This window comes from Fringilla coelebs, assembly GCF_963513975.1.
Source record: "Fringilla coelebs genome assembly, chromosome: 1".
Lineage (NCBI taxonomy): Eukaryota > Metazoa > Chordata > Aves > Passeriformes > Fringillidae > Fringilla > Fringilla coelebs.
Genome location: NC_140028.1, coordinates 6,070,161 through 6,358,518, shown reverse-complemented (window position 1 = coordinate 6,358,518; position 288,358 = coordinate 6,070,161). Strand labels below are relative to the sequence as shown.

At 39.5% G+C, this 288,358-nt stretch overlaps 1 protein-coding gene across 1 annotated transcript; it reads right to left on the bottom strand.

Moving 5' to 3' along the window:
* Nucleotides 1-142,283: 142,283 nt before the first annotated feature.
* On the bottom strand, nucleotides 142,284-267,340 carry FAM135B (family with sequence similarity 135 member B; the record flags this gene model as incomplete). Its single annotated transcript, XM_084204511.1, has 19 exons — nucleotides 142,284-142,489; nucleotides 144,267-144,380; nucleotides 146,799-146,909; nucleotides 147,676-147,827; nucleotides 148,156-148,253; nucleotides 150,420-150,511; nucleotides 151,737-151,903; nucleotides 153,688-155,746; nucleotides 156,982-157,136; nucleotides 159,953-160,026; nucleotides 162,080-162,235; nucleotides 165,131-165,180; nucleotides 167,904-168,057; nucleotides 190,461-190,587; nucleotides 201,139-201,312; nucleotides 203,636-203,706; nucleotides 209,415-209,554; nucleotides 241,947-242,026; nucleotides 267,264-267,340. The coding sequence occupies 19 exons, from the start codon at nucleotides 267,338-267,340 to the stop codon at nucleotides 142,284-142,286; spliced, it is 4,257 nt and encodes a 1,418-aa protein (XP_084060637.1).
* Nucleotides 267,341-288,358: the final 21,018 nt, after the last annotated feature.

Genomic DNA, 288,358 nt, shown 5'->3' with positions numbered 1-288,358 from the left:
GTTGCCCATTCATACTAAATATACTGCAGCAGAATTAATTTAGTTAGCTTGTTTGCTTTTGCCTTTTTTTTTTGCCCCTTGAGGGAAGGCATGACCAGATATAAGTGATTTCATGACTCAAGACCCTCTGCTTTTAACATCTGAGGAATTTAGAGGAGTGATTTATACCATGGAATTCGAAGCTAATGGAAAACTACAGAGTTAAACCTGCTGACAGGGAGGTTCTGCTCCCATATTGTTATTAAGTTATCAGGAAGTCCTTTAAATTTTCAACAGGATGTGCTTTCTGATTGAGCAGGTTAGCACAAGAAAGACAGACTCTAATGAATCAATCTCAGAGTTTCTTCCTTGCATGGCAAATGATATAGATTTCTCTGTTGTGTTCACTTAGCTGGCTGAGCTGATTGCATTTTGGGTTGATGAACTGAATCTTTCAAAGCATTTAAATTGGAGGGGTAATGAGGGAGTTAGAACTAAGACTTCCATGCAACTCATAGAATGGTGAGAGTGTAGGTAGATGAAGTAAAGGCACCAAAAATTTTGCTAATAAAATTCTCCTTCTTGTATTTGTTTCTGGGATTTTAGTCAATGCTCTGTGAGGCTGGTGGTTTCCAGGCATAAATTAACTCTAGAGATGCCTTTCTGAATAAAAGTAGAGATCATTCTGCATTAGTAGGGGTGGAAATCACAGAATATTCTGAGTTGGAAGGCACCAGAAGGATCAGTGAGTCCAGCTCCTGTCCTCGTCCAGAGCATCCCAAGAATTCCACTGTGTGCCTGAGAGCATTGTCCAAACATCCCTTGAGCTCTGTCAGGCTTGGTGCTGTGAACATTTCCCTGGGCAGCCTGTTCCAGTGCCCAGACACTGTCTGGGGAAAGAGCACTTTCCCATTACCCAACCTCAGCCTTCCCTGACACAGCTCCAGCCATTCCCTCAGGTCCTGTCACTAATGACGGAGAGAAGAGATCAGTTCTGCCTCTCCTTCCCCTTGTGAGGAAGCTGTGGATTGTAGAGTTCTCCCCTCAGTCTCATCTTCTTGCCATCAGCAATATTTGTATATTAGAAACCAGGAGCATCTTGGAACTGAGACATCCAGATATGAAATCAGTGGTTTAAAGAATCACATTGCTAAAGAGAAAAGTAGTTTTAACATGCTCTTTGACCAAGGCTGCTGACTTATCAGTGTAGTCAAAAAAATTCCATTTTCAAGGCAGTTTTCTAGGGCAAAGATTAAAAAAAGAAGGACATGTTAAACATTGCAGCCCTGTAACTTCTGCTAATAGACCTCCTCTCTCTGGTGTGAGATGAGCATGGGAAGAATTCAGACTCTACCAAGAGCCTTTTGGTCCACCTGGCAGTCCTTAGGTTTCAGAGTTATGAGGAGACCAGCTGCTTTTTGATCCCTATTCATTTTGTGTGGCTATTCACAGCCTGTGTTTTGAATAGCAGAATAAGACTGTTAATAACTAGCTGAACACAGGATTGCTGTATGGCTCAGGGTCCTTGGAAACCAGATATTTGCTAGAAATTCCTCACAAAAATCTTCATTCCACATAGATCAATAACATCTTTTTCATGCTATGAGGGGTAATGTCTATGAGTCTACAAAATTAGACTCTACTGTTGAAAAAATACAGGACACTACCACTGTTGTGCCTTCAAAACTTGAAGGAAAAATTCTTCCTTGTCCCAAAAGTACGTAAATCATAATTTTACAGGAAAACTATACAAACAACATGGAGAAAAGCTTCCAATATGACTTGAACCCATGGTTTAATCAGCTCAAATCTATTTCTGAGACAATAACTTTCAAAGAAAGATAATAAAAGTGAAGCACACTAAAAACCTCTCATCTGTATTAAAAAAATAAAATAAAATGAAAAAAAAAAGAGGCCAGGGTAGAAACTGATGCTTCTATGGCCCTTTTAAAGGTCAGAAGTGTAGCATAAATCCTGTGTCAATACAACATCTCAGTTAAAATGATCCAGTAGTTCATTCATATTTACTTCAAGATGGTAACAAGTCAAATACCCAAAAGAAGGAAAGAAAAAGACCCAGTTTGAGGGACACTAAAAATTTAAAGCATTTTAATAAAATTTAAAAAGGATGGTCAAGATCACTTTGAATTTATAAGAAAGTAACAGCAGAAAAGAGAAACAGTAAGGTGCAATGATAGCTAGGTGGATGAGAGGGCAGACATTTATGGTGCCAGTAATTGAAAAAAGGAAAGAAACTGTTATCTGTTGAATTAACACTCTAGGCTAGAAAGAAAAATATTGCTGTGACTTAAATATGACCACTATATTGTTAGACAGGATATTTTAAAAATACACTAAAATCTAATTAGTTAAATTATTTCTCCAAAATTTATTATTTCTTCTTCTTTTTTTAATATTCAGTGAAGCATTTTGCTGTTTTCACTTGCTCATCATTCATCACTGAGTTACACCATATGATTTGACTTTAATTTGGCTAAATAACCACAGGTGGTTCTCCCAAAATATTTTCATGGACAAAAGATGAAAAAAAAACCCCAATATTTCAGGCCGATATTGAAGCTGCTGGGGAGGCAGAGACCAGGGTAAGAAATTTATAACTTTTTTAACACCAGAGTTCTTTGTTTATTTATTTTATAATATAGAGAGAGATAAAAAGCTATTGATGATAGCCATCAAATTTCTGCATGTGATGAGATGGAATGTGCAGAGCAAAGAAACAGATAACACTTTTCTGAAGTCATTCCTGCTATGGTGAGGTGTGCAACCACAGGGTTTAAAAAAAACCCTTTGAGTTTCAAAAAACCTTTGATAAGGTTATGCATCTAAGATAATTGGTTACAGGAGATAAAAATTTTCCAGGAGTTAATGAAGTTCTTAAAACTCAGATGAAGTTCACAGAGGAAACTCTTCAGTTTTTGACTGATATGGAAAAGGTGAAAATCAGGTCAAAGAGGCAGAACCCGTATCCACTTCCTGGGAGCCCTAAATAAAAGTCTGATTAAAATTGTGTGGTGTACTTTATGTCTTTACAATCTCAGTCAGCAAATGTTGAAATATATGAATTTAAAAGGCTATATGTGATTGCTTATATTTTCAAGTAAGTGCCAGTTCCTGCACTAAACTTACAAAACCCCCGTTTAATACTGCAGCTTGGGAGCAGAGTGGCTGAAAAGCTCCTGATGGAAAAGGACCTGGGGGTGCTGGCCAGCAATGGTTGAACATGTTTTTCTGACCAGATGCAGTGTTTTGTTTGATTTGAAACACTATGCAGGTAGACTTATCAATGATTAGTCTTTATGTGTAATAGTTATAATTCCTCAAAAAACCAAAAAAAAAAAAAACCAAAAATTTGGAAGAAAGTAAACTCTTGCAGATTTATTTCAATGTACTTGTTAAATGCTCCAAACTCATGTCAAATTCTGTTATTTCATCAGTAAAGACTTGTGAAAAATATTTTTCACATGATCCTAAATATTAAAGAAATTTCTACCATGAACACTAGCAAACTATTGGTTCAGAAGTTATCAATTTTCTTTGTCAGTCTGTATTTCAGCAAAACAAGCAGACATACACCCATAGTTAAAAAAAAGTGTATCACACCCAAATTCTGCCTCTTCTTGACCTTCCAAACCAGGGGGAAAAAAATAAGCATTTCTTTCTTGATTCTGACTTATCTCTCAGGTGCAAGAGCTGCTGCTCTGCTGTAGTCAGCTACACTTTTATCACAGGCTTATAGAGTAGGTAATTCTAATTTTGCACGTGCAATGATTTCTCCTTCATGAATAGTGATAAAGGCTTAAAAGGATTCTGAACATTTTGATTAGGAATGCATCAGCTGGAGGATCAAAGATAAATCTGACCAGCAGCTGAAGCTGCCATTCTCAAGTCTGCTTGATCCTGGATCATGTTTGATTGTACCTCTTGCTTTGGTGACAGGATTTTTACATGTTAAAAATGAAGAAAAAAATGACAGCAAATTTACTTACATTTTTTGCTCCAAAGTTTTTATTTTGCTAGCCTTTTAAAAAAATATATGGACAAAATTCATGGCTGTCACAAAATTATTTCCTTGATTGAAGTATTAGAGTCCAATCATAGTATGAATATTCATAATAGATTATTAAATGAATAAATCAATCTATTAATGCAATATATTGCTTGATAATAGGAACTGCAACAGCAAAAGAGTGATTTGCATCAGTGATTCTCAAATAGCATGTGTTAAAAAAAAATTAAGATATTCAAGAGTGGAAAACTTAATGACCTGGAGAAATGAAATAAAACTCCCAAAGCTAGGATGAGCTTATCCCAAAAAGCAAATGTATTATCCCAAAAAGCAAATGGGGCATGGAGTTCTGGCATAGCCACGTTGCTTCTTGGTTGCAACACTGCACTGCTCTGCCAAAGGCACCTCTGCAGCAGAACATCCCAAACCAACCAGGCCAGAAAAACACAATCATAGGGTGCTGGATGGAGACAGAGCCTCTGCTTTCTGAATCTCAGACTTAGAGAATTAGTGAGCATTCTTTAAGAGAATCTCAGGGTTTATGAAGGGCTGAATTTCATTCCCTTCCCAACCCTTGCTTTTCCCCTTCTAAGATTTTCTTGGAAAGTGTATGTTAAGAAGGATTTGATTCAACTTTTTGGTCTTACTCTGATACTTTGATATTAAATAAAAAAACAGGTGGGAAGATGGGTTATTCTCATTTTTCATGTAGGCCCTGGTTTTTAAAGTAGGAATAGTTGTTAACTTGAGTCACCTTCAAGTTGTTAACTTGAGTCACCTTCAACTGTAGCTAGACAATTAAAAATGCTTTTGCCAGCACTCCACACCCCAAACCCTAAAAAATTTACTTTATTTGAGAGTCAAGACTAATTAATCCTTCTGCTTCATTCTTTAACCTGTGAGTGACCACTGAGTGAACAACAACTTTTTCTACTTTCTTTCACTGAACAGAGGGCTTCATCTTGGTTTTCCAGCCATTTCTTCCTGCTGAGGTAAATATTTCCAAAGGGTGTCCCTGAGAATAGAGGTGCTCTCTGGAATATTCCCCACATGGGCTGTCTTATGTATTCCTGCACTATGCCCACACATCTTACAAGGTGTAGAACAACTTCAGATTCTTTCCCAACCTGTTTTGTGTATGTTAACCTTTCCATATGGAAAAAGAATGGGACAGAATGTCATGGATTTAAGTAAGGGTCTACAATTAAGCCTTCTGGGAGGCAGCCCTGGCACACAGACTTTGCTGGAGATGCTGTGTGTGTCAGCCTAGGGAAGTGCCAGCCCTGTGCAATGCTGAATGAGCCCTTTCTTGTTGCAGACAAACCAGGTCAGTGTTAATGCAGAGGAAACATCCAAAGATGCAGCCCCTGTCTGCTTTGCATCTCAAGTAGCTACATCTGTGCATGGTGCTGGTTTGCTCTCAAGTGTCCCCATTAGTTTCCAGTGTAATGAGGAAGGCAAGAAAACTTCACAGAAAGCAGAGCTAGCAGTGCCTGCACACAGCAGTGCCTGCAGCGTGTGCTCCTTTGTTAGGATCAGAAACTCTGTCCTGGCAATGTCTTATTCCTAGGACAATCCCCACAGCACAGGGAGCCATCTGCCTGAGGTTTGTTAGAGAGACCACGATCCAGTCATGCCTTACTGCTGTGAGGCCCTTCTGTCCTGCTCACTCTTTACAACCAGCTTCACCTTTACCTTCTGTCATGCCTAATTTCAACACAAGCTTCCTTCATTTCAGACTCCACTGCAAGGAAGCAACAGTCTGCTGAAATCCTCACAATGTCTCCCTCCTTGGCAGCTAGTGCTCAGATGACGTGCAGGTTGGTTTAATAAGTTACTGGTGATTTATGAGGATACCCAGAATATCCAGAATTGTCACAGTGATAGCAATGAATAAATAATTAAAAGAGATATCACTTAGGACTCAGCGAATGCTGATTGAATATTCATATCTTTCTCAGCATTTGAAATTATTTTGCTTTTTCTCCATCAAGAAAATTTGTACCTATATGCCCCTTCAGAGAATCTTAGAATCATAGCATGGTTTGGGTTCAAGATCATCCAATTCCAACCCTGCTGATGTAGGCAGGGACAACTTCCAGCAGACCAGGCTGCTCAAAGCCCCATTCCCCCTGGCATTAAATGCTTCCAGGGATGGACCATTCTCAACTTCTTCTGTGCCAGCCTGTGCCAGGGCCTCACCACCCTCTCAGTAAAGAATTTCTTCTTAATACCTTCAAGGTATGAAGATAGTACAAGGTATTGAGATAGATATTAAGATAATACAAGGTTGCATATTGGTGGTCTTTAAGGTTCCTTCCCATCCAAGCCATTCTATGATTCTGTGAATTCCCACAGGCAAAATTTCAGAGGAGGAAATACAGAGCAACCATTATTTCCCTGTAACACCACCCCTAGCAAACAGTTTGCCACGAGTATTGCATCCTTTGAGGGGAGAAGTGCCCATGGGTAAGCCCACTTGTGGGGAGACAGTGTGGCAACCAGCCTGTTATCAACAGCTTTATCTGTGTATTGTATCAGTAGGGAATTCCTGAGGGCCTGGGAGTGCCCACCAGAACATGAGACTGCCTGGTGTCTGAAAGCTGATATGGTTTAGTACAAACTCAATTCCATCAATTTAAGTGTCTCAAGTCCAAGTAAAGGAATGTTCTATGTCCTCTTGGATTCAGGTGCCTTAATTCTACCCAAGTCCGACCTTAAAAGCTTGTATCCCTTCTCAGAGCTGGCTCCAATTACCCGTAATCAGCAGGATGAAGTAAAATCTTTGAATTCTGCTTTGCTAAGCCAGTGCTCATTTCTCACTCCCTGGGCAGAAAAACATTTTATTGAAGCATTTTGTCTTTGTGGAGCAAGTGATACATGCTCTGTGGTAACATATCCTTCCCAGGCTGGGAAAAGCTAATTAACACTGATTCTTAAAAAAAAAAATTCTCTTATTTAACTATTAATTCAGATGCAATATTGAGAGAGAAATTAAAATGAAAGGTGTTTTTTTATTATATCTTTTTTTCTAATTTATACAAATGAAGGCACAATTAAGCAGGCTGAAATTTAATTACAACTTGTATTTCGTGTAAGCAAACACATTAAAACTGAGAATTCCAATCCTGATGCAGAAATTGCCATAATGGAACAGAAAAAAAATCAAGTGCAGGACAAACTTTTGCCACTGTCACTTTGCACATGGTCACAGAAATGGCAGATACTGTTCCTCATGTTGGTTGTTGACAATAGGACAAGAATGGAACAATATTGGCCATATTCTCAGCTGGCATTTATAGCATCCAAACTCCACTGAACTTTTTAGTTTTTCTCAGTTCACCAAATGCACCAAATACATGTGTTTCCTGAGGGCCAGCCAGTGCACTTCAAGGACACTGATTTACATTGACTGTGAATCAGATTTTATAGATCCAGAAGCCCAAAGATTTTCTTTGCCAAAAGAAAAATAAAAATAGACAGTAGTTGCTTTTTTAAATCCTAGATTTCTTAGTAATTTACAACAACAGCTCCAAACTCCTCTTTGCATTTGGGATCTGCATTACACTCTTCACAGTCATCTGCTACTCTTCAAGCAAATGAGATGGACAAGAGAGGTATTAGTTCCAATAATTTGTATGATTGTGCTCTTTGTAAGTCATTATTCCACCATCATCACTGCAATATTTGGATGCCTGCCAACAGAACCTCAGCTGATGTGGCTAATGTTGGTTATAGGGAATTCGTGTGCTCTCATCATTTCTCCAGGAATAAAACTGAGTTTTGTTTGCCTCTGTTTCATGTCCACATAGATTTGTGCTACCATTAAAGATAAGCTTTAAAAATAATGGGCAATCCCACAGTGAAGATCAGCCATAAAAGTGTGCAAAAATACTTTGCTCTACAAGATTTCACTCTTTCTCTGAGAAATAAAAAAACTTTTATGATTTCTTTTTTAACTCTTGAGTTAATCTTCACATTTCTGACGAGAAAAAATGTTGGCTGAAGTACTCAGACCAGTGATTTTGTCGACCTTTTAATGTCCTGGTAGCACACTGCAGCATTGCCCTGGGAGTGCAGGACAGTCCTCACTCTAATTTTACTGTTTATACAAGGTAAAAATGCAAAATACAAAGAGAGGTCACAACCCCAGAGAAACCTTCAGGTCCATGGAAAAACTGAGAGGACACTCCCTTGATACCTTTTCACTGAAATATCTTCTACACTAAATATCCACTTAAACTATTTCATTATTCTCAGAGTTCTTTGATAAGACCCCAGTAAGCAGTTCCAGAAGAGGAGCCCATAGCTGAACCCCTGGCTTGGAAAGGTTTTCAGAGTACACAGGTTGTGACAGTGTCTGACAGCTCCAGCTATGTCACTTAGGTGATGACATCTTGTAAAACACTGCAGAACTCACAAAGGCTGGAACAAGCACTTATCCAGCCTAGTGTCAGTCTGAGCTGATTTTAACCTGCTTTAGGTGTAATAACAGTTCCCCAGCTGTCAGACAAGTATTGCCCAAATTGTTTTAGCCTAAATCATTTTAGTTCATCTCTGAATGTCCTGTATGGAAAGGTCTGGCAAACTTGAGTAGTCATTGAAAAAAAAACATATCATGTCTTTGTGTTAATTGAAGCTGGAGAAGGTGATGGTGGAAGCTTTGCTTTTTCTTGAAACCAATGAAAAAAAGCAGGCTGTGTTAAGAAAGCATCAAAGTATACCCAGGAAGCTCCCCAGACTAATGGAGTAAGAACTTCCTCACTATAAGCATCATGTGAAGATGGGTGGAGGACCTGGGATATTGGTAACTCATCACAATCCCTTCCTCCCTGGGTAACACTGACCTTGGCAGTCAGGGAGACACTGCAAGGACAAGGGTAAAAACATAACAAGAAAAGGGGAAAATTACTAGAGTTGGTCTAAATCAGTCAGTAATAGTATAGTAATATGCCTGGCCTAATAAGAATGGTAGTATTTAATCTTAGAAGGTTAATACATTAATTACACTTAAAGCAATTTCCAGCTCTGACAACTGGATGCCATAACAAGATTTTCCTTATAAAAACAGAAGGGATTTATAAGCTGCTTGATCTCAGGCAGAATAAAGACCATGTACAATGGACTTGTGGAGATCAAGGGAAGGATTCAGTTACCTAAACACAGGCATTTAATGCCCTTTGAGACATCCTGCCTGGTTTACAGCTGCTGTGGTTTATGGATTTCCCATAAATTCTGTGTCATTGCTGCCAGCTCATACTCAAATGATGTCCTGCCTACAAAATCAAAGCAGTTTGTTTGCAGAAAGACCTGAGGATCTAGAGTCACCAAAGATAGTTCTGCACATCTTAGGATGGAGCTGTGCACTGTTCCATATGCTGACTGCTTAGGCACAAAGGAAATCCATCATAACCACCTTTTTCTGCCAAGTAATATTGCTTCAGTTACTTTGACTGGAAATTGCATTTCTATTTTCTCATCTCCTTTGTGCCTGACAGAATTAAAAACATTCTGGGGGCTCAATGTGCAGAAGGTGTCAGTTTATTGAAAGGCTTTTATCCTTGTATTTTGGAGTTGGTAATTACCTCTCACGAGTGAAACAAAAGGCAAGTGACTGCTTTGGCTGCCTTTCATTTCCCTTCAAACTGAATGTGACTCCAGACTTCCATGTTCTTGGCAAGGATTGCACTAATACGGCAGGTTGTTACTAACCAATGCTATTCACATGATACAAAGTTAATTAGAAAAGTCTGTTCTAATTTATAAATATGCAATTATGGTTAAACAAATCAGAAGTTGAGGCCTTGCGAGATTCCTAGTGGGTTTTTATTTTCACGATTCTAGTGCATCCAGAAGAAAGAGTCGCTGATCTGTCTTCTGATGTAAAAATGCAATTTGCTTTACTCAAGTGGGAATTGCAGATGTATTAAAACATGTTTTTGGAGTTTGTTCAAATTAATTACTACGAAAACAAGTGAATCTGTGGACTAGCTTTTACAAAAAATGTGCAGTCACCAAAATACTCTAATTACTTTCCAAGACCAAGTAATCTGCCTCCAAATAAGCAAAAGGAGAGTGTAAGCTTCATATTGCTTTGTATGATACCCCAGATATTAAATTCAAAGAGATCAAAGCTCAGAGAGGGTAAATAAGACCTCTTGCCCTACGTCCCAGTCTGCTTCTTATTGAAAGTCTGTATTTCCCATCTCCATTTCACAGGCTCTTCTATGACTCTCTGATATCCTGACGTTCTACCTACTGAAGGTCACAGAGTTACCCTCCTTGACTCCAATATTGAAATTAATTCATCCTTACTCCAAGCTGCCTCTGTTTGGCCCTTTATATGTGATAATTTTTTCCTTTTTTTTCTTTTTTTTTTCTTTTTTTTGTTTAATAAATGAATATTTCTTATCCCAAACTTTGCTGGTTTTGATGTCCTTTTTTATTCTGTCTAATGACAAAAAGCTGTCATAGGACTCCAAAGAAAGAGGCTGTGCCCAGTATAAAAGCACTGCAGGTTATTACTAGGCCATTGACTGTAACTGCTGGATTGCATCCACACACAATGTCCTTTCACAAAATAGAATTGCTATTAAGTTTGTTAGAATAGTTCATAGGGGACAGAAGCCTAGGCTACACAATTTAACAACTCCTACCATGCACATCCTTTGGCCTACATACAGGAAAGAGTCATCAGTCCTCAATTGCCTTCCCAAGGTTTCTCTGACATTCCCAGACAAGAAACTCTCCTATGAAACTTCATGAACCAGCCTGGATTGAAAACTGATGCAGCATTAAGAACACACTTGAATAAATAGAACACCAAGGGTAAAAGAATATTACTGTGGCATTCCTCACCCATATCAGATCCACTAGAAAACACATTTACAGTTTATTCCCTATTCAAGAGAAGTCTATCACATCTAAAAATGACAATTCTACTCTACGGGATGGCAGTTTCCCATGGACTTCAATGGGACCAAAATCTCATATCATAGAATCACAGAATATGCTGAGTTGGGAAGGACTCACCAGGGTCATCAAGCCCAGCTCCTGGCTCTGCACTTCACTCAGCATTGTCTGCAGGTTTAATTAGCTCATTTCAGTTCCCTGGTGTAAGTCTAGAGTAGTTTCAGAGGCCTGAAAATAACTGAAGCCTGAAATTATCAGATAATATTTGTTGGATTTGGAAATCTGGAGGAATGATTAGAAAGAAAAACGGAGTTGTTATTGCAGGACTGATTGGAAGCCGATGTAAGTTTGCACCCGTCTGTTCTTTGATGTGTTTTCATAATAATAGAGAGTCTCCAAGTCCTTCAGATGCACAGTGAGATACATAAGACAGAGCCATAATCTTTCTACCATCCCTGGCTGAACAGAAAAGCCTTGACTTGGTGATTTTAAAGATCATTTTCAGTCTTAGTGATTCTATGATTTTATTATCCTATCCTGGACTGTGCCTGCAGAAGACAAAACAACCCAACAGAGATCTGAATAACTCTGGGTGTTTGCCAGATCAGTGGGAAAGTACAGTCATTCCACTCTGGTGGAATGAACTGGTGGCATTTTTTGTTTAGGCATCTGAAATCAGGTGAAATTAACCTGGATCATCTAAAGTCTTTGAATCATGCTAAGCTGCTTATTTGATCTGCCTCATTTCTTGGCTTAGCCTTAAAGGAAAGAAAAGGAAAACATGGGTAAAAATGCTAAAACCCTGTGGGTGAGTGAATTCAAGCAGGACTAACAAGGAATGCTGATACTGAACATATCAAGGAGAGTTTGTTTTTCACTCAAGAGCTGGCAAAGTCCATCATAATCAGGAGTCATTTCAAAGCCCTAATGGAGTCCAAATCCCATGTCAGATGTGTGCAACTGCTTTTGGGCAGCACAGAATGAACAGGTCCAGTGGCCTGACTCACAATCCTGCCTCCTTTTCACACAAAGCTGTGTAGGAGTGAAAAAAACCAAACAAACATAAAAAAAAATACAAAAATGATACAGAAATGAGTCTTAGGAGGAAGGGAGAAGTTCTGAATCCTTTCAAGCACATGTTGCCAAGGAAACCCCTCTTTGCTATCCTTTTCATCCTACTTGTCTGACTCCCTCTGTGGAGAGAAATGACATTGGGGAATCTCTTCTTGTACAGGAGATGATTTGAGACAGTTACTTATAAATATATATTTTATTCAATTACAAACTTTACTGCTTTTTTTTCCTTTTTTTTTGGATTGTGTCAAGGTGTAAGGTCATCCCAAGGGGAAGAATTTAAAAAGGGAATTAATATAACTATTGAAAATTCTTTTTTGGAAAGGCAGAATGTGAACTTGCTGTATATAAACACTTAGATCTTCAGTACTTTAAGCAAATGAGAGTTTTCCTCTATATTACCCCTATATATTATGAGCTTTCTTAATTCTGTGCTCTTGTGTCAATCCCATACACTGCATGTGCAGTGTGCCAAATAATCAAGAAAATATATTATTTGTTTCTATCCTGTGTTTTAAGCATATGTGAAGTATATTCCTTCATAAAATCAATTCTCTTGATTCACCTTCACGTTGCTCTAGTGCGCAGATGCCACTGAAACCTGTCTGGGATCACATTACAGAGGGGAACAGGTCAGGCTCCCCAGAGGGCCCCAACATCGTGGGATCCAGTGGACACCATCAGGATGAAGTAGACTGGAAAGTTGCTCTAGATCCTTCCTTCTGCCAGTATTGGGACGTTTTTCCCAAGGGTACTCTAAAATATTGTGCATTCTGCTCATTTCCCCAAGCCCATTTCTGAAGGAAGCCACAGAGTTCCTATATCTAGAAAATTATATGACAGCAAAGGCTTGAAAATATATGTAACAAACCTCAATCCTCTTCCACTTTTTTTTCCATTTAATGCAACACTTAAATAGTAAAAATATTCACTGAGAGTTATAAAATCACCTTGTTGGGATAGAGGCTTGAAGGCCCCTCCTTTGGCATCTGGGTATGCACAGAATGACAGGGATAACTTGCCCTTTTCAGAATATTATACTCTTCTCTGTCACACTTCTTTAAAGGTTTTCTTCTGCAGAGGAAACATGGACTAGGACTTTTTGGTTTCATGAAGGGACCCAGCCATTGGTGTGCAAATTCCTAGAGAACATTGCAACAATGTAGATTTTATTCTACAAAGAATAGAGAGGAGTCTGCTCTTGCCTACTCCAGGGCTGAACGATAAAGAGAAATGGTCAAGGGTTTGCTGCAGTCTCTGATTTAGTAGGCATGCATTAAAAGAGGAGGACTCTTTGTTCTCCCAAGGAACCACTGCATATCATCTTAGGACTGGACTGTTCAGACTCATCTGAAGCAAAATTTCTGCCTCCTGACAATGGAGTATGTCAAATACTCCATTGCATGCACAGCTTGGGCACCAGGAGGGCTGGAGGGGAGCCTGAAAAAAAAGATGTGAAGACAATCACTGAACTCAGACTCTTTAGGTTAAGTCCGTTTTCAGATCTGACTGCCAAGGAAAAAAGCTTTGAATTTCCTTGAGGAATATAAATGACATGGACCTGTTGGAACAAGTTGAGAGAAAGGCCACTAAGTTGATCACAGTGCTGAAAAACCTCTCCCATGAAGGCAGGCTGAGAGAGTTGAATCTGTTCAGCCTGGAAAAGAGAAGGCTCTGGAGGGTGCTGAGACACTGAAACAGGCTGCCCCAGAGAATTTGTGTTTGCCCCATCTCTGGAAGTGTTCAAGGCCAGGTTGGATGGGGCTTGGAACAACCTGGCAGAGTGGAAGTTGGTTTGGAATAAAATGAACTTTGAAGGTGCCTTCTGTCTGAAACCACTCTCTGATGGTTCTATGATTCTATGAGTTCCATACTGACTGGTGTGGGGCTCAGGCCATTCCTGTGCCTTGCCATAAGTGCTGTGACCATGGGTGAATATTTTGTTAAAAGTTTCAGTACATGTTCACTCTCCAGATTCTTTCCATCCCTGTTTTCCCACAACATACACAGATTACCTGATTTGCACCCAAAATATCAGATGAATCTTAGCCCTCATTTTCCTTTCTTTCATTGTTCATTTGTCAATTAGCCATTTTTTATCTAGGGATATACCCCATGGCCTCTGCAGGGAAACCATTTACAATCCCTAACTTTCAAAGGACACACTGATCATGTATTTATTGATATGCTAATTAAAGAGACATTGGAACTGTATTAATTTTTGGGGTTCTGTGTACTCACTTACAGCTTGGATCCCCAGACAGGCTTATAGAGTCTTTCTCAATTCTTCATAACAAAATGTCAGTTGAGGGATGGAGTAAATTCCATGTGGGACAGTAAAGGGCAAGGCATTACATAAATGAACCTAATGTTAATAAATATAAATGAGAAAAAAAAGGGGGGGGGGGAAGAGATATTACAAAATTAAGGGATATGGTCATTATTTTTTTACTAAAAGGCAAATTAAATCCAGGCAAGTTGAAAACAAGAAGACAGCCAAATGCCATTCAGGCAGAGTTAATGCCAGAAAGAAAAGAATGAGTCCTGTGCATTCCTACATTTCACACCAGGCCTTCACTCAATAAATCAACACATGGACTTAATTGCTGTGACAAATGAATATAGTGAGGGGAGTCAAATTCTGCTGGGTAATGCAGTCATCCAGCAAAACCCTGGTCAACAGAGATATGTAGGTCAGTCATTATGGACCAGTGAGCAGAGGGAGTCCCTCGTGTGAGAGCCCTGATGAAAATCTCACAGAGTAATCTCTACTAAAATACCAGACTGTGAGTGTGTCTTCCTTCAGCATCCTTCTTAAAAACCTTTAGCAGAAGAGGAAGGTATTATTACAGAGAGTGGCAATTAGCAAGACTGACAGAGCAAGAGACTGGGATTTATTGTTGGATTTTTCAGTTTGCTTGATATTTTGGTTGAGGTTTTTCAGCTGCATTTCTACTTCCATTTTTAAAACCAAATTCAAAAATTAAATCAGCTGAGATTTTAAAGTTCGAAAAAAGGGAAATGAGAGCTTGATAAAACTAATATCCCAAATAAAGGCAGTAGGATGCTGTTGCAGCCCATGTTCCCCATGACCTCTGTCATAGTCTGTCATATGTGGAGATGAGATCTCAAAGGGACTGATGAGACAGCCCTGATCTGAGGGGTGAAGAAGTATTGAGAACGGTGCTCACTCCTTTGCAAAGGTCTCAGCAGTGCTGGAACCCTCCTTCAGCCCTGTGCTAGATGGTGGAAGTTATTCTGATGCATAAGATTGATTTTTTGGAAATTCAATTACATAAAAAAAAAACCAAGCTCTGCACCTTCCTAATACTTACTTGCCTGAGAAAAACTGATTGCAATTCCTCCTCTGAGGAAGTATTTTTTCCACAGTTTGGATCATGTCACCCATTCCCTGCTGTACCCTTTTCTTACATCAGTGCAGGTGATGGGGATGACATGAACCAGTTTTCTACTTCCAACTTATTACATTCCTCTGATGGAAACAACATATTCTCCCAAATTCAGGGAAACCTTCCCTTCCTCCATCAGGGGCTCTGAGCCACCTGGTTAGTTGCTAGAACTCAGGGGTGTTGGAGCTAGGTGATATTTAAAGGTCCCTTCCAACAAAACTGTTCTATGATCAGGATGCCCTTGTGGAGGAACACAAACAAGATCTAAGGTGTCTTTTCTACTGCTGAAGACAGCTAAGCTCATTGTAACTGATAAGCTCTGTAAACACATTAATATCAGTTATAGCAGTGAATCTCATAGGAACAGTTCTGCCTCCAGGAAATCTTGTACTCCTTTTGTCTGTTTTTATCACAGATGGAGGAATGGCACCACCAAAAATACAATGCACAATAAACTTGTATAAAACATGTTTAAATAGAACATATAACTAGAAATGCTACTTTGCATCTTCCTAGCTGCATCGTCAGGGGCTTCTACTGATCAGATCCTGAAATTGCATTACATTTCCCCAAGAAAATTCAAAATATTTTATAGAAATTTCTGTAAGTTCAAATAGCAGCATGTAATAGTCACTGGTGGCAATTAAGGCCTCTTGCTTTGTAATTCTGATTACTTATGAAAGATTGATAAATTTTTCCTCTTGTTCCATGATTACTAAATCAGGGGTCATCATGAGCATGTAGAATCACAAAGCAGAAATATAGTCAGCTACATTCTCTGCTCATCTATCTACAGGTGCCTCAGTGGGTAACAAATTAAAAAATCCTTTGTATTAATCTCCAGGGATCACAATACAGATAAAACATATTTTGTTTCATGGAATATATTGAGGTCAAATCCACCTTTTCAAGCAGGTTAACAGTTTTATGGATTTGCCTGTCATGTTGTCAGTGGGTATTTTTCTTTAACCTTCTGACTTACACACTTATCCACAAAGAGCTTTTGCTTTTCCCTCCCTTCTCATTTATTTTTCTTTACTCTTCCAATAACGTGATCTTAGTCGCACTGTACAACCCAGCAAACAAAACCAAAGAGATTAATTTTATTTTTTTTGCTTCAAATTTCCTTTCAGTCAGGGATCCTGCATGCTTGGACAGTTACTGGTTCTGGGGCACCTTGCAGAGACAAAAGGACTTAACTCATCAGTAGGGATTTATGCTAATTGCAAGATGCAGAAAACCAAAAGCTATTTCACCAGAATGTAGGAGATGCAGCCTTAAATATGAACTACAGCCACAGAAAAAGGCCAGGTTTTAGTTATTCTTCATGAAGACCCCTAAATTACTTACAGTGGCAAAATCTGAGCTTTTTAGATGTATGGTGGCTCACACCTGAGCTTGGTTTCTTTTGGCCCAGATGCCAGGGAGTGTTATCAGAAGAGTACATGTGGTGTGTTGCAAAGAGAACGAAATCTTCTTGCCATTTAAATTATCTCAACCGTATTTTATGACTGTGACATATTTTATGACCTTATGTAATGATAGATGATGGTAGAAGACAGGCTACTCCCTGTTGGCTTTAGGGCAGTCTCAAAACAGAGGGAGAATAATCTCTGTGTTAAAGAGAACTTTACCAAATGGACCCTGAAGGTATACAACTGTTATTTATTACCTCCCAGCAAATCCTTCATTGCCAGAAACAATCTTCTTTCTATATTTTATTTATTTAATTTCTTATGTTACAAAACTTAGCTCTGATGATTTATTCAGGCCCTGTGAGGTTTACAGTAAGTTTATTCAGTTGCCACAGGAAGGGAACACAAGAAGAGACAAAAATAAACCTAAGTCTGTGACACAAGAGGCAGATAAGTATTTTGTCTCAAAATTTGTCAGATCCAGACCCATCATCTTTTGCAAATGAGAACACTAATCAGTAGTCTTGAGTCTGAGCTGAATCTTCAAGTTGCATTAGGTAAACGATCATTTATATTCCAAAGCTGTTATGTATTTGAAGTTGGATTGAAAGGGGTACTGGGAAATATTGTATGAGACAAGTTTATTAAAATAAAATCTGCACTGAAAATATGCTCTCTGGAGGAAATAAATTATGTTGTATTATCTGGTAAGTTAATTTATTTTTTCCCTTCTAATATATTCCTATTAGGGCTTACATTTACATCTTTTGGTTATTCTCTTCTGGAAAGACCCAGGTCACGCTACCCAACACACCAGTGTTGTATAGAACAAAGTATAGGACAGTGACTCAACTAGTCTCTAAGAACTAGTAAGAAATAAGGGGGTTTGTGCTGTATTTTGATTTCATGTTCAGGGAGAAAATAGTTCCTTTTACAATGTTTTCTTCAGGGAAACTGGACTCATAACATTTAGAATGAAAAAGGGTAATGTGAATAAAAGACTCATGCTTGGAAAAAAAGTATTAGATATACATGCCCAAAGTCATTTGCTGACCTTGAGAGAACATTGAGATTAATCTTTTCTTTTTCCATCCAAAAAAAAGCAGAGCTTACTTGGAGGAAAACGGAGCATAATCAGACCCATTTTTCAATGTAGTACCATACAGAGGCACATATATAATAATCAGTGTTGGCCTGATCAAATCACAGATCTAAGTCTACATTTTCTACGTGGGTCATTGGGCCTTTGTTTTATTTTGCTTGGGTTTTTTTCCCTCAAATGTAGGCAGCACGAGGACTTCTGATCATCTCAAAGTCCTTCATGTGTTTACCCTGATAACTGTATCAAGAAATACAATTAGTTTGTTTTTAGAGGCAGAGAGAATTCTCAGGAATAGAATTTAAGTGCCTACAGCAAAGCAACTACTCCTGGCTTTGGGTGGAAACAGAGCTTAACTCCAAAGTCTTTTCAGTAGTGGGTTTCCCAATATGGATTTACAAAGCCACATTTCCCTAAGCTAACTCTATCCCCTTCATTCTTTAGCTCCAATTTCTATTCCAATGCTTTTAGTCCCCAGAATTTTTTATGGTGTCCTGAAAACTGGAACTGCTTTAGCAGTAGGGATTTAGGGGGCCTTATACAGAATATTCCAGTTTGTTGATTAGACAAAGTATAGAAGATATGCTTTCAAATTCACTTGGGAAAAAAAAAAAGAAAAAAAAACAAAAAACAAAAAACTGAGCAGCAGCAAAACAGACATTGTAAAAGTAGTAAAAATGCTGAAGGACTACATTGAATTTCCTTTAGGTATAGGAGATACACAGCCAGAGCCAGCAGATGCATCCCAGGAAGTCTGACCACTGGCCCTAAAAAGAAGGCATTTGGCATAATATCCAAGTCATCCAACACTCAGACCCTACTGCTCCCTCTAAAATTGTATGACCATGGGCAGGTCTGAGTGTAGCTGGTAGTGATTACCTTTAGGCTATATGGGAGAAATCGGAAATGCTGGAAAACTTTCAGTAGTGACTGAGTAGCAGTCTTTGAGAATTTAAACACTGGCTCTGGGAGCATCTAAATGAATTTAGCATCCTAAACAGATCCTTTAAAAACCAAGTCATAGTAATCTGTGAGGAACTGGAGATTAGATATTTCAGGTAAAATCTCCCAAGATCCAGCCCAGCCGCCTAACTAGGATTATTAGCATATGCTGGCTGAGAAGTTTGTAAAGCACAATTAGCTCTCAATTAGCTACTGACTCTTTTTTCTTCCTGTTTGCTAGTTTATGTAAGGTTTGATTTACAGAGGTGACACATTATTATTGCATGGACCACGGGATTTGTTATGTCATGCAAGTTATGTCAGATGTTAGCAGAAACACAGATTGGGAAAATCACCTCTCTCTGATACAAATATCACTGGTCATAATCACGCTTACAGGGATGCTGTATGTAATAAATTCACAGTAGAAGACTTCTTTCCACATAAATTGCAGCAAATTCCCTTTTCCTTTTCCCTAATTCAGGCTTTTTCACAAATTGCTCTGTCTGCCTGGTCCCCTGGGAAACCTGTGCACAGACATACAGTGCTGGGAAAGGAAAAAAAAAAGGAGAAAGAAACAAAAGAAGAAAAAAGAAGAAAAAGAAGAAAAATACCTTTGTCCTCAATGCAGACATACACACAGAGCTATTTACCTAATGGAAAAATTCTGATTTTTCACACTAAAGCTACCAGCACGAAGTATTCAAGATTGGGAGAGGAAGGGAAATATAATGTTGACACTAATGCCTGCAGGTGTGGAAACAGAGGTGGCTGTAAATTTCCATTGAATTTGGTACCTAATGGGGTGGTATTTTTTCAATAATTCTTGTGCACTTGTCACAGAAATTTCTAAAAATTGTCTATATATTGAATTGCATGTCATAAATACAGTAATTTATGGTGCATTGTTCCTTGCAATCTAGTGCACAGTACTAAATTTGGGAACAGCACTTTTTTGTCAACTTGGAAGTGTAATCAGTGGCAACATATCTTCAAGATTCCATTCTCTTCTTCTCCCACTCCCCAAAATGACTAATACTTCTATTAATGGACAGAAAGGGGAAAATAATAAGCCAGACAAAGATGGATTTGCAAAAGGAGGTACAAATAATATGAAGGAGACTTGGGTGACTTGCACAGCTGCATGGTCACATCCAGAGGGCAGTGGCAAGTGGCTCAAAATCCAGGTGGAAATCTGTGGTGAGTGAGGTCCCTCAGGGGTCTGGTGCTCTCTAATGTCTGTACGGAGAAAGAGATTTAGGGCACACTCAGCAAGTTTGCAGGTGAATTGAAGTTGTGCAGTGCAGTTGACACAAAGGAAGGATGGGATGCCATCCGTAGGGATCTGGACAAACTTGAGAAGTGGGCCCACAAGAACCTAGGGATCAACAAGCCCCAAGTGCAAGGTGCTGCACCTGGGTCAGGGCAACCAGCAGTATCAGCACGGGCTGGGGGGTGAAGTCGCTGAGAGCAGCCCTGGGGGGAAGCATCTGGGGGCTCTGGTGGATGAAAAGCTGGAGATGAGCCAGCAGTGAGCATGCACAGCCCAGAAACCCAACAGCATCCTGGGCTGCATCAGGAGCAGGGCCAGGCACAGCCCAGAAACCCAACAGCATCCTGGGCTGCATCAGGAGCATGGCCAGGCACAGCCCAGAAACCCAGCAGCATCCTGGGCTGCATCAGGAGCATGGCCAGGCACAGCCCTGAAACCCAACAGCATCCTGGGCTGCATCAGGAGCATGGCCAGGCACAGCCCTGAAACCCAACAGCATCCTGGGCTGCATCAGGAGCATGGCCAGGCACAGCCCTGAAACCCAACAGCATCCTGGGCTGCATCAGGAGCATGGCCAGGCACAGCCCTGAAACCCAGCAGCATCCTGGGCTGCATCAGGAGCAGGGCCAGCAGGCTGAGGGAGGGGAGTGTCTCGTCTGCCCTTCCCTCAAGGGACCCAGCTGGAGTGCTGTGCCCTGTTCAGGCTTCTGGGAAGGTGTGCACCCTGTGGAGTGTGCTGGGATGAGCAGCATCAGAGGGATGGAGCACCTCTCCTCTGAGGACAGGCTGAGAGTTGGGGTCGTTCAGCCTGGAGAAGACTCTGAGGATCCTTCATTGTGGCTTTACATACTGAAATATTTGAACACTGAAAGGGCACAGACTTTTCAGGATGGCCTGTTGTAATAGAACAAGGGGTAGAGGTCTAAACCCTCAAGTGGGTAGATTTAAGCTGGATACAAGGAAAAAAAAATTTTATGGTTTTTTTCATTGAAGGTGGTGAAACACTGGACCAGGCTGCCCAGAGAGGTGGTGGATGCCCCATCCCTGGAAACTTTCAGGGACAGGTTGGATGGGGGGCTGAGCAACCTGACCTGGTTGGGTGGGGGTGTTGCACCAGATGACCTTTAAGGGTCACTTTCAACGTGAACCATTCTATGATTCTACGACTTTAGGGAGTGGAAATGCAGACTGGACTCCTCTTTCAGGGTATGTAGGACACAAATTCAAATTGGCTATATGGTTAGCTCCTGATAAGGTAAATGGTTTCCAGGACCATTTTCCTTTTAAAGAACAAACATATCTGCGCCACAGAAACCATAAAAATAATCTCCTAGGAAAATTTAGAAAGGAAAAGCTCCTCACCAAAGGACTTAAAAGGACTTCAGGTATTTCCATCCTCCTTTTTATCTCAATATTTGTAAGGATCTCAGCAGAGGTACTCTACCCTCTTCTGGAATTCAAGATTAGCATAGCCCACTTAATGAAATATAAACAATAGTGATGGTACTCCATAAGCAGCTGAACAGCATCTGCCAGCCAGCCTAGGTCCCTAGCCTCTTCCCTAAATAAATAAAAGAATTTTCAAGATCTACCTGGATAAAGAGAAACAGTTCAATTATGTGTCAACTTTTGATCTTTTGATATTTTTATTTTAATAAATCATTTCATTTTTTAAGCTGGAAATAATACCTGCATAAAATAGTGTTTAGGGGGATGGTATTCTTAAAAAATATTAAAAAAAAAAAGACATGAGGGAGGAAATTCTTCTCCTGACTATTAAATAATGAAAGTAGGCCAAGTCTCTGCTTGGATCCAAAGCTCTTCAAAATAATTCATCATTTTCTTTTCCTTCTTCCCTTACCCTAGTTTCAGATTTTTGGAGGCTTTTTTTTTTTAAGAAAGTTAAATGAAAATCAAGCTTCTAAGTAGCTCTTGGGATCCCTGTGAATTCCACATCAGGGCTTCCCAGTGTGCTGCTCAGCTGCAAGAAAAGGATGAAAGAATATCAATGTCTCCTGTTCAGATAAACACATGTAGGCCTGTTATAACAAAGGGAGTGATTTAGTCTTTTACTTGAGCAAGAGTAATAAAACATTCTTTTCCATTGCTATCTGTAACATAAGTAGATTTGTCCCAAATGTTGTAAAAAGTGGAAATATATTTATAGTCATTCTGAAGAGATTCAGGTAACAGAACAAGGGGCCAAACGAGTGAGGATCAGGCTTTCCATTGTCACTGACAATTTGCCTTTATTAGGAAACAGAGGTGGGATTCACCTCATCCAGCTTTAGAGATCTTCACTGCAGTGCCCCCAGCTGTGCCAACCACCCCAGGTTTCTTTGTAGTCAGCTGAGAGAAAAGGCATGAGTGAATAACTATAATTCCCATGACCTACTTTAGTAGTCTAAATTCAGACTGTGCAAGGATTCATCTCTCTTCATAGACTAGAAAGAGGTCCTAAGTGGAAATGTCAAAATTTATTCAGATGAACTACCCTGTAGATGACCTGAAGAAGCAGGACATGAAAACATTGTGATTTGCAATGTAATACCTCTTGTAAAGCCCTGATCAGGAAGTAAAATTCTATTAAACTTACTGAGAGTCTGGTCCAAAGGCAAGTTGTCAGATCAAGGTAGGAGAAAAATATTGTTATGTGAAGCTAAAAGGAAGATTTTAAAACAGAGAAAATAAAGACCAGAGTTATTTCTAATTGTAGTGCTGAGAATCCCATTGCCCTGAAAGAATTAAGCATCAAGAATTTCAGCTAATTGATCCTTTAATTTTCTAGTCTCAAGTAACCTCTGCATAGGAAAAAAAATCACCAATCCAAAGTGACTCATTTTCAAACTTAAAATGTTTTCTTTTCTATTTTCAGTAAGACCTCACGCAAAAACAGCACTTTTCAAATGTTGTATGGAAAATTTAAAAATGGGGTACAGCGATAATGCTGAGAGTCCCTTCAAGAACAGCTGCAGGTTAGGGGCTGAAGGCTTGCACTACATTAATTTACTGTGGGCACAGCATCACTGACTTCAATGGGACACAGGGCTCTGCCATCAGTAGTGCTGACTGCAGGGCTTAGGCCAAAATCTGTGTCTTTGTTTGGAAAGACAGGTGCTTGTTAAAGGAAACAGGAGCTTCTTCTGAAATGGAGAATGCAAACCCTCCCCACCCCTCCAAATTGCTATGAATAAGGGGCTCTCAGGCAAAAAACATGGGAGCAGGAAATAACAGTTCTTTAATAGGGAAGGGAAAATAAAAAGATAAAATACAACAATGCAATACACCAGAACAACACTGTCAGAGTCAGAACTCAACCTGACACCCTGTGGGTCAGGGTGTTGGTAGCAGTCCAGTTGGAAAAGGGGCTGCAGTCCTCCTGGAGTGTCAGGTGTGGTTCTGTTGGAGCAGGGGAGTCCTGTAGGAAAGGGGTGTATTCTTCCTCCACAGATCCGTGGAAGTAGAAGCAGCTGCTGTTCCTCTGGGGAGTCCAGTGGAGCAAAAGCTGTCTTGGAGTCAGAACCTTGCAGGTTATATCTGCATGGCACTGCTTGGCTCCTCCCTCTGGGTGGAGCATCTCACAATGGGATGCTATAGTTCTTATCAGTCCTGTGGTGACATTCAATAGCCCCTTATCAGCAGATGTCCCCTGTTGATTATGATCACTCCAGAAGAGAGATAAGGAGCATTGCCCACTTCACACCAGACAACTGCCATACAGATGGCAGTAGAATACATCTTGCCTTGCAATCTGGAACAATCTGCAATGAAATTTGGGCCTAAAAAGTTACTGAGACTCCATGGTATGTGTGGTCATGCAGCACTCTCTCTCTCATTATGTTGAATAAAATCCCATCCTGGGTGAAGCCCACAAGTTTCTGCCTCAGGCACTGTCCCTGCCTGTGCAGCAGTGGTGGAGCTCTGGCACCCCAAGCCCTCAGCCTCTGACACCTCTTTGGTCTCAAAGCAGAGCGTGGCACTGGCTGGCAGCTCCTGCTGGCATCCCTCTGTTCACAGCTCAGCTCTCTCCTGCCCTCACATCAGTCTGGGGGAGAGAAACCTCACTCTGGCTTCCAGCCAACCTCAGTCTGATAGGAAAAGCCATGAAGCAGTCCTCATTCAAAAAAAATGGGGTCAGATTCAAGTCTCATGATGAAAGAACTCTCTCTTTTCATCTGAGTGGGTCTTGCACTCATTAAATGTATTGCATGGAGCTACAGACATTCAGAGTTTAATAAGGATAATACAATGAAAACTGTGGAGTTTCTTACAGCACAGCTGCAAGAAAGGAGTTGAAGACTGAAAATCTCTTCAGTAGATATCTATGAAGGGAATAATCCTGGCTGAGATTTAAATTACTGAGTTTTGCTATCTGTATAATTATTAATGATCTGTACTGTTTTCAAATTTTATTATTTATTAATAGGCTACATAGATTTTTGGTGCCTCAAACAAATGGATTACAGAGTATATGTGTCCAGATTATTTTCTGGTCTAAAAGTATATTTTGTGACTTTTGATATTGTCACTGATCCATAGTACCATTATTTATTTCAATAATAAAATTGCAAATGATGGTAGGTATCTAGTTTTATCAAACTGGAAAATCAGCAAGATCATTATTCTGAAAGGTGATGGAATAGGGTGGTAATGTGGGATTTGATCTTGTTATTTAGTCACTGAAAAGTGGAAACTGAGCAGAGAGGCTGACAAAGCTTTAATGAATATTGGTTTGACTCTCCCACTATGTCTGGAAGTGGGAGAAGATCAACAGTTTGCTGGAGCCACTTTTCACAGAAAGAGCTACTTATTTCTCATATATCTCCACATGAAGAAACATCAACAAAGACCTCCAAGCAGGAGATGAGAGATGACTAACAATCTGCATCGTCCTAGCAGCTGATATCGCCTCTCAAAGGGCAGTGTCTGTTTTTCTGTCTGCATTTGTTCATTGCCCCATGTGACAAATTACTTTTCTGGTGTTTAAGCCAATTCTGCCTCAATACCTGGCACGAAATCCAAAACAAGCCAGACTCTACAACTGATTTTCATGTCTATGTCAAACCATATTATCAAAGCAAAAGGACAAAACAAAACTACAGATCTAAGTTGGATCTTTTCAGGGAAAGAATAGGTTAAAAAGTTCTTTCCTAGGCTTCTGCTGGCAGTTCTGTTTTAACATGAGCTCTCCAGAGAAAGCTGAGTTTGAGCTGTGGCAGCCCAGGTATGTGAAATACCTGAGTGCCCTGTGTGTGAACTGCCACTGAGCTCAGAATCGGGGTGCTTATGAGCATGCAGGAAACCAGGTCTTGCCTGAAATGTTCAAACAAACATTCAAGGAAAAGAGGCCAAAAATCTTGCAGAAGCATTTTGCTCAGATTGATGATTATTTTCTGCTTCTGAGGAAGCCACACAATTTTTTACAGAAATTTTTATGCCAGTCTCTGATGATGTGTCACATTTTGCACTTGATTGTCAGGGATAATACAAGAACCACTCAATCTCACCTAATAAAAAGCTTAATGAAACTAGAAGAGTGTTGTTTGTACATACTTCTCCCAGCTTACACTTCCCAAATCTCTGAAACAAATCCACTATATTTGCTCCTTAGGTTGTATTGTATTCACATAACAGTAGTCCCTTACCTTTTTAACTCTGGGCAGTAACGAGCACATTATCATAGCCAATGAAAGCAAACTACCAAACAGCTGTAACTATTTTAAAGAATAAAATCTCAGAGGAGTCTTATTACAAAAGCAAATTTGATATGGACACACAAGCCAGCACAGGCTCTCTCCTAGCATAAATCACACCAGTGCCATTATGAAACTGGACCAGGTTTTAGACCCGCAGAGGATCCGACCTCTTGCTCTTGCATCAGGCGGCTCAGAAAGGCTGTTCCAGTAATTGCATCCTCAACCATGCATGTGCTGGGCTGGAGCACGTCCCTCTGATCAGCTCCTGGGAGTTGAGACACACAATTCATACAAAGGTGGAAAGACAGCATAAGTTATGTGCCCTGTGAAGGAGCTGCCAAGGTCACTGAACCAGTGTTTTTTGTGTCATTACAGAAAATGAAATTTTGTGGGAGAGACAAATTTCCACAAGGCAGGAAATAGACAGAGTGAGTGTTTTGCACATGATTCTGGGGAAAAAAAAAACAGTTCAGAAATATTGTTCTCATTAAGAGTACCAGCACATGAGATAATTGTGTTTGAGGTTGGTAATTACCATATTTGCATGTTTACGTTGTATCTGCGCCTTCCATGTTATTAAGTGACTGCTGCATTATTTCATCAGAATGACATGCTGTCATCATGGGAGCTGGAATATCTTCTGTGTGTCAAAGCACACAGCTGTAAAAAGCATTGTACAGCCCCTTGTTTTCATCCTACACCAAACTAGCAAAAAGCAAATTCATTACAGGAAAAGATCAGCACAGCTAATGGAGCTATGGCTGGGGGAGATGGATTTGGAAGATAGGACTGTATAATTTAGAGTACCTGGGCTAAGCATCTCTCCAGTATTCCCACACACAGCGAGATACGGAATTATTGTGTTTTGTTATGTGCACTTACAGACCTTTAGTCTAAACAGTGCAGCATGCTTTATGGATATTAATTAATGAAACTTTAAAAGCTGCATATAGGGCACCTAATTTACTGCTACTTATGTCAGACTTCAATTTATCTGTAAACATCATAAAAATCTTGAAAAGTAGGTAACCCTGTTTAAACCTGAAAATACACCCTGTTCATTTCCTCAAGCCATTTATAAGTTGCTTACTGAGATATTTTTGGAATTTTCTGGGCAGTCAGCATCAAATATGTAAAATATATCCTCCTTAAATAAAGATCTAAGAAGAAATAAAGGAAATAACTGAAGACTAATGGAAAACATTGCAATAAATGGGACAATCCCTTGATAAAGGAACTGCCCATCTCTCTCCTCATATCTTTTCTATCGCCTTCATTCCATTCAGCTATGGAAGGTCAAGGCCAAAGTTGAGTAATTAACCAATGAAGGTAAAGGAAGTTAAAAAGGATGCATTGCTTGGAACAGGATTTTTGTTATTGAACCTCAGTTTTTGGGTATTATCATTAGTCAAAAATAAGCACAATAAGCAGAATTACTTGCTTGTAACTAGATGGGAATACACAAGTGAAAAATCTAATGTCAAAGTTATGTCAATTTATTTTCTGAGGTCCTTTCTTATTCAGTCTTAAACTCCAATCAAGTCAGTTATTGAATATTGAAATTAAGCAAATCACTAAATTATTATCTTTAAAAAATGGTCTGGTTTCAGTGTTATTCCTTTCAGCTACATTTACAGAGGTTTATAACTAAGAATTTAATGCAGAGGTAATGAAAATTATAAAGCATTACAGGAAACAAAAATTGTTGTTTTTTCTTGGAAGTAGTGATACATCCAAATGATTTATTTCACTAAAAGTTAAGCTTCTATGCATATCTGCTATGATTTTTTGACAAAGTGACCTAGTATTCTTTTTTCTTTTTCACAGGGAAAAGATAAGTGAATCACATGGTGGAAAATGAAGAGGACTCTTATTAAAGTAGAACACAAGAAAAAGTTCTAAGGAAAGTGGAGAATCCTTGGAATGAAATGGAGACTTGAAAGTGAAAAGTACAGACAGATATAGTGGAACAATAAAGATTCAAGTTCAGCTTGGAAGGGTGAAAATAGTACCAAGTGATTAGGAGGTAGACATAATACTTTCTTGTTGTTACAGCCTAATCTGTTGTTGATTTCAGATATTCAGCACAAGACTTAGAAAGGGTGAATGGCCAAACTAACACTGGAATATGCCTGTGGAGATCGACAAGGCACTTATCTTAGATTGCTTTTTATAATATTGGGTGATGTGATTTAAGTAGAAGGAAAGCCTTACAGGACAGGGCATGTAAAAATACAGTGGGGAGAGGCAGTTAGCAATTTATTGATGTTTCTTCCATTTGTCACACAGAGCTGAAGTGCCTGGACAGATCACCAATTTAACTATGTCTCAAGGAGCTTCTAATTATGACTTGTAGTTGTTCCTGCTTATCCATGGGCCTGCAGAACCCATCACCACACATTTCAGGCCATTGTAATGGCGATGTAGTCACTGTGCATTTCAGGTGAGCTGAAGACTGACCTGCTCTGAAGGTGTCTTTTGTCTATAAATCTTAAGCATTTTCTCTTATTTGACAGTGGATCACTTTATTACATGTTGTAAAATATAGAGCAAATTAAAAGTGGTGATACCAGTACCCATCTCTGCTATCTCAATTGCTCCTCTTTGGAATTTTTTTCCCTGAGTTTGAGCAATTTTTTTTTTTTTCAGTTATTATGTGTAGATATGGTGCTTAGGGACATGGCTTAGTGATGGACCTGGTAGTGTAGGATTAATGCTTGGACTTGGTGATCTTAGGTGTCTTTTCCAACCTTAATGATTCTGGGATTCTTTGATTTTCCTCCAATAAACTCAACTATTGAATTATATTCTTGCAACTCAGACATAGAATTTGAGTACTTAACATTCTTTAAAAACCATTCTTCAAGTTGAAGCCTCTATGTGGAGAGAGTTCTTATTTAGCATTGCTTATGCCTTGCTCATGAAAGACTTGTCTGTAAGGTTCTGAATGGCAATAAAGCCTGACTTGCATGAGAAAGACTGCAGTAATGCCATGCTTGCATGATAAGGATGTTTGTTAGCTTCGAGAACTCAAATAGCAATTGCAGAAGTTTAGAATTGCTCATGGAAAGATAAAGTTGGGTTTACTCCTTAGTCCAAATATTCACACCCAAAGTCACCTGGGGTAAAAATCAAGAGTGTTTTTTGGGCCCTAGAGTTTCTCAGGACCCATCCTCTTACCTCAAACACATTTATCATCCAGTCCTTTTCAGTCTGTTTGCAGTTATGTTGCTCCTTCCTTAAACTTCCCTTCAGCATCCCAATTTGCAGACCAAGAGGAAAGGTTGAAGCTTTCAATAGAATTAAAGTTGTGAGAATACTTCTTAACTACTGAGTCAGAAAAAGAGTGGTTTATTTCATGTTAATATTGCTTGGTAGTCTGGAAGGGGAGAGCCTCTTCCCTGGCTGTTAGGTTTACCCTGTCACCTGTCATCCCTGAGAGCTCTCATCTGACAGGCTGACTTGCCTGCAGGTTGCCAGATTTCCACTTCAGCAGCTGCTCTTCAGCCCTTTGCTCCTGCCCTGGGGCACGATGACATCTGTCACAGCCATCAGGGCAGTTCAAGGCTGGTGTTTACAAGAGCCATGATTGGGGATGGCAGGAGCAGCCTGGTGAAAGTGACTCCCCAGGCATTTTAAAACATCCCTGAGAGATCATCTGTCCTCTGAAATAGAGGAATGATGTTTGCTAGACCCTACATTTGGGCATAAAATAGAGATGGCACCAGTTACTTGCATGACTCCTTGTGGTACATGGGATAGATTAACCACTGCTGTTTGAGTTCACCCATCTGTCCACCCTGTATTTCAGAGGGGTGACAAAAATACCTTGGCCTGAAAGATGTCCAGGCTAACGAGGCCAACAAAGAGTGCATGTAGAAATGTTTGTCACTTGTTCATGGCTCTGATCAGGTCATCCAGCAGCTTCAATGCCCACATGATATTTGTCTTGTCTTTTGACCATGAATGAGTTTGAGCTGTTTGCCAAAGGCATTTTTTTTGTGGCTGCTGCTGCAGTTCCCACACCAGAAATGTATTTTTCATGGCTTTATCAAAATATTGTACGGAATATTTTCCGGAAAGAATATTCCCTCAAGAATCATCTTGGTGATTTCCTCTGCTGGCAGGTCAGTCAGCTGCTTGTCTCTAAAGGAGATGCAAAGAGTTTTGTCAGCAATGGGTAATGGCTCACCATTCTTTGTGACATAAAGACATCTGATTGCATGCACTGCTCTGTCCATCAGGTTTGACCTCCCAGGGTTTGTGAGATAACAGACTTCTGTGCAGTGAAGGTTTCTGCAGATTTGCCAGATGAGGTTCAGACACTCTTGTAGTGAAGCTGCCATGACATCTGAGATTTTTAGAGCTTTTCCAAAGTTTTAACGCTGTTATGTCTTATGGCACTGATAATGAAAAATGAATTTATATTTAATCATTCTTGACATATATTGGGTCAAGTATTTTTTAACAAAGGCATTTCTAATTGAACACTTACTGACTTTTCAGCTTCTGGTTTTCAAATTTATTTTCAGTAGATTTATCTCTTTCTAAAGGAATAGAAGGCACAGTATGCTCATTTATTGTAACAACTAAGCCAAACAAATGTTTTCTGAAATTCCCAGCACTTCCTTAATCTTTAAATAGACATTGCTACTTCAAATACATGGGATGCTTTGGAAAGACATTTCCAGAAATTGCAGAGGTGCATGTGTTTAATTCTGGTAGGCAGTGTCTGCCTGCATCAATAACTTTCCAACATTTTAATTGTACTCTCCAGGCTCTGTTGGTGAAACTTAAAAGAGTTTAAAAATGGTAACATACTGTAACTAATCTGCAGCAGTACAAGTCAACATGATTCATACTTCCATTAAATTTTCTCAGCCTGGTAAATTTTCCTATTTTTAAATTTCTGTGGGAAGAAAGCATGTCTGAGACACTATGAATGGGGTTATTCTGGGCCACCTTCAGTGGAATGCATCATGATTTTTCACAACTGCTAATTATAATAGAAGTCTCATTTTGGTGCTTTAATTCAACATGCTTTCCTCAGTCTTGCCTGCTAGGACCCCCTGAGAGTGAATATGATGAAAAAGCAGGTCTGAAGCAGCCAAAATCATTGGCCACCCTTGAAAATCCTTGCCAGGATCTTCCAGAGGGGTCAGGGTGTAGCTCATGCTCCACTGATGGAGAGCAATGCATGAGCTGCAAACCTCCTGTCAGGGGATGTGCACAGAAAAGCCCAGATGGTGGGTCAGCAGAGACAGACAGACTGAGGACACACTGCCACTCCTGTGTGCTCAGTACCAGCAGGCAGGACTGCACTGACCCTGTGCATGTGTGTGCTTCATATTCACCCAGGCTGTTCCCTGCATGCTTTCTTGTGCTATCATTCTGTGCTATCTAATTAACATGTCAACCCATTTTTCTTTCCCCTGCCGTAGGAATCTTGGTTTTATTCCTTTTATTTCCCCCTGTTTTCCTTTCTTTAATACCTCTTCTTCATAATTTATCATTCATTTACATTTCAATTAACACTAGCTGTTTGTAAAAGCTACCCTGATGGGAAGTATGAAATAAATTATTGAAGTTAGTATAATCTGCACTTCCCATTACCACCTCATTTACCTTAATGGCACTAAAAAGGCTGTAGCTCCCAGTGGAACTCATGCTTCTAATAGGAATTCCCTTGGGAGCCAATCTCATGTGAATTACATATTTACATATGGCATAGGTTTTGCTAGGTGATTATAGGCTGAGATTTAGAGTATTATCCTTTAAGGATGGCAGCTGCATGGAAAGCTGCCTTTCCAGAGTCAAAACATGACACTGCTTGCTTCAAACAGCGAATATGTCTAAGAGGAATCACCAAAAGTATTGTCAGCTCATTGGGCATTTTCAAACTTGTCTACCAATTTTAAGAAATTAAGTGTGTGATCTTTCCCCCATTGAAATGAGGAAAAAATATAAAAAAACTAGAGTCCTTTTAGAACAATGGTGTCCTTTTGTTTGGATAAACTAAAACTTGATTTATGGGTTTTGCTTTTTTTTTTTTTTTTTTTTTTTACAATTCCCTGTTGTTTTAATCCAAAACTTTTCAAAAAAAACTTTAAAAGATATATTTCAAATTTTTTTTTTTTTAAATTAACACCTTCAAGCTAAAGTTGCCATCTGTGAACCAGTGTTTGGTCATGAAGATTTCAGTTTGGAGGCTGTCAAGCAGCAAAATTCATTGTTCCTTTCAGGAAGACAACACCCAGGCACTAACTAGGATTCAGAAGTCGATGCAATTGAGCTGTGCAACAAGAAACTGTCCCACTCCCAATGGCTTTTTCCAACAGAAACAAGATGCTAAAAGCAATAATATGGGAAGGAGGCAAAAGAGACACATAAGGTGACTTCTGGAATATGCAAATTTGCAAGGATAGTCTGACTAGTAAACTATGTAATTTTTCCTTCTTTGAGTTTCAGGATATCTTAGCTAAAATCATTCAAAATAGCTATGTACAGAACTGAGGAAACTGTGTCCTGGGGAAGAGATTTTACTTATTTGCTGCTCTAGTATTGGGAAAGATGTGGTCTGACTCCTTTAATGCTTGCCCAGAGCCCAGCTGTGGGACTGCATCCATACTTTGAAGTAGCAGCATCCAAATTTCATGATCTGGATGTTGGTACCACATGAAAGCTGGACCTGGGCCTGCCCTCATTGCCATGAGGCACTTTGTGACTTTGAGACATTCTTATTTCTGTTTGTGTTTGTGTCTTCCCCCCTCCCACATGAAACTGTCTGGAAACACAGTACAGTGGTGTTTTTATAACAAAGAGTTAATGTTCATCACTCCAAGGTACAAGGACAACTTCCACTACACCAGATCTCTCTTTTTTGAATGACTATAAAGGAAAGGAATGTGCAATAAATTTCTACATTTTCTGCTTCTAAGAATGAAAAAATTAATAACTCAATTCTTATGGAGCAGGTTCCTGCTTCACACCATCCAAGTCCATCATGTAAATTCAGAACATTTCCAGGATTAGTTCAGGGTGAAAACTCTACAGTTAGAATTTTGTCATTTACTGTAACACAAATCTCCATGAAAAGCTATTTCACTTCCTGGAGTCACTCCAGGTGAACATGGTTGTAAGTGATAAAATAAATCTCAGTCCTATTGGTAAGAATAAAATGAGGGGAAAAAAAAAAAGAAAAGAGGAAAGAAAGAAAGAAAGAAAGAAAGAAAGAAAGAAAGAAAGAAAGAAAGAAAGAAAGAAAGAAAGAAATTGCAAGCTAAGGCACTCAAGTCTTTACAAAAAGAGAGAGCAAAAGTTAATGATCTAGCAGAGCTGACAACCTATGAGTCAAGTCAATCTCATCTGCCTTTTTCAAGTGAAAGATGTGACAATACAGTTATTGGTCATTTCCCCTTCATTCAAATTGTCTCAACTCAAGCAAATTGTGTGTGGTGACAAATGGTGGCAAATGTCATCCCACACAGAGACATCCCAGATAAAGAGGGCAGTGAGGCACTGGAACAGGTTTTCCAAAGAAGTTGTGAATGCTCCATCCCTGGAAGTGTTCAAGGCCAGGTTTGATGTGACTTGGAGAAATCTGGGATAGTGGAAGGTGTCAATGCCCATGGCAGGAGGGCTGGAAAGAGGTGATCTTTAAGGTTCCTTCAAACCCAAACCATTCTATGATTCTGTGATGACCCTCTCTAATTCTTTGGGGCAGAGTCATGTGAAGGGGAAAACAACTCAGTGTACAGCCTCTTTCTGCTTTTGAAACCAAGTGTAACAAACTCAGTGCCATGAGCTTTCTCCAGTGGGGAGCCTCTTTCCACTTTTCTGAGGTTCTTCCTTCCACAGCACACATGTGCTGTCTTCCATCAAGGCTGGAACTGACACACCAGTCAAAACAATTCACTGACTAATTTTAAACAAAAAGCCTGTTTACATGAATAATCATTACTGAATATGTCTAACTATGAAAAGACTTCTCACAATAGCAACCTATTGTTGGAAGTCAATGCATTATGCATTGTTTGAATTAAATCAGGATCTACACTGCAGTGGATTAATCTAGCTGTATCTTGTGGATTTTTTTCTCTTCCTGTTTTTGTAACCCATCTGCCAACTACAATAGGCCACAGTTTTGTTCAGCTTTTTATGCTGGGAAGTTATTAATACCAGATGTTCATTTTTTGGAGTATCCTAAGCATAAAACATTCCATAATGAAAAACAAAATGTTAACAATTATATACCCAAACTTGGTGGATTAAAGATCCTATTAAAATTCTGGACTATGTCCCATGTTTAATGCATTAACTCTTTTTTCCATCAAGGGAGGCCTGAGGCAGGCTAGGTTTCATTTTGCTCAAGGGAGAAAGGAAATCTATTCACATCTCTAGCATTGTTCCTTCAATGTGTTTTGTCAAAAATATCATGACTCTAATAGAGTTACAGAGAGGACAATGGAAATACATAGGTCAGGAGTTTTAGCTGGGATTCTGTAGATAAGGATTGCCATGCAGGACTTTCAGTGAATTTTCAGCTGAGGTCAGCTCTGCATTCCAATGAAAAAATAACCATCTGACAGAAAAATAGAAATTATAACAAAAAAAAAAAAGGTGAAAACTCTCATCTTTAAAAGAGAGACAGCTTTATCAAGGAGGAAAATAAGCAAAAGACAGGATCTTCAGCTGCTAAAAATTGGTGCAGCTGCATTATTAATTCTAGAGAGTTGCCTCTTTTCATAGCTTATCTCCCTCCATTAGATTTTCCTAAACCACTGTTAATTTTCTGCAGCCTGACTTTGGGGAAGTATAGCCTGCTTTGTAAAATTTCAATGAATTCTTAGTGGCCACATTATTTAAGATGCTGTAGATATTCCCAGTGAATTTCTAAGGCCCAACTGGGAGGGAAGTAACCACTGCAGACTGGGCAAGGCAGCATTTGCAACTCCTGTCAATAAACCGTGGTGGGAAGGGGTTCAAATGATCATTTGTATGTTATACAAAGCCCCTTGTTGCAGCTTTCCCCCTTGAACTTCTTTCAATGTAAGAGCAGAAGGACAAATCAAGAAGTAATGGAGCTTTGAGAGAGTCAAGAGAAGGGGCTGTGTTTGCCCTTCCTGGAGCTTCACAGGGTTGGAGGCATGGGAGTCACAGAGCACCCAGCCAGTTTTCCTGGCTGGGGTGTGTCACAGAAGTTTTCATGCTATTTTCTACACATGCTGGTGAATACTTCCCTGGAAATGTTCAAGGTCAGGTTGGATGTGGCCCTGAGTAAGTTGATCTAGTGAAAGGTGTCCACTGCTCATGATGGGCTGCTTGGAGGTAAATGATTTTTAACTTCCTTCCAATCCAAACTATTTTATCATTCTCTAAGTAATTAATTTTGGTTTTGCATAAACACAAAATGGACAAATTAAGCGCTATCAAGTCTGGAACACCCCCCTAGAATGCATGGTGTTGTTCTGGCTTGCTAAGGGTGAATTTTAATCAAGAGGAAAAGTAGTTTTAACTTTGGCACTTCAAGAAGTATAAAAAGTATGAAAGGTTTTTTAGTGATAATTTTTTTTCCCTGTCTTTTAGATCTTGCAAGTACATGCAAATGGAAGCATCTTGAAAGCTAATGTCTATGTTCAAAGGAAAAAGCTTACTTTCAGTTCATAATTTAATCTGTTTAGTTTTATATGGTAATGTTGCTAGTTTAAAAAGCAAACTGCCTGACATACCTCAAGAACTAATTTTTTAGTGCCTTTTAGAAGGCACTGTTGTGTCTTCTAATTCATATGCTGTTAGCTTTTCTTTTTTGTGGATATCTGTTGGATAATCTCATCTCACTCAGTGCACAGAGCTCACATTAACATCAGTGAAAATTTCCTGCTTGGAACAAGTGCAGGATTAGCAATAGGTGCACTTCAATAGCTTTCCTTCACATTGGATAAACCCCACAAAGGTCAGATGTTTATCTGGAGCTTATCTGACTTACCCAACCCTCTGGAGGTTACTAAATATCATAAACTGAACCTTTCTTTAAAAACTGACGGAACTTCCTAATCTAAAGCTGACCAGAAATACCACAGGTAAAGATTTTCCAGTAGGATTTTTGCTTTTTTTCCCAGGTTAAAAAACACAAGATAATTGAGCAGACAAGCAGACAGTTATTTCATGTTCACAGAACATTTTTTATCAAATCTGGGTGTAAGCATGGGCAAAGAAATTGGAGGGATAAAGGGTGATATGAGAGTTTTCTCTACCTGAACAGATTTAGCCATCCCTAAACAGGCCTGGATATAAATATTTAATACGACTGGAGAGCTTTTCCCAGTGTGATTTCATTTCTTTTCCTTAAATGGTGCATCACTTCTCTTTATCCTCTGCTTCCTTCCATCTATGCAGGTGCACATGCAAACACACACACACACACTCACTCACTAACATTTATAGATATGTATAATAATTTATCAGAATAAAACATTCTTCCACTGTAAGATATACAGACAGCAGTTCACTGGGTCTTTCCAATTTGCAGTCAGACTGTGAGAAAATTATATTTCCCCAAGCAATGTTTTTTTCTTATAGTTCACAATTCCGTCTCCCACCGAAATAGCATTTTTTGATTTTCCAACAAATGAAAAAGAATAAGATAAAGATCAAGGGTGAAATGATGCAACTCACAAAATTAAATAAGCAGGTGTGATAATACAGTGGATAGTTGCAGAGCTGCTTTTCCAAGGCAGAAGAAAATAAGGGATTCAAAAAATACTCTCTCTGATTGTTTTTTTACTCATAGCTCTATCAAAGTGCTGCTTTCTCTTTATCTAATGCATTTATTTGTCTCACTGTAAACACATCTGCTTATGCATCCCTTCACTCCCATATTTGTCTTTTTCCATCTTGAATTCATCAGTCCTATATCAGAGTTCTGTGCATTGCAGAAACCTCATCAGGTTGTTCCCTTCAGCAGACATTTTTGTTGGGTCTAGCCTTGTTTATTTCTTGTACAGTTGTTTGATTCTTTGTTACATGCCACTCTTAGATATGAAAAATGTCTGTCCCATTTCACCCCGTGGCAATTGGAATAAAGGCCACCTGCCTTACAGGTCCTGCCACTTCCAGCCCTGCATTTCTTTGCCCTTTAACCTGAGTTCTCCCCCCAGCATCACAAATTTCAGGAATTTCTTAGGACACTCCTGAGACTGAGGTTAGGATCCTCTTTTCATCCAGGAACTGATTTTATGAAAATTTGGAGATTCCTCAGAAGCATAACCAAAAAGTATGAATGGAAAAGACACCAAAGGTAAGTAAGACTTGAATGTCCATTTATGTGTGTAGTGCCTGCAGCCCTTTGGGAGCCCAAAGACTTGGTGGCCCATCCTCAGGATAAAAATGGCTTTTTGTCTTGCTTCTGCCTCATTCACACCAGATGTGTGCTTGGTCCTACATCTGATCTCCAGGAGGGCTGGATTCTCTCTTCTGGCTGCAAAGCATCTTGTCTTCACCTCAAAATATTCTGCTTCAGTCTTTGTTTTGAGTTGTGCTGGCAGCTCCCAAGGTCTGCTGGTAACCTGTCAGAGTTGTCTGTCTCAGACCTGTGTATGAATATTCTGGAGGTAATTACAGCATGAAAATGTACCCAGGGTGTACAGTTTGCCATGGATATATGTACTGGTCTATTGAGTGCTTATTGGCAGATAAAATTCTTTGACACATTTGCAGATAAAGTAAAAACAAAATTGATTAGAATTAGTTTGTCCTACTTTATAGACACCTTAAAGGCAGTACTTATTTGTAATTTGTAAGTATACAAAATCTTTTATTGCATCCATTTTCTCTTTAGATATTAATGTCTACTTTTAAATTATTCTACACAAAAAAATTTGTAAAACAAACCAGAACCCAGATCTGAGTCTTTTAATCCATAGCTGGAATTTTGCTTTAGAAAGAGACTATTCAAAAAAATATTCATTTACAATATACCATTTAACAACTTGTTGACCAGCCTATCAGAACTAAAATGGAATGACATTTAGGTCTATTTTTCCAGAACTGTAGCTAATTCTGCAGGGCTGTTAAGATAGAGCCATGTGAGCACATGCTCTGGCGTTTTTCTTTTTTTCTTTTATTTTTTTAATAAAATATTATAAAGTTCATTTGACATGTTGATTTCTCAGAAGTGTTCAGAGAAACCAGAATTCTTGGGGAATTTTGTTGTTTTTCAATTACACTAATTTAAAAATGTTATGTCAAGCCTCTAACATTTTCCAGATGGCTCCTTTATATGTCCTTTTTTTTTTTTTTGCCACCACAATAACCCCCACCTCAAAACCAAAAAGTGATCTTTCTTGTTTGGGACACTGCTTTCAGAAGTAAGATAAATTTAGAGTCCAGATATTTTTGTATTGAGTCTGACCCTTACCTTACAGATAAAGATCCTTATTTTATGTGGCTGTGCCAAATTTGCCACGTAGGATGGGCAGTTTCAGATTAGCTAGATATGCTTTGCTTCAATTGTCTCTTTTTACTAAAAAGTCTTTGCCTCTTAGTCCAGTTGGCTTTGTAGAAGACCTGCAGCAGCAGTCATGATACACTCAAGAGAGGCATTGCAGCCTGAATTGTTGCCTTGTATTAGACCAAATTACATTTAGTTAACTAAAATCAAACACAAAAAGGGAGTGCTCAACAGATGGAAGTCAGGCCAGGTGAGCTAGAAGGAATCCAGTTCCTAAAAACTTTCTTTGAGTATGCCACCAAAAATGCTTAATAGGAGCTACTTGGGTGTGGCATGAAGGATTGTGTCCAGCATTTCCTCACTTGGCAGAGCAGGCAATGAAGGAGAGGGCACAGCTGAGTCCCTGAGTACACAAAAGACATTGATAAACTATTGAAAAAACTCAGTGAAGCACAACTGAAATGATAGAAGTGTCACAGAACACCATGTGTGAGTCACTATTACAGAGCCTGAAAATGAAGAGTTTTAGGGAAAAAAAAAAAAAGAGAAGAGAACACTTTGGCACTTTGTGGCCTCTACATTAATGCATAATAAATAGAAAATATGTGTACAATGTCACATCATAAGAATTTTTCATTCACTCTGCACAAGAAGCCAGGCAGAAGAATTTGTCTCATGTCAATTGCTTTTACCCTGGTGGGAAAGTAGTTTAGAATTTAATAATGACTTTATAAATTATGTTCTTTAGAAATTACTCTAAAAACCTAAGACACTTAATAGAGAAAAAGTGTATTCTCTGTAGAATGTCTGAGTCTTATGGAATTAAATGACAGGGATCTAATGCTCTGCTAAATACCAAATTATAGTTTCAAGTAAAAAACAAATTATTGAATCCTAGATATTTTCTGTCAAGTTCTACATAATTTTTTTGTTAAGAAATTGCTATAAAGCATGAAGCAGGAAGCCAGAATGATTCAAAATTATTTTAAATATGCTATCAATGTATTTTAACTAACATTTTCTAGAAGTAGAGTGTAGACAACATTGTTGTTTTTAAAAAAGATAAATTGGTTAAATTGAAGTTTAATTCACTGCAGTAACATTATGCTAATCTATATATAATTGTTATTTATCACCCAAATTTAGAAAAGCAAATTTTTTACTATCCCATTTTTATTACTTCTAGTGCTTTTGAAAAGTTCTCAAGTTTTGCTTGCTTTTGTTTGGCTGGGGTTTTTTTTGGGTTTTTTTTTCACAATATCAGGGTCTGAGTTTTCATCTTCTATAATCCCATAATTGCTTCTTAAAGTGTTATTTCGATATTTATTATCTACAGTTGTTTTTAAATTTTAGTTCTCTCTACTGTTTCATTCCCATCTTTATTTGCAAATTGGCTAACCACAGGAATGGTAACTAGACCAAGCAGAAAACCAGCACGTGGATGTGATTGTTTAGTACAAACCTTCCTCTGAAAAGTCGAGAGGCTGCAAAAGCAAAACTGGATTTTACACTTCTGCAAGCAAAAGATGCAGAACTGTGATACTGTGATTCCTTCCTTCCTTCCTTCCTTCCTTCCTTCCTTCCTTCCTTCCTTCCTTCCTTCCTTCCTTCCTTCCTTCCTTCCTTCCTTCCTTCCTTCCTTCCTTCCTTCCTTCCTTCCTTCCTTCCTTCCTTCCTTCCTTCCTTCCTTCCTTCCTTCCTTCCTTCCTTCCTTCCTTCCTTCCTTCCTTCCTTCCTTCCTTCCTTCCTTCCTTCCTTCCTTCCTTCCTTCCTTCCTTCCTTCCTTCCTTCCTTCCTTCCTTCCTTCCTTCCTTCCTTCCTTCCTTCCTTCCTTCCTTCCTTCCTTCCTTCCTTCCTCCCTTCCTCCCTCCCTTCCTTCCTTCCTCCCTTCCTCCCTCCCTCCCTCCCTCCCTTTCCTCCCATAGTTAATCCAGATTTTGGCTGTTTCTTGTATTTCCTAACCTACCAGCAAAGAGCTAAGACAAATTCTGAACACCTGTCATGCACACAGGATCAATTTGAATATTTGAGGAAGGACCCAAGAAAGTACACGGGGTCCAGCCTGGAGTCCAGGATAAAGAATCCCATATTGCAGGAGGGGAAAGGGTCCCAGATGGGAAGGGGTCAGGTTATCCCACTCCTGGGGGATGTCCCATAGCCCTCCCTCCTGCTGCATGGCAATCCCAGCTCTCCCATGCCATTAGGAGTGCCTGTGCAGCACAGATCATCCTATGGAATGATGATTCCAGCACATGCCTGAGCAAAATTAGATCATGCTCTGAGGATGTGGGAGGAATTAGGAAAGATGAGGAAAGAAAGTACAAAAAAATTACAGTTTAAACCTCCTCATAGTTCACCAATTTCTCCAAGTCCCTGATTTGTACCAGAGCACCAGAAACAGGATGGTGCTTTCCAGAACTACTGAGTTACTGTCACACACAGCAACGCTGCCAAAATCGATTGGTGTGTACAGCTGAGAGCCAGTCCTGACCTCAGCAACCCTACTGAACCTCCTCAGTGCAGCTTGTGCCAAAACACAGTCCCTCACAGTAATCTGTATTGCACACATAGAAACAGATGCCTCCTCTCAGTGTGTTTCTTATGACAGGCAGGATGAGAAGATATTGAATTACAATAAAATCCTATGACAGCAGCCTGCCTTGGGATCTTCTCCAGTGAACTTGTTACTTTTTTTTCATGCACTGAGACATTTTTCCAGTCTATGTTTGACTTCCCAAAGGATACTTAATTCTGCAACAAAAACAGACAAACATTCCCTGCTTGATTTTTTTTTTATTTTTAACAAGTTATATCTGAAGATTAAATTGTATTACAGACTCATTGTGAATGGCTTTCAGAGTAAAAAATCTTTATTTCACATACTTCTCCCTCCACAAGATATGTCCTGTTGAGTAGAGGTTTGCAACCATATAGTGAGAAGTATCTACTAACTTAATTTACTGTACTGAGCACTTCAGAGACATGGCTGCAGTAAAATAAACAACACCAATTCAATTATTTTCTCTTATGTCACACTATAAACTTCATAAACATGTAAATTCAAAAATCTCCATAAACACTTTAGCATTATGAATCACTGCAGGGTATCACAGCTGGTTACCTGCAGAAATTGTGTCTGGAACCTAGTCCATCATTTAGAGGCAGCAGCAGATGTTAAAGGGAAACTGCTTTATGTAATCATCCAAAACAAAAAAATAAAGCAAGAGAAGCAGCAATACACTTAGCCAGACATTTCTGGCATCTGTTTGATACAATATCAGGGATCTGCATTTCTTTAGAGAATCCATACACACGGCTGGGAAAGATCATTCTGAAATGTGTTTGTTCAGAGCAGCATTGCTCTCAGGTTGGGTTCTGACAGTGAGTCAGAAATGAGACTTCCACATGAACCACGACAACAAAAAGGCTGCTGCCCACAGTCCTGCCTAGAACTAACACTGAGTTCAATTAATATGAATTAAAATTCTATAGTCACCTCCGCCACACCTGTCCATTTTCACCTGGGATTGTCACAGGAGCCTCTGGCAGCTGGGTGCCTCAACCCCAGCATGAAGCAGATGTGTTTTCTGGTTTCCCAGACTTGACTCTGCACCCAGCTCCTATCCTTAAAGGAACTCCTGTGTGAGATGATTTATAGTGTTATTTGACAAACACCTGAACCTCTGACCCAGCATGGCACGAGTTGTGTCCTGCAGTGATGGATTGCAGTCCAGCTATTTGCCTGCTCTCAGACCAGGCTGGAGTATCTCAGATAACAGAGCTTGGTCTGTGGGAGCTGTGACCAGTCAAAAATGCCTCACATGCCATTTATATTCATGTAGAAAGAGGTAGTGGAAGGGTTTCTTTAACTCCACAGCTCAGTTACAGTGCTCCCTCCAAAAGAAACCCCCCTGGAGACTGTCAAAAGCCCTCTGTGAGGTGCTGCTGGCTCCAGGGGAGCAAGGCATTCACTTTCTTGGGTTTGAGACCTGCTTCTATTTATTATTTCCATCTGTGTTTCTCTTTCTTTGATGAGTTCCTGGAAAAAATTAATTTTGTGTTGATATACTTTTAACCACTGAAGTGGTGTTTTTCCTTCAGTAAGAAAAGTACTGAAAAATAAATTAAGGATAAAGACCACTCATGGAACAGTTTTAAAAACAAGCAGGAGGTAATTGTAGATTTGACACTGCACTATGTTTAGGCATTCTGTGAAATGTACCAAAAAAAATACAAAACCATTGTTGAATAAATAGAAAACATTACTGTTTGGTCATTTAAAAGAGAGATCTTATACAAAAGGTCATATCTAGTTAGGAGCAAGTGGATACCATCATCAACAAGGGACTGAGAAGTGTGAAGTCTTCATATAATGTCTCTGTATAAGTAAAAACATCAGCCAGAGCAATTGCATTTGAATCTGACCTACTTTTTATCACTATCACCCAGAAGGGAACAATAAAAAAAAAAAAAATAGGCTGGGTGTGTATCCTTGAAACAATAATCTGTTTAAGGTGGGGAGATATCTACTCACTCTATAATAAAAAGTTTGATTTTATTCTTCTTTTTAATATATATATATATATGTATATATATATAATGATAAATTATATATAAATTATCCATACTTAGACACTGATGGATAGACCAAGCACTTAGAGATTATATTATTTGCTGATTTTGGCTGATGAAGTCCTAGGCCATAAATTTACAGGGTGAAATTTTCCATTTATTGGCCAGCAGTTTGGCATTTCTGTAATGTGAGAACAGTGACATTTCCCTCTGCTCTGGTGACATGCTAAGGTTTGCCCACAAGGTTCTGCTGATTTCCATACTTAGGAAATTTGCAGTTAAAATATGAGACAGCAGCAGTAGCACCATGTAAATTTGGGAAATCCCTGTTAGGGATGACTGATGCTCAAATGCGCCTTTGGAGATGAGTTCTCAGAACAGGAGGCTGATTGCCAGCCCTTGTGCAGGTAGGGAGGGCTGAAAAAACCTGAGTGTAGTCCTGAAAGTCACATTACACACAGGGTATAGGCCAGGCCTTCAGCATCTGTAATTCTCAGCTGTTGCACTGAAAGTGGATGATGTTGTTTGCACTTGCCTGTAGCATTTTTTCCCACTATCTTATCTAACCCACTAATTTCTGATGAATCTGCCTTATATATTTTTAATAGAAAATAGCTATAAAATAAAGAATATATTTTTGTCATTGATAACCACTGTGTTCTTCTAGGTAGCTCTTTTTTGTTGGGCTCTTTTCCTTCCTCTTTACTATGTAAGGAGGAGAGCAGAGAGAAGAGGGAAAGAGAGGAGAGGATGCATCGTGAAAAAACAGTTAAGAGAAGCATTCCTCTCTTCCAAATTAACAGAAGTGCTGTTCTCCCCCCAGCTGCTCCTCAGCCCTGACAAGTGAGAGCCTGTGCACTATCTGTGTTGAAAGGAGTATAAGGGGTAAAACTGCAAAAAAAAAAAAAAAATTGCACTCATTGCCTCTGAGTTTCTTATAATTTATTTTATGAAACAATAAGTTTCATGCAATGGTATCTGTTCTTCCCTCCCAAAATAAAACATGATAATGGATCCTCCTTATAACTGTCATGGTTCTCAAGAAGGAATGAAAATACTTAAATGTTTTTATGTAAATGAATGGAAAGTGCTTTGTCTGAATAAAATACCTGCTCTCAGAAACCATGGGCCACAGGATTTTGTGCCCCAAAGGGCTGGGACTTCAGAGGCTTTTATCCTAATGCTGACCTTAGGCTTGAGATATTTTCTTCCCATTCTTCACTTTTGTTCTCTTCCTCTTTTTTTTTCAGGATTTCCTTGGTCTTGCTCACATTTTTTTTCTGGGGTTCCATTAGATTTAGCAGCTCCCTAACTCCACCACAGAGCTCCCTCACACTTGGCTATTTTACATGGATCTGGCATCTTAACAGAAATTCACCTGCTCACTTGTGATTTCCCATTTTCCTGAAAATTTCCTTGCCTTTAGTTCTGTGGAAAGATCACCTTTCTGCTGAGATTTTATCTGTAACCTTTCATTTCTTTCCACACCATTACCTTGCTGGCTTTCTGCACTGTCCAGAACACAGTGGCAGAGCACCAAGCCTCTTCCCACTCTAACTGCCTTTGCCATCTGGCATGTCCAATGAAAATCAACTTTTCTTTCAGACACTGGACAGCAGAATGATCCTGGCCTAAAAAACCTTCCCAAAATTCTGTTCTGTGAATCGTTAGCCAGCCTCAACATAAGGACTGAGACACAAGTTCTGTACATTGACTTTAAAAACAGAATTTCATTTGGAGAGAAAGAAAAAAAGAACCAAAACCCAAATGAAGAGATTTAATATAAGTTTCTATAGTTGTATGCACAATAGACATAAATGTATATTATATATATTTAAGTATATATGTATTATATACATACATATGCAGAGATACTCAATTGATGGAGTGAGAGGCAAGGACCTGGCTCAAAAGGTTCCATGACAGCTCCTGCAGAAGAGTATGGAGGGAGTGCACTGAGCCTGTCCAGAGGAAGGAATGGAGCTGGAGAAGGGTCTGGAGCACAGGGCTGATGAGGAGCAGCTGAGGGAGCTGGGGCTGTTCAGCCTGGGGAAAAGCAGGCTCAAGATAAAAACCTTTTTGCTCCCTAGAACCACCAGAAAGGAGGTTGGGGTGAGGTGGAGATGAGAGAAGATGGGTCTCTTCTCTCAAAGAACAAGTGATAGGACAAGAGTAAATGGCCTCAAGTTGCACCAGGGGAGGTTTAGATTGGATGTTAGAAAAAATTCTTTAGTGAAAGGGTGGTCAAGCAATGGAACAGACTGACCAGGGAAGTGTTTTGGCTCAGCTCTCCTGGGAGTGTTCAAAACACTCACCTGGATGTGGCATCTGGCGTGGTTTAGTGATGGTCTTGGCAGTGCTGGGATAGCAGCTGGACTCAAGGATCTTAAAGGTCTTTTCCAGCATAAATGATTCTGTGATTCTATACACTCACAGATCTTTGTGATAAATTTTAAAACAAAGGTTCAAGCCAGTTTAAGTACCTGGTGAATGGGGCCTTTATGGAGCCATTCTCTGCAAGTTTAAAGCTGGTCCAGACCATTAAGAATGGAAACATTCCTGCTGAAATATTTCTTCTATAGTTGCATATGAAATTAATTCAGTTCCTCAACTGTGTCACAAATTTATTATCCCAACTAGCTGCTGGAAATCCAAAGATTTTGAAGTCTGGAGGATGGCTGAGGATGGCTGTCAGTTTCCTGAACATCCTTTATATATGTTTGGAAGTTTTTTAATCTTATAAGGTAGGTTAATAACTGGTAGCAATACTGTGAGCAATTCAGAGCTATCTAAATATTTATTTGCTATATATCTCTAGCTGGCAGCTCAGTCATCTCTTGGAGGAAAAAATAAAGACTGAATAAACTCCACAATTGGATCTCTACCCTACTCAGGCAAAAATTTTGAAAAAGTATATTTTACTCTTTTTGTGGCTTATACTCATCTCTTCCATGTTCTCTAAAGTAGCCACTGAATCCCAAAGTTACCAGGTCAAATAGATAACTAGGTCAGAGAGATGGCAAACTCACAGCATGAAATGCAAACAGGAAAGGGCTGGGAATAATAAAACAGTTGTAACAAGAAAAACAACACAACCCACCCACGACACTCCCCCAAAAGAAAGTCTCAGACAACAGCAAAACCGTCAGACAACAACAACAACAAAAAAAAGCATTTTCTTTTGTCTGAGTGTGCCTGTAGGATTGCTCATGAATAAACTTCTGAGAGAGCAATGTAGTCAGACTGTGAGCCATTGAGAGTGCTCTTAGAGAAGGTTTGCAGAGTTTTAGGGGATTGGCAGTGGACATAAGGGCTGTGTTTTCCCAGATATGAAGACCAAAGGATATTTCACTGACCTAGACCTACCTTCACAGATCTCATACTGTCTGTGCTTCATTAGATACACTCTTGTCTGGCCCATTATGTCCTGTCCAGTTCTGAGAAGCAGCCAGGGAGTGACCAAACAAGTCCAAGAACTCAGAACTCATAGAGTTAATCCAATTTGTCCCTTCTGGTAGAGTGAGTCTTGTTTAGGATGTAACTTCTGCAAACATATAACTTAATGGCTATATCATTTTCCTCATGCTTGTTAATCACCTATAAACTGCCTGCCATGTAGAGACACCTTAAGCTGGGGACTGCAAATAATTCCACAACTCTTGCTTTACACTTATTGGATTTTTTTCCAGTAAACCAACTCACCTGTGCTAATTAGTTAGCACCTCTTTCCTTTACCATATTTGCCTTTATCCTCCTTTTCTTAAGAGCAGATTAACTGGTGGCAGCTCTTTCAGCTATCTCCAGTCACACAGGATATGATTGTGGCACTGGGTCAATGCTTGCATAGTTTGAGTGGAAAGGCACCCTTTATTGAAAGCAGTGCTTCCCTCCCTCCCTCCACACATCTCAGCAGCAAAGCAAGCTCCTCTGCCAGCCCAAGCACTCTGTGATCAAGGCCTGTGGCATCAGGCTGTCTCCTTAGTAACAATTCAGCTAAACTGTTGGGCTGACCTAGTGGTCCCTTGGAGGTTTTTGCCATCCCAGAGATGGAATAATTTGGGAAATGTATATTTAAAATGTCTACTGGAACAGCTTGTGGCAGAGCTAAGCTGCAGTGACTGGGTTTACCCTGAAAATGAAGGAGAAAAGTTAAAAATGAAATGAAATGTAAGGGAGAACTGTATTCTGGTCTGAAAAGCAAAATACAGTCAATAAGATGTTTTTTTTTTTTCTTATAAAGAATCACATTCAGTTTCTGTAATTGTTCCAAAACCACAAGAGTCTGGAGCAGGAAACAAGGGTTCAAAAGGTAGACTTTCAGCTGACATTTTTTCCAATGAACTGATACTAACTGAAAGATTTCAGCCTCTAAGGATATACCCCCTTAATACTTTTACTTTTGATTTCCCCAGCCATTTTAATTTCAAGAAGTTCTGTAAATTGGCAATCCTGCAGAGAAACCTACCCATCCTTCCCAGCTGGCTGCTCTTTTGTGAATGATATGATTCCCTAAATCACTCACCTTCTCCTCCTGCCACAGGAGAGCCAGCTGTCCCAGCAGCCAGCTTTGCACAGACAGGTCCCCTCAAGGATGAGCAAGTCCTCAGATTGTCTCTGTGACTTATCTTTGTTTTTTATTCCAAGACCCCATGGTGGAAACCACCCCCCCTGTCTTGCTGAGGCCACTCTGGGGAGCTTTGTGATGTGAGTTGTGCTCATGAGGGATCTGTGCAATACTTGATGAGAAACAGAGCTGTCTTTAAAGTGAGCTGCCCTGGCTAGACAACGCTCCTGGCACCTGTGCTGTGCATACCTGTGTGCAGGGATGGCTCATTACTCTCACAGTGCTCCCTACAGCTTCAGGCAGTTCTGCTCGTCCATGCTGAGACTGACAGTTTCTCCTCTCCATAACCCTACTTCTGTAGTCAGCACGTGTTTTGTCTCCTACTTCCACAGCTTTTAAGCAATTCAGGAAGTCTTTTCAGAGCTACAACACATTTTATCCCCTATTTTAGGATCTGTGGCCTGACTTCCAGGGGTCTCCCTCATCGACTGCTTTCTGTCAAATGCAATTTCTACAGCCTAAAGGCAGCTTTACAGCAGCTACTCAGGATCTTTTTCTTTTGACATTAATTAATCTGTTGGTGTTGCAAGCAGCAAAAAAAAAAGAGCCTTTCAAAGTTCATATTCTTTATTTTTGCACAATTTGATGATACATCGGTGCCTCAGAGGGACAAGGTTTATCCTGCCAAGAAATCTGGATGCCTTCTCAAAGGTATCCTACTTGTGTTTTCATCTCAACAGGGTAAATATCATCTCTGCAAAAAAGAACAGAAATTCACTGGTCATGCTAATATTTAACCTTTGTTAAGTTTTAACACTACCAAGAAGTATGTATGTCTTTTTATGGCCCTGGCACTCCCAGACTAAGTTTATGTGCTAACAGAAAACAGTTAATGGAAATAACTTTTAAAGATGCAGCTAATCTGCTTAGCTCTGCAGCTGAAAAATACAGACCCAAGTTCTCATTTGTGTGATGCTCCGGTTCTCCGAAGGACTGAATGAGACATCTCCAGTGCAAGAGGCATTTAGGATTTTTAAAGAATCCAAATTTCAGCACAAGTGTTTTGTACCACAGCTGTAACATTCACAGGTTAGAATTTATTTAAATTGTTGGCTTCAAAAATATCTTTCAGCAGGAGGTCCAAAATGACTTTATGCTATAAAACAATAAATTGTTTTTAGGCACTTCCTGCGATAGCAGTTAAGCATATAAAAAGGCATGTCATGCAGAGAAGAGTAAATTCTGTTTAGGCTGGATGTTTTTTCACCTACACAAAAGCAAGAAAACTTTTCCACGTGGTTTGCCATACAGTCCAATCCCTGGATAGTTATTGATATCAGAAGCAAGACTGGATGTTCAGATGATATATTAGATATGTGGTTGTGCTAAGAAAACAGATCACTAAGAAGAGCTGTGGTGAGATAACCTTGGCTAAGGCTCAAATGCCCACCCAGCTGCTCAAGCACTCCCACTCCTCAAATGGACAGGGTGGAAAAGGATGAAGGACAAGGTAGAGGGAAACTTGCCAATTACTCTCACAGACAAAACAGATGCATTTTGGTCAAAATTACTTAAATTGTTGCTTGTTTATGTGGATTTAAGTAATGAGAAGCAAAAAAAAATTTTAAAGCAGCACCTTTTGTCTCCTTGCCTCCTTCCCAGGACCAAGTGCACTCCCTCACTTCCTCCAGAGAAGACTAGGAGAGTTGTGTTATAAAAGCTGGTTGGGATATTGCTGTATGATTGGTTGAGGTAGATTTGTTGGGTTAATTAAACACCTGAATCTGAGACATGCCCTGTGTGGTGCTGGGTTGGTGTTGTACTAAGGAAGTTGTGACCCAGCATCAGCCTTGATCAGAGGATACTGAAAATCTCTCACACTGTTGCTAGAGGCTTGTGAAAGATAAGCCATTAGAACAGTATCCAACTTTTTAATTAAAAAAAATAAAGTAAAATTATTTCAGGCAGAATCTGCTTTCTGTAGATTTTTCACTTTTTAGAAAGGATCAATATCACTGAACAGTTAAACTTGTGAACAGTTAAACTTGCTGCAGTTCAGCCTGTACTGCACAGGTAATATTCACCAAGTGTTTTATTTCATGCACCTGAAGGGGCCACGTGTTTGATGGGAGTTCCCAAACACAGCACAGGTTCCATGGTCAGAAATTGCTGCAGAAGGAGGGAAGACTGAAGCCCACTGAGAAAGCCTGCCTGATGGGAACATGACAAATGAGTTACAGACAAACTGTTTCCATATAAATTAACCCTTATTATATCATTTAAATGCTACATATTTCTTCCAGCTAGAATTACTAATTGCAAAAACTGAAAATTCTTATCTGTTCTCATCTGTTCAATCCATGGCCAGTATCTAAGATAAAATAATATCATTAATTTGTTGTGCAAATAAACAAATAAGATCCTGAACCTCCAGGTTATTATACAGTAACACTCCCTGAACTATTCCTTGTCTATAGAATGACATTTATTTTGCCACATGTTGACAATAAGCAGAGAGCTAAAAATGATCTGAGTTTATTTCATACTTGTGATGGAATGGCCAATTTATCTAAGAGCCTAAACTCCTTTCCAGATACTACATAATTTTCTCTGTAAATCAGGCTGTGGAATTTTTTGCTGTTTTTTTTTTTTTTAACAATTTTTAGCTTTCTGCAAAGATCCATTCAGATTGTTTTTTATTTTTTTGCTTAAATATGTAAAAAAACCCCTCATGTACAGAATCACAGAATGGGTCAGGTGGGAAGGGACCACAGTGGCTCATCTGGTCCAACCTCCCCACTCAAGCAGGGCTATCCCAGAGCACTGGCACAGGATTGTGTCCAGACAGGTCTGGAATATCTCCAGTGAGGGAGAATCCACACCCTCTCTGAGCAATCTCTTCCAGGGCTCAGTCACCCACACAGTCAGGAAATTTTTCCTCATATTCAGGTACAGGAACTTCCTGTACATCAGTTTCTGCCCATTTCCTCTTTTCCTCATGGGAACAGTGAAAGAAAAATCAATGGTTTAGGTTAATTAAGGACATGGTTAAAAAAAAAAAAAGCAATTTGAGACATTCCTGAATTTAGTTTAAACCTGCTGAATAATTCTGGATAAATAGAAAAGGAAATATTCTTGGAAATTATGAAATTATGAAAACAATTCAATTAGTAATTTTCAAAGGATATTTACGCTTCTGAAATATAGACTTTAAAAAAAATATATCCAATCAGATTCCCAAAATGGTGGATGCCAAAATATCTTCATTTCTGCCTAGTTAGCATGCTTAGCCAATGTGAGAGAGAGCAGCAGAAAGTCAGTAGGAGAAGGAATGACTTTGTATCCTGGCCAAAAGTACACCCAAAGGGCATATTTGTGTTGCAGTACTGATCTAGTGAATATTTAATAGAGTTGAATATGGAATAAAGTCAGAGGAGATACTGAGAATACCACATAAGATTAGAGCACACTCTGGGGAAATGGGTAATGTGGGTTCAAAGTCTTTCAGAAATAAGGAAGATGTGAATGTTGATCTCTCAATTCTGAGGGTTTTGTGTTGTCTATTTTGAAATACTTCTGCTGGGCATTTCTGTGACTTCTCCTTTGTTTTGTTGTTTGTTTTGTTTTGTTTTGTTTTTGTGGGGGGACATAAAATATTTTTTAAAATATAACAACTTCTTAAAAGTATTTTCTAGATATTTTTTGTTTGGGCTAAAAAAACAATATTCACCTTTTCCTGTGGTGAGGAGCGACACAAAAGGACATTCATGGAGATAAGGTGGTAATTTGCAACAATGGTTTTTTTTGCACATTAAAAATGTTGGGAAGGACCTTGGCTGTTGTTGTCTCTTGAGAAATGTGCTCAAATTTTAATCCAATGTAACTCAAAAAGTATTTTTGTCTCCCACTAATTAGGAGTCTCTCTCCTCATTATTATCCAGTCCATGTCATTCTTACTTGTAATATAAATAGTCTGCTTTACAAGGAATAAAAATATATTCAATCATAAGTTTACCAGAAGCAGAACGGCTTATTTGGGAAAATATAGAAGTAAAATGAATAATAAGTCAAATGAAAAAGGTACACAAACTTAATAAGAAAAGTAATCAACAAGTTCATAAGATGTTATATTCAATTTAGTGTCAAACTAACCTGAACAAGGGCAGAAATATAAATTATATCTTTATATCTATCTGTGTGCATATATATATATAACAACAGAGAAATAGAAAGGAAGAAAAATGTATTTTTGTGGGTATTTTGGATTTTGCTTTCTAGTCTCAGCTCTTAGTCCTATAAGCTAGAAATCCATTTCCCACAAGACAGAATTCCTTATTAGGAAATAGTTATTGTTTCCAAAATTAAATTGATGTTTTTCTGAGTTCTATGACTCACATACTCTTTTCTTTTTCTGTTTCTTCTGTACTATTATTCTTGAAAGTCAGGGTTACATTGATCCATTTTTCACAGCTTAAACCTGCTGGCTTTGAAGCAAAACACAAGTGAGATGGAATAAAATAAAAAGAATAGAATAAAATAAAGAAAACACCCAGAGTGTGAAAGATTCAAAATGTTGTCTGTGCTTTTATGTCTTTATCTATACCACAACATAAAGTTTTTGATTGAGAAACATTATCTGGTGACTGAGACCACCCAGTTGCCCAAATTCAAAGCTTTTGAACTCACTGGCCACTATTGCTAGTTATCAGTTCATTTATTTAAAATATCTAACACTTCATAGGTTAAAAAATCATTATGTAATAGCAAAATTACCTTAGTTTACATCACTTTTAAAACTATTGCTGGCAGTCAAGCAACAGATACCTCCTGTAAACATGATAAAGTAAGTTTGTGTCAAATGTTGAAATAAACTTAGGGGTAAGAGATAGACATTCAGAGAAATTTGACTAAGATCTTGCATTTTAAAAAATAATCAGTTGACTGTCACTATTCTTATTTCCATATGGGTGTCCAAAAAAACTGGACAACATTATTATTATTATTATTAGTAGTAGTAGTAGTTGTTGTTGTTGTTGAAATCTGTAAATTATATGGATAATTTTAAATTTAATTCCATTTTAAAGTGTTTTTTGAAGCTGGGATGAGAGTCATGAACTTGTTTCTTTGCAGACTTATTCTTCAGAAGTCAACAAGTTTATGTAATGAAGATGTAATCAGGGCAGTGAAGTTCTTGCCTTACTTTTAAGTGGAAGCCTGGGTATTAAAAAGTGTTTAATTTATGAAGTAAAACTGTTCAAATTATACAGGGAAAAAATAATATTTTGGAGGCAGTTGTTCTGGCCTGGTGGAAAAATATCTCTTTGAGTCGAAGCTATTTCAAAGATGGGCTTCCATATTCAAACTATTTTGGAAAAACAAAAACCCAAACCCTCACACCTATTTCATATTCAGTATAAATCCTGCCCTGGAGGTCTACTGTGAGCTCACAATTATAATTGTAAATTTCCAAATGGAAAATTTTACATGCTAAGATATACTTTGTCTTTACAGAGAGAACTCTGGAAGTCAAGATTTAATCATTTAATACCTTAAGAAACATGGGATAAAAATACAGAACAGCAACCACAACAGAACACCCTGTATTAGGAAAGCTCAGGGCCAGAGAAAGCAAACAAACAAACATGTAAATGTAACCAGCTCCTAAAATTGTACTTTCTTTTAAAATGTAAATGAAATGTGCTTCGTTTCACTGTTCAGTATTGGTGGGTAAATTTGCATATTATCTCCTTTTCTCTTTTCAGTATCCTCGACCAACAGCTGTGACTTGTCAAAACTTGCCAGCACAAGGGAAAAAGAAAATGAAGGGGCATATTGGAAACTGTGTCAGCTTATCTATTGCTTTCAGTAAAATGTAATTGCTGAAGATGCCATTAAGAGTTGCCTGAAAAATCGTGTTAAGGCTACTTAAATTGGGTTTTTTTCCCTTCTCTCCCTTTAATAGCAGCAGTGTGATACCTGGGAAGGGCAAAAGGGAGAGAACAAAACACGTGTGCCCTTCTCACCAGCTTCCTCCCTGTGTGGACAAGGCACTGAAACTGATATCTTTGTCCCTCATCACAGGTGTTCTGTGGTGCCTTTCATGTTCCTTGCTGCACTCTGAACCCCTCTGCAGCTCCTGCCTGATGCTCCCTTTTGCTCTTGAGGCACCTTGTGCTGAACAACAAAGAGCTCCAGGCTCCTGTGTCAGCACCTGGCGAGGCAAAAGGAGCGGTGTGTTCAGGGAAACCTCTCTGCAGTGACCCTTGAGCAGCATCCTTTGTGCCCCTGCAGGGTGGGAGCTGGGGCAGGGCTACTGAAAGGGCCAGGAAAAGAGACCCCTTCTGACTGGAGAAATGAAGGGCTTGAGAAGAGGGGCTGGATTCCAAACCTCAGCTGGACAACGAAGCTCCAGGGCTCTGGCATTGCTCTGGCTGTCAGGTAGGGATGAGCAATGCCCCAATCTCAGAGCTCTGCCCTTTGGGATTTGTGAGATCCATGCTGAGATTCAGGGGTTTCAGCATTTGTGTGAGCCATGGAGGACCTCAGCTTCTCAGAGAGTCCTGGTCCTGCCCCAGGAATGAGTGGGGAAGGGAAGGGAAGGGAAGGGAAGGGAAGGGAAGGGAAGGGAAGGGAAGGGAAGGGAAGGGAAGGGAAGGGAAGGGAAGGGAAGGGAAGGGAAGGGAAGGGAAGGGAAGGGAAGGGAAGGGAAGGGAAGGGAAGGGAAGGGAAGGGAAGGGAAGGGAAGGGAAGGGAAGGGAAGGGAAGGGAAGGGAAGGGAAGGGAAGGGAAGGGAAGGGAAGGGAAGGGAAGGGAAGGGAAGGGAAGGGAAGGGAAGGGAAGGGAAGGGAAGGGAAGGGAAGGGAAGGGAAGGGAAGGGAATCTCTTGCACCCTGCAGATGATAGCTCTGAAGTCAGGCTGCCAGCAGTTAGGAATGAAGCCTCTGGGCTGCCATAGGGTGATTGATAGAATGTGGAGTTATCAGATTGCAGTCCAGAAACAGACTAAGCTCCACTAAATTATCCATGCTTTTCTGACAAGTGGATCAAGATTCTTTTTGTTTCCTTGCTGGCCTCATTAAGTTGCTATAATTATCGTTTTATTGATAAAGTGCCTGCCCTTGGTGAGACCCGGGGGATGCTGTGCAATTAAAATAACGGATTATGCGAATGTAAGATAATGTACTAACAGTTAGAACAAAACTTGTCTTACAGGGAAATAAAGTAGTTGGGATTCTTCCCTAATACTAGAACTGAAGAGGGAATATTTTCTGGAAGCGAAACACTCATGCATTCAAATGGGATTTTAAAAAAAACTAACATATTTCTCATTGGAATAGCTGAAAGTTAAAAAACCTAAGTCTTGATGCCTCCTTGTCCTATCTGTCTCCATGGTTCTGAGACAAACCCATACACCTGATTTTCCAAATTCTAACTAACTTTGAGCTAAATTCTGGATCATGAGTTTCCTAAAACTAGCCTAATCAAGATGTGAAATTCATTTAAAAATCTGAAATTCCAGTTAGGTTCCTGCTGAAATATGTATGCGAGCCTATTAGACAATGATAGAGATCCATGGAGCAATTTAGCCACACAATTGCTTAACTGACAAAGAGAATCAGGAGATTGAAGAAGGTTGATGGTAAGCCTTCACCAAGGGGATCTAGGCATTATGATGGTGATAAAAAGTGTAAGATGAAGGTGCCAAGGTTGAGAGGAGTTCATAAAGAGAGCCTAAGTGTGTGGGTTCCCCTTGCAGAGGGATGAGATAAGGCCCTTTTTCATCATTCATACCAACCCAAAAGAAATCAATACTTCAACAGCAGAAGATATGGAGCTCATTTACCTCTAGTAAATCACATCCAGGTTTGCCTTGCAGAGTGCAGATCTTTGTGCCTTACTTAGGAGTACAATTGAAATCTTGTTCCCATTCTCCAAATTACTTCTGTAATATTTATCCAGTTGTTATCTAATTAAACAACAGTAGTTATTTTCCCTCTTAGCTGAATGACCCTACCAACATACTGTAAATTCAGGATTCATTGTAGCTGCCTTCCTTTACAGATTCCAGATTTTTCCTTTTAGGATATATATATGTATATTTATTATATATATGTGTATATATATATAAATAAAAAATATATATAATTATATATATATGTATATATATATATAAAATTATATATATGTATATTTAGGATATATATATGTATCTTTACTAGACAGTAAGGTAGGAGAAGGGCACTTCAAGCTAGCTGGTAAGGTACCAGGAAAAGGTAGCAATGGGCTTAGAAAGAACCTACAGATGAAATTTTATATTTTTCTTTATGATGTCGTGCAAGGGAGAGGTTTCTCTCCTTTCCTTCAGAGCAAGCTAAACAAATTTGACGCAGTAATAATTAATCTAGCGAAGGGACCTTCATCAGGAATGTGGGTTGGGAGGTCTGTTTCTGTTTTCCTGTCACTAAGCAATCTGAAGCAGAAGGTAAGTGCTGAACCGGCATCTTGGTAAGATAAAGACACTTGGTAGCATCACTTCCATGCCTGGATTCGTTAAGCAAAGTTTCTCTTGAAGGTGAATATTGTGTGTTTGGGATCTCCGTCACCCTCCACAAAGTGATTGTGGGGTCAATAACTGGAAGGTTAAAGCAGCCTGAAAAAGGTTTTTGAGTAGCCCAGGCATGAATGCAGAAGGAAACTCCCATTCATTTTGGTGTTGATTTGGTCCATGTAATTATACTACATATTTTTGCTTCTGTGAGATTACATGCCCTGTGCAAAAGAAATATTTATTTAGCACTTTCACCTTGCAGGCAATGCTATCATTCTTCTTTTAATTACTATGCAGCTTTTAATAATGATGGGTAGCACTCGGTATGCTGCTTCTAAATTCACAGCACTTTGCAAATGTTAAAGGTGGTTATCAGTCATTGACTTTCTATATTAAAAAAAGAGGAACTGGGAAGAAAAAAAACTCGGGGAACTTTTTTTTTCTGAAGTTTCTGAAGATTAAAATAATATTTATATAAATTCTATTAATAAAATGCCCATTCCTATATATTTGTCTGAGACCAGGTAACTGAATCCTTGTTTTACACTGGAAGTCAAAATTAGTTCCATAGAGAACTCTCCTTAATTTCAGCATATACAGACATTCAAAATTGCACTCAGTGTCTAAGCCACCTCTATCCTCTGTACAAATCAAGCTGGCTCAGACAGCAGAATCTCAACTCAATCAGCTACATGCAAATTCTTGATTGGGACTAAGGTGCATTTCTGTCCAGCCCCATCAGCCCCCCAGTCCCAAAGTTACACACTCTGCCAAAAGCAAAGGTAACCTGGAATGAGAAGCTCAGGAAAGGAGAATCTTGTGTATAAGGTCCAAGACTTTGATGGGTGACAAAGGCATTGCAATTCAGTCCCATGAAACGTGGCCACCAGTCATAATCCAAGCAAACAATTTCTTGGTTCTACAGAAGCATGGTTTGCTTGACAAATTACTCATGAGAGAAGAGTAATCATGTAATGACCATTCACACTCAGTAGTGGCTCAGGAATTTAGGAATGAATTTATAATCTGCTTCTGCTGTTCAAGGTGCCATTTGCTGTTCAAGGTACCATTTGCAGTGCAAAGGAGTTAGAGCAGGTACCCACTGTAAGAACCCAACTATAACCTCTCCCCACTAAAAAAATAATAATAGAATAGGAAACTATTCTGAAAGTGGTGCAATTCCTCTGCATTTTGTACCATTCCCTAGTATATCCTGATCATTGACTTGTCCAGCCCTTGACTAATGTCAGTATATATAGAACCATAGCCATTAAGACATAAACAAACCTCAAAGATTGTTAAGTTCAATTGCTAACTCAGCACTGCCAAGTTCACTACTAAGCCACATTCCCAAGTGCCACATTTATACATCTTTCAAATATCTCCAGGGATGGTGACTCCACAATTTCCCTGGCCAGTCTCTTCCAATGCTTAACTCCCCTTTCAGTGAATATTTTTTTCTTAGACCCAATCTAAGCCTGCCCTGGTGCAATGTGAGGATATTTCCTCTTGTCCTATCGCTTGTTACCTGGAAGAAGACACCAACCCCCACCTGGCGCCAGCCTCTCTTCCAGGAAGAGCAATTTTCCTTTAGAAAGCAATAAGGCTCCCCCTGAGCATTTTCTCCAGACTAAACACCTCCTCAAATCAGTGCAACTCTCCACACTACGGGAGATCATTTCTCCAGGAGAATGCAGTAAGAAATACTGTCAAAGCCTTTACTAAAGTCCAGGTAAACAACATTTGACAGCCTTTTCTTCATTCCCTGAGAAGGTCACCTTCTCTTAGAAGGAGGTCAGGTTGGTCAAGCAGGACCTGTCTTTCATAAACCCACACTGGCTGGACCTGATCCCCTGGTAGCCCCATGAATGGCAATGTTGTGCCACTTAAGGTGATCTGCTCCATGCCCATCCCTGGCACTGAGGTCAGGCTGACATGCCTGGGGCTCCCCAGAGCCTCCTTCCAGCCCTTCCCTTAGAAGGCCATCATATTTGCTGACTTCCAGTCAACTGAGAGCTCCCCAGCTGACCAGGACTGCTGGTGAATGAATGAAGATGGTCTGGTGAGGACTGCTGCTTTCCTCAGCACCCTTGGGTGGATCCCAGCTGGCTCTTCAGACTGTATCTGTAGAAGTGTTATAGCAGGTCACCAACCATTTCCCCTTGGGTTGTAGGGCTTCCAGCTCAGGAGCTGGGTACCTGGAGAACCAGTTTTTCCCATTAAAGGCTGAGGCAGAGGTAGCATGACACATCTCAGCCTTTTTTCTATTCCTTTATCATTATGTTTTCCCCTTCGTCAAATGAAAGAGAGATTCTTTTAACCCTCCTGTTCCTAAAAGAAAATAAGGTTTCTATAGAAATTTTGATATCAAAACAATAGTGAAGCAATCATCAAGATATCTCATGAGGCTGAAGAATATTAGGTAAATGTCCTTGCAACTTTTTCTTGGTTTCATTAAGATAATATTGAATAACTATGGATTTACCCAGCAGCCAACATCTGTGAGTCATTTGCACAGGTTCTGTGTTTTATTAGTGGTTTTGCATACAGTCCCACATATTATGAGGCAACACAACCAGAAGTCCTCTGAATCTTTCATGTGTTTCCATTAAACTGATGTCACAACAAATTCAGTTCCACACATCTGTGGTGCAAGTGTGTTCCTAACATTTTATGAACAATAGACTCTCTTAAAACAAGCCATGCAGACTGATGCCAGGTTGCCAACTGATCCTGCATCTGTTTCCTATGAAATGAAAGTGCAGGAAGAAGAAAAATTCGTGTCTTGAACAGTTTGGGGTTTTTATTATTCCCCAGCTTTCTTCAGCCATCATTAGATCTCACAGACAAACTTGGGAGTAAAGGAACTTGATTTTCCTAATAAAATTTGGTATGTCACCACGAATACGCCTGTGAACCAAGGACATCTCATCTGAGTGGCATAATGCTTTGTTCCCTTCTTATTTCCTTTTGTTAAGTGGAGGGAAATTGGTCTTTTTTGCCTTGTTTTTTGGGTGGGTATTTTTTAACGAGTAGTAGTATTAAATACCATCTTTATGTCACCAAGATGAGAGTCCTGTTACAGTAGCCCAGGATCCCCTTGTTCAAGGCAATTAAAAATTAACAAATAAGAGGAATATTCTTCATCACAAAGTGAAGAATCTTACTCCTCACTATGTGAATGTGCCTCCCAAATGTGTAATCTCAGCCAGCCATAGACCAGCATGAATTTACCTGGGGCATGGTCGCTTTTATGGTTTTCTAAGAGCATGGCAATCTGATTCCCTAAATTACAGAAGTAGTTTGTGGGGGATTGAGCTCCCACAAGCCCACAGGTTCAGAATGTCAAAATCTAGTCTGAGAAAGAACTGAGGTTACTATTGTACCTAATAAGCAGAATGAATGCAGCTCCAGCTGAGCCATATGTGCTTACACTAATGCAGGCTGAATTAGACTTCAATGGCAATATTGGCCAGGCTTCCATGCACTGCTAAAGGGGGGAAAAAAAACATTGGTTCTGTGAAATGTAGACACCTGTACTGTAGACCCTAACATTTATCCAGGAAATTTTTTGTCTTTATGCCTGCAGTTGTATTCAGAGCTGATACTTTATGCATTCAATTACAAGTTACATACATACAATAAAAGCCATTTTCATTACTGCAAATCATCTACAAATACCTGCAAAAGCAATTTAGCATACTGTTGTGATGTAAATGCTGCTTCCTAGCCTCTGCTATCACCTCTTCAACAAAATAGGAAATATTCTCTGACTTGAACAAAGTTCACAGAATTAAGTCTTCATTGGAATGATGGGTGACAAGAAGAAAATACCTTACACAGATATTATTAGCTATTGTTAAGTTCTTAAGCATAATCTGGGATTGGCTCATTATTGTGATTTCTTTTACTGTTGGTTGATATTTAAGAACGTGTAAGAACTTTGGTTAAATGTTGGGTTTTTTTTTTTTGGTGTGTGTAGTAAAATACTAACTGAATATCTGCCCAAATGCTGCCCAAAAATACATGTGGAGGAAACAGAAATATTCTCAAAACATGTATTTTAATTGAAAATGAGAGTACAGGAAAAAGAACAGTTTAGGGCTGAGCTACTGGAACTATATATGGGCTTTTCTATGATCAATAATGCTAACCCTGTCAGGACAAATGGAAGTTTTCAAACCAATACTTGGAAAAGGAAGGGATGGAATTCAATCATTTATCTAAAATGCTTTAGATCTTAAAAATTAAGTTCAAATTATATGTTGGCTATGTAAACATTTTTAATCAACGTGCATGCAGGGAACCACAGCAGCTATGCTCGTACCAGAAAAATATCACCAGAAGTGTCAGAATGGACCTTGGTATCTTTTACTATTTCTTTCTTTTTATTTGTGAGTTTCAAGTGTAAATATGTATCCTCCTATTTGTTTTTTCTTCTGCTGTTTCTCATAGAGCATCTTTAAGGTGATTGGAAAGGTCCTAATTAATGCTCTTCTGAAAAATGTATTATGATATCAATAATGTATTTGGTATTCAGGTAAACCAGAACACAATCATCCTATCTCAACATTTTGTTCATCATCATTCAGCATCTTTTGGGCAGGGGAGGAACATCTTGGGAGTTACTGGGAGAAATTCCCTTGTTTTTGGACCAAGGAGCCAGTCCCCTTTACCCCCCACGGCCTCCAGGTGCAGGTCTCTCTCTGAAGAAGTGCTAAATGCATGAACAGCACGATTTTCCTCTTAGGCAGAATGCCTGGAAAGTGGAATTGTCATTAACATGAAATTGCTTCGGCCAGCACTTAAGCTCAATGGGATAATATTTTAAAACATTAACTACAGGCTTCCAGCTGAGCTCTTCAGCCTTTCTTTTCTGTCACATTACACAATACAACTGTTTTATGCTGACTATCTGCCCTTTCTTCCTCTTTCTTAGGCTTATCTCAATAGGTCCTGTCTCAGAGTCACTGAAAAGAAGAAAGAGAAGCTGAATTTATCTGACAGCTATTTCTATCAGATAAACTAAAGTTCAAATGACTGGAACTCTTTTGCCTTTCAAAGGCCTTCAGTCCCCTGATGTTTTCTCATGCAACATAGACCTTTCTGAAAATGGGGGCTGCTGTCACTGTCTTTGTGCAGTGATGTGGGACCAATCCACCTTTGATTTGCCAACTCTACTGAAGGATAAATACTTCTGCTGTGGGCAAGGGGAGTATGGCATCACTCAAAGGAAAGCATAATGTTATTGACTGCTTTTCTAACTGCCCATCAAAATCAGTTTTCTTATTTACCCATATCAATCTCCAGTCCTGTTGAGGCCAGGTTTTTTTCTGTTCTTACAGTGCCAAATTGGCACACAGAATGTTTCCTGTTTGAGGGAGTTCACCTCAATGGTCTTTCAGATGAAGGTGAGTGTATTGGTTCGAGCTGATTTGGGATAAAAAATACCCTTCAATGGAAACATTTTCTAGTCTATTCAGCCAAAAAGAAAGCAGACAGAACAATGTGATATTTTCAACATTAATTGGCTTGGCTGGGGCAGACAGGGAATGTCTTTGAAGTGACCTCCAGGAGGCACATGATGTCTCAGAACAAGAGATGCACCTGGGTATGTTCAATCCTCTCCCTTCCAGTGCAGATGAAGTTTTCTGTGCACATCTACATTGAGCAGCAGGACATTTTAGCCCTAGTTCCCTGAAACTGCAGTTTAACAAGAAGTGGGCCTGAGTCTCTTGCTGTTGAACTCCATCAAAACAGAGCTCTGCCCTGTTAAACTTAATTGTTCTTTGAGTCTGAAACAAACCCCAAGAACAAAAGTTATAGTTTTGTCAAATTACTCTGGCTACTACAGTGGTTATAAACTTTATTAGTGTGATTATGACCTATTAAAGTCACATTAACTTTTTAATGTGCCAGGGGTTGCCACTGTAATGTCTGATAGGCTTAACTGAAGGCTTATTTCCTGCTCTTTATGCTTCAGAAACAGACTTTTACAAACCAAATTATATCTTCTCTGTAATTAGTAAGTTCCATAACAGAATCTTTATTTCCAGTAGGCAAGGCCATACTCCTATTTTAAAAGCTTCTCTACCTGCCCTATAAGATCTTCCTTTTTTCTTCCTTTTTTTTCTATTTTATTTGTAGTTCCAGATCTTGAGTGTCAGTTTAAGGTATGATGAAGGCTGCTCAAGAAGCTGCCTTCCTGGGTAAAGAGTCAAAGCTTTTAAGAGATAAAAGGTTAATTCCTGTCATGGGACAGGCTCAGAGTCGGAAAAGTCTGCAGTGGATTCATACATTTATTTCATGGTCCAGTGACAATGATGTGTTCAGGAGCAAACCTGCACATCATTGGTGAGAACTCTTTGAAAAGCTTATGAATAAAGATGCACTTAGCTCTACTTACAGCAGCTTCATCTGCTGTGAACAGGTACAGCAGGTCCTATATACAGTGAGCAAATTGCCATTAAGACATCCTCTTTCTTCTACAGACACAAGCAAAACAGGTAATTGTTTCTTTCCTTAAATTCAGCACTGGATTTTCTAATAGAAGAAGCCTCAAAGACATCTGCTGGCCTGGTATTTACCTGCTCTGCACTCAGAAGCTCCACATGGCTGGCAATGTGTGCTCACACCCCAGAAATACACCTGCATCCTGGGCTGCAGCAAAAAAACAATCTGTGCCCAGCAGGACAAAGGAGGAGATTCTCCCCCTCTATTCTACTCTTTGAAATCCCACCTGGATCTGCTGCATCCAATTCTGGGCTCTCCAACACAAGAAAAGCATTGACATGCTGGAACAAATCCAGATGAAGCCACAAAGATGGTCAGGGGGATGGATACCCATGCTGTGGAGACAGGATGGGAAAGGTTGCTCAGCCTGGAGAAGAAAGGCTCTAGGGAATTCTCAGAACACCAGTACCTAAGGGGGCCACAAGAGAGCTTCAGAGGCACTTTTTAAAGAGCATGGAGTGACAGGATGAGGGAAAATGGCTTTAAAGTGAAGTAGATTGAGATTAGATATTGGTAAGAAATTGTTGACTAAAAGGAAGGTGAGGCCCTGGCACAGGCTGTCCAGAGGAGCTGAGGATGCCTCATTCCTGGAAGTGTTCAAGGCCAGGTTGGATGGATCCTTGAGCAACCTGGTCTAGTGGGAGGTGTCCCTGTCCACCACAAGGAGGTTGGAACTGGATGATCTTCAGGTTCCCTTCTAAACCAAGCTATTTTATGGTTCTAGTAACAGACACCAGACCATTTTACAAATATTAGTCTTAAATTTAATGTTTTAAATGTTTATGAATGTTTGAAAATTAGCTGAAAAAACCTGTACACACACAAAAGTGTTTAAGCACCACACCTAGTTGAATCATGACCATTAGTAGAAGTGCACATCTATTTTTCAGCAATTTTTAAATCATAATTTACCAGTGTCAAAAGCAAAATTGTTCTCAGGAAATAGTAATTTTAAAAGCTCCCCCTACTAAGGACAATTTTAGAATGGTGGAAATGTAAGTTTTCTAAAGACAATGTTCTGGTTTTCAGTCTGATTTTTTTAACTTTAAATTTTGTTTTGCAAGTAGAAAAAAGTTACACAGGAAATGAAACTGAGAACAGAAAAAAACATTTAATTATATGATTACCTCAATTATTCAAAGCTTCTGCTTTTTCTATTTTAGACATATATATATATAAATTATATATATAAATTATATATATATATATATTAAAAAATAAAATTATATATATGTGTATATATATATATATATGTGTATATATATATATATATATATATATATATATATATATATGTATATATGTATATGTATATATATGTATGGGGGTTTGCCTCAGTATGTGTATTTTAAGCAAGCAGTTTTCATAGTTCACAAAACTACTTCCAGTCCTCCTTATGCTCCTTGAAGATATAAAAAATAATATTGCCATCCCCTTTTTATTGCATGGATTTGACTGATATTGCCAGTAGATACAAAGTTAATTTCTGCTTACAATAAATGAGAAATGCTGACCATCTTAAAAGCTGACTTGTTCTTCATCAAAAACTTTATTATTCATAGACTTCTGCAATGTCATGAAGTAGCAGTGGTATTTCAAAATATTTATATTCTTGTATATTTGTATTTTTCTTTTGTTGTTCTGAAAGACGTGAGCAGGGAACGGATCAGTATTTAACTTGGTCAAGTTTATCAGTGCATGGTAGCTTATTCTGAGGAATAAGTTTGCCTCCTTAGCTGAAGAAAGTTTTTATAAAAGCTTTTGATCAAGGCCAAAAAGATAAAAGTTTAAGGTCTACACTTTCTCCTTCTATTAAAGTTGAAATGAAGAAAAATTATGGTTTTCTCTAAAAATTGATATAATTTATTTTTATACCTACATCCCTTAATTCACTGATTAAATATAATTTATGGGGAGTGTAGTAATTGTTTTGGATCTTCTTATTTTTAAGTGGAAGTAAAATAAGGTGGTTGAAACCAAAATAAAACATCTGATTTATGGTCCCTGTCAGATTTAGACAGAGCATCTGAAGAGGTCATCCTTCAAGGTGTCTGCCAAGCCATTCCAACTGTGCTTTCCACATCAGAGCAGTATGTGCAGAGACCAAGTGTAGGGATTAAAGTTTGCAAACTGGGAAAACCCAAACATATGCTGACTTTTGTTTGCATTATTTTTTTTGGTGGACAGCCCCAAGTGCAAGGTGTTTAATTTCCTTTTATTTTTTTCTTCTTCATCTGTTTCTTCTTCACTTTGTCTTCTTAAAGAAAATCTCAGATCCCATTAATAAACAGATTTATCTACATAGATGAAACCAAAATGTGAATTCTGGAAAATTGCACCATTCCCCTTCAACTTCAGCACTTCAGCTATGTGGGCTGCCGTTAGAGTTCATTGTCCCACATCATATCCTGCTACATGATTACAGAAATATGTTAAACATATCAAAAGAAACTATTAGCTTTTCAATTTTTACATGGCTTCTTCTTGATGATCTAGGAGGTCTATTCCAGTCTAAATGACTCTTTGATTCTAAGATCTCTCTTTCCTCAAAATTTATTCTTGTTTGCTGTCCGGGCTTCTGGCTGTTATTTGTCTCTGCCCAGACAAGGGTGAGGTGGGTTCGCTTCCCGGGCTCCAAAAGACAAGACTGGACTCTCAGGTTCGGTCTTCAAGGTTGTTTATTATTTCTTATCTACAAAAGTTTTCTTTCTGCCCAGCCGGGGTCCGACTAGCAAGGCAGCCAAAGGCACTCTGACTGCCCACAGGGCGGTCGCATCTTTTTATAACAAAGTCTACGTAAACTATATTTATCTTTTGTCTCCAATACTTATCATTTTTATTACTAAGTGTACCTTTACTATAAACCTATCAAAAATACCTACGTCACACAGAAAATGGAAGACAAGAAGAAGGAGGAAGAACCATATGGCAGGCCCCAACTCCCTCCATCTTGTTTTTCCAACCCCCCGTACCAAAATCTTAAAAACTGTACTTTGACCTATAAATGTTCTATTTCTATATCCTTTACACACCAGTGATTCTTATATCCCCACATATAGGTGGTACATCTCTTGAAGGGTCAAAGTTGATCCACCAGGTACTTTTAGCAACATCCCAAGGCTCCCGAGCTCCCCAAGGGTTCTCTCGGTAGCTCTGGACATCAGGAGAGGTGCGCCGAGTTCCCACAGTTTGCTGTCTTGAAAACTTAGGAGGAAGTTGGTATTTCCCACTCCTTAAGGATGCCCCTGGCTGGTTCATAACAATCTCTGATAGGAAATAGGGTGGGTAATGCACACATGGCCATTTTGAGCAGACCAGACTGCTGCTGCACCCAGAATGAGGGAGGGAGCAAGGAGAACAAGACAGCAAACAGCCGATGCCTAGCCGAGACAAGCTGAAATTAGCCTGTAAAAAGACAGCTTAATGCAATGGCAGAGGCCTTCCTGATAACACATTAGAGGGTTGTTAGACTAATCTTTCTCTCATTAGTTCATTCTCTGTGGTTTGACACATAACTTAAGACCCCACGAGTTAAACGGGCTGAAGCGACGACGGAGTCCTGCCATGTACAGTTATTTCCCTCTGCATGGAGCAATTAGGAAACACTAATGAGCATCCCAGGAGGATCCCCTGAAGAGCCTCGCTGCTGAATGTCATATGAACAGCAGCAAAGAACAGTGGGAAATGATGTTTAGAAATGTTTCTAAACTTGATTGTGCCTTGCTGCTAGTTTAACCTGTAACTGCAGTGCAGTAAGCCCTGCCAGGTCCTGATTTCCCTGAAGAAGCAAGACCCAGCATAAATCTGGATAAAAAAGAAAGTTTGGATGAACTGTTATGCCTCATCCTGCTTGTGGGAGTAACAATAAAGCAAAAGGAAATTGAATCAGGGATTTGGGTAATAATCTATTCAATTTTGTATACATTAGTGAAATCAAGCCTGGACTCTAAGAGGTATAAAAAACTGAAGCTGATGGGCAGCGGGTGGAGGCTAGGCCAGTGTGGTATTGCTGGGCAATGGTAGAAAAGGAACAATGCAGGTTAATTACACAGACTGGCCTTAGACTTCTGGAGTCCTAAGAATAAAAACCTCTCGGGGGGGATTCAGAGCTTAGTTTTCTCCACTGGCTGTATTAAAAGCTTAGCATCCAAACTTAGATACAAAAATTATCTGCAAAAAACAAGAATACCCACTTCTTTCATGCTATTCTGCCTCAGTTAGCGGAGTAATGAGCTACTGAAATAACCATGAAGCTGTTTCTTCTATTATATCATAGAGTCGTTGTGCTGGGTCTGGCTGAGCTGGAGTTCATTTCTCCATGGCCCCCAGAGTGCTATGCTGGGTATTGGTGGCTACAAAGGTGTTGGTAACATCCCAGAGTTTTGGCTCCTGCTGCCCAGAGCTGGCACAGCACCATACCCTCCCATCAGTAGTGTGGGGCAAGATGCTGGGGGGGGGACATAGCCAGCTGATCCAAATTTACCCAAGGAGTAGTCCGTACCATAGAATGTCAGCTCAGACTAACAACTAAGGAAAGGAGAAGGAAAGAGGGACATTCATTATTCACAAAGTTCAGCTTCCTGAGCAACCTCTGCCTGTGTTTCCCAGGAGGTGGCTGATGGGAAGTAGAGAATAAACCTTGAGTTTTTTCTCTTTGCTTGTGCACACACAAACTTTGTTTAGCAAACTACTTATGTTAGCCTGTGAGAGACTGAAATGTTGGTGGTTAATGACCCAAAATGAATTCTCCTTTGTAGGAGGCAGCTTTGCAGAGGGCAGGCTTGCACCTCCTCAGGGGGAGATGAGTTTTTGGATGCACAGTGATAAAGCCTCTGGTCCACACAAGGCAGAGGGGAAGAACACCCATCACTAGAGGCTGCAGTCCAAGATCTGAGCCAGGAGGAGGCAGATCCTGTGACATGGGGTAGGGCTTTTCATCATACCAATTATGCTCCCTTACACACCCCCTGCTCCACAGGAATGTCACTTCACACAGGACATTCACATTCACATGCAGGCCTGAGGGTGGTCATGCTTTCCAATGGGGCATAACTCATGGACATGAGACACTGACACACCCTAGAAGGAGTCATAAACCATCAAAGACTACCCCAGGACTCATCTCTGAGGTCTTCCACCACAGCAATGAAAGCTACCCTACCTGTCCCCTCCCTCCCACCTACCCCATCAGGGTGGTACCTGGGCAATCCCACCAAGCCTGAACCTATGTTAAACTTGGTCTCATGGACTTTCCAAACCAGATTGAACTTGGTCTCATGGAATTTCCCCACCCCCAGTGGATTACCATCACCCCACAACAATCAAGCCTCATTGTGGGGTCTGTGCATGGTGATAACTTTCTACTCATATCCTTTCTTTCTCTTTCTTATTTTTCCCTCATATATCTTCCTAAGTGATATTTTTGTGTTTTTGTGTTGCTATATTAATGTAGATACGAATAATAACAACCAAAATGGCTGCATACCTGCTTTCCATTGTAACCAAGTTGTCCTAGAATAAACCCTGCATATAAAAATATATATGTATCTACAAACACTGATCATTCAGAGCTGTTTCACTCTAATCTGCTGCAGGAGAGCCATTAACAACAACCTGAGTCACCCTTGCCTTCAGGGGTGGTCACAACACAAACAGTGAGTTGTTTCCATTCTTATTTCTGTCCTGCTGGGAAGGGGGTTGATAGAGCAGCTTGGTGGGCACCTGTCATCCAGCCAAGGTCAACCCACCACAATCAGAACCATGGAATGGTTTGGGTTGGAAGGAACCTTGAAAATCACCTAGTTCCAAATGCTCCCACCATGGGCAGGGAGGGACACCTTCCACTAGATCAGGTTGCTCAAAGCCCCATCCAGCCTGGTGTTGGGCAGTCCCAGAGATGGGGCATCCACAACTTCTCGGGGCAGCCTGTGCCAAGGCATCACAACCCTTTTAGTTTAGTTACAGAAATAAATTTCTGTCCAATACCTAATCTAAACCTACCTTCCTTCAGCTCAAGGTCATTCTCCCTTATCCTATCACTACATTTCCTCAGGATAAGTCCTTCCCCAGCCTTTTTGGAGGCCCCCATTATGTTCTGGGTGGTTGTCTAAGTTCTCCCATAGCCCTTGTTTCTCCAGCCCTAACTTTCTCAGACTGTCCCCGTGGTGGTGTCTTCCTCTGGATTCATTCCAACAGGTCACCACATTAGCTGAACATCCATGGTGCATTTACATCCCACACCCCCTCTTTTCTCAGTCAATGGACTCTATGACTAAAAGATACTTGCAGTTTTGAAAGGCAGACTTCTTTGAGGTGCTATAGGTGCATAGATACAAAATATTATTTGCATCTCCATTCATAAATCTAGATATTTATGTTGGATGGCTCTTTCTCACCACAAAAGACTAAAGCATCATTAGTTTGGGGGTAAAGTATATTGCAATGTAATTTTAAGAGAAATTTAACTCACTGACATTTTTAAAAAGCTAACAGTGATTTGGTTAGAGAATATATGAAATTATAAGTAGTAGTTTGTGACTGTGATTTGTGCAGTGAAAAAGAGCTGTAAAATCTAACAAATTCTTTCCAAGTACATCAGAAATATCAGGGAGCCAGAGAGAGTAATTGTTTGTAATGAAGAAGATATATCAAACCAACTTTATTTTTCTTTTTTTTCTCCTTTATAAAATTATTTGTGGACTAAGCAGAAGCTGTTCATGTAATATTTTTACTTTGGTAAGACTTCTGATGCGGGCTTAGTGGTTATTTTCACAAATAAGCCTGAGAAATCTGGACTAGACGAAACTGCCACAGAGTTGGTGGAAAGACAATTTGGAAGCTGTGCTCAGGGATTATTTGTCAGTGGTTCATAGTCAAAACAGAGGGAAGTGCTGGGCAGGATCCAACAGGCGTCTGCCTTCATTTTGGAGCTCTTCAATACTTTTGCTAATGATCCAGATGATGGAATGCAAAGTGTACTTATTAAATCTGCAGGTGACAACAAGCTTCAAGAAGTTCAGGAACAAGACTGGAATTCAAAATTACGCTGAGACACAGGAGATACGGTTGGAAAAACTACGCTGAAATTCATTAGGGACTCATGCAAAAAATAACACTTCACAGGCATAATCAGCTGTAAAAAATCAGAATGGGGACCAGCTGCTTGAGCAGCCGTTACACAGAGAAGTGTTTAGAAGTTATAGTGGGTCATAAGTGAACAATCATTCCCCTCCAACACCCTCCCACCATCATGGCTGTAAAACCAGTAGCATAACCTTCAGTCCCATATGCTGTTATCCCTTCAATTTATTCAGCACTGGGGAGGCAGCTTCTAGAGCAACACATCAGAGAGAGCTATGGACAAAAGCCAGAGGACAGGAGTGAGAGTGATCACATATCTGAAAAGAGTTATATTTTGGGAAAGACTGAAAAAAATCAAACCATTCAGCCAAAAGGGGAAAAGACTGGAAGCATACTGGTAACAGCCTTCATGTAGGCAATGTGCTGTTGAAAACAGGAAAGAAATATACTTGTAGAACATGATAAGAAATACCAACCTCTATTTTTTTAAAAAATTAAGTTTAGGTTTTAGGACAAAGCTTCTCAAAGCAGTGGAATGGGTTTTACAGAGTCATAGGAATATTGGCTTGAAAGGATCTCTGCAGGCCATTTAGTCTAATCTTCAGTTCAGTAATGGACTTTTGCCACCATTAACTTTCCTGGAAGAGATGTGGAGTCTTTATAACATAAGGAGCTTTAGAAGAGAAAGAAGCCAAAATGATGCACTTAGCCAAGGAATAGAGACCTCCATATTTCAGTATTTTTATACTGACTGTTGTGTCTGCCAGCTGCCCCAGTTAACTGCTTGGAAGGGAACATGTTCAATTTCCCAAAATGTGTTAATGCTGAGAATTTACTTTTAAAGGAAACTTCTTTACAAAGCTGCCACTGTTTTTATTTGGAAATCTTCATAACTTAGCACCTTCAGCAGATAATGGCCTCTCGTTACCACATGGCCATTTTGAGGTGTTTGGTAAGATCAGGCATAACTTTCTGGTTTGAGTAAAGTCCAGAACCAGTCCTTTCACCACTGAAAAGCACAAATGTTGTGTGAGCAAAAATGGCTTTAGCAGCTACCAGAATCTATTGCTACAAAACATTATGTTAGACCCCATTCCTGTTAAATCATCTCCATACATGGCATTGTTGGATCAAAAAATCATTCTTATGAAAGTAGATCACACCTGGACGTTTTGGTCAGAATGAAAAAGTGAATATTTTGTGGTTTATCCTGTAACAGTTTTTACATTCAATCGTATTGTTGGAGGAGTAAATTAGGTCTCCAGGGGGTCCTAATCACTAGGCTACAGACTTATGCTGCCACTTGTGCTCTGCTGGGTTTCATGAATCTCAAATTATTTTGCTATCTAGTAGATTACTATCCTCAGGGGGGAGTAAAGAATGAGAAATATGCACAAATTTGAACATTCTGCCTCTCTGTTCTATATCTAGACAGTTAAAGTAGCTTATTCAAAAAATGAGAGAAGTAGGTATGAATCTGTACAGATAAAGTTGAATATCAAACTGCACTCTCCCACCTCATAGGAGAGTCATTACATAAAATAAAGGCTCAAGGCAGAGAGAGGAAATGAATGCCACTCCAAACTTTTGCCTTGTGAGACATTCTGTGGGAATCTTTCATGTACCCATTTTTCCAGGAAGGATCCTGATTAAGCAGAATGACCTGGGTAGAAAATATCAAATTCCTACCAGCACAGAAGTTTTCTGTGAAGCTGAAGAGAACCTTAGAGCAACTAGAGGAATCTTGGGTAAATGTGTAAATAAAGTTCCTGTGGAATTAAATGCCTCCAAATCTAGAGTAAAACTTCTGAAGGTAAAGTTCCACTTCACCTTTTGTGGAGAATCAACACCTTGTTGGCTTGGTGACAATTGGCTGACAATTACTTCATTCAGCAATTTGCAGAATTTTTGCTGAGAAGAGACAAAAGGAAACCACTCCCTGCTCATCTTTCCCAGACCACCCTTGAATTGGGTGGGAGGGGGTTTCCTTTGGTCTCCCACAGACACAGCTTTTTGTATGAGCTCTGCAGGGTTTAGATACTGAGGCTCCAACCCATTTCACCAAAATCTTGTTACTGAACAAATCTAAATTAGTGCTATTATTGCTGTATAATTTCCATGTAGTCAATGCAGTGGGCAAGGCTTTACAGAATCTCCTGTAGTCTGAATGCCTTTCTGAGATGTTGCCATCCTCCTTGCTCTGATGACAGGATGAATCTTGGGCAGAGAGGCAGAGAAATTTGTCCTCTTGTGTCCTGGATATATGTGGTGGGTCCAGCACTCAGTACCCAACACACTTTCAATCACACATCATTCAAAGACTCAGGAAGTTTTAAAGATTCTTGAAGTGTTTGCCTTTTTTTTTTTTTTTTTGTGTTCAGTGATGGGAATGATTCTTTTCAAACACAAACCTATGTGAAGCTACCTGACTGAAGAGGCAATTAATTTATCTGCTAATTGAAGCACACATCCTACTATTTTTGTGTATGTACTTGAGCCTTGTTCAAAATAAATCAAATAATTTCTATTATCTTCTTGACCTCTAGAATAATTAACTTCTCTTTAAGACATAACTCACAATGTCCTTTTATCAATCTCTCTTACAATGAACAAAATTTATTCTGATAAGTAGTTCTCATTTTTATATTGTCCAGTGGGTGAATTTATAGTTATTGACACCTGTTTAAAGAAATAAAGATACCCTCCAAATATATAACTGGTTTGAAAACAGTCTTATGATTGTTATTCATTAAGAACAATATTTGCAATTCCTGATCAGTTCAACTTGGTAAGATATTTCTTTAGGATCCAGTGGAAATGCTTCAATAAAAGAAGACTCCAGAGAACCACACAGGAAGTCCAGCAAACCCAAATTAATCCCACCCTGCCAGCAGAAACATGGTCCCCTCTTACACATTTTACATTCTTAAGATAGACCTCAGGGACTGTAGGCCAAGCATAAAGAGCTAAGTTACATGTGATAGCACAGGGGATTCTGGAAAAATAAATAACTTTTACATTTTTAATGGATTGAATGGCGTGTACACAACTGCGTGTGGTGATTGGAGAAGGGGGAATGGCCTTGAGCTGAAGGAGGGTAGATTTACATTATATATTTAAAAAAAAAAAATTCTTTACTGTGGTGGTGGTGAGGCACTGGAACATATTGCCCAGAGTGGCTGTGGGCTCCCCATGCCTGGAATTGTTCAAGGCCTGGTTGGATGGGGCTCTGAGTAACCTGCTCCAGTGGAAGGTGTCCCTGCCTGTGTCTGGGGCTGGAACCCCCTGATCATTAAGGTCCAGAAATGTCTCATTAGGGCCAAGCAGAGGGAAAGGAGCTCCTCCCTCAACCTGCTGGCCACACTCTCTGCAGTGCAGCCCAGGATACTATTGTGACCTCTTAGTCACCAGTCATGGTCAGCTGTCACCCACCACGATTCCAAAGTCCCTCTATTGCAGGTCAGCCCCCACCTGTGCTGGTACTTGGGGTTATTTCTGCTCAGGTGCAGGACACAACGTTTACCCATGATCCTTTGATTGAGTATTCCTAACGTGAAGTTAACATTCAAAATGGATTCTGCAAGAAGGGAGAACTCTCCTGTTGTCCTGTGAAGATCCAGCAGCTACAGGAGTGGGGGTATAGTCTATAAGCCAAACCCTGACTCACCAAGGAAGTGTATAAATGCCAACACATTCTTTCAGAATCTTCCTACTGAACTGTTCTTGGAACACACATTAATTGATTTTTATGTAACATCCCTTGATTGACCACCCTAACCTTGAATTCCCAAATATTTTTGAAAGGATTTGACACAGAAGATGCAGATTGTCAGTGAATATAGATAATGTGGTGCAACTGAGTCCTTTAGGAGATCCATGTCTCCATTTGAAACTCAAGTCTAGACAACAGCTACGGCACTGGCATTTTCAAAGTACTGTATTACAGCTTCAGCTGGCATGAAATGGTGTGCACAATGGAGCCAGAGTGATTTACACCTGCAGAAAAGCTGGCTTGCTTTAAAGGTTTGTTTATGAAGGTGAAAAAAAAGTAAAAAACAAAAATCACTTTTCCGTCTGTTTTCCTCTTTTTTTCTTTTACTTATTTTTTTATGATCTGTCAAAATCCAGAGAAGAAAAGTGAGAGAAAAAAAAGAAAAAGCCAGAGATAGCAAACTATTACTAGAAAACAGCATAAGCAAATTAAAATGGAAAGAAAATGCCAGAAACTGCTACCATGCTTCATTCTTTGGAGAATCAACTTGCAATGGATTAGCACAAATGTGCCTTGATCCATCATCATGTTCTCCAGTTCAGCAAGCACAAACTGATAGTTTGGAATGGAGGTGGCGTGAAGTAAATGCTGTAATTTGTGACTGTGTGACAGCAAATGAAACTCGGCAAGAGGGCCAAGCTATCTGAAGCAAAACAATAATAGCTTGGTGAGCATATTAGGCAACCCCAGAGGAGAGGAGATGAAAGATTCAGGCAATAAGGAGAATGTATGTATTTTAGATGTTAGGCGACCCTATTCTCAAGGCATTACAAGCAACAAGAACATCTGAAAAGTGCATCTGGGTTGGGCAGAAACATATTCACCCCTGGTAAGCACATTTCCCAGTAATGCCTTGGTGAGAAGAAATAAAAATAAATAGGAAAATAGAAAAGGATTATCGCCCTGGCTAGTAGATTCTTTTCAGAAAGCATCAGGGTAGAGGTAAATAGTATTATGAGACCTTTCCATAGTTTTTATGATTTATGTGTTCAGTTTCATCAGATCTAGGAGAGGGCATTTATTGGGTACTACATGCCCTGATAATTTATGTTGCATGGCTAAACATCATGTCTGTATATCTTTTCTCAGTAATCTCTGATAATACCCAAATGGGCTTTTTATTTTAAACATCTGGACAGCCGTATGGTTTGTGAGAATTAAGGTGCTAAGTGAAGAAAACAGCACAACCATAAAACCTTTCAAATAAACAAAGCTTTCTTTGGAACATTAACTTCTTTGCAGAGAAATCTTCTCTGTTCCTAAAAATGCACTTAGTACTTTATGTCTTAATCTCAAGGTAACGCTTTTCTCTTACAAATAATCTCAAGGCATTTAATGGTACCATTACTGTAGAAAACTATGAGACATTTGCATAAAAAGCACATCACCAAAAGAAATATAGAAAAATAAAAGCTCTTCTTTTTCCCCTAGCTTTTGTCTTTTTTTCGTGCTAAAAGCAGGAAAATACTGTTCAGCAGGGTGTTCTCTTCTACTCAGTAATAACACTGTCAGCACTGTCATAAAAATAGCTAAAGGTGTAATTTAGGGAAATTTGTCTGCATATTAATAATTGAGTTTCTATTTGTTGACACAGAAATCCAAAAGAGAGGGAAAGATAATGCAATGTATTCAGTTCTTTGTCTTTATGCACGTGCAGGTCTATGTCAGCGCATGTCTGCATGTTCATATCTCAAAACCATATGTAAAACTATTCTCTCATGTGAAAAATAATAAAAAATATGCTGAGAATCACTATTTAAAGACATTCAAAGAATTTAAAATCATTGGGTATTACTGCCATTCCAAAGTACTATAAAGAGTTGACAACATGCTTCTATTTCAAATTAGAGCAATAATATATATACACATACACACGAGGCAATGTCCTTCAGCAAGATAAGAAATAAAAATATGTAGAACTGGATAATCTGGTAGCTTTCCCTTTTTGCAATGCACTTTCCTTCATGAATGATTCTATTTGTATTATGAAGTATTGTTTGATTTTACTGAGGAACTAGATTCCATCTTAACTGAATCTTCACTACCATAACCTGTATTTCTTCCTGTATTGACTCATGCTTGTGCATTTAAGTTTATTAAATGCAGTGCCACAGGATGGATAAGTAAAGATTGCTTGGATAACCATCATTTCAAGATTAGAGCCTGGAAAGAAAAGAGTTTATTTGGTCATGCTATGCACCTATATGGCATCATATGTTTTGAAGGGGCTTCTTCTGACTTTCTTAAGGAGCAATTAGAAAATTCCTATCCAGATGCAGAGATTTTTCCTGATTTATCATGCCTTGCAAACTTACTACTCACTGGCTGTGCAGGCATACCTATGGTGAAAAATCAGATTAGATATACACCAAGGATTTATGCAAATATCAATGTTTAGAGTTTTCCAGCTCTGTTGCACTTTGCAGATATTCCTAAAATAAGTTGCGTGGGTTTTAGTTGGATTTATTTTGTTTTTAGCAAGAATAATTTTGCACATTTTAAGGCATAATTTTGCTGGAGGATAAACTAGATGGTCTTGGCAAGGCTGCCTTAGTGTGACTCTGAAAAGCAGTGATTTTCACAGAATTTGATCAGTACTGAGCCGTGGCTTAGAAATGGAAGAAACTCCACCACTGCAAATGCTGATTTCCCTTTGTACCATTGAACTTGCCTGCATATATGGGAGTTGGTGAGTAATGCTGGTACCTTTGGGGTGATCTCATGCTGCTTATTACCATTACTTTTGTGACTAAACCAGTGGCAATCCACTGGAGGGCCGCTAAGGTGATCAGGGTCTACAGAGCATTGCATATAAAGTCAGGCTGGGGGAAATGGAATTTCATCTGGAAATGGAATTTCCCCTCAGCCTAGAGAAGAGAAAGGTAAAGGTGGCTGTAAGGGCTACCATCATTACACAAGATAAAAAGCTTTTAAAGAAGACAGATCCAAACTCTTAGAGGTATTAGGGAAGATTAGAGATAGCAGTCTTCCTTCAAGAAAGGAAGTTCTGACTGGAAATAAGGAAACCATTTTCCCCCAGGAGAATGATGAATGCTGTTTCTCCATTTTTGGAACTTTTGGAAGATAGTCTGGAAAAGATTGTGTGAAATCAACTTAACTTTGGAGTTAGAATTTCTTTCTGATGGAAGAGTTGTGTTAAAGATCTCCAGAGGTTTCTCCCAAAGACTTTTATATTTATTTAAGTGAAGAACATAAGGCTCCTTTTACAATCAAAGGGAAAAATATATGTCTGGAATCACTGAAGGAATCACTCCTTCAGTGGCTAAAGGACCCAAAATCAGCATTTCTTCTAGCTCATGCTGTATGATTAGATATTCAAATTTTTGACAAGACAACATGCCAGCCTTCTAGTCTGGACAAATATTCTTTATAAGGCTTGGAGAAAATATGGGTAACAACTCAACCCTAGTTAAGAGGGGCATGTTTTGCAAGCCTGCTCCTTTTCTGTGCTGGTTTTTTGCTTGGTTGCCCAGCTACTGAGAGGAGAGGGAAAGGTGTGAGTCAATGGAGAGGAAAACAAAGCAGGCAGACCCACGGTGCCAGCAGCGTGCTGTACAGACACACAGCCTCTGACCCAGTTTGTGCCCTGCTGGTCAGGGAGTTAATGCAAAGTAGCATTAGTAGCCAGCCCAAATTCAATCCTGCAGGCAAAGGCTCTTTTTTCCCTTAAACTCACACTCCATTTTGCATCTAAAAATGCCAGAGGACTGTCTGGAGATTAAAATCTGTTCTAATGTATAAGGATTGACAAGCAGTACATTTCTTTGCATTTGAGGTTTTGAGACTGTCTTATTCCAAGTAATTTTTAATGAAAAGGGGAGAAAATGAACTGTCTGGATCACAGACCTTTTTACAGATAATATACATTTCTATGAGAAAGAAAAAGAGAGATGGACTTCAAGTTTTAATTCTATTCATCTTCTCTCAGCAATCCAAATTTCCAGTGAGAAGACAACTCATTCTTTAGAAAAATTGGTGCTGAAAACCTCGGTCTAGATGGCAAGGACCAAGTATTTTCTAAGTAGTATCAAGAAGACAAGAGACTGCATGTCTGTGTACAGGTTTTCAGGCCCACCCTTTAAATCCAAAATACAGGTTGAGGTCATAACATGCAAAAGAAATCTGGAGCATTTTCCTGTATTTTTGCTGTGCATTAGAGCTGTATGCTGCCCTCCATATGTGGTTCTAAAAATGGGCTGAGCACAATGCCTCTTTCCCTTCAACCAGCCCCCCAGCAAACAAAAAAACATTGGTTTTTCTAAGGTTTATTTGATCCACAGCCTGAGGTGGAGTATGATGGAAAGCCCTGGATTGTTTCTCTGAAAAGCTAAGAGAAAAATTGTCCGGCTGCTCACTATGTCTTGGCTGTAGTCTGAAAAGACTGTCAGTCCTTGACTATTTCAGAGGAAAAGACTGGAAAAGTATGGGCCTACACAGCCAGCTTTTCCACCCAGAAAATGGACACATACTGTTAATGAGGATGGCTGTGTTGGACTTCCTCTTGTTTGTTTGTTTGGGATTTTTTTGTTTGTTGTGGTTTGGTTTTTGCACTTTTTTTCCTACTTGCTGTTGCAAATGAAAAATGTAAACACAATCTGGATCAAGGGTGAAAATCTGCTGTTCAGTTTTAGGGGAGCCTATTTTGTTTAGCTTTGTTTGGGATTTTGGGGTTTTTTTGTTGATTTGTTGTTTTGTTTATTTTCCTCACCTGAAGGGGTATTTTGATAAGGGTTCAGTGTGCAAGTTGTCATTTTTGTTGAAGTTTAACACAGAACTGCCTCTATTTATCAAAGTAATGTTTTCCATAGCACAAGTCTAATATAACAGGAAGGACAGACCCTTTCCTTTTTGGGGCTTGGATTTTATTTATAATAGCATGGTACCAGCAGTTTTATAGTAAGAACGTCTGGTCTCAACACCAAAAACAACTGTTGTTGGGTAAGAATTGGAGAGGAGGAACTGACTCAGGGTTATCTCTGCTCCACCTCAAGTGTCTTCACAGCAGATGATGCAGCTGCAATCTTACTGTCACTTTTATTAAAAAAAGAGAAAAGCAGAATCATCCTGTTTTCCTCTCCTGTTTGGTCTTGTATCCTAATAAATTAGCTGGTTTTTATTTTGAATGGCCCAATTCTCACTGCTTTTCATACTTGGTACATTGATGGCTCCAGGGGGTATTTTGGTAATGAGATAAGCAAGTTGTAGGTTTTCACTTTCTTTCTGGTGTGGGTCTTTTGGGTCACATACACTCTGGAGATTCCTGTCAGCGCTGGAAGAATATTTTCTGACTGTCTTTTAATGTTTTTTGAACAACGCTTTAATAAGAAACATTATGAATTTGGTAATTTTGCTCTCTATGTAGTCACCTTTCACATGCAAAGCAGACTCTTTTTCCAGCAGAAGTGGATACATGCAGGTAGGGGGTGTGAGGACAGAAGGTGTTTATCAGACTGAAAGTTTCAAAGTCTCAAATATTTTGGCTGTATATATAACTGGCTGGCTTTTCCCATTCCAATATACTGTAGAAAGTGAGTTAGTCCCTTTAAGAAAATGGCTAGAAAAGGAAAAAAACTATTTTTGACAGGCTATTTTGAATTCTTCTGTAGGAAGTTCTCTGCAGAGAGCTGCCCTGGTGTCCTTGTCCCAGAGCTCCTTCTCCAGCTCCTGTGCTGCTGCTGCCTCTTGTGTGCCACTCTCTGTCCCAGATGTGCATTAAATGGATGAGTGCAGTGATTCCTTCATGGTCAGAATTGACAACTGCCACAGGAATCCTCAGGGGGAAAAAAATAAATATAAAGAAAAATAAATGCTATATATGGGGAGGATATTTTAGTTTGAGATACTTAAAGAAAGGACAAAATCACCACTCTTTGCAGGGAACATTTTCCTTCAGCTCCTTGGCATGACACAGAGCATCACGCTTTGTCTGAGCTGCTGCACACCATGAGTGACATGGCTAACACAAAGGGAGTGACTGGGCTGCAGAAAACCGAGGGGATGCAGCCAGAGTGGTTGTGCTGATGGCTCCAAAGAGGCTCCTGGGACTGTCAGGCAGTTAAGCTGCAGATGGGCTGTTTGCTATGCTGTGGTCCTTGACGTTCTTTGCACTGCTAGACAAAGAAGGGGGGTGGGGACAGCACTATTTGCCTTTCCACTGAGGGTTTTTTTTTTTCCCCTGCAAAAGCATTTGATTTAGGCTCGGTTTTTGTTTTGGCTCAGATTATTTTCCAAATAACACCATGACTCAGGAAACAATGAATGGTGGGAATAATGTGCACCTCCAGACTGTTGTGCAGGAGAACACATTATTTTGCATCTACCACATTAGCTGTACACTGGGCTTTGTTTTCCACCACATCATTCATGGTACAAGTTAATTACACACTTTCAATGTACTGCTTTCTTTCTTACCACACAAGATAATACAATTCTGAACTCATTTAAGCAAAGCAAATGCTTTTCTTCCTATTATGTATTGTGCCAAGCAGTAAATAATAGTAATTAATAAAAAGCAGAACAGAGTTCAGCAAAGTCACTTCTTTCTTTTATTCATGAAGAAATCCAAAATTCTGTTAAGGGCAGTGCAATGTTCCTCTGCTGTTCCCAAAATATGATATTGGTCAAGGCAATTGTTTCTCAAAAAAGGCTGACAGTGACAATGAAGATTTAATCTGCTTTCCTCAGCATATCCCAGATTTAACTTTTCTATGGTATAATGGGTGGACTGCAAACACATCTCTTGTGAAACAAGACAGCTGGTTCCAGAAGTTTATCCTGTGTATAGATGTGCTAATAAAGCTCTGATCTTCTCTCAGTTTAGTCTGATAAACCAGACTGTAGTACTCTTCAAAGCTTTTCCCTTTTAATAGAGTACTTACTCAAATTTTTCCATCAGTTGCCAGCTTCACATACTGATGTCTTCTCCCTACATAATTTATCTGCATTTATCTACATCTGCCTTTATATACATCCATATATCCCTAAGATATATGTAGAGATTACACATATTTTAGCTCCTGGGCATTCCCAAATTGGGGTTTTCCTTTCTTCTGGAACACAAAAATGACAATGGGGTTGTTAACATTCAAAGGAATACAACTATTCAATTTTTTCTGTGTTTCAGTTCTCTACACTGAAATCTTTCTTGGTCAGCCTGCACCACCATGTGCACCAGTGTGGGCAGGTGTCACTGCCCATGGCAGGGGGCCTGGAACTACTTAATCTTTAAGATCCCTGCCAACCCAAATCATTCCATGATTCCACAATTCAGTTATTAAGGAGAATACATTTATTTTGCTTGCCTGTTTAAGAAGGCTGTAGGTAGTAGCTGAGGTATCTGAAGAGGGTGGTAACCACCAAATGCTGCCTCGGTCAGAGCAGGCTGCAATTCCAAAATCTCACTAACAACTATATGTTCCTAAGGCTTATGGCTCAAGGGGAGCCAAGGAAAAGAGAAGGCAGGGAGAGGAAGCCATGTGTGCACAGCCATGCTACAGAGGAAAAAGGGAATTTTTTTTCTCTGCCTTGCTATATAATTGCCCTTCAACTAGATACACCTATCAGAGACCTGTGGGATGCTGCTGCAATGAGTCCCTCCATGAGAGGCTATTGCATTACCAATGCCAACTAATTTGTAGTTATATTACTTCAACATGTGAAATACAGAACACAGGTCATACAATAATTCTAAAATTAGGAAAAAAAGCCAAAACATTTGGTAATAACTTATCTCAGTGTTGGCCTTGTGTACCAATTTGCACTGGTACCCATTAGTTGCATAGTCATTAGTATTAATGTACTACCCTTTGGGACTAGTTTATAAATAAGTGTTTTGTAGTCTAGGAGATAAATTGTTTCATCATTTATTTTTAGTCACAAAAGCTGGAAGTGCCTTTTATACAAAAAAAAATTACTCCAGCTTGTCTGTATTTAAATGGTCAAGCTAGGCTTTAAAATGAGAAACATTTAGATGAATGACCAGAAATTTTCTCACTGACTAAAGCTTTTCTATTTCTCTAACCTCCACTTAGGAAATTGAACATGTTAATGAGTAGCTGGAATCTGTGTTTTCTTTCTTAATGGGAAATTTTAGGAGAGGGATTGATGGGATTTTTTTTAATAGATCAATGTCCTTTACTTTTAGTTTTGTAACCTTCATGTTGCATCCAACACCCACCTCCTGCCACAGTCAAAGACTTTACCATACCTAACAGAAGATCTAAAAATAGTAGGTGTATTAGACATTGATATGCATCTTTCAAATGCAAGAACTTCTTGAATTAAGTACTATTGATCTAGGTAAGGTAGCTCAAGTCTGGATTATATAAATGAATTGCAGGGCATGAATTGAGACTGGATAGGAAAGCTCTATATTATGTACTAGACACCTCTGAAAAGAGAGGTTCTGGCCATTTCAGAGAGATAAAAACTAGAAATTAATTCTGGAGTGGAAACAGGGAGAACAGAATTATCTTGGGCTTCCCTCTAACTAAATATCAGGGAAAATATTGACAAAAATCTCATATGCATAACTCTATTTTGCATGGCTTAGCTGACTTCTCATGCTACCTAGAATAGAGTGCATCTTCTTGAAGCTTGCAGAAACAACTTAACTCAAACGTTTTGACTCTTCCATGACAAATATTCTGTCTCCTTGTAAAGGAGGTAATAAGGCAGAGTACTCTGTTAGAAAGAAAGGAGAATGGAAATCCTAGATTTAGAGATTTAAGACACCACCTTTAGGTCTGAATGAGTTGATACCCCCTCTGTCTTCTAAGGCACTGCAGATTTTTTTTTTTTGCCCAAGAAATTATGTCAGAGGACAAAGATTTCCGATATTACTGCTGTACAATTCTGAAAAATGAGCAGCAATCTGCACTACACTGTTGAGAGAAAATTTTCAACAATCAAGCTCAAGTGTGGGCATTCAAATTGAGCATCTTCATAGCAGAGAAAGGCTTCTTCTCTTGGTGGTGATATTGTCTGCTCTCACAGGAATCACACTGGATCCCTGTTCTAAGAGTATTCTTTGTTTTAAGCCACCTGCTGTATTGTTTACTGCTCACTGTTATGCTGACGGAGAAGCAAGTTATTCCTGAAGAAAATGAATTTCATGTAAGAATTGCAATGACCATTGTGGCTTCACTGAGCTCTGAAGGATATTTATCTTGCTTGGAAGAGCTACAGTTTATGCTTTTCTCTTTCTATCACCCTGTGCCATTTAAGTGACAGAGGCAAAGTGCCTTGGTACAACACCAGTTTGATTTCTCAACACAGACACACAACATCCTTCCCAGTTTTGCACTTAGCACTTCATACATTCAGTTTTCCATTATTGCAATTCAATTCTTTCTTTTTTTTTCCCTCTCTTTTTTTGAACTTTGTAGAGTTAACTATGATTGTAATTGTCATACTTTCCTACTGGTTTGCAATTTGTAAACAAAAAAAAATCCAACAGAAAATGGATACAAGCTGTATGGAGAGGCATTTATACCTGCTGAACAATTGCCCTAAGTAGAAAATTGATTTCTGCTGTACATGTGCCAGGTAAACATGAACAAAAGTATTAATATTCATATTTTAGTAAGCAGGGAGTGTAGAGAATTGAAGAGACACTTAAAAAGAAAATGCTATAACTGTAAACTCATACTTGAAAATATTTGCCCTTATCTTGATTTGATTGACTTTATATCTATGCTGGCAAGATATCTTGAATAAGTGCTCACTGAATTATCTTGAATAAACGCTTTCAAAACCAGAAGCGACCCTGTATCTATCAACAAGCAATTTCACCTTCCAAACCATTTGTAGTTCAATAACGTGTAGGTTTTAGAAGATTCCAGAACACAAGTGATCTTCTCAACAGAGATTGTGAGTGGTCTATTTGATTTGCCATCAAGTAATTTGGTAGAATGAATACTACTCATATTAGTCGGTTGAAAGGTAGTGCCTGGAAGGAGGACACAGTTGTGCTGGGGTCTCTACTCTGCTTGCTGCAGAAACTGCTGGAAGGAAGGAGAAGATTTTCCCATGGAACAGTTGGAGTATTGCTGTGCAGAGAAGGAATTAAACAGGCCTTGAGTAGGTCTGCAACACAAATGGAGAAAATTAACAGACTCTGGAAGGAAAACCCTCCACAGCAAGGGGCTTGAGGAAGAAGAATCCCTTGTGAGCAGTTTTGAACTTGTGCATCACTGCATACTGGTTGGGAAGAAGGGAAAAAACACTTTGTGCTTCACAATAAAAGATTTCTTTTATTTAGTCTCAGAATGAAGCATTGTCATGTTCTAATTTGCCTTGTACTTACTTGTGCAGTGAGAATTGCCCAAATGTGATGTATTAAAATGTATTTTGTTTAAAGAATCCCCCTTGCCAAGCACTCAAGTTCTTCTTAATGCCACAACTTCATCCTCATTACCGTTGTGGTGACACTCATCATATTTAGATTTGTATCCTCAATAACAGAAATGTTCACAAGTCTTTCCAGTATAGACCTCTATCTATACTGTAGCCACCTAAATTGTTTGGATTTCTGAGTGAATTCCATCACCATTATCTATACATTTTGTCTTGAGGGGTTTGCTCTCCAAGAAACATTAGGAAGGACCTGTCTGTGCTTGACCAACCCCTTCCACTTCCATAGGAATTTAGCCAGCTCCATGTTCCATAAAATCATGGAATGGCTTGGATTAGAAGGGACCTTAAAGATCAGCTTGTTCCAACCCCTTGCCATGGAAAGGGACATCTTTCACTAGACCAGGTTCCTCAGAGCCTCATCCAGCCATCCAGCCTGGCCTTGAACAATTTCCAGGGATGGTGCATCCAAACCTTCTCTGGGCAACTTTTTCCCACCTATTTGCCTCCAGCAGCACTGTGTAACTGTAAGCTCAGACACTTCATTTAAAAATGCAACAGAATTAAAGCAAGCATGACATGAAAAGTGATTTAAATGTTGAATTGGCATTTTCAGAATGATAGGTGATTTCTAAGGATATGCTAAGAACATTTGTCTCTAGGGGAAAAACAGAAAGCTTTTAAAAAACTTCATCTGGTTTAGCTGATTCCTTTCTCTCTGCACTGTGAATTAGATAGATTGCCATCTTTACTTACAGCAGAATAGTGTTCCAGCTTCAGCCAGCAGATGCCCCAAAGACTTCCTAATTTAACTGAAAAATCACACTGCTTTCAGGCGGTGTGTTACTTACCTTTGTAGAGAAGTCACATCCCATCACGTCTGACAGAGTTTTCTGATTACCACTGTTCATAAGATTAAGAAGCTCTGTCCTCAAGAACATGCAGGCTTTACTAATACCTTATACCTCGTACTAAAATTTGCACAGATTTCACATGCAGATTCTGTCTAAATGTTTTTTTTCTTCATATGAAGGAGTATGGGGAGATTGTAGGGCTTATTTTCTAATTTTGCCTGTATATTCACTAATGGAAGAAAATAGATGCCATTTTGAGTAATATAATAAACTTTTTCCCAGATGAATCTAAATAAAATGGAAGAATGGGTGAACTATGGTTCCCAGAGCATACCAATGGCTAGCAACTTTCCACTCAAAATCAAAAATTAATCCAAGTCCAACAACTGCTTAGGAAAGATAAACAGGAACTACAGCACTCCAGAAATACAGAGATTTCTTCAATCAAGAAAGCAACTGTGCAGAAAAATCTTTCACTTAAAGAAATTTCCAATATAGGTGAAGACATAGGTGGACTCGAGAAGCACAGTAAAATGAAAATACAGGGCAGGTTCTGAGAAAGGTTTTGGAGGTGGAGTCATGGGTTGATAATTCATGCTGCAGTGCAATAATCATTTTGGGGCTTGGACTTTGTTGGTGGCCATTGAGATATTGTTTTTAGGGGTTTATTCTGAGGGCAAGTTGGAATACATACAATTGTGCAACCAGAAACTCCACAGTTCAATATTTCAGACTGTGGTTCAGCCCGAGTATCACTGAAGCACCTTTGAAACTTCAGCCATTCTCCTGAGAGGCTAGAAATATATTTCAAACTGAATCTGCTAAAATTAACATGATATTGCTTTCTCTTTTTTAATTTATATATCTCCTAGCACTTCAGATCACTTGTTGACTTGTTTTTCTTCCTTCCACTTTTTTTATTTTTCCAAGAACTTGTGCTCACCAGTTTGAATACACATATGTTCTCTTGTTTATTGCTCCAGACGCATCCTTCATTTGCTAATAGATTCATATGCTTGTGCTCCTGATGGGTTTTGTTTACTCTTGATTCAGTCACTGAAATCTGTGTGTAGCAAGGAATTTGAAAAGAGCATGCAGCTGTTTGCCAGATAAACTGACACATCATAATTCTGTACTTTTAGCATCCTCCTTTGTTTTAATAAGTATGGATGTCATGGATTTATAAACAAGCACATTGAGGATTTGAGGTTCATTTCACTATTGACTTTCTCTTATCTTTTATTTTCTCTTTTTTTTGTAGATGTATTTGTGGACTTTGGAACAATCTAATGCTGTAGCAATCATATCACTTTCAATTTGCACAGGATTTTTTTACTGTCAGACTCCTTTAATGGAATGGTAATGGTTCTTCTTTATACCATGGCTGAAATGTGCTAGAAGCTTTACAAGCAAATAAACAAAATCTGGCCTTGGCTGTTCAACTGGACTCAGTCCCACACATAATCACTCTTCCTGAGCACATAATAATAACCCATGATTGCACTGTCTTGTTGGTAGGGTTTAGATGACAGCAGACTGAATCCTGATTTGGTTACTCAGCTCACTTTGGTGGTAGTGTGACAATGAGCAGAATTCTGCTCTTGGACCTAGGAGCTTAGAAATATGCCAAGCCCCTGGATTTTTCAGTAATTCCTATGGATTTATTTATCCTAACAGAAAATGCAGTTTGCAAATTGATTTTTTCACCTGCATGGCAAATGTTTTATAAATAAGAAAATAGTCTAAATGTGAGCAGATGCTGAAAAATGAGGTTACAAACCTGTATTTGGAAGGATCCAGATGCTCCCCAGAAATAACTTCTGGGTACCTAAGGTTAGGTGAAAAAGGAGCTTTTACAAAACAACCTTCACATTGTACATCATTACTAAGCAAAGGGACATGCCATGTATGAAATTGTAGGGACATCAGCACTGCTTGGCCTTTGTGACCACAACTGTGTTCCTCCACGTGGTGATCCCAGGGCTATCAGTAAGGACTGGGTCATCTCCTTGGTCTCACTCCTTTCTGCAATGCCCCTCTCACTTTGTAAATAATATCTCACCACAGGAGGTCTAGATTAGATATTAGAAGTATTCTTTTTTTTAAATTATTTGTTTTAATGGGAAGGGCTGCAAATCTGTACATTGGCCAGGGAAGTGGTAGAGTCATCATCCCTGTAAGTGTTCAAAAAAAATTTAGATGAGGCATTTGAGGACATGGTTTAATGGTGAACATCATCCTGGTGCTGGGTTGGTGGTTGGACTAAGTGATCTTTTAAGTCCTTTCCAGCCTTAAAAATTCCATGATTCTATAACCTCACATCCATTTTTTTCTGTAGGATTCTTTAGGTAGGACAAAATTTCAGCATATAGGAGGTCTGAATTTAGCAGTCCAAAGATCTACTGATTTCTTGAGCAGGATAACCTTCTTAATCTTCTGGCATACTATAATGAAACACAAGAGGATGCAGATTTGAGCAAAAATCCCTGGACATGTATCATTTACATGTTTAAGCTTACACTCTGTAGGAACTTGCTCCAATGCCATGTTATTTCTAGTGAAGCTGTCAAGACCTACAATTAAAAACAATAAGAAGAAACCATGACTGTTTTTCACTGATTTTTGTTTGCTGGGGTTTATTTTTTCTAAGATTTATCCAAAGATGAAATCAAAATAAAATCAAAATGAAATCAAGTTTCACAACAAAATCAACAAAATAGTTTTTCTGAAAGAATCTATCTTCTATCTGCTGCTCCACATCCTCAAATGGCAAGCAGAAGAGCCATTTGCTTTTTCATGTTCCTTTCATGAAATTTTTCAGCATAAATATGGAAATGAATTTTACCTATTACAGTGTCAATCCCTTCATCTCCACACAAGCACAAACAGAATAACTAATTACTGCCACATTATGGTAACAAAGCTGTGTTATGCACCACACCAAGTAGTTGTTTCAATATCTCCTAGCAGTAAGAGCTCTCTCCAGAAGTATCAGCAAACTGCAGTCTCGCTGTGAAAACTGAGCATGTGATTTTCTGTAATTTTATTGGCTCATCTGTCTTGACCGTGAGTGAATATTTGTACCAGACTGTCCCCAGTCATCTACTTAATATTCTGTCTCTAGATGTTTCAGGGCTCCCTTCCTCCTCAGTGAATAATAAGGAATCTTTTCTCTGTGTTCAGAGAGGAAAAAGGAAGGTGGGGCTCTGAGGGTACTGTATCTCTGCTCATTGGAAAGGAGTGTATGATTGTTATTAATTTGAAGGCTCAAGGATGGTGTCTGAGGCTGCTTAACTTTTCAAGGAAATTCAAAATTTCAAAAGAATGCATAAATACAATTTCAGACTGGTTTAGATTGAACCAATGCCTTAGAAATGCTGGGGCTTCAACTCCATGTATAATTGATGGAAAGATTTGGGAACCTCCCCGGCATGACTCGGAGGACACAATTTAGGAAATCCACACATACATCCAGGGCTGCCGAGGCTGAGACCACTGATCAAGTGCCTGAAGAATAAAAACATACCAGCACCTGTGGATCTTGTTATGAGACTTGATTGCTGCAAATTAATTGTCTGTTGGTCTGATGGTCTTGATCCATTGGGGCAGGGGAAGAAACACAAAGTCTGATGGGTTAAAACAGGCTCAGGCTCAGTGGTAATGTGCAGGAGGGAGCTTTCAGTTCTCTGGGGGAAAGCCTCAGAAATTTGTCTGGGGGCACTTTGGGGGTCTTTGTTGGCTTTTGACACATTCTAAGACATGCCAGCTCATTCTTCATGGATGTGGGTGAAGAGCACCTAACGATCATACATGGATCTGAGGAGTTGTCTACCCAGGCTGGGCATATCCATGCCACGATTCAAGTCTTGTTGGGAATTATGTTGGGGATTGGTTATTCGCACTGGGGCCACAAAAAAAGGTATAAATCCAAGGTGGAAACTCCCCAATCATTGCACTACAACTGTCTGATCTTCCCAGGCAGAATATGTGCATGTTGCATACAAAGGTTCCACACAGTAACAAAACCTTGATCCTAATGATGCCTGTTTCCTTTGTACAATTTTATACCATTAGTTCAGTTTCCTGTGTTCCTCCCAAATTTCTGCACCATTCCATTAATGTCTATAATTCAGGAATAGCCATAAATAATTAATCTGCACAACAGTGAAGAGTTTATGAAAGGAACTTAGTCCCTGTGACTTACTTTGTGAAAGGAGATAATGGGATTTTTGGGTTTAAGTCCACCATATTAAGGATAACAGCAAATATTTAGCTTTAAACATGCAGTCTCCTGAATTAAGGTTCTCTCTGTCCGTTACTAAGGTGACATTAAAAGTGGCCATGGGTGTTTGAAAGCTGTACCACCAGATCAATTTCAATTACTTACTGTAATTGAAGAAGAGTGGGAATTTCTGAGGTGGCCACAGGTTTTCTGTGTCTATCTTTACATGCCATGTACACAACTGCCCGCACAAAATAAAGCTTGAATCAGCTCCACAACTTACTCTAAACCTGAATTTTTATCACCACAGTAAGGAACATCTTTTTTCTGGCAGTTTCCAGAGTACAGATGATGTCTACTTGCTTGTTTTAAAAGCCAGTGGAAATATTCATATCTTCTGGAGCAGTGCATTATACACAGATCCTCCATGCTTGTTTACAGCAAAAATGCTTGTTTCTGTTAAGAGAAAATGGAAAAAGGAACAATGATATCATTCTGGGAGTTTTCACTGTATTTTTCTTGGACACAAAACAAACAAACAAATAAACAAATAAATATATTAAAGACAGAAAGTGTAGTGATGAGACACTTCTACAAAATTAGCTTTTTTACTCCCAGTGTATATAAGCTCTTTACAAGACCCCTTCATTTCAACCTTCTCATCTTCCTGAGAGGAATTTGTAGTGAAAAGCAATTACAGTGAATATTTCCATATTCCCAGTGCCCCTAAATGTACCTATATTAATTTTCTGGACTTAGTAATATATTGTGTGTTATCATATATTTTCTTCTGTCTATATTTGTGTGCCAGTGACTCTGTGCATTTGTGCTTGAAAATTTCCCAGACAGGACCAGGTTTGGCCACCAGATGATTAGCACTGACAGCAATTGGGGAAGCAGTTGTAAAGACTTTTAGTCTTCCCACCCTTAGGGCTGCAATGACTGCTCCCTGTGGAATTAGACTGGGAATACTGACATTTCCATCCTGACTATCACAGACCCACTCAGGAAATTAAAACATATCATTTAAACCAATCTCACAGTTCTGAGGATGCTGTTGTCTCAAGGTGTCCCTGAAGAGGGTCCATTACTGCAGCAGCTGCTGCAGAAAGAGATTTTACACAGTGGATACAGATTGAGTTAAATTTAAGAATCCTCTAAAGATTTGCCAAAAAGATCTTGATTGAAACTGCATGGAGGGAGAATTATGTGTAAATGTCTAAATTTTTACTCTCATCAGGAGGACCATAGAGTTAAATGTGGGATCAGGACAGGAAAAAATTCACTTACAAGTTAAACGTGTTATCAGGAAAGGAAAAAATTCACTTATGAGTGATAAATGAGCATCAAGGTAGTGAAAATTTCACCAATTCCATTCTAACATTTTGCTTCAAATCTGTGGTTTACACGGAGAGTTTCAGTGCACTACCAAAGTACCCAGATTTATATGGCCCTGATGTAAAGGGCGTGTGTGCCTTCTGTCTCATCTCAGCAATAATGTTGGGAGTAATGGCTGAAGGCATCTAACTTGACTGAAAATGTAGAGGATTCAGAAATGTCTGTGGTCTTAACAGGGAGCTGGGGATAAAACACAAAAATTTCTAAATGCCCATATGGAAAGAAAAAGCTTGGTCAGAGTTCATAGCCCCTAGGTCGCAAAAAGCACAAGTGTGTAGAAGGAGCAATATTTTAGATTATGTTGTATGAGGCATCATTGCTTTTTCATGAGCAAGGCTGTTGAGTGGAAAAGCTGAGGAAAAAAACAAGGGAAAGGTGTGACCTTTCCTATAGCTCACTCACCTCATCAACATTTACAAAACATGCTAGAGAGGGGTTTTTTAAGCCCTATGACAAATCTAGAAATGTGAAAAATCACTGTTACCCCTGGAATAATACCAACAAAGATTTGCTTAGATTAGGAAACTCTCCCAGGGGTCAGTCACTTCAGTACACCATGCCCCTTCTCTCTTCTTTGGCCTTTTGTTTCCCCTCAAAAGAATCGTAGAAACTTTTGGGTGTGAAAAGATCTCTAAGGTCATCCAGTCCAATCTTTAATCCAGCACTGCCAAATCCACTAAACCCCATCCCCAAGGGCCTCAACCACATGGCTTTTGAGCACCTCCAGGAATGGTGACCCCACCACTTCCCTGGGCAGCCTGCTCCAATGCTTGATAACCCTTTTGGGAAACAGGGATCACTAAGATATCTACTTTCCTAAAAGTTTCACAAAACTAACAATCTGAGCAAAGAAGGCAGTTCAAATGCTCATAGCTTTGTTTCTAGAAACTTTCATGTGCTAAGTTCTGTAATCAAACATGGCATCCAGAATGTACTATCAGACTCTGCATTAAGGGGTTGACGTACACCAGAAGAAACTGTTTATTTGTAAATGGTTGGTCAGCTGAGAAACACAAATCCAAAACAGCTACATTAACTCTGCAGCTCCCAAACTACTGGAGTTTGCTTGATTTTGTATGGCAAAGCAGCATTACTAGAGCATGCTATTTCTTCATTTTTCTTTTTTTTTTTTTCTGGTAAATATAGTAAAAAAAAGGAGAAAAGAAAGGAAAAAAATATAAAGGAAAGGAAAAATGTTTTAAAAGTGCAAGACAAAAGAATATCTCTTCCTTTGTGAAAAAAGTTGATAACCTATGGCCATCTATTTCTGATCATTTTCCTGTTTGTGCTTAACTATAGTGCCTTTAAAATCAGCTGTCATGGAGCCCACTCTAACTCCACACAGCTGCCAAAAATATTCCTGTTCAATCTGTTTTTGTGTATTTTGGATGTTTGTTCTAACCCACCAATTTTCCTTCACAAAGCTACGTATTGGCAGTATTTGGCAAAAACTCCTGTGGAAAAGAGAGGCATTGAGACTGGATTTCTATTGTTTATTTGTTTGGGAACACAGGGGGGATGTGGGAGGGTCAAGGACAGAGCAGGAAATTGCTCATATCTTCTTAAGCACACTCTATAACCACTGTCCTTTCATATAAGGCAGCCTCACATAGAGGGAAACGACAGAAAATTGCAGCAATAATCCCACTGAGCCTAGCTAAGAGCTGGCTGTATAGTACATTCTGTACCTGGCAAATGCCAGATGTCTATACATCCAGGAGTGCAGAAATTGCCATTGAAATTACGTGTTTGTCCAGCTAAACAGCTCCCAGACAGAAGTGACAATCACAGGGGGTTATTATTAGATGTGTGGAGTGGTCCCAGCTCCAGCCAGGGGAACCCAAAGCATCTGTGCAAATCAGCTCTGTGCAGACTGGTCTGTTTGCTCCTGACTCCAAAGGACTTGCACACAGCCCAAATCTGTTTCAGTTTCGCGTTCCTCTTTTTTTCTTTTTTTTTTTTTTATTGACCCACTTCTTTCTAAAAACTCATCAGGTGTGATGGAGGGAAAAGTAGAAACTAACAGTGCCATCTAATGGGTGTATGATTTTACTGCCTAATAGACCTAATTCCAGAAATTAAGAGAGAAAACAAACAAGAGCAACAGATTCTCAGGGGTATAGGATGCTCAAAGTGTCTTTCTTATAGCACAGGATTTTTATTTTTTGTTTTCCAAGGGAATCTGAAATAGAAAGGAAACTAATTTATCTCTTTATTTCCCTGAAAACAGCCTGGACAGCTCAACATTGCTGCATTGTGGACAGTTATTCTTCTTAGTGTGCTTAACACAGATCAAAATGTCTTTGGAAAATGGGGAATAAACAGTTGGGTCAGGTTTGTTTAAAGGTTTGCTTTCAAATCCCAGTTGCTTCAAAAATGAAGCAAACAAACTAAAGCCAAGGAAAAACAATCAGAAGTTGTCTTTATCATATGGTCTTGATGTTTCTAAGGAAACTCACCAGCCTGTCCATTCACAAGACTCTCATCCCACTCCTAATGCCAGGGACTTCAGCAGTAGAGACCAAAGCCCCTTCACAGTGGGCAGCTGCAGTGAGCCCACAGATCCTTGCTTGACTCCCTCCAAATCCCCCTCTCACAGCCAGAGCAGGTTCCCTTACCAGTTCATTCCCAGATTTCCCATATCAGTCTCAGATGTCTCATTCCATAAAACCATTTACTCATGGCGCAACAACACAGAAACTGCTCAGGCTCAGTGCCTCCCAAAGAGGGTCCTCAGCAAAGGAACTCTTGGGCTTTTACACCCTCACAGTCTCCTGGGGAAAGTCTCACTCTTCCTCCTGTGACTTCAGCTCCTGTCCCCTCTCCACATCCATCCACCTCACTGGCATCACCAGTCTTTATCCTCTTTATTATCCCAAAGAGCAGCAATTCCTGCTTCTGCTGCACCCCCAGCATCCATCCATTCCCCTGGCTGGCAATCACCCACCCACCTTCTTGTCCTTTGTTATCCCAAACAGCTCTTGGCCTCTTGCCTCAATGTGCAGATTGTGAGCTGAGCTACCTGGACCAGATGCATTCCTCAACAGCCTCAGTTCCATAAAAAGATAAGGGCTCTGAGAAAAAATGTGAGCTAAAATCTTCTGGATGTGCTGAAGTTCATGCTTCTCTTACCTGGGTTTGCAACGTGAGCTTGAAAGACCTCTTGAAGGGGAAACAGATATCAGTTTTCAGCAGAGGCTTTTTGTCTGCATTTTAGTCATAGATGACAAGTACCTTTTAGCTGGAAGGCCAAGGGTAAATATTAATGGTAGTAGAGAAGGAGTGTTGATGGCTTTTAAACAGTCGTTACCAGTCAGCTGATTGTCTCAAAAATGCAGTTTTGTAAACATCCTTACTAGGGGCTTTGCAGATATTAACATATTTTTTCTCAGTGCAGACCCATACATTTAAAATTGGTGGCTCCACAAGGCTTTTTAGTTTTGTTTTGTTTTCAGCTGTCTTTTTGTGTGGTAAAAACCTGTCATCATCCAAATGAGACACTGAGCATTTTATTCCCTGTTGGTGTCATCTGAGATGCAGACCTGAAAACGTGGATTGACTTCTGCCATCTTGAGACATCCCTCTGGAAGGCATGATCCTTCCCATCACTCCCACCAAACTCACTATGCCAGCAATTTGCTACAATTGCATCCCTGCAACCGTGGGACGAAAACAAATTTACTTTAGAAGACATTTGTAAAGGTTAGCAGTATTATACTGCAGATATAATAGTGTAGCTACAGAAAACAAAAAATTGTAGTGTGCATAACATGTAATTGCACAATCCAAATTAAATTCACATCTGCGTTTGGCTTGAGGCAAAACACCAGAGCAGAAAAATGAGATCTGGGGATGCTATGATGCTCCACAGGCAGATGAGATCTTCCTTTGGAGGAAATGAGCCATCTTCTGAATATGTAAAAAAGCACCTCTTTTCTGACAAAGTGAATGAGGGCACAGATCAGTTTGGTCTTGTTCAGGACTCTGGAAGACTATATTTTATACTGGTTCATTTAGCTCTTCTTACCTCTAAAATGAAAACAATCAGCTGTTAAGTCTTTGCATGAGTACCAGACCATCTCTCATTCTGGTTTTCTTTAACAGCTCTTTGTAAGATCACCTGTTTCTTCCCCAAAGAAGTTAAAATTTAGAGAACAGTCAGGCTGTCTTCCTCTTTTCTAATTTAAAACCAGATGGCTGTCTCAGTTAAATCAGTTTATTGTAATTTACAGAGGTTTCACTTTGCCATCACTTTTGGGGGATGCAGCCCTCCATGGGATGGATGTTTGCAGATTGCAAAATGATTCCCTTACGAGGATTTCTGATGACCCTTCTGAAAAATCTCCCCCTCTTCACAGTCCCAAAGTCTGCAGCAAGAGCAGAAGACACTGGACAATCGCTGTGGGAGTCTTGAAATGAGGCACTGGGGTCAATCACAGAATCTTAGAACCATTTAGGGTGGGAAGGACCTCCAAGATCACCAACCATTAACCCAGTGCTGCCAGAGTCCATCACTAAACCATGTCCCCAAATTCCACACCTACAGACTTTTGAAATAGCTCCAGGTTGTTGACTCAACCACTGGCAGACTGGTCCAATGCTTGACAACCCTTTCACTTGAGAAATATTTCCTAATACCCACTCTAAATCTCCCTTGGCATAAGCTGAGGCCATTTCCCCTTGTCCTATTACTTGTTCCTTGGGAGAAAAGACCACCATATCCTATGACATCACTGGCCTCCACTTTGAGGGTAGGGCTGTGTACCAGAGCAAGAGAGGAGGTGATCATTTATGTAGTACCATGCTTGGTTTTATCTGTTTTGGTTTTGTTTTACTGTTTTCAGACAAGTTACTGTCATTTTCTGTAATCAGTATAACTTTTTTATTTCCTTGATTTCAAGGCAAGAAATTATACTAACACCCCTTAGAGAGGGTGATGTTATTTTCACGCAACAGTTCTCAGTCTTTCTCCCAGATTCAGCTTCCTTCACAGGGGAAATTGATACTGAAGTGATGTTTTAGTAATTTAAATAGTATCAGATGGTGTTTGCTGGAGAAAAAAGAAAAAACAAAAAACAACTCACAAGTAACAATTTACCAAAAAAATCTGTTTTGTGTAAACAATAGCTTGTTTCAGGATTTTATATAAGCTGATGACTGGTTAAAAGTATTTCCCAGGTGGCCACAGAAAATGTAGCTCCCTCCATTAGCACTCCTGGTGTTGTGGGAGGGCTTTTTGTAACGTGAGAGGAATGTGTATTTTGATGGATCATCCCTCCATTCATACCTGCATGGCAGCCCACACTGACACAGCCAACAGGTGTTAAAAGGAATTCATGTTTTTGTATAAGGGTGTAGCAGCATCTGACACTGCACACAAACACAGGGCTATCCTAACAAACACTAAAAACCCAGAGCAAGATAAAATCAAGCTCCTACTATGGAAATGCTTCAAAAATTCTTTGGAGAAATTTGAAATCTATTCAGTCAATTTTGCTCCTAAATACTCTCAGTCAATGGAACAAAACCCATCTGATAAAATGCAAGGTTTCTTCAAGGTAATTCTGGATTTTGCCTCTCCTGAAGGTAAAACCACTTTGCAATGTGGCTTAACTCTCCTCTTCCCATTCCTTCCTTTCCCTCTTCCTCATCCTTTTTCCACCATATCATGGAAGTGGCTCTGATTTACCCTGTCAAAAATTCCACTGGAACGGGAGCACAACATTGGGCCTTCTTTCCCCCTTAGTCAATAATAAGATAAGCTAATGTGAAAATTTATGTGTTTAAAGGCAGATTACCACTTACCTTATGTTTGATTAAAGGCAGAAACCCAAGAGAGTTTGTGTCTTTTCTCTTTCATGCAGAGCAGGGTTTAGCTAGGAGGTTTGCAAAGCCTGGTCTGAAGTCAGTGTGTGCCTTGGTTCCCCTTGAAAAAATGTCTTCCTGGAGTCAAAGTCAAGGCCACAGCTCAAAACTGGTCCCATCCCAACCACTTTGTGCCTGGCCATGGTTCATCACACTTGTCCCAGAACTGTTACCACCTTGGCTGAGCTGAGCATCCCTGGCCTGTTCCCAGCTCTGGAATTCAGATTAATTAAGTAGGCATCCCCAGCCAGATGCTCCCACAAGGTATTTCTTGTTCATTTTAGGTCAAAGATACCTTATATACAAAAAGCATGGCTTTCCTGCATGTTCTCATCACTACTTCCTTTTAACTGACTTAGTTCTTTCCCCACTGTGGAGCAATTTTAGGCCTCCAATGCCTAGTTCATGCCTTCCCCTACATGGCAAGAAACATAAAAGTTAAGCATTTCCACGGCTCGGTGAACCTCACTCCTGGAGCATTAAGCTTACTGACTCTGAAAAGGTGGCTTTGCCTCCTTCCTTTAACATAAAAACCAGAGCACATTAAACTCTTACTTTTTGCTCCAGTGGATTTTAGTGTTGTGGGTGGAAATAAAAGCTTAGCTAAAGCATGGTGAGAAACCTCTACTGGTGCTGCCCTGTACCCTCTGGGCACACTCTCCCTAGGGCTATTCCCTTCCCTTTCCCACAGGGTCCGTGCCAGCCCTGTCACCATATCAGCTGGATGCCTTCCAGAGGAGGATTAGCAGCTGTCTCACGGCTGCTTTCCAGTTTGTTCTCCTGCCTGAGGAAAGCCAGGCTGTCAGCCTTGCACAAGCACCAGATCTGACTTGATTCCTCATTTCCCAGAAACAAATCTCTACTCTTGTATTTAGTGTACAGAAAATTATACTCCACTAATAAATCAGTCTTTCTTTTTTTGTTTCTTTCCCCCACTCCCCTCCCTGCAGCCCTCCCTTCCCTCCCTCCCTCCTACGTGTGCATGCATGAGCTGCACTGTCTGTTCCACCTGCAAATCCTGCTGTAAGCTCTCAGCCCAGGCTCTACAGAAAGAAGCTGCCTCATAGTTATTGTATGGTTAGTGGCATATGGGGCAAAGTAATGACAACCCTAAACAGAGATCCCTAAATAAAGTTCTGCTAAATGATGCAGGACTGGGATATGAATCTGGACATGTAGCTGGGTTGGTCTTTTTCCCTCTCTTTTGTTTTTTTCCTGCTGTTTTTTTTTTTCCTCTCAAAATCTTTCTGTGAGGACTGCGAAAAAATTAACTGGTCCAATCATAGGGGCAGCTGCTTCATTACACCAACCTTCAATCAATCCCCAAAAGTAAAATGTAACTCTCCTTAGGTAAAACAAATGTCAAGAAAATGTTCAGGGCTGACGACAGACGCAGGGTATTAATGCATCTCCTTCTGCAGTGGCTCCTTCCTTTTGAAAGTTGCCACCCCTAACCCAATTCAGAGAAAGAAAAACATACCCAAAAGTCAGCCTACTCTTGAAAGCAGACACCCCTGCTCTGATCAGGGTGGCTTCTCCTCCAGGAGGAAAGTAAAAGAGGCTGATTTCTCCTGCCATACAAGCAGCAGCTGTGCTCTCCTGAAGCCACCACTGACATGAGATCTGTGGAAGGGAAAGGCAGGATTTGTTCCTTTCTCCCCTCTCCTGGCAGGTGTCATAGCCATAAAAAAGTGTCAGAAGACTTTGGCTGCAATAATAGCAGAAAAAGAAGTGGGGGAAATCTGCGAAGGAATTAGAAGCAGGAGGATAACAGATAGTTTTTGTTTTCACCACAGCTTTGTATGTGTGTGTGTGTGTGCGTACAAGGGGTGGGGAGGAAATAAAAAGACACGTCCTTCTGCTTAAAGCTTTTTTTAAACATGACTTTTTAAAACGTACTCCTCCCTACACACCTGGTATCTTGTAAGAAAAATGATTTTTTGTCTCACAGTGAGATCTCAGAATTAGTGCTTACCAACACAGCACTCACCATCAATCATGCATTGTCCATTCTTTATTGAGTTCCTTCCTTTACCATGTCAATATATTCCCGTTTTATTAAATCTTCTTGGTTTTTTATTATTCATTCCCTCCCACACTCACTTCCGCACAGTGTGCTCTGGTTGTAGTCTGCAGTTTCAACAGAAATAGCACAAAGCATCTCAGAGTCAAAGATCTTTCTTTGAGTAAAGAAAAACTAACAAAAAAAAAAGCCAGTAAATAAAGCCATTGATATAAAACTTTTCATATTCCCCCTATAAGAAATTCACTGTCACACAGTGTTCTTCACTCAGACATTATCATGGTTTGGATGGAGAAGGACTAAATGTATTTCAATAACCCATCCCTAATCCCCTAAGATTAAGCTGTAATCATCAGGCAATGAAGAATCCTGAAGGAAAGGGAGGGGAGAGGGGAGAAGGACATGGACAACTCAGTTGTTTCATTTCTTTCATTTTATGTTAAAACATTTACAAAGTAATTGAATGTGCATTCCGTCTTTCACAAGGTGAGTCTTAACACCATTGTGAAGGTGTGTCTCTGTCTCTCTCCATGAGAAGGCAAAGCAGAATTCCTGGAATTCCTGGTATCCTCATCTGCTGGACATGGAAACTGGGAAAACTGAGCATTCCTTGCAGTACATTGGAGGATTTGGAACACTGAATTGCCAAAAGAAGTGAACCCTGAGCAGAAATTGAAATTTCAGGGCAGTCCAGAGTCAAGGTCCAAAATCTTTGAGAGAACTGTATTTTCAGCCCCTTTCTCAGTACTTGGTTTTTGCTACATTTTGTTCCAGATCATGTCCTTTGCAGGTCACGTTTCTGTGTTCCTAGCTTTTCATCTTCACTGTGCAGGGAATCCAAGCATCTCCTTCAGGGTTGTGAATTAATTTAGGAGCCGGGGGACCTGAATCTCTTAGGTTCCCAGTGTTCACTTCCTTATGCAGAATCCCAGAGGAGTGATTCCACCTTTGCTCTTCCCTCCCCAGAAATACACACCAGTTTAATCATTGCTAAGGCTTCAGAGGGAACCAAAAGTATTTCTTGCAGTACAATATATTAGCTCATCCATAATTTCTGACAAAGTTTTAGCATTTTATAGCAGCGCCAGGAGCTGTCTGATGGTGGTGTCTGCCTAGAAGAAGGACTGAGCACGGGACTCAACTCAAAACTTCAGAAATGTAAGTCAAAACACTACACCCCAACCCCCCTACCAGGTGCTAACCCACCAGCACCATTATAAGGAGGTACCAGCATCAGTCTGTCTTTTCTGGGCTCCCAGAAGGAAGCAATGAATTCTTCTCCTGACTTTATTTGTACCTGGAGCATCTCCTCCTGGCCCTGCGCCCGGTGCTGAGAAACTTCCAGCCAGGGGTGTGATAGTCTGTCTGAAATTTCTCTCATTTGTCTCATGATTTTCGTCATGAAAAAGGACAGAAACTGAGACCACCGAAAGATCCTGTTTGATATCCAGGTTTGATGAAAGTCTGCCGAGCTTACAAGGCCGAGATATAACTCCCAGCCTGCCAAGTAATTGTGCAAAGGAGCACCTTGACCCGTTCTGCAACAACAAGCCTTGGATGGACTCTTTTCTGGAATAACCTTTAGGTGGTCCCCACAGAAGACCCTTCATCTGTTCTGCAACCACTGTGACTGACTGACTGAGATGGGAGAAGCCTCTTCCCCAAGGACTGAGACATGAAACCCTCACATAAAGAAAACTCCTTTTCTTCCCAAGGATTGAGACTGAAACCTGGGAGGGACTGGCGGGGGGAACAGAACAGACCGTGATGCTTTCTTGCGGATATGGACTGTGATGTTTGCTTGCAGGCAGTGATTATTGCGACTATCAGACCAAGAAGGAAACTACTGCATTACTTCCCCCCCCTCTTTCGCAATCCTCCATAAGAAAAAAAACCCCAGGTTAGCTAGTTCAATTCAAAGATCTTCCTCACTCTTGGAACGACTCCTCGACTGACAGAACCTCGGCTGGACCTCGAAGAACCCCATCGCTCCCACGGGCAGTAGCTAGAGCCTCCTCTTTTCTCTTTACCCCCCTACTTCTCCATATGCTTTCCCCGCTTTCCCTCTTTTCCCTCACACACATTTTTGCTGTATTCATTCAATAAAGTACACTGTTTTGATTGTTACTGCAAACCCCCTTTGCCGTGTTGGTATTTTGTACTGAGAAATCCTTTGGAAACGAATCATCATGAAATCCGCCAATAAGGACGGTTCATGACAAGGGGCTACAAGGGGACTCTCACACCCATCCCACAGCTTCACTGACCCCAGCACCAGCCAGGGGCTACAAGGGGACTCTCACACCCATCCCACAGCTTCACTGACCCCAGCACCAGCCCGGGGCTACAAGGGGACTGTCACACCCATTCCACAGCTCCACTGACCCCAGCACCAGCCTGACACTGCAGAGTGGGCAGGAGAGACTGAACGTGCCACAGGCAGGGGGAGAGCAGCAGCAGGCAGTGCAATTGCATAAACAAATTGGTGCATCCCCTTGCTTTTTGACCTAAACTACAAAGGATCCTGCCACAAATATTAATTTCTCCCACTAACCAACCATGAGAGACAGATAATATCAGCTCACTAAAGGACAGAAAACAGCTGCTGCTTTCAGATCATAATTTAATTAACTGTAATTTTCCAAACAAGCACCTTTTTTTCTTTTTCATTACTATAAAGTAATGGATCCAGGACTGATCCCACAGGTTTCAAGGCTTTAAGGACAGTAACAGCTTAATGAGGTGACTTATATTGTGTTTATCCTCCCACCACAGGTGCAAACACTCCAGGGGCTCCCGGGCAGGAGCTGAGAAAGAATCCAGCTCACCTAGGATTCAGGATGCAACCTGGACCTTTTTGTGAGCAGATCCAAGTTAGCCAAATTAGCCTGGGGCTTTTTCCCATGTGGCTTTAAGTGCTCTGCACCATTTTCAGAAGGGCAACTCTTTTAGAAGCTGGCAAAATTAAAAATCTAGACTATTTTGTCAATGGCCTTCACTCTGCTCCCTTTCCTCACACAGAGACCCTTTGCTATTTCTTTTCCACGTCTGAGGCTTGCAGACAGGTTCCCGGTGAGCTGTGCCATGATTTTAAGTTAACAGTGCCATCTAGTGATATGGGAAACAATCTGTGTCTCAGAGCCACCAGACGGAGTTTCAGGGCTCCAGGGCTTCCCCAGGAAATAAAGATCTTGTGTAATATTTAATAATATCTCAGGGTGACCTGTGCCAGGAGCAGGCAGAGTCCCACGCACTGCTAATAGCTGCCCTGGAGATGGGAGCAAAGGTGTAGGAGTCAGTACCCAGACCTTGGGGAAAAAAGAAAACCCACTGAGATTTGTGTGTGAGGTTTTAGGATATTTTCCTAAGCAATTACAGGAAGGGGAGAAGGTAAAAAATAAGATTTTGTGATGCTCTTGAATATTTCTGGCATATATATACATTTATATTCCATATATATACATATATTCCATATATATGCATATATATATATGCAACACATATATATATTTATTTAAATATAGATCTATTTAAATATAAAGATGTAGATAAAGATATATGGATCTATAAATAGATAGATATACAAAATATTAATAGATGCTATCTGTGAATAGAAGCATCTGTCTCTCCCCAGTGGCATATAAAAATATCAGTTGAATCCTCAAAATTTAGCAAACCCAGTCCTAGAGGCTGCATTTCATTACTCAGTTTCCACACAGGGGAAAAAAGGTGGACACACACAGAGAAGCCAATCCCAAATGCATGATCATTTGAAATTTCTCACAATGGCAAAATAATCAACTTCATGCAAAATCTTAGGGACTCTTTGGTACATACAGAGGTTGAATTTTCAAAAGTAGGTACACTCATAGTTTATTCTTACTCCCTTTGTGAACATTTTTCTCTTCATTCTCCATGTGCCTCTCAGAGTTTGCCTTCATGCCTGTCCCTTAAGATATGAAGGACCTGAGGACTTCTTTTTAAGTCAGAGAATGCAATGGCAACACTTTGTGTGATTTATTTTAATGAGAAGGCAAAGCACTCTTATGCAGCCAGACTCCAAGCAAATCTTTCATTCCAGCTGCTACAGGAGGATGCTGGATGATACATTTCTGTGCCTTCTTACAGCTGAGGGAACGAAATGAAGTAAAAGGTGTTCTCAGTTTCCTGAATAAAAAGTAGGAAAAGTGAGCCTTGAAAGAAGGTTTCCAGGGACCTGAACCAACATGCTTGTGTCAAAGGTCTAAAAGGAGAACTGGCTGCTCTTTATTTGGCTTGTGTTTATTCTGTACTTCATGTTTTGCAATTTCCCTTAGTGACTTCCAATAGTTAGGGTAAAAATAGTTTATTATTTTCCTTTCCCTGCTCATTATTTATTTCTGGTTTAAGTTACTGGTGGTGTTTGTCTGCTTGTTTCCTTGTTTTCCTCTGACAAGTGAGAGTTTACCCAGAGGTGTATGGTGGGATGTGCTGCTGATTGGAACAAAACAGAATTTCCTCCAGAATTTGAATGGCAATTCTTCAACATGGACTCAGGGTGGAAATGTTTTTCAGGCTGAAGGCAGAAGGCAATTCATAGAACAAAGCTCTGCAGACCTGTAAAGTATGGTTTGCTTATTTAATTTTTTTCCTAAATCATTTCTGCCTTTGCAGGAGGTGATTACACTGGCAACGCTCAACATCTCTCTCAGCCCTTTTCTTTGACACATCATATTTGGAGCTTTTGTTCTCACACTGTAGAATTTAAGATTCACATAGACTCTTTGAAAGTATTTTTTGCCCCAGGGTTTGAAGCATGTTCTGCAGACCAAACATTAATTGCATAGTTTCCTGTGAGTTTGAGGACTGGACTTTGTGACCTCACAAGTCACCTTGTACTCCTAAAATTGTTTTCCTTTCCTAATATTTTTTGAGGCATAGTTTTCTTAAATCTTAAAATAGCTGAAATACCTAGCTTAAAATCAAGTTGGAAAACTCGGATAGGATCAAAGAAAGCCTGGAGATATAGATCCAGGGACTTGATTTCCTCTCTCCCCCCTCACTGTTTCTTGCCCCAAATTGCAGAAAGTAGATGCAGTCCTGGAAGACTCTGAAAGGCTCATCTGGAGAGCAGCACAGGGCTCCAGAGAGGAGCTGCAGGGTCAAAGTGTTCTTTGCATGATTCAGGCAGGGAAATTATGTATATATGTGGCACACAAAGACTACAGTCCTGCAGCCCCTAAGGATCCTACAGAAGAACCTTCATGCACCCTGATGCACGGGATTTGCTGCACAGTGCGTTTGGGTTTTAACAAATATGTGTACCCAGAGGAAATGCCTCTCAATTATCCTGATCAGTGGGTCTTTTGGATGCAGAGATCAGTCTGAAGGCGCTGATGTTCTGTCAGAAGAGGCAGAGGATTTCACACCATCCTGGGCTGCCATTTGCCTGCAGGTGAAGTGCGTCACTGCACCAATTACAGCAAATTATGAACGGGCTGACCTGCCACGACACGGAGATGTCAGGCAGGATTTTGTTTCCCTTTGCAGAACAGGGAAGGTAAATCCCACACTAGAATCTGAGATTTTCATATCTGGATTTTCTGCAGCCTTTGGGTAAAGGTTTCCTGACTTTTTCTTTTGAGGGATCTTGTTTGGGATCACATCTGCACAAGGTGCTGCAGTGCTGTAGATCATGGCAAAGGCCTTGTGGTGACACCTGCACTGATTGCCTTCTCTTTCCTTCCCCAGTATGGATCAGAATTTCACCTGTCCCCAGCGAACAGGCCACAGAGAACCACTGAATATTTGGGTTGGAAGGGACCTCAAGGGTATTTTAGATCCAATCCCACTGCTAAACCAGTTTACTCAAAACCTGAGCCAATCTGGCTGTGAACACTTAAACTTGTGGCTATATTTCCTGCAGATTCTTGCAGCTGATTTTTTTTTTTAATCTGAAGTCTAAATTGAGAAACAGACTTTATACCCTGCCCTCCAAAAAGTTCCATTCTCACATACCCATCTATTTTTTTTTAACATCATTGGTAAATCCATTATGTCAGGAGATTTGCAGTTATCCAGGGTTCTTTGATGTGTTTTCACCTTCTGTTTGCTCTTCAAAAAGAACATCAGACTAATAGGTCGGTAGGCACAGCCTGTATCATGTCAGCTGTGTGACACACATTGTCCTTGTCCCTGAGAGTAGATGTGTGCTCAGGAACTGTTGTTCCCTGCCTGTCTCAAGGCACTTGTGTCAGGTTTCAAAGGAGGGCTGTGCTGTCATGGGACTGAGGGAGATGACACTCTTGTTTGGAGCTGTGGATGTGAAACATGTCCACAGAGATAAGTCACTCCTCTACAGCTCAGAGCACAGGATTCCTCTGTGCCTGTGCTTTGGCCTGTTGCCTTCTGTATTCATCAAAAGATAAGAGAATGAATGTGATCTGTCTGCACAGCCCTGCAGTGAGGCATCTCAAAGGCCAAAACTCAAGCACAGACATTCCCAGTCCTGTCTTAGCCTGGGCTTTGCCATCAGTGCTCCATGCCCTGCAGGTGTCTCTGAGGGTAAAGGATTGGAGCAGGTGATTTTAGGGTCCCTTCCCAGACAAATCATTCCATCAGTCTGAGTGACATGGGAAGGATCCCACACACTCTTCACAGTCATCCAGCAACCACATCCAAGAGTCCAAATATTTCAATTAGAAGTCTCGAGGCAGGACAATGATCTTTAGCTCCCATTTTCAGTCTGTGCAACTGCCTCATATACCTTATGGAGAGTTTGAGGTGTATACAGCATATGTACAAAGGTATCACAATGCTGAGACACATCTTTTCCCATTGACTTCAGAGGGAACAAGAATGTCAGGAATAAAAAAAAACAAAAACAAAGTTGAATTGTAAATAAGTAAAAACCTAAGTAAACACTGAATATGTTTTTATGACTGGAAGTCTAAGGGTCCTTTTAATAATGCAGTATCTTTGGATTACCAAATCCTCTTTTTGAAAATAAACCCTCTTTGGAGCCATTTCAGATGAATATGGTTGGTCTAATTAGTAGTGGGTTTATCACATTCCCCTCTTTTTCAGAAGAGAATGCATTCTAAAATGTTTCTGCCTTTGTTTGAGCTCATTAAGGTTGTATGTGCCATTACAATTATAAAACTTATACTTTTGCTTATTCTTTGGGAAAAAAAGAAAGAAAGAAAGAAAGAAAGAAAGAAAGAAAGAAAGAAAGAAAGAAAGAAAGAAAGAAAGAAAGAAAGAAAGAAAGAAAGAAAGAAAGAAAGAAAGAAAGAAAGAAAGAAAGAAAGAAAGAAAGAAAGAAAGAAAGAAAGAAAGAAAAAGAAAGAAAGAAAGAAAGAAAGAAAGAAAGAAAGAAAGAAAGAAAGAAAGAAAGAAAGAAAGAAAGAAAGAAAGAAAGAAAGAAAGAAAGAAAGAAAGAAAGAAAGAAAGAAAGAAAGAAAGAAAGAAAGAAAGAGAAAGAAAGAGAGAAAGAAAGAAAGAGAGAAAGAAAGAAAGAAAGAGAGAAAGAAAGAAAGAGAGAAAGAAAGAAAGAGAGAAAGAAAGAAAGAAAGAAAGAAAGAAAGAAAGAAAGAAAGAAAGAAAGAAAGAAAGAAAGAAAGAAAGAAAGAAAGAAAGAAAGAAAGAAAGAAAGAAAGAAAGAAAGAAAGAAAGAAAGAAAAAGAAAGAAAGAAAGAAAGAAAGAAAGAAAGAAATCTACTTAGAACAGTATTTGGCACTTTGAGATTTTTATATATTCACACCATCAATACCTTGTTTCATTGTCTCTACTCCTGCCCACATTTGTAGAAAACACTTTCAGCCCAGGACTAAAAAAATACTACAAATATCACAGTTTCTTTATGGATTGATAGCTCTTGAAAGAGAGCATTTACAAACATGAGTCTTGCTTTTTATAAGACTCTTATCCTCATTTTCAGCTATTGTGCTGAGCAGGGTAACAGCTGCCTGAATTCAAACTCTGTCCCAGCAGCTTGGAGGGAGCTGTACAGAACTTAACAGAGGGTAGTGGTGGGAATTGATACACATCACAAATGCAGGAAAATAACTTAATATTCACCATTAGAATCATGGAATGATTTATGTTGGGAGGGACTTCAAATATTATCTCGTTCCAACCCCCTGCCATAGGAAGGGACATGTTCCACTAGAACAGGTTGCTCCAACCCAATCCAACCTGGCCCTGAACACTCCCAGGGATGGGGCATCCTCAGCTTCTCTGGGCAATCTGTGTCTGTGCCCACTCTGGTTGGTCTTTTTTTTTACCTTCTTGCAGACTAGTGATGCTTTTAGGGCAAAATATTTTTAAAATATCCATGTGAACTGAAATCAGGCACTTAGGTTTTTAATTATCCTTTATTTGTTTTTTTTTCTGATCCTTTCTACAAGAACAGTATGATATGCATGATACAGTGTGCACAAACACGTGCAGTTACAGTGGCACCACATAATTTAAACCCACACATCTCTCCTACAACCTTGTGCTGGGATAGTAAAGGACACTCTATTCCTTGGGTCCTCAGACAGTACAAAATAAAAGACAGAGAAGAAGAGAAGGACAATGTGAAAAAAGATTACCAAGTTCTAATGATTTCACCAAAGAAATCTGTTGATAGAGAGAAATTGAAACCAAACAGCAAATAAGAAAGAAAAAAGTTCTAAGCATAAAATGCTACCTGTATTAAGTCCCAGAATTTATTTTCCTTTTATTTTATTGGAATTGGTGTTTCAGAACATAGTCTTCTGCCACTGAAGTCACCAAGAAAAATCATAGCAAATGAGATTATTATACAAGTAGGGAGGTATGGGTTAACTGGGGCCATATTTGAGAACTCTACAAGGATGGACTTCCAAGCTCATTTTAGAGTGAAGATGTGGTAAATTGACATGATGAGCATTTAAAACTGAGGTAACAAGGGTAGAGACCTGCATCTACAAAATGTGTGAGCAGCACTGAGGTCATGGCAATGCCCTTCAACACATCCATGGCTGAGCTAAAATTCTGTAAAAGCACTGGGAGCTTCTCAGAACTAGCAAGCCAATGACACAGAAGGGAGGAATTCTAATTATTTACCTGAATGTGAAAAAGAGACAAAGAGAGTAAAGAATGCATAAAGTTTAAAAATATGGGAATTCTGGAGAGCATTTTTTTTTTCATTAAAAACTAAGGAAAGAGCATACTGTGAACAAAGGAAAGGACACCATTAATGCAATTACAGATTTAGACTCACATTTAGACAGAACTGGGCCAGTTGTTACCAGAAGACCCAGCATTCATTATCATTCACTTAGAGAGGAAAATCAAGCTGTTGGAAAAGCAGCAAGCCAGTGGAAGAGAATTAGAACCCAATGAAAAAGATGAAAGGAAGGATAATAAAAGAATCAGCCAGGGCTTCATATCTTTCTTTTTTCTCTCCTCATCTTCAGACCCAGCTCCCCAGGAGGTGATACCTTCTCTGACCAGTGCCCAAACTCCCTCTTGTACCCTGGAAAAAACCCTAAAAATAGGTTGCCAAGCCAAGAGCATTGTTTCAGTAGGAACAGGGTAAAACTGGTCATTTGTCACTTTGGGTATGGAGTAATAGTTTCATACTAACCTTTTTTGGCCTGTTCTTGGTGTGCATGCTGGCAAATAAGTCATGAAATCAAAAAAAAAAAGAAAAAAGGCAAAAGAAATAGAGAACCCATGTAGATGGATTGCAGGATGATCTCAGAGATGGATGCCTGTGTTCTGCATTGATCCAAAGGCTTGATTTCCTACAGCAGAAGGCAGGCTGATCTCTTGTTGACATAACATTTTTCCTAAGGCTCCATGGGACATTATTTGTGAAAGAATAATCAAAAAATATTGAAATTTAACATATTTCAATCATCTATGCTCAGCTGAGCATGGTAATTATTTCTCTTTTCACAGGTAACTGCTAATTTAGGTTAGTAAATTATTTTCCTTAAATTCTGCAGCCTGTGTATTTTCAGATAGCAAACAATGTATTTGTTTAATTTCAGACTTTTGTGTGCTGTGGGATCCTGTTCTGCTTGAGAGCAACTGCTGCCATTTGAAAAACACCTGAAAATGTCCCAGACAAAGAGGATGAACCCAAACCACGTGGGAGCCTGGTTCTCTGTGACTGTGGAGGAGGCTGCAGGCCATGAAGGATTCAGCACTAAGGGGTCACTTCTTAAGAAGCTGCCAGAAGCTTCTCCCATGTCCAACAGAGCCAAAGGCACAGCTTCAGGATGGCCTCAGCACTGGCCAAGGCTGAGCCCTTCAGTCACAGTGACAACACCGCTGGGACAATGCGTTTAAAAAAGGGTAAAGGGCAAAACTGCAATTGCAGGCAGAGAGAGGAGGGATAGTGTGTGAAAGAGACAACCCTACAGAGATCCCCTGCAGCCCCTGCAGGACCCCAGGCTGGAGCAGGGTCCTGGCAGGACCTGGAGAGAGGATCCCAGGCTGGAGCAGGGTCCTGGCAGGACCTGGAGAGAGGATCCCATGCTGGAGCAGGGTCCTGGCAGGACCTGTGGCCCCAAGGGAAGCCCACCCTGGAGCAGCCTGTTCCTGAAGGACTGACCCAGTGGGAGGCACACCACTGGAGCAGTTCATCCAGAGCTGGAGCATGTGGGAAGGGATCCCACTGGACAGGTTCATGGGTGGCTGTCCCCCGTGGGATGGACCTTGCTTTAGAGCAGAGGGAAACTGCGAGATGTTCTCCCCCTGAAGAGGAAGGAGCAGCAGAAATGTGATTGCAGCCCCCATTCCCTGTCCCCCTGAATTACTGCAGAGGAAGAGATAGGGAATTTGAGAGGGAAATCGAACCTGGGAAGGGAGAGTTGGGCAGAAAATGTTTTAAGATTTTATTTCTGATTTGATTAGTAATAAATCAAATTAGTTTCCCCTAGTCACATCTCTTTCCCTATGATAGCTGCTGGTGAGTGATCATTCCCTGTCCTTATCTCACTCCACAAGCCTTTTGTTGTGTTTTCTCTCCCCTGTCCATCTGACAGAGTTGCTTTTTTGGGCACCTGGTGGTCAGCCCAGCACAGCAGTAGATGCTGGATGGCCCACGCAGTTATCTAAATCAGTGTACTCAGGGAGTTGGAGCCTTTGGCCTCCTTTTGTGCAAACTGTCTCTTGAAGTAAATTTGTGTTGCTATAGAAACACCATACCTGGCACATGAATTGTGTAGGCAAGGAAAAAAAAAACAACAGGCATTCCTTTAAAGTTCCTCAGAGCTGACCATGCCCTTAGGGAGGATCTGCTGCAGCAAGGTCTCTGACTCGTTTATTTATGTCATTGAAATCCCTACAGGAATCACAGCCTGGATGTTCCCCCTGAGTCCATCTTCTTCCCCACCAACTGGTTATCCTCTCCCTGTTTTAGACTCACAGTTGGTTCAGAGAATTGGACCCTCTTGCTAGATGTTTAGATTATTGAAGTCTTTGACTACAGCCACTCTACCCTATGGCATATTTCGTTTTATTAGCTTAAGACATCCGTGGCAGCATTTCTTTTCAAAGAAAGTTGAGGTAGAAGCTTCCAAATAATTTGTTTTCTCACAATTATCAGATGCAGTGTGGATGGACTGAAAGCCAGAAGAACTTGCAGGCACCCCCCCCCCTCCATTATCATATCCATATAATAAATATACCCTTGTTTTGTTCCAGCAAGAAGAAAATTTTCATACTGCAGTCACCCATGCAGTACACAACGTTTGTGTTATAAGAGAGTGCTTATCAAATTTGAACAGAAGTTGATGTCGAATTCTAGAGAAAAGCGACTGACTTATTTAAGTGTGGCACAGAAATAGTACAGGCAGCACAATGCAAGCCTGAGATATTGATATAGAAGCAACAGCAACAAAAAGATGGTGCCTTGTCTTCAAAACATTAGAAATTTACCTTAGTAATTATGTTTGCACATTAGTAATGGGTTAGAAACTGAGCTACTTCATTATGAAAACTTCATGCATTTGTGTTCATCACTTTTTATCAGGTGAGAGCAGACATTGGAAAAACTTGTTTAAGAGGTTGATAAGAATGTGCAGCAAGCCAGTGGCATTTGCCAGGAGTGCAGTTTGGTAACAACATTAGCTACCAGATACCCAAGATGTGCTTTCTTCAGTTTGCACTGATATTGTGATCTGACCAAAGGCTAAGTAAATAAAATACACTGAGGAACAAGGAGAGGTGAAGGAACACAGGTAACTTTATCAGGGAGAGCCAGAGCAGCGAACCAGCCCAACAAAGAAGGACTAGACCATTGTCCTGGTGAGGAACCTACCATGACATGCCAGTCCCTCCCCAGAAAGCTGCTCAAGCTAAAGGAGTTATTGCCTAGAGCAGTTAACACATTGGGGAAATGCTGCTTTATCCACAGTTTTGTAATAAAAGTGCTGAAAACCTGGGGGTTTTTAACATGTGACTGCAACAGCACAAAGTTTAATGCACAAATGGATCACTCTTCATGGCTGGCAGTCAACACTGAAAATTTTTGCTGCATGTCTCTTGAAACTCACTCAGATATGAAACCTTCCCCCAGCCTTCCCTACTTTTAGCTTTTGAGACCATTCATGGCAAATTTTGGAAATGTGTGGTGGTTGTGAGCGTCCCAGATTTTTGGAAAGTCTGCCTTGCATCAGCCTGGCAAATAGAGAAGCCACATTTCAAGCACTGTGTTACCCACCTACTGGAAAATCTTCTGTTCTGAAATTGTGCCTAAATTGTCATGGATGTACCCACAAAAGGCTCAGGAAGAGACTGATTTCCTTTCTGTATCTGCCAGGACTATATCTATATTTTATATAATCATCTCTATTCCAGGACTGCAGTGACCACATTTATTTTTTATTGAGATGGAGCATGAAAGCATGCATTTATGTGTACTGAGCAAAAAAATTCTACTTTAAATTGTGCTAGACATTCATCATCTTCACTGTCCCCAGTAGCTATCCTGCACTCCCAGGGAATGGCCTGAGCTGGAAGGATGAGCATCTATTTTCAGCTCTATTTTGGAGGCTAGAGCCTGAATTTGCATAGTTTCTTTAGGGGAAAAGTTCTTAGTTCCTCAGTTTTTTCCCTTGCTTTGTTTAATTTATGATATTTAGTTGGTACTCTCAAAAATGGAAGAAAAAGCATTCATTTTTGTCATAAAATACATTTGAAATTATATTTCAGAATTAAGGTTTTTTAGATATTTAGCTTGGGATTGTTTCCTCAAATATCTCTTCAACATTTCCTTCCACAAAATTTTATTTTTAAACAATTAATTTCAGATTCTGCAAAGTAACACAGTGCCATAATCACCATTTAATTGATGTTTTAAGCCTTCTGTTTGTCTGAGTGACAGCAAAGGGAATTTCAATTAAACAGCAATTTTGCTGTGCTAATATTTAAAAGCCCTTTAAAAGAAAAAAAAATAAACTTATTTGGCATTTCACAACACTGACACCTGCCTGAAAATATTATATATTATATCTTAATGAAATGTGCCGTGAAAATGCATTTTTATGCACTATACAGCTCTCAGTTGAATTGCAGATTTTTTATCCTTTAAAAAGAAGATGCCAAGACCTAATTGAATAGACCAGGGACTAGGTCACAGGCTTGATGCATGGCATTTGTAAAATTAATGATTTTCTTGAATAGATATGAGAAAACTTCTTCATTGAGTTTTGCTGCATTCTGTCTGTGTATAAAATGGAGAAGACATTGACATAATCATGTAGTCTAATGATACATATGACATAAGACAGAATTTTTGGAAGAGAGGCTGCAAAGCAGCTCTGTGGAAAGAGATCTGAGTGTCCTGGTCCATGGCAGGTTGAGCCAGCAGTGCCCTGGAGTGCCCACCCTGTCCTGGGGCCATCCTGCACAACATCAGCCTGGCAGGGGAGGGGATTGTCCCACTCTGCTCTGGGATGGGGTGACCTCACCTCGAGTCCTGGAGCAGTTTTGGGAGCCTCAGTAAAAGAAGAATACAAAGGTCTTGGATTGCGTCCAGAGGAGGGGAGAGACCAGGATGGTGAAAGGCTCCAGGGCAAGAGAGGAGGAGCAGCCAAGGTCCCTTGGCTTCTTCAGCCTGAGAGGTGAAGGCTGAGGATGTCCTCCTCAGAGCCTGCACCTTCCTCAGAGGAACAGGACAGGGGGAAGAGCTGATCTGCTCTCCCTGCTGACTGGCAATAGGATCTGAAGGAGGGGAGTGATATTTTGCCAGGTAAAGTTCACACTGGACTTTAGGATAAGGTTCTTCACCCAGAGGGTGCTTGGTCACTGGAACAAGCTCCCCAGGGAAGTGGTCATGGCACCAAACCTACCAGGGTCCAAGCAGCATCTGGATGATGCTCTTAGTTCCATGGATCAGCAACAGGCAGGCCTGAAAGGAGCAGGGAGTTGGACTCGATGACTCTTATGGGTCCCTTTAAAATTGACTTTTTCTATGATTTTCTGCTTCTATGTTTTTCCGATAGGAAGTGGCTGAAATTTTTCAAGAAGTTAACTTCAGCTCAGAAATTAACATGTTTCAGTTATAAAGCATGTCTACAGATGAATTAACCACAACTATTTCATTCTAGTGTTATTTCAGAATAATCAATGTGCAATTGTTTTCTTCCTTGTCAGCCACTGCCACCTAAGTTTCAGTTCAAACCATTCTGAGGCTGACACCAAGATTTGGTTGTCTTCTGTGTTATCAAAGAAGATAAAAGGAGATTTTGTTTGTCCTTTCATATCAAAGTATAAGAAAAAACATTATTAATGATTGAAGAAATTAATATGTATTTAACTCTGTATTAATGTAGGATATGGATTCTATTTGAGATCAATATTGCCCTGGAACATCCTCCAGTTGATGTTGATATGGAGAGCCAGAACATACACTGAGGTGGAGCTCTGTCCTCTGCCATGGCCAAGGTAAGATGGGAGAATTTGTGTAGAATAAAAACAGTTCAAGTAAAAAAAAAAAGCAATGACACTAATGATTTAAGACTAATATGGACCCAAAACAAACTGCTGCTGATGGGGTGGGGTACTTACTGTGGTCTCATCTGCAGTTAAGTCTTATATTGTATTTTAGATTAGGATGGTGACTGACAGTGGAAAAAAAGGAAATGATATAGAAGAGCTCTACTTTTCTTTGAATATGCACATCTCAACAGGGTTGCTCTGACCTATATTTCCAACTTGAGTTTCCCTAATTAATTTAATTTATATTTTCTATTTCAGTCTGTCTTTCTCCTTCCCCTGTCAAGAATTTCTCTTGAAGGTAAATATTAAGGACAAAAATGGTTTCCTGGGCAGCATTAAAGGAAGCTTTCCAGCAGGTCAAGGGAGGTGATTCCCTCCTACTTCTCCACTGTGGTGATATCCCACCTGGAGTACTGTGTCCAGCTCAGGGGTCCCCTGCACAAGAAGGACAGGAATCTGTTAGATCAGGTCTAGAGGAGGCCACAAAGATGCTCAAGGGGATGGAGTTTCTCTCTTATGAAGACAGGCTGAGAAAGTTGGTGTTGTCCAGCCTGGAGAAAAGGACATTCCAGGGGAAACTTCTATCACTTCCCAGGACATAAAGTGTCTACAACAGAGCTGGAGAGGGACTTTGTGCAAAGACATTTAGTGATAAAACAAGAGGAATAATTTTGAAGTGAAGGAGGGTAGATTTAGATCATAAGAAAGAAATTTTTTATAGTGAGAGTGGTGAGGCACAGGAGCAGGTTGCCCATAGAAGATCTGTTAAGGGCCTTTCCAAATCAAACCATTACATCATCATATGAAGTCTGATATCCAAAATTTCTTCCTTTAAATCTTTCCTTAGCAAATTTCTCTCTGCAATACTCACTCATTTATTTTAATTAGTGAGAATTCCGTAGCCCACCACAACAAATAAAATCAATAAAATAAAATGGAACAGCCTGGTCAACATCTTTGTTGCAATTATTTGGTTTTTAATAGATTTGCCTCAGTCCCTCAGGAAATGAAACATCCACAGCAACAGCCCACATACTGTATTGACATATTTCAGTTCATTTCAGCTCTTTGGCTGACTCACTAAAAAGTTTACCAGCAAATTGAGTCTCCAATAGAAGCACCCTCTCCCTCACTGCATTTTTGTTGTGTTCATTTGCTTCTCTTCTCTGTCAAAAGGAAGAAATTACCACATAGCAGCTTTTTTGGTTTGTTTCCTTTCAGGTTGTTTGTTGTAGTTTTATGTTTCTTAAGGTGTTTTTTGTTATGTGTATCTCAGCTTACAGGTACATCTCACATACTGATTTCTCATGTGCCTCAATGGCAGAATTTGAGACACTGCACACTTCATGCAATACAACTGAGCTTTCATCCTAAAGTAGGCTATTTAGTAGATCCATCAAAGTAATAAAAATAGTAATGATGGGTCATTCTAGGGGTGATTCTTACTCCTAAGACAAAAGAGAAGTATAGAATATCTCTTATTAACATTGAAAAATGACATATCAAAATTAATTATGTTACATCTCTATTGATTTCACCATCCCTGTTGAGGGAATTCTCAGGAAAATAATAAAGAGCTTCCATTGCTGTATTTACACTTTCTCTGAGAGTCCTGAGATTTTCTGGAATTACTTATGATGGCATATTGCTTCTTACAGAGTTGCAATGGATTATTTCTCTTAAGGTGTGGCTTAACAAAGGGTAAGGGACATTTTAAATAAAAGATCAGCAGGTAGCCTTAAAACAACATGCAGAAGAGACCCCTCTTAGAGGTAGTTCAGGGACTGGAACAACACTGGGAGAAGGTCACACCACACTCAGAAGTAATGAGAGAAAAGTGCATTGTCTGCCTGCCTGCCTGCCATGGGGCACATGGGTAAGAAGAAACCTGTTGCCTCCTCTTTGCAAAACAAAATTGTCTTCCACACAAGGGATGCAAAGAGCAGTGAAAGTGTTTGCTCTGAGCTGCAGATGTCTGGAGCCTGATGTGCTCCTCTTGATCTTTCAGGTTTCCTGAGGCTCACAAATACCTGGAGATGAAGTATCCCAGTGGCAGGAGGGAAGGGAGAAATTAGGAAGGCATTGATAGGGTAACATAAAGGGTGGAAACTGATAGGGAATTTGGAGAAGGCTAATGAATTGCTATTTCACAGAATCATAGAATTATTCAGGCTGGAAGAGACCTTAAGCATCATCTCATTCCAGCTCCCTTACCATGTCCAGGGACAACTTCCACTGGACCAGATTGCTCAGAGCTCCATCCAGCCTGGCCTTGAACACTCCCAGGGATGGGGCACCCACAGCTTCTCTGGGCAACCTGTGCAATGGCTCACCAGACTCAGTAAAAAATGTTTTCCTAATATCTAATCTAAACCTGCATTCTTTCAGTTTAGAGATATTACCCAGTATGATATTTTCAGTGTCTGTAGCTGCAAAAAGCCAGGACTACATTTTCCTGATAGCAATAAGCAGGAACATGAAGTTGTGTAAAAAGTTGCCATTTCACTTCATCAGGTGCAGTTTGGTGACTGCAGGAATTGCACATTACATTTAATTGGGTCATTCGATACTCAGTACTTCAGAACATTTAAAATGCTTTGCTTTGTGCATATGAAAGAAACCTTCACTCAAGGTCCTTGCAAATTACAAAAGGAAAACAATAACAGTGAGGCTTTTTAAACAAAAAACATTTGACAAAACATGAAAATGCATGACGTCCATATTTATGGGTTATATCTTAATATTTTATTATATTTATACATACAGACTGCTCTCAGGCAGATAAAATGCCATGTATTTAACTCCTGTGTTTTCAGTCAGTATTAAAAAAAAATATTGATATTACTAACAAAAGTGATATTATTTAACCAATATAAAGTGATTTTTTTCATATGTCATCTTGGATGACTAATATAAGCATAGTGACATCAGTAAAACTGGAGAATTTTGAGTGGAATGACCATGGGATGCATCTATTCTAGTGGATATTCCTTTTATATTTGCTGGAAGCTCTTTTTCCTTTTATTGAAAACTCCAGTCTCAAGATGAATCAGTAAAAGCTTCCTGATTTAAGACCCATTATTGTTAATGGTGTTTATGCAGAATTTTAATTGTTTATAGCTTTCTATTCTTTTGCAGATAGCTTTTTTCATTGGATTAGACCTAGAAGTACACTGACATGATGCTTTTAAGACCTGTGTGCTTAGCAGGCATTCAGGGAGTAAGTGGATAGTCTTTTTTAGCTGGATGGGTCCTATGTAATTCAAACTACGTCATTCATATTGGACAGGATGAGAAAAGCAGATGTTATTCTTTTCTGAAAAAAATTCCATGGAATGGGAAGTAAAAAAATGGACCAGCTGAACGGAATTTCAGAATTATGTCTTGGTAAAAATGGACAAAATGCTCTTCTTTCCTCATATTTCTTTTTCCTTTTTTTACCCACCACTCCCTGAGTCACACAAAAACCAAATAGTAACAAATCAAAAAAGTCAGCCTTCTCCAAAGGGCATCCAAACTTCTCCCACACACCTCTCCCTGCTGCTCCCCACCCCTTGCCCCAGTAACAATGTCGATCTCTTTATATAAGCAAAGCCTTGTATCTCAGGAAATAGCCTGGCTTCTAGAAAACAGCTGAGCTACTTACAGCAAAGTGGATTTGACTTTATCACTAAATCGTGAAAAAGCAGGATTAAGGATTGTTTCCTTTTCAATTTCTCAGGCTTGTGCTTCAAAGCATGTGGAAGCCTGGCATAAAGCATGGCTTCAGTGCTGGGAGCTAATCCCTTTCCTTTGTGCAGCAGTGGGGAATGGGTTTTCTCCACTCTGAGATGCTGCCCTGTATTTACCCATCTCTGCCAGTGTCACTGAACAAGTTTCCTTCCTCTTCCTCCTATTCCTCACCAGGTTGATACCAATCTTGTCCTCTACTTGCTTCCTTCTTTCAGGGGATGATAATAAAAGGCACCCATCAAGTGAAAGAAGTTAGGAATCAGCACTTTTTAAGTCCAACCCCTGAGCAGGGGTTTGAAGGATGTGTGGGCAATCAGGGGAAGAGCCTTTTTAGGGCCATTCAGAGCAACTTCAAAGTCTCCCCACCACTCCCCAGCTCTCAGAGCCAGAGGTGCTGTCAGGTATTGTGGCTTCATGTATTATGCAGGCAGTGGAGCCTGCTCTTTGATCAGGGGGAAACTGAGAAGTAAAAGCACAGAAACAGCCCGAGAGGGTTGCTGTGAAGTGAATATGTGCCTGCTCTTCTGCAGTTAGCTTCGCTTTCAAGGCTCTCCCTTCTGTCTTACCAATATTCAAAAGGTGGAGATGAGCAGCTTTGAGTTTGATTCCAAGGTAAGGCCTTATGGAAAACAAAACTGCAAGGAATAAGCAGGAGGCTGAGGGTCTGCTTCTGCAAGAGAGTTTGAGTTAGCTCTCTGTTTACATGAGGTGTCCTAATTTAACAACACCAGAAAACAGTGACAGTGCAGAGCAGAGGAGGGCAAAGGGAGGATCCCTGCCAATAGCACAGTTATTATTTGCTGTTTCCCTCTCTTTTTGTCTTGCCTGAGTAAAAAATAGTGCATACATGAGGAGGAAACAAGACTTTTCTGAAGAATAGATCCCTTCCTGGCTTTCTGCCATTCCAGCTCTGCACTGCCTACAGTGTGGTTATCCCAAGGTGAGGACTCAATCTGCAGGAAAGGCTTCTCATGTTTTGCTGAGCACTGGACTGATGAGCTATTAGAAGTCTAAGAATTGTTGAAGTTGGGTCCACCTGGGAGTCACTTCCAGTGAGGTGTGTCCATTTGGGGCAGAATAACTTCTGTTTGCCACAGACACCTGGCAATCCTGAATAGCTGCAGCAGATAATCAGGCTGCTGGGGGGCAAAAACACATCTGCTTGTAGGGCCTTTCAACTGTGTCTATGTCCTACTGCTTGGAAAATGCATCCTAATCAGATGTTCAGCTATTGTAAGTGTTAAAATTAGTAGAACACCTGCTATCCAACTCAGTACTTATTAAAGCAAATAGCATATGCCAACCTGCAATAATAATAATAATATTAAAGTTTAAAAAAAAACCAGAATGTTATATGTGAGGAACAAAAAAAAAAAGAAAAAAAAAATAAACAGCCACCCAGTGTGTTCCTCACTTACTTATATTTTTAAAAGACTTAGTGTCTCCTTTGCTTGCTGAGAATAGCCCCACAGCAGATGTCTAATGGCACTTACCAAGGTCCTGGAGACCAAGTTGGTAATAACTAAAAAGTGCAATTACAATAATTTTCTCGGAGTGCCACTGGGTAAAATCCACCCTGTTACAGTGCACAGGCTTTTAAGCAATTTTCAATCTGTGCCTCATGACACAGTTAGCAACATGTTCTTTCTCACCCCCAGCCATTTGGAAGGATAAGCAGGAGTGGAAGGGCTTTTACCTCAGCACTATTTTCAGGGTTATTTTCCCATTTTGTTGTGCTGATGAGGCTCTTCTCTCAACAACTACAGATTTCATCCTGTTTTGGTCTCAGGGGAGTGAAATCAAACTCAAGAAGGTAATTCAATTGCATGTCTAGTACATGAAAGCTGACAGTTTTCAACTGTGCAGATTGTTCCATTTCTGAGAGCTCCCAGTTACCTTTTGGTCATACCTGGAAATAGCAGGGGCTCGTGGGCAGAAACTGCCAGATATTCTTTGTAACTTGGTTAAGTTGCAGTGTTTAACACAATGTGATCCAAAGCTCAATGAAATTAGGAGGTAATGCTTTTCAGTAGGTGAAATTTCAGGAGAAATTCTGCTGTTGGTAGAATATACACTGCAGTCTCCACGGTTCCTTCTGGCCATAATATTTTACTATGGTCCAAAACTCAACTTTGGAGACTGAATTTAATGGTATTGCATGTATGACTGGGCAGTAAATCATATATTTTCAGTGACAATTGGTTTAGAAAGGCAGTTAATATTTCAGATCCTGAGATAAAGAATGAAACTTGCAGGTCCAGTGTGTTAATATTAAGAGACTAAACAATAACCACAATATGCAGGCATGTACATGTTTTTAGCAAGGATAGTAATTTTCTGCTTTGTTCATTGAACTGCCTTAGTAGGGGTTGAAAATAATGTAAATGGAAATTTTCCTTACTGGCAAAGGATTAGGAATATTTTGAGTCATATTTAGAGCTTTTCATCCCTGATTCAAGGTGCAGCATAAATGAGAAATTGTTTCTTTTTAAGCTATTGGAATGATGTAGGCTTCTGGTTTTTGAAGGCAAATGGAACCTTGATTTTCAAAGTTACTTGAAGATGAAACTTAAGCCAAATCATGTATTTTGCAAACTTAAGCCATTAATATCTTTGCAGACAAAAAAAATCATACTTTTCTCTAGGAGCCGCTCTCAGATTTCAACTTACTTGTGAAATTTGTTATGCTTACAGGTATCAATCTTTCTGTTCCTTCTTCACTCACAGGAGACCATGACCATTTTTGTAAATAGTCAATAACAGTTTCCACTCTCACTTTTATTCCCCATTCTTGACCTTTATTTTAACAGAGGTGGACAAGATTTGCTGAAAGGAGGAAAGGTCACTGCTCTGGGGCAGGATGAGAAATAAAATTTGATTTGGAAACACAGGTCTATATAAAAGTATGATATTTTATTGAAAGGGATATCTTAGTTTTTAGAGAAGAGAGTTCTGTAACCTCAGCTACAAAATCACTGACCAACACCTTGAGGCAAGCTCAGCTTCCACTTCCCTTTATTCCAACCAGAAGGTTGTTTCAGACCATAGTGTTTGGTGGATGGAAGCCTTTTATATTCAGTGAAATTAAATTCACAGCTACTTTATAAGGGTTTGGGGATTTTTTGTGTTCTTTTTTTCTCTTCTTCTCCCTGTTACACCTTTCTTTCTTACAGGCAGCATCTCTGCCCTTTAACTATGATTATTTCTTTTAGACTAAAGTCAAGCTCATTAGATTTTGAAAGGTATTTCTTCTACTCTGTTTTCATATTAGCCTATTTATATATTTCTTCATCCTCTTATGTCAATTAATCATTTTTTAACATTGATTGGACAAGAGTGGCCAACACTGTACATTCAGCTTCAAATGAGATTTCACTGGGAGCTAGTCTGACAGATAAGATCTATGACCTTTTCCCTGCCTTTTAAATTAATTGTTTTGTTATTTTGTCTTGACTTTTTGTTGATTTATATTGAATTTTATCTTGGATTTGCAAGATCCACAATCTTTATTCTTAATCCTTAAAATATTGCATGGTAATCAGAAGCAATGGATGGGTCTGCATCTATTCAAAGTTACTTTTTCTCCAGAATCACTTCTGTCCTCTGCATCAACAACTTACAGTCTGTGAGAAGTTCATACCTGCTCCTCTGGAGTGTGCCAGAACAGAAACAGGAGAGAAGGGTCAGGTGCTCCTCACCCACTGCCTTTCTGTTCCCACAGGAAAAGGAGAACCTCATGTTGTTACAAAACCAGCCTGAGTATTCAAAAAAGACTTTTATACATCCATCCTTCTAGACTTTTTAATAATATAATACCCAAAAGTTGGAGATATTTTACCTGGAGGAGAGAAGGCTTTAAGATAAACTTGTAGCAACATTCCAGTCCCTAAAGTGTCTACAAGAGAGCTGGAGAGGGACTTTTTGTAAGGTCATCTAGTGACCAGACAAAATTGAATGGCTCTAAACTGAAAAAGGGCAGGCTCATTTTAGACATTAGGAAGAAAATTACTGTGAGGGTGGTAAGACACTAGCACAAGCTGCCCACAGAAATGTGGCTGCCTCATCCTAGGAAGCGTTCAAGGCTGGATGAGGCTCTGAGCAACTTGGTCTAGTGGAAGGTGTTCCTTCCATGGCAGAAGGGTTGGAACAAGGTGATCTTAAAGGTCTCTTCCAACCCAAACCATTGTGTTTCTATGATCCCTTGAATATCTGTCATAACCCTTTACATCTGCTTGCTTTTCCTCATTATCCTCCTCTTCCTCTCTCCCCCTCTTCCTTTCTTTCTCCCTTTCCTCTGTGAACTCTTTGACAAAATAATTGAAATAGTTTTTTAAACAGGCGTGGAGAAACAAATTTATTGAGTGCACGAAGCCCCAGTGAGGGGAACTGCAGAGCTGAGCAAGTGCTCAGTTGTGGGTGGCTCCACAGTCACACCTCACACGTCCTCAGACTCTGACTGACTTATGAACTTCCCACTGTATTCAAAGGTCAGACTGCAGGAACCTTGAGGGCCAGGACTGTTGTAGTGTGTTGCAATTTCCTGTTTCAGACTCCCCAATCCTTTCCCAGGTAGCAAGAGCTTCTCTGTTCCCCTCCCCTTGCCTCTTCCTAAGTGATGTCCATCAAGCTTAACATTCCAGCAAGGGCATCCTGTGATTGGCAGAAGTTCAATAGAAGCTTCTCAGCCCTGGGGTCATTGGCCTGTCTAAGTGTCATTGTCCCCTGAGACTCCCCCTCTCCCACCTGGTTGGTAGCTCACCTATCCCTTCCCTTCCCCTTCCCCCTGGGCTTAAAAGGACCTGGGACCATGTGGCCGGGATTCTTCTGCAGCTGTTACCGAGATTCAGAGATCTGAGACCCTGGAATAAAGCTCTGGATTGAACCCTGCAGTAGAATCTTCTCCTTTCTTCTTCACCTAGCATAAGGACTTTTACCAGCTGTAAACCTGAGTTCCTACCAGCCTGGACTTGTTCTCAGTGTCTAGCTGCAACACCCAGCCAGCCAGAGCGATCTCTGTGGTGGAAAACCACAGCAGCTGCCTTTGGCCGAGCAGCGAGGGCCGGACGAGCCCAGACACGATCCATCCGGTAATATTGGAATATTATTCCAATAATTGGTGCCCCACTCAGACTCTGACTGACTTAGGAACTTCCCACTGTATTCAAAGGTCAGACTGCAGGAAGCTTGAGGGCCAGGACCAGTTTGGATTGTTGAACAGATTAGACATTATAATTGTTACATGGTCCTTGTAACAGCAGGGACAGGACAAAACAACTCTGCCTCCTGGCCAGAGCAGGTGGTGTCGTACTCTGCCCTGCTGAATCAAGCATGCCATATAATTTAGATCCAGCACTGAGACACCTACAATCCCCCCACAAATAACATTTCATTTGAGAGGAGTTCCAGCTAGTTCTGTCAGAATGAAGAGAGAGGGTAACATGGACAATTTGTTATTCATCACATCATGGTATTGCAGGAAGAAACAGCCAGCAAAGCTGAACTAACTGCCCACTGCATTAATGCCTGTGCTGTGAGTTACCAGGAGTCTGCTGCATCTGGAGGCCCCAACAGGCAGGGGCATTTTGTCAAAAAACATCAGTCACAGTTTGACAGCCACCAAACAACAAAACAAGAGTGGGTTTTGTCACTGAGCACTGCTTTGGCTCCAGGACAAAACCTGCTCAACCCAATGGGAAGGAAAATACCTCAGGCTAAGAAGAAAAAATATAAATCTGACAGTACTGACCTGTCTGTGGTGACACCAGATGTGAGATGAGATTTTGTTTTCCATCAGTTTCTCCAATAAAAATTTAATATTTGTATTTGAAAACACACTGCTTCTGCAGTGAAGAGAGGGGTACACTGAGGGAGAGGCACCTTGGGAATCATTTGTTACTATTTGCATTTGATTGTTTATAACCCCACCAGGTGCATGTGGCACACTGATAAGTGAGAACACCATCCACCTCTGCCACAAGTGAAGGTGGAGTGGATGAACGAGACCCCTGGTGAATTTTTTTACCTTTCTCTTTACTTTAGATTGAGACACAGCCACTTGTGAGCCCAGACTGAATGCAGCAATACAGGATATCAACTTGAGAAAAATTTTGGATCTTGTATTTTACCTATAAATTTCACCTCTTCTATCTTTACTCAAGACATATAAACTTTATAACATTATGAGATTTTAATCCCCTCAATATTTCTAGTGTAGACTAACATTGGTTTAGTGTTCAGATGAGCACAGTGGCCACTCATTTATTCATGCTAACTCCTTTCAGGAAGCAAAATAAAATATTGCCTGGTTGCTAGCAAGACTGGGTAAATGTATTTTAAAATTTAAAGGGGGAAATAAGACTAAAAGGAGAATAAACAGTTCACTTTATTATTTAAGAACTCCAGGAACTCCTCAATAATTTTAAGTTTCTTAGTGTTAGGCATTAGTTTCAAAAGCAATAAATAATAATTATAAATTAAGTCTATATGGGTGCTAAATTACTCTGCTGCTAAAACAAAATGAGCAAATTAACATATCTAATAAAGACCAAACTTGTGCTTCAGTGTTTGCTTTGGTTTGGGTTTTTTGTTCAGATGTGTTCTCCTGTGCACAGGAGAGAATTTAATACCTAAGTGAATTCTATCTCCCCATCAAATTTAAATAAAATTGGACTCCAGCTGAAATGCTTAGCAGGACAGTATAAGCATCATTTCCTCAAAAAAATATTCCACAAAACAACTGAGGGAATACTGAAACTCCTTTATGCTGAGAAAACAAGTGGAACAGAGATACTTCTTCACCAATCATTACTCCTTTAGGATCAATTGGAAACCTCTTCCCCCCTGGCAGGCAGTCAGAGGATATGTTTAATTGATTCCACTCTTCTGTTCTGCCTTGTTCAAAGGAGGGGTCAATATTTGCTCTAATTGAGGAACCTTGAAGAATTTCTGTTAAAAGCCTCGAAACTACAAATACTACAAGCACTCTTGTCTGCTAGGATTATTGCTTCAAAATTGTCCTGATGAAGATTAATCAGGTGGTTAAAGCATTGTGACATCATATGAGCATTTTCAGGGTCTCTCAGCTGTTGGGTTTGTTTTGTTCCTGCTTGTTACTCTTAGCACTTAAGCCTAACCATGTATTTGTTTCCTCTGTGAGTGATGAGCACTGCAGAGATAGCTGAAATACTTTTTATAAATGTGTCTGAAGCTCTAAAAGCCTCTGACAGAGTCTTGACTGAGTGTTCTCTAACAAAATCCTTTTTAAGGTTTTTTTAAAAATTATTATTTTTTTATTGTTCTTCATTAATTTATCTTGGTGTGTTTCATTCTACATTAGGACTGTGCTTGGTCTGGCCTCTGATATCTTATTTCAGCCATTTATCATCTGACTTGGAGGCTGCACCCTTGAGCACAATGTGCTTAGTTGGATCTACAGGAACATCCTATTAAAAAAAAAAAAAAATAAAGGAAAACTGGGTTTTCTCAGTGCAGATCTAAAGTTGTACCACAAAAACTTCTATGAGCCAAGGAGCACCATAAAAACTTTGCACTCCTTGGGTCTTTTTCCAATTAACCTGTAGCAGAGATGGGAATAAAACTGATGAACCCCTTGATAGTAAAAAAAAAAAAAAATGTTTGACTCAAGTTAATTCAGTTCCCCTGTGGAAAAATGATATGAATAAGTAATTTTCATTCCTGTGGGAAGTGCACTGGGCAGGAGGGCATTCAACACATGCTGCTGGTGAGAGCAGTCCCAAAGAGGAAGAGAGAGTTGGGGAAATGATTTGGTGTTTGGGTCCATGCCATGGGAGCATTATCGTGGATATTTTCATCCAAGAAAAACTGAATGGCATTGCAGGAGGCTTGAAGGAAGGCAGGAGAATTCTAAGTGAGGATGTTTTCCATGACTCCAACTTCTATTTTCCTTGTATTCAATTCTGAGAAAAGCCCATATGAAAGCCTTTCACAGAGAGGATGTGACATTCACTATTTTAGGTTGGTTGGAAGAAAGATCACCCTCATAGAATTAATTTCACTCTACATTTAGATCCCGAGATAAAGCAGAGAGTAGTGTCTGTGCCCTGAATCCTCCCTCCCTCAGGATTAAGAGGGAATGGAAGAGGAAGAGAAGTGGTAATAATGTGATCCCATAATTTGCTGAGGAAGCCAGAAGGGCTGAAGCACTTCCACTTTACTTCTGGCACATTTTCACCCTGGATTTTGTTTCTGCAGCAGAACTATTTACTGTGACACTTGGACGTGACCTGAGCTGAAGAAAGTAGGCAAATGGACTTTTTCCATCTCAAGCCAAAGTGTTATCAAGGGTTTTCTGGAATGCTTCAAGAGAACCCTAGCTTGGAAAGACCTCAGTGTCTCTATGAACTATTCACTTCCATCCTTTTTAACAAAAAGAGTAGCAAGTACATAGGAAGCTCTTCTGCTATCCTTAGAGAACAGCCAAGGTGTAGCAGAGGAACAGTGAAAAGTAGGTTCAGTTCTTGCATCTGTTTTTTCCAGAGACAACCACACTGGAAAATTTCTAAATAAATATCATGCAAAAAGACAGAACAAAAAATCTAAAAATAAACAAAAATAGAAAACTGTTTAGTAACTATAGCACCACCAACAGCTGGCTTCCTGATAAAGAGGTTTAAGAGGATTTCAGTATTTAACTATGATTTGTCTTTTTGCTGTTGTTTGTGTTTATACTGCCAAAAGTATGGCAACAGAGAAAACAGTTGTTCTAGCACAGAGCTAATCTGTCTCTATGTATGAATCATCTCACAGAAAAGGAAGTGGAGAACACAAGAAAGCCAAAATCCTAGAACAGTTTCCAGAATGTACCCAGCTTATGCTTTCAGCTGAGCTTTGACACTTCACCAGTAGAGTGGATTAAATTTTTCAACACAAGCTCTAGAGCATCATTCCTTAAAATAGTGATGGATGTTCAAACTGAAGGAGAAATTCAGCCAAGTAGCAGATCTGTTCCATTTCAAATTCTGTACTTGCATATTCTCCACTGGAAAAATACTGCCAAGGTTTAACTTCATACAAAATAATATTCCCTTCCTCTTGAATCATAGAACCATTAAGGTTGGAAAACACTTGTATGACTATCAAGTCCAACTATCAGCTCAGCACCACCACCATGTCCACCACTAAACCATGTTCTCAATTGCCATATCCACATATTTTTTAATGTTTCTTGGGATGGTGACTACACCACTCCCCTGGACAGCCTGTTCCAGTCTTTGAAAACCCTTCCACTGAAGAAGTTGTTGTCTTTTCTGGGAGGACTTATTAATACCAAAGCTTCACTGGACATTTTAATGAAAGCTGTAAGAAGCACAAAGTTGGTATTTGACTACTGCCTCATGGCAACTTCTGTATTAAGAGCTTGATCTATTGAAATGTTCCAGTCAAATTTCAGGAAGCTTTGTGCCCTCATCCTTTTTGATAGTGAAATATCCTAGTCTTTGCTCTATTATTTAATAAGAAGCAGTGAGTCCTGAACAGCCTGTAAAAGGAATCAGATTTGTGAGAACTCAAATGTCCATCTTCTGAGGACATCATGATGTAAAGCACAAAGCAATCTGTGGGCTCTAAGCAACATGCTGGGTCTGAATCTCCAACTTATGTCATCAGCAATGGGACAAACATAAGGAACCCAGTATTCATATGCCCCCAAAGATACATGGTGGTAGCTAGAAAAGAGAAATTATTTACCTGCAGCAACATTTCACATCAGAGGAACACACAGCTTTGCCTTTATGCCCATTCCATCTGCACTTGGTTCTGTGCTTAGCCATGGTGTTACACTTACCTGTGGTTACTTCCAGCATCCCATCCTTGGCCTGTCACAGCCCTGCCAGGTGCACAATGACACTCAAGGGAATGCACAGCTCCTTCTATTTGTATGAACCAATACTGACCTCGTGTGGCTGCTGGCAAGGGCAAGATACTTCTTCCTCAGCCTTCCCTTGGGACTGTCCACTGCCTGTAGGATTAAGAATCCTTGTGGTTTTTTATGCTGGCATCTTGGGAAGGCAGCATAAAAGTAACAAAATCTGAATCATCCTTCCTGTTTTCCTTCTGAATACTTCCAGTGGCAAAGGTTTTCCTGTTGTGTATGAAATTAGTTTGCAGGTTATTTGGGACTGTCAATTCCACCCCACTGGTTCACTAGTCCGTGGCATTTCAGCTGTGGAAGAAATGACATGGACATGCAGGTGCAAGCTTGGTCTCAGAATTTAATATTGAGAATAGGAGCAAAGATGTGCTGCCTGTTTAGCCCTGCTCAAAGATCTCACTTGTCGAAGCTGTTCATGAGGAGATGAGGCAGGATGCAGTTACACAACCACAAAATGCTCTTGGGAATGTTCACATCTAACCCAGACTGAACCAGACAGGGAGAGTCTGCAGTTACTATTACTGGTGATTTAAAATAACTTTCTTTTGGCTAGCTATGTCTCCCTGCCATGTACAGATTGCTTTTATGATTTATCAAAGCTTCTTAAGGATGCTCTTTCTGAGCTGCCTGCTGCTTCTTTACAGTTAGTACAGTAGAATGCAGCTCTAGAGAGGTATTGCTGTATATGTCCCACTTTAAGATCAGACAGGGTAATCCATAAATAACTCTGCAGCTAAAAAGCTTGTGACAGCTTTGGATTATACAACCAGGCAAAATGCATGTTTGTGGAAAGAGTTTCTGCTATTTAAAGTGAGACAGTTTTATGAATTTGATGTCCAAGTCCACCAAAATAATTTGAAACTTGGCAGAGAAATCACCACATCTGTATAAAACAAATTGATGGAGCATATTCAGGGATTCCTGAACCAATCTATCCAACTGCACAGTGCAAGGCAGACTTTTTGTGTTTCTACATGTTTCTTTTCAGTCTGTGCAATGAGCACCTCATGATGTTTATGGGACGAATATATCCTAGATGCAGGTGCAAAAATTGCTACTAATTATTAATTAATGGGTGAATTTGAATGCAAAATGCAGAAGACATAATGAGAGGGAGAAAAGGCAAGCAATGATGAAAGATACAGTATTTTCAGTCTGGATATTGGTTCTTATTTTCAATGTCATGGCTGAAGGAAGAAAAGCACAGATAAAGTTTCATCTGTCTTCATATGTTGGCAATTTTGTATGAATAGGAAGCTATTAGTTTCCTAGAGTAGAATTAACTGTAAGTATAGCACAGTGTGCATGTTGTCTGTTCTATCTGTGCTCTGTACTATATGTACTCTGTATCATATGTTCTCTGTGCCTTATGTGCTCTGTATTATATGTTCTTGTGCCTTATGTACTCTGTATCATATGTTCTCTGTGCCTTATGTGCTCTGTATTATATGTTCTTGTGCCTTATGTACTCTGTATCATATGTTCTCTGTGCCTTATGTGCTCTGTATTATATGTTCTTGTGCCTTATGTGCTCTGTATTATATGTTCTCTGTGCCATATGTGCTCTGTACCCTGTGCACATGCTGTACTGCTCTGTGTGCATGTGTGTGTGTTTGTGTGTGACAGAAAGTGAATGAATGCATGTCTCACTCCTTCTCTGACTCAAATCAGAGGAGAAACCTCTTTGGAGAGCAATAATAAAAACTTGATCAAGATGATGTAAGCTCTCAGGAGCCATTCAAGCTGAAGAACAGGCTGCTAATGCCACCAACCCCAACTCTGTGCATATCAGTGTCTGAACAATGATACCCAGAAGGATGAAATGCAGAAAATCCACACTTTTTTCTTCAATAATTAACCCTCAATTCCAGCTCAATAATTAACTCAAAGTCCAGTGCACCACCTTTGGTTTATTTGTTTTGTTAATTGCAGTCTAAATTGTGTAAATAAGAGCTTGGGTCTTCACTTATTCAGTCTCTTTGAATTTGCCTTCTGACTTTTAAAGCCAATTGTTCATCACACTGGATACTATCTTTGGTAGCGGGCTGGGAATGAGGATTTGTTTGTGCAGGAAACACTGCCTAGAGGAAAAGGAGGGAAAAACTGGAATATAAATATTATGGGAAGGGACACATGTTGCAGCTACAGGTATGAGTTACATCTGGAAGAACAGGACCAAAGCCCAACAATCCAAAAGCTAGAACCACGGGGAACACAGTGTGCTTCCAAGTGCTGGAGAGGCTTTAGACCAGATTTTCTTTGGGCTATACAGTGCAATGTTTTACCAGATTGCCTACTTGCACTTGGGTCTCCAACCACAAAGGAAAAAACCAGACTGTCCCCAGGCTTAAAAAGACAATGAAAGCTCATGTCACCCATGCTCTACTTCATATTACTCATGCCTGTCATGGAATTATTTGTGATTCTCCCCATTTCTCAAGGGCACACGTATCCTTCACTGTTACCCTCCCCTAAGAAGTTATTCAAAGGGTCAAACTGAGCCTTTGTCCCCTAACAGGTACCTGCCCATTGCCTTTGAGAAAATAGAGGCCTTCTTTAAAAGTGTTGCTCTTATGTTACTTTATTGGTCTAGGAATCCCACGTGTCTATGACTAAAGCCTAACCAGGATGTGGACTGTGCCATAGATGTTTTGGGAAACACCTACTTCATTTTAGACAGCCATGACACAAAATCATGGTGTTTCTTCACTAGGAGTCCCCAGCACAAAATTAGATTCTGATGAGGATATAGTTTACCATATTACCACAGTTAGATTCAGGAGAATAGTAAGGGTTATTTAGCAATTTTTTTAATAATGCACTAAAAATACCAATTTGGACCAGACATCATAAAACTGGCATTGATTTGGCTTTCCTGCACAGTTGTGATGAGTCTGTCCTGGCATTGACCACAGTACCTGCTTATCTACTTATCCTGATTGCTTTGAGGGGCATTCTGCCAAATCACAGAGAATATGCCAACTCCTGGATGTAACATTTCAAGGATGGACAAACAACTTGTTTGGATTAAGGTGAGGTCAATTCATTTTCAGCCTGTGAAAGTGGAATGTAATTATAATCAAAAGGAAAATGCATTTAACCAATGCACTAATTATGCCCTCCCTGCTGCTGGCCCCTTTGCATTTGATATGATTGTGAAATGAGTCAGGAAAAAAACATCTATACAGACACAGACACAACAACACAGCTCCTGCTGACTGCTAATCAGTTTGCAACAGGAAGGCAGCAATGCCCTAAATTTTGTAGTCCCTCCCTGGTTCTCTAAGGGCTTCCATCAACTTCTCAATGTATTTGCTGTGTTCTGGAATCACTGGGGATGACAACTCTGAATAATTATTTTTCCTCAAGAATTGCCTGAAAAAGGGTAAAGCACCAGTTAGGACCAGGAAACTTCTGGAACTGGACTCTGGTCTGCTTCACTTCCATCCTTTCCATTTTCCAAGTTAGATAAGATGGATTGTATCCCATTATATAACACTACCCATGCCATCAACACTCAGTAAATATCTGGAGAAAAATTAAATGAATAGAGAGGGATATATCCTTGCTAGAAGGATAAACAGATGCTTGTGTTGCTGATGTACAGCTGAGACTAATTTGAAGTACAGATGTATTTTTATGGAAATTGTGAGTTAAGACCAGAACTTATGGCTAGAGTCCCTGTCTCTTTGTCTAGAATAAAAGCAGAAATACCCTTTATTTGCTTGGTTAACTGGTATAGAGGAACATGGCTATAGAGTCATGAAGAAACAGAAAATCCCTCCAAACCCAGCCCACCAATTTCTGTAACTTCCTGGTAACAGTGTGCAGCCAGGTGTAAGGAAGTTCACATATGTAGTATATGGGGCCAGAGGAAATCAAGTCTACTTATGAATAATGTTCTTGAAACTCATTCTTAAATATTGAACACAAGAACACCTACAAAATGTCCTAGAATTTACTGCCTTCAAGGTTTTGCTGTTTCAAGACCTTGTTTCAAGTCTCACTTATTTCACTGGTCAAAAAGAACTCCATGTTCAAGGTCTTTTAGACCATGATTATTTTACATAATAATGCTGTATTCAATAAGTCAGAGATAGTTTTTATTGTTCAAACAGAAGGACAGCCTGAAGCATAGAATCACAGAATATTTTGGGTTGGAAGGGACATTACAACCATCTTGTTTCACTCTCCCTGCCATGGGTAGAGACACCTTCCACTAGACCACGTTGCTCAAAGCCCCTTCCAGCCTGGCCTTGAACGTTTCCAGGGATAAGGCACCAGCCACAGCCCTTCATATAGCTCATCTATTTTCTTATAAATGAGCATCTTTTATTCTACTTCTCTTCATCACTCTCATCATGTTTGCCGTGAGCTACATGGACAAAAGGAGTCAGGGAACTTCCTAATCAAGAACCACAGAAAGTACAGACAAAAGGAAGCAAAGATTTTATTGACATTTCTTTACACAGAACACAAGCTACACAAAATGCCACGATAAAGCATATGTAGAAAAATAGTAGAATCATATTGGCACTGATGACTATTCATTATTATTATTATATTATTATTATTGTCATTATTATCATCATCATCATCTTATTATACAGGTTTCATCATAACCATAATAAATAAGCATTAAAATTTCACAGTGGCATTATAAGCTTTACATTCATGATCTTATTTATACAAGGGACCATGTCAGATTTCTTCAGCTTTTTTGTATGGTCATGATTTAAAGTAGTAGATTTAAAAATTAAAAGCCCTTTCCCTTAACCTATAAGGATCTGTCCACAGTAATCCATTGACTTGATCCCTTGGAGAGGTCTGCATTGGTCTTAAAAGACATTACTTTTAAAACACATTTGACCAACTGGAAAATTGGCCTTAAAAAGAACGCAGAACATTTGTTATCTTGTGGTGGTCTGACTTTGAGATGCCATGGAATCTGCTGGCAGCCATTTGTTAAGATCTTGTGGCTGTATGAAGCTCTTCACCAGGTCAATCCACTTGCAGATTTGGTCCATTATACCAAGAGTGCATTTGACCAGCATTTCTCAGGATCAGACCTTTAATAAAGACTTTGTGAATGCTGCTGAGTCTGAACCTACATTCCAAGAAAATTGATTTGCATTTCCATTTTCCTTAAAATATCACAGAATTGACTCAACTTCACATGTTTCCACTTAGTGAGATTAGTTTTGGTTTTTTGATGTAAGTCTCACTTAAATCTTGACAGACATAGTTAAAGAAAATTGAAGTGTGTGGCAGCTGACAAATGTTCATTAGGGAAAGGGAAGTAAATTAGACAGAGGCAGACAGAGCATGTGTTGTAAATCTTGGTGTCTTAAAAAAAAATAGTACAGATTTTCTAAGCTCTCAACCTCTAATTATTGCTGCTTCTGTCTGATTTGAAATAATTCTTGAGAAACATAACTGCCTCAATCAAATATAATAATGTCTCATTTAAAAGTCCAAACTCTAGTGTCACGTGATGGAATTGGCTGTACTTGTATTCAGACCACAGAAAGGGTTATAATTAAAAATACCATAGACTACTCATCTGCAAAGTTCAGCCTCAATATCGTTACTGTATAAATTCAAATTTGCAGAATGTTGTAGATACTGTTACATGCACCAGTTATATCATGCATATTGCTTGCCCTGAACAATCAGCCCCAAAGGAAGTACTTGGAGAAGGATATATCTCTGATGCTTTGCTCTGCAGCCTGTGTGCACAAACATGGGCATGAATCCAATGCTAGTATTTTACATCCACTTTGCAAGAGTACAAATGGTTATCAAGTTCAGGGGCCAACCTCTTAAATTTGTATAGTGTTTTTATGATTAAAAACCCCATAAATTTGAAATGCTTCAAGCTGAAATTACTCGTTTGAAATTCAGCCCAATATTATTTGGCAGTTGCTTATCTGAAAAAACCTCAAACCATAATATTTCATTCAAAAAAATTTCTAGCCTTGCCTTTGTTAGCTAAAAATTGTGACAGTGTGCATACAGAAAACCACTTTCAGAGCTAATTATTTACAGGAAACAGTAGGGTTTAAATCCAAGAGTTATTTTCTAAATATTTAATAAATAAGTAAAAGATAACTCTGAAACACAGGCTAAGGATCTTCACAGAACTATGCTCCTGTCCATTGAATTCTAGTCCACATGCCAGTTGAGGAAGAGTGAAGGTCCAATTTTGGGTGTTACAATTGAGCTGGGAATTAATCCAGCAGTGTAAGGTGTTCCATTTGAATAGATACTGTAAAAATGTGGTTACTTCTGCTGCCATTGTTAACTTTAACTACTAAAAAGTCAAAGTCTGATTTTGAGAGCTACAATTTTAACACACTTTGAAGAAAATGTTGTTAAACCAAGAATATGGTTCCAGTGTCAAAACCAGAGTAACTGTGTTTGTACATTTCATACAGGGAAAGATAACACATCAATCAAAGCCTGCCTCAGAGATGTGTTTTGTTTCCAACACAAACTAGAATGGTTAATTTTAAGTGCCTGAATTTGCAGCATGGAATAGAGGGCTGAGAAAGAGGACAGAATTCACCTAAATTTCTTTATTGGCTAAATTAGGCTCATCAGCATAAACTTCCTCTAAACAAGAAAGATCTCCCAACAGACAAGTTTTTCCCACTTAAGGCTTGTATTGTTCATTGAAGGTAATTCTGTATATACAGAAAGTTTAATTGTCTGCTGTCTCAGATGCTGTGGCTAATTGTCTAACCATAATTAAAAGACAGAGATTTAAGATCAGATTTTTTTTTTTTTTAAAGGACTGGAGTATATTTTAAGGGAGTTATAAAGATGATTGATGCCAGAGTCTAAGACAATAATAAATAGATTCAGGGCTCAAGTCCAAGGAAACAAGTTTTAGGTTAAGCTGTTCCACTTGTAAGGAATCTTATTATTAGAGACAAATCCAAGTAGAAAAATATCAACATAATTTTCAATTTACTTCTGAACTTTGTGTTTTGGAATATGCTGATCTGTGTTTTGACCTGATACTTTTACCAAAAATCCAATAATATTCTGGAGTGATTTATTTTGATGAATTAGATAGGATTTTGGAAGGTGTTCTCTTTGATTTCTCTGTCATTACTGCCATCTCAGTGGGGTATATTCCTGTCAATCCTAGACAGAAGAAGGGTTTATTTTTGCCTTCTCCTCAGTCTGTCAGAGCTATATCTAGACTCTGACTCACCTGGAGACCCAAAAAGGAATGGGACAAAACATCAGCGTATGTTTTTTTCTTGGCAAAGCAAACACAGTAGAAAATGAACACAAGATACTCTATGAATAATAGTGGGTTTTCAGTGGTGTGGGTTTTTTTCCAGACATGCAGTGGAAAAGGAATATCATGGCTTGTCCAGACTTCTTGACTGATCTCCTTCATATTTCATAAGAAGATTTAACTGCAGAAAAAGGAAATAGCTAATTTCCCAAACTGGACACATAGTCAAATATATAGAAGACTAAAATTAGTAAGAAGAGTGGAAAGATGATAAATCATTGATCTACCAGCTTAAAAAATGAATGCTTGGTTGAAGAGGATGGATGTCAAGGAAAATTAAGAGACAGTTACAGGTTCCTGTCAGGAGACAGGGCGGCTCAGTTTGACATGTTGCATTGACCATAAAAACCATGGGGGTGGTAGATAACACACATCAAACTCAGGGCTGCTTAAATAAGCTTTGTCAGCTAATGGTGTGCCAAGAGGTTGACAAATCACTGCACAAAACAACCTCTGTCCTCCAATGAGGTGGATGAAGCCAAGAAATGGCTCTTTCACAGGATGTGGATGAAGCCAAGAAATGGCTCTTTCACAGAAGCTCTTGAGGACAACCAATGTAAACTGCCCCCAAAAGCAACAGAAACCTGTTAGGCTGAATGATCACCACCAGCTTCCTCCTAAGTATGCTGTGGTATGGACTATATACACTGTGTATGGGAACACAGGTCCACCTCTTATGGGAATAACACACAGCTCCTAAGGGAAAAGACACCTTCTGTGTATGTATGTATTTGGGGTACACATCATATGGGAGAGACTACATACAAGAAATATATTTATATTAGCATTTTTACTGAAAGTGATGACTCATTTTACATCAAAAACATTCCCACTCAGCCTTTCCCATGCATGTAGCTTCATATTTGATAGTGTCAGAAATGCCTTGGCCTCTTTGCACAGCTGGGAATGATGCACATAGTCTTATCCATATAAAAGTAGCAAAGAGTAAGTGCTGGAACAGGTAGGTTCCTAATAGCACTTATGCTTTCAGGAAGGAATGATAAACTTCTTAAATTAGTTGCTTGAAATATAGGAGTTTTCAACACCAAAAGCTGTTATTAGTGTAGCCCCATTTACAGGATGAATAAAAAAAGTAAGGCCATCAAAATATTCCAACCACCCGCTCCAAAATAAAAGACAATTACTGAAGACTGGACTTTCATGTGGAGAAGAGGGGTTTTTTTGTTCTTTTGCATAACTTGTTTGTGTTTGTAGCTGATATCTTTGAAAGACTGGAAGGCATGGTGGATTGTAATAAGAGTTCACAGTATCACAGTTTCACATTTGAAGAAGCAGAAGATACTTGAAGACATGAAACTCCATGCAATTAGCATATAGACATTGGACTTATGGAATATATATGCATGTGTGCAAATCCATTTCAGAAAGATATGGTTAGGTTGCTACTCAGATAAGAGCATTTTGCAGCACTTTGGGTGAAAGGAGAGAATTGAATTTTCAAAAGCAAAGAAATCAAGTTTCAAGGTTGCAGCAGAAGTTAATGTAGTCTGACCTTTTGCATAAGATGAGTTTATACATATTTATTCTTTATGCTTTTGTCCTATGAGGGGAAGGCCTGACTCATCTGCATTTAAAGCATTCTAACTGTTTAACACTGAGCAAACTCTTCTCATAAGCATTTCTATTCAGTGCATGGATTTCTCTTGGGGAAGTGCAGATGTATTACACAGGCTTCCTAAAACAGACAAGAAACATCAGCAGCCCTGGTCACACTGGGCTTCCTCAATATCTGTGCCCACAGTACAAATTAATTCAGAGGGGGCTGGAAGATTCCAGTTGTGGCAACAGGAGAACAGCTCCAGCTCTTTGGATTAGAGCCTCAGACAGGGAGAGGATGTGCTGAGCGCCAGCAGACAGAGGCCCTCCTGAACGGCAAAAAGGCACCAGTCTGCAGCAGAGCTACCATCCAATGCACTGTGTATGTTCTTAGTGCCTCTTAAGCCCAGGTTCAGGGTTGAGAAACTTGAGGGAACCCAACAAAAGATTGCCAAGAGGGTGAGGGGGTCTAACACACAACTTCTGAGCTCAGACTGAGTAAGGCTTTTCTAGCCTGGCACAAAAAACACCAAGTGACAAAGAGCTGTCTGAAAGCCTGGAAAAGGAAGTTACAACTGTACCAGAAGCAAGAAGAACACCATAGAATAAAATAGTGGGATAAAAAAAAGTAACAGAAAAAGCTGCAGCTCAGAAAGTTTAAATTGGATTTTTTTAAAAATTGTTTTGTTGTTGTTTGCTTGGTTGTTTTCCCTAGGAGTGATATATAGCAGTTGAGAAGGTATTCCAGAGTAGCTGTAGTATATCCATCACCAGATGTTTTTAATACCCAGCAAGAGAAATATATGGCTGACCTTACCATGAGGTTCATGATAATCCTGCTTTGAACAGGAATTATACAGGGATACTTCCAGCTGCTCCATCTGAAACAAAATATTCTGTCATCTGTCAGGATGGGGGCATGGCAGTCTTCAAAAAGGGCTGAGAAAATTGACTGCAGTGAATGTGTGAGCATGATGTCCCACTCCTGGAAAAATGGAATGGCAGTGCTGGATATATTTGTGAATCCCTGTCTGCACAGACTTCACAGTACATGGAAGAGATGCAGTCAGGTCATGGAAAGGTGACCAAGAAAATATGGGACAAAGAACAGTAGTTTAGGGCAATTTAGGCATCTCAAAGGAATTGCAAACTGAGGGAACCATGAACAGAGCCGGGGGCACAGTGTTGCTGTGGTTATGTTTGACCCAAAAGGCAAAACCAAACCAGTGGAGAGTGAACTGCAGCTAATCAATCCCCTCACTATGAATTTCGTTACTCCAAACAATAATGGTCTAATTTTAATTCAGTAATTATTTGTCCTGAGATTGTCGTACTACAGCCATAAAGTAACTGCATTAAAGATGAATACTAACTCTAACAGAACTGGATTTATTCTGGTTTATAACTTGAAAACAATTCAATAATTAAATAAACACTGAAAATTTGGAGGAGGATGTAAATTTAGCTAGAAACTGCCAATTAGATAACATAAACTATCAAAACTGCTGAGCATATGTGTGTTGAAATAAAGAAAAACACTACATAAGAGTTCTCTATGGGACATGACCTTTAGCATCTAAATAACCAGCTGGAGTGAAATATGTCAGGCTGTTCTGATGATAATTTATAAATGGAAATTTAAGTCCACAAAGAAAATAATCATTCAGCTAGGCTGACGCATATTGACATGCTGAGACTGCCTCAGAAATGCTCCATGACTATTCATTATGTGTTAAATTTCATGGGATATTTGCATAAGACTTCACAAGTGTCTAACCCTGTTATTAGAAGTTCTCATCTTTCTCCTTCATCACCACTCTCACTATTTTAAATGCAGAGGTAGAAAGCCAGAGAATTTCTTTTTTTTTTTTTTTTTTTTTTTTGTAACATGCAAAAAGCACTAAAGAAAACTACAAATTCTAATGAAAACTTTTCTTGAATTCCCAGTTTTCACACTGTCTTGTGATAGCTTTCTGTCTTGGGTGTGGCTCTTTTCTGGCAAGGGAACAGTGAAGAGGATTGTTCAGTGGATATTTATGAAATGCTTTGAAGTAAAATAGTGCTCAGAATTTGTGTAGGTAATTCCAAAGCTCCGTGCTAAGGTTTCAAGTCTTTAGAAAATAATCCTTTAAAGCTAAAAAATTTCAATTTCCTCTAATGTTAGTGGACAGACCTGATTTTGAAAGCAAATTTTGAATTTCATTAAAGGGAAAATGAGCATTCATTGGAGGCCAGAAAAAGACCCATTCCCTAACAGATTTTAAAGGAGCCTTATTAATATCGTAAATGTTTCCTTTTGGTTAAGGTGTACAGTCAAAACTTGCACCCATGTGAAAACTTGCACCCAGTATGAAAAACTGAAGTAATCCACTCCACAAATGCTGACCCTCCAGTTTCTGTTGATGTCTTAGACACCCAGAAAGTGAGTCTTATTATAAGTTACCTGTATAAGGAACAGAGATAAAAAACTCTTACTGCTGCCAAAGCACAAAACAGGATCACTCCTGCAGACTTTCAGTAGCACTTACCTCTCTTCACTGACTACAGATAGAAATTAGGCCTTTTATTTTAGTAGAACAAATTCATTTTGCAACAAGTTTTTTAAGCACAAATTAGGTGAGGAAATCAAACAGGACAAATTCTACAACTCTCCAAGCAGAAAAAATTCCAGAGTATTCAGAAGATTGGATTATCTTTTTCCATAAGATTGAAAACCTACTTCTTGAAAATCCTCAGCCAAGATGCAGAAAGAACTTACTATTCTGCCCCTTATCTGCACATACGTAGTCAATACTGCAATTTCTCTCCATCCATACTTTTAAAAAATCCATTTCAGAAGATATTAAATTATTTTAAAATTGGGGAGAAATAGGCTCTAGGAAACCCAGAATATCAGAGAAAAAATAATTCAGCTATGCATAAAGGCATGATCATAGAATTATAGATATCCACTGAATTGTTATCACCACACTGTTTTCAAGTTCTTAAATTCTTTTAAAATTTCAGTCCTCTTAAATGTTATAGTCTGCTTCAGGAACTTCTTGTCTTTCTTCCATCCCCCTATCTTTGTCTCTGTCTTTCAAAGCCTTGACATCTGCTGGCTCTGCTCCTCTTGTACTACACCTTCCCCCCAGAGAACTTGCTCATCTGGGCTACAGTCCACACTTCACCGCTGATGCTGGAAAACCTCAATAGCCAAATACACTTTACCTGGTGGAGATCCTCCTTGCCAGTTTTAAGCTTTTTAGATGCTAAAAAACAACCTTGGAATATTGGCTTTGTTTTCTACTTAACTGAAGAATCCTTTGGAATTGAAGAGAGTTTCACTTCAAATACAGCTCACACTAATATATATATATAACAAGCGATAAAAAACCCCCGGGTTTGTCCCTTCTCTGTCCAAGGTCCTGAAAAACGCCGAGAGCGTCACTGAAGCATTTAAGCCCTGCCCCCATAGAGGAAGCTGAAGGGAACCTGTGTAGATTGTGGGGGAAATCCTTGCAGAAATACTGCAAATGTACTTAAATGTATTTTAAAAGGCTTCATGTGAAAGGACATTTGACATATTGAAATTCCAAAGGTTGTTACAGAAACAAAGATGCCAACTGGGCACTTTGCTAATTTTTATGAGGATAATACTTGCTGTGTATTTATTTCCATGGAAAGTAAGTCCATGCTGATGACTACACTTTGATGAAGTCCAAAAACGTATATATTATTTATATTATAATGACAATGCAGATTTCTTTGCAGTATTGTCTATACAATTGAGTAGATTTATAGCACCTAGAGGCAATATCCCAGTAAAAAGAATAAAAGAAGAAGTGAGGGAGGTTATTCTGAGAACTTAAAATGGAAGCTCAACTAGACCACTACTGCCAATATATCCCACAATGTTCTGCCAAGGATGATAAAATCTGTGTCTTATCATTTGACAGGAATGAAACTTCCCAGATTTTTCTGAGGTTCCACAGGAGCTTTCTTCCATACTGCACAAGATGTAAGTTATGTGGACCTGATCCAAGTCTATAAAGAATCCAACTCCAGCTCTGAAATCTGACTGAGCCATCAGAGGATTCTATATGAATAGGAACACTGACACCTTTAGGTATATTTATCCATCAGTCAGAGCACTGGTAGGAGTACAGAACATCAAAGTGAACATGGAAAGACCCACCAACTCCTGCAGCAAAGCAGAGACCTTTTCCCATGTCCATCCTCTCACAGTCATGCAAACAGAAGTCTGGGGATGCTGTCCAATGTCCGAGGCAAGGCAAGAACCTCCCATCTGAGTATAAGAACAGCTACACTGGTTTGTTGTCAGGCTGTGAGAGTTGGTGAGTGAGACCTGGAAATAAGCAATCTTCTTTGTATAGACTATGTAAACTCGCACAGCAGGTGTGTATATAGGTGTAAAGTCCTTTCTTTCTAAATGTTTTTCAGAATCTTCAGTTTTCAGGTTCCTGAATGTTTTCTTTGAGTGGACCAGACCCTCATACAGCACACTGAAGATTGCTTACAGTTAGAAGTTGCTTTTCTTTCCTGTTTTTTCATATAGGAGTACTACTCCTGGCTTAAAAGGGCTGCAGTATATAATGACTCCACCTCCATGTCCCTTTATATTTAAAATTCTGTAGACAATTTACTGAGGGAGAAGTTGTGATATGTCTGTGCAGCTGCCACTAGACTGCTGAGGCCAAAAAGTGAGAAAGAATTCCCAAACAAGAAATGGAAACCACAGGCTTCCTGATAGAATTCATTTGTTAACTGAGGAAAACTGACTGTTAACATTTAACAGTCAATCTGTAAGGAAAAAAAGAGAAAAAGAGGGAGAGAGCAAGACAAAATAGTATGTACCTATTTAATTCAAGTACTGAGGTTTTTTTTAAGAAACTTGTCAACATTGAATCACACCATGGAGTTGTTCCCATAGAATTTCTGCCTCTCTGAGGGCACAAGGTTTTTATGTGTAATACTTCTTTTCAGGTGTTTTAGTCTCACCCTTTGGTATATACCTTCTTTCTCCTTCCTATTTTAAAAACATGCCTTAGTTATCAAGCCAGCCTTTTTCCTTTACCAGTACTTGCCAGTCTGCTAAAACTCTTTTATTGAACTAATTTTGTGTAAGTTTTTAACTTTTTTTCTTTTGAGAAAAAATAGTTTTACTTTTTGTAACTACAAATATTTCCCTGTGGCTGTGATGTATTTTGTTTTCATTTTGTATTCTCTTATTTCACAAATCCCCACCATCTTAATCTTAGTTTATTGATAGGAGTCTTGACACTTGAACCCAGCTTTGTAATTTTTTTACAGTCATTGCTAGAAGATATGGAGACTTGTTCATTTTCATTTTTAAACAAATTGTATTTGCTTTAAAAAACTGCCTGCCTTCTAAACAAAAATAGTTGTGAAGAATTATTCACTTTCTCTTTTTTCAAAAAACTCCATGTGACATTGAAAATTCATCCAAATATTATGAAAATGTGCAGAAAGTTATTGAAATTTGTCACTTTAAATCTGATAACTTTGTGGCAAAAATCCTACTGCAAATTTAATGAAAAAAATAAAAATTGGGAAATATGTTCTTTTTCAAAACTCTTAAAAACAACTTAGGTAACATTGCATGAATAAAGTTTTAAATAGTTCAACCAGCTGTAACCATATAATAATTAGGACTGTATACATCACTGCAAATGGGCTTTAACAAAGCATTTAGAGAGTATTGCAGAGGATCTTAAGACATTCTTATTTTTTTTAAGGTTTCCACAATCCTTATCATTCTACATCTCCAGCCTTTATTTTTGCAAATATTTGGGGTTTTTAAGGGTATAACTGGCGATATTTTGAATTCCATATCAGAATAATAAATTAGAAAAAAAAAAAAAAGAAACTTGTTGGAACAAATGGACTTCAATACAAATGCAGACATAAAAATTTTCACTTTAAGATTGTGACACAGTCAGTTACGATCCTTTATAAATGTAAACAGAAGAAATGTTAACAGATGCCACTGATATTTTACAAGTAATCCAATATAGTTCTCTTGGTTTGGCAGCTTGTAACTCAAATTAAATTCTTCCCAAACTAAAGTTGGGTCTTCTTTTTAAAAACAAATATCAATATTTGTTCATTCTATGTAAAATATTTTACTCCTTTCCATTATTTGAATGTACAATTTGTATGTTACAAATTATTACCAGTAATGGAACCATCCAAATATTTTTTTCCACCAAACAGAAAGACTGAAACTGTCATAAATGGTTTTCAGACTTCTCAGTTCATCACAAAGAAGGTTTTAACCTGAGTTCACATACACTTGTTTCCTTGTGTGTTAACTACCCCAAAAGTGCTACAAATGTAGAGCATTGTTAATGCATAAATAAGCAATAAATCAACAACAGACAAGTTCCTGGTTTAATATTCAGGAGAAATAGGAATTATATTGGTCCAATCACATTTAGAGAATTAACCTTCTTATTCTGATTCCTTCTGTACTTCAGAAGTGGCTCATGTCTTTATGTGGACAAAAAAACATAGAAACTGAAGAGGAATATTTATTTCTTCCAAAAGCACCAATACTTGGAAGCTTGAATGCCTTAAAGCCATAGCACTTTATTCTCTGAAAGAGAAATGGAAATGGAAAGTTTGAAAGTCCCACCTGATCTCATTTCTAACATTGCACTCTGTTGGCTAAGGAAGTCTCCTCCACCCAATGGAAAGGTTGGCCTCTGTTACCCCATACTTCAGGCACTATTTGAAGTAGTTGAGTCCTGCCACGAGGAAAAACTTCTCCAGGAAAAGTTCGGAGTCCAGCACGGCAATGTGGGCAGCCCGGCCTATCAACGTGTTGGCGGTGTTGGGCAGAGCGTGAAACACGTTGTGTCTGATCAACGTGCAGTCCTTGGCCCCAATCAAAGGCTGGAGCAGGTTGTTGATCATTTCTGCGTAAACAGGACCTGAAAAAGGGTTGAGATATCACAACTACACGCCAAAGCTCCCAGACCCTCTCTTTTCTTCCAGTGTCATTTAACACAGTCTCAGTGAGAAGGAAAATGGAAGCAAGGCCAAAAATTAATGTAAGAAACAGCAATCCAGTTCAAAGATTTTCCAGGTACCAGAGTGGTGCTCTGATATATGGTTTCTTTGAGCTAGGTCTTATAAGTTCTTGGAGATTTATATCACACCCAAGATAGCTCAGCTACCTTAAAAGGCATAAAATCAGTAGTATGGCTTCTGTGGTAGTGTTGTAAACAGAAAAGTTTTAATAAAAGGCAAATTAAAAAACCCCTTACAGAGAAAACCTGAGCCAAGTGGAAGAGGTTCTTGCTGCTGGTAAAACACCCCACAAAAGCAATTAGTTTGTTTGTTCTCTTCTTTTTCTAGCAAATTGCTTAGGTGGGACTTTTTGGCTTCTGTCCAATTGGCTATCCTTAATTTTGAGGTCAAGTTCCCAAGGTCCTATAAGGTGTTTTTTTACCTAATTGAGGAAAGAAACTTCTGGGATTTTTTCCTTTTTTAGGAGACAAAGGATAGTTTTGTGACTCCGCCATCAGGGGACAAAACTTCAGTGCTCATCTAATGGAGGCACTGGTCATGGGGAGGAATCTGCTGAAGCTGCTTAGCATGAGGCCTGGGACATCCTCAGCCTTTCCTCTGTCAGTGAAGAAAATGCTCATGCATCTTTTAGGGGAGTGGGGCTGGGCTCCTACTGGCTATTAATTAAAATGTGAGAGGGTCTGGCAGGACACAAGTCCAGTTGGGTTTCTCTGGTGATTCTAATGCAGGAAAGGCATAATGTAGAGATAGTTGAGGTGTTTATAGGGGCAGAAACAATGGCTCATGAAACATTTAGAGATAAATTATCTGATATATTGATAAATGTAATGATCTGCTTCCTGCTAGATCCAATATGTCCCCAAGGAACAAACACTGTAGGTGAGTTGAAAATTTTGTTTTAATTCATGTCTGAGGTAAGTAGAAAGAGCTGTCATTTAAGTAAGAGGCATGAAGGCAACCATGCTTATTATTGGGCCTGTGTGTCTCTTTCTGCTTCCAATGAATACCTCCATTTCTAGGTAATAACTTATGTGAAACGGGGATGAAATTGCACTGAACATTATTCCTGAATGTGGTATCAAACTGAAGCCACGAAACATTTTATAAATGAGCAAGACTGCTAATAACAAAAGCAATACACACAGCCTGAGATCACAGGAGGGCCTCTGGTGGTGTGAGTCCTGATGTATTTTACAGATTTTATTACAAAACAATATGATTTTAGATCTGTCCCTTAAATTATCTTGCAATCATTCAAACACTATTGAAAACAAAGGGAAACCCTCCTTACTTTGGACGTGTTTAGAAAGATTTCATTATGTGAAAAAAAGGGGAGACAGTACAAGTAAATCAGCAGACAACAGAAAAAACATTGTCAAGAGCTAGTTCTATTATCACTTAAAAAATAAAATTAGAGGGAAGGGGAGGAAGCAGTAAGAAACCTTTGATTATGACCTGATTGAAATTTGTTTTCATCAGGAAAAGAGCTTCTTGAAAATCTTCTTTTATTGATTTCAGTAATTTCCTGTGGGAAATGAACACTTTCTTCCTTATCAAATAAACATTTGAGTTTTCATCATGTTGATGAAAAACCTTTCTAATGTAATGACCTCAGTTGAACAGAAATGCAATTCTTAACAGCCTTGGGAATATATAAAAGAGGTATATTAAACATACCTGTATGTCTGTCCTTAAGTGCATTTTTGCACATTTCTATTCTTGCTGAATGGAAAGGTACGTATCTGTCTTGGGGTGAGGCCACTAACACAACATTTTTAAAATACTGAAGACCTGTGGCAAATACATTAATCACAATTAAGCACAGTCATGAAAAATAATACATTGTCAGCATGATTATATCATGTTCAAAGGCTTTTGAAAACCTACAGTGCAAAATAAATTATAATTATTAAAACATGGAACAGAATATTAGAAATATTTATAACAGCTTAAACACATTTCTGTTGCTTCTGTGAACTATTTGTTACTTATCAATTAATTGTATGTCAACAAGGAAAAGTAAGAGCTGTCTGTAAGAAAAAACTTTTATTAAAACCTTACTTTTGCAAATATTTATACTTCTAAACAGGATCAAGTTCTAAGTAACACAGTAAAGTAGTAAAATTCCCAAACAAGATAGAGGGAGAAGAAAAGGAATTGCTATAATATGACACTGTTACATTGGTGTTGAGTGAGTCTTAGGGTCCATCCAGTTCCTGCATGCAGCAGTCACTTGACAAATCCACACTGCTGGTACATCACTGAAAACCCCAAATTCTGCCTCTTCCCCGGAGCTAATGGGGCCACTGATGCGCTCCTGCTGTTTGACCTGTCTATGCTATCTTGAGTCCTCCATCACCCACATTTAACAGAAAAATAAGAAAATGGACACTCATGACATAACCTACTTGTTCAGAAATTATCCTCAATACAGAAGAGCTGTGGGTTTGTCGTTCATCTTTCCCTCTCTCTTATGGGAAAGTGGTCCAGAACAAGAGCCAGGCTGGATGGGGCTTTTAGCTGCCTGGCCCATTGCAGGGGGATAGGAACAGATGATCTTGAAGGCCCATCCATGTCTCTATGATTCCACAATTATGATTTCTAGACTTTCATAGAAAATCTGGCCATCACCACCACAATGAAAAGTCCTGCTGGCAGCTATTCCAAAACCTGTCTTAAGGTTTTTATCATTTTATTCTTGTGCAGTCAAACCAACTGAGTTTGTAACTTTGGTCTGAAGTTAAAGATAGGAGAAGCCCCAGTGAGTGTTACCATAACTAAAACCTTATGTGAAGAGGTGCAATAGGGAAGAATATTTTATTGTGGGTTTTGTTTTGGTTTTTATTTTCACAACAAGCATGAGAAACATTTCTTAAAGAGATTGAAAGGTAGCAGGGACTCCTACTTTAATAAGGAAGTCAGAAATTGCTGGAGGCTTAAAGAGTCACCTGGCAATGTAGGCACAACACTGCTTCTGGCATTTCTCCCTCTGTAGGTTCTCCCCACTTTTGGGAGCAGGGTGCCAGGGCAGGGACATCTCTCCATTGACTCAGTATGCAAGTTCATATGCTCACATGTGGACACGTCTATATCATTGGATATTTTTCCTAAGCATCTACCCAGGTGATTCTGACAACTCTCTCCACACTTAAATTTCTGCTTTCTCCCTTTTGAAGGACAACAACTGCATTTATAGCCTCTTATATCTCCAGTCTACCAAGCTAACAAGCAGCAGCTTTGACTCACTACACTTGCTTGGGAATTCATTGCTTGGGAAGTTAAAATATGAGCTTTTTGTGTAGACCCAATTTTATTTTTATTTGACAATAGTAAAGCAGCCATCAACTGTATTCCATGGAAATAAGAACTAGGGAATCAAAGGGAAAATTCAAATAACACCAATTTACATCGACATCCTGTCATTGATTGAGTTATGTAACATATCTGTAAGATTTAGATGTTCTATTCATACTAACGTAGTCTTTGTTTCCTATTAGCAGTGCACAAAAATATGAGAAAAGAACTAAACTACAAGTAGTGACCTTGTCACTACCTACTTAGCACCAGTTTGCTCACACTCAACATTAAAAACAACTCTTAAAAGAAAACAACTGCTTCAACAGAAGGATCACACTTATATTCTTTTCTTAAGAAAAGCCTGATCTATTTAATTTATTCATGATAGACTAAAGAATAGGAAAAATGATTCTCTATTTAGACATCATTTTTCTAGTGTGAGGCCATACATCTTTTTCTGTAGTACAGAAATGTCAGTACAGACATGAATAAAATTTGCTCTTCATCTCACAGAGTCATATTTCCTAGAGACAAGAGATGTTAAACTTACAAAAAAATAATAAAAAAGGAAAAATGGTTTTCATCTCATAGCATAAATTAAGGAATGATGGCCTGTCAAGAATGATGTTTCTTTCTCCCAGAATATAAACTCAGGTGCATGTTTACTACAGCATGAAGGTCTTATTTAACACTAACAGGTTGGCAAAGACGTTATCTGATAACTTTCACAGAAAAAATGCACAGATGAAATTGATATTAGATTTTACACAGGGCAGCTCTTCTAACAAGTGTGTTTATAGAATGATCATTAACAAAATGCAGATTTCCTTAGCTCCCTGGAGAATAGGACAACCCAGCACAAGCCATGGAATAGCCCTTGGCACATCCCAAGGCACATCAAGCCCTACTCACCCGTTTTTTGGCTGAGCTGATAGAGGAAACACTTGCGTAGGTCCGCGTTGTCCCTGAAGGTCAGTTGCAAAAGCGACCCTGACTTTTTTAACTTCTGCATTAGCCATAGACCTGGAATGAAAATTGGTGCATATTTTTATCCTTTGTAAATCATCAAGCAGGAGAGTTAAAGACATGTGCCTACAGTAATGATAGCACAGTAATTTTCTAGAAGTCTTGTTTGTTCTTGTACTCCCTATCAACAGGGAGAAAAGTCTAAGGGTCTCACATGATAGAGGTAACAGTTTTAAACTAAAAGAGGGTAGATTTAGGCGACATCTAAGGAAGAAATTCTTTACAGTGAGGGTGGTGAGACACTGGAAAAGGTTGCCCAGAGAGGTGGTAAATGTCGCATCCCTGGAAATAATCAAGGTAAGGTTGAACAAGGCTTGGAGCAAACTGATCTAATTGAAGATGTCCCTGCTCATAGCAGGGGTGGAAATAGATGATCTTTAAGGTCCCTTCCAACCCAAACTATTCTAAGATTCTGTGGTTGTCTCACGGTAGTAGGAAAACACTCAGGAAGACTGAAATGAAAGACATTTCCATAATAATGTCTCTTTTTCAGCCATGGAGACTCCTCTCTTTATTTGCAGCAGAGAAGAAGTGGGACACTAAGTGGAAACCCCTGAGCTTTCCAGGGAGCTATATGATGGACCCTGTAGATATTGAAATTGCAATTTTTTTCTGAAGTGTGAAGGTTTGAAGTCTTCAGCAAATATTTTCCCCAACTTCAAGCTACAAGTCATGCTACAATAAATTCCTACCTCCAGTTGTTGCCCTCTCATGCACTCTGCTGTGGACCACAGCCAGTCAAAGCTTTCCCATCAACTCTTACCTGTACTAACCAAAGTGCTGTTGTTGTAAAGGGTTCCCAGGTGAGGCCCAGAGAGGGACAGGAAGGTGTGTAACTTGTTGAGGTAATAGCGAAACCTGGGGCGAGTTAGTACAGATCGAATGATGACGTTACCAAGGGAATGTCCAATAAAACTGTTGGGGAAGAAAGAATTACATTAATACAAAACCCACCTGTGTTTTCTTTAAAATAGACATAAAGATGGCACAAATGGCTCTGGAGGGAGGACTCTGTCAGGACTTTCAATAAGATCCTTTAGATATCATTAAATGTATTTTTCAGCCTACAAGATTCTCTTTCATAAGAATCTTTCTCTTTCATTCCCATCTATAGGAATGTAAAAATTAATCTCAGTGATTCAATGGCTTTTGACACAGGGCACTTTAGGAAAAGCTAGTTTCACTAGATGTTGCTCATGTAACTCAAACAGTTACACACTATTTGCTATCTAATAAAGCTTACCTTATTCGGGATATGGAAAGGTTGTACAACTGGATATGCTGAATAATTTCATCCAATAATCGGTCAGTCATTGTATCAAAATCAGCAAAAGTATCAGTCTGTAAAAAAATTAAATGAGTTCATGAATTAAAATATATTATATTTATTGAAGACTGATGCTATTTTTAAAGTCAAATTCAAGCAGAAATGTAACAACCACTGTAATTTTTCTTTTTACGTGCTCAAGGGGGAAGAAGGGACATTTTCCTCAGTCTCCAGGTCCTCTTTTAAACTGAAGTTTTCCTTTGAAAACTTTCCTTGCTGAGTGATTCCAGAATCATAAGCACGATGCTAAAGCAGCCTGACTTGACACTAGTGAGAGCTGCTAATGCTCAGCTGCTCTAGATACCAAGGTCTGCACATGAAAGAAAAGCTTTTGGCATTTAGGATTCAACAGATTACTGCAATAAAATACTTTACAGGATTATATGTTGACATGAGGGTTATGCTGATGCTAAGAATGTCATCACAAAATTATTTGGCCATCTCAATCAAATGCTGTGTGTTTGTGATTCAACAGTCATCAGTAAGAGAATGAGTGCTAGAGACAGATGAATAATTTGTTGCTTGCAACAGTACTGCCAGTTGCGAGACAATAAAACAAGCAATATATTTGCAGTCTATACAATTACAGGCAGATCTCATTCAGAACTTTGTAATTTGGCAATCCAACAGGACTCTAAATCAAACTCCTAACTAATGAGATGCCACAAAACAATCATCAAATGTTGGAACAGCTATTCAGAGTAAAGATATGAGTAATTAATGCTTTTGAAACATATGAGTAATTAATGCTTTTGTGACACAACTCATCTTGCTAATTGCAGCTCTTGCACAGGAAAACATGTCGATATTCACTTTGCAGTACAGACTTAAAATAAATGTTCTCATAAACTAAAAACAGTCCAGTAACCTTCTGCCTGTTTGTTTTGTCTGCATTGATAATTAATGATTTCCTCCTAGGCTCATTATCCCAAACCTTTCATGTTGTTTAAAAGTGCAAGAATATCAGCCTGAATGTTAATCATAACCAAAATATGTCAAGTGTCATATTTCACCTGATTATATCTCCATTCTTTACTGTCATTTCAGCCTAACTGAGCTTGTCAAATGCATCACAAATGAATGCCCAAAAAAGTGATTTGAATTTTCTTCTATAAAGCAAACTAGCTAAATGACTGATTTCTTGGGTCACTTTCAGTGTGGTTCTCAGAGAAGGGAAAAACAGTGATGAGATGCTTTACAACATTAAAATAGCCATCAAGCCACCCAGGTTCCACTTCCAGTGCTGTGAGAATTTCCCCACCTTCCTAGACAATAAGATGTCTAAATAGTTTCCATCATGGACTCTGGATAAATACAGATGTGTAAAGATGTTTCATTCTCTGAAAACATTCTCTTCTCACGGAAGAGGCCTTGATGGAAGTGTAAAGTGGTCTCCTGACTATTTTCACTTTGCTTACATTCACTGTCCAGGTTTGCTGCTGACAGAGCTCTGTGCTGGAAGTGGCAAGTTCACACACGTACACCAAACAGCCACTTCAAAATATAAAAGCTTTTGAACAAACAAGGTTAGAAAATTTTAACTCCGGTTTCTCAGGTACTCATAAATCAGAATAATGTTTCTGACTGCACAATGGAAATCCTTATCTTGTGCATAAAGTTAGGCCTTTGGTCGTAAATATGGCTCCACTGCCAAGCAAAGCGCAGGATTCATTTCTGTTTCTCTGCCTAGACCAGCAATCAATTTTTCTGGAAGACATTTCTTTATCATTCAAGGAAATAAATCCCAAGAAACACTGCAACAGGAGAAACAATGGCTGATGCAGCAAAGGGAGTTGACAACACCTGCTGGGTATTCCACATCCTCCAGAGCATTTAGCATCACTAAAATTGCTGCTTTCTGTTGGTGCTGCTTTCTGGTGTTGCAGAGGCACCAGGCTGCCAAGTTTGCAAACTGGCAGGATAAATCCATTTTCTTCCTCTAAGGTCTAGTTCTATTACTGCTAATGTCATTGCCTTTGACTTTAATGCCAGGAATATTTTCCAATAGGTTTGAACACCCTATCAAATTAGACAGGAATAGAACCAAGCCTTTGCACTAAATACTGCATAAAACTCCCTGAATTCCCCAGGGCTTTTGTTTCACTGAGCTGGTGAAAAGGCTTTTGCTGAAGGCACTATTTCAGCTATCGAAAGGAAGACAGAAATTAGCTCTGTACTACCTGATTTCTTTCAGACATTAGGAAGTCCAGTTTTCCACCAGGAAGTCCCAGTTCAATAAAAGTCTTTACCAGCCGCAGATCCGCACTGTTACCTAGGAACAAATGGTATTTTATAAGATGCAATTCAACAGAAAAATAACCAATGTAGTCAATTTAACACAACAATCTTGAGCTCTCACAACACCATGGAGCTCTTGCTAAGTGCTGCTAAGAACATTATCACACCTCAGGATCATGCATTGAAACAGCAAGAGAACAGAAACTCCCACAGCCTGCCCAGGTGGTCTGGACCTCACCTGCTGCTGTGGGGGACCGAATGGTGGATAAGATAAATGGTGGGTAAGAAAGGGCAAAGATCAGGTCCAGAATAAATCTGTCCTCTATTTGCTGAACAGCAGAGGTAAGACAAAAAACAACCAGCTCAGGGGAGACCCCCAGGGATGCCTCAATACCTGTGCTGTGCTGTAGGGCTGTACCTTCTGATGCAGAGGTGCCCATCTCATGTACTCACAATTAGAGGTGGTGCTGAAACACTGTCAGACTTCTGATATTGTAAGAGATGCCGCATTCTGTACTAGGAAATTCCAAAGTTTTCTGAAATCTTATGTGGGTGAAGAAGGTACCAGTACCTCACAAGAAGGGCATTCCTGCTACTGAGATATTCAATGGCAAACAGTCGTGGCTCAAGCCAGTGTTTGTTTTTTTTTTTTTTTTTTTTTTTGAGATATCAGAGCCTCTACCACTTCTTCTCTGTAGTTTCAATGTTAACATCCACACCTTACTAATTGATATCAATAATTTGCCAAAAGAAAGTTAACATTTAACATATCTGTTTCCTGCTTGGAAAGCACATAAGTAAAAAAATCCCAAGATTTGCTTCCTCTGCAGTGAAGAATGATTTTTATTTCCTCACTTTATAAACTCAGCCACTATCTAATCTATAACAGTATTTTGGGGGTTTAAATAACATTCCCCTCCTGGGGACACACTGCAAAACAACCAAAACAAATCAAACAATTTGTGGAAAGACAAGGAGTTACAGCAATGCACTCTTCCTGTTCACAGGAGGACTGATGTGCTTTAAAAAAAAAAAAAACAACAAAAACCAAAAACAGATAGCAGGACCCCATATATTAGCACAATATTTAATATTCTCATAGATCCTTTATTATGATGGACTGAATAGCATAATAAGGAACAAATACTTAGCTAAAACAAATACTTTGACTCTCCATTCTTTCATACTTGCTGAACATCTGTCCTTTTTTGTAATTTACACCAAAATGAATTAAAAATAGCAATTCTTCCTGGCCTTACCATCCAATCCATGGACACAGACAACCAGGTGAATTCCATCTTCTAAATTTTCTTCCTCTTCCTCTGGTGGAAAATATGGGATATCAGAAGCTAGTACAGATAAGTCACTGTACAGAAATCCTTCAATCTTCATTTCTTTTTTAAATTTTTCTTTGGCCTGATAAAAACTGGAGAATACATTAGTTAATCACAATAGAACTGGGTGGTCAGCAATAAACCTTCAAACTAGAAATGAGGAAGCTTGTCTTTGCGAGCAATTGTATTTTCACCTTTCAAGCAGAGACCTGGATGCAATTCTTTATCTATTAAGACAGAAAGTCAGAATGAAGGGAATAAACTTTGTTTCTTTGTAATTTGTCTACATACAGGGAAAAACTAAAGTGCATTAGCAACTCATACTTGCCAAAGGAATGAAAGAGTAGCAAAAAATAATATTCTGGTAGCTCATAAAATGAGAGAGAGGTACAGAATTAACAATTTTGCCTCTTAACAATGTCATTGGCCTTATAGGTACTGAAATGCAAAATGTATAATTTTGCTACCATCAAATGCACTTATAGTCAGGTAGAAGGTGCTTTCCCTCTTCCTCATGCTAGAGTTAAGGGATGCACCTCATGTGGTAGATATTTTGGGGTTAATTTGATTTTATGTTCTTTTGAAAACAATTGAGTAGAACTTCGATGAACATCTCAATGCTGAAAGAATTAAGATAACACCTTTCCTACTAAAGGTCTAAAATTTGACACTCAAATTCATCCTGAACCATTCTGCTGCCTGAAGATGCCAAACTCTTCAATGGCTTTTTGATTCAGTAAAACTGATCCAGATAATTCAGGAATTAATAATCACAACATAAGTGTAGAATTAAGTAGAAAACTGGGAAGGACAAGCTTTGGAGATATAACCTTTAAAGCTTAGGGATGTCTTAAGCCAACTTGATATAATCATAGAATCATTAAGTTTGGAGAAGACCCCTAAGATACTGAAGTCCTACAGGGAGCAATTACTTACATCAGCCTAACTAATTTTAAGGGACACAAGAATGAAAAATATAGCTTTTGGGCCATAAATCTGGAAGCCTTGAATTCATGTGCACGAATGCATGCTCAAATGTTCTTTTTCACAAAGAAGAAACAAATTCTGTGCTTAGATTTGTCAGGACTTAAGCATGGTTTATAAAACTTCAGGATGCTTTCAAAAGAATAAAAACAAAGTCCTGGGTTGAAAATGAATGTACATGCAGACATCCAACATTTTGGGCAGCTGAATGGATTGAGAAATTTCAGTGCTACTGCTTTTCATCAGCACAGAAGAGACACCAAACTATACTGAAAAAATATAAGTGCTAGTGTGCCAATCTGTGAAATGGGCCCCCTGTGACGTCAAGGTGTCACAATACGGCACTTTTGTGTTGGGCAATGATGCAAGAAACAAAAATAATGCCTCTTTTCCAGCTATCCATGGCTTCAATTCTCCCATTCTTCCAGTCTGAGAAGGTGAAGTTGAGACATATCAGCCAATCTGAATTCCCCATTTCATAGTTTAGCTACTGAATGGAATTATTAAAGGAGAGGAGTAAAACAGTCTGTGGCACTGCCACAGTGAATTGACTATCTGGGATCAATACTCTGGTGTGAGTAAGCTTGGTTTCAGAAGGAGGCTCAGGTCTCAAAGATTGTTTAGATACCTTAAGTATCCCACTGCTTGTCATGAGAATTAAGGACCTGATGTCTTTGGCAGTCTCGATCTCTCTGTGTTTTCATGCTTCCTGTCTATTTAGATTATTCATTCTATATGAACCATTTGTCTGTTTGGATTATTTATACTGAAATTCCTCAGGCAACTGTCTCAAATACAAGCTTTCATGTATGCCTAGTGCATTAGGGTCCTGAACTGCGTCAGGTTCTCTCAGCATTACAGCTACATTAATGAAGTAATTAGTTATTCTTACTTCAGCATCCTTTCGTTGGTCTCTTCATCCATCTCATCTGAATTAGGACAGACAACTCCAAAGGAGCCCAGCGGCTGGCGCGTGATGGGGAACGCAGCCTGCTTTGCTGAGGAGCCCGCCATGGCAGGGGTCTCTTTGAGCACGGAAGAAAAGGGAAGACAGGTGGCTGTGCAAGAGATGGACATGTTAACCACATCAGCAGCCTTTCTGCTTTCCAGGGCTACTCCCTCTGTCGTGGCCAAAGGAAACCCGGTGCCGTTCGCTACAAGTTTATTCTCTTGGCTGTTGGGCTCCTGAGGATGTTCAGCCTGGTGGGCCCCTGATGCAGGGTCTGCTGAGGCAGGTGAGTCATTGAGCTCAATTTCTTGCAAGCCCTGCATTTCTGCATATACTGCTGGGCTCTCATCAGTGAGAGAGCTGCCACATTCTCCTCGCAGTGAGCCAAATTCAGTGGAGGTGTCTGAAGGAGCTGTAACCGGATAGCAAAAATCTGGTACCACCTTTATGCTTTGTGAAAAACTCTCCCCTTCTGAAATTCTACTATTGGAAGAGCCCTGTTGTACTTTTAAACTGTCCAGCTTAAGTTTATCCTTTGGATCCTCAATGCATGTATCAACCTTATCTATATTTTTGTCCAAGTAATTACAAGCCCTTGGTATTTTTAAGCTGCACTCACCATTGCTCTCCAGTGACAGGCACTCAGAGACATTAACTTGGAGCTGCTTTGGACAACCGGGTGGTCTTGTATATTCCAAACTACAGCAAGTCTCTGGAAAACCTTTCTCCTCGTTCCCTTGTAACTCAGTGTTACTGCTACTGTGTTTGAGGAGGGGATTGGGATGTCTTCTGTGTTCTATCTGTCCACTTTCAGTGGTCATTTGACACTCAGAAAAGTCCATGATTATTTTTCCATCTTTATCCTCTGTTTCCATGCATCTTCTTAAGTTGTGATCTGAATCTCCTGAGGTGGCTCCACTGTGCTTTGATATATCCATCTCCTCCGGGGGCTCTTCTGGGCTACTAATCTGAGGGGCAGAGACAGATTTCGTCAGTTTGGTAAGCTCCACTTCCCTCTCCTCTTCCTCAAAGGGCAAAGAGCTGATGGATGTGAGCGATGCCTGGATACCACTGGGCAAGCTGGTGTTGCTTTCCGTGTGGCCACCCTCCAGGGAGTTGCGGTGGATGGCGTGCCTCCGCACCAAGTGGTGCAGGATCTCTCGGTCGCTGGGCAGCTCCAGGGCCCGGCTGCGAGCATCAGACCATGCCACCGAGCTTGGTTCGCTTTCAATGCCTGAATCAGATATTATAGAGGAAGATCTTTTTATGACCCCTGACATCAGGGTAAATTCTTCACTCTCCTCACTTCGTTGCTCCTTTGTGACTGATTTCACTTCACAGCTGTGTGAAGGCAAAGTTTTCAAAACAGGGAGATGAGCCTTGGTGTCTGCAACCTCTGGTTTTCCAAGACTAGTCAATTCATTCAGTGCAAGCTCAGATGAAGTGAAATTATTTTCAGGATGACCAAATTCATCTAGTTCATGTACTTCAGTACTGTCTTCCACGCCATCAGTTCCACATGCTCCACACTCCTGCTGAGCACTGACAATAAGTGTGGGCTCACGTTTGGGAGAGTCCTTATTGCTGGCTTCTATGTCTCCACAGGTAACATCCGCCCCAAGTCTATTATCTTTTAATAAAACTTCCTCGGATGTTTTAAAGTCTTCTGACACGTGTTCTGTATTGCCTGGCTCCGAGTTAGAAATAGTTTCCTCTCTTGAAACAAAAATATTTTCAGGTTTCCTTTGGCCTTCTTTGTTTATTGTACATACCTGAGATGTGGAGTGCTGGTTTAAACCCTTAGCAGCAGCTTCAGTACTGCTGTGTAGGCATGAGGGATTCCTGTTTATCCTGTCTGTGTGTATTACAGGAGTGTCTTTCTCAAAGTCTCCTTTCATTACTGCAGTGGCATCATCTGATGCACAGTCTTCATTTTCCAGTTTTACATCCACTTGAGTATTTGCAGAAACCTCAAAATCTGGGAAAACTTCCAAATTCTGATCTAAAGAAAGAAAAGAAAGAAAGAAAGAAAGAAAGAAAGAAAGAAAGAAAGAAAGAAAGAAAGAAAGAAAGAAAGAAAGAGAGAAAGAAAGAGAAAGAAAGAAGGAAAGAAGGAAAGAAGGAAAGAAGGAAAGAAGGAAAGAAGGAAAGAAAGAAAGAAAGAAAGAAAGAAAGAAAGAAAGAAAGAAAGAAAGAAAGAAAGAAAGAAAGAGTATTACCTGCAAGTACACAACAAACCACCCCAAAGAATTAGGAGATTTTGAAAAGGGATTTTAAACTCTAAAATACTACTCTATACTTTTACATTATTAAATTATACAAAAATTATACATTCATTAAAGGCATATTACAAATGCATATGCCAGAGTGCATTTAACTACAACTGCACTCACCAAACAATTATAGACCAAAGAAGACAATATTAACAAAATACACTTTCCTCAATAGAGCTGTATTTACACTGTTAGCTTTTAGAGTGTAGGTATCCAAAAAATATGGATACTTCTTTGTCATTCAATATTGTTCATAGTATAGTTTTTACTTTGAATCAGTTTAATACTCAGTTTAATAATTTAAATATCTTTAATGAGCATTGTTACAGTTTTGGCGGTAGAAAAACTGTGGAAGAGTGAAGATTTTGTACCACAGGCTATATTCACTAGACTATGGACACCTACAGTATTAATACATATTGCTTCCTTGGTAATTTTAAAGGTTGAGTAAAAAGAAAAAAGGTAGTAAGGGCTATGAGGTTTTACTAAATAACTCTGGAACTAAAAAATTCCTTAATTAAAAATTTGGTTTGGGTACTCAAAGGGCAAAATATTTTTTTGGAAAGTAATGCTGCCTTTCAGGCGAGTGTGGGGCTTTACACTGAAATTGTGGGGCTTTGTTCTGAGATTTCTTACCACTAGATGTCATAGTGGGGATATCAGTCTAGTGTTTTCTCCTTACATTAGTACTATAGCAAAAATCCAACAGATCTGATTTTCTTTCTAGATTTTTCCTCCAGCTCTTTTTTAAAGAAAGCTTAATTTAAAGGTGAAAAATGTGAAGGAAATACTCTGCTGTTAGGGAAAACACTAAAATTCAGGTGTATTACTTAGGGAGTCACACTCTCATCTGAATTTATGTTCATAAGCCCCAGGGATGTGAGATCACTTATCCTGAGCTGGGGAAGTTCCTCCCTCAGCTCAAGCTGTCTCATGAAGCTGTGCCCTGTGGAGTTTCACTCACCTTTGCAAGGCATGTCTGTGTACCTATCTTCAAAGATAACTGGGAGTGTGTTCCAGTCCCCGTCTATGTCCAGGCATTCCGCCGGCAGCGGGGGCATGCTGGTGAAATAATCCGAATTACGTATTTCTGTAGAAATCTGTGCATGGCTCTGGATCCTGGCAGCAAAATACAAAACAAATTGAGTGCTTGATTAGATACTGTGCTAATCTGTGCTGTTTCTACTGTGCTGTTTCTCCATTAGTCCTGCAAGCCCAGACATGTAGGCTGAGGACAGAGTCAGTGCATTTAAAGGGAAGCAGTACTGCATGATGGGGGTACCCAGAACTCTTAGGTTTCCATCTCTCAGTTAGGAATAGCTACAACTTGCACAATCCTTTCCTGAAAAATCTCAGTGTTTTTGTAATTATTCCAGATCCCACGGTCATAGGCTCCTGTTAGCTGCCATAACCCGTTGCTGTCCTCCCAAGGGTCTCAGCTGCTGGCTGGGGCTGAATCCCTCAGCTGGTTTCTGGTCAGGAAATGAGATCTATCACTCTGGCTGTGGTCAGGGTTTCAAAACCCAGATGCAGGAAGCAATAATCCAAAATTTGGTTGAGCAGTACAGGGAGGAACAAAGCCAAAAAAGATGCCTGGCAAGTCCTCTGTCTCGCTTATATCAGACCTCAGAGCACTCACAGAGAGCTGTCTCACACATGCACCAATCTGGAAGAGCTAAGGCAATTACTCAGCCACTGTCTCTTGACAAAGTCACAGAATCATAGAACAGTTTAAGGTTGAAAGGATCTTCAAGACCATTTAGTTCTATCCCCCTTGGATGGGTAGGGGCACCTTCTACCAGACCAGTTTTCTCAGCCTGGCCTTGAACACTTCCAGGGATGGGGCAGTCACAAAGTTTCTGAATAAACAATTCCAGTGCCCCACCACCTTTACAGCAGAGAATTTCTTTCTAATACCTGATCTAAACCTACCCTCTTTCAGTTAGAAGCCATTCCCCCTTGTCCTATTGCTGCACATCCTTGTAAAAAGTCCTTCTCTGGCTTTTTGTTAGTCCCCCATCTGTTTCCATTACTTAGGCCACCCAAAATGCTATGTGGCTCTCCTCAGTGAATGTGATGCTAAAATGGCAGATGAATATGTGTTCAGCTATAATCAATACAATAATTTTTATTTCTGATGGGCCTTCCTATTTAAATATCTGTCTTGAAAAATGTGTAAAACATGAAATACAGAGAGTAAGGCAAAAAGATTTTCATTCATGGTCAGCTGAAAGTAAATCCATTCTTCCTCTTAAAGCCATTATCCCTTGTCTGATTATTGCCTACCCTGTGAAAAAAGATAAATAACTGATATGAAAGTGAGCAAGGAGAAATATTTTTGCCTGTAAAATCTAAGGAGGGTATGTGACTTCCTAGAGGCCTCCACCCTGTACCACACCCAGCCTGCTGGGAACAGTGGGTACTCTTCTGCCTAAGCAGTCAATTGTTGTCAAGTACAGGAGTGCACAGCTTCACACAAACCCACAACAGCATGGGAGGCAAAAACCAGCTCCTGTCTGGGAAGAAGGAAAATAAAACGGGGAGAAAGAAGGTACTGCTTGAGGTGGTTGTACAGCACCTGGCACACTGAGCACTGATCTGAGCTGGTGACCGTGAACCCAACCAATAATCCCCACTACCACACCTAATATCAGTAAATCTCTGACAGCCAAGACTGTGTTTTTCCATCTGCATAATCTACTGAATTCAGGAAGAAAACCTGGCTCTACCATGCAGCCTGTATAGACCAAATTTTCTGCACAGACCAATTTTTTTTTTTTTTTTTTTTTTCTTACTCTTTTTGATAACTACTGGGGAAAACATTACATTTATCTGTAGGAAATGGGCTACACCTGTGACTGCCTGGAGAAATAGAAGCACTTCATGCAATTAGGCTTTCCCCTGTACAGGATTATGTTTGTTTGAATGGGGCCAGGAGTGTGCATGTCCTCACCTCAGGATCTTGACATGTGGTTTTCCTTGTACACAGCTCCCTAAAATCCTGACATGGGAGAGCCAAATGAACACAGCTGGGACCCTGCAGCTATGGTGCTGCTCTAATTTGGCAGAACAAGGCAGCCTTGTACAACCCATCCACTAATGAAGTCGGGGCCCTTTCCATCAACACTGAATCAGCCTTAATGTCCCCAATGACAGCTCTGAGAAAAGCAATTTTCTCCTCTGCGCTAGGTCAGAGGCAAATGTCCCACTTAAAAATCATCATTGTGACAGGACCTGATGTCATGGCCTTTCAGCCCCTTCTAAAAGATGGGTTTCACAATGGTAACCTTGTGGTCTGCCCATGGTGACAAATAGTCTGGATAACCTTCATTACTCAGAAATTCAAATCTGAACATCCTTCTTTGAACTCTGCCTTCAGGGGTCAGGTCCTGAGTATCATCCAAGGCCTCCAGTTGGGCTCATGGGCTAAAACCAAAGGCAGGATTTGCCCTGGCATAGCTTTAAGACTGACTCCTCACACTTCACAGTTTGGTTACAAGCAGAAATTGTCCAGCTGAAAGAAATACTTACCTTGGGTTTAGGGCTGGTAAAAATAAAATTTATAAATGTTAAGATTTGTTGCTTTTAAACAGTTATTTCCCATTAAAAGTACCAGTGCTGGATATGGTGTGTTTGATTTAGGAAGTTAATTGAAGAATACACACACACACACACACACACACACACACACACACACATATCTATATATATACTTAGCTTGAAATTAATTATTTCTGGGACCAGCCTGATCAGTCACTTAGTTTTGAAACTCATTTCAATAAGTTTACAATATGGAGCGAAAATAGAGCCAATGACATCTCTCAAATTAAATTCCTTCGTACCCTGCAGAAAAAGATCTTGTTCTTGATTGCAAAATATTTTAAAGTAAATTTTTAGTCATTCCAGAGATAGGGGAGTGTTAATGGGTTACTTACAGGCCTTCCTGGAACATGAGCACAGCAGGTTTTTGGTGCTCAGTGTAGAAGAAGGCTTCTGAGAATCTTCTCACCTGAGAGAGAGATGCACAAATTAAGCCTAAGATCTGCTGAAAGGTGACAAGTGCCATCAGTCTAAGAACACAGCACTGACTACCAGGACCAGATTCATTAGTGTTGACATTAAAAAAGAGTTCAATTCTGCTTCATTTTCCCAGTTCAGCACAAAGCAGTTGGTATTGTTGCATATTTTGCTGCAAGATAAGACTCCCTTGACAATAAATCAAAGTTTGGTTATCTGCATCTTCTAACTACTTTTCTGAAAGCTGTCAAATTTACCATTTTCCCCTGTATTGTTAAAGTTGGGAAGATTTATTCCTTTCCCACTGTGCAAAAGCAGTAGTGGAGTGATTTAATAAATTAGAAAAATTCATAATTGATCATCTCTTCTATGGGAACATCCACAATGACTCTCAAACTACCACAACACCAAAGGAAGTATGACATTTCAGCCCAGAGGAGAATGAGCCCTATCACAGTAGAAACACACCTGCCTATGTCATGATACTTACAAACTGAGAGGTCTTCAAATCCCTTCATGGACATTAGATATGTTCGGTGTTGGACAATCAATTACAAAAGAGCCACGGATCTGAAGTGGCTGGCAGAGCACAGAGTGTGAAATAAGCTATTAAAAATTCAGTGCTGTCATCTGCCCTGGAATAAGCTTTGAGTTTAAATGAATCAAGCATAATATGCAATCAAATGTACTGAGCTGTTAAACTGCAGCCCATACATTCCTAATAATAATTGTAAAAGTGACCTCTGTTACAGGGACAGAAAATGGCAGTGGAAAGCATATGTCAGAGCATCTCAGCATTTCCCTAAATCCCAGCTGTGCTTTAGCAAACAGCCTTACTAAACAAAGGATGAGCATCCCTTCAAAAAGACTGTGCCTTTACAGTAGAACTTTTCATTTAGGGCTCTCAAACCATTTTCCAGAGGTGAAAAGGTATAAGTACACACTGCTTATATGGGGAGGAACCAGAGCATGCAAAGTTATGTAAATTGCCAAAGGTCAAGAAGACAGTTGGCATCAGTCAAGTCTGGAACAACCCAGAGGCTGAGATTTATCTTGCTGGAGCTGGGAGCACACAAAGTTGGGTTCTTTGACTGAAAGCCACCCAGGTCCCCTCAGAGGCAAGGGAGACCTCACAGACTAACCAGAAGAGTTTTAGCATCAGGCACTCAGCCACCTCTTCCTGAAATTTTTGCCCCATTTTTGCAAGCTCCAGAGACTCGTTCTGGTCACCTCACTGCTCACCTCCACTGACTGACAGGAGCAGAACATAAGCTGAGGTGTCAATACCTACCCTGCACACTCCTCATGCATGCAAGATGAATCCTGCCCTTTCTTCCACTGTCCCTACTCTAATGATTAGATCAGACTTTGAGTTCAGCTCAGGTGATGGGCTGAGCTGGTGTCTGGTCAATAACCAAGAACATCCTGATGGAAGACAGAACACTTGCTGAGCTAATCAGATGAGCAGATCTGACAACACTCGCTCAAATGACAAGTGGTTTTGTGCCTTCTTTATTACCAAGTACAAGAAGCAATTTCAACATCAACTATATTAATATTTTGCTGTGTGCACTTCATTTTGAGAAAGGCAAATAGCTATATATATGACAGTGAAGAAAACAAATCCATATTCCTTTTGGTAGTTTTGTGAAACCAGTTGAGATGAAATTGTATTTTTTTATTTCTCACTGTGATGTTCGGGTTTTTAAAACAGGTGTTTATGATTTATGGACATAAGGTGACATATACCCCTTCCCACCCACCTCCTGTTCTATGCCTAATCCTGGTGTTCAAAGTTACTGATTTTATGTAGGATCCTGGGTCACACAAACTCTACCATCTTCATTCCAGAAACTGAAATCTGTAATTCCAAATCCTGGGCTTCACCTCTTCTTCCTCTCCTCTTCAACTCTTGTTGTGTTCACCCCATGTCATGTAAATAGTCATAGAGGCAGAATTGGATTGAAAATATACATCCAAATAAATCTCTAAAGTTTATCAAGACATGACCATTACTGGACTTGCTTTTAACTTCTTAAGATTACCCTTAGCATGTGATGCTCCTGAGTCAGATAAGCTGTGACTTCTGGATGGAGTGTTGCCACCTCTAGGAACTGGGTCCACAGGGCCAGGAGGTGAGAGCAAAGCCAGGCAAGGTCCTTGCTTATCTGTTCTGCTATCTTCTCTGGATTGCTCAGCAGCTAAAGGACAGAAAGGAAATTATGAGATCAAGAATGTTATGGAAAAGAATCAGTTAGTACATCAGATTAAGTCTTTTTAGGACCAACAGCAACAAGAAAAATTTCTCTTGATTTAGGAATATTATTACTAAAGCTACTATTTTCAGGTTTTTTACCCCAAATAGAGCTGGTGAGACATTTTATTTTTCTCTTTAAAATCAAATATTTTAATGCAAATGATCTCAGCTACGCAGTTAGAGAGCAAGAAGTGGGAACAGATAACTTTTTGCAGACACTTTACTGCAGGTGTTGTAACTAGGGGAAAAAAAAACCAAAACAAAGCATGTGGGTTCCAAATTATCCACCAGATGGTGCTGGATGCTCTGAAATAAACCATGGCCAGACAGCAAAGGAGCCCTGCCAGCCATGTCACATTAGAATACAGATGGATGATTGAGGGGGAACATAACAAGAAACCTCAAACCAAAACACTGTGTCCTCAACACATGACGCAAACAGACATTCCAGAGTGCGCTGTTGCCCATGTCCCACACTAGAACATTCTGGGTCCCTGTGTGCCCTCCAGCTCTGTGCAAAGTCTCTGCACACCAAACTTCCTCATTTCATAGAATCATAGAACAGATTGGGCTAAAGATCTTCTTCCAACCCCCCTGCCATGTGCAGAGACACCTTCCACTATCCCAGGTTGCTGAGAGTCCCATCCAACCTGGCCTTTAGCACTTCCACAGATGGGGAATCCACAGCTTCTCTGGGCAACCTGTGTCTGTGTCTCACCACTCTCACAATAAAGGATTTCTTCCTTATATCTAATCTAAACCCACCCTCTGTCAGTTTAACACCATGCCCACTTGTCCTAGCACTACATACCCTTGTAAAACATCCCTCTCCAGCTTTCCTGTAGCCTTTTTAGGTACTAGAAGGTGTTAAACCCTCTCCCTGGAGTCTTCTCCAGGCTGAACAAACCCAGCAACCCAGCTCTCTTAACTTGCCAGCTTGTTAATTTCTTTAATGAGAGACAGACACTGCATTTTACCTCCTCCATGTTTTTCACTGGGTCTTTTTTTTTTTTTTTTTTTTTTTGTTAGGACTGCACTCTAGCTGAAAGCCTGCTTATTTTTCACATTTTATTATGCAGGTAGTTTCCAGGTTGGTGACACTGCAAACTAAGCCATGATTAAAAACAAATTGTCTGCGTATGAGAGCAGCAGAAAAAAACTGTGTGTGGATAGAACAGATATTGTCACTGTGTTTACACTGTTTGGATGCTATCCTGTTTTAATGACTTGTCCAAAATGACACAAGCTCCAGGACCCATTCTAGTACAGGAAAAATCAGGGGGATACTGGGAAACAAAAGATCCTGTTCAAACATTTCCCTTTGCAGAGTAAGGTACTACTTTATTTATGGTGTCCAATTTTATAGGCTGTATGTCAATGTTAATGTTTTATTTGTTAAGTCAGTAAGCTGTTTCTTGCATCATAAACTGAAAGCTCAGTCTTCAAGCAAGATGCATTATAAATGCAAGTCATCTTAGGAATAGGTGTGTGATGGCTATTTGTCCAGTTCACTGGTTATCAAATGTTTGAGTTTGTCGGGGAGGGAGGGGGGGGGGGGGGGGAGGGAGGGAGGGAAGGAAGGAAGGAAGGAAGGAAGGAAGGAAGGAAGGAAGGAAGGAAGGAAGGAAGGAAGGAAGGAAGGAAGGAAGGAAGGAAGGAAGGAAGGAAGGAAGGAAGGAAGGAAGGAAGGAAGGAAGGAAGGAAGGAAGGAAGGAAGGAAGGAAGGAAGGAAGGAAGGAAGGAAGGAAGGAAGGAAGGAAGGAAGGAAGGAAGGAAGGAAGGAAGGAAGGAAGGAAGGAGTATTTCTTACTGCACTGAAAATTAGTCCAAAGGAGACTCTAGACTGTGTTGTCTGTCCTATACCCTTACAACTTCTAAGGCTAGTAGAGATGAGGAAGTAAGTTATGCTTTTCTAAATCAATTTTATGTGAAATCAGATTTCCTTCAAAGTATCCAAGTCAGGACTTAAAACTAATAAATTTGTCATTTGAAACCATTTTAAAACCATGACTGACAAACCTTAGGTCACAATTTGTAACAGAAATGTAAATGGACTTCTCATGTGGTTTAGACTCATCTTCCCTCCATTAATTGTTACCAAATTCCCTTCCCTAGGGAAGTGTTGGAATCACCAACCCTGGAATTGTTTAAAAAACGAGCAGGTGGCTCATTATTTATATGGTTTACTGGGCATGGTGATATTGGGCCAAAGGACTTGATGATCTTGGAGGCCTTTTTAAATCTAATGATTCTATGATCCTATGATAAATAAAATATATGATCCTATGATAGATAAAATATATGAAATCTCTGATTTTTCCAGTGATCAGCTGGCACTTGCATTTCTTCCTGGCACTCTTGATGACTTGTCTTTGTCTCACTTGAAATAAACTTGGCAGGAGCAAGTTCAAGAGAGTAGTTCAGTCACTTTTGTGCCAAAAATCACTTTTTTGCTCCCATGATCCTCCAAATACATTTAGGTATTTTTATTTGAAAATATATGGTTGAACAACCTGCCAAAGTACTTTTTCTCCTGTCAGCAGAAAAGCTATAATTGCAACCTACACCAAATAATTTTTTTTGTCATCCTGATACTCAGGGTAGGCTCACTGAAGCATGCTAGAATAATCCAGCTGGTGGCTTGTTAACAGTGACAGGAACACCTTATAAGCAACTAATCAAAGTTATGTAAAATATTTGGTAGAAGAGAAACAGTAAACAAACTTTCTGATGGCACCAAATTCCCTTTTTTCCTGCTCTGATGTATTTCTGAGCTGTCTCAGTGCACTTGAAAAATGGACTTGAAAAACCTATGGACAGGTTCTGATGAAGGAAATACCTGCAGCTCCATACAAAGCTGGGATACTGTCTCTTCCACAGATAGCTCCTCTGGGGAAAAAAACACAAAGAAAGACATCAGGTTTGAGAACAGTGGATGTGAAATATTAATTCTCTGCTGTTTATTCATGAGAGAAGTCAGCCATTTGGTATTCTGCCTGGCAGACAAGTTTCTGTTTGGGTGTGGGCACTCCACAACCCACTTGAACTCTTGCAGGTGCAACTTCTGCTTGTGCAATCTGGACCACTAAACCAGTAGAAAATGTTAGTTTTTTGGTGACAAAGACAACAGAATTTGACTCATTGTTGACTCTGACTAGAAGCTTGATTTTTACCCTTTGATATTTATGGCCAACTATAGAACTAAATACAGGCCTGAAGAAATGATGAGCAAGGAATGGTTGTCCCTGGTGTGCTACAGAGGACTGTGTATCAACATCAAATTCCTGACCAGTAAAATATTGGGCATCTCTGTACTGCCTTGTGAAGTTGGAATTACCTCACCACTGCAAGCAGCAGTGTTTTGATTTAATCCTGAGAGAATCCAGCCCAGGGACACTCTGCTTTAAATGCACCACAATCTATCAGGAAAAGGAGGACATCAATCAATCCTCCAGCTTCAGCATCTCCATTTTGTAATGTGGAACTTTCTAATGGTGTCCATAAAGAAACAAAGCAGGAACAAAGCAAAACAACTCACAGACCAATGCCCTCCTCAATTCCCAAATGTCTCTTCTCAGATAGCACTGATAAATGGGAAAGGACAGTCCAAAAATGAGTTGTGCCTTGAAAAGACTCAAATAGAGCTGGTAAAATTTGGAAAATAACCATTCCACTTTTAATGTCTAAGATAAGCTACTTTCTTTTTACATACACTACTCAGGAAGCTAGGGAAAAAATAATTAAGAAAACATGCAGAGATTTATATTCTTGGATTTATCTTAACCTTCTGTAAAACCTATCATATGTATATGAACAATATAGATGATACAACTGGGTAAGCCATTTACATTCTTCCCCAGCTCAGTGGAGAAATACAGCTCAGTGGAGAAATACAGCAAATACAACGTGCAGTTTATGCCATCCCAAATTAGAAACCACTACCTGTGTCAGATGACATATTTTTAATTGGGTGTATTTCACCCCAATGAATGTAAGGAGACAGATATAAAAATTTGATTTATGTTCATCTTACTGCATGAATCTTACACCCCATAATTTTACTGACTTGTGCAACAGGTGTCAGAAGATCAGCCTTGAAACCAAATCTTTAGTAGATTTTCAGACTGTGAATAAAATGATGCAAATAACACTCTGCTCAAGAGGCTAAAAAGGGTATTTGCACTTTGCAAATTTTCACGTGTTACAAGAAGTACATTTGCAAACTAAGTGCCTGCTTCAGTAACAGAATTCATTTCAAAACCAGGAAAATGGTGTTTAGAACATAAGCATGTGCTCTGGGGAGGTCATGGAGTTGTGGTCACTCGTCCGTGCAGAGCTCTGCCGTCTCACAACCTATAACCCAGTCTGGGTGAACCACAAATCCTTTGTTATCTATACCTATAACCAAGATCCATGAAGCAGGTTGTTGTTTGTGTTCTGTCTGAGAGTTCATAAGCTGCAAATTAGAATGGTGCTTTGATTTGTTTTTTGTTTGTTTGTTTGGGTTTGTTGTTGTTGTCTTTGTTTGGTTGGTTTTTGTTTTCATTTGGTTTGGGTTGGGGTTTTTTTTGTTTTTTTCTCTTGTAGTTGGATTGAATAACACACTGTGTTACCTACCTATGACTTTTAGAATATCTTGAAGGAAAATATATGTTGGGGGACAAGAGATGAAGTGGAAAATAGGATCTCTCAAGTCCACGAGTGTGTGAAGCATAATGCATTGTGTTTGATAATTCTTATATACAAGGACTATACTGGAAAATTTTGCTCCCTTTGAAAACCTGCTGGCCAATGCAATCAACCCTCCTAATGTAATTATCTCTGCAATGTAACAAAACTCCTAACTTCAAAACCTGCACAGCACAGAAATACAAAAACACAGATGTGAAATTATGAGGCACATTCCTTGAATTCAAAGAAACAGATGAGGCAGCAGGATTTGAATGAGATACTGAGTCTCATTTTCATAGGACCTCATGCTGTCATTACAAAGATGACTGAACACAAATTCCAGAACTCCATCCTGTAAATCCAGCCAACCAGCACTTGCACATTAGACCTAACAGGCCTGACCAGCCAAAAAACCCTTCTGCCAAAAAAACAGAAAATCTATTAAACAATTGAATTAAGAAGAAAATCAAAATAATTTTGAAGAGCAAGTCGTAATTGACAGTGGAGGAATATATTGTGAGTTACAAAGAAGGGAGTGTAATTTAAATCCACTTGCATCACCTTTCAGGTTTTTCTTTTCAATGATAAAAAAATGTTTGCTGAAGAGAAAAAATTTGTTGTCTTCCCAAGATTTCATGGCCATGCAGAACTAGAAGTTACCCTTTTCAAAATGCAAATGAGGCCAAAAATCACCAAAAGGCAAATATTATGAGAAATGTAACAAAATATTTTATCCATCTACACATCAAGCCACATCCTATGAAAGGATTCACATAATCTGAGGAGTCAGTCATCTTCAACAGCAAAAATAAACACTAATCAGAAAACACAGATGAAAATCCCTTAAAGTCTCTGAACAGACAAGAATTTTGGTAGTAAAATCTGTGTTTAAAATGCGGCGCTGTAAAATATTCAGTGATTTTAAGCCCCTTTTCACTTACCCAACTTCAGCTGTGGTAAATCAGGAATCTCATTCATTATGAGGGTGTAGTATGAGTGAAGACCCCTTTGAGCATTCAGGAGCAGAAGACAGAGATCCTTATGCCACTTGTATGCATGCTGCATACAATTTTCAGATGGGACATAAAAGCTGCCCTGTATAACAAAAGTATCAAGAAAATAAAGTAGAGACATTAAAATTAATGGTCACCATTTCTGTGACAGGTTTCCACAAAAACCCAGTTGGGGAGAGTCATTAATCTCTTTTTACAAAAGTATATAGTGATAGGACGAGGGTTAATGACTTTAAAACAAAAAAGTATAGGTTTGGACAGGAGATTAGGAGCAAAATTCTTTACTGTGAGGGTGGTGAGGCCCTGGCACAAGTTTTCCAGAGAAGCTGTGGCTGCCTCATCCCTGGGGCTCTTCAGTGCCAGGCTGGATGGGATTTGGAGTAGTCTGCTCTAGTGGAAAGTGTCCCTGCCCATGGCAGGGGATTTGAACTAGATGGTCTTTCAGGTCCCTTCCAACCCAAGCCATTCCATGATTCTTCAATTCTAATCAAGCAGATGGCACCAAAGAGAGATTTTAACCCAACCTCCCAGCCACCCAGCCACCCAACTAGTTAGATGTGTAATCCAAGAGTGTCTCATTCTACATTTTCAAACCATAACAAACCTATTGGTCTCAGCAAGGCTGTCACATGAGAAGACCCTCAGACCAAACAACATAAGAGAAATCTACCTCTGTCCTCCCAAATGTTCCACTGTGAAGCCAGTGTCTCTCCCCATAGCACAGAGAGTCCTGTGTGAAATAAACCCTCTCTGCTGGAGGAGGAGGGGTGGAAAGAACTATAAAGATGTCTACATTCACTTTCCTTTTCCCCCCTAATTGCCTCCTGCAAAGGTTATAGCTTGATGGTACCATGTTGTGCTTTGTAATCTGTATTAGTGAACAAATGCAGATGGCATTGCTACCCCATCAACAAATATGAGCCACTCTGTACTCCAGGATCAATGTCTGTGTTAGTGTATCACTTGTGGGAGAATGGAACAGGACAGATCACAGCATGTTTACCACAAATATTTCCCAAACTACATATTAGACTTAGAATGTAAGCTGCGTTTTCATTAGGGCACCATAAATCAGAGGTTTTCACTTCTGTCAGAGGATGCTTTATAAATTACTGATATTTGAAATTTGAACTGCTTAGATTTAAAGCAAAACTATTCATTAATCCCTGGGTTTCAGCAATGTGGGCAATTTGCAACTTAGTCCACTGCTTGTCACTGCTGGGGTAAGAATACAATTCCTACAGGCCAGCCAGATGCCTTTTTAGGCAGTCCCAAAATCTGCACATCTCCAGGAGCAACAGAGAAGAACCTCATGCCAGCACATCTCCTGTGTTTTTCTCCCTTTGACTCCCCTAAAACCTGTATTTCACAAATCTTGGCTGAGCCAGGATTCTTCCTGCAGTTTCCCATGCCAATCTTCAAAGAGTTAACTAGAAGTCTGTGGTAGGCAAAAAGAGAACTGCTCTCTAGACCTGCAGAGAAACAGCTGATGATAATTGACAGAGTTGGCTGTTCTTCAAAGGTTTCAAAATCTCCAGCCTCAGCATGGATACTTTTTACTCTCACCATGGCCAAAACAAAAAAGGGAGCAGTAAGAAATGCTGCTCAAAACAATAGAAAATTGGAAGTGGATTTGTGTACAATGGCACAATGTCGTGAAAATATGCCCTCCTTTATTATCCACTGCTGGGTTTTTTTCAGCAAAAATTAGCCTGGCATTTAAATGTTACACTGCTGAGAAGAAGGAAGAAAGTGAGTTAATTTCAGAGTTTATATGAATGCTGTGACATAGTGTTGTGCATGACTACACTTTAATAGGTCTATTTTCAGCCATTCCTTTGCATAGATTATAGGCTAAATATAAAAATGATAGAAAAATGCACCTGCAGGTGGGCTTAAAACTTGCATGAATTAGTGTTTAAAATATTACTCAATTAGTCCAGTTTTGAATTCTTTAGCATTTGTCTTCCTATCTTATGGTGCTTTTTCAAATTTGTCCTTATCTGATTTACACTGGACAATTGACCACATTAAAAGGTAGACAAAGAATTAGGAGCACTGAGTACAACCACAACAGCAAGTAAAATTTTCTCCAGCATTTCTCTCCATTGCAATGTAAACTTTCTTCAAATCACTGTAAGATGTGGATGGCATACCTGTGTGAATAGAGAGCTGCAAAGATGATGCTGCAAGCTCTCTTTTCTCCTCCTGTCCCAGCTCTCTGGGAAGGGTGTCTGTGCCAAACAAAGGCGCTGTGCTTTGAGAATTGCATGAGAGGAACTGCTCTGCACACACCAGGCTGGGCTGTGCATGAGTAAGAGGACATCTCATTAAGCACTTTGATTAAATTCTATTAAATGGCAACTGGCTTTGAAACCCTATTGTTTAATGGGAGCATCCATCCTAATTTGAAAAATCTTTTTGTCGAGGTGGAAAGTGAGCATGACAGAAAAAAGGTGACAAGCACCAAATTTCTGGTTTTTCAGTGACTTAGAGATATTACTGCTCTCACATGATTGCTTCTGCTTCTTCTCAAAGTTGTCACACACGTACAGGACACAGATCAGGACATTACAGAGATTATTAAACCCACCTCAGGGACAGTTTAAACTAATGTGAACTAAGGCCTGTGCATCTTCATCTGCAGAGACCCCAGAGGGCAGGCATCTATCAGATGATGCCATTATAAACTGCTGCAGCTAAATCAGCTTATCCATCACTGTTCAGTAAGCTGAAAAATGTCAAGAAATGTCTTTTTTTGGCATGGTCTAAAGATTGCAGGCCTTTCACATTTGCTATTTTAATTGCTCCTTCCATGCATTTATTCAGGTGATTCCCTATTTCCTTGCCAATAGCTTGAAACACAGATTCAGACTACAACACTAACAAATCGAGTTCGGTAACAAATTTCACATGCTGTTCTAAGGGAACACTGCTGCAAAACCAGCTCTCAGGAAAAACAGTGGCTATGACCCATTAAACAGCTACAAAGTGCTTTCCAGCTTTCTTCACACAGGATGACAAATATTGGTTTACTTCTGCTTAAGAAAATTTCTCATTAAACCAAAAAATAATACTGAAGCTGAAAATCTCACCTTGAACAAAGCCTGATAGCTGCTCTGGGCTTGTAATATCCATTGTAAAAGTACATGTTAGTTTCCTTTGTAAAGATTCTTGTGGACTATTGAACTAATTCCTTTGGCTTCTGTTATTTTAATCTCATTAATTTCTAGGTAGACAGATTCTTCTATGCTGATTGTAAAATGCATCTGCACTGATTTCCTTTTCCAAGGCCCCCTCTGTCTGTAGTGGTAGACTGCATCTCTGGCTTTTGCCTTTTTCCATTCCTGAAAATTTTGGTAGGACATGAATTCCTGAAAAATTTCACTTCAAGACTTAAGACCTAAAGGTCTGATAGCAAAGATAAATGACAACACAGAAGACAATAGTACTGACGCAAAATGATTTTTTTCATTGTGCCAGCATCATTAGGACAAAATAGATCAAAAATTCTCTTTAGCCCTCCTTTTGTTCTGAATGTATTTATACAAATATTTTGTATTTGTATTTTTTAGGCAGTAGCCAAACTAAGTTCTGCCTGAGTTTTCGCTATTCTAGTTTTCTCCCTGTATAACCTTACAACATCCTTTTAGTCCTCCAGAGTTTCCTGCAACTTCTTCCAAAGTTCATAAACTCTCTCAGCTAAAGAGTTCTGAAGATCTTTTCTCATGAGGAATCTTCAGCATATATGTCTAATTTCTCCATTTCCCTTTTTACTGTGATCATCATCAATCACAGAGTCATAGAATGGTTTGGATTGGTAGGGACCTTAAAGATCATTTAGTTCCAAACCCCCAGCCAAGGGTAGGGAGACCTCACACTAGATGATCTTATAAAGAAAAACCTAGAAAAATGTGAGATAAAAACTAGTGTTTTGGAAATATAAAGGCTTCAGTTCACTTTGATCATGACGTGCAAAGCTGGACCCCAACGCCGGACCATTACTGACCATCGTCCATCTACCCTCTAAGCTGGTTTTCTGCTAGATTTACCCAGCCAAGTAAAATAGCTTTCAATATCAACAACCCATACAAACGAAGCATTTTTGCAGTATCCCTGTTGAATACATTTAAGTAAATCAGCCTTTTAAGTGAATAGGTTCCCTGTGCAATGTTCTTATCAGTCAACAGTCTCCTCCTATAATTAGACTGTATTGCTTTATAAATGTACTTTTCCTTTATAATAAAAGAAAGGAAAATTACTTGCAAAAAGGAAACACCTTCATCAAATAAGGTTCATGTCAATTCATTATTCAAATGCACAATTTGCTGATATTCACTACCTGTGTACTGTGACTATCTAATATCAAAAGGCACCAACTGAATTTTATGCTTTGTAATGTACATTAAGTAGCTTGTATTTGTTTTGTATTAAAGCAATTCCATGAGCTATGTTAACTATGTGCAACGTTCAACAGTAGCACTAACAGTTGGTAAATGAGACCCTTTATGTTTAATCTAACTCAACACATTTCACAATTCAGATTCAAATTGCTCATCGAGAATTTTAATGTACTAAAAAGCCATTCCAGACTAAATAGACAAGTTTTGCAGTCTCCACCCATTTTCCAGTAGCAGAGAAAGCTACCCTACCTTACCTGCTTCTGGAAAAGATTTACAGGACTGCTTGAAACTGAGGCACAAATCTCAGCACCCCAAGATAAATGTAGTTTCTGAGTACACAGCATTTGTCCATTTGTCTGCAAACCCATTTTGATTATCTAATATGAAATTTTATTTTGGTTTCAAACTCAAGGACCAAGGCTTTACTCTCTACTTTGGATGCTGCTTTCTAAGAGATGAGATTTCCTGTTATTTAGTGGTTGGAAATTAACTTGTAGTAATATTTTGAGCTAAAACTTTAGTGCTTCTACTTCATTTGCGAAAGTGCTTGAGCAGTGGTGGAAGAAGGGCAAGTTTTTTATTCCGTATCCTGAAATTAGTTGCATATCAGAAACTACTTTTGTCGTAAAGAGGTTAATGCGAAAAGCTCATTAAAATGAATGCTCAGAGAATTCATGGAAGAGGCAAAGAATGTCTTTTGAGCCATTGTTATGACAGAAATTACATGCAATTTAAAGAGAAAAAAAAGAATCTAGATGATTGAAAATAAAAAACTTTTAATTATGATATTTTATGAGGAAAACAACAACTAACCACCAGCACCACCACCACCAACAAATAGAGAAAATTTTGCATTTGGATTGACTAAGAATATTTTTATAAATATTAATGGTATATATAGAAAAAACCCCCATATGTATACACATAAAGATATTGCAGAGGTTTAGATTGGATATTAAAAATATTTCTTCACTAAAAGGGTTGTCAGGCATAGGGACATATTGCCCAGGAAAGTGGTGGAATCATTATCTCTGGAAGTGTTCAAAAATGCCTTGGATGTGGCATTTGAGGACGTCGTTTAATGGTATAAATCATGGTGGTGCTGAGTTGGCAGTTGGACTTGATAATCTTAAAGGTCTTTTCCACCCCTAAGGATTCTGCATGTGTGTATATGTATATTTACACCTCCATTCAGTTATGGAAAACTGCCAAACACAAACAACTCCCCCTCATTAATTCATTCATCAATACAAACATCTTTTACATCCCTGTGCCAGGCAGTGAAAAATTATTGGCAAATCTAAAAAACCCCCATAGTTTAAAGATGTGGAAGCCCACAGAGGCCAGATTGTGGACACCATTCTCTGGTGACACTGTTTCTTTTCAGCATGGTTTTGGAATTTTAAATGTTTTTATTGAACAAAGAAACCAGAGAATACAAATATAAGGCATGGCACACAAATCTTGGTCCTATTTGGCAGAAAAACAATGCATGTCTGTTTTTTGTGTGACAGCAGCAGATATGTGAACACAGAACATTCTTGAGGGTCAGGTGACACCCACATAAGCCAGCTCCTGTAAGTAATAAACCAGCTTTCCTGTAATATCCACTGACAGGAAGGCAGCATGTTAATAGGAGGAACAGCTATGTAAAACTGAGAAAATTAATATTTTCCATTAAAAAAGTAAAACTTAGGACCAAACATTTAAGATAAATAGACATATTGGACTAGGATGTGCATATTCTATCAACTTAATAAACTGCTTTTTTTGTATTGATTTATTAGTCTGTATTTGATATATTGATTCATTATCCAAAGCTCTAAAATAAAAGTAAAGTAAAATCATTATGTTATATTTCAATTCTATTTCAGTTACACTAATTACACTAATCCAAAGCTTCAAGAATTAGAAGGCAATAATTAGAAAGGCAGTGACAATATATGGAACTATTTATGTTATGCCTTTCATTAAATCTGTAATGTAAGAAAACGTAGGCTGGTATTTCAAAAATACAATTTGACATTTATATTACCTCTAAAAATTAGAGCCACTTTGTTAAAACCCCTGGGATAATAACACAGTAGAAAAAGTATTTGACATTGCAGTCAGATTTAGTGACAGGTTCAGTGATAATTTACACTTTGAACAAAATTAGCAGTTGGAAAGTATTTGACTTGAGACCCTTAAAAAATAGGAGCCATCAAGCCTGAAAAAGAGCATCCTCTGAACAGATAGAGGAGAATTCTCCTGGTCAGCTCTAATGATTGTGTCTCATGGTTTCAATATTATAAGTCACTGTTCTAAATGGAGGCTGTAGGTTTATCACTTGCAATTGGCCAAGGAAGGAGGAGTGGCCAGGAAAATATTTTTAGGAAAATTACCATCTAAAAATATCATTCTAGTAAAGCAAAAGTGTTTCACAGATTGCACTGATTTCTCTTTAAGTTCTTCTGGGAGAAAAAACAGTGACAATATTCCAAATGTCTCATATTGACCTGCTTAAAAAGAAAAAAAAAAACATATTTCTCATTTAAAATAAAATTTCTGGCTTTTTATAAAATTTTCTTTTTCATTAAGAAAAAGTTCAGATAGCAATATATTTTAGAATTTAAAGGTTTAAAAAAATAACCCAAATACTTTAGTTCATGCACAGATGTTTTGGTTTCTTGTGGGTTTTTTCCCCAGATTTATCTTTTAGGGGACATTTCACAATTTTTTAATATCTATGCAATTATTTGAAGTCTGTTTCCAACTCACTTTAAAAACTGAACTTAGTGAGTGGAGGCTGTTACATCCTATATATCATCACAAGTGTCTACAGTCACAATGGCACTTCATGTAAAAGTACACATAGGGTATTCTATAGAAGTTCTTGAACAATTCTGATTACGATAAATAAGAGGGGAAAAATCCTTTTCCTCCACCTGATCTCTAGGTTTATACATCACAACAGAGAAAATTAAAGCTGCAAAAACATTGCTTAAGCAGTAAATTAGGCACTGGGGAAAATGTCTCATGAAAGTCAGAGCAGTGTCTGGCCCGAGGCATCCTTTTTCTAAGATGAGCCCTGAATCATCTGGTACAAGAAAAGTTGTATGAATCATGAATCACAGAATCATAGAATGTCCTGATTTGGAAGGGATCCATTAGGATTATTGAATCCAATTCCTTGTCCTGAACTCCTTCTCATATGTCTTCCCCTCTAGATCCTTCACTCTCTTCATAGACTTTCACAATTTTCATAACCTTTCTTTGGACACTGAAAAACCTTCATATCTTTCTTATGTTGTGGCACCCAAAACTGCCCCCAGAACTGGAGGTGAGGCCACCCCAGTGCAGAGCAGAGCAGGACAATCCCCTCCCTTGCCTAGCTGGTGATGCCACCAGGACAGGGTTGACCCTCCTGGCTGCCAGGGCTCTGCTGACTCCAACATTCCACTTACCAGGACCCCCAGCTCCTGTCTCACAGCTGCTTTCCAGCCTCATTCCACAGTCTGTACATCCAGGTTCCCCATCCCACATGAAGGATCCTACACTTGCCCTTGTTTATCTCCATACTCTTGGTGAGTCCCCATTGCTCTGATTTGTTGAGATCTCTCTGCAGGGCCTCCCTGCCCTCAAGGGACTCAACAGTTCCTCCCAGTTTAGTGTCATCAACAAATTTACTTAGTATTTCTTCAAGTTCTTCATCCAAGATGTTAATGATGTTGAGGAGAATTGGGAAAAGGATGAAGCCCTGCAGAATCTCACTATTTACATTGCCAGCCTGATGTCACTCTGTGTTGGGGAGCTGTTTTCATGAACAGGATGGCACTGCTGGGGTACATTTCCTTGAGCTTTTATTGCAGCATCAGCCTCATTACATGGTTGAGACAATAGAAAGATGTCAAAGCCCATGTACAGGCAGCAGCAGCCAAAGATTTCTTTATTACAGAACATTTTTTAAACTTTCTGGCCAACAGTATATTGCTAAAGCTTACAGACAGTTGTCTAGCCAATCACTAAAAGTACAGCACACTGTGATATTCTTTGGCTGAGAGATGATAGAGCAACATTGAATAGTTACAATTTTATGGGGAAAAAGCCCCTGAAATTTTTAAAAAAACACTGTTTATGAAGAAAAGGGGAGGGACATATTAGATAAAAATATTTATATAAATATCTTTCTATCTATTTAGCTATCTAAAACTGGTCTTTAATTTTAAAGTAAATATTTATTAATACATACATCCTTATGGTACAAATTCTGATCTCCTAACCAAAAATAACACAGTGGAGACATCAAAAAGGACCTTAATACACTGTCGTTTCTGATTAAAGAGAGTCCATGCTGCCTACTCACAGATAAGGAAAGCAAATCTACTCCTGTTTCTGTGATCAAACAAGGACCCCTTAGCTGAAGAGCTGCCTTGTTGTTACTCATCTCTGCAGGCAGCAGCACAAAACAGAAATTTTTTAAAAGAGCACTTGTTAGCATCTTTGTCTCTCCCCCCTGTATGTACAAACACACCCATGGAAAAGGAGACCCTGTTCAGTGATATTAATACAATTGGGCCGTTACAATTGGCATTCAGGACATCAGAAAATGTTAAAAATGTTTTGATTCAATTTGCATGCTTTGCAACAGGGAAGGATGTGCTCAGCTGTGGCTCTGGCTGGGGTGGAGATGGCTTTATGCTGTGTAATTATACAGGCTAGCAGCTGGCAGAGTATTTCTCTTTATATCAATGCTATATATTGCCTGATATTAAGTATATGAATAAAGAGCTAAGTAATTAAATAAATTATTTTCCCTAGGATTTTATAGATTATTATTTGCTTTATTTACAAATGTTTACATTAGCTAGGGGTTAATGACCAAAGCTCTAATACATGTCAGTTTGCTTGCATAAGAGTGGTGAGATTAGTATCTAGCAAAACTTTTATATTTAGACCATAAACATGTCCAGCTCAGCTCACCATCCTGGACTCCCTTCACAGCACAGAGAGAGAAACAGGCAATTTTGGAGCACAGTTCATCCCCTCCACTTCAAATGTTGTTACAGAATCCTAGAATGGTTTGGGTTGGAAGGGACCTTAAAGGTCACCCAGTTCCAAACCCCTGCCAGGGGCAGGGACACCTTCCACCCCACCATCCAAGGCTGCTCAGAGCCTCAACCAGCCTGGCCTTGAACATTTCCAGAACTGAGACATCAAGAGCTTCTCCCAGAAACCTCTTCCAGTGCCTCAGCACTCTCACAGGAATTAATTTCCTCCAGTTATCCAACAGAAATCTACCCTTAAAATCCACTACCAAAATCGACCCAAATCTACCCAAATCTAACCTTAAAACCTCCCTTGTCCTAGAACTTCACACCCTTGCAAAAAGTCCCTCTTCAACATTTTTATAATGCACAATTCCCTAGAAAAGCTCCTTGCTTTCCACTCTGTATGAAAGGACTGTATATGAAGAAAATTATCCTAGAAGCTCAGAGGCAGACAATACTGAGTTGTGCAGAGAAGTTCCACCCCAGTGCTTCTTAAAAAAAAAACAACCAAAAACTTAATTCTTATAGTTTTGAACAGAGGAAAAAAAAATGTGGAGCATCCTGAATTAGAATAATTATTTTCTTCGCTTAGAGAGGAGAAATGTTTCAGACATCATGATTTGGATTCTTCACTGAGAAGTAATTGCTGACTACAAGGAGCTGACAATCAGCCCCAGAGCATGTATTTTTGGGTCTAGTGTGAGCTTGGAAATCCTCTTAAGAAAAATTAGGAGCTGAAGGGGCCTGAGATGGAAGTGAAGAGGTGTGCAGGGAGGGGAAGGTCTCATCTTGTCCTCACAGGAGAGAATGGCCACAGCCAATACAAGAGCTGGCTGAAGACACTTTGCCAATGCATGTGGGCCAGTGTGGACCTAACAAACAAATTAAACTCAGTTCTTTTGCAGGTGCCATTTGCCTCATGGTGTTTGGCAGAATATGCTATTAAACACAGTGAACTTCTATCAAACTGCATGTACCAAACTACTTGGCTCTGTGTTGCCTTCTGAAGCACAGACAGGAAGCAAATGGTCACCCTGACATGCTTTTTATGTAATAAAAGCAACAATGAGGACTGCAGCTTCCTATTTAGAAATGCCAGGCTCTATTATGTGCTGACAGTCACTGCCAGAGAGAAAGTGAGTTCAGGCTTGGATCTCTGTTCACGTATGACAAGAGCTACAGGAATAATTGATTTTACAGTTCACTGCCCAAACAGGAAAAAAAGAAACGTGTTAAGTCAACTTAGAAAGAAGTATTTCCTTCTTCAAAGTGAAATAAAACACCCTTCTTCTGTTTTTTTCTTTTTTTTTTTCAAAGACATTTTCCTTAGTGATTGCAAGCTATCTAGTCCTTGTGACTTCACATTTCAAGACTTGCCACTTAAGCACCACAACAAACCTTTTACAATTTTATGAAAAGCTACAAATACAAATTAAATCATACCTTAAAGTCACCTGTTCATAGTGAATTTAGATAAATTGACAAGTGCTGAGTCATATAACTTAGCACAGGACACCATAGCAATTATTAATGTGCAGAGCAGTAAACATTAGGATGCAGAGAGGATGCTCATGTGGAAAACATATTCCAACCTATTATAGATTATGCCTATTTCACAGCTTCCCACAGAGCTGGTGGACTCAACTCAGCAGTCACACCACTCCTTTCTGTCTCTCTGGGATTTCTTTCCTGCTAGGAAAATGGCATGTCAGTGGGCTACAATGTATGTGAGGAGAACCAAGGCTGACATTGCACTGTCTGCACATCAGTCAGATTCCAGAAATAACCCAAGTCTCACTACACTTATCCACTGATGTTCTATTTGGGCTTTCTGAAATCTGGGTCCTTTTTTACCTTTCCAAAATGTTGACAGGAACCGCCTCAAAATTAAATATCAGAGCGATCAAATATTTCATGAGTTCTATTTTTAAGGAACAGTATTATCATGAGATCAGACTGGTTAGGGTTATCCTGACTGATATCCTGCCCCTAAGCACAGGATGCACTGAACAATCTCATTAATGAAATGTCTCTATTGCAACCATTCTTGCTCTGTTTATGCAGAAGGTCATGCCAATGAAAACTTATTTGGGGCTACTTGAAATTTTCAAACAAGCTGTGCTTGAGTTTCATGAAGACCTTGAGCACGTGAAGCACACAAAGCTGCCATTTTAAGCCTAAAAACCCAAAACCTTCACATCCTGCTACTCTCTTAAGGCTATTCTCAGCTACAAATATGTCTGTGTATGGAGGAAGAATTGCTTACTTCAAACACTGGAGCACCATTTGTGCAGAAGGAAAGACTCAAAAGCAAAGACAGGAATATCCAAAGAAAGGAATATATAAAGAACCAGACACAACAAAAGGGCAGAAAGGATACTAAAGAGATGATAAAAATTAAGTCTCACTTAAATGATGCAATCAATTTCCTCATTTTCTGTTCACATTTTGTAGAAAAGATGTTTATGAACTAGATGCTGCCACAAGCAAAATCTGAGCACCACTATTCAAGCATCATATAAATACAGTAAGAAATAGGTTATACTTCCTTTTCTTGGGAAACCTAAAATTCAAAGAGGCCATATACATGAAAAAAATTTTTTTAAAGTCTATTTGACTATATTCCACATCAATCCAACAGGCTGAACCATTACTTTTACCAACACTCACTGGAATTAGTTGTGGGGAACATACATCTACTGTCTTACAACATGGCATGATGCCAGCAAGAAACTAAGAAGAATTGTGAATTATTTTAATAACAAGGGTATAGGCATGAGTACCTTTCAGCAGGAGTCTATGAATTGCACCATTTACTTTCCAGGCTACCACAGCAGGTGGCCAAGATGACTGAGCCCTGTCATTTTGCTACCACTGGCTTGGCTTCTGAAATTATAGGTACAATCTGAAAATAAGTTTCTAGTAGGTTATTTTGGTTCTTGATCACACAGACTCTCATAGGAGGGAAGAGATACAGTGCCAACCATGCCCACCCAAATCTATTCATTGAGACCTTTGCCCAGAATTCACTGCTGAAATGTCTATAATTAGAGCAGGTGCTGCATGCTGGTTAATTACCTTTGTCTTCACAAATGGAGATAAAAAATGAAATAATCACAACACTATTTCTGATATTTTTCTCATCTTAGCAAATTTAAATATTAGCAACAATGTCAAACAAGGGCTAAAGAGGAAATATTTAACTGCCTTTTGACAGTGAAAAATTACTTCAACCTTTATGAGTTCATTTTTTAAGCAGTTTTACATTTCGTGACCAAGGCAGAGTTTTTGTTTTATTGTTTCCTTCAGCCACAAGTGCTACCAGGTAGGTTCCTATGATTCATATGCAAGTGGAAAGAAATAATGTCTCTATTGACAGGACTGTTATTTTTATTATTATTTACAAATGCTCCTGCATATCCCAGACATTGTACTTGGTTCATGATTGACTTCTATTTTTCCCCAAAGAAGTCAGTAAAAGATTTTGACTTCTATAATCTTTGTCAAACAAGATCAGAAGAGAAATCCAACAAGTCTTGTGTTTTGCAAGAAATCACAGTCAAGAATTTGATACTCATGGAGGAGACAGAGGTAAACAAAGAGAACAAAATAAAAGCCTAAGCCCTGACAGCTTCAGAAATTGAATTCCTTCCAGCAAAAGTCTTCCTCAAATTACCCAAATATTGGTTTATATCACAGCTCTCACAGTTCCCATCCTTTCAGAACAAGGGCTGTGTCAGTGCTGTCATTTTGCAAAATTGTGACAAATCCTACAAAGTTCACAGAAGCACCTTCTGGCAATGTGTTATACCAGCTCTCTTATGGGCTACAGAAATGGGGAGAAAAAGGATCCTTTCATTGTGTCTAAATGTTCCTTTTTTAAGGTTACCTGAATTTTATCCATTATTGTATTGTGAAAAATAATCAACACAAGATCTGTTGTGAGAACATACTTCAATGTCTGTTGCAAAACCAAGGCAAATCAATTTTCATTACTTGCCTACTTATTTTGCTGACGATAATTCTGAGGCTCAGAGTCCCACCACTCAGGTAATTGAAGTTGTCAAAGTGACCCAATGAGATTCATTAGATTTTTATCTTAGAAATGTTTCAAAACCTGTTTTTAATAAGTATTATTTTATTAGTATTAACTTATTATTTTATTTCAAATTATACTCAGAAAAAATCATTTACACCATGGATTAAAGGCACTTTTCTTCTTGCAAAAAATTGCTTTGCACAAAAATTGCTCCTCCTTGGCACAGGTGCTGTAATTCTGGTCTGATTTCTTTAATGTAGGGGATGTGGTTTCTATGCCTTTTGCTGCCAGAAAACAGCTCAATGTCTAATCCTGTGATTATGCCACATTCCTGAAGTCTTCACTTATGACACTCTCAGGCAATGAATCATTTATAGGTCTTTCACATGCATGCAAACATACATCAAATGGAAAAGCCAATGATAAAATAATGTACGGTCCTTTTTATCACTGCAGAAATCTACAATTTCTGTTCTAACACTGAAACAGAAATAATGGCTAATCAGAATATTTCCTGGGTATGTTACTTTAAGGCAATTACATTGATATGTTATAATTTACTGCAACAAAATAGAGAAGTTTTGAATAGCTGGAACTGTATAAATTTGCATAAATATTACGTCTTTGCAGGTTCATTTTCATAGCCCCATAGATACCTCCTGTATTATGCATAGTACATATACCAGCCCTCAAGTAATTTACACTCAAAGACAATCAAATTTCATGAGCTATGAGTAGCTTACCATTTATTCTGTAGGCCATAATTTTATGGCGTTAAATAAAATACTTCTAATGACTTCAGTGGTGGAGAAAGAGACTGATTGGCAGCTCTGGAGAGTTGAACTGTGTTTGTTTACAAAAGAAACACAATGTGTGCAGCAGAACCAGAGCTTTACCACCCACATGAACGTTATTGAACACTGCCTTGGGGGTGTCCTGCTGCCCTGCTCAGCCTTTCACCCCTGCTTCTCATCAGCCAGCTCTGTGCCAATGCCAGGAAGAACTAATTCCAGTAGAGACACTGCAGATTGCATCTAGGCCTAACAAAAACCTGTGAGATGGCAATGGCTTTTGCTTTGGGTCATCAAAGAGTAGATTTATGGTGCCTTCAACTACTTTATGTTTTTTCCTATCCACAGAAAGAATTTGGGAATATCTTGGGAGACCTTATAGCAGCCTTTGAACACTTAAGGGCAATTAACAAGAAATATGGGTACAGGCTTTGCAGCAGAGTGTGTTGAGATAGGATAAGGGGTAACGATTTGAAACTAAAAGAGAGTAGATTTAAACTAGATATTTTGTAATGAGACTGCTGAGACACTGGGCCAGATTGCCCAGAGACCTGGCAAATGTCCCATTGTTGCAATAGGACACGAAATAAAATGACACTCACGCTGGAACTTCTAAGGTAAAAAAGAAGGGAAGTTTATTCTTGACTTTGATATATATAGAATTTGAAAAGTGACTCTGGAATGGAGAATGAAACTGTCACCTCTCCAATGACACTGGTCCAACTAATAGTTTATTAATTTTCTTTTTCTCCAGAAAAGAATGTAAAAACAATCATTATTTACATAAATGTGTGTGAGAAACTCCATTACAAAAATGTAAACATTAGAAGGCTTAGAAGAACTTAGAAGAACAGGGCAACACCCCATCCCTGGAAACATTTAAGGCCAGGTTTGACAGGGCTCTGAGCAACCTGTTCTATTTGATGATGACCCTGGTCATTTCAGGGGGTTTGGACTAGATGATGTTTAAAGCTCCTTCCAATTCTAACCATTCTTTGAGTCTATGAAGAAGACAAGGAAGAAAGGGATGAGTAAAGGCTTATCTGTCTTGGCCTTATCTGATCTGCTTGGAACCAGAGGCAGCAGATGAACAATACTGCAGCTCTTTCAACACACCCAGCTAAGCTGGGATCATTCAGAGACTGAGTGCACAGATATTAACAATCCATCAGACCCTGTTCAAACACCCCACTGTGAAGCTGGGAACAGCAGAGGTAAATACTATGGAAAAACTGGGCTGGCTGGAAGCTTGATTTCTCAAAGTTCATGCCAGTCAAAGAAGTAGTGTAAACTCATTTGGCTCTGACTGTGTCTGGCTTACCCTAAATAAGTCTTTAGACCCATATTCTCACCCAAGTACTCATGTCTGTAACTGTATGAATATTCACATTTTGCAAAGACCTTTCCCTAGTTTTGCAAAGAGCTTCCTTGAAGCATTAACCAATTTTGATCCAAATTTCACACTCATTCCAACACTTGAGTACAGATTCTGGATATGTGATTAAGTCATCTTCAGAAGAAGTTATCTTGTCCTGAAGAGATTCTAAAATTATTTTTATTTTGCCATAAAGCTACAAAAAAAAAAAAAAAAAACTTTGTTGGCTAAACTTTTGTCTCATGCTATCCACCTCTGTCTGGCAGTGCTTTTGAGAATTATGATACACTGACCCATCTCTTTCTCTTAGCCCATTCTTATCTGATTGTTACACTGCCAAATTTTGTCTGATCCTTGGAGAAAATATTAGACCATTTGAATAGGGTCAGTTGGTTTTGCACAAACTGATGCTGCAGGGACTGCCCTTCTAAGTGCTCCTGGCTAGCACTGCACCAAAACTGATAATTCTTATCAGCTGTGAAGCTGTTTCTTGGGTCACTATGACTGACATGATAGCTGTGAACAGAGGTGTAGGCTTTTGCTGTCACTTGAAGATTTGTTTCCACAAAACAAGCCAAAGTGGTTGGAAAAAGAGGGAATCTCTTTTCTTATTTCCCAGTCCCCGAGCTGCTGTCTGGGACATTTGCCAATAGCAAAGGTCTGGCTTTCAGATGATGGATCTCCACTGTGCTGTGTTGGCATCCCTGCTCACCCTGGAAGGGCCAGCAGCTCAGAAGCTGTGAGAGCTGATTTGGTCTCCCTTCAGGAACTCTCTCATCATCAGAGTCAGCAGGAACTATTGTGCCTTAGGAGCTAAGGATTAGTGTTCCTTAGGGCATACGAACATGATTTTTAAGCAAGGTACTACTGGGAAAAATACTGAGAAGAAAGAAAAAGTGAATAATAAAACATTCTTTCAAAAATTAGAGAGCAGGCAAGTCCAGCTCCTGAAGTGAGGAGTAAAAAAGTCTGTTCCCACTGCTACTGCACTTTGCTTCAGGGAAAAAAGAAAAAAAATGTATTGCACAAGCCTCTTCCTAAAAATTCCTGAAAGATCAGTGCTGAAATCTCTAGAAAGGAATACCTTGAATTGAAAGAATGTCAGCCAAGTGAACCATATAAATGGATGCATATAAAGTGAGAAATTATGGTGAGGGAAGCCAAATAAATTCTTCAGTATGTAGCTGTAATAGTAGCTGTGAAAGAGAAATATATTCTCCATGCTTAGTCTGCCTTTTACCACACTACTCACAACTCTCTAAATTAGCCATAATAAAAATACTTTAAGTTATGTAAGTCTAGATAAGATTTGGACAGAGTATGCAGCAATCTGATTATTTCCAATACATAAACAATGCAGAAAACCAGCAAAAAATACATATGAAAAGAGCAGCTTCCTATAAAAATTCTATTGCTTAACAAAAGGAATAAATTATCAGTCCAATATGAGCAGTTCCTAAGGATTTTCTCCAGAACAAGTCACCATCAACCTCCCATCTGGAGTCTCATGAGACTCTCCACCTGCTGTCATGACATTTTCATTGAACACCCATAGCAAAAAGATTGCAAGGCTTTTTTAACACCATGTTTCAGGCCTAAACCCAAATTAATCTCAGTTTTGAACTCTCTAAAAATGCAGATCATTGCTTTGCTATATGCTGCATATGTCAGATCAGACAGTAAGAACCACAGAAAAGAAATATGCCAGTGATTAAAGAAACCAGTTATTGTCACATTATTAGTTACATATTTTCTGCTACAGCTAGGAAATAATTTAGTTCTTTCTAAAGATCAGCCATTTATCTTCAGGCAACCAAAGATTAAAGATTTCATCAGTAATTATCACAAATAGTGCCTTGAACATACTGATTAAAGATACTTGTCATTCTACCTTATAAAGAGCAATATATCAGCTGTCTTAGTATTTCAGAATAATTATGTGTTGGACATCTGCTGGAGTCCCAATCACAGCTAATCACCATTTGCATCAGCAAGACACACAAGGAATCTTTTAAAACCACCCATTACAAATGCATTCTAGCACATGAAAGAAGTGTTTGCCATTAAAGACTCACACCCAAGCAGAGAAATCTGAAATGAAAACAAAAGGCATTTCCATCTAAAATTAACAATACTAGATGAAATTCTGATGCAAACTACATTGAGCAATTATAAGTAAAAGCTATTTTAAATACTGTGATTTTTAAAAAATTGATTAAAAAACAGTATTATATGTCAGCTGTCTTAGAACCACAGAATCATATTACATATTACAATTCCCACAATAGATCCTATCTGGCCTCCTTTCTGTCAATCACTACAGAATCAAAGAATATTCTGAGTTGAAGGGACCTACCAGGATCATCAAGCTGAACTTATAAGTGAATGGCCTGGACAGGGATCAAACCCACAAACCTTGGGGTTATTAGCCCTATGCTCTAATGAACTGAGATAATCTCAGGGTCTTCCATTTCAAGAGCTGAAAAAGTTAACTATTTGGCCAAAGAGCCATAACTGCAGAGAAGAAGAGAAGACTAAATCACAGATGACTGCTATGAGACATAAAAATGTGGGTTTGAATAATGTTCTAGTGCTAGGCTAGAACAGCTCAGGTTTTGCATATGTTGCTGAAAAGATGAAAATATTAGCAAACTGTCTGTGGAAAAGAACATTTATCATCAACAAATTTTATGTGAATGACACTCCTGGTTCTTGTGTTATGCCAGGCATAAACCTCATGTCTTTTGGGATTGCTGCATCAATGCTAGATGAAAGAAGAACACTTCTCATCAAACACCAGTACCTTATTAATGAGAAATCATATGATTAATCAATCTGATTACTTAGAAGTCAATTTATCTGCAGTGCAACTGCTAGCCAAATGAAAATAAGATTACTGTGAGTACAGTTTATTAATAATCCCCAGTATGCCATTGATTCAACTTGATTATAACACAGCAGGCATGTGATGCACAATATTACAAAAACATTAAACCAGCCTGACAACAGTGAATACAGAAGAGGTTTATGCTACTGGGCAAGGCACAGAAATCCTGTTAGTGACCACTCAATTTGCAGATTTGCAAGGAATAGTTTATTGTAGATAAATAAAGCTGCTGTAATTTTCCAGTATTCAGCTCTTAGGGCAGTTGAGATCACCTGAAAGAGTGAGTCAGTGTGGAGTTGAGACACAGACCTTGTAATATCCAAAAGAACCCCTTGAACTTCCTCACACAGAAAAGCAATTTAGCAGACACAAAGGGGAATTCAGGTTCCCCAAAGGGACACCAGTCACACATAGCTCATGAAGCTGTTTCACCCCACTGGCATCTCCCAAGACTGCAGCAGATATGATTCTATTTTGAACACATATCTACAGTGATATATATTCCCTGTGAGCATAGGTTTTGGGCTGAAAATAACTTGAAAAAGGTTCTAGTGCTTCTCATTATTTCATTGATTTTTACTATTCTGTAGATTATTCTCTTCTAGTTTGTTGACCACAAAATTGTCTTTCTTTGTATTTGTCTGACAACCAAAACTATCTTCTTTCAAATATCTTTGTTGTCTTAATTGTGCTTGAAGGGAAAAGTGCAGCATAGATATAGAGAAAATATTAGAGAGGGAGAAAAGGAGGAAAGGGGAAAAGAAATTCCCTGTTTGCTAGGTAGGGGAATGGGAAGCGACAGAAAGACTTTAAAAAGTTCACCAAGGTTTAAACAGAATTAATTACTGTAACTACTCTGCTAAGCCAGGAGATGAGGAAAGTGTCAGTGATGTCCAGAAGTCATTTGGTGAGATCTAGGGAAAATGCACATGTACAATCCAAAGCTGCTAGCATTAATTAGTCTCCACAGTGAGAAGTCAGAAGTGCAGAACAAGAACCCTTCAGGATCTGTCACTAAGCAGTGGCACCTCAGCAGCCCAAACACAGAAGATTAGGTCAGAAAGTGGAAAGAAGAAATGGAAGAAGATTGATGCAGACTATCTAAAAATTAAGGTAGTCAACTGTATTTTCAGTGAGGAAAAAGCAAATCAGTGACATAAACTAGATGAGCACTTCCACAGTCAACTTGTGGGCCTAAAAAGAGCATTAACTCTCTGATGCAGCCAAAGCCTATCAGGATAAAAGAGGGCAAATGGAAAGTATGACCTATATATGCTATACCAAGGTAAGAGTCTTCTACTTTGCATTCAAGAAATACCTGGAAAACATAACTTGGCAGTTTTAATTTCATATTTCAGCACATTTCTGGCTTTCCTGGGAGTTTAAGACTACTGTAAATCCAGGCACTACTCTACTGTGTTCAAATCTTTTCTGAACCATGAGTGGTGAATTGTCTTTGTTTAATGTGGGGGATGGTTTTTCTTTCCTCTCACAGAAGCCTTCCCTGGTCCCATTCTCCTCTGGTACCAAAAACCTTGCAACATAAACTCAAAACACCATGCCACTAATCAATCTACTGCATATGATGACACTAGTGAGAACTAAATTTACTTTTGTGATTCAATCTGCTTCTTCAGTGTGCAAAAGCCAGTTCTTGGCAGAGGAATTTCCTTTTAGTATTTCATAGTTCATCTGCTAGGATAATAATAATTGTATTGGCTCTTACTGGGATGGAGTTAACTTTCCCCATGGCAGTCCTCCCAGTGCTGTGCTGGGCATTGGTGGCTGCAGAGTGTTGGTGGCACTGCAGTGTTTTGCGCTGCTGAGCACAATGCCTCAGGTATTAGCTTTTATATGTTTCAGATTCTGTCTGCTTCAATGTGTAGTTCTGAGCTTTATATTAGGGGATGGTAAGCTCTCTTCACAGAGCAGGTGGACAAAACAATTCCTTCTCTAGCTGGGGACCAAGGACAACTGATACAAATCTCAGGCCCAAGAGCATAAACAACATGGACTGAAGAAAGAAAAACAAGAAGGATTGGACTTCATAAGCTACAGCTATAATTGGACAATTAACTCCAATATGCAAAGGGACCAGAACTTACAGAAGTGAGAGACCTCATGACTGGTCACCCATTTTTTGGTGACCATTTTGGGTTCATCTTGTATGTAGCCCTGGCTGGGCTCTTGTGCTGCCCAAGGTATCCATGGAGGCCTTTTAATAAATCCCTACTTTATTCTTTAACTCTGGTCTCTGTTCTAGGTCTGCCTTCATAAGGCATCAAGCACCAGAACCAGCACTGTCTCCAACATTCCCCCATCAGCAGGGTGGGAGTGGGCAAGACCCTGGGAGGGGACACAGCCAGGCCAGCTGGCCCAAACTGGCCAAACTGATATTCCATACCACAGGATGTGTGCTGAGCAAGACAAGCTGAGGAAAAGGAGGTGAAGGGGGAGCATTCACTGTTATAATGTTTGTGTTCCAGAGAAACCACCTCACACTCTGAAGCCCCACTTCCCAGGTGACTGGACATCACCTGCTGATGGGAAAGAGAGAATGAACTTTTGTTTTCTTTGCTTCTGCACATGGCCTTGATTTTGCTTCATTTAACTGACTTTACCCACAATTTTTCTCTATTGCACCCTGCCCTGTTGAGGAGGGGAATGACAGAATATCTCAGTGAGCACCTGGCTTCCACTTAAGGTCAACTCACCACAGTTATCCTGCCTTTTAAAAAAAAAAAATTAGTCTACAGAGATAGGTAGAAGATAGTGTTTCCAGCTAAGGAAGAAAATTGGGAAGGAAATAAGTTTGGTTCTTTTTCTAATTACAACAGACCAAGGTTTTTCCATGGAGACAAAGCTAAAATGGGAGTTGAGATCTTTCCATTTCTCTTATTTCAACAGAGACTTGTCCAGAGGATTATGAAAACCGGCACCACTCTCCAAAGAAGACTCTCTCTAATGTGATGAGATTGGCCTAAAATACAAACAGTTATTTAAATGTCTATGATGTGACTGTGTACCAGAGAGGCAGAGGTTGAGGTCAGTTTGTTTGCCAAAAGCATACACCGACCCAATGTTTGGGATAGCAGCCTCAGGCCAAACATTCTCTCAGCCCTCGTTAATTCCTGGGTAGCTCCTCTGCACCAAGTGCTCTAGGCTCGCATATTTTTAATATTTATACAGAAAAGCTTTGACAGGAAAGGTTGAGGGAAGCTGAGGGCGGCATGTTAATCAGAAGCCTTGAATCAAGGTTTCTTAACAGGTTAATGTTTGCAATATTCTGGGGTGAGTTTCTAGAGCTGAGAAAACATTTTTGACAAAAAGAAAAAAAAACAACTAAAAAACAAATTCAAGACAAAGCTAGCACTTAAAAAACATAAAAAAAGAAATTAGAAAAAAGATCAACAAAAATCAATAATAATTTTAAAACAAAAAACTTTCTTTTTAAAATTGCACAAAGAGCTCTCCTTTTTACCTGTGGTAAGTAGCAAGATCAAAGACACACACTAACTGTGGGACCTGCATTGTATGTAACACCCTGTCACCAATACACACAATACTCTGGACACGAAACCTTCTTTCACAGCATCCTTAATAATGACTCATATCCTCTGATTGTCATAAACAGGAACTGAAAGCCAGGACCTTTTCCTGAATAATTAATTTCACCTGTCAGCAGACACCTGGTCAGGTGAATCCTGTCTTAAAAGTGTCATTGTCCATGGGAGGTATATCCATACATCTTGAACCATGAAATGGTCCATGCAGGTGGGGGCTGAATACCCAGGAATTGTGTAGCCAAAGGCCAGGTGGTTCATGAAGAAATGTTTGAAGGGCTGTTCTTCTGAAAAATCCCTCTACAGGAAATATAAAACCATGACATATTCTCCACAGACTTTGTGGATATTCTGTGCGATGGAATTGAAGCAGGACATCATTCTTCATCCTCCTTACCTCTGAAGAAGTGGGTTTGCAGTAGCCAGCTCCAAACACTAGATTTTCTAATGACATACTGGACTGGTCTGGTCCCGCCTCCACGTTGCCTTTACCAAGCCATGAACCTTTCCCTGGACGAGCAAAACTACAAGGAGAAAAATTGAGAAGAAAAAAGTAATCAGAAGAACCTTGTTAGAGAAGAATCATTGTTGTCCCAGTATTATTTCCTTGCTTAGAAAAGACTTACAATTTTGGTGAGTATTGTTTTTGTTTATTTCAAGTTGCACTATAAATTCGTGTTTTCCTTGAAAATTATCATCGTCCAGTGTGCAGTAATGTGAATGAAGTTTGTTTTCTAGGCATTCAGTCAAGTGGTTTGCCTGTTATCTTTAACTCACTCCTTTCTCTGCTATCTTACAGATCTTTTTCCAGCACAACATCTCACCAACACAACCTTTCCATCTATCCACATGGATCACATTCTTATGCAACCTCTCATCAGCTTGCACGTTGATGGATGCAACATCTTTCTCTATGGCTTTAACCACATCAACCTTCCTCTCTGAGTTGTGTACGATCTCTCCTAATTACCAATATCTTTTCTACCTCATCCCAAATTTATTCTTATAGATTGGCTGTTTGGTTGCCACTTCTCACTCTCCTATGGCATTAGTTTTCAGCACCAAAGGATAAGACTTCATCCAAAAAAAATTTTTTTTTTTTGGGTGCAGTGTGATTTCACTGTTAACCAAATTCTTCCTCAAAAAACTGACAGAATGTAAGTTGTTTTATTCTTGGTGCTGACTGTTGTGGTAAGTGCTCCCTTCTGGCTGTATTTGTACATTTGCTATTGAAGACCAAGAACCCATTAAGGGTGGGATAACCTCTCTGGAGTTTACTCAGCATCAAACCCATCAGAGTATTGATGCACAGTCAGGGCTCATACTTTGGATTAATCTGAGCAGTACATACACCCCAGTTAATGATGTGGGCTGCCTTTATATTCATTGGAGAGGAATTGGCATTTCCAGCATGAGTCATCTCTTGCTGAAGCAGTGATATCAAAAAGATCAGAGGAATTTTACCCTCCACATATTTAATTCTAATTGTGGACTGTAAAGAGAAGCTGGATGAATATCTCATCAACAACTGGAGATGAGCTAACCATACTGTTAGTGCCTCTAATAACACATGCTGTACACAAACTACATCAAGATTTCAAGAGGGAAATCAGTCTACTTGTGGGGAATGCAATGAGTCAAATTACCAACTGTGACCGCTAAAGGGCAATGAAAGTAACCAGAAGGGTTCTCAAAAAACATGCTGGCAAAGGTGGAACTGCAATTATGAACTGTAGAGAAAAAGGGAAAACACATTTGCTGCTTGCACCAAGTGCAGAGGCAATACCACTGATATTGTGCTACAACTTCCAAACCGGGATCACCATCCACAGGTATCTGATGCCCATCCAAGCATCCCAAATCCCATTGTACCCAGGAGACCTGGTCTTCTTGAAAGAATAAAAACTTCCAGGATGGAGAGCACAAAAAACATCCTAAAATCATAATGTGCCAGAACTAGAAGCCACAGGGAAGGGCCACTCCTGCTGCAATGCCTTTCCAATGCAAGGTTATTTCTCTATGTAGATGTGTATTACGTGGCCACATCAGCTCAGATAAAACTAAAGAATTGATATCTACACCAGATTCAGTTTTTAAGGACAGATGAAAGTGCTGAGTGCTGAACAGAAACACAGAGAAAACAGAGAATCATAGAATCAAAGAACATCCTGAGATGGAAAGGAGCCACAAGAATCACCAAAATCCAACTCTTGACCCTGCACAGGGCAGCCCCAAGAATCACACCATTTTTCCAAGAGCATTGCCCAAATACTTCTTGAACTCTGGAAGGATTTATATTAAAGATACAAACAAAAAAAAAAAATTTACTACCCATACAAAAGGTGAGGGTCTTGTGTGAAAGAGTTTTGCAATATTGGAAAAAGAATCTCAAGCAAAATTACAAATTGGACCAGTTTCAGAAGGTTAAACACAAATCCCGGTCTTGTCTGTAGAACAAAACTGCTGCCTGTTATAGATAAATACTGGCAAAAAGGTCATTCTATGAGAAAGAGGATGGGGTAGAACAAATAGGCAAATATCTATTCTTGCTTATGTATCTTTTAATTTATGCGATCAAAGCAATTTCCAGCTGGTTGCTTCTAAGCAGCATGAAGCCTTTCCACGCATTTCCTACATGCACCATTTAAGATAAAAGCAATAAATAAATAAACAAATAAATAAAGCTATTTCCAACAGACAAGAGCTATACACTGCTCTGAATAATTTCAGCTATTATTGAATGGTGTTGTCTGCTGTGGTCTGCTGAAAAGGCTCAAGAAACCAAAATAAAAAATAATTGCTGTGGTATCAGAGAGAGAAGCTTAAACAAATGTTCTATACACATGAAAAACTCCTCATTTGAATATGAGCAAAGCTTTCAAAGGTTTAAAGGGAGAGAAGAGCACTTTTTAATGCCTTTTTTTTATTTATCTTTTGCTTTTACATCAGAGAAGGGTTTTTAATCTGCTGGTTTTATGGAAATTGATTTCACATAGCACTGTAAAACAAAAACCTTCTTTTGGGAAACATGCCAAAACATCATCAGTCTGCTGAGGGAAAGTTTAAGTGGAAGGCTTACAAACTGCTGAGTCCCTCTAATGTTATCTGAAGTACATTATGATGGAAGAAAATTTTTATTAGCAATAACAGGTTTATTTGCTACATCAATTATTTTTTCACTGTATTTATTTCTTCTAATTATTTCTGTAAATATTCTCATTTGTATGAATCATGAACCTTGGTTACTTATGTGTCCATTTGGACTATCTCTTTAATAGCACTGATTTAATATCAACATTTAGATCCTTATCCACTATGATAACCTCAGCTTTTAATTGGAGTCAGGATAAAAAAGGTCAAAAGAGGTAAAATGTGTGCGTGCCCAAGACGATTAAAGTGTGTGCATGCAGAACTATTAATATTTTCAGTGAAATGTTTCATGGGTTCTTTTTGAGCTGGCCTTTTGATGACCTTTTCCATGAGACCATGAGTGGCACAGGTAACCTGGCAGAGGTTACCAAGAGAATTTGTAGATGCCCCATCCCTTAAAAAGGCCAGGTTGGATGGGACCCTGAGCAACCTGGTCCAGTGGAAGGTGTCCCTGCCCACGGAAGGGAACGAGATGATCTTTAAGGTCACTTCCAACCCAAACCATTCTATAATTCTATTTTTTATGCCCTTATCCTTCAAGCGAGTCTCCCAATTGTTACAGCAGTCATCTGTGGACACACAGTACAGTAAACTGCCTTGAAAAGTCCATTTTTTTTCTTTCATTACAGCCTGCAAGATCCAGCAATCCAAATTTAAGACCTTTCTGACTCAAAGGTTATATTCAAGCAATTATTTCCAGCAGTCATGGTTACCTTCTATGAATTTGTGTCCATGACTTTGTGATTTATACTTTTGGCCTCTGTAATATCTTTTGGAATGAATTGCTCGTTGTAATAATTGCTGAACTTTCTGGTTCTTTTGAGCTTGCTATTGCAGAATTCAATGTGGTAACACTAGGTTCTTGTGTAGCACAAAATATTAAATTATCACTCCCTGTTTTTTTCTCTTCTGCGGACAATTATCTCACATATAAATGAAATTAATTTCCTAGCATAAGAAATTGAATGGCCTTGATAAATGTTAATTCAGATGTGTTATTGAAGCAAATCAGAAAAATTACTTTAGGGTAGTTTAAGAGAAAACAATGCTCTCTTTCAGATTCACCTGCCCAAAAAAGAAATACTTTTCTTTCATTTTTAGTTTTGTTTTGGGGTTTTGGGTCTTTCTTTTTTTGTAGCAGAGAAGGGTTTAGTCGTTTGGGGTTTTTTGTTAAGCAAAACAATTTTTTTCATGAAGCAAAGTTTTTAGCAGAATGGGGGGAAAAAAATAGGATCTGATTCTTGCTTGGGAAAAAAAAAACCTATCTTGCCCTATATGAAATTATCAAACTGTAAAAAAAAACCCAAACAACCTCCATACACACAATCATCACATTTCTAAAGACAAGAAATTTCAATCTTGTGAGTAAACCAGCAGTGGAAATTCAAGACAAGAATTTGTATCCAATTTAGGCCAGATCCTTGGAGAAACCACTTCTATATATCTCAGTCCCTTATACGTAAAATACTACTGCTTTAAAAATTGAAAATATAAGTCAGTCCCATAGAAATAGCATAACTCAGAATTAAACCCTCACAGTCCCCACTACCATGTGTTTTCATTTCACCACTAACTTCCTTCTCCCACAGATCAGGAAAACTGTAGTGACAACACCAATTTCCCTCATTGTTTTAACTCAAAACTTTAATATAGCTTTTGGCAAATTCCTACTGGCATAGGGTGCATGGGTGATCTGTTATTTTTTTTTAAGAATAATCTGTGGATATTTAGGATTGTGTTCCTCTAGGCATGGTCCTCTCTTACCCAAAGAGTTCCACTAAGGTTATAATCAGTTACTGTAAAATGTTCTGAGCTTTTTGGGTAAAAGTGACAAGGTTTATTAAAATTAAATTTTAATGAAAATACATATCTCTCCTAAGATACCAAACAGAGTCAAGGGGGAATCTGGTTTGAAATCTTTAGTGATTTTGACTGCTGGAAAATGCTGGCTCATTTGTCCTGAACTTAACCTTAGTTCCTATAAAACTTGCAAGCAGATAAAGCCATGTGGTGATATTTAATTTACTTTTGAGTGGGATTTTTCTTTTTAAATTTGACTCAGAAACTGTCATGTTTTTCTTATGTGATTTCTCAGCTGGTAGCACAGGAGAATGGCATGCCAAAGTGGAGGTTTATCTTTGCAGATACAAAACAAACTACTAAATAAAAGAAAATTCAAAGGAAAAATCATCCAGTTATTACAGATGAGTTCCTAGAGGAAAATAATACAAACCAGTATGATTCTAATAAACATCTTACGGAAGGAATAGCTCTTTACTGCATAAAAATTCCATTTTCTTTCTACCGATTAATTTATTTGCAAATAGGGTGGAGAGGGGGAATAAGTGAGGAATTTTAGTCCCCAGTATAAGATTTGTGCAGTTTCAGACACCAGCTTCCCATAGGTAGGAGTCAGCAAGACTTCCACCTGTAGGAGAATGGACCGGCATAATCTTCACCCAGATTCAAGGTGCACAAGGCAGCACAGTGTGTGTATCATTTACAGATGGATCAGTTGTGCTTTTGAGGAACAGGAGAATGCCCGTAAATAAACAAATTTAGGTGAGATAAAATTGCTCAAGAAGGGCCAGGCTTGGCCTAATTCCTCCGTGCAGTGAAGCAGAGAACAAGATCAGGGCTAGATCAGCAATCTTTAAATACACTGTGTCCCTCTGATTCTGTTTCCTCTTCCAGAAAGAACAAGGTAAAGGCACTGAAAAACTGAGTATCTGTGTCTTGGCTGCTCCACCAACAAAATGTATATTATATTATTTCCCCATCTCAGATTCCACCAAGATTTCTTGTTTTTCAAACAGTGATCTGGAGATGAGCAGTTAAGAATTCAATGTTCAACAACAAGTAAAATCCTGAAAGCCTACTTTGTTTTTTCACATAAACTTAGGTATGGAATTGGGGAAAGGAATACAAAGTTGAGGAGAACCCAGAAAGCTGGGAAAAATAAACCCCTTCCATGTGTAAGCAAGAGGAAACAGGTTGGCCAGCTGCCCATGGCAAAGGATCTGCTTATCTGCAGCAATTTCAAGACTGGCATTTTTTAATTTCCTTGGTGGTTTGGGTTTTTATTTTTTGGGAAGCAGAGAGGAGCTCTCAGAATTAATGAGCCATGTTTCTTGTGTTTGCCTCCTGAGTGAGTCCAGTGTAAGTAAGGCACTGTGCTTGCAGCATGCCTGAGACTATGCAGACCTCTACACCCCAGACCCACCACATTTTCCTTTGGGAAAAAAATGAAATATTTCTTGAAGTCTGAGTTATGCTGGAGCAAAATGTCTTTCCTAAGAGCTGCAGCTGGGCTAATGAGCACTGGCTGCACTCACAGCCCTGGCTAGGGCCAGGGAGCTAAGGGAGAAGTCAGTGCCTCAGGCCAGAAACCAAACTCATCCATACAAATGAGAAAACTTGAGTCCAAAGCCCCCACTCCTCCTCCTCCTCCTCACCTTGCTCTTACAAGTCTCTGCTCACATTTAGCCCCTGGATCTTAGGGAAGAGAATGGAAGGTATTTAGTCGTTTATGGAGGGCAGTGCCTCAGCAGGGAAGTAGTCTCAAGCTTGAACATTGTTCCCTTTTTTTGTTGTCTTTTGACAGGCTCACCTGCTCATCTCCTGTCAACCTGGGTAAAATGAGACTGCCAGAGGCAAGCCCTCAACTTTCCAAAGAGAACTGCCACTTGTGTCACATTAGGATCTGGTATCCAGCTCCTGCTGTGGGTTCTGCTCTATTTCTCCCACATTCTAAAAGTCTGAAATACAATTCCATGATCTGCAGGTGCCAGAAGCACTCAGTGCAGACACCACAGCCAGCCCAGCAGCTGTCACTGCTCTGCCACAGCACAGGTCCAGCCCTGGTGTCACAGTGTCCTGCTGTGCCTTGTCAAAGGGTTTGGATTTTGGGCAAGGCACACATGAAGGAAGAAGTGCTTCAGGTCAAGGGAACAGCCATCACAGCCACTGGCCCTACATCTCAGTTCTCCCCTATTATTCCACCTCTGCCTAGAAAGAAAAGTCTTGAACTTGGTCCCTGGCAGTCCAGCCTCGTGAGCCACTCGTGGGGTTCTTTTTAGAGAAGTCAAAGATCTTTAAGGATCAGAGAAAGAGTTTTTAACCAAGCTCTGGCTCGGTGCTCTGCAAGGACAAGTAAAACCAAGCAGAACCTTCCCTGCTGCAGAGGGATGCAGCTGCCCAAGGAGCAAAGAGATGAGGCAACCCAAGCACCAAAGCATCACACCATGCTTGTGGTCATCCCACAGGTACAGCAAATATGACTGCTCTGGAGAGAAGTGGGCCCACAAGACCCTCATGAGGTTCAACAGATCCAAGTGTCACCCCTGAGTTTGGATATTCCCAGGTGAGAATACAGACTGAGACTCATTGAGAGGAGCCCTGCAAAGAAGAAGAGGGCTCTGGTGGATGGAAAACTGGAGAGAAGCCAACAATGTGCAGCTCAGAAAGCCAAGCATGTCCTGGGCTGCATCCAAAGCTCCATGAGCAGCAGGTGAAGGGAGGGGATTCTGCTCCTCTGTCCTGCCCTTGTGAGACCCCACCTGCAGGGCTGTATCCAGCTCTGGCATTCCCAGCACAGGAAATGTGGGATTGTGTGGACCTCTCAGGTGAGGCCCAGAGGAGGCCACAAAAGTGGTCAGAGGGCTGAAGCATCTCTCCTCTGAGAACAGGCTGAGAGAGCTGGGGTTGTTCAGCCGTGAGAAGAAAAGGCTCCAGGGTGACAACGCAGCACCTTTCAGTACCTAAGGGTAGCTTATAACAAAGGAGAGAGATGTTTGACAAGGAAAGGTAGTGATAGGACAGGGGGAAATGGCTTTATATTGAAAAACAGGTTTATTTCAGATTTTAGGATGAATTTTTTTTCTGTGAGGGTGGTGAGGCCCTGGCACAGGTTGCCCAGAGAAGCTGTGGCTGCCTCATCCCTGAAAGTGTTCAAGGTCTGGTTGAAAGTGTCCGTACCCATGGAAGGGGAGTTGGAACTAAAATATCTTTAAGCTACCTTCCAACCCAAACCATTCTATGATTCCGTACTAACAAAGCTGGAGATGAGTTCACGCAAAGTCTGCCTCACCACCTTCCTACTCAGCCTCTCACTTCCTCAGTAAATCCACAAAGCCATTAGCAGTTGCCATGAACTTGGACTCTGTCAAAAAGCTGTGTTACACTTTTTAGAAAAGCTGAATCACAAAATTCCCATCCAGAAGCCGGCAAAAGATCCCAGACACGTGAATTTCACTCATGCTCAGGTTGGTAAAAGGTGAGGGCTTCAAAGTCTCAAACCTAATGTAATATTTATTATATCAGAATTTTTAACCAGGACAAACATCAATATCAAAATGTTCACTTGTCAAAGAAGTGGGAGGTAATGGAGGCACCCTGGAAAGGTTTCCCCAGCAGGAGCTGTTTGTGAGTATACATTACCCTGAAGGGAAAGGCCTGGATTGGTCTTGCTGATTTTCCTCTTTAAACACAGACAACATGGAAGAACTTGAACAAAAGTATCTATTTTGTTATCAGAGCTGACAAAATATGAAAGCTGAGTCCACTTGGCATGTATGAGCCGATAGATGTGCTTCAGGCAAAGTGGTGTTGCAGGAAAACTTCAACAGAGCAGTGAATTTCAATTTTACATATTTATTTTCAGGGTAGGTCTAGAACTGTTGCAATTTTACATATAGGCCTATGGATATGTGTCGGAATAATGTGTATATACACACAAGGCATGAGCTATGATGGTAGCAAATGAAACCACAATGAAACACTTCTAGATTTTTTTTTCCTTCATAATGTAATAATTCCCATTCCTGGAAGTGTTCATGGCCAGCCTGAATGGAGCTCTGAACAGCCTGGTCTAGTGGGAGATGTCCCCGCCCATGTCAGGAGGGCTGGAACTAACTGATCTTTAAGGATCCTTCCAACCCAATCCACTCTATGATTGCATGATTTGAGGTTTACTTTTTCTATAATCTGACAAAAAAAGACTCTATAGTTATTCAGGTTCTATTGTGTTATGAAAAAAATATCTGATTGTATACTTAATTTTTTATGCTCCTAATAACTTCCAGTGATAAATGATAAAAAGGTAAGTTCTGAGCTGTGGGAAACCCAAATAAGTTTTAATTGGCTGGTTTTGTTTTAGAGTGCTTGGAAGTGCCATTTATTTTACATTACTGTCTTCATCCTGATTTACACATAGAGAATGCATGATATAAAAACTCTTTGGGTTTGGAATATTTATCAAGAAGAAGATAAATCCTCACTATCCCTCTTTAAAATGATTTTATGGGCTTTAGCAAATGAGACTGTATATTGTGTTGCCAAAAATCTTCATTCCACCACATTAAGTAAATACGTTGTATATTTCACAAATGTCCTCAAAATAGTATTTTAAAAGCTATAACAATCTGACTATGGAGCAGTTGCTTATCATGAGATTTATGCCTAATAACTGTAACAAGGCTGTGCAACCCCATTCATTAGAGGATAACACAGAACTGGAAACAGTCATTAAGCCTCTTAAGCTATTGTTCTTTCATCCTTTCCTGTACAATGAGCAAATTATCTGATCAAAACTCTCTGGTTAGAAGTAATCTGTTACAATCTAATTCACTGTTTAGAAAGTCAACACATAGAAAATCAGAGATACAGCAGTTACCTGTATCACATCAGCAGAACACAGATATGTCACTCTGATCTGCTGGTATGAGACACATCCCTGTCACATCTCACAGAATCATTCAGCCTTAGAATGGATTGGTTTGGAAGGGACCTTAAAGGTTATCTTGTTTAAACCTTCCTGCCATGGGCAGCAACACCTTCCACTAGACAGGCTGCTCAAAGCCCCATCCAACTTGAACAGTTTCAGGGATGGGGCATCCACAACTTCTCAAATTCTTACAACCTCAGGCTCAACCTCTTACAATCCCAGTTCATTCTGTGGCATCATGTTCAAGCAATGTTTTTACACTAATGGAGAACTGAAGCAAAGAAGAATTAAGTCAAAACACAAAACTTGAGGAAAACAAACTCTGCAGATTTGTCTTTCCTTTCTGACACCATGCAATATTTGACAAAATTAAGATTTCTTGGTCATTTCAGAAAAAAGACCTTGCTGGAGTGAAGGGAGGTTGAACAAATCTAAATGCTGCATTTTGCTTCAAAACCAAAGAGTCCCCTCCTTCTCAGCCCTCTCTATCTCACATGCTGACAAGACTGGGCTCTAAGTAAATTGTTAGAAAGACCTTTGCTTCCCTTCACCTGCTCTAGATATTAGAGGATATTGACCTCCAGCCCTGTTTTACTTGAAGGAGTTCTGAATTAGTTTCTTGTCATTATGAATCAGATAACATAAAGCACACCTAGACCCCATGGCAGCTGGAATTATAGTGCTGCACAGTCAAACCAGATGAAGATGCAAAGGAAAAATCCAGTGGAGACTTAGCCAGCACTGACTCCTGCGTGCCTCCTCCTAACCACTTCATGAATTATGCTCATGCACAGAGGCCATGGATGAGTCCAGCAGTCCTGAATGCTTTACAAATTATCAGAGGGGAAAAAAGTAAATGCTTTTAGTTACTTTTAGACTAAAGAGGAAAAACAACCAAGGAAAACACAGTTTGCATTTTCCCCATTACAGGTGGGGAATAGAGATCAAGGCTAATCCAAATTCTTAACCTCTTCCCCAAAATTTTGATATTTTTTGACCAGACTCCCAGTGTCTTACCAAGGGAAGAGACCTGTGTCACAGTTCAGTTCTAAACCCCAATCTCCAGCCTCTCAGCTCAGGACCAAAAAACCTTTAAATTAAATTATCCTCTCTGCTTCCCCCATCCAATGAACAAACTGTGTGAGAGAACTCAACAGAGGAAGCTCCTCTGCCTTCCCACAGACATTCCTGTGCCCATTACCTGATCAGAGGCTGGTGCAGAGCCACCAGGGAGGCGTGCACCGTGACGGAGACCACGGAGAGGTGGAAATAGTCGAACATGACGGGAACGTGGTGGTGCAGCCCTCTGCGGGGATGGAAGTGCAGGCACAGAGTGCGGCTGCTGATCATGGGGATGGCTGGCACATCCCTCAGCCTGCAAGGGAAAGGGGTTTGCAGGGGTCAGTGAAAGGCTGAGCTGGCACAGCCTGTAATGTGCTACAGGCAGCAGACAGAGACAGCTGGAGGTGAAATTTTATCACTCCCCAGCTTCGTAAGTGTTAACATAACTGAAGAGCATCTTGTGCTGTGCTCGTGCCAAACATAAATATTAATATGAATGTAGATATAATTAATATAAATAGAAATACAAAAACATAAAGAACATATGCAGAGTTATATATGAATATACAGTATACAAGAAGAACAGATGTGACACAGTTCTGGTTTTCCCTGGTGATTACCCTTGATGTCCAGCTATGCACTAGTAGGCACATCAAGATCTAAATAGCAGAAACAAATGCATTTAGCAAACTGTTCAGTTTATTTGAGTGTTCATAGATGGGACACCACACTGCTTGTGTGTGGCATTCACATTCTCTGCAAAAAATCCCTTTACCCAGGATTTTTCTCCTGGGAAGCTGAGAAGCCTCAGAGAAAAGGAAAACAGTTCTTAGCTCATTTCCTTCTCCTGTGTTTTGCTCATGTGGAATGTGTTTGGAGATTGTTTACCCACAGGTGATTGTTTCATTGGATTCTGGTGGGAGTTGTTTTGACTCTTTGGCCAACTGGGGCCAAGCTGTGTTGAGACTGGAAAGAGTCACAAGTTTTCATTATTATCTTTTTTAGCATTATAGTAAGTATCCTTTCTGTATTCTTTAGTATAGAATAGTATTCTTTAATATAATATAGTATCATAAAGTAATAAATTAGCCTTCTGAGAGCATGGAGTCAGATTCATCATTCCAGCCTTCGTCAGGACATTTCCCAGCAAATAAAATACTTGTGTTCTTCTGTGTAAGAACAATCAGCTCAGGAGATCTGTGAGAGTTAGAAGCAGTTCTGTGTCAGACACAGCTGAAAATATTCAGAGTACCTTTCCAGTTTGTCAATCTGAAAAAAAAACTTTTTGGAAGAGGCCAAAATTCAAAAGAGAAATTGAAGTAACTGCAGAGAAAGAGTACAAGTTGGATTTGCTTCTCTGGGTTTTGGTTGGTTTCTTTCTTTGTTTTTTTCAGTAAATAAAAGTCAATACTTTAATTTAAAGTTTGTTTATAACTATTCCAGAATAACTGTCCTAGTGTGCAGTCAACCACATGACATCTGAGTCATCTACAGGACAGGAGATTGAGCTGTAAACCTGGAGCATGCCTAAACACATCCTCCCAATGCAAGTGAACCTTCTAAAGAGGAATTATTTTAACACATTAAAGATACTTCTGAAATCAATTGTTTCCCAGACCTCAGAAAACCTAGCAATAGATGGCTGAGTGGTGCATAGTTAGTTCCAAGAAATGTTCCAATGTTATTTGCAGAATATAATTTTCTAAAAATCACTACTTTTGTTTATAGTAAATCACACTAATCTTTCAGGTGATAACAAAAATTAGGTATAGGGGCTAGAGCACAATTCCATAAACTAAATGTTTCAGTTCTTTTTATTTTTGGCTGTAACTTAATGTTTGTTTTTTCTCTCTTCAAGACCCATAAGCACTGATAGTTAAGTACCCCCTGCCTGAGAGAACAAATTTTCTCTTTTTGTATCTCGAAGATAACAGAAATATGTTTTTGAAATTTGTTTGTGTGCTCTGTGGGTATGAACAAAATCCCACGGGGACAGTCTCAGCATTAAACATAGCTCAGATGATTTCTCTGCATCCCCTCCCACTCCCCATAAATGCTACTCAAGTCACTGGAACCCTTTTTCCTGAATCAGTGAGGCTCAAAAACATCTGGGATCACACTTTCTGCTATGTCTCAGGAAGAAATGCTACTCCCCCTTCATCTAAGATTACAGAATCAAATTCAGTTAGAGGAAATCAAATTCAATAGGAAAACTACTTCCTCCTAAAATGTAGAGGCTATTTTCTACATAGAAGAAAAGTGCTTAGCATGTTCATAACTCCTGTCTTCAACCAGAAAATACTTCATTGCCTCTTGAGATAAATGGATTCCTGAGTCATAGACCCTGACCACATGGAGGTCAATGATGATATTCTCTTCAACAGCAGCAGAGATAGAACAACACTTAAAACCTTTGAGAAACTTACACTTCAAGGAGAAAAAAATGTCCTCCCTTTAAGCAGGAATATGAGATACACACTTCAAATACAGAGGGGAGAAACAGGTAAACTTCAACACTAAGGCAAATGGAAGCCTTATTAAAGCTCTCCTTTTTTAAAAAGGATTCATTTCATCAAAGTAATTTTCTGATTGAACAGACCCCCACATTACCAACTGAGCTTTAAACCAGCACTTACTGTTGGTCACTATCAGTAAAGTGCAGGTCCAGCTTGAGCTGAAAATCTGCCTCATTCAATGCATCTTCCACCTGTAAAAAGAGAGAGACAAGGTTACCCTTGTAAGTTGGCACCTACAACACACGAGGCAAAGGTAGGTGGGTTTGTGTGGTAAGAGCAAAGGCAAAACCACACAGCAACAGCAGCATGACAGCACAGAGGCAGAAAGAAGCAAATGTGACAGTGAGTCGAGGTAATTGCTGAAGGAATCAGAGGGAACCAGAGCAGTCAGAGGTGTTATCTGCCACCAGGTGCCATGGCATGTCAAAAAAAATCACTCCAGACAAGAGGAACCAGAAAGCGTCAAGCTCTGCATTTGTTAGATCCTTGCTCTTGCACACCAAGAGCCAGAAGAGCATTTCTGAGGCTGCTCTCCCTCACTGAGTGAGCCTTTATTTGGGTTGTCTTATCAGCTGAAAGAAAGCAAGGACTGGGTTTTCCTGGATGAGAAACAGCCACAAATCTATGTGGTTACCTACCTGTAACTAATACAATTTTCAAATTTTACAGCTTAAAACATTCCAAAGTGGCTCAAATAATTCTGGAAATTTCTGATCACTCATCATTGATCTTTGAGTTTATGTCTCAGCAAACCAAGGCTTTCCTGTCCCATGGTAACTCTTTCAGGCCCTTAGCAGATTCATGGAGGTAGTTTGTCATTGATTGTTATGTAGACCCTTTCTTTTCCAAAACTCAAAGGCCTTGGTTGTTTTAAAAACTAAAACAGAAGTTTAACTTGTTACATGGCTGATTGTGTCTACTTGTGGAAGGATTTTGCTTACCAAAACTACTGAAGGAATCATGTGCGATTCACTGGTACCTCCATTCTAACTCATCTAACAGGTCCCACCAGTAAAATTACCCATATTTTATTGTCAATAAAATAGTTTTATTGGATTTTTTGAGACAGAGCTAGAGCTAGTAGCTCATTACCTTCACTGGGAAAGAAATAAATTGGATAACACATCCCAGCTTGGCACAGTTAAAACAACTGTAATCCATAGAAATAAATAAATTAGAATAGAAGAGGATTAAGCTGTCCAGCACTTTCTTATTCACTCCTTTGAAATATCAATTCTTCCCCAAGAAAAATAAGTTTAACAGAAAAAAAAAGTTAATTTCTAGCAATGTAAATGGACATATGAACAAAAAATATTACACATTTTTTAACCAAAATAGTTGTTTTCTGTAAATGTAAACATCCTTTATAGCATGACTGAACACAGCAGGAGGTGCACAGAAATAAATGTGGAAACTTGAAGTTATTCACTGGGGGTGTGATATTATAAATACAACCTTTTTTGCCACAAAAAGGCGAGATGTATGGGTTCTGTCTTCTGTCAGTAGCAAGCAGAGGCAGAGAGTGACCTGCTCCATCCTAAGGTACCCACTGGGAAGGACAATTAATTTCTGTTTGTGCCTGTCCCTTTCCATTGACAATAGGCAGAGCTTAGAGAAATTTCTTGGTCTAGATACATTTGCATTTTAGATGGCTTCAAACAGGCAAGATGAACTCTGCTTTCCAAAGGTGATCATCATCTTCTTAACAACAGAGTAGAGACTACACTAAAAATGCACTGAAGGCAACACCAGAGGCATCTACCCTGCTCTGACAGGTAGGTTTCATAAAATAAATAACACAAACCATGCTTAGCCAGGTTTTCCAAAGGTGAAACTACATTGACAATGTACAATCTTTTCCTGTTGACGTAAGAAAATTGAGAGTCAAGGTTGTGCTTTGAAGAAATTCTGAAAGATGTTAAATTTAATTCCATTAAAAAACCCACAAAACCCCCTCACCTTTTTCTTTTTTAATGAGTTGCTATCACTAAAAATCACAGTTGCTGGCAGTGATAAAAATAGTAGTCATTACTGAAGCTACATTCTGAATTTAAACTAGGAATTCAGTACAGTGCTTCAGACAAAGCAAATGTCCTCCTCTTCCAAATAAAGGGGATGAAATTTTGGGTCTGTGCCCAGCCCTGCTGAGCACCTGCAACAGCCCCTGAGATCTGAGTGTGTGCTCCAAAAAAGCTCAGTAGCTGGTGACACTCACCCCAAACACCTTGAGGCAGTGAGCAGATGCCTGAGAGGCCAAGAGATACTCTTCACTGCATGGGGTCATGCAGTAAGCTGCATAAATTAGATCTTTTTAATCCCAAAACTGTATTGAAATCAGACTGATCGGAATAGTGCAAAACCACTGTGTTAGGTTGGAAATAGGGATATTCTATTCTTATCTGTTAGAAGTGGGGCAGTTATCCTCTGTTAATTGGGCTGCTTGTCTTTATTGCTTCCACAACCAATCCTCCCTCCAGGAGATCTCTTCTGTTAATGGCCAGTGAGTGTCACTGCATGGCTGATAAAATTACATCATCCCATTGGGAGAGGCTCTGCCCAGAGGGAGGAAACAAGCATTGCTACCTGGATAGAATCTGAGGTTTAGAACCCCACAGGCAGACCTTCCCACTGGATTCCCAGAGAAGCAGCTTTCTTCTCCACTGGATTCTCAGAGGAAGACCAGGCCCACCTGCACCACCACTGGACCCTCAGAGGAAAATTCCACCCTTGTACAGGATCCCTGCTCCAAAAGAACCACACCTGGCACTGCAGGAGGGCTGCAGCCACCATGGAATGAGACTGCTGCCTACACCCTGACCCACAGGGTGTCAGGTCTATTCGGACTCTGTCAATAGTTTGTTGGTTTGTTGTTTTTTTTTTTTTGTTTGCACTATTACATTTGTTTTTGTTTTTTGGGGTTTTTTTTAGTTTTTCTATTAAAGAACTGTTATCTCTATTCCCATATATTTGCATGATAGCGTTTTAATTTCAAAATCATAGTTCTTCAGAGGGAAGGGGTTTACATTTCCCATTTCAGGAGAGGCTCCTACCTTCCTGAAGTAGACACCTGTCTTTTCAAACCAAGACAACTCCACATAAAACTGATCAAAGTTCCCACTACTGAGGTAATGTTTTCCTTTTTCCCTCCCTAATATTTAGCCATTTAGCCAGAGTGTCAAACTGAATGATCTGGGTCCCAGATCACTCTAAATTTCTCTGGAAAGTACAAAATCTAATATCCTGTTTTATTGCAGCTTGCCTCACTCTGTTCTTTCCCTGCTACTAAATTTTCCCTGAACTGGGCCAGCAAGGAGGAAGCCAGACCAGTTATCTATTCTACTGCAGGATGAAAGAGGCAAAGCTTCTTCTCTAAAAAAAAGAAAGCAAAAGCATATGAAAATAAATTAGAGTTCTTTGTAGTAATAAATTCTGCCCCAGCCCTGAAATATTTTTTCCTTTGAATTCAAAAAATGTTGTATGCTGGGACAATATAGAAAAAGACATCAAATAAACCAAAGAGTTTTAAAGCACCATTTATATGGTGAAATGCATGTTCAATGCCACTTCTAGGCAAATAATAGCACTTCCTTCTGTTTACTACCAGGCAAAAAAAAAAAAAAATTTACATATTTAAGTGTACCTAGGGTTATGCTAGAGGAGGAGGGGGAGAATTAAAAAAAATATATATATACCAAATAATCTAATTTGGACATACGCATTGGTTTTCTTGTTTGGTCGTTTTTGCTTGTTTGGGGTTTTTTTTTGTCTGAGTTTCTATCAGCAAAACATCTCATCAGCAAAACTACCTGAGCATGAGGAGGAACAATGCTCCCCTAATATAATATTGGATAATTCCAGCTCTGGCAGCAGAAACTGCATGGAGTGTATGAACTCAATTCTTGCATTACCCTGACTAATTCATTTGTCTATTTATCATAACTTCCATCTACATACAAAAACAGCGAACAGAACCTTCACCCTCAACCAAGAAAAAACACCATAGCACACAAGAGGCACAAAAAAGGATTCACATCTGTTGTGTGCTAAATAAATTAAGAGTTATGAACACAGATGATATTTAAAACACTTTAAAAATCCCTAGCTGACTTGCCAACACCACATTGCAAGGATTTCATCCAACACAGGAGATTTTGTGAAAAAGATACAAAACTGTCTCTGAATAGTTGTGGATGTAGTAGTGGCACACTTCAGTCTCTCCCACATTTTTATCAAATTTGCAAAGCTGTGGAGGACAAGACAGCAAAGCAGAAAAAAGAAGCCTCAAAGCATTAAACAGAAGTGAATTGTGCTAATCTGCTCAATACACAAAAAAATTTTACAGATCTTTATTTTTTGTATTTGATTCTTTCGAGTGCCTTTAGCGACTCACCTGGAACAACAGACCTGTTTATCTGCTTATTCTACATTCATGAAAACCCAAAGTTATTTTGCCACACAGAAAAATTGAGTTTGTCTGTGCAAATCCACTCTGTGAGTACAGAATTGGGCAGCTGTCCTCTTCCCAAGGAATCTCCAATGGAAAGCCAAGTGGTGCTGCACGCAGTGTGCACATCAAGAGTCACCATGAGTTTTAGCTGTGAGGCATCTTGTGGGCTATTTTTCTATTTTCCATTTCATGAGTGCACAAGTTTCCTGAATAATAATGCAAAAATCAACAGAAATCATCCCTGCTCAATACAGTGGAAACTGCTGTAATTTGAGAGGAGTGATATTTAGTCAGAGGTACTCCACAGAGGAAGGATAAAATTAATATTGGATAAAGCATGCTGAGACATTTTCCTAACAAATATTGATAGACTTGCATTTAGTAATTTTTCACATAAGCACAAACCAACAATTCTAGGGAGGAATAAACTGATGACACCACCATTAAAAAAAAGAAATCAAACCAAACCAAATCAGCAAAAGGAAAGTGGGAGAGAAAAGGAAGCATTTTAACTTTAAATTGGGTTCTGAAGCTGTTTTAATTTAGATCTCTGTATAACACACACACACATATATATATAAGTGTACCTAGGGTTATGCTAGAGGAGGAGGGGGAGAATTAAAAAAAAATATATATATACCAAATAATCTAATTTGGACATACGCATTGGTTTTCTTGTTTGGTCATTTTTGTTTGTTTGGGATTTTTTTGTCTGAGTTTCTATCAGCAAAACATCTCATCAGCAAAACTACTTGAGCACGAGGAGGAACAATGCTCCCCTAATATAATATTGGATAATTCCAGCTCTGGCAGCAGAAACTGCATGGGCTCCTGCAGTCAGGAGCACCAAGGACAAAGGCCAGGAGACCTCTGAAGGATGGAAAGGGGCTGGGGACCTGTAGAAAATTTCAGTCACAAGAGAGAGGAGGAGAAGAGAGTAATAATAATGGAGTAATAATAATAGTAGCAGATCCTAGAAAGAAGCAGCAGACTCCCAGTTTTCTCAGGTGGGGCTGATCAGCACAGTTGTGTTAAATGAGTGATCCAGTGCACAAATGACAAATTATGGTTGAGACACTTGAGTTTCTGATATTCAGATTTACTAGAGTATGTCAACATCCTATTCCACTGGAAATCCAAGGTGTAGCCTGCTCCTCATAAACAAGCAAAATGCAGAGGGTCTCTCTGACCTCATGCAGAGTTTAACAGTGTCAGCATGTAGAAACAAATAAATCACAGGTATTTATGGGTACAGGACAGTCAGTCTCCTCCTAATTCAGCTGCTGGTGTATTGGTCAGATAAACTGTGCCTGTTTCTCCAGAAGCTGCATGGATGAGACCTCTGACAGCAGATGGACTTCTGAAATAGAGATACCTGTACAATGCACACCTCAAGTTAAGCAAGAGGAATCCCAGCCCTGCTGTTTTTATATGCATCCCAAAACAACTCACCCTTTCACCATCCAGAAGCAGGTGCACTCTGAAGTTCATGGTCTCATTAAGAACGATCTCTTCATTTCTGTACAAAATCTGAAATATTCTGCTGTAAACATTGTTTTCATGAACGCAGGTCGAGCAAAGGCTGGAATCACCTGCACAAAACACAGACATACTCCTGGTGTGATTTCAGCAGGGAGATTAATTTGTATCCTATGATTTGACTCCAGGGTTACTGAAGTAGTACTTGTAATTAAACACTTGCATTCTCAATAATTAATTGTAGTAGAGCAGGCTGTTATTGTGGGTTGCAGGTTCACAGACATGATATTTAAAGCAAACAAATGTTAAACTGTAGGCAGGCTGGATTTCAAAGTAAGAACACTTGATCCTTTGACAGCACTTATCCTATTAACTTTATTTCTAATAAAAGCTAAAGCATCAAATGCTCAACTTGGTGCACCAAGCACCATGAGGACTGGGGGAGACCACCTGTGAAACTTCATCTTTTATCTGCAATGGGCATCTTTCAGAAGAGGGATTTTTCTTGTCATCTCTGGCATTCCCAGAAGTTACTACTTGGGAGGTGGGACAATAGCAGATCTTGTATGCAGAAACTGGAAGTGCAGACACATCTTAAAATACAGAAACATAAAAATATAGTCTTTTTTTCAAGATGCCTGTGTAGTCCTTCAGGTCCTTGGCACATGTGAGAGATGCCAGTTGGGTCCAAAAAAATTGGATAAATCAAAGGAACTCAAGAACCAAAACTCTAAGCTTCTCCACATCAAATTCAGACAATAGCATCACCTGTGTACTGATGTATCAAATGATCACAAATAAACATCATCTAAACGAAGGTGGGATTTATCCTTTCTAACTTTTAGGTGGTGTAGGTGCCTCCAGTGTGTGTATTTTTGGTTACAACGGAACCTATGGAATTTAGGACATAATTTAAAAAAAAATGCATGCTTTACACTGAGCAAAAATTTTTGCTTCAAGTCAACTGCTTTTCGAGCAATTCCCTTTTCAGTAAGAGGAAAAAAACCTGTGGCTTGCTGAGTTATAAAAACTCACATTGGAGGGAACATTCACTGTACTACAGTGAATGTCTTCCAGAGGAACCTGCAATGACAGTGGGACTTTTAAATGAACTGGGCACCAAAGTTAGGAATTTTCAAAGGTTTGTCTTGGCTGGTAATCAGAATGCCCTGCTAATTCTACTCCTGTAGCCCTAGAGCAACAACAGGCCACAAAATTTACTCAGAGCTGGTTTTGTCCCCTTCCAGTGCTCAGTCCTGGAGGAATCTGAGCTTTTGAAAGGTAATGCTTTAGCAAATGGTATTTTGGAACTCTCCTGAGAAGGGTGCTTAAAAAAGGTGTACCAGGATTAGTCCTTCAGAAAGAGACAAATGTGTGATCATCATCAAAAAGTCAGAAGGCAATCCTTTTTAGAAAGTATTGTTTTTCAGAAGGTACTTCTTAGAATTTGCCCCTGTGCAGAATTGTTCTGGCACCAGAAGCTGTGGTAAGATAAAAGTTCAAGGTCTGCTGTTTTGTCAAGAGCTTCAAATCAGGACAGGTTTATTGTGCTGAGATTTGTACATAATTTGCTATCATAGGTCAGTGAGTCAAGACTGACAGGATTAAATATTTTATGAGGTCAAGTTTGGTTGTATAAAAAAAAAATAACAGAAAGGACTTCAAAACAACTAAAAAAAAAAAAAGAAATAAAAAAGGTACTGAAGAAAAGTAGACAAGTAAATGGGGTTTTGCCATTATAAAAATTAGTTCAGTGGTGCCAGTCTTCTGGAACTGGAATAGCAGGGACACTGAAATATCTCAAAAAAGAAAAAAATCATATGGGGTAGAATTGACTAAATGACAATAAGACCAATAAAACTTGATCTAATTAATTAGCAGAACCAAAGTGCTGTCATCCAGACTACATTCAAATAATTTTCCTATTAATGACTTTTATCAAGCACACCCAGGAGCAGTCCAAGTATTTCATCCTGCTATTGTCTTCCCACCACCCAATCTGCACACTAGCTATCCATGAATCCAGCCTAGATAGATACATATTTATTTTCATGTGCTGCACCAGTAAGGCTAGAATCTTTCAGCCTGATTAGCTCTTCAAAAGCATGCAGTCGTATTTATTTTAATTTAAACCTCATGATATTACAGACACTGCAAAAATCATATTAGAGGTACAATGCATTCTTACTCCTAGCTGGCATACAAAGGAAACTTTATGTTATTTGATTTAGATATTGATATACTGGCATTCTTCTCAGAGAGAAAGTTTAATCTCATTTTCTTTTCAAACACACTCCTGAGCAGACCACTCCTCGTGTGTAATTGTTTTCAGAGCTGGATTTGCAAGGTGGCATCAGGAATCATTTCTCTTGTTGGAAAGGTCAAAGTCAATGTCATACAGTGTTTGGGGTTGTCTCAAATCAGAGTATGATGTTACAGAGCCAAAAATCCCTCAGTTTTAAGCAGGGAGACCTGGCAGAGAACTACAGCAGATGAGTGACTGATCCTCCCCTAAACACATCCATCCCTGCCTATTAAGCAGCCACAGGTGGCTTCTCCCCTCTCTTGGAGAACAACCTAAGGCTGCAGCAGGGATTTCCTCAGAGGACAGCTTGGCAGTCTTGGCAATGCTGACAGCAATGCAGGGATCCTGCCTCTCAAACCAAAGGAGAATGACAACATCTCACAGATATTTTCCTTCAGGCTGCAGCACCTGCTGGTGTATTCTGTGCTTCAGGTAGAGACAGGCACCAGGCTACCTCACTCTGCTTGAGCTTCTTGTACTAACTAGAAGCAGATGCTGCTCCAAACATATCCTTCATTGGTCTATGAAAATACCATAATCCAGGTACCTTTTCCAAACTTCCCCTAATTCCTGGGTTTTCTTCTGAAACCTTTGTCTCTCTAAACCCCAGGAGTGTCAGATGGCAGACAGTGGCACTGAGGTTGGCATTTGTCACAGCTGCCACTGTTCAGAGAGGGCTGCTGGCAGAAGGCACAGCAGGTGTAGCCCCTGTTCAGGAGACACAGCAGATTTATCCCTGTGCTCACAAAGGGCCTCTGTCCTTTGGCATAAAGCACAGGAGGGTGTGAGAGAGAAGATTGGAACCACTGGGTTTTCCCACATTCTCTTTCTAGTACAGCCTCAGCTGTTCAAAACCCCAGCAGTCGCAGGCAGCCCAGAGGAGACAGACACACTGTCTGGAAACTGCTGGGAGCTCCCACTCCTAGGGGAGATTGGAGCTAAAACTCTACTGACCTGCATTTATTCCACAGTTTCAAAGAGCTTCGGTGAATTCAAAAAAGAAAGTCTAATTCTGTGGTGATGAATTTTTGATGAGTACATTTCCCTGTCAGTAGATTTATTTGGCACATGTGCAGTATTCCTTATGCTAGAAAGAATCCTGATTTCCTTCCTAAGTTTCTATTCAATTTACTACTTATTATCTTTGGGTTGAATAGTTCTTCAGTTTATCTGGAAAGTGAAAGAGCTCTCAGGGCTGTGAGAGCCTTTGCAAGTATGAAGAGGAGAGTTGTGTTCCACAGGCATTCAGAGAATGAGAAAAACTTTTTTATGCATTCCTCTTTTACTATTCTTTCCATGCCATCCCACCATCATTCCTAGAAATTCCTCCACAGGCTATTGGACAAGGGCATTTTTAAAAAGGAAGGGGAGAAAGGCTCTTTGCACTTATGGATGCTTTGGTGCGCAGGGTGCTGGCACAGACCAGTCACTGTAGCATTTCCTGCTTTCCCTCTCTCCCACAGACCACCTTCCAAGTGTCCCCAGATACACTCCAGTCTGCCCAACTTTCCCATCTGGGTGTTTCTATAGATGGAGGTTTCTAAATATTATTGCAGCACATCATACAGAAATTACTCATCTCTTTAAAGATTCAGAGAGAGGCCCTTGAAAAACTCTCTCCAAATAATCTCTTAAGACAGAAATTGATGGATAGGTGACCTGTAAGCAATTTTGTTACGTATTTAAAACCTAATTTAGTGAGAATAGAAACCATACAATTCTAATCACTGCCAGGACAAAGGCACTGAGGTGGGTTGGGGGGGAGGGGGAGGGGAAGGGGAAGGGGAAGGGGAAGGGGAAGGGGAAGGGGAAGGGGAAGGGGAAGGGGAAGGGGAAGGGGAAGGGGAAGGGGAAGGGGAAGGGGAAGGGAAGACCACCAGGAACCTTAGTCTTATACAGAGACATGTGGCAAACCCCAATCAACCCCCCTGATCAAACCCACTTAACCACAGCTTTGTTGTTGGCAGTAGGTATAATTTGATAAAGTAGATAATGAAATGATCTTCTCTTGACTGTTGTGCTATTTGTGTTTTGAAGGAGTGCAATATGCCAGAGCAATTAGCATTTCTAATTGAAAACACTGAAAGTGTTTTCTGAACACTGAACTTCTGTTCACCAAAACTAAAGTTCAGAAACACTGGAAGTGTTGCTGGATCGACTGGCAGAGTCCCTCAGCTGGTGCAAAGCTGTGACAGGGACTTAAATTTTCCTGCTTTTCAAATATTCTCATTTGTGTTATTTCCCTCAGGAGAACCCTCACACCACTCCCATTCATGTGAAGAGAGGGAAACATTTCAAGGGAAAAGTAATGGAAGGTGGTGGTAATATTCTTGACATTTCTAAGATCTTAATGCACACACCAGATGGATTAGCACTCCTTCTCCCAAACTCCAACTGTCAATTATCCCAATTGTTCACTCCAGGAAACCCAAATTTTACATTTTTCAACTCTGAGCATTTATAGCATTCTTCCTCTGCTTTCATCATGCCTAAATTATATCACTTTCCTTTAAAGTTCTTTCATTTGGTCACTCCTTTACTTGTTTTTTTTAACTGCTATAAAAATAGTTTGAGAAGTTTCATGATTGTTCTAGATCAATATCTCTCCCATGGAACAAACAATGACACGTGCATATCTCAACCTCTGACTTCTGCCAAGGAGAGACTCTGAAATGGCAAAGTCTTGGTGTAGCTTGATGAGACTTGAGATAAATTATTTCCCCAAAGCCACCAGGGTCACATGAGCCCTTGGTGTTTGCAAAGGAATAGGACTGGCTGGTCCTTGAGCCCTCTGCATTGTGTCTGCTATGGCAGTGACTGGAGTGCTCCAATCTCACCAGCTAGAATCTTTCCATAATTACATTTTTGATTGTGCTTCCTCATGATGTCTCTACGTGCCAAATAAAACTGGAATCAATGTCAACCAACAACTTTTTCAAGGATGGTAAGCACTCCACTAAGTAAACCCAGATTTGCCCAGCAGTATTAATCTTTGAAAAGTCATGGAGGTCTGTTCATATTTATTTTTTCAAGGCTTTAAAACATAAATTCCTTGTGGCACAGCCTTATCAAAGAACCAGTGCATGAGGGAATTCTCCTCTGATAAGAGGATACCTTGAAAGCCATGGCTGAGTTTGTTTTGGAGAGGCTAGAAAAGGAAAGTTAAAAGTCCTTCATTACCTCACTTCACATTACTTTCTAGCTCTGCTTCCAGCAGGCACTGGAAGCATGAAGAAACCCTTAGAGTTGGTTCTTTGATTTATTTTAAAGTTACTATCATACTAAGAATCACTTTTAATAATGTTAGATTTCTCCACACAACCAGGATTGTGAGACCTAAATGAAACATGAAAAATTTGTTTCTCCAAAGGAAACACATTAAAACTTCCTGCACAGCAAATTATATCCAAGACAATTTTTCTTCTAGGCCTGTAGGTCTTGGCTACAGAATGCTGAGAACTTCAGGTGAAAACAAACCACTTATACCCCTCTGTATATTTTTGTTTAGTACAGTTTAACTTCTGAGTTTAACAAAGGAAGAGCAGAGACAGCATTAATCTGAACTGTCCTCTATTCTGCAGCCCATAAAAGTATTATTAATTAATACTCTTTCAAAGTGAGAAAGGAGGAAATGTGACAATTTAGTCCTTGCACACTGCTGCTGAAAACATTACATTGCTTCCCATGCCCATGCAAGGCAGAGAACAATGAAAGTAATTTCTTTATTAATATTCTAAATATAAAATTACAACTCCAGGCCTTTGAGAAGGACAACTTCAGGTTTCCAACCAGGTTTCTCTAGAATTAGCTCTCTGCAGTTTCACGAGCACTGTGTCAGAGGTTTAAAATAAATAAGGAGTGCTTAAACCGTCAGGAAAAATCCATACGGAAAACAGATCTAACTTCAGATCTAGCCTCTCTAATGTCTCTATGACTATAGCATTGGAAATTAGATAATTACTCAAATGCTGCAACTTCTTGAATATCTCTTGCTATCTGGGAAAAGCAGTATTATTATGCTGCTATTCAGATAAATGGAAAAGCAAGATTCTGCTAAGTTTTGCTTTAATGAAAGAGATGCTCTTCAATAATGTAGGGAAATCAAGATACTGCAGCTATAAAAAGAGCTTTGCTGTAAATGTTTCTTTATAAATACTAGTGCACACTTGTATTTCAGCCTAATTCATGGTCACGAGAAGCATATCATACTTGTGTTTCCACACAGGAAAATCTCAGAGGCAGATGATACCTTTAAAGGCAGATGGGTTCATTCTCTCAGGTCACCCGTGCACAGACAGAGGGAGGGCACTGCAAGGCACTCACTTGAGAATGAGCTGTGAACGTTTTGAAACTTTCCTACCCACAAACCTTATGTTGCTGCCCACACAGCCATGTGGTGTCAGCAGTTCATGGGATCTCTCTGGATCTGCCTCTGTGGAAAGCCAGCTGTCGGTGAATCCCAGCAGAAGGCAGTTTGAACCCGGCTATGTGACCTCACCCCAGAGCCACTTGGAAGCATTTCCACAGTCAGTTAATCAGGGGTGAACAGGAAGGGTGACAATAAACAGGTAGAAAGAGCATCATAAAATGTTGGAGCCCTGGATGCTGAGAATTTCAGACTTTCTGTGCTGTCAGGCACTGACCCCCAAGAGAGCACTTCATTTGACCTGAAGCCATGGAGAAGGCTTCCAAAGTTGAATGACAGAGCTGAGTTGATGAGTGTGTATTTTGAATAGAAGTTGTAATATCACATGGTGGGAAACTTAAAACCTTAAACCTTAGAGTTTAAGGTTTTAGAATATAGTAATATGTATAGAGCTAAGATGGAGGTTTTAGGGCAGTGGCTGGTCCTTCCTCTTCACCTTCTTCATGGGTTTGGTGGTATTTTGTAATTGAACAGAAAAGTCTACATTGCGGGGCACAGGTGATCGGTTATTGGGTTAAAAGTAAAATTAATTTAGGTATCATTTCTTAATTCGAAAATTTATCCTTAAAAGGCCCTGTAGAGAGAGCTTTGTGGCCATTTGGTACTTTGTTAGAAGCAAATACTGCAGAACTCACAGCTTGTGAGATTGTGACATAGATAAGAACTAATAAACATCTGAGTCTGAAAAAGAAACACCGTCTCACGATTTAATCCTGACCTTGGCAGGAAAGAAGCAAAGAAACAATTAATAAAATAATCACAGAATCCCACAATGGTTTGGGTTGGAAGAGATTTTAAAGATCCTCTAGCTCCAATCCCCTGCCATGGCAGGGGCACCTTTCACTAAACCAAGCTGCTCCAACCCCATCCAGCCTGGACTTGAACATCTCCAGGGATGAGGCATCCACAGCTTCTCTGGCAAACCTGTGCCAGGGCCTCCCCACCCTTACAGGAAAAAAAAGTATTTATTTCTAACATCTAATCTAGATCTCTTTTAGATTAAAACTGTTGCCCCTGTCCTATCCCTATTTGTGTAAAAAGTCTCTCTCTCTCTATCCCTCTCTCTTTTAAGTACTGGAAGGCTGCAATGAGGTCTCCTCAAAGCATTTAAAATCTCATTCTGGAGTAGCTGAAATCTGCCTGCCTGTGATCTGAGTGATCTCTACAACACACAACATGCTGGTTGGTACTGCCATAAATATAACCCAAATCTCTCTCTCGGATGGCCATCTCCCTCACCCATCCATACACATGTTCCTGTTCCTTGGCCTTTACCATTTGAAATTCCCACTAACCACACAAGTAGAGCTGGTTCTTGCTCAGAACCCCTACCAAAAAATAAGAATTTTCTAGGTTTCCTTGACACCTCAAATCTTCTGTTATTACCAGAATTCTTAAATACTTGCAGGCCACACTATTTTGGTATATTTAGAGAAAATTAAGACATGTAAGTGTTCCTCATATGGAGAGTAGGCCATCTTTCCAGAACCTAAGCAAGCACTGTGCTGCAAAATGTAAGCAAAGGAGATCAGAAAACCTTCTGCAAATATCCCTGTTTATCTAACTTTCTTTTTTTCCTTTACCATCTGTTGGAGCCATATGCCTTCTTAAATAAGAACTAATTATAGGCCTCCACCAATACTAATCAAATAGTGGTAACTGTTGCAAATTTCAACTGGAATTTTCATTTCTCCTTGATAAAAAAATCATCCAAACCAGGTTCTGAGAGGGTTACCTTTCTCTGGTTTTCTGCACTTAGGTACACAGCAGTAAAAGCTGCTCACACTCATGTCTGTGTTAACACACACTCATGTCTATGCTAACACATGGTAGAAATTCATATAGAGCTGTGGAAGTAGTAGGAGCTAAAGTACAGCTCCCACCAAGCATATTAGGTGGGGTGACTTTGGGACAGAAAATGACTGTGTCTGATAAATACCCACTGACACATTCTGGAGCAGAGCTCTTGGTGATTTGAGTTTTCCTTCACCTCCCCTGTGCTGCTGTAGTGAGTGAAAGAGAGGAAAGAAACAACTTTGTCACAAAATCATCTGGCTTTTAGCACTGAAGAACTGGAGCAAAGATAGATCCAATACTAAAATTAAATTCTGAAAGAGAGATTCCAGCCTATTTAGAGAACAATATATCTCCTAATGAGCTCAAAAAAGACGAGACTTCACTTTCATGTCCAATGAGCATTTGTATAAATGTCCATTTGTATAAATGTCAATTTGTACCATTCAGGCAAATGTTTTATAACTGTCTCCAGTGTCAACATTATTCTGCTTTGCTGTGTAATGCGAAAAGACAAAAAAAGACTGAAGGATAAAAATAATCCAGTCCTAAATATGGCAAATGAACAGTTGAAGTGCCTTTTGAAAACCCCAAATACTAAATAGCTCTTTCAGCATCACAAGACTCTGGAAATTTCAGACTGTTGTACTGACCTTCCAGGAAGTTTAGAACTATTCTAGCAGAAATTAAGACTAATAAAAGAAAATAAAATAAAAGTGAAATTAAAATAATATGGTTTTAACTCATTCCCCCCATCAGGTAGAGAGTTATTTCCCATTATAACCACCAAGACCTCCCCATGTAAATGAGGTGTGCACAAATAAAAAAGAAATCGCTTCCAGAATTTCATTTCAACTAGTCTTTTCCTCTGGCTACCAATAGGAACATTTTCTTCCACTTTTCTCACCACTGTTCACATAATGCTTTGGCAGATGGGAAACCCCAAATGTTTAGAGGTCCAGAAATGTAAGAGTTGAAATACATATATAAAAGTGTGACTATCTGTATTTACAGACAAGCATAGATATTGCATTAATCCACTGATTATTCCCTTATTGTCTCACAGCATATCTGGCACCCTATCATCAACACAGCAACTATGGATTCAAAAATAAAGGTCCTGAGTTAAAATCCCAGACCTAAAGTCAAACTGGAAAATAAAGATTTCCCTGATGTATCTGTAACACTTTGAAGTCCTCCATCAATGGTATAGATTGGGAACTAAATGTTTCCTAATGTGTTATTTCAATGTCTCCTGTGTTCAATAAGGTGATGGATGGAAATTGCACATTTACCAAACTTTTATCTTGAGCACTTTGGCCAGTTGCACTTTACGCAGAATTGAATATGTAAAGCATTTTATGACAAGCTAATAAAAAAGATGAGAAAAAAATCTAATTTTTCAGATGTAGGATGTAGTTCCTAATATTCCACTCTAAAATAAAAATCCTGAGGATTCAAAAAGGGCTTTAGACTTACAATAAAAGGCTTCAAGGTCCTAAAGATTTTTTCTCTCTGTGTACTATACCAATAATAAGGTATTTCACATCCTTTCTATGATTAATCTTGAGAGCAATTAGAGATAAGAAGAAACCTGATACAAGATAGAGATATAAGAAACCTGATATTTCAGCTGTAGCTGCTGCTGCAGCTGAGGGTCTTTTATTCTACAGCCTGCAAGTTCAATGTCCAGTGAGATGTTCAGGGTGGGCTTGTCACACCCACATCTGCAAAGGGATCCCTCTACATTAAGTTTTTCCTCCACATTCCACTGGACCTGTACAGATCCCTCGCTCATTCATGAGTGACCTGATCCTACTGCCCAGATGGATCACTAGATTTGATATTTATATATAATAGGAGAAAAAGTAGAAACACATCCAGTCCTTGCTTGCCCACAAAAAGGTGGAAGAGCTCTACTTCCAGCTCTTGACCTGGCAGTCCCCAGGTCAACCTAATGTGCTCTAAATTAGATGTTCCTCTCCTGACCCAAGTTCTTTTCATAAATTACAATATAATCCTTGCTCTGCAGACATTTCACAACTACAGTGCTGATTTCTTGAGGCAAAGAAATTACAAAACAGCCTCCAGAAAGGAAGTGAAAAGGAAGGAGATGGCAGAGAAAATAAAAAAATCTCCTGAACACTAACCCACATGCACACAAAAATAAATTTTGTTTCTTTTTGGTGGGAAACAATTTCTGTTCAAAAAAAAAAGCCAATATCATCATGAAGTAGCTTCTAAGTAAGTAAAGCTTATTGCTAATTTGCCACAGGAACTGTTTCCATAAGCCATAAACTTAATTGAAACCCAAAATGTATCCTTTAAATACTCCTTTGAGCAGATATTTTTAAACTTCCCATCCAGCTGAGAAATGAGATTGCTCCTTTCCTAGGTCAGCCAACTCTTGCCTGATTAGTGATTTAATTGCTGTCTATACAGCTCAGCACAAAAATACAATAGATTTTTTCTTTCTTATTTATTTACTTTCCCAATTAGACTCCATCAAGCTCTGCCACTTCTTTTTTTTTTTTTTTTTTTTTTTTTTTTTTTGGTTGGTTGGTTTTTGTTTGCTTGTTTGTTTGAGTTTGGGGTTTTTTTTTGTTTTTGGCCTTTTTTTTGGTTTGGATTTTTTGGGGGGAGGGATTGGTTTTTTGTTTTTTTTTTTTTTACTTTTTTGTTATGCACATCATCTTAATTGAAATCCTCTGGTTTCATCTGTATCACACAGATATAAATCAGCAAGAGACATTTGGGTTTCGTTCTGGGGTTTATCTAAACTGCATTACTTTTCTCCCTTCCTGTGATGTGCCAAAGGTATCATTAGTTATTCTCTTTGGATTGTTTTCTTGTAAGACCATTCATTGCCTTCAGTCTGAGTTAAGGGTCACTCAAGAAAAGGATCACATTTCTTTCTGACCTGTCTGGGTTTTTTTTGGAATAAACTTTGCATCCACATCACAGTTCTGCAGTGAGCTCTTTAATGGAGTAATCACCATGAGATAAAGTGCCTTGCATCTAACCCCACCTGCATTTTGCAACAAAACCTATCTAAGACTTTGAAATTGAAATGGGCCAAATCCTCTTGAAACAAACAATCTCATATAACCTCCCCTGCACTCAAAATTTTAAATGCCTTTAGCTCCCCAAGTAAAGAAAAAAAGCACCCAGAAAAGGCCTTACAGCCGCTATAAGCAGTAATCTTGCACAAAGTTATGGTCAGCTTCTCAAGTTAATCCTGAAAATCAAAGGCAAACCTGAGAAGGAACTCATACAATGGTTTGGGTTGGAAGGGATCTCAAAGCACTTCTTGAGAGACATGAGGCAAATCATGAGGCAACACTGTGCCTCAGTTTCCCACCAACTTCTCCTTTGCTTTGTCTCTCATTTAACCAGTTTGCACCTGGAGAGTTGAATTTTTCTTCAATATTTACCACACTGCTTTCAGCTGCTGTATCTACCTTGGCTGAGAAATACTGCTGAGCCTGGGATGTAAGTCCTTTATGGCTCCCACATGGAATAAATTGTGCCAATATTTCCTTAGATATTTTTGCCTAGTGACAATCATACTTTTCTTTATCCATCAACATTCCCAATAATTTTGAAACTAACGACTCCAAGTGCAGTCCGTGGAGACAAGTTTAAGCTGACAATATTCAGGACATGATTTGCAAGGTTTGAATTGAAGTCCATTTCCTGGAGGCATTATAACTTCTTAAAAAGTTCACAGAAGATAACAGGAGAGACTATGTTGCAGCTACTTACAGCTAGCTCCCGTCCTTACTTTTAAACTCTTTCCCAAAAAATGATAGTATGAATATTATGTATTCAAGTGACATAACTTTGGAGAAAAATATCATTTCTGCTGTTGAGTTAAATTAAGAGAATTTGATGGCAGGAAAGTCTGAGAGAAATACTGGAGATTCCAACTAGAAAATATTCACAGCATCCCAGGATCACAAAATTGTTAGGGTTGGAAGGGACCTCTGGAGATCATCTAGTCCACTTCCCTGCCAAAGCAGGTTGCATCCAGGTAGGTTTTACATGTCTCCAGAGAGACTCCATGACCTGTCTGGGCAGACTGTTCCAGTGCTCTGCCACCTTCCATGTAACAAAGTTCTTCCTTATGGTGAGATGGAATTTCCTGTGCTTTGTTTATGGTCTTTGCTCCTCATCCTGTCGCCGGGCACCACAGAAAAGAGTCTGGTTCCATCCTCTTGGCACCCACCTTGGAGATATTTGTTTACATTGAGCTCAGTCTTCTCTTCTCCACACTAAACAGGCCCAGCTCCTGCAGTTTCTCCTCTAAGAAAGATGCTCCAGACCCCTCACCATCTTTGTGGCCTCTGCTGGACCCTCTCCAGTAGCCCCTGGTCTTTCTGGAACTGAGGAGACCAGAACTGGCCACAATATTCCAGATGTGACCTCACCAAGGCCCATCAGAGGGGCAGGATCACCTCCCTTGACCTGCTGGCCACATTTTTCCTGATGTACACCAGGACAACTTTGGCCCTCCTGGCAGCAAGGACCCCCTGCCATTATTGCACTAATCAGGAAACTACAAATATAAAGTAGGGTAAGACTCAAAGCCAGTAAAAACAATGTCTCTTCTCCTTTCAATACTTTTATAGATGCCTAAAGCCAAGATGTTGTTTTCCATTACCCAGGGAATACTGATTTAGGTTAAGCTTGTTCTACACATATTAAGACACTGAAAAAAATTGCAGTGCCTTTTGAATAAGGCCCTTTTCTACATGCCAATGTCCATGCAAGGTCAGCTGTCCTTGAAAATGAGAGCTATGGGAAATCATGTAAGAGTCCATGGATATGATTCACTGGGAAAAGACTAAGAGCTTGTACTTATTCAAAATTAATAAAGAGAATTTAAAGGCTTGAGGGGAATATTTCATGCAGGAAAAAAAAATTCAAACTTTTTGCAGACAGATTTTTCAAGATTTTCTATCCTGTTGACTCAATTTGTGAGCCAGTCCTGTAGCAATGATCAGAGCTGGAAGGTGACAGTGGGAGCTATGGTGATACCCCTTAACAAAATAAACTTCAAATATGAGACATGCAGAGTCAATGATTACACCCATGTTTTGAGAAGATTTTGTGCTTCTCCTTAATGTATTAAAAAAAAAAAATACAGGGTTGAGGACAACATAAAACCATGGGCCAAATTCGAATCCTGTTCCAGTGATCTCAGCACTGAACTGGACAGCAGGCACTCATAGCTTGACCAGATACTTGGTCTGGGGTTCTGAGTAAATTACAAATGACTGGATTAAAATCCTGTCTCCATGTTCCTAAAGTTGGATCATTGATATACACAGAATCACCCCATACTGTTCTATACCCAAATCTGGGTAACATCTCCCAGTTCTCTAAAACATTACCTAGCCAGAAGACCTTTCTGGAGGGAAAAGATGTCTTTTAGAAACTCAGGAGTTTTGGAAAAGTCACCAGATAAATAAATAGGGAAAAAAAAGTTTGAAAAACATCATTTTTCTGGTTTTTCTTAGTTGCAGCTGAAGTTCTGCATAGGATGAAGGCAAGAAGGTTCTTTCCAAAACTGAATCCTGCAGCAACTGCATCTAAATCAGCCAGGATTACAGCTGAACAGCTGAGTGAATCTTAATTTCTACAACCAGATGAATAATTTAAAGCACACTAACATCAACACCTGGTAAATGGTTTTTTTAATCTTGTTGCAGTTTTCTTCATTTCTACATTTCTCTGGCTGAAATTACTCAAATTCAACTGGTTTTCTTTCATACTTTTAATATGGAATTCAATGTCATTTTTGAGAAAATACTCCGTCAGGCAAGAACTGCAAGTGCACCAGTTTCAAGAAGATTTAATGTAAAGCTGGGTCAGCACCTCTGAAGAGAACTCATGCTGGAATGGCAACTCTTTCTTCAGTGCAGCTGTGCCTTTCCTGCTTGAGAACACTCTTGAGTCATTTGCCACTGGGACACTTCAGGGAACTCTCTCAAAATATACCAAAAAGGGATGATTTCCCACTCAAGCCTGCAGAGATGAAAAACCAAAAACTGCCTACTAGAATAGCTGTGTTTCTTTCCTGCCACTATTGTCTAAGAGGTTTTGTAAGGTTGAACTCTTCCTAACTGAGAATGGCTTTTCCCTTCATGCTGTTCCCTTTCAGCAGCAGTTGTATGTTAAGGGCTACCTTGCACTCAGGTAGTCTCAAAGCTTGCAACAACAAGGATGGAAAAGAGGAGACACTTTGATCAACCCATCCAGCCGCAGCCATTACTAATCCTTTATCTTTTCACTTAACTTCTGTTAATGAACTTTTGAATCAAGAATGCTTCTGAGGCCCCTTTGTCCTGTGCTGAACTACACTGGCAAGGATGGGAGTGATGTCAACATCAGTGCCTTAAATGTGAGGTTTGGGTCAGCAGACAATCAACTTTTCAGCGGAGTATAAAGTATGCTATGACTAATCTCCATAGAGGCATTGCTCCTTCCTGAACTTTTTTGGCAAAACAGGATTTGATAATTTCTCATTTGTACAAAATCACTACCAACATAGTATATTACCCTGTCCCTTGAGTTGGAGGAGCCATCTGAATCAAGAAGTGTAAGTGAATGCAATCAGACCTCTGTGCAGGAATGGGCTGCCTGCCTCATGTGTGTACACTCCCCCTTTTGCCCAGGCTGCTGATGGACCTAAAACCTTGAAGAACAAGGAGAGAGTTTTATCCTTTTTACCCATGAGTAAATTCTACATCTCTACTCAGACTACAAAGCACTTATTTAACCTATAGCTATCACCCTACTGTGTAAGAAAACAAAATACCTCTTCCCACACTTCCCCAAACATGTATTCAACATCCTTTTCTGCGCAAATCATCAAGATTTTACTTGCAATCACCTGGCAAGTGACCTCACAGACACAGGCAAACACTCAATTCCATTCAATTCACTGGAGTTTTCATTAATTAGCTGCCTAACAGGGATGTATCTCCTCAGACACCCCCACAACCTTCAGCTGAACACTAATGCAGGGAGCCCTCCCTCTCCTAAAGATGCTTGTCACTAATGAGTCTCAGCTTCCTTGCATAAGCCAATTTCCCATTCCACATAGCAATTATGTAAATGAAGGTGAAGCTCCTGATAACTTCCATTGGTTCCACTTGGCTCACAATTAAAAAGAAGAAAAACATTGAAAACCTTTCGCTTCAGTCTGGGAAAAGAACTGCTTACCCAGAGAAAGAAAAAAATGAAAAAGGAAAATTTTAAATGGGCTTTCCTCTTTATCCCAAAAGGACAGCAATAAGTGGATGAAACACCACTTCCAGATGATATTCAAAGAGTTTCCTTCATTGTGTGTAGTCATTCAATTTCCTGTTGCAGCTAACAGCTGCCAAAACCAGGCACTGTCAGTATAAACAGTGATCAACATTCTACATTAAATCCCTTTGACATAACATGAAAGCCTCCAATTTTTTGCACAGCTTAGAGGCATTGCAGCACATGAACATTTTTATGGCCTTTACCACATCCTCACAGTGTGGATTTTCCACCTTTACCCCTCACAATGCTAATTGTAGTTACTGTTCATGTCTCTTTTACAGGTGGGAAACTGAGGCAGGGCTTGACTCCTGTTTCCTCAGGAATATTCAATTAAAGTCAATGTAAATTAGGCCTTTGGGAGATCTTGAAGACCTGCCTCTAAGTGCCTAACATTGGAGAGGAAGCCTGTTGGACAGTAGGAAATAAAAATCCCATTTCATTGTTCAGCAACAGCATAAACTCCTTTTTCTCCTCTTCCTAGTATTGTAGAAACTTCTATCACTATAAATCAAAAGAAAAAAAAATTCTGAAGTTTAATTTTGTCTCATTAAAACCTAAAACTCAATTCAACAACCAAAAACAATAATTTTAAAACTCCCTAGCCTTCCAATTTTAATGCACAAAAGAAGTTTGTTATAGAAATCTAAACCTGTTTGGTTCCTGTGCGTAACACTGGTACAGAGCCACACAGCCTTTCTTTGGATCCTGTCAGAGATCCTTTGTAGTGTCCTCTAACCTAAGCCTGGAGCCTCTGAACTCTGGTGAGTGCAATTTCAGTCAAATATTATAATATCTAGTAACACAGAAATCCTTACTGGGTTATTTGTGCTACAGATTTTTCATCTCCCACAAATAAAATACTTTATTAGCATTTAATTATTTTATTTTATTAGTAATACTTTATTAGTGTTTGAATGGAGTTATTACACTACTATCTACTGCCTGAGACAGAGGGAATTAACCCTAGACATTTTTGGGAAGGTCACATGGGGAAAACTCAAATCCTGACTTCCACATACTTCTCAGAGACTATTGATGAGGTTCCCCAGAACCACCTCATATCAGCACTGCCCTGTGGTTGTACCCCCTAGCCTTAATCAAAAGTTTTTAGGATGGGATCTGTCTCATTTTGGTCACAGGAAGGGCAAGCAACAAATTAGTTTTTGGTTTTTTGGGGTTTTGTTTTGTTTTTGGTTTATTTTGGTTTTTTGTTTGTTTGGTTTTTTGGGGGGGAGGTTGGTGTTTGTTTTGGGGTTTTTTTCTTTGTTTTGGTTTGGTTTTGTTTTTTGTAATATCAGTGCAAGAAATTAAGACCTAATAGCAAGAATCACTGTAACCCAAAATTCATCCTTCAGACCTGTGGAACAAGGTCCTTCCAGGGTTACTTTGGAGGGAAACTTGCACAACAACCTTAGGCTACTCAACCTGATTCCAGGACTACCCAAGTCTGTAATTGTTGCTAAGATCATGTGAGAAGCTCCCATTCCTCTTCCTGGAACTGGGAACCCAATGCCAAGACCAGCAGACAGAGAGGCAAGAGATGATTTAAATGTATCAGGGACATGGTAGAAAATGTGCCTACATGTGCAGAACGCAAACCTAAAGCCAAGTGATTTTCACCTGCATAAAAGGCTTCCAGGTGAAGTGTGAGATGAGAGAAAACAGATGGGCTGACATAAATAGACAAATCCGGGAAATTACTGGATGATGTTAGTCTCCATGACTGGAAGTACTCTCAACACAACTTGGCTGAACTTGCTTAGACCTTCACCATTACTGTTGGAAAAACATTATTTGGAGAAAGAGAGGAGGCTCAGGGAGACCTCACTCAGGTGTTTCCATCATTTTCCTGGATAAAACTTGACCTCTGGCTATACAGTTTTCCATCTCCTGAGAAGGCTCACAGACAAAACCAACATTATTGTTGGCCAGCACCTCTGCTGGGCTTTGTGTGAGTTTTTCTGGAGTGAAAATTATGGAAAATAAACTTGGCATGATAGCAATAATTGCACAAGTGTGAATGGTGCCAGTCCTCCTAAGATAATAGCCAGCAAACTTCTCTCAGAGCAAGAGACAGGATGCAATGTGATGACAGAGACATTTAGCACAAATGCAGCCTCTCAGGAGGGAATTTAGCTCAGGGAAGATGTTTATTAGGTCACTTTAATATTATTTATTAGAATAAACCAGGATAGAGTCAGGCTAAAGATTTTCAATTTAATTTTTTGCACTTGGCAGTACAGACAAATGCTCCTGTTTACATCACAAGAACTTGGCCTTGAAGCTGAGTTAACTCACAGTAACAAGACATGCTGTGATATGCAGGTGGAAAGTGCTAGACAGAAGTGTCAAGACCTCATAGCTGTTAATAAAAAAATACTAAATATAATAAATCAATGTATCTGAGCCGTTTAAAATTAAATAGATTTTCCTCCCGCATTTTAATTGTTTGCCCTGTTGCTTCTGAAGACATAAATATGCACCTTCCTTTATACAGGACAGGCATTAAGGTTTCCCAGAAAATTGAAGCGTATTGCCCAGTAAAAAGGAAGGTGTCTACATCTGACTGAGAGCATCCCAAAGGTGGAAAAGGTATTAAAGAGAAAAATTTCCACCAAAGTAGTATCTGGCTGCATATGTTGTGCTACTCAGATACTGTGCAGAAGGGATGTAGCTAAGCTGGTGGGGGAAGTGATTTTTGCTGCTTGAGTTTTAAAACTCTTTTCCTCTTAACAGCCCTTAACTGCACATTCATCTCAGCTGGTGTCTGTTTCATATTCACAAATTGTGCACCCAAAATTTGATGGTCTTGGAGCAAGTGAGGCAGTGCAGCTTCCTCCCAAGGGAGCTCTGCATTCATCTGTGCTCAGCATGGGACTCATCTCCTGCACCTGGCCCCAGAGGTGTCCATCACTCACCAGACCTCCCAGAGGAGTTTCCCATGTTGCAGTGCAGCAGAATGGCAATACTTTTAGTGGGCAGGTAGAAGAAGTAGTTTTATATTTTCCTTTACACATAATAGGAGGAGTCCTAGACCACCCCTTCCCTCCCTCATTCTGACACCCACACTGGAGTGCTGAGGGCCAACAACTTCCACCACACAGTCCCTTATTTCTTGCCATGAAGGACTGCAGTACTGGTGAAACTCCAGAGCCTCTGTCTGTATTCAGACTGTCAAAAGCAGAAGTTTGTTCACTGCTGAAGATTTTCCAAATGCATACTAGTAAATTCTGACATGTTAATGTGTAGAGGTTCCAGGAAAAATATGTTCACAAGCAGAATTAGTCTCCTAATTTTGGATGTGGTACAGCAGCTATGATGAAGTTGCAGCATAATTCCATTAAGGACATCAGCCACATTTAAAAACCTCCCACCTAGAAGAAAGTCGGTGGTTTTAATTACATTAGCAGACTCCCAGATTACTGTTATCACTGCAACTCATTATGCAGTGTGTAGTAGAAATAGTAGGTCAAACATTTCCCTCTTTAGATCTGCTGGTTTATTCCCTAAAATGTAAACTAACCATTAAAAGTTTCAAAACCATGAATAATTATCTACTCTCCTGCACTTTAACATATCCCAAAAAAGTAAAAGCTCTTTATATTAAGTAATTAAGTTTCACAATACCCTTATGATACAGCTTCAATTAACCCCATTAGACATATGGGGAAACTAAAACAGAGAGAAGCTGATTGCTCAAAATCAGAGCAGAAGAGCTCAGCAATCATAGGAATTATAGACTACCAAATCCTTCTGGGTCCTCAACTCCTCCAGCTATCACATTCCATACAGACACATAGCTTGGTGCTACAAAGACTCAGGGATTTTGTTCCTGATAAATTCTTTCCTGGATTTCTTCTCCTGGTATTCACTGGCTTGAGTGATGGCATTGGATATGGGATGTTGGTCATAGACACTGGTTACCACCCACAGTCTCCTTTTTGTGGGTGTTCTTTAACCAAATGAAATGCCTGTAATGTAGGGATCTTCTCTACACCATGCTTTCAATAGTTTCTTTTGTGACAGCAAGAAATGCTGAAATAACTTTTGGGGACCTAAATATGGGTAACAATTTCATGGCTGTTTTTTCTAACACAACGAGAAAAACACATTATCACTTAATAACAGGAATAAGTCTATCTCCTGTTTTTTTTTTTTTCTAATGAACTTTGTTTGCTTGCTTTTTGTTTGAATATTAGCTTTTGATACTAACAGCTGATACCTGTTAGGTAATGTGCAATATCATCCCTTTAAGCTGAAAAATCAGAAGTTAGAGTACCATCCCTCAGTTACACACTTTTCTTGTCATGCTATACTTTCTAAATTATCCACAGCATTATAAAATGCGCTTGTGAAATGGATCTCTCAAAGTTATAGCCTGCAATAGTAGAATAAAAAAATTATGCCTCAGAGTTGCTAGAGACTGATTTTATCACTTTCTGCTCTGACACAGGAAGCTGTAGTGAGCCGACTGCTCCACTGAACTCCCCACTTTACATGCAGCCCTCAGAGGAACATTTAAATGGACACCGTGTAATTTCAGGGAGTTTTATGATCTTACCAGTGGAGGGGGTTGTGGTAGCAAATTTTACTACTCATTATGACTTCCCACACAGATATGGAAGGGGAAGAATAAGTTACACATCATCTGCAGTAGAACGTGAGCTTTTACCACCTGTCTGTAAAGGCCAAGTATGTAATTTTGAACTTCCTTAGTTCCTGATTCCTAGTGCATCATTTTTATGCTACCAGCTACACAATTTAAAATCAAGGGCAGACCATGGGTTTTCCTAACATTCTTCCTCAGTATATCAAACAGGATAAGCTATTTAAGCAACAGCTTATCTAATAAATAAGCAAGATGTATTTAAGCCAACAGGATTGTTTGTAGGTTTTAAGTAATAAATCAGCATTTTACTACACATAAGTCACTGACAAAAGTACCTGCTTCTGAGAGATTAGGTCATACTCACAAATATTACATTACTTATAGGGTGGAGAAAGTTGTTTGCTCATGCCATAAGAAAGCAGAGCCAAATTTACATTATCCTAGGTACAGAAAGGAAGAAATCAAAAAGCAAAATGTGCTTTGGTTCCCTCAAACCTTGCTCCTCTTTGAGCCATTTGGCTTGGCATTGTGCTTCAAGTACATCCCATAATTTCTGCAAGTGCAAAGACAATGGAAATTGTGAATCCCTGCTCAGGATACAACTTGCTGTTAATTCATGAAAGGGGTGAAAACTGTATGAAATCCAAGGCAGAAAGGGTAGTTAAGTGAATCTATAGACATACAGATATTACTTCTGGGTGAGAAATCTGTAGGAAAGCAAGTGCTGAGTTTCAGCACTGTCTGCAGGCTCCATGGTGTCACACCAACAGGGAATGCAAAGAGGATGAAGAGAGTCTGAATTGTTCTATTCCTCAGCATGTTACACAAACCTGATGTCTTCCTCAACTGAGCCCTCTAACTTCTTGCCCAGTTTGTTGTAGTTCCATCTTTGTCTTCCCAAAGATTCCCTCAGTCTTTTTGTTAGAGAGAGAGCAAGATCAGGTCTTGAGGCAGCAAGAGGCTCAAGGCTGTCTTTCACTCTCTGTGAAAATGGATCCCAGGCAATGAAGTCTAAAGCAAAACTGGGGTTTTTCTTCCTGGGACAAATGGTCCAATGTCAGGGCTGACCAGTGCATCTAAGCACAGTTTTATTCCATCACACACACCCCATCTATTCAATTTAAACATCAAATTTAAATGTAAGCGCTTGAAGGGCAATCTCAATCCAGCAAAAGTACTTATGCCTAAATGGACCAATTTGTTTACACATTCTTCACACACTTAATGGGTATATAAGGCAATTGTAAACAGAAAATTGAAATTGCTGCATTCAAATCTATTTTTTTTTCGTTCAATCTGATCATGACAATTCATTTGCAAAATCATAGACTCATAGGATGGTTTGAGTTTGAAGGTACCTTTGAAGCTCACCTAATTCTAACTTCACTGCTTTGAGCAAGGACATCTTTCACTAGATTATGTGGCTAAAAGCCCTCTCTAACTGATAGTATCTGAATTTTTTAGCTTCTTTTAGCAATGAGAAAAAGAAAAAGAAAATTAATCCTAATTAAAACTGCGTGAGTGGACATCATGTGTCTCTAATTACAGCTGTTTGAAAGGCAGTGAGTGTTCCAGTTGTTTCCACTATAAAGATATTCACAGAAAGCAGGACAATACTTTCTCTGAAGTGGAAATGGAAAAGAAAAACTGATACAAATGAGAAACCTAACCCAAAACCAATAATTCCAAAGCAGCTGCCTTTTTTAAAAATTAATATTGAATATACTTCAGATATGTCACAATTCACATACTGGAGCTGTGTTATGCACTCAAAGCACTGGCTAAATCTCTATGGCTTCGGTTTAGAGCATTTCAGACTAGCTATAAAAATGTCCCTTTCTGGACATAACAGAATTCCTGCCAAATCATCCATAACTTTTCCCTCTTGTGGCATCATTGCCTTACCCGGGACATAACTTTTCTTCAGATGGAATATTTTGAGGCAGCTGCTATAAAGTGTCTCTAGCTATTTGGATTCCTTTTGCTTATCTTACATGTTTGGAAGGTTATTAAATTATATAAATATTTGTATCTCTGAAGCAGTGCCATTATTTTACAGATAAGACACAGGTTTTCCTGCTGTGCGTGTTCACTGTTGTAACATCTAGACTGAAGGAATTTTACAGAGATGTTCCTGACAGTGATATCAATGGGAAATTAAACCAATTAGCATTCCTTAGCTAGAACAGTAAATTAAGCAAATCCTTATAAAAGGCCCTCATATACACTGGAAGGCACAGAAAATTCTGTAAGCTTTCTAATTTATGGTTACATCTCATACATAGTGTAAAGCTTCAGAGTACTGACCACAGAGTAATGTCCTAGAGATCTGTTAATAGCACAGAATGCTTTGCTGAACCTCAAATTGAATTCCTGGTTTGTCAAACTTCAAACCCAGCTTCTATTTCCCAGGATACTTTTTTGTTCATTTTTTGAAATTTATGGTGAAAATATAGTCATAGTTTTAGTCTTACAAGATATAAAAACAAACTACTACACCACTTCCACAGCTTCATTTTCAATTAATAAATTACAGTGCCACTACAGAAAGAAAATATTTTTTTTTTCCATAATACAGTTGATTTTTTTTTTCTATTAGTGCCAGAAACTATTTCTAAGAAAAGAATAAGACAGTTGTTCTCATTTTGGAGTCTTCTCCTTGCTCTTGTCTTTCACCCTGAAAAAATCATCAGGAACATTATTTAAAGTCCTGAATCAAGATGCCATCTTTGATTATTTTCTGAGAAAGACAAGAGCACCATCTTCTTTCTATGTTGACTACATCACCTTTCTTACCTCTTATTATTACTTGCCTAATTTGCATAGATACATGAAGGCACAAGCTGCAATCACAGCCTTTTTGTGACAAGTCTTTTACGAGCACAATGAAAATGTCTCTCTCTGCAAAAGTTCCTGTAACTTCTTTTATAGTAAACTGGCAGAAATAGGTGTGATTCAACTCATCTTAAAATAGATATGTTAAATTACTCCCTCAAATTACCTGTTTCTCTCCTCTGGCTATAAAGGGAGACTGGCTGATTAGCTTAGGTAGAGACACCCACAGCACAGATTTCAGCAGTTAGATAAGATTATTTCTACCCTTAGCCACAAGTTTCCAAGGCTTCTTCCATCTTGCAGCCATAATTCAAGTTACAGATGATTTATTGCCTGCCCTTCCAATATAGCCTAACATATCATTACAGGACAACTGTTTCCTGCTGGTATAGAAAGCTTGGTGAAATAAGATTTGCTAGAAAGCTAATTTATAAATCATGCAATACACCCTCCCCAGGGAAGAACCATTATTACCTCCAGTTGGCAAGAGTATATATAGATATGTTGTAATGAATTAATATTGACTTCTTACTTAACAGCTGTTATTTAAACTGACATCTAACTGTCATCTATAGATCTCAGGTTACTTAAATCCTAATTTTTAAGATGTTCTGTATCCCACAGTCACTAGGAAATCCTGACCACCTGTATTTTCAAGGAAACATCACTCCCTGAAACATCTGTAATCTGTGATGACTTCCCGAGCAGAACACTGGGACATAATCTACCATCCATATTTTTATTTTTTTATGATGTCCTAAAAATACTTGTAGTTCCCATACAGAAACACAGTTGTTCCTTCCTGAAACTCTAACAAATTAATTAATACTACACCCCAAAGTCTTTCATTTCAGATGACGCTGACACTTTGTCAGCTTGGTTGTGTAGCAAATTCTTTATTGCAGAATTACTTGCTAAATATGAAAGTAAGACATAAAGAGGTGGAGATAAATGAGAATGCAATCATGCTAAATTATTTTCTTACTGGAGAACCCTTCTAACAACTGGGTCCAGACATGCTGCATGCTCCTTCATATAATCCCTCACTCTCCTCTGCATTTTAGATCCATAGAAGGTCAATCCCTCACTCTCCTCTGCATTTTAGATCCATAGAAGGTCATCCCTTAATTGGTGATTCACAGCCTTCAACAAAGATGCCTGTCCCTTTCTTGTAGGAGTTTAACTAACTAAAATAAGTAAGAAACAGCTTTCAGAAAAACATAAAGATGACAGCAGAAAAGAGCAGATGACACCAAGCAGAAGTGTTGGTCTGAGGGGGAGTAGGAAGGCTCCACAAAGGGATCTGTTCAGGCTTTATCCAAGGACCTCAATTGTATGAAGCAGTGAGGTGGGAATTCCTCTTTTCTCCCAGGTAACGAGTGATAGCACAAAGGGAACAGCTTCAAGTTGAGCCAAGGGCTGTTCAGATTGGATATTAGGAGAAATTTTTTCACAGAGAGGGCTGTCAAGCACTAGAGGAGGCTGTCCAGGGAAGTGATTGAATCATCATCCCTGGAGGTATTTAAAAGACATCTGGATGTGGCTCTGGGAGACATGATTTGGTGGTGGACTTGGTCATCTCAGGGATCTTCTCCAAACTAAATAGGTTCTATGAAAACACTCAGTTGTGCTATTTACCTATTTCTTAACTAACATAAATCCAGCACAGGAGCATGTCCTGCAGAATTTTCTAGTATTTTCTAGACCTCTCTTCAGTGTGTCATAGTCCCTCTGATACATGCTTCCTCAAGGAAATCTGAGGTTATTGAAGCTGCCAGTTATATATGATACTGCTCCGAGTTCACACTGACTCCAAGTGATGCAGGACAAATTTTCAGTTTCATCTGTCATATCTCCAGAATGACAATATACCTGCTCTTCAATCTAAGCACTAAATCTGCTACACCAACATTCCAGACACTTGAAGCTCACAGGAATTTACAGCTCCATGAACCACCAGGACAAACCCTGGTTTTGGTTCTGATGACAGACTTCAAGGAGCTTTGTTAATAAAACAGGGTTGTCTCCTGAATAGAATTCTGGGTACATTTTGTGGGGTTTCCTCCTTCTGTGATATAGATAAGAATTGTATATGTTTGTTTGTAACAGTTGATTGTCAAGATTTTCATAATTTGTTGCAAGCTGTCCATTTTTGTCATCTTTTTGGCACTCAGTGAACAGGAAATATCAGACCTTATTGCAGACTTTAAGCTGTGATTTGTTATTTAGTTTGCCATTTTGACATCCCAGTTTTAAGTACCTTTCTATTGAAACTGGCATGTTCCAGGCTGAACAAAAAAGTAAAGTAAAAGTAAAAAAAGTAAAGACTGAACCAATACTAGTAAGTAGTGACTTCTGAAAATTTAGGCTCTGAAATCAACAAACCAGGGTTGAACATGACACATTTATCCTCATGTACTGAGCTGCAAATCTGGCTTTAAGGAAGTTTGAAAACCCAGTGCTGAAGGTTGAAAATGCACATTATTGGGCAGAGGAACACTCATGCAAACCCTCCAGGGCTAAAATAAGCCTACTTGTAAAGTGCAAAGACAACATTTTTCAGGCATGAACTCATTCAATGTATAACCATTTTCATATTTAAATGTTTGAAGAGACTTGTTTTAATTTTGAAATATTATGTTTAGCATATTTATATTTAGAATAAATGGAGATGTTATGTTTCTAAAGGAGACACCATAATTTTAAAATTGCTTGATCAAGAAGTTCAGGATGTTTTCTTGCTCAGTGTGACTTTTGATTAAAGCTGCACATTTCTGAGATGAATCCTTGATCTTAACCTTGCCTTTTGACATTTTGTATTAGCCTCATGGAAAGAATTATATAAAGCTACCTCTCTATCCATGCATAGATTCAGTGATGATAAAAAGCAAGATGTCCTATTCATTTCCTTGTACAAAGGATCCTAACATAAGTACAGTCTCTTATCACTGATTTGTTCTATAAACCAAGGTTCATTTCTCAGTGATGCTGAAATTTGAGATGATGGCATAACTGACCTGCTTGGGATCAGCAGAAAGTTTTCTTTCTTAAATGCTTAATGCTTTGTTAAAACAAACAGCATCTATTTTTATTTATTTTTGGTAGTGCTTATTTCTGCTTCTAAACTCACTGGTAGCTCCTTAAAAGCCTCGTTTAGTTAAGAGAATTCATATCTGAAAAGAATTCTGTTCTTCAGAAACTTGTGTGAGCAAATACTCATTCGCTGTGTTTATATAACTCTGTGGCTGCCACTCCATATATTTATTCCAAATATTAATTCAGGTGGCAAAAATCTCTGAGTAAAGTAGGGGATATTACAATAGCACATAGCTTTTCATCAATGCAGAAAACAAGACAGCTGTTGTCTGGGTGCAATTTGCCTACTGAACTGGTGTGCCTCACCAATGTTTAGAGCAGTGATGAATTTTAAAGGAATCCCAAGACTGAAATTTACATCAGAGTGAAGGCAGCAGGAATCACTGTGTGGGGAAATTAAAGACATGTAAGCAAACCTGGAAGAGAAGAGAGCTCTGTGAAGGCCAGCTCACACTGGAGAGGAAAGTCTGAAACGGCTGCATGGCTAATGTTACCCCAAAGGTGAAACTCAACCTTGGCCCCAAGCACCAGAATTACTGTGTCAGCTCTCTACATACAAACAGCTGGATTCTGTCCCAACCAGGCCTTCACTGATGCTGAAGTTTTGTGTTTCAGACTCACTGTCCAGGGGAAGAGACTTGTGGACTGTGTTGGTGCTTGCAGACCCTTCTTGGTTTTGGCTTTCTCCACTCGAGAAAGGTCTTGATTCTTTCCAGGTCTTGATTTTGGGTTGGGATGCTGTTCAGCACCTCCAACACTGTGGGACCTACTCCATTTCCATCTGAGTGATGTGATCCAGCTTCTGGAGGGGGGAATTGAGGGTTTCCAGCTTAGCTGAAGGTCTACAATGCAAATTCTTGTTGCCATAAATACTTTTAAGCTTCCATCCTTGAGGCATTTATGGAAGGCCTTGACTGGAAGATGACTGAGACATGCCCACAGAAATATCACATCAGTCAGAAAGATCTATTGTTTGATCCTTTTTTTTCTCTGGTTTTTTTTTCCTTTTCTTTTGGAATATAATGGAATTACTTCTCTTAAGATGGTGAATTAACAAGTCTTAAAATGTCTGATCATAGAATTATAGAAATTGTTTGGGTTGGAAGGGACCTTAAAGATTATCTCAATCCAGCTCCCCTGCTACGGTCAAGGACAGCTTCCAGTAGACCATGGGCCCCATCCAATCTGGTCTTGAATGCTTCCAGGGATGGGCTCATCTCTTATGGCCTCACAGCTGAAGTTACCTAAGACAAGTGATCCCCAAAACACCTTTTCTCACAGTGAAGTGAGCTCTGGATATAATTTGTATTTATCAGGTATGCTTTATTTTATATAGAAAATGCCTATTTATTTTCAGATTGCTTTTAATAAGCTTTGAAAATAAACCCATTTGTTTGCTAAAGCATAAATTTCTACCCCTTTTCTTCATACTTCAAAAACAGTAACCTTACCTTCACTTAATGGAGGAAGAAATTACCTTTCAAAAAGTTATTGAGAGTAATGACTGCAATTTCATACTGTTCCACAAGTCATGGTGCTGTTTCTCCTTGCTCTAATGAGCAGCTAACTGCAACTGTTTGTTTTGACTGCATTAAGAAGCCATTTACAAGAAAAGGTTTCTCTTTAATAACCAAAGCAGAATTCCTTTACTGGGAATTGCTCTGAGATAGTCAAACATTAATGAAGAGATTACCATCACTGCTTGTTTATTAAAAACAGGCACAAACATTTAATTATGGAGCATATCAGAAATGCAAATGACCTTTCAAATTATGTCTTAGGTGAAAGGTTGCCACAGATTTTATTAAATCATTTAATTTATAGGAAAAGGAATTCAGTGTGGATTATCATGAACTTGTATAATTCAGACAGAGGCTATAGCAAAGTCCTTTGTTTTAGGGACATGGGTTAGTGGAGTTTAATGTGTTAGGGTAATGGTGGGACACAAGAGATCTTTTCTAACCTAAATGCTTCTATGATTCCATGATTTTCTGATGCTCCTACTTTTTTTTTCTTTGCATGCCACAATTGAAATTGTGCTTCTTCTTGTCACCTGAAGTCAGATATTCCATTTTATGAAAAAGCACAAAATTTGTGGGTACACAATTTTACATCACCAATAAAAAGAGTCAATGTGTAATGGCAACCACAGCTGCTTTTTCTTGTCTGGAAGAAATAATCTATCTTACCTCCTTGCCTTTTATGAGAAAAAATGAAGAAAGAACCTCATTTCTTGGCTGTCCTTGGCTTTCTGCACTTTCAAACAATAACCCAATTTAATTGACTAAAATTAGATGGAAGACTTCTACAGTCCAATACAGATTAGCATAGCCAGTGATAATTTTTCTTAAATACTTTTTATTACTTGTAATTACATTTTCAGGTCAAGTTTTCAAAAATATTTGTCTATTTCGAGTATTGAGAATTGGTAATGTGGTACTTCTTGGTGGAGCAAAAAGGAAATTCAGGACATATATCAAAGTCCTGAGTAATTTCTTTAGCTGTATGTCATGCAAAATATATTTTTTTCTTAATATTCACCCAGCAAAACAATTTCCTTGGCCTTTAGGTAAACAAGTAGGCAAGTTGGAAGTAAATGAGCATTGCTGCTTGCATGGCAGTGAGGCATAGTGGTTGAAAACTTACCAAAAAAGCCAATTGCAGCTTTCATTTATTAAAGAATAATCGTTTCAAAATAGTAATGCAGTCAAGTGGTGTGTAGACTACTGCAAAACACTGCAGAAGGGATAGAAATTTATATTGGGTTTATCAGGCATCTTCAATGCTGTAATTCACCCTCTAAGTCTCTGCTGGCATTAATGCTGCCAAGATTTATTCCCTGCATACCATGTTCTTTAACTTGTCCTCTTCTGTACTGTTCTGGTCTCTATTTTCCCCTCTTTCATACAGTGCAGAACATCAAGATAAAACAGCTAATCCTAACTGTTTCTGAGCATTGCTGTTTCTCCCAGTGCTCTGAGGAATGAGCAAAAAAAAGATGGTTTAAATACATGTTTTTAATAAAAGCTCCAGCAGTTTTTCAGCTTGTGCCTGTAGCCTGGAAATCAATGAATGACTGTATGTTCACTATTTCTATGAATCTGTGCCCCAAAATTTACATAGTAGCTTAAAATCTTATGGTAGGCACTTAGTGGGTCATAAGACAACTCAGGCAAGGAGCTAATCATACAAATTGTAACTGTGAGATGGCATCTTCACTTTCCTGCTCCTCTGGCTATTCATGCTTGGGTCCCACAGGCTCAGCCCGCTGCCTGCTGCAGGCAGACACCATCGCATGGTGACATTAACAAGCCATGCTGCTGAAGAGCACCAGAGGCCAAAGCCCCACAAATCCACTCAGAAAGGCATTTCTAGGGTTTAAATTCAGGCTATGTCTGCATTAACTCAGCTCTGTAGGAGGGGTGCTGAGGGCAATGCAGTTTGTGCTGTTATGAGCTGTACATGAATGAGCAGAGAGCATAATTTCTTCACAAGCCCAAAGCAGTCTTCAGTCATGGTATCTATTAAAAGACAGGAAGCTGAATTTCGTGGGGGTATGAAATCTGCATGACAGCAACTTGTGCACAACAAGCCTTGTTCCCTCTCTCCTTTTCACTGCTCAAAAAATAAGGAGCTTAATCTGGAACATAAAGCCTGTGAGGAGCAGATGAGGGAGCTGGAGTGGTTTGGCCTGGAGAAAAGGAGACTCAGGGGAGACCTTATCATTCTCTACAACAACCTGAAAGGAGGTGGGGGTCAGGCTCTTCTCCCAGAAAACTTGTGAGAGGACAAATGGAAATTACCTCAAGTTGAGTCAAGGGAGTTTAAGGTTGAATATAAGGAAAAAAATTTTTCCCTGAAAGAGTGGGTAAGCATTGGAACGAGCTTCCTGGGGAAGTGGTGGAGTCAGCATCCCTGTAAGTGTTCAGAAAACAAGCAGAAGTGTCACTCCACTGTATGGCTTAGTGGGCAAGGCAGTGCTCAGCCCAAAGGCTGGACTTGATCTTGGAGGTGTTTTCCAGATTTTATGATTGCATGATTCTGTGAAAAGTCCGCAGCCACGAGTCTTGTCTTGTCTTTAGGGAAACACAGCTTGCTAAAAATGCTTAGGAGTATGAATGAAATGTATATGTTTTTACAAATATATTTATGTTCACAGCATATTGCTGCTCATGCACCCTGACTCAGCACAAGGTAATGGTCAGCCCTGAGGATGTGAATGACCACACCACAGGGGCCCCTGGGCTCCAGCACAGCTCTCCTGTGATTTGACTGAGCCACACAGCCCACTCTCTTCCTAAATTTTACACAGGATATGGATAAACTGTGGACCACGTGGAGGTCACCAAGGCTTCCTGCACAACCTGTCAGTCCTGTGCCATGGATGGAATTCTGGAATTCTTTCTGCTCACATTTGGTTGGTCACCACCAAGGGACTGCCTAGCACAGACTGCAGCTTTCCCTCTGCTGAATTATTGTAAACTGTGAGGGTTTTTGCCTCTGTTGTTGAAAATATCTAGTGGGAAGCAAACATTGCTAATGCTGTCAGTTCCCAAGGTTTTATCGTAAATCCTGTACATTTAATAAAAATAAAAAGCCATGTGCATTGGAAGATAAATACTGCCTCCTATTTATTTTGTATACTTACATATTTTATATATTTTATTACTGCATAAATTCACAGATTTTACTTTATGAATTTACATAATCATTTCCAAAATATATTCTCAGTTTTCACAGATCCTACGAACCCGATAAGGAAAAGATTAAAAATACTTCCTTTAAACCGAACTTGTGAATTCCACTTATTTTATAGTCATTCTTGCCAGTGAGGTAGGAGTTTATTCACTATTTTATATCACCCTTGTTTTGTTGTAATGCTATTTTAATAGGAGTGTCTTATTGAAACATGCACAGCGATTTAATTAGCCCTATCCCAGGTATCCACATACTGAGGGAGATCAGTGGCATGAAAAAAACCCCACATTATGGCCCATGTACCTTTAAGTTCAGTACCATTAAATAATGCTCTCTTGCAGATCTATGAAATCAATTAGGAAGTACTTGCAAAGATAGCCAAGGAGAAACTGTTAAAGCCTTAATGGCTTAAATATCCCTTGTCTCGATGTTAGCCCTATAAAGCTATTAGAGCCCAGTCTGGATTGCATTAGCACCATGAAAGTCAAGTGCTAATCCTGTAACTGCCCTGCCAGCCTCGCCTCTCCCCTGCCCATGCGTCTCCATGAGTTGTTTCCAGAAGAACTGAAAAAATCTTCAGTATTTTTTCAATGCTGAAGATGTATGAGGGAGAAGAAAACACTATTTTGTAAAAAAAGTAAATACAAACCAAAGTTTTTTCTCTACAGGAGTAGTTTGGCTTTTATATTGTTTGTTATTGAGTGGTTTTTTGCCCCAAGAAAGTAAAGTTCTACCTGTCTTCACAGGAGGTTATTTCATTAGTTTAAGATTACTTATGCCAGAAAGTGCTGTAATTCGAGGACATTTCCAGAAATCTAAGGAACTCCAGAGAATTCTGGATATGCTAAGGGCAAATTACAGTGGAATATGTTGTAAAATAATACTTTTTTCCTTGAGAATTTTTCTCAAGATGTTTTTCCAAACCTAGACTAAATTATCTATATATTCATTGATTTTCCAAGAAAATTTCTTTATTCAGCTTTTGAGTTTGTGATTTCTTTTTTTTTTTTTTATGATTTTCTCAGCTTTTGGCATAATAACTTGTGTTTTATAAAGCCAGTCTAATTATTTTGCACTTTAATTGAACAAGACTTCCAGATTGAACAATACTTTTTAAATTTATTTTAAAAATAAAGAGAGAACCTTAAAGACATAAATTATTATTAAGCTGGAAAATTGTCAGCAAGGAACCACATAGAAGAGACTTGGTTTCAGATCAGATTGTGAGAATTTCCTCTGCTTTTCTGACAGACACAAGCCCAATACCAGACACAAATCCTTACCCAAAAAGAGGTGAACAATACTGATCATTAGGGAAAACCAGGTTTGGATCTCAACCCAGGCTCACCTGTTCCCCACACAGTCTCCTTGTACATCCTACCCCACCTGCAGTCATGGCACATTCCTCTGGGACCTGCTTACCTGTCTGTCCTGCAATGGTAGCAAACAGCCTGTGGGGAATCCTAGATGGGATCTTCAGTCCAGCTCTTATCTGGTAATACCTGGAGAGAAAGGATGAAAAGTTACACATTGCTAGAGAAGTGACCACTTGATCCAACCTGAAATTTTGTGAGAACATATCCTGGGCATCTGCAACAAAAAGGGCTCAAGGGAACAGGCATGTTCAGGATCTTTTCTTCTGCTTTTTAGCTTTAATTAAAGTGGGCTTAATCTGGCCCTTTCTATTTTACACCAGGCAGAGTGGACACAATGGCCTGACGTGTGAATAATGAAGAAAGATTGTGAAAAGCACTTGGCCTCCTCTAGGAAAAGGAGACATGGAGAAATTTCTATGATAAAATGCCCCAATATCAGACAAGGAGTGACAAAAATTTAACACAAAATGAAACAAAACCAAACAAAAAAACCAACCAAAGAAACAACAAAAATCTTTGGTGGAAAGACAGCAAAAGTGATAATCACACATCTAGGAACATTATTGCATATATTATGCATAATAATTATAAGTCTGCTGTTCCATGGTGAGTCTACCTTATCAAGAAAATGTTAGCAGTAATCATTGGCCCAGAGAAGGTGTGGAGTCTCCCTCAGTGGAGATATTCCAGAACTGTCTGGACACAATCCTGTGCCATGTGCTCTGGGATGGCCCTGCATGAGAAGGGAGTTTGGATCAGATGGCCCACTGGGATCCCTGCCATTCTGTGATTCTGTCAATCACATATAAACCAGCTGTATTCTGGTTGTTTTCTATCCCATGGGGCATCCCTGCATTAGGCGAAGGAAGACAGATAAAGAAAACATCAGCAATTTCACTGGCCTAAATTACACATAGAATCATAGAATACCCTGAATTGGAAGACACCTGCAAGGATCATCAAGGCCAACTTCTGGCCCTGCACAGGACACCCCAAAAATCCCTCCATGTGTCTGAGAGAATTGTCCAAACTCTTCTTTAACTCTGGCAGGTGCTGGGACCACCTCCCTGGTGAGCCTGTTTCAATCCCCAGAACATGAGCTCAGTCTAAGCAGAAGGAAAAACTCATCCCAGTCTTCCTTCATCACCACTTCCATGGATGAGGAATATGGGGCAGTGTTCAACACAGTACCCAATCCAGGATATTGTAGCTCAGGATATCTCCACCTCTTTGCAGACCTCCCACCAACCCGCTCTAGCACCATGTTGGTGTTACCAAAGTCTCCCTTTCTCTGGATTTTCCCTCCTTTGGTCTCTTTATAAATAAAGCCCTTTAACACACTAGTATTTACAGATAGCTTGGGCCTGATTTTTGTCCCAGCCTCTAAATGCAAGTCTTTTCCAACCTAAACCATTCTGTAACTTTATGAAAACAACAAGTTGTCTACGAACTCCTGTACAACCTACACTTACCAATAAAGTCTTTCCAAAGTGTGTAATAGTGGATGACCTAGATCTGTCTTTCTGAGGATAAAAGCTGAAGAAAGGAGTTTGATGGGGAGAAAACAAAACAAAACAAAACTTAACTAAACTAAACAAAAGAAACACCACTCCAGAGGCAAATGTTCCATGTCCTTCACAGCTGAAAGCCCATGTTACTCTACTTGCTTCAGCTGGCAGCTTCTTCCCATCTGGGATCTAATTCCAGCACAACCTTTGACATTTCTAGGTATCTGTTTCAGTCAAGAGCTTTGGGCATGAAAACTCTCTGTTTACATGCTAGTTTTCAGAAAAGAAAATAAAAGCAGTTCACATCCTAAATACACACTGTATGTTGTTAAACATAACAGCAATCAAAGCTACCTGATCTTCCTCTCCATTATGCTGTTCTTGCACTATGCAGAAATTTTTAATTGATGGTATTGATCCTGATTTTTCCTAAAGCAAGGACAAGACTTATGCCTTAAGACCCTTTGAATTTTCATTATGGTTTTATCCAATACAATTTTTTTACTGACAAAAATACTCTGTGTGGACTACTCATAAAGTCTAATAACTTCCAAATACCAGTAAGAGGGTATTAAAGTGATATTACACATTAGTGTAACAGGACACTCCTCCACATGCAGACATTTAAGATTTACCATTTGCCCATTCTACTAGATCAGCTCCAAAGAATAATATTCTATAACTCTTTGGCCACTTCTTTTCAGATTTTTGATGTTCAGGATTGTGGTGCATTATCCTTGGCTAACAGCCAAATTGCCAACCACATGAGCTTTCCCTCCCCCTCATCAACAGAACAGCAGGAGAAAATAGGCCGAAAAAATAGTATGGGATAAAGATAGGGAGATTGCTTACCAGTTATTTCCACTGGCAGAATTGATTCAATTTCTGGAAAATTAATTTAATTCATTCACAACTGGATAGTAAGAAACAAACCCAGGTATTAAAATAAAACCTCTCTCCAGCCCATTCCCTTCTCCCAGGCTCGGCTTCAGTCTTTTAGACCTCTCTTTTAGACCCTTTTAGACCCCTCCCAAGCAGCTCAGGGGACGGGGATGAGAGTTAATGTCAGTCCATAAAGGCAACCTTCAGATGCCCCCTCCTCCTCACACATTCCCTGCTCCAGTGTGGATGCTTCCACAGGCTGCAGTTCCTCCAGGGAATATCATACTGAGTGCCTCCTGCCACACTCTGGGAATGTCACCCTTCCCTCATTGTGTGTCTCATGTTCAGAAACATCCCACACAGCCCTAAATATTTCCAGTAGAAAACCTATTTCCAATGGCTTTCCTGGTGCTTCTGATTAAGCCACCTAAAGCTGGGGAGATTATTCAGAGGTGCCTAGGGTGACACTTTCATATAATGGAATCATAGAATCATGGAATGGTTTTGGAAGGGACCTTAAAGCCCATCTCATTCACCTCCTGACATGGGCAGGGACACCTTCCTCTAGACCAGGTTCCTCAGAGCTCCATCCAACCTGTCCCTGAACACTTCCAGCATCCAAAACCTTTCTGGGCAAGGATGGCCATGCAGTCAAATCTCTCAGCAGACTTAGAAACATTCAGCTCCTGGAGGATGCTGGGCAGACATTTATTTCCCCATTGCCCAGTCAATTCTGCCTTGGATATCAAAAGCACGTGAAGATATCTCACTACTGGTGACTTCATAGCAAGGTTAGTTCCAGCACTCATTATTTCCTTTGCCAAATAGACTAGGTGCAAGGACATAAAAGAAATAGGTCTTCATCTAATTTAAACCTTTCCCTATTCATCCCCTAAATTTTAGTAAATTCACCTGGATGGCAGAGATATTATAAGGGACACAAGTAGCTGTCTTCCTGTGTACCCACCAAACTGAACTTGTCAAAGTAAAAAATGCATAGCAAATTCATAAAAAACTAAGGAACTCTCTGATTTATGTCAAACTCTGAGACTGAAGGTCCAGATATAAAGAGAATCCAGAGACTAGCAAGTTCTGCACTATTGAGGATTGCAGCCAAAAGTGTAACTCATATTTTTCAGGTGACCAGGCATGTTTTAGTTCTTAATAAAAAGAATCACAATAAACAGTTATTAATAAATTATTTATTGTAGATTGTTTGGCACCTAATGCCAAGAAATCTGGCCTTCATAATGCAATGGCATAAAAGAGTTCTGGTATAAATCATCATGGAATTAGGTAGATTCTTCCCAAAGAAAGACTTTGGAGAATGGTCTTCTAGTTAAAAGACAAAGAGGCTTCTAAATGTCCTTTAGTTGGTTCAGTTGTGCATATGAGTGCATTGCAAAGGTTTGTACCTCAAGGTGCTCAGTTGGATTAATGGCAGAGGACAAAGATGTAGAGCATCTCAGATCCCTCCAACACCTCAGGGATATTCATGGTAAAGAACACATTAGGCAGTGAAAATGTTAAAGGGTCAAACTGGTAGATTAAATTTAAAAATGCAGAGAAATATTAGTGGTCACAATTTATCAGTTTATTCTTTAAAAAAAAAAAACTTCCTGAAAATATTTTCAATGGGAGTTTCAGGCAAGATCTTAACAGCTCCAGAGGTAAATAACAGAGAGAAATATCACAAGCAGTATATAAAGAAAGAACAGCTTCACCTTGGGTGGCCAGAAAAACCCAAGGACATCCTTATTTGAGTTTCACAAGAATGCTTACTGTCCAATTAAAATAAGCGACTTCCATACAGGAAACGTAATAAAACCCAGTATCTGTTGTGTTGTTGCTGGTTGTTGGGTTGGGTTTTTTTCCTATTTTTAAGCCACATATCAATATTTAAATCATTAGACAGGCAAACATTATCCATTCCTCCTCAGAGCTTTCTCTAAGCCTTTATAAGCAAGGAGGAATTGCCAAACAGTGACTTTATAACCAAGCAAAACCAAAAATATGAAGGTTCTTGCTCCCACACTGTGAAGCTGCATGTTACTCATAATAGCTTGTGCATCATGAGGAGGGGTGTCCTTATCAAAACACAAGAAATCAAATATGTTATAAAATACACTGCAAGATGCAGAGTCCCACACAATTTCTTCAGCAGCAAACACAGATATGTCTCCACTTCCCCATCCCAATGTCCCACACCTCCTAGTTGTACCACTCTGGGTGACACTGAGACCAACATATAAAATGAATGCATGTTATTTTGTGCATAAATAAAACATTTTTTAGTGCCTCCACAAAACCCACACTGTTCGGTGACTGAGTACTGTTCTCAGTCCCTGCTGAGGGACAGGACAAGGAGGAATGGCTTCAAACTTGAACAGAATATATTTCAGTCAGATATTAGGAATAAATTCTTTACTCAGGGGGTGGTGAGGCCCTGGCACAGGTTGCCCAGAGAAGCTGGGGGTGCCCCATCCCTTGAAATAGTCAAGGCCAAGTTGGATTAACCTGAGTAACCTGGTCTAGTGGAAGGTGTTCATGCCCTGGCAAGGGGTTGGAACAAGATGATCTTGAAGATCTCTTCCAACCCAAAACATTCTATGATTCTAACAGGATGGCAGAAGGAAAATGGTTTTTTGGGGTACTAAGACCACTCATCAGTTCCAGCGAAGCACTCTGAGCTATAAATGACATAAATCATGCTGAGAAGCAACAAGTACACCTGACCATAGAATGTGCCTTGTTTTCCTCAAAACAAAATGAACCATCTCCAGCTGGCTCTAAATACTCTTATCAAGAATTAGCCTCATAGTCTGTTCATGCTCACCAGACTCTTCCTACCCACTCAGGTAAAGAGGGATCAGTTTTGTCTCCTGAGCTCTCCTAGAGTCTGCATAATTTGTTCTCACCTGAGAGGAACATTCACTGTGTGGTCCCTGCAGCAGCAGAGCCCTGAGGATGGGAGGCTGCTTGGGTGGGGGCAATTCCAGGGACATGGCTCCTCCCTCTCAGTGTAAGAGGCTCTCTCTGAATTTCAGGCTTGGGGAGAAATCCTACAGACAACTTCATCTCTTCCCAGCTGAGTGACCCTCTCCAAAATCACGTGAAGCATGAACATAAAAACTACAAATAAGAGAACATGATGTGGAGATCAAAATCTATACTTAAAACTGGAGAATCAGACTGAGGTAGACATTTCAAAGGCCACCAAAATATTTACAGGAGGTCCTCCACCACAAATGTGTAGGAAAGCACTGCCTGATAGTGATATGGAGGTGGCAGTAATGATAAATGAGATATTGCCTCCAAAAATAACAAGCTATTTTTCTTAGAGAGCCTTAGTAAAAGTGGCATGCGAATTGGACACTTGGTAATACAGACTTACAACAAATACAAATAAATCCATGAAGTTACAGAAGGGCTGGCAAAGAGCAGAAGCAGAACAGTCATTTTGCAAAGGGAGTGGAATGGACATCACTTGGCTGCCTGAGAGTAGCCCCAGAAATACATAAGGCTTTACAGTAGATTTAAGGAAAAGAATAATTAGGGAATAAATGAGAAACTGCAGCACAATTCCTGTTTTACTGCAATTAGGCTGAGTCTGGCTCATTAGAGTTAGGTTAGGCAGTACCTCTTTTTGAGTAAACATCTGGTTTGTGGTTGGTTTTCTTTTTTTTTTTTTCCCTTTTTAAATGGAAGAGCAGTGCAGAAAAAAACTTATTTAGTCTGCATTAAAGTAGGGAAAGCATGGAAAATTTCCAGATAATGTGGTACAGGCACTGTGAAGGAAAGATCAGGAAACAGCAAGCTGATTTTAAGAACTAAAGAAACTTGGTACACTTAGCAAAACAGAGCAATCAGATCCCCTCTCCATCTATAAATATATTGGGAGGAAAATAATCAGGAAGAAAGAAGACCAAGGTACAAGAAAATACAACATTGGCACAAGAACAAACACACATAAACTGTCCATGAATAAATCCAGTTTAGACGTAAAAACTGCAGCTGGCAAAGGAGCAAAACTGTGTAAAAAAAAAAAAAAAATCAAAAGAGCTTCTACCAGAAGCAGGAATGAAAAAGCCAATTTGTTTTTAGGGGAAGCTCAGTAAATTTCCAAATGATTTATAGACATGGATCCTTTTTATTTGCAGTACAATTTTATTTATGCACACAGTGCATACTTCACCAAGTCCCTACTCTCTTGCAAGATAAACTGCATGGGTCACCCTAGTAGCAATGAATTTGCCATCCCCATATTCACTGGCTATTTGTGAATTTCTAATCTTTAACATTAAAAAATTCAAGTGTTTTTTGTTTTCCTGTGGCTGGACACACATTAAGTCCTGCTGACCTGCACTGACTCTCCTCACTCCTGGCTCTGCACCTCCCTGAGGAGCCTGGCGGCACTGACAGATGTGCTGGGTGACAATCCCTGCCCTTGCCTCCCCCTGCACGGGGCAGAGCTGCTGACACCTCTCAGTCTCTTGACACTGAGGTGCTCAGACCTCCTCTCCTAATGTTAGGATAATAAAATGTCTTTGCTACAGATAACTCATCACGTCATCTCTAGTGATCTAACCATAGCACAGGGCAGTACCTAATTCTAGAGGATTTACATCAAAACCAACGAGAGCAGGGTGGTACCAGGTCTGCTACTGATGCTCTGGACTCCATCCTTCCTTTCCCTTTCCTTCCTCCCCTCACATTAATACCAGAATATCACAGCTCTCATCTTGTTGCTGCCTACTTGTCTTCTTCTGCAAATGCCTTGTAATGACACTCTAAAACTCAGGTTAGGAAGGTTTGACTGGTTTGGGAGGAGCAATTTGTAAGATCATATTGATGCCTCACAGCACCAAACCAGATCACTCCCACCAGAAGCACTGACAGACCAGACTGCTCCTCCCTGATCATCCCTGCAGCACGGAAATCAAAACTTTTGGCTCAGTAAGCGTCACAGGAGCCAGACAAGTTCAAATTCCACCTGCTTTGAATTATACCTGAACAGGTACAAGGCTTAAAATTTCATCCCAGGTTAGGCTGCATTTAAATAAACAATCCTTAAGCTGATACATCCAGCAAACAAACGAGTTGTGTCTGAGCCTGATGAGTCAGCCTGGAGCTCCAGCTGCTCCTCAGTCCAGTGTTGGAGTTGTGCTCCAGGAACCCCTGGATAATACCAAATCTTCTCCATTGAATTACTGCTTCCAGGGAGCCATGGACTGCAGCACACTGTTTTGGGACTCAGTGAGAAAAAGCCTAAAAGCCGACAGGCAAGGAAAAAGATGGATGTCTTTATGAAAACAGCATTAGTGGAGAGCTCAAAATCTCATTGCAAGGCTTAACTTCATGGGTTTCTAACTCAAGGTCTTCAGATGCTAAAAACCTAATTCTTTCTCTAACAGCATTAAGAGACCTTTCTGTCCTGTGCTGACAATCCCCAGCAGAGGCTTGCCAAGTGTGTTATCATCTGAGGGCTTCCTGATGGATATTCCAGAAGTTTATGCAGGACAGAGTAAACATCTGCAACCACACAGGCTGATTCCCAAAAAAACCCCACTAATCTACCATCTGCCAAACACACTATTACTTTCCATACAAACATGGGGGACCAAAGCTTAAAAATAAAGTTTTCTATCTGATTTGCTTCCTCCTGAAAAAGTAAAAACTGAAAAGCAACACCCATTGTGGAAGTATAGGGAGAACACCAGTGGGAAAGAAGGCAAGCAGATCATTGCTTATTTCTATTTTCCCTTTAGTGAAACAAGTCAGAAGTGTAGCCAAAAAAATTCTGTAAGTTTGCATAAAACAATGTAGAATTTTCCTTGTTTGTGGTGATAATGTTTAAGGTTACATATCTAACAGAGTAAATAATATTTGGTGGATCTCTAAAGTTCATGAGTCACCCAGAAGTGCACTGTGTAAATTCATCCCTATTTTGGTGGATTCTTTGGCTATCCAAACAGAAGAGCAAGGAAAAAGGTGAAAATTTAAACCTAAGATTGCAAACAGAGAGATAAATCAGAGTGTGGAGCGTATCAGAAAAATTACCACATTTTTATATATACAAGCACAATGTGTAATACCATGTGCATGAGGAAGCCCTACAATATGACCACAAAATATTTCAGACATATCTAAAAAATCCAGACATTTCTCAATTAAGTATTATTTCAAGAAGCTTTTCTGACCTAACTCTACCTCAAGCTTCTGGCAGGCTCTAGAATAGCCCAGGAAAAAGGGGAGCGAGTGTGGAACACAGGAGTTAGCAGCAGGCAGGAAGTGGCTGTTCACAGAAGTCATCACCACTATTAGCATTTTCTTCTCACCTTTCTGGAAGTAGGAAGAACACCTCAGACAGCCCAGGGAATATTACACCCACTTTGGAGGCTATTAGAGGTTAGTGAGGAAGGCTTTTCTCAGCCCTCAGTGTTGCAGACACAGTGACAGGTCTGTCTGGCAACTCCCTCTGTGATGCCCAGAGCTGCTGAGCCAGGGCAGGTCAGTCAAACACAGCTGCAGTGCTCCAAATCAGACTCCACAATCATGTATCACATCAAGTTTCTACAATTCTCATCCCAGTTTTATTCTCAAGCTCTTTAACTTTTGATGAAGGTAGGTGCAAAATTAATACTGTGGGGAGAGTGAGCCATACCCTCCTTGCAGTGCAGTAACAAACTGGTCTCTAAGTAAAAGACAAAGTGGGTCCATGAAAGCAAACTTTTCACCTTCCAGCAGTCTGCATCATGCAGATAAGATGAAATTGTTCTATTTTAAAGGTATGACAACCTTTTTGTATTTTTTCTTATTTCTAATATGATAGAAAATCCTTTTTTAAAACCAGATGCTGCCTAGTTCTGCAGGCTTGAGAAGTGCTTGGTGTGATTCCTTCTCATCCAAGCAAACAGTACACATGGGTTCTCAATATCTTCAGAAGGTGCTCAGCATATCCCTGGATCAAACATGGATACTTATGTCCTGAGTCCAGGATTTAGAACTGGAAGTTCTCAAGAACACAGTGCTCTGGGCATAACGTAGAAAATTTATACCCAACTTCTGTCAGAAGAGCCACTAAAGTATTTCAGTGCATTGCCAAAGAAGAGCCCACACTTGGCTCTTGGTGCTTTTCAGGCAAGGATTTCATTTGGATCCCGGTAAGCCACAACCCTGACTGTTTTTATAAGTCTAGCTTCTTGTAGTGTCATCAGATCATCTCTCCTCTGCAGAAACTTGCAATCCCACAAGCCATAAAATCTCCAGCCCATGAAACCCTGCAGCTCTCAGACAATTACACCAACCAGCTCTCTTTACATCTCCTTTTATGCTCACCTCAGGGGCTCTTGCCCTTTTATGCTCATCAAGGTAGCAATGCTGTCTTTTATTAGGTCCCATATTCATACTTTTAAAGCAATTTGCCCTTTACTTCTCTTTCAGTCATCATAGCAAGGTAGGGGTGAAGAGGAGTGGGCAAGAGAATGGTGAATAAAGAGTAAAATGATAGAAATGTGCTTTATTGTTGGAAAAGAAAGACAGTGAAAGGAAAGGGCAGAAAAATTAGGACTCCAATAAGGATAGGAGCACTTATATTCTTGTCTCAAAAGCAATAGGAAACCTTGAGAACATAATTTAATTTAGTCTCACTGTCAAGTAGTAACCTTTTCCAATCTGTTCTTATATCATATGAAGAGCTAAAGATGAGAGATTTTGTGCTTTTCTAACTGAAGCACCTGGAAAAACTTACATTCTGATTATATGAGAGAGAGAATTAACCCTCACCTGTTCTGGGTGCAATCAAGAGATTCTAAAAATCATTTAGTATATATAAAATTAGCTGAATATTCCTGAAGATCAAGTCAAACCCTTATATTACATATTTATTTTAGTAGAATAAGGCAAAAATCATGTCTCATGAGATTTCTAAAGTGCTTCTGTGCTTGTGGAGTGAAATGGATAAACAGGTTTGGAGATGGGCTTATTTACACTACATTTTGTTTTGTAATCCCACTCCTGGAAACAGGAGGAAAATGAAAATGATAAGCATGAAATGACTTCTCAGAAGCTGTTGCTTTAAAAATTGTACAATTGTTTTTCACATCTCAGAACTTCTCAGAGGGTTGAAAGCCAAAGTGACCTTGAAACCAAGATGCAAACTCTTGGGGACACAATGTCTAATCCAGCAGTCTAAGGAGAGACTTTCACTTTATTCACAGCCTGATAATTTTCTGATCCCAAATGAATAAAAAAGTTGAGCATCTTCTAGCCATTGACCCTGAATTAGATTCCAAAAGAAGCAGGTTTAGGGAAATGAACAAAGTGGAGATACAGTGTGACCTGACACAGAGTGAATCACAATCCCAGGACACCTCTCTTTACTTAGTTCATCCAGAAGATCCCTAAATTCTGCTGTCACTAAATTGGCCAGCTCAAATACCAGGAAGTCTCATACAGGCTGAACATTTGCTGTGGTGGAACACAGCTGTGCAAATAGGTCAAGTTTTGTGGTCTCAGACTCGTTTTGTCTCATGGCTATGCCTGCACCTCTCACAATTGCAGGATGGTCTCCAGGTCCATGATGCCAGACAGACATTGCTCTGTAATTGATCTGCCATCACTGCACTCAATTCAGAAAAAAGAGGAGCTGCATTAGCTTACTGAAATTGGAAAGAGCCTCCACTAAGGCCTGACATTTGCTGGAGCCCAAGGGAATTCACACTCACTGCCACCTCTGTCCCAAAGCAGTTTGGGGTCACAGGCTCTCCTTCCCAGCACTGGCCCAGCACGTCAGGCCCGTGCTCTGCTCAGGTGCATCAGCAGGTGCAAGGTGGGAGCATCAGGACAAGAGCACACAGCACATTCCCAAGGGAGTGCAGAGTTGTGTGAAACTGAGACCAGGGGTGGCTGATCAGTACCACAGCAGAGAAATACAAAGTTCAGCATTTCTATCTGGGTCCAGCTCAATTCTTAAGGTGAGAAAACAGAATTTTTTTTCTGAAGCACAAAGACACTGTTTCAGTGGTTTCTGCTGAAGTGCAGATTTATCTATTATGGAGTATTTTGAGGGGAGTATGTTTTTTCATTCAACTCACAGAATAATAAAAAAATCTCAAGCTGGAAGGGACCCATCACTGGGTTCATGGAATCATTGAGTCCAAGTCTCTCACAGGACTAACTAAAACTAATCCACATGACTGAGAGCATCATCCAGGTACTCCTTGAACACTGACAGCCATTTCCTAAGATGGAAATGTGAAAATTTCCTAAGATGTCTCATGTGAGTTTCAGAGGGGAATTTGATCCTGTTCTCTTTTGGATCCTGATTCCTAAAACTCATTACAACTCAATGTCCTCCCATTAAAGAGAAAGGGATTGCAATGATTCATTTCTTCTTAAAATTAGGTTCTTAATTCAGGCAGACAGATTTATTTATGAGGGTAACCCCTGTGAGATGTAAGCAGAGATTGACATGTCTATGTCATACATGTACAAATAATGAAACTGAAAAGCAAACAAGCAGCATTTCCTATTCTAAGAGACTAAAAACCTCAGTACAGAATCAGAAAATAAAACACCTAAAGAACAACTAGGAAATGTGGACACTTTTCAGTGTCAGAATAGAATGTGGAACAAAAACTACAGGTTTGTACAAAACACAATTTTTTAATATTTCACACAGCCTGTACAATTCCATAAGAAAAGAAAGTGATGTGCCACAAAACTGTAACACCTCTGCTCCTGCTATAATTGTTTTCTAGGACTGGAAGTAGAATGTTTAGTGAAGGACAAATTAGAGCTTTAGTGCCAGGGAGGAAATGACCATTTGAGCTTGTCCTCTCAAATGATAAAACAGGATGTACAACATGGGGAACAACTGCATAGAAATCAGGACCTAGCTAAATAATTATTGGAGCCTGTATATCTGAGAAAGCAAATTTCAATCCTTGAAAAATACTGGCAATTGATGGATAAACCAGCTTTTAAAAGGAAAATTTAATGGGGTGCAAGAAATTAAGGAATAGGAAGAACAGTTAAAACTTAGGAGTAACATCAAAGACTTCTGGGATGCTTACAGAATATGAGGTATAATTTTTTTAAGCAGAAATAAAATAAAGGATTGATTAATACAAGAAGTTTTTATTAGGAAAGGAACAAAACCATCACGAATTTACAGCCTCTGACAAAGAAATAGAAAACCTGGTAGCACAGATGCAAGAACTGGAGCATAGAAGTAATGAGGTCTTAGAGACTGTAAGCTGGTTGGAACAACTACAAAGAATTAAGAAAGTGGTAAGAGAATTAAAAGAAAACGAAGAAAGATTACAACAGCAACAGTACAATAACCAGATTCAGATGTCTGCTTACAGTTTAAATTGGATGATACAAGGCATGGCTACCTACAGAAGGCAGCTCTGATTAAGTGCTGAAGGAACTGTTGGAGGCAGAACAGGAAGCACTAGTGACAAAAGAGAGATTGCAGCCTTATTAGAAAATAAAAAGAACCATACACAGATAATTTGATCAGTAAAAACGAGGAGATATTACAGCTGAAGTGACAGTCAGACATGCAGGAAAAGCAAAGGATTTCTGCCACCACTCAGCTTTGGTCAGAGAATGCACACCTGGAGATGGACCTGGGTGCTCTGGCAGATTCCTCACTCCCCTGCCTCAAAAGAACAGCAAGAGAAATGAAAACAAAAAAATTTTCTTGGCTCAAGATAAAGATAGAGCACTTGCCATCACAGGGTAAACAGACATGGTTTGGGGAAAATAATTTATTTATATTTAAAAACAGAGTAGGCTGATGATAAACAAAAATAAACCACTTTTCCTGCATCAGCTACTTTTTTATTTTTTTTAGGCTCAGCCAGCCATATTCTTTGATTCCTGACTCCTCTTCCTGCCTTTTTCCCAGTGTCAGCCTTGCTCCTTCATTCCCAGCTGCTCCAGCTCTTTGCCCCAGGGACTGTCTGTGTCTGGCATGGTGCAGCCCCTGGCTCTCCCCACAGAGCCCCTCCCTGCTGTCCCTGCTTCCAGTACCTACACAGGGACCCTCCAGCTTTTATTTTCCAAAAAACAGTTTCAAGATTTGTGATACAATGTCTGCATCACATTTCCTTTCCTAACCTTTCTCAAGAAATGGGTCATCTCTATGTCTACCCACTCACTCCCAACAAAACTCATTGCTAAATGTGGGATTTTACCAATTCTCCTATGTTTCTCATTTAAGTGCTGGCAGCATTGAATGGACACTTCCCCCTCTACCAAGGATAAATACTCTCTTCTGAAAGCACACTCAGTGCTGGCACAAGCCTGACAGCTCTAGAGATGGAAATCCCATTCTCTGCTGAATGGGTTCAGCACTAAGAACTACGCTGAAATCTCTTCACAATGTTTTTTTTCAATATGAGTCCTCAGTCCTTTACAGAAAATCCATCCAGAGAGGTGAAAAGAGTTTACATTCCCAATTGTATCATGAATCTGTCCCCTCCTCTCAAGCTCTGATCTTATTTTGAGATAATCCTAAAAATATTAATATTAATAACATAAGAATTCACAAAACCTTGTGTTTCACAAATTTTGTCCCAGAAGAAATTATTTTCAGACAAAAAAATAGAATCAGAACAATACTGAACAACACAGCAGCAAAGACAAATGATGATGTGTCCACCTGAGCTTCCACCAAACTCTGGAAACACCAAGAGTTTGCAGCCACTTATCTTTGCAGAAGAAAAGCCTCCAAGTTGCCTGTAAATCTGCTCTTGGTATGAGGGGGGCTTATTCCCAAAACAGCTAGAAGTGAAACCCACACTTATCTTCCACCAGCATCCACAGAAAAATACTCTCCATAGAGTCACAGAATCATAGAGTCACAGAATCATAGAATCACCTAGAGTGGAAGTGACCTCAAAAGATAATCCAGTTCAGCCTTTCATGGGAATGGAAGCCAAGAGATCATCCACTAGCCTTTTCTAGACCAGTAAAATCTAAAAAACCTCCAGAGATGGGGAGTCTACAATGACCCAGCCCCTGAGGTTGTTCCAGTGAATGATTATTCTCACTGAAAAAAATTTCTTTCTTCTAAGGGATGAAACCTTTTCTGGTGTAAATTGCCTTTTGTCTTCACCATGAGGCTTGTCATGAAGAGACAGTGTGTCCTCTTCAGAGTTACCCTGGGATACTTACTGGGACACTGTGATGAGATTCCCCCTGAGCCTTCTCCTTTCCAGGGAGATGAAACCTTCAGCCAGAAGAGATCTCCCGTCATTCCTCAGAGGTCAGGTCTTTGGTTACATCATCCCAGGGCTAGGACCCTGCCAAACTTCACCCAGTTGCTGTTGCCTGCTGTTCCAGCCTGTCCAGGTCCCTCCTGACACCTCCACCTGGCCACCAGCTTGGAGTCCTCAGCCAGCACAGTGAGGATTCAGTCAATCTGGCCATCCAGGTCACTTATGGATTTGCCATCTGCCTTAGAGAATGAAAATCTCACTGGCTTCCTTTAATGGTTTCTCTACTACCCTTAATTTCAGTGCCTGAACTCAGTGGATTTTGTACCTTGCTAATTTGGCTAGAAGAAAATCTTGAAAAATAAAGCATATTATCTGCCACCAGGCTAATCTTGGGATTGGACCATCCTAACAGGCTTGACCATCAACCAAATTCTGCAGAGTCCTGAAGTAGAGCAGCAGGTCAAGAGTGATCCAGCATTGCTTCCAATGAGGGAAGCATTAGGATCTGAGAACTGGAGGAAATTTTAGTTTTCATTTTTTCTGGCAAGATGATAGAATAGAAATTGTTCAGCCTTGAGAAGACAAGGCTCCAGGAGATCCCATTGCAGCCTTCCAGTACCTAAAGGGGGCTTATAAGAGAGTGAGGGATTTTACACACCAACAGAGAGTGACAGGATATGGGATTTTAAACTAAAGAGGAGAGATTTAGATTAGGTATTATGAAGAAATTCTTCACTCAGAGGGTGGTAAGGCCCGAGCACAGGTTACCCAGAGAAGCTGTGGATGGCCCATCCCTGGGAGTGTCAAAGGCCAGGATTGGAGAAACCTGGTTTATTGGAAGGGGTCCCTGTCCATGGCAGGGCAGTTGCAAAAGGCTGATCTTGAAAGTCCAAAACCATTCTATAATTTACCATTCTTTCTTTATACTTTATAAACTTTTAAGTGATTGAGCTACCCAGGGCTGTTCCTCTGTGAGGATCTTCCCATCCTGTCCTTTCCTCAAGCTCTAGTGGGTCTATTGCATCAACTTATCTCTTTCCAGTGCTTCACAAAGTTTATCTTGTGAGGAGGACCTGTGATCCTGGAAAGAGCTAAACCAAAGAGATTACTTTAAATAGGTCAACAAAAAGTTACAAAATCAATTAAAAATCCACAGCTTTCTCAGTATTTGTGGTGGGTTTTTTGTTGCAGACAACACTACAAAAATTCACATTATAAACTGACTTCTCATTTGTTGCCAGACGTCCTTATAAAAATTTATCGTGCACGGCCAAACAGGAACAAGAGGTTACTAAACAACAGTTCATTTTTCAGCTGCATTTTATTTGTAATACCTTCTATTGGCAGATGTTATCCCCACAAATTAATTAATGTTCCACTGTAACAAAGTGGACGTGGATTGATGGGAGAAATTGATTTGTGTTTGTTAGTGTACTTTTGTTGCAGCAAGCGCATTAAGTAATTAAAGTGCTAAAAGAGATCTTCCCATCCAGACACACAATATACTGAACTCCATTAATGCAAGGACAAAGGACAACTGGTTTTTTCATTGCATCTTGAGTGCGCCCTGTTTGCAGCATATACACCATATAGCTTAATTGCACCCATAGATATAAACAGTTCCAAAACCAGTTAATAAAGCAAGGAAACTCTAAAGGATTACATGTCCAAAAAAGAGTAATTAGTTTGAGCTGACAGCATAAGCCATCTTAAAAGGATCTGATCAAGAGATTGTGCGCAGTTTTCCATTCTGAAAATTAGACTTTGGGATATTTTAAGCTGAATACAAAGATATCTGATGAATGAAAGTCCGAACAAACCTTTCCTGTACACAGTCATATTTTCTACTATCACAGCATCTGAGCATTTGTAATTGTATCTATAAAGGACAATCTTCTGAGATATTATTACTACTCCCATGTTTGTAGATAATAGTTGATGAGCTAAAAGGTCATTCAAGCCCACCTCAGGTAATTTCCCAAACTCACTACTCATTCCAACAAATAGCAACAGTCAGATACTGTATTTCAGCTTTAGTTACATTAAAATGCACCTTACAAAAGTGCAAGGAAGTGTATGAACAGTATTGCCAAGGGACAGGATTGCTTCAAATATGGGACAGGAAAACAGATGTAAACCACATCTCCTGGACATCAGGCAGTGCTTCCTCTCTGAAAATAATGTGGACATAACAGTGAGAGAAAATACTGGTGTGGGTTTTTTTCCTTCATCTAACACTTTTGAAGACTACTCAGACGTTAGTGATGAGTATCATAAAAATCTCATACAGAATGGGATTAAAAAAAAACAAAGCTTGTCTCCTGGTGTGTTTATGTGCATGTTTATGTACATGTTTGTAACTAAAGAGTTTGTACTTGAGCCTTTGGTAATGTCCATGTTTTATATGCCCATCCTTCCCCTTTCTTTTAAAGCCATTGTTCCTGGAGTGAGGCAATTTTACAAGAAAGTCTTGTACTATTTACAATTATTCTTTGAATGCTCACAGTTGCTACGAAAACCATGTCAGGTTATACCCCAAAGCTCCAAAAACAATTAAATATGTAACAGTTTAAAAAATATATATTTTAAAAATATTAAATCCAAACTCCATTCACTTATTAAACAATTTATTGCTATCAATCAGTGATAGAGGAGTGGAAAGGAAGTGTGTTCTTTGCAAGCCCTTACGTAAAAAAACCACAAAAAGCCCCAAACTGGGCTAAATGTTGCATTTGGCTAGCCAAAAATTAAACCTTTGCCCCTTAACATCTACCTACTGTCTCCTCTCCAGAAGGCAAACATCACCGCAGCTCAAGTGACATTTACCTTGTTGCCTTGATGACTTTCTGAGTGAATTATGTCAGAAAGTAGCTCTGATCTCACCTCACATGATTTATATTTATACACGTCTATACCTGAGATGTTGATTAGAGTTCCTAGCTCAGAGAGTTACAGATGGACCCATGTCTGCTGCTGGGAATCACTCAGCTCTCTCTAGTGTAAGCTGTGGAAGGAAGCCTAAGCCCTCAGGCTTGTGAAAGGATTTATGTGTATGTGCTGCAACATTTTATTACTTAAGAACAAGTGAATTGACACAGTTTTAAAGCACTGATCTTAACCAGAACAAGCCAGGAACATGGCATCAGCACAGCCTGTGTCAGGGCAATTATTCTGAACAAGAGAGAGTGCCAGACATGAGTGAATGAGAAGGTCTGGTAATAAAATAACTATGAAATGCTTCAAAAAAACCCACTGTGTTCTTTGAGTGCAATTTTTTAGGGAATGACAATTTATTCTCCAAGTTTTCATGTGAGGGTGATTGTGGTGTTTTTAGTTCTTCCGGCACGTTTCCTCTCCAAAGCACTCTGCAAACAACAACTAATAGAGGCAGCTGAAGTTACCTGTATTTGGAATTTGTTATCACATTGTTAAATGGGTGGGTTGGAACTAGATGGTCTTTAAGTCCCTTCCCACCCCAACCATTCCATGGCTCTATAGCACACACTGTGTATATCCCTAGGAAAAGCACAGAGTGACCCCCAGCAGAAAATCCTGTCTTTAAATACAGGACAAACTCTTGGGAGGACAGCCAGACCTGGTCCTTGCAAGGGAAAAAGTAAAATCCTTTAATTATACTCAAGCTCTGAAATTTACTGGGCAGAGTCTGGGGAATCTCTGTCCTTGGAAGTTTTCAAGATGGGACTGGAAATGGCCTTGAGTAACTTGGTCTGAATTCAATAATTCCTGCTTTAAGCAGGTATTGGGTTGAAGATCAGAGAAGTTCCCTTCCAGCATGAATGATTCCCTGACTCTAGCATGAGTATGACTATAATCTTCCTCAGCATAGAAACAACAAAGAAGCTCTGCAGCTTCTTTCTGCACTCAGTTTTAGCCCATGAAGTAAACATTGTTTTAGTGATTTATCATCAGGATGATGGTCTCCAGTTATTCACCTGTTTAGCTTACAGCACAAAACAGGTTGACTGGACTATCACTAATATGTGATTTTAGCTGAGAAATGTAGTTTGCTAATAAAATTGGGTTTAGCTTTTCAGCAGTATGCAATGCTCCATGCCTTAAGTCTTGATGTCACTCTGCCCCGTTCCTCAACAAGTGTGTCACATCCTGGAGGAGCTCAATTTTCAATGGTGGACTTCATGACACAATGACAGTAAGAATTTATGGGGCTTGTGTCATCAATTCATTGGGGAGATAGAAGATAAAACAGTTAGATCCAAGTGCATCAATGATGATCACAGCAACTTCTAAAAGACCTTTGAACAAAGAGAAGCTACTTTTTTGTATAAAATCTATTGGTTCCAGTAGACATTCACCTCAAAGACATGCATGTAGTCCATTAGATAAATGCATTTGATTAGCAGAACTTAAGGGGAATCAAAGCCACTTGGTGATACTTTAGGAGATGACACTTTAAATTTAAGATCTCTGCTTATAGAAATATTTTTTTTAATTTTATGAATTGAACTTATAAAAATAGGGAAGGCAGTGCCAAATTACACATCAAGAGCTTTGAAGAAAATCTTATAATAGTCAATTTTTAATGTTACAGATGATAGAATGAACTGTCTTCCAGGTTAATGGCTGATGAGCATTAAAAGCTGGCTAAATCCCAGAAGTTTCATTTTGGTTTTTTCTTCTTTTTTTAACTCTATTTTTTTTGCCCAAGACTTTAATCTAACATCACAGCTTGCATTTTATTTCCTAGGAGAGTGGATCCCATCTGTTTGCATGACATTCCTCTTGGCTAGCACTGTCTATATGATATATTTTAATGTTTGTCTTCCAGGAGCAAGCAGAATGCCTGCTCTCTCTGTATCCCTGCCTTTGATTTATGAATTTTCCTGGTGTGTACAAAGCTTTCCACCTGGATGCCAGAGCATCTATACCAAACTGTTCTCTCTGTAAGTATCACCACCTTTTATCTTTGGATCAGAAATTGCTTTGCAGCATTTACTGATCTTTCAAAATGTCTTTCTTAAGTCCCAGTTGTTTATTTTCTGTAGGTGGGGAAAACTAGGGACTATTCTAACAAGACCAGGATCAGAAAGAGAGATAGGAAGTGAATGTATTGATTCCCTACAACATACTTGATTTTTTTTCCTCTGATGTTCCTAAGAATAGAGGCCAATTTGCTGAATGTTGTGCAGTGTGCACTTTTAAGTAAGCTGTTTTAATGACTAGTTATCACACTGGTGTTCATGACCAAAAGAGAAACAGTTGCTATCCCATGTGTGAAGGGTGGCTGAAGCAAACTGAGCACATTCTTTTTCAACATATGACTCAGTCAACTCATGTTGTGTGACATGGGTGCCAAATGGGAGCAGAACAAGTGGTGAGGTTGGACCATATGTGTTGAGGAATGGCAAGACGACATTTGGAGTTCTCAGAAGCTCTCAAATTGCTATAACATTTCTGGGCTCTCCAACATGTGTTTGTTCCAAATCACTGTGTTGTCCAGAATTTTCCCTCTGACATTGCACCTGCCTGGTTTTTACTCTGTGTTAATGATTGCTGGGGATAGAGTGTGGGAAACAATCACAAACTAGCATGTAAAGCATTATCTCAAGGCCTTGAGTAGTGTCTATCCAGGCCCCTTATTTCTGAATTTGTACTAATTCTGTGATAATGCCTTGCTTAGACAACCTCTTATTAGGAGAGGTGAAGCTGGCCTCTAACTCAGTTATCTGTAGGTGACCAAGTGACACAGAGCAGCTACTTAATGTATTTAGGGTTGGTAAGCCAGAGTATTGCTTGTTTGAAGGAGAAAAATCATTTCCAGATACAAGAGCACCCTACTTTCCACTGACTAATCAATTACCTGTCAGTGGAGTTTGCTGAGATGCTGCTCTTCACCTGCAGAACAGCCTCACCTCTGAGGCTCCACTCATTTCCCAAGTTACCCCCCTACCACTGGCACAGGACTTCCCAGCTCTCTTCAGCAGACACAGAGTGCCTAGAAATTAAAGATGGCTATACTCATTAACCAAATGAGAAAATTGTCTTCTCCAGCTGTCATGACAATAACCCATCATTCATGATTTTCATGAAGTTGCCATTTGCTACACTTCAGCGCACTGATCTTTAGCTTCATGCACACCTGCACTGCAGCTACTTACTTGACTTTAGATTTGTGCTAAACTAAGCTCCATCTTGTCAGTACAATGCAGCAGGTTCTTAAATATCACTGCATGACCATGACTGACTCCTGAGGGGTTTTATGTTTTCTCTTTTTTATGCTTTTTTTTTTTTAGAGTATTGGATGCTGCCTTAAAGTGAAGATAATATGTCATCATGGCAAGAAAAAAGTCAGTTCTGTCAATGCATCTGTTCCAGGGGACAGCACTCATTATTCTAAAAAGGCATCACTTCCATCACTTTACGATGCTTACAAGCCCTCTTCCTTTTATTTTTCCCCCCTTTTTTTTCTTCATTTATAATAAAGAGAATTCATGCATCATAAATGCACTAGTTAAGTATTTTCAAAATGACAGATTTACAGTCCAAAAGTGATCTGTGTTTCATTACAGGTGAGAAGTCTGAAGAAATGCATATTTTTATGAACAAAGTAACAAGATTTACTTCTGTCCTATACTTTCAAACTGTATGTATATATATATTCTGACACTGTCCCTCAAAGGCTCTGAGAAATAAGGTCTGAACCTCTGAACACAATGTGTATTTTTCAGGTACTCATCTGACAAGAGAGGCACTGATGGATTGCTGAACTCCAGTTTGTTGGAAAAAGGAGCTGCTGCATTTTGTTCCTAAGGAATAACTTCATGGCTTTGTACACTGAAGCCCAGTTTTCCACCTGGTGGTTAACAGGGAGGTTTTGCCCTCCAAAAGCTTAGTCTGTTAAATCAGAGGACCTTCTTTCCAGCAGCTCTGAATGCTACTGGTCCCTGGTCTGGTCCTTGTAGGGTTTTGCAAGCTCTGAAACCACTGATCTTTTCTCCAGGGTAATGGTACCTTCCTTTTTGGAAGAAACCGGGCTTCATTTTTCCACTCATTTTTAATCACCACCACCCCTCACACACATAAACAACCAGTGTAAGTGTCAGACACTTACAAATTGCAGCCTGGAATTTGAGGATTGAGAACGCTCATAAGCAGTTGATTCAGCCCTGTGATCCGTGACCAGTGACCTTGGTCCTAGTTTTATAATACATTGTTGCCACAACCTACTACAGGTCAGCCACTATTTCACCTTCTTTAGGCCCTCTCTTTCCTCACAAACTTCAAATATTACTCCCCCTGTGGATGCAGTAGTTGTGGAGTTAATTTTTTTTTCCCCTCAATCAAATAGATTTTGAAAAGCTTTAAGAAAAAAAGGTGCAGAAGGATTGCTTCTGACAGAACCAGACAAATCAATTAATTGATCTCCGGCAGTCAGGGATAATTTTATTTCCTTACTCTATTAAGGAAAATCAGAATCAGTTAGCTAATTTCACTAGAGAAAATGTCACCAGTTATTAAGCAGCACATGATAGAAAGAATTAAAGATGGAAAGCTCAAAAATGTTTTTCCTTCCAGAAATTGCATTACTTATTACTCAACCTTTAGAACTCAGGCATCAAGCAGCATTGCAAATCCTTTGGTTAGACCAAAAAAAAGGTTTCCTTCCCCTGTAGCAGCACCTACAGCATTTAACCTTTGATGTCTATAAATACTGACACGGTTACATTTGTGCTCCAGAAGATCTATTTAACAGTAACTGACCAAACTACCTGCAATGTCATTTACTGACTGCTCCTGATATATATTTACCAAAAACATAAAACCATGACAAATGTTCACCAAAAAAAAAAAAAAAAAGGTCCTGATTTTTGTATAATAACTATTCATACAGGTAAAGAAACATGATTCAAATAACACAAGTTGTAGCTCAAATAGTTTAAGGAGCTTCCATTTCTCATGGGGAGGTAGAAGTGACAACTGGCTGTGCATGCATACAGATTTCAAAATAGCATCCAGTAAAATCAAAAATAGAACAGGGCCATTACCAGCAGCCTAACACTTTAAAGCACTTTGTGACTTATGGACAGCAGATCATGTCCTTAATCAAGCTTGATTATCTATCACCCAATGGTTCCAGAAGGGCTGATTCTTCCTAAATCATGTTGATTTATTCATTCCTTTATTTGAGTGGAGTGCTCTTCTTGAAAAGACTTGTAGCTGGCACAGCCACACTCTCCCAAAGGGCAATGCTTTCAGAAGGACTGTTAGCCAAGACTGACTGGTTTGGGAAATATAGCCCTTATTTCTGCAGCTGCCAAGTTCCAAACCAGAAATTTCAGCCTTGTCAGTTAGGCATACAGGAGTAGGACTATTCTGTATTTGTGGGCATATTCAGGGTTTTTATTATGATTTCTTTATTTTGGTTTTGTACCAAAATATTAGGAGAAAAAATAGATGATATAAATTATTATTAAGGCTCTTTTTTTTTTGTTCATGCTTTTGAGGTAAAAATACCACAGCATGTTGGGTTCCCACAGAAAATAAGATGAATTTCAATTTCTCTGCTTTTCTGATAGACAACACTTCATAAATCACCTTTCTGACCTTCATGAGGACGGAATGATATTGATTGAATTTACAAGTCACTCAGAGAAGAAAAATGTTAGTTAAATAGAAAATACACATCATTCTTAATTCTACCACACTCTCGCCTGTGGAGACCACATAAGTCCAAGATATCCCAGATGTCTATAGCCAATATCACCAATGGCAATATAAAAATGTCAAAATTAAAAGTGTCCCCAAGTTAAAATGGAATTTGGCAAGCTCATCCACTCTTTCTTTTCACACGTTCATGCTACAGGGAAAGGGCCTGCTGAGCAGATGAAGTCAGCCAGAGGATAGTGATCAGCAAATATGAGACAGAAGGGTTTTGCTGGAAATGCAAAGGTTAAAATGATGGAAGGAAAGCAAATGTAATATTGTGCAGGATACACAGAAACAAAAATTATTGCAAACAACTTAATGCAGTGTAACCTATAGTATCATGTGTTTGGAATATTAATCAGTAAAGCAAGGTAAGTACCAGTGGGGAAAAAAGCAAAGGTAATTAGGAACTCATTAGTGTGACAGCTGAATATATTATCTGTGTTAGTGCTAGGCTTACCCCCGCACCAGAGATTTGATCTGACTGTCAAAGCCAAGGAAAGCATTTTGCAGAAATGATTGAATGCAAAATCTGACCAATACAAGAAAAAACAGGCAGGTCATCACGCTGGAACATGGAAAAATTCCTGGCTAACCTCTGAATATCCTTTTTTCTAAGTCCAAAAAATCACATACCCCACAGATGGGAGTGGATTTTCACTTGTGAGGAAGATCAAAGACATTACAGTAATCACCAGAAACCAAGGGGAAAAAAAAAAAAGAATCTATAGTTAGATTCTTCCTTCCATTATCATAAGGACCAAAATGCACATGAGGGTTTTTTTTTTTGTTTTGTTGTTTTGGGGGTTTTTTGTTTGTTTGTTTGTTTTTGTTTTGTTTGGTTTTGGTCTTTTGGGGGGGGGGGGGGGTTTAATTTTTTTAAATTAGTTTGGATAAACCAAACAGCTCAAGCATAGAGGTTTCTTTTTCAGTTTGACACCAGTATGTGACATAGTCAGAATACTCTCTAACATAAAGTTGGTGGATATTCTCTTGGAGAGAGCAACAGAATGACAGATGCCAGCTGTTAAAACCAAATAAAGCTGTGTTTCCTTCATTCAAGTTCCCAGCATTTTTCCCACACAGTTCATCAAAGTAAATCAAATAACAAAATGCTTCTATACTGATGGAAACAGCTCTACCTAATCCATCCCAATACCTGAAACAATTCCCTGGTTTTTGTGAGGGAAATGATGCTTGAGATAGACAAATCAGCTGTGAACCACCCCTGTGCCAAGCCAAGGCTTTGAAGAGAATATTTAGTGTTCTGTAAATATCAGTTGTGGTAGGTGAAAGAAAATATTGTTCCTCTAGACCCACTGTTTTCCATGAAGTACATTCTTTTGACCTGAGTGTCCTGGTCTCCCCCAAAAATGCTTCTTTGTCTAATTTTTCTTTACTGAAGAACACCTGTGGGGTGCAATATGCAAGCTGAGCAACGATTCACACCTGGCCAGGCTTCTTCACAGCCATCAGGTTTTTAAAAATCTCCTAGGAAGGGTGGTGCAAAAATAATAGAGGCCAAAGTTTAACTAGACCAGAGCTGTACATCTTCTTCTAATTTATGGAGATGTGAAAATCAGTGTGGCCACAAAAGCAGAGCTTTAGACAAATATGAGTATTCATTTTTCCCTTCGGAAATGGTAGGATTCAGCTAACCTTCATTAAAGTAATGTAGTCATTTGATTTATGGCCCTCAAATGAAATTGTTTGCATTATAATTCAATGTGGCTATCATTTACCACGGAGACTCAAAATCAGTCCAGAAGCATTTAAAACAAGCATTGTACTTACATCTGAACAGGGGTTTAAAATAATTTGGAGCATTACAACATTGTATTGCAAAAACAACTCAGTCAGTCTGAGTTTATAGTGAAAGTAATGTACATTGATCTTCCTTGACAGCAATGAAACCCCAATGACATCCTTCTCTGCCCTGGAGATTGCATGAAATATAACTGTACTTGGCAGAAAAGAACCTGTTTTGCAATTTAACTCTTTTCTGTAGGTTGCACCTCTGTTGTCAGCTGCATATTAATGGAAACATCAACTCACCCTCTCTGGAAGAGGTCCACATTATGGAATTTGTGTAGCTCCACAGAAAACTCGACCGTTCCCTGAACCTCAGACATGGTTTTTTCAGGTCATCACCTAAATAACACATATATAAAGACATTGTAAACGTTTGAAGTATTTTACTTAACAAATCCATGAATGGATGATTTGATTTTAGTCGGCATCTTGGGGTCCATGCAAAGCTTAAAATCAACTGGTATCAATTGGAATCTTTCCAATGACATCATTTGGCTCCATCTTCAGGAAAACTCGCTAAAACCCAGATCCAAGCAGTAATTAAGAGAGGTAAAAAGTCTAATTAAGCCTGAGGACAGAATGATAATATTATGAAAAGTATAAGAAGTAAAAAGTAAATAACATATTATGTGCAAGAATCTCAAAGCAAATTTTAATTAACTTTCTTGCTGCTCTTGTACAGGAAATTGATTTTTTTTTCCTTCTCATTTTATGAAATGGCAGATTTCCAGGGTCAGCACAGCTCATTTCTGTAAAAGCACAGGCCAAAAAGACAAGAACCCTAGATATATGAGAGCAGAATTCAGATTTCTCTGTTTTTTGACTCCTCCTATGACTTAAATAAAGTCCCAGAAGGGAAGCATCTGAGGGAATATGAATAATTTAAATATTAATGAATGGAAGATATTCTTTTAAAGAAAATGCTGACAGTCATGGCACCTAATAGGCCACAACAGTCAGATCAAGATTTTGAAGCATTACAGCCATTTACACAGTACATCTCATGTGCTTATTGAATCACAGAATAATTCAGGTTGGAAGGAACATCAGAAGGTCATGTCTCACTCAAGGAAGTAAGTTTCCAAACCAGCCCTACTTAATACACAAGTGTAGATCCTTAACATTTCCTTAATTACAGCAGAAGCAATCCAAGGACTTTTACAGCTTTTGGACAGATTTTCAATTATTTTTTGCCCTTCCTTCCCCCAGTCCCTCCCCCCTGCAAATGTACTTCTGGCAATCTCCCAAGCTGTCTGGAAATTTTCTGTAGGATCAATGAGAGGATAAAGATTAAATTTTTTTCATTAACACATTCAGAAGCAACATTTTAGCTGTTGTTTGACAGCAGCCTAGTGCAGTCTCTGAGGAAGACCCATGTCAGGGCTTTTAACAATTCCCCTTTCTGAGACATACAGGGCATTAAAAGGATATGTAGCTCAGATGCAAAATGAAAAATTTCTCCAGCGGCGCTAATCAATAATTTTCATGGCACTCATAGATTTAACCATGTCCTTTAATGAAGCAGGAGTGAAGAGGATTTTGATACATGAAGTCCTCAGATAGGCATTAGGCTTTAGATTTCTCAAGGCTTGCTCCTGATTAGTAATTTTCCAACTGACTGGCTTATTACACTGATTATTTTAAACTAAGGCTTTTTTCTGGCTATCCTCTCAAGCATTACAGTTTTTCAAAAAGATCTCATTCCAGAGTTAAAAGGTTATTAATTTTTCATTCACCATCCTCAGACTTTGGAATGACAATAATGTAATGTAAAATATATGTAATATATATCTATAACTGTGAAAAAGAAAAATAAAATTGCTAAACTACACATCTGATATGCCTCTGGGGTAAGGACCTCTGTGTCAGGCCATGATTTGGGTGTGCTGAAGGTATATTCAAACTCTAGTACTTGTCAGGGAATCACAGAATAAACTAGGTTGAAAAAGACCATTGAGATCACCAAGTCCAACCCATGACCTAACACCACCTTGTCAACCAGAGCAAGGCCCTGAGTGCCACATCCAGTCTCTGTTTAAACACTTCCTGGGACAGTGACTCCATCACCCCCCTGGGCAGCCCATTCCAATGCCCAATCACTCTTTCTTCTAATATCCAGCCTAAACCTCCCCTGGTGCAGCTTAAGACTCTATCCCCTGGTCCTGCTGCTGCTGCCTGGGAGAAGAGACTGACCCCCACCAGCTGCACCTTCCTGTAGGGAGCTGTAGAGTGATGAGGTCTCACCTGAGCCTCCTCTTCTCCAGGCTAAATGTCAGAACCCAGGATATTCCTCTGGCTGCCCTGGAGGACTCAAGACCCTGGCAGGGGGCTCAGAGACCTTGGCACAGAGTCAAAGGCACCTGTGCTTTTGATTTTAGCTCATGGAAACAATTACCAGCTTTGTGGGAGGAGTTACAAGCCACAAGGGTTTGAATAGAATGATAGTGAATTTATCACAGGGTGAAAATGTAGAACTTGGGGGTTTTTAGAATGGGGGTTCAAGAGGCAAGATGGAAGATTCTGGGCATGTCCTGTCTTTCTCCTTCTTCTTCTTGTCCTCCATCTTCTGCTGTGATGGTGACACTTTTGGATTGGTTTAGAGTAAAGACAAACTGTCTAACATAGGTGATAGGTATTGGAAAATTATTGTAAATAAGGTACATGTAGGTTTTAGTATAAAAAGATAACACCACCCTGAGGGCAGTCAGTGTGCCACAGACCAACCTGCCAGACAGAGCTCGGCAGGTCGGAGAAAGAATGTAATAGATAAGGAAAAATAAACAACCTTGAAAAGCAGAACTGAGCCATCTTGGCTTCTTCTTTGGTCTTGGGGCTGGGAAAAAGACACTTTCTAACACCTTGGGGTCATCTTGACACCAGAGACCTTGACAGCTAAACACCCCCAGCTCCCTCAGATGCTTTTCATAGGATTTGTGTTCCAGACCCTTCACCAGCCTTGTTGCCCTTCTCTGGACCTGCTCCAGCACCTCAACATCCTTCCTAAACTGAGGGGTCAGAACTGGACACAGCACTCCAGCTATGGCCTAAGCAGTGCTGAGTACAGGGGAAGAAAAGTAATACTTTTTGTTTCCTTTGTCCCCCATTTCAACAGGAGTGAAACTCATATTTTGTCCTTTTGTTTTTTGGCACAGATTAAGAAGGTGTACACAGTTTGTAAGTCATGGATGTGACATATCCACCAGGTCATGTGTGAGTGCCTGTGTGTGATAGTCTTGCCTGAGTCAAAAAGCAGACTGTGTGGGAAGCTAGTAGGAAACCATGCAAACCACAAAGCAATACTCTGACAAGGTATTTAGTCTTGAGGAGAGTGTTAATTAAAAGAATTGCCTCTGGCAATATATCTGCATGTTGGGCTGAGGCATATTTCCCTAGACCAAAAGCTCAGGATCAAAGGAAACTCCATGCTTTTGAATACACCAGTGTAAAGAGGAGAGGTGTGAATGGATGGCCAGCCAGTTCACCTCAGTACCAATATTGTCAAAGACAGAAATGATGATGTGAAGTTAAGATTAACTAAGGTATAGAAAAAATTTAATAGATGGAAATATGCACATAGGTCTTCTCTGTATTTGCCGTGTATTTTTCAAGCTTTACACCTCTCCAAGACAAATACAGAAGTAATCCCAAAAACAAAAAATAACAAGCAAACAAAAAAACCTGCTTCTGTAACTTTATTTCCCTCACTGATCATCAGAATTAAAGTGTAAGCACCTGCTACACCAGTTTGAACTTCCACCCACCCCAGCAGCGCACCAGACAGATCACCCAGATCTACACCCCCAGAACTAGAGCCTGCTACTTCAGGGAGCACCTCAAGTACTTAAAGGGGCCTCTGGTGCATCCGATTTCCAGGCACTTAGCAAGGTTCAAAGAATCCTGATTAGACACATGGGTATAATTCTTCAATTAAAGAAGCTATGAAATCTGACAAAATAGATGCAGGCACGAGTAGATCAAGAAAATATTAAGTAATTAAAATGGTGCACTAATTTTTAACTTTTTTACCAGGTGCCTGCTTAAAGGAACCTTATCATAACCTTCCAAAATGCAGGGCTCATGAAGGACCTCTGATCAACCTTTGTGTGGGACAACCTTGGGTTATAAATAGAGCAATAGTTGCTAAAAATAATACTGAAGGTTGCCATGACATCATTATTGTAAAAACAATAGGGAATGCTGCCAGTATTGAAGTAGCATCAGTTATCTAATAAGCAGTTTAAAGAAAAATATAGAGGTCATATTTCGGAAGGCTTTAGTATATTTGTATTTCTGTAATGTCTGTTTCTATATCAAGCTCCTTGCATTTTTCAGAAGAGACCTCTAGACAACACTGATAAATATCAATGCAAAGCTAATAAAGTAACATGGGAAGTGTTTTGGCCATCTGCTCCTGTGAAAGCACTGCCATGGTCACCCTGGTCACCCCAAAGCACTGGATGACTTCAGACGGCACTGCCACCGTCGCTGGCTAGGCTGTGCTGTCCTACATGCACCAGTGGCATGAGTCAGGTCACCAGTCTGACAGTTTGTCCTTCCAGCTAGGGTTGGTGTCCTAGCAAGGGACAGGCAATTTCAATTGTCACTTTACATAGAGCAAGAACACATCAACTGAAAATCAGAACCCTTTATACAAATAAAGGCTATATCTTTAAAGACTGGAGACTGTCTCCCTTGCATTTTAAAGGAAGGCTGAATTTTACTCCCCACATCCCCACTGCTGTCAGTGGAAATACCTTCTGCACTGGAGACTGTTCAAGAAACGATACTGGCTAAATGCAACCTTTTTAATTTACAGTATTTGTACTTAATGGCATTTTAGGGATCCAGTCACCTGAGCAAGCCCTCTGCCAGGAAGTGATTAGTTGATAAAGTACCACAGACAGCACTGTTAAAGACCTTGGAGATAAAAATGAATCTGACAATTCCCCACTGGAACAGCGATCACTGATACCTCAAACAAAGGGAGCTAAGGAAGTGAGATGGGGAGAGAAGACATTAGATAGAAGGACAGGACACTACATAATCTGACATACATAATTTATAGTTTATGAACCTTCTAGCCTATGTACAATTACATCCAAGCAAAAAACAAACTAAATTTTTTAAACATAAACTACTTTGTGTGTGTGTGTGTTTTTACCATTCTTAAGAATCTCTATTACAGAAATGGGTTTTAAAAAAGGAAAAAAAAAAAAAAGAAAAAATACACAAAGGACAAAAGAATGAAACGCCATGTGACCAAGGGCAATGACTCATGACCTCAGAAGCATTCATTTAGGAGAATACAGCTACTTTCAAGAAACACAGCCCATACTACCTGCAGGATATCACCACTGTCCTTACTGGTTTTAAAGCATCTTTTATTTTACTGTGATTTTTTGCAGAAGCTGGCACTTGTTTCAAGCTAGGCAATTATATCCTTTTTTTTTTAATTTATTAGGAATTCTTTGATTAAGTGAATAAAGTCACAGTGACATAACTTTATTCTCCTCTCCACTAATGCCTTCACCCACTGTACTTCTAAGTAAGAAAAGTAAGAGGAATACAATACAAGGAGGACAGTAAACACACACATTTACTCTGAGGTGAGAGGATTAGAAGAAGCAAACTCATTAGACCAAATCTCTTTTTCATTGTTGTTTTCCTTTTTAATTGCTCACTTTCCAGCAGCTGAACTGGATCCCAGTCCTTAGGACAGCGATTGCATCTCAATAGGCTTGCCTGAGCATACATTAATTTCCTGAGACAAAGCAGTCACAAATGTCAGTAAGTCCTTTCACTACAATGCTGTCATTAGCTGTTCTCCACTTTACAGAATCTGTCAGCTTTTCCTGCCAGCACATCAGCAAAATGAGAGAGGTGAGGTCTTCACCTTCAAGGTGATGCGGAAAGTTAATACCTCATTTTGTTAAAATAAATCAAGCCAGTATTTCTATTCTAAGATTTTGGGTGGTAGTAGGACATTTCCTTTACACTTTAAAAGAAGCCAATCTAAGTAAACCACTAAAGACACAAAAAGTGACAAGGCTTGTCAATGCCATCAGTAGCCAAGTCTACCACTTGATAACAACCCTATTTGTATTTTAGCTCTCTTCCTAAATGTCCTGATGTGTCATAAACTCATTGAGCTACAAATAGCTCGTATGTTCCAGATCCACCAAAGCCACTTCAGTCCTAGCAGCCTGGTCCCTCTGCCCCTTGTTGTCATGTTCTTCAGTGTCACAAGTGCTAGGTACATGTGCCCTCTGGCCAGTCCATGATCATACACACATTTCCCAGGCACTCAGGATTTCCAGTCTGAGCCCTTTGCTTTATCAGTGAAACCACTTCATGCATGTAGCATCAGTTGGAAGGTACCTGGAAGGAACCCTCCCTTTGAATGTCCAGCTGACCCCAGAAAACTGAGATGCAAAAATCACATGTGCTTTAGCACTAACTACCTCTGAAGAGGCTCAAATTCCTTCATAAGTTGCTAATATTTCTTTCTCAGTTGGAGTGTAACAGGCTTGAGATGCCCCATATCCCCTGTTTCTAGACCCTAGAGGCCAGCCTAGAGTCTCTGAAGGCTCTTTTGGCCAGATGTTCCAGATGGAGCCATTATGCTTGTCTGGATTATAAAACACGTTTTTTACATCTTGCCATGTCTGGGCTGGCCCAAATCATTACCCCTTTAGTTTGTTCAAATGTTTGCTGCTGCTCAGCATGCCTTTTAAAGTCTTTCTTCTTAAGAAGCAAAAAAAGGGAGTCAGCACCAATTTAAAACTCTTTCTTCTTAGAAAATAGAGTATAACCAGTATAGATCAGACTATAACCTGGAGCATGCATTCTCCAAAAATCCATGACACCTAAGAAATCTTGTGCCTCTGTTTTGTTAGTTGTTATTTTATTGATCACACCCCTTGAGATATGAAAACATCTACCTTGCTGTTTTAGTCCTAACATTTAAATTTTCTTGTGCAGGTCCATTTACCATACTTTGTTTTATAGCAGAAATAGCTTTCTAAATAATCTGGATTTTTCTTCTCAAACACTTTTTCCTGTTGTATTGTCCCACAAAATGATGTCACCAGTGTACTGCAGGTATTGGGAACATACACCTTGTTCCAGTGCAGTCTGTATCAATCCACAACAAATGGTAGGATTATGTTTTCACCTTTGGAATAGTCAATACTAGCTGTACTGGATAGGTCTCCACATGAAAGGAAACTGTTCCACACCAAGGGGTCTCAACTGTCACATTTTCAGAGTTGTCTGCCCTGTTCATCAATAGTTGGTGCCTCTGTGTCTATCCAGCTCATTGTCACCTGGCTGTGGGTGTATGATAAAGCTCATGAAAAAAATCTCTCAGTGCATCTCGTGAAACATTTTACGATGTGGACTGTGTGCACCAGATTTCACCCTCATCTCTGGATTCAAGTCATTATAGATCACCTCCAACACAGCTGATTTCCTCAGATCCTGAATGTCTCCTTCCACATATATCCATTTCCTCTGAGACTTTGCAAGTTTTTCCTTGAGGAAAACTGGATAAAGACTGTTCCTGCCAAAGACTGAGGCTCCTTGTTAATTGCCTCCATAAGAGGGTACCAGAAGTACAATCATGCCTTCAGGTCAGAGTCCAAACACCAGATCAAACTCAAGATCAGTGTTTTAGTAAAAAACCTCCCAGGCAAAACATCACTAATCACTGCAGAGCTCAGCAAACTGCAAAGCCAACACCAATCTGCTTAAAAGAACCAAAAAAAACACACACAAAAAAAAAAAAAAAGAGCACAGCACAGATCACAGAAACTGATATCAAGAACAGATTAACCAATATTGTGATCCATAAATGTTAACATATGCATCAATTGTAATATGCTCTTATCAATCTAACATCTCAGGCTCTTAGAGCTCTAAAGGTGCTAAAAAGAAGTGTTGTAATTTAACCCCAGATGGCAAATAAGAAACACGCAACTCATTCACTAAACCCCAGCTGGATGTGGTAAAGAGACCTAGATGGGTAAAAGTGAGGAAACTTGTGGGTTGTGACAAGAGTGGTTAATAAGTCAAATATAATATTAGGAAAAAAATTAGTAATAAGAGTTTTGGAAAACCAAATTTAAAAAAAAAGAGTTAAATAAAACCCAAGTAAGAAAAACTATGCAAATTAAAACAATTACCCACCACCAACTGACCAGTGTCCAGCCAGCTCCTGAGCAGCAGCCCCAGAACATCTTTCCCCCTAGTTTATCTGCTGAGGAGGATGAAATACAGTCTGGAATCTCCCTCTAGTCAGCTGAGGTCAGCTGTCCTGTCTGTGCCCCATCCCAACCCCTTGTGCACCCCCAGCCTCCTCACTGGTGGGGTGGTGTAAAAGGCAGAAAAGTCCTTTACTCTGTGTCAGGTGTAAGCTCTGCTCAGCAGTGATGCAAACATCCCTGTGTTATCAACACTGTTTCCAGCAGAAATCCAACACAGCCCCATACCAGCTACTGTAAAGAAAATTTACTCTCTCCCAGCTAAAACCAGCACAGGGGACAAGGTACACACACGGGTGGATTCAATGATCTTCAAAGTTTTTTCCAACCTAAATGATTCTATGATGTTATCATGTAAAACTCAGCCCGAAGGCTTGTTAGTCTTGTTGGACTTTTGAGTCAATGCATGTTTGCGATTTTCTGTTTGTTCTCATATGTATTACAATTAAGACTTCAGTCTCAAGTCTTCTCTGGAAATCAAGTTATTTTCCACCACGAGAAATCTTCTAATGCTCTCTTAGTCATGGAAATGTCAGGGATTCATTTGTAAGGTCTCCAATCTTTACAAGCACCTAACATTACCCAGCATAATTTACAGAATGAGATAGCATCACAGATAATCCCTTGCAGCTCTTTGATAAGGTTTTTAGGTTTCCAGTCTGCTGTAATCCTTTGCAATTTTTCTCCAGTATTGAAACCAAAAAAAGGATCTGTGATACAGGTACAAGGCACAAAACAAATACAAGGCATATAATCTTGCTCAGTCATATCTGTGAAACATGCTTTTTATCCAGTGCATAAACATTTAGCTGGGTTTAAAATTATAAAGACTCATTTAGTTTTTATACTCTAAAGAGCTAACTCAGTTTGGATGCAAGCCCTGAGAATAATCTTCCAATATGACAAAAAAAAAGTTTGCTGTTTAATATTCTCAGGAAAATCAATATTCAAAATTTTGTCAGATGCATTAGACATATGTTCACAGAGTGCAACACCATGAGTCACTTTTCCCAAGGTTCATTGATTGCTACCACTGAAATGTAATGAGTTAGAGACACAAATATTAAAAGATCCTTTAAAAAATTACTCAGAGCCCAAAGAGTATTCAGAGTGGATCACAGAAGAAAGTAGCTGTGTTATTTTATGGGTTTTTTTCTGCATTTACAAACTCCAGTGTGATTTGTCTTTTACCATTACAATTCACAAATTACCAGCAGTATCATTTCACTGGGGGTAGACGCCCATTCAACCTCCAGCAACAAAATTAGTGTTAAGATTAAAACCACTTGAACCCCACCGCTGAGAACTTTCACTCTAGATCAATAGCTTCGAATATATGGACCACATGGGGTAAAACAGATTGTAACTACAGGATCCAAAGAAAATCACTCAGGAAAACAAGTCAACAACTTACTTCAATTCCTTTCACATTCTGTTTGTGAGGCCAATCTACACTGGAAATACCTTCCATAAACTGGTCATTTCATGGGTATTTAGGTAGAGGAATAAATCTACTAAGAGAAAAACCCAAAACCACCAGGTTCCAGAGGATTTTATGGCAGAACTGAAGAGGGACCAAATAAATGTCAGGTGCCAGTAGGCTGCTCTTATGAGATATAAAGCCTTTGAGCTATTACACAGGATTAAATGTGAACACAGCTGTGCAAATTTAGGTCAGAGCATTCCAAAAAAAAAAAAAAAAGAACGAAGAGCAGCCTCGATTTGTCCTCTGTTAGCACGTGCCTGTCAGGACACCAGTTCTGAGTTCTGCTCAGCACAAATCACTATCTGCTTACACCAGTTAATAATAACCTGCTGTTGGTATTGTGCAAAAAAAACAAAAGCAGCAGGGGAAATTCAGACAGAAGAGGAGGAAGAGCAAAACAGAAGGAAAAAGGAGCTAACACAAACTTTCCCCTGGACTACCTTCCCATTGCTACATAATCCTCTCTTCTTCACGCCTTCCCTACCTATTCCTTCTCTGACTTATTTTCCTTCTTTATGACCTTCAAAAGAAAGAGATATTTTAAAATTTTATGCACAACTGAGAGCTTAAATTCAGACTCCTCAGAACATCATCATCTTCAATCTTCGGCAGTTTTTGTGTCTTATTCCCACTGTTCACCTCAGTCTTTTTTTCTGATCTTCCTGTTGTCAGTCTTAGAAACACAAAATGCATCAAAAGGCAGCAAGTTATTTGAAGCCTATTTAGGACACTCAGACAGAATTATCCATCATTCTCACATTTCACTGAGTTCTTCCCAGTAAAGGGAGATATATTCTTCTCAGTCTGGGCTTTTTTGTTGGTTTCATACAGGAAATTAGGCTCTTTAGGGGACTGACCTTATTTTATTTTCATGTACTCATAGAAGAGCCCCACAATTTTTTTTTTTAATTATTTTTTTTTAAACTCTACTCCAGTTCATAGCTGACTGAAGTCAAAACTGCTTGGACATAGGTCTATACGAAATCTTTGGGAGCTTGGCCATCAGAATGTTTGGCCACATTCAAAACTTTAGCAACAGCTAAAGGTCCATTCTGTCTGTCTTCTGAATTCTGAATGTTACAGCAACTTGACCAAGAATCCTCATTGTAAAACGTCCTCTATCAGGTTCTGTAGGGCAGCAAAGGAGAGGTAAGATGAATGAGATTCATCCTCTTGCAAGAGATATGGGGCAGCCTGATGCATGAGTAAAGGAGCTCTCTGCTTTGGAGTACAAACTGTTATGTTAATAGAGACATCACCAAAGAATCCAGGTAGGAAACAGAGGAACTTGAACATGGGCATGATGCTACAAACTAGTCACAGCTAATAAACTAGTGACAGCTATGACAGGAAAAGCCTACTGAGTTATATGTTTTCCTGGCACTGTTTTGACTGCATTTCCATTTCTGGTCATGAAAAATTTTATGGCACTGTGCTGTAATTCAACTGTGCTGTAAACTCAACTGTCCTTGTCAGACCTTTAATGCTTATTTTGCATTTTGCACGATCACATTCACTGCAGAGTTTCCTGGACAAGGCATAGTCTCCTTCAGATGTTCTGAGGATGTTCTAAGTGAACACATACTTCACATTAACTCCATGGATTATCCTTGTTTGTGAAAAATTTAAAGCACAGACACTTGCCCATGAGATTCATCTCACTAACTAGAAATGCCTTCATATGTATGAGGTGTTTGTAGCCTCACTGTAGTCAGTAGGGATAGAGAAAATGCCCCCAACAGGATTCATGTCACCATTGCTGGCTGCCAAGGGAGCTGAAAGCAACTTTCCTATGTGCAGACATATGAGCCAAGTCCACATCTAGTTAGATGAATGTCAGTCACAGCCAAATTCCACACATAAACAGGATTTTGAATGTGTGTGCAGAATCACTCATGGAAAGGGTGAGAGAAGTAGCATGTATGTATCTCTACATTTGTACCTTATGGTGGACTTGATGATCTGGGAGATCTTTTCTAACCTTAATGATTCTATGATTCTTATATGTGCTTAAAAAGGAAAAAGGAAAAAAAAAAAGCAAATCCTCAAAACTTGATGATACAATATTTTTTTCCTTTCTTTGCCTGAAAACATTTTGTCTTCTATTTGTCTACATGTGTAGAATCCAGCTGGAATCAACAGTCAGATTGTCACTGGATGGAAAGGTGCTCAGCACTTAGGAGATGTCAAAGATAAGGCTGGCCATGGAGTCTCCATCATCTCCTTTCTAAATGCACATGGCTCATGCTATGATCAAACAATGATCAAAACCACTTCTGCCTCTTGCAGTGTTCAGGACATACACGGTCAGGGAATTAGTCTGGATATTAAGGATGAGGTTTTTTGGCTTTGTAGACTTCAAAAGACATAAGGGAGACAGAATATTGTAAAAAAGAGTCAACTGTGCTAATCCAAGAAAATATATGCATATTTAACAAGTCAGGTTCTCTGTTGTCCTGTTCTCTTGAAACAAGTTTGAGCAAGTTAAAGGCTCTTAATGCAGCCCATTATATTCAATAAAATTATCTGAAATTGCTAGAAATGAAACACTGTCAGCAGATGTTATATTTCATGTGGAGTCAATGGAGCTATTGATGTTTGTAAGGAGCGATTGAATTGTGTGCAGTGCTGGACTAAAAGAGAACAGCACAACAAGAGGTGTTGCACCCTCACACACTGAACAAGAGCAGAATTCAGAGCCCTGGAAATCTGACAAGCAGTTGTGGTTTAGTTGCCATCACCAGAAATGCTTAAAGGCTGCGGCAGGGTGGGAAAATGTCTCTGGAAGTGTTCAAGGCTGGCTGGATGGGGCTTGGAGCAACCTGGTCTAGGGGAAGGTGTCCCTGCCCATGGCAGAGGGGTGGGACTAGATGATCTTTAAGGTCCCTTGCAATGCAAGTCATTCTATGATTCTAAAATAATAAGAATGTTGGTGAGAAAACTTGACAGAGAGAGATGGTCAGAGCAGCATCAGCAGAACCAGGGTCTTGGTATTACTGGAAGAGGGAATTGTTGCGATACTAAAATTAATACAATATGGATTTAATTTCAGGCTCACAAAAAAAAAAAAAGTTAAAAACAACTTTTTTCATCACTGTCCTCATTTGTAAAATATTTAACAAATTGCACACAAACTTTGAGGCAGACATTTGTTACAAGGGCCATTGTCTACAATAGTAAGTAAAGAAGCTGCAGATCATTTTCCATCATAACAGCTCTTTGGATAGGCAGTAACTATTGAACTGGGATGCAATTAAGAGAGGAACAGGTGCTGTTTTAGAGCAGCATGTTTTAAGTACAGGCAATAAAATATGCAGAGTCATAATCAGAATTTTGACTAGTTTTAAGTGCTTGGGGCCATGTTGATATAAATAACTGCATCAGGTTCTCCTATAGAGCAAGAGATAAATTAGGTGGTTTACAAACAGAAGAAAAGGCTGACTTATTTGTCATGGCACTGCTTGATCTGTGACAAAAATAGAAAGGGCCAACTGTGCCACTGCTAGACATGAAGCCAACACAACAGGGCCTGAAGTACAGCTGCAGAACACAGCAAGGCCAGCAGAGTCTATCAAAACAACAGGAAATAAATTTCTTTCACAAATTCAGCCCAGCATCTTGGCAAACTCCTCCAGAAGGTTTTGTGCAGCAAGTTTGCCTCACAGAAGGGCTGTATTTTTTTCTGAAGGCCATGACTCTTATTCCAGCTGCAGAACAGCTGTCCCTCAAGCTGTGCCTGTCTTGCTAAAAGGATGCTGCTCAGTCATCTCAGGGACCTGAGGTCCATTCTCAAATCAGTAAAGGCTGGCAGAAGTCATGGTGAGCTTCTCAGGTTCAGTTGGATATGGAGAGAGATTTCCTTTTAGAGTACTGGGGCCACTGGCAACACATTAATTGTTGAAAATTCCTGATTCTCCACAGCATCTAAGGGTTAGCTTTGGCATTGTCTTTAACACAGGTACCTGAGCTGTAAAACAGCCTCTGAAGAGTAAAGTGAGATTTTAACAAAACAGAGATATCCACCTTGGGGCTTTTCCCCTGAAATACTTTTTGTGTGTGCCCAAGAACCTCCAGCCAAGTAAACTTGGGCAACACAGACAGGGAATTTTCTATAAAGACAGCCACTGAGGCACCAGTGCCACCATCCTGCCATGTCACCTCCATGTCCCCTGAAGTTCTGCTTTCCTGGCAGTGACTGTGAACAGACTGGATGTCCATGGCACACTGCAGGCGCACATAAACCAGCAATGAACTGCAGCTTTCTGATGTAGCTGGTAGAAGAAATTTCACGTGGACATTCATACAAGAAACCCCATCAGGCAGAGAAATCTGGAGACTTTGTGCGGACAAGGCTGAATTGGTACCACACCCAAATTACATTGCAGTGAAGTTCTTCTTCTTAAATCCACTCCAGCTTCCTTCCTAATTTTGTTGTCAGACTGTTATTCCTGACAAACAAAATAAAGAAGGGCTAACTTTATGACCTGTTGTATTGTTTTTTTGGGTTTTTTAACCTCCTTTTTCAAAGCTCTATGCTCACGGGGACACTCTATGCCTTGTATGCTCAAAACTCTATTGAAGAAATACTTAGAAAAAGTAAAGGACATTAAATTTTTAGTTTGGCCACTCACATAGTGGCACTGAGTCTGGTTTTGGTACAATATAGCAGTGATGATCATTTTTACTAGTTTGTACAGTTTGAAATTAGTGATCTTGGAGCTCTATTTAATTTATTTTTGATTTAGGTAATGTAGACACACAATTTCAATCAGCAGCCAGAATCAGACTGTGAACACACCAAATACTTCAATTTTATAAAAATTCCAACACTTCCCATATAAATATTTATACTGAAATAAACATAACATGAGAAAACATTCTAGGAAACCATCAAATGAAAATTCTTCCCAAGGCAGAATACTGCCAACTTTAAAATTGTGGAGTAATTCTCCCAGTCACTTGCCTTTCCCACACTAAAATCCTGCTTTGTCATTTCAGGAATGAAGAAAGTTTTTCAGCACACTTTCTCATGTCTTTAGAACATTAGATAGATTAGATAGATTAGGCATACAGATATTTTAATAAAGTTTCAGAAAAAATCAGATGGAAAGATGCAACTCTGCCTCGGACAAATGAAATTAAACCATTCTCTGCTTGACCTTTCTATATGGTATGGTATAATCTCAGCAAAATGAAGTAATGAACCCAACACCATGACAAATTTGCAGGCAGCAAAGGTGTCATTTTGTTAATTTTGCTCCCATTTTGCTAATGCACTGCACATCCAGGAACAAGAATATCTTGAGGAAAATATGTATCACACCGATATCTTGTACAGCATCAATTAAACAATCTCACACCAAGCTGCTGAGCTAAAAACCAAACCAAACCAGTCCCTGGTGCTCCTGGCCAGGAATTCCCTAAGAACAAAACACCAGAAACAGAGAGGTTTTCCATGAGCAGAGGAAATTTCATCACTAAAGCTGAATCTGGGACAGCTTTTTGGAAGGAAGAGTTATTCATAGAAGGAATCTTTTGCAAACAAGGCTGACATACAGCCCAAATTTTTAGTTTTATGCCAAACAATACTATTCAGATTTCTACCGGCACATGGGAATTTATCAGATTATTTGCTTCTTTCCAGCTTAAAATAAAATGTCATTTTAAAAATTATAGACAGCATTTCCTAATTAACTGAATTATCTATAGGGGACTAGACTCCAAATCCTGGCATTGCTAATTTTTTGAGCTCCTTGTATTTACATACCTCACAGGAAACATCCATGATCTCTCAGGAATGAAGACTCAGCTTAAGAGAGGCACTAATTAACTAACAAATGTCAGGCTCAGATCAATCATCTGTAATAAAACAAGCAGAGGATTTTTCCTCCGTCTCCAAACAAGACAGGTGTGAACTTGAAGTCAAGTGAATGTAGTTAACCAGAAATCTGTAACCAAAAACAGGTACATGAACATCTAAATAAAACTCCCTGTCATGTGAATATCCCTGTTCAGAAAATGTTTATTTAGTGCAAATAATACCACAAATCTGCTCTGTTCCTGTGGCATTTTTATAGCCTAATTGTTGGCAAGAGATTCATCATTCCTGGTGTCCCACAATCAAATTCTTAACCCTCATTGGTTTTGGTTTTGGTTTTTGTATTAGAAATACAATCAACGTAGAGAGTATCAGAGCGCTCAACGCTATGTGCAGCTTCACAAACCCCAGAAAATATCTCAGATTTCCTATGGCCTGGTTTTACCTCTGCTGTAGAGTGTCTAGCCAATTTTAAAATTCCATATGACTTTGGTCAGAGGCATAGTTTTATTTCCAGAACTCACAGTAGAAGTGACGATGGGCCTGCAGAGGTGACACGAGCTGAAGCTGCCTTCATGTGCGGAGCAGGCCCAGGCCCGGCTAAAGCCCCGCGGAGGGCCGAGGCCTAGAGAGAGGAAATGCCAAGTCATGGTGAAAAGGCCAGGCCCCTCTCTTCTGCCTTTTAGACCTAGCTTATCTCTGTAACCCCACAGGTTACATCTCCTTAAACCCAGCTATTGGACAATTTCTGACCCTTTCTAGCCCTATATAATGGGCTGCTTTAGCCCATTCTGGCCAGAAGAGCCGTCCTGGAACCCTTCACAGGCCCCCCAATAAAACCATCACTGTGGAACTCCAGGACAACTCCTCTCCTCTCTCCTGGCGTCTGCTTCCCAGCTAGCCTGCAAGGCTCCTTAGCAAGCAAGGAGCTGGAATCATGAGAGAGCTGATTAATCACTAAGAGCTGAAATCCTTTGGGCTTGCTAAAGTTGCCTGCAGCTAAGAGCGGCTTTGGTTTTTGGGCAGTCAGTCTCCAAAGGACTGAGCTACCCTACCCGTGCTAGCCTGCCTGCTTGGGGGCAAACCTGGCATAATGTGTGTATCTCACTTTGAATTCCAGACACTAGCTTGCTGTGCAAGCAAACGTTTCAGTTTTGATCTGAAAATCAACAAAACACAAAGAACATAGGGCCTCCAGGGTCTTTTTATTGCCTTTTTTAAAGCAGCGGCATTTTATCTCTCATTTTGCCCCCTGAGAATGCTTATATCCATGCAAGATACTTTGGGCAAAGGGTAATTTAGGACATCTTGTAGACTGAAATGCCAGAGTGTCAAAGCATTACTATTTTCACCCATAACACCAGACATGAAATTATTAAAGCTCTATTTTCAACAGCAATTAAACAGCTAGAGAGAAATTCCAAAGCCTAAACATAGATATCTAGTGTCATTTTATACCCCCTAAGATATAAAAAAAGACAATTATTCCCAACTGTCAGTTTACCCACAATGTGGGAGAGTCCTGCTTTCTTTGGAAGCAGCAGCTCAATATCATATGAGGTGTCTTAAAGCCTCTCAAATGACAACACACATTTATGATTAGGAACTGAGTGATTTTTTCTAAGTCTGCAAACAAATAAAACCTAGAAAGTGGCTGAACTCAGCCTGAAATAGCCATCCAAGTGAACTAATTCAGCCTCTACTGACTGCATCTCTTTAAGAAGTAATGGAACACTTGGATGGCACACACAGTGCCTTAACAACAGAATGGAGGTGCCTCAATGTGGGAATTCATCCCATTCTCAAACTGAAACCTATCTCACTTATTTTAGGTATGTACACACAGGCTACTTGTCCACAAAAGGGGAAAAAACCCCAAAAAACCCGTAGTAGATTTCCCTGACCCATTTCTCTGCATCCATCTCACACTGAAATGGGTCACACCAGTTATTTCCACAGATTAGCAGGAGAATCTCAGTGCTTGTCCCTGATGTGGCTTCGCAAGGAGAGAAGAGAATCCCACTTCTGTAAATTAGGTATTGATCAAGATGTATGTACCTGCCTTTCAGACACAAAACCAGACATCCACACATATCTTCAGGCCCTTACCATTCATTTGGAACTCTAAATTTTAAATTCCTAGGTTTCAGTGCTGTCCAAAACACAACTGTAGACAATCCCCTTAAAGGACTCAGAACTTCAAATTATATACTCATCAGACAAAAGACTATTGTTAGGAATCCAAATGCAACTTTGGCCTGCAGGTGTTATATCTCGAACAGAAAAATAAACAATAAGATTTAAAAATTGATCCAAGACTTTTACGTCGTGGGATGTCGTGTGTGGACATCACACTAATAACTCTTGGACGTTTAAATGAAATTTTTATCATATTTATATTTTCCTAATTTCTAAGGGCTGAATGGAATAGAAAAGTAAGATTAAATACTATCAGAAAATATCCCAGATGCAACAGGAATTATGCTATTAAACTAAGTCCTGTCCATTCACAGGTAGAAGTTCCTTTCACCTAAGTCCCAACTACATTTTCTGCTTATAATTTTCTAATGACACATAGTCTGTTTCAGACCAATTTCCAGTTTTGATGCTACAAAATATCTGTTTTCCTCAGCTGATAGAAAATAATCAGATATATGTATACTGAAGAGCACTTTGGTGCTCCTCTGGGTTTAGAAATGTGAATTATTGTTGGAACAAAGTAGCAAAGCAGCAAGTCACTTCCCCAGGAGTGATGGTCTGTCATCCTGGGCAAGAAAATATAGAGGGTTATTTTCTCCTACTCATGTTATCATCACCAACATCAGTTTTTAGTGCCTCACACAAGATCCTTTTCTTGTAAAAAAAAAAAAAAAAAAAAAAAGATTAAAAATCTGAGAAAAATACTGTGATATCAAGGGGAAAGCCTCAACACATCTTTGGAGTTTTAATCACAATCGTGAACTTGATATATTGAAGAAACATTCATCCTGGATTTCTGGTTTCATCCTCCTATTAGCAGCCAGACATCCATGAAATGCAATTCTCACACAGTGCTGAAAATGAGAAAAACAGACTCTACACACAACTGTGGCAGGCACATGATTCCATTGGGCCATAAATAGCAAGTAGTGAAATGTTCTGTTCTTCTGCATTTGAACAAATATCACTATGAAGCAGATGAAGACAGGAGACCCAAGTATTTACACTTGTGTCATGAGGAAAATGCAGTCGTGTTTCCAACCTGACAGCAGAGACAGATGATGGCAGAGCAATTCCTGAGTGTTTCATGGTTTATAACAGCTGAGCACCACACAGCCTGCTAGACAAGAAAATAAAACTTGGGCCAGGATTGACATTTCACCTGGTCTAGAATCTCACTCTGATCCTGCAAAGGAGGGTCAGCTTTGACTGGGGCAGGGTCCTGTTTGCAGGACTCAGCTCCTGCAGGATGAAGGCTGCTCCAGCACTCTTTACTTCATATTTATATGCAGAAACGGGCCATCTGTGTGTCTTCTGAGATAAAATTTTGGCAGCAAAGACAACATCACACACTGAGTAATAGCCCAGTGATTCCTGGAATATACTGACTGCAATAAAAGTAAGGAGGTTGGGTAAAATTCTGGTTATACTGGTGTCAACAGAACAGTTTTGTGAATGTTAAACAGCTATTTGGGGATATCAGAAAGTGAGAAAATAGAAACCACTGTATCTGTCTTCTTATTCAAGTTGCATCTGAGGTCACTGTTAAGACTTTATCAACACTATGTACCCTGGAGAGACGAGAATACCTTTATTATTTTCATGATCTAGATTCTCACAGAAATTTGCTGTTGAACATCCAAAACATCAAGTGAACTTTGATATGATACCTGTGAAATTTAAAAGCAACTTCAGGACTGTAGAAATAAAATCTTTGCAGGATAAACCCATTTAACATGGTACACCTTTGGCACAATGGAGACTTTCACATTTACCCTTTTTTCTAGTTGTCTCTCCCTTAGATAGAACTACTTCCAATAACTTCCATGCTAATTGAAATTTTTTTATTGTTTCTTTTTCAGGATAGCTTGTTTCCATTTCCATGGTCAAATTAAGGATATACCAAGACACGTGATATGATTCTGCTGAAACCTACTCATTGCACATTATCTTATTTCATGCCCATGCTAAGCCAGAAAAAAAAAAAGTCTGTGTCTGTAGAAGTAAAAAATAACTTCAATTCTACACTTCACTTATGAAACATTACAAATTTGGCCATCAATAAAACTTTCTCCAGAAAAGGTTTCCCCTCTCATCCAAAGCAGCAAAATGGCTATTTTCAAAGATTTTTGCATATGACTACATGTCACTATTAAGATCAGGAGATACAAATGACTCTGAAAAACTACAAAGAGCGTTCTCACGAACCTGTCAAGCTGAATGGGTTTGTGGGCTGATACTGTACAAAGAACATTAATTATCAAACTGCATGGAACCTGAAAAACATGGCATCTGGAATATTTCTCATCAGTCAGGTGTTCAGGCAGTGAATACTGGCGCAGCTTGACTGAGATCAAGGGGTTTTGTACCTACTTATACCACTGGAAGATGTTCCCCACTGTACGTTTAAAATATCTTGTCCTTTTCTGTTCTTGCATAATAAGCCATTATTTCTGCAGCCAAGGCTGCTTAAAAACATGATTTCTGTGTCAGAGGGATAAAAATACCCCTGACACATGTAGATTTCATTTAGAAAAGCATCAGAAGATTCACAGTTTGAGCTGGAATTTATTATTGATCCTTTCAGCTCGATGCCAATTTGAAATTGTACTCTGAAAAAATATATTTTCCTTAGTCAAATACTTACAGCAGTATTAAGAAAAATATAAACCCACACAATTTTAAAATGAACCACTATTTTTCAAAATATGTTATGGATCTATATGCTTTTCATATTGATGAAAAAATGGGTAGGAATTTGTTGTGGATAAGAATTTGCAAAACATGCATTTTCTCCTTTTTAGTTTCTATTTGTCTGAAAAAAGATTAATTTTTGTCTTGAGAGCACCACACTGCAGTTGGAGACCAAGTGTAAAAAGGCCTATAGAGACAGAGTAACAATATGTAATTAACCCTTGGAACCCTTGGACGAAACACTTCTAAATCTGAAGGAATTTTTTTCTTGTGAAGAAAAATTGGCATGATTCAACTTCTCTTCCATTCAGATTGATATGAAAATTTCTGCACAAAAGCTAAACTTCATTTTGTTTATGTATTTTTTTTTGTTTAATAACAAAATGCACAGATTTTTCAAACATTTAAAATTCAGAAGCCCAGAACTGCTTGGGTATTTACAGCAGCACTATGCTAAAATTAAGCTCAGGGACATGTCTATTTTCTTGCTTTCTTCCATTGCATCCAATGCAATGGTAAAACCTGAGGTTTTATCATCAGAGCTCCCTTTGTAGTTGCAATTCAGGATGAGGTCCCACTGACATAATTTTGGCTGGGCTGAGCACCTCTGTTGCCATTTCTCAGTGGAATGAAAGAGGGCAGCTTTAAAACATGCAACCTTCTGACCACGTCCCTTGATTGTCCTAGTCCTCTTCTGGACATGCTTAAAGGACACGAAAAAGTGCAGTCTACACTCCAAATACAGTGTCTGGGCGTGATTTCACCCCAAACCCAAAATGCTGGTTGCAAAGGCTGGAAAGGGAGAGGATTTGGGGAATGAAGGAAATACCCTAAGGAGCAATGTGGAGATGTATGTGGTTCAAACACAGTCAACACTCAT